The sequence below is a fragment of the Ranitomeya imitator genome, chromosome 2 (assembly GCF_032444005.1).
Source record: "Ranitomeya imitator isolate aRanImi1 chromosome 2, aRanImi1.pri, whole genome shotgun sequence".
Classification (NCBI taxonomy): domain Eukaryota; kingdom Metazoa; phylum Chordata; class Amphibia; order Anura; family Dendrobatidae; genus Ranitomeya; species Ranitomeya imitator.
This window is the reverse complement of record NC_091283.1, coordinates 49805548-50093905: the sequence shown is the minus strand read 5'-3', so window position 1 is coordinate 50093905 and position 288358 is coordinate 49805548. Positions and strand designations below refer to the sequence as shown.

Here is a 288358-nt window from a genome sequence, read left to right as displayed (position 1 = left end):
TTATTCTTCAATCTGCAGGAGAGAAATTTCTTCATTTTCAGGATGTGGAGAAAACTTCGCTCTGCAGTTGGAATTCAAGAGACAGAAGTCGTGGAAAACCCTTACAACTTTCAGTTTCCTTGGTATATAGCTAGGAAGATAACGTCAGGTAGCTGGGAGGAGACTCCTCCACGACTACAGGTGACTGAAGGAATACTGCCTTATACAAAGATATCACGTGTAACAATCTAAAACAGATAATTCGACTGTTTATATCATCCATGCTCCCGTCACTCAGTAATTTTGTCATGTTGGTAAATGTAATATCTCGTTATGTAGTAGGGATTCCTCCTGTCACCTGTCGTAGTGGAGGAGTCTCCTCCCAGTTACCTGACGTTACATTCCTACCTACATACTAAGGAAACTGAAAGTTGTAAGAATTTCCCATCACTGTAGACACTTTTCTCATGTCATTTCAATCCTGAACGTAGAAAGAAAATTTCTCCATGAGACTGAAATATAAAAGAAGAAACATGGGAAGACAAGAAACAGAGCTGAGAGCAGCAGAGAAACGCAAGTCAACCGGGCATGTGGGAATCTAGCATGGAGGACGGGAGAGGGTGCCCCACTAATCATGTAGCATATAGAAAAAGGGAGCTGTATCATGTGGAGAGAGGAAATGGCAATAAAAGAAAAAAATGGAAAAAGCCACGTAAAGATATGCACACCTAAATATCAAATAGTATAAAAAATGTATTTATACCCAAAATACATTTAAAAAAGTTTAAAACCAATAGTACACTATAAACAAACCCCAGGCAATAACATGCCAATTCAATATGCAGCATTGCACATAGATCATTATTTATTCAGCCAATAGGACACACATGGTAACGGGAACCCCATTGGTGGTTCAGAAGAATATATATTTCTGTAATACCAACAATACATATTTCTAATTAAATGTATACCATATGTTTCTAGACTACATATGTGGAAAGGGTCCATATGTCTGCATATAAATCTCCCCCAATGGAGAAGAAGGGTACAACCCAAAGGATAATACTCAAGAGAATACCAAAAAACAGTGCATTTCTCCAATAAATGGTGCCATCGAATTAATGTGTCTGGTAGATAATATATGCGGACCACATCAAATATACTCTAATGGAGTACATGTTGTAATATAAGCTGACAGAGATAAGTACATACTGTATGAAAGCATTACGACAAAACAGCTAAAACAGAATGGCTTTAGAGAACAAAGTAGGAGAAGCCCATGGTACGAGTCTCAGACTAAAGAGAGAGTTGCCATGGAGGCACGATGTTAAATCATATATTGAAGGAGGATCACGTTATATGTGATGGTGTGATATGGTGTGTGGGGCATCATTCTGTTTATGATCATATTTTTACTGATTTAGGAGTGTTGTCTCGTTGCTCTGTATCATTCGATGTATCCCCTCTAATGTGACAACACGGCATTTATTGTTAATTATTTAGATGTCTATTATTATTAGATGGAATGATAGTTTAAGTTAAGTAAGTCTACGTTCACACTAGCGTTATGCTAGTTTGCGACGGGCGACGCAGCGGCGACGCATGGGTCATGCGCCCCTATATTTAACATGGGGGACGCATGCGTTTTTTTTTTGTTGCGTTGTGCGACGCATGCGTCTTTTTTGCCGCTAGCGTCGGACCAAGAAAACGCAACAAGTTGCATTTTTCTTGCGTCCAAATTTCGGCAAAAACCGACGCATGCGTCGCAAAACGCAACGTTTTTGCGTGCGTTTTGCTGCGTTTTTTGCATGCGTTGTGCGTTGCGTCACCGATGCAGCGGCGCACAACGCTAGTGTGCGTAGCCTAATAGGTGGATGATTTTTTCTAGCACTTAAATGGATAAAGAATCTGTTTGAGGTTCTTGACTTGACTCTTCAGAATTAGTCTGTACAATCGACAGTGAAATAACATATACACTCAAGTATAATCCAACCCGAGTATAAGCCGAGTCACCTACTTTTGCCACAGAAAACTGGGTAATCTTATTGGGTCAAGTATAAGCCGGGTATGCATTGTCCTCTCATCCCTGTCCTGCTATGCATAGCTCCCCCTTACCTGTCCTTGTATGGATGCCTCCCCATCCCTGTCTGCATGCCTCCCCTGTCCCTGTCATTGAAAGCATGCCTCCATCTTTCCTGTCCTGTTTGAATGCCTCCCTATCCTTGCCCCTGTCTATATGCCGCCCTATCCTTGCCCCTGTCTATATGCCTCCCCCAATCAGTCCCTGTATGCATGCCTCCGCCTTCCCTGTCCTGGTATTAATGCCTCCCCATCCTTGCCCCTGTCTGCATTCCTTCCCCGTTCCTTTTCTGTATATATGCCTCCCCATTCTATTTCTCTGTGCATGCCTCCCCCTTCTCTGTCCCTGTATGCATGCCTCCCAGTTCCGTCCCTGTATGCATGCCTCCCACTTCTGTCCCTGTATGCATGCCTCCTTATTCCCAATCCCTGTGTGCATGTTTCCTAATTAAAAAGAAAATCATACTCACCTACCTGTGCACCCTGGGTGCTGGAACTGCATTTTGTTCCGGCTCCGGCGCCTGCCTGTGACTCTTCCTGTGCTCAGCAGTCACGTGGTACCGCTTACTAAGGTGATGAATATGTGCTCTACCCCTATTTGAGTGAAGATGCATCCACATTCATCTCCTAATGAGCTGTACCACGTGACCGCTGAGCACAGGAAGAGCTGCAGGCAGGCACGGGTGGCCAGAATGAGATGCAGTCCCAGCACCGAGGGCGCACAGGTAGGTGAGTATGATGTGTGCACCGGCTCCTGGCACCCACTGCTCCGCCGCCGCCCCTCCTCCACTGCCTTTCTGTACCATGACTCGTGTATGAGCCGAGGGGGCGTTTTCAGCACAAAAAAGGTGCTAAAAAACTCGGCTTATACATGAGTATATACGGTAAATCTTCAACAAATCCTTCTCTATTTCTCTTCAGGAGAACATGACCAACAGTGCAATCAAATGCTACAAAAGAATGATGAAACACAAGCCTTCTGTATGTGACCTAATAGTAAGTACACATCCAAAATGTCCTTCTGTTTACTACTTCTTATAAAATACCCTTCTAAAATAAACTCTATAGTCCACATACTCAAGATTATACTTTTATTACTTTTTTCACTTGTTTCCTTTTACAACCAAGTGATGGTCTGATAATGACCACAATTTAATAAAGCAGTCCTCTTAAATCAATCCCCTTCTCCAAATACACAATGAACCATATTTATACACATATTTTTTTAACTTTCAACCATCTACAGTCCAATGATTGTCTGATTCTGACTTTGTAGCAAGTTACAATAACTACAGACTTTCTGGCAAATCTGTCCACATCTACTGTTCCTGACCTGGCATCACAATCACTTTTGATGTTCCTCAAGATCAGAAATTGTCTTCTTATCTGCCTAGCTTTACCTGGTTGTCATGTTTATTGTTTGCATGGTTCATGCCTGTTTCATGATTTAATATTTTGGTTCTGGTATTGGACATATTGGCCATTATCTTATAATCTTATATCTTGTATTTTTTTTAAATTTAGAGAGACTCTCAATTTGTGGAAATGGCAACTGTCCTAAACAATCTACAGATGGATCATGGACCAATGGCTGTTCCTCATGTCCCTCAACATGTACAGTAGATGAGGGTCAACTGTTAACTGTTGAGTATCACATAATAGAATGACTTGAATTATATAAAAAAGAGAGAAGGAAGAATAAAGAGTCAAGAATAGATTAAAGATGGCAGATGATGAAGAAGAAGTGAGCCAACTTTGTAGGTAAAGGGATTTTCTAATAAAAAAACATTTTTCTTAGGCTTCGTCTCGTGAAAAAAAGGTATTTTACTCATTGCTATGAAGCACTCTCAATTTTAGATACCTGCTCCATTGACTTAAGGTCCCGGCTTGTAATTTTAAACTTTTATGTGCTTTCTCGTGCATGAAATCTTTCTCTTATTTACCAACTTTTTCAATGTAAAGGACTTACATTCCAAGCTAGATATGGTTGGACAAGAGACAGTAACTTCTTGGTTCATGTGCAGTGCCATTGTTCTACTACCATGTGTCTCATTGTAATCTAGTAATTTACAGCAAGCCAATCAAAGGAGGTTGAGTTCATGGGATAATATAAGAATATGCAGGTTGGCTGGGCTTGGTAGAAGCTATAGGAATCGAGAGATTGGCACATGTCCTGAAAAGATGCAAATGAGAAAAAAGTCTATTATTTAACCCTACAGATTATTTATTATGCGGTCTGACACTTGAGATTAATTAACATTCCCTCATTTGAGGGGATCTTACTATGAGTGTTATTTTTTTTTTGTTTTTTTTGTTCACTTTTTTGCTACAAGCTGATTGTTACACTTTGTACTGTTCAGGTCAATATGACCCGATAAAATGTTATACTGTTCAACAGGTCACTAATTATTTCTGCCTGAAAAATGTATTTGTTTTCCTGTGTACTTCATCTCTGTATTCAATTATTATTATTATTATTATTATTAACATATTATTATTAAAAAAATGACAAACATTAAGGGACGACGGGTTTATGGTGATAAATGGAACAAATTAGATATGACAGCTCTAAATGCTTACATTGGTTTACTTCTTTTAGCAAGCATATACAAATCTTATGGTGAATCAAATAAAAGTTTGTGAAATTCCAAAACCGGTCGCCATATATTTAGAGCTACAATGTCTCGTGAAAGGTTTCATGAGATTTCAAGAGTACTGAGGTTTGATAATAAAACAGATCAAAATGAAAGAAGAGCTAAAGATAAACTAGCCCCTCTTAGAAATGTTTGGAATAAATGGGTAGACATTCTACCAAAATTATATACTATTGGGGAAACTGTAACTGTCGATGAACAACTGGTGGCATTCCGAGGTAGGTGCCCGTAAGCCAGCAAAGCACAGCATTTGTTATTAATTAAGGTTGAAGGAAGACTTTAAGTCCATCTAGTTCAACCCATAGCCTAACCTAACATGCCCTAATATGTTGATCCAGCATTGTGACAGCAAAAGTTCATACGTTGTAAACGCTCAAGTGTATACAAGGAAGAAACTCTGGAGAAAGAGCTGAAAAAAATCAGGGTATGCGTGTTGTTCTCGTTTTGACTCATGGACTAAAAGGACAAAATGTTACATGTGACAACTTTTTCACATCTTACCAACTGGGCCAGATGTTGTGAAAAAGACAACTTACCATGCAGGGTACTCTAAGGAAAAACAAGCCAGAACTGCCATAAGGTATCCTCAGTAGTGTTGAGCATTCCGATACCGCAAGTATCGGGTATCGGCCGATACTTGCGGTATCGGAATTCCGATACCGAGATCCGATACTTTTGTGGTATCGGGTATCGGTATCGGATACATAGGGATCTGTAAAATAAAGAATTAAAATAAAAAATATTGATATATTTACCTCTCCGGCGGCCCCTGGACTCAGCGCGGGTAACCGGCAGGCTTCGTTGTTCAAAATCAGCGCTTTTAGGACCTGAGAATCACGTCCCGGCTTCTGATTGGTCGCGGGCCGCCCATGTGACCGCCACGCGACCAATCACAAGCCGCGACGTCACCGCAAGCTATTGACGCGCTCATTTTTAAAAATGAGCGCGTCAATAGCTTGCGGTGACGTCGCGGCTTGTGATTGGTTGCGGCCACGCGACCAATCACAAGCCGCTATGTCTTTCAAAGCCATTAACGCGCTCATTTTTAAAAATGAGCGCGTCAATAGCTTGCGGTGACGTCGCGGCTTGTGATTGGTCGCGGCCACGCGACCAATCACAAGCCGCTATGTCTTTCAAAGCCACTAACGCGCTCATTTTTAAAAAATTTTTAAAAATTGCATTGGAAACACTAAAGGTGAATCCACAACTTACATAATAAACACTTTACATGTTATTTCCCAGGAATCTCCTCAATGTTTCTCATGTTGCTCAAGCTCAGCCCGCTAGTGGTGGAAGATGTAGGGTGTTGTGCTCACTATAAATACCTTCAAAGAAGCTTTAAAGAAAATCCATTGGGATGCTTTTAGCATTGTGATTTAAGAATTTAAAAATTTGGAAAATCTCTCATGATCTTCTCCAAGTCTACATTCTTCATCACATGACTATGAAGATTGTCTTGCGCAGGCGTGTACTACGGAGGACAGAGAATGAACTTCAATCCAATATTGCAGCCAGCATGCAGCCAGCGGGTAAGGAAAGGGTGAATCAAACACCCGAAAACCCCGCCTCCATGGCTGAAGATTGTTCCCTCCAAATTCAGGTGACAGTGTCCCTTTAAGCTAAGAAAGAAGAAATTCTTCTATATCCACAGCAGTGTTCGCTGGACGCCATTAACAAATATTTAAATTTTTTAATGTTCCCAAAGAAATGATAATGTTTTTTGATCTGTTTAAAATATTGCTGTCTTATTTATTTTATGTATTAAAAATGTATGTGTTATATTTATTGCATTTATTTTTTCTGTTTTCAAATTAATTTAATAGAAATATTGGAATAAAATTGTCTAACATAACCACTGACCTTCTAATGGTGATTACCATATATTATTACTGATATCCTTTCATTTCTGTTTATACATAAATTGAATTCCTAGAGAATTTTCTCACTTCTACAATTGCATTTTCTAATTCTATTTAAAAAAAAAAAAAAGATCTCACCTGTGGGACAGCCCGGTCAGAGGGATGTCGCTGTTCTTGGTCCGCCGCCTCCATTCTTCTTGTGATGTCGTCCTCCTTCTTGTTTCGTGTGAATTACATTTCGCTACGTCATTCACACAGTCACCCTGGCATCACAATCCTGCTCATACTTGTCTAACCTAACTAGGGAAGAGTAAAGTACTGCAGTGCGCATGCGCGGGGCTCTTTGACCTTTCCAGGCACCTAAGCACTGCAGTACTTTGCTCTGCCCTCATCAAGACAGAGAAACAGGCCTGTCCAGGAGCATGATGCTGGGGAGACTATGTGGATGATGTAGGGACATGTCATCCACAGAAAGCAAGTAGAAGGACAGATGAGTTGTGTTTCATGGAATTTTAGTGGAAATTATTCCATTAGGGCTTAGACACACAGCACGATCCTTGGATACTCGACGGGGCTAGTCCTACTTTGGCAAAATCACTATTCTGCTGCCAACTTGAATTCAGCCTACACTATAGAATTGCCTTTACTCACATAAACACATTTCCTCCTGCTAAATCTCTGGAATCATCCCAAGACAGCATTCACTTTTTATCCACTTCTCAATCGGAGCTTTTCTTTTCCCCATAGTTTTAAGAACAATAGATACATTAATTTACTTTTATTAAAATTATAATTATTTTTTAACAGAAAAGCAGAATGCAAATAAATATAAAAATAAATTACATATTTAAAAAAATACATATTAATAAATATACATGTAAAAATATCAAAATTAAATAATTCCATACATATTAAAATAGATATAAATAAATATATTATGAAAAATATAAAAAAACGACCAAATTATGCATATTTATGAAAATTCACAAAGAGAAAATTCATCTCCTATTTGATCTTGATGCTGAGACTTTACGACAGGTGACTGTAGATAAGCTTCTAATCAGAGCTATCATGTATTGTCCTCATCAGTTCTTCACAAAGGGTATCAATCATATAAAATGGAACAAAATCACGGCGTTGTTAATGGAAAATGTTCCACCACTTGAAGAGCGTCCTCAAGACTTGCAGACTTTTATAAAAATATCTTTGTAGTTACTTCCCGTGAGCCCAACATCCAATATCTTCTACCACCAGTGAGATAAGACTGAGTAGCACGGCTTCCTGGAGACATTGCATAGATTCCTGCAAAATAAAATGAAAAATGTTTATTATGATAGTTATGGATTCAGCATTACCTATAATTTCTCCTAGTTTATATGCCATTGGCTCCTTTCTTTCATCTATGTTCTGTTGATATTCAGTTTTACAATTTTATCAAATTTAGTCTCCATTCAGAACATTATGTGGTCAATCAAGTCAATGTTGACCCTCATCTACTGTTCATGTCCAGGGTCAATTATCTCCTCCACCAAAAAAGACAGGATGCTATGAGTGCATCTGTAGATTAGTGAAGGACATTTACCTCTTCTACAAAGTGCTGGAGATGGTGCAGCCATGGCTTCAGCTCATCAGAAGGTGTTTTACTGTGTCCTGGTGATTCTTTCTGAACGTGAAAAATGCAAGAGATTGATTAGTCATGGGTCAGTATTTCTAATATCAGCCACAAAACATAACAGCCCAATCCATGCAGTCAATGAACACGAGAGCCATGTGAACTTACACAGATCGAAAGATCTTCTCTGATTTTGAGGAACATCCCGAGTGACTGTGATGCCAGGTCGGGTACAGCAGATGTGGACAGATTCGCCAGAACTTCTGTAGTTACAGTAACTCGCTCCAGTGTCAGAATCAGGCGGTCACTGGCCTGTAGAAGGGAAGAAGGGGAAAATATTAGGTGCTTCTAAATATATAACTAGGTGAGGAGGTAAGGTGGGGTTTCTTTCAAGAACTATTTCAAGGCCAGTAATGGAATAAAGTGTCAGATCTATATTTACCTTTAGGTCACATACAGATGGCTTGTGTCTCACCATTCTTCTGTAACATTTGATTGCACTGGTGGACATGGTCTTCTCCTGTTGACAGATAAAGTAGGATTTGTTTTAGATGTACATGGATACAACGTATTACAAATTAACTCATCCAGAATATACTGCCATACAGTGTAATAATTGACGCCTATTGTATAGAGTGAGTGAAAAAGTCAAGAACAAACCATAAATGTGTACTAGATTAACAGTGGTACTAATCAATTACTCAATTTTACCTGCAATATTTCCACTGAAAGTTCTCAAGTAAAACATAACGGAAAATATTAGATTAACTGTCTTTTACACTTGCTGTGGTTCTTCACTTGTAACAAAACACATGTGAAAGCACCCTGACTCCTGTCTCTATAGACGTGCATCTATAAAAAAAAATAAAAATACAACAATGCCCCTTCTTACATGTTCATTCTGCAATTGTTTGATCATCTTCATGTTAGCAGAAGATACTGATTGATATCTGGACATGGGGCAGCGTCTCCGGTGTGGATGTCCCGTCGCTACGACAAGTACAAGACTGAAGATGACCAATCTGATGTCCATGGCTGGAGTATTGGAGTATTTCTTCTCTTCCAATGGATCTGTGTATAAGGTATACCCATACATAGAACATTATTATTATTGTATATAAACTTATCAAGTAGATGTCCACAGCACTAATATTCTGTACAAACATCCAGTAGAAGATGCTCACCTGCCCGTTTGCTTTGCGTCTCTCTGCTGCTTCGAGCTCTGACTTATGTCTTCCCATGTTTCTCCTTTTATTCTTCAATCTGCTGGAGAGAAATTTCTTCATTTTCAGGATGTGTAGAAAACTTCGCTCTGCAGTTGGAATTCAAGAGACAGAAGTCGTGGAAAACCCTTACAACTTTCAGTTTCCTTGGTATGTAGCTAGGAAGATAATGTCAGGTAGCTGGGAGGAGACTCCTCCACGACTACAGGTGACTGAAGGAATACTGCCTTATACAAAGATATTACGTGTAACAATCTAAAACAGATAATTCGACTGTTTATATCATCCATGCTCCCATCACTCAGTAATTTTGTCATGTTGCTAAATGTAATATCTCTATATATAGTAGGGCTTCCTCCTGTCACCTGTCGTAGTGGAGGAGTCTCCTCCCAGTTACCTGACGTTACATTCCTACCTACATACTAAGGAAACTGAAAGTTGTAAGATTTTCCCACAGGTGTAGACACTCTTCTCATGTCATTTCAATTCTGAATGTAGAAAGAAAATGTCTCCATGAGACTGAAAAATAAAAGGAGAAACATGGGAAGACAAGAAACAGAGCTGAGAGCAGCAGAGAAACACAAGTCAACCGGGCAGGTGGGAATCTTTTATTTGGTGTATATGCAGAATAGCATGGAGGACGGGAGAGGGTGCCCCACTAGTCACATAACATATAGAAAAAGGGAGCTATATCATGTGGAGAGAGGGAATGGCAATAACAGAAAAAAAAAGAAAACACGTCACTAGGGTTGAGCGACTTTTAGTTTTTCAGGGTCGAGTTGGGTTTCACGAAACCAGACTTTCTCAAAAGTCGGGTCGAGTGAAATCGGCCAATCCTATTGAAAAGTCGGGGTCGGGGATCGGCCGAAACTCGAAACCCAATGTAAGTCTATGGGTTTTTTTGTTTTTTTTACATTTCCTTCAGGGCGATATAGCCGAAAAGCCTGTAATTCAATTACCGTCTTTTCATTTCTCCTGCCAAAACCCGACATGATATGAGACATGGTTTACATGCAGTAAACCATGTCATATCCCCCTTTTTTTTTGCATATTCCACACTACTAATGTTAGTAGTGTGTATATGCAAATTTTCGGCGCTCTAGCTCTTAAATTTAAGGGTTAAATCACGGAAAAAATTGGCGTGGGCTCCCGCGCAATTTTCTACGCCAGAGTAGTAAAGCCAGTGACTGAGGGCAGATATTAATAGCCTGGAGAGGGTCCACGGTTATTGGCCCCCCCGGCTAAAAACACCTGCCCCCAGCCACCCCAGAAAAGGCACATCTGTAAGATGCGCCTATTCTGGCACTTGGCCACTCTCTTCTCATTCCCGTGTAGCGGTGGGATATGGGGTAATGAAGGGTTAATGCCACCTTGCTATTGTAAGGGGACATTAAGCCAGATTAATAATGGAGAGACGTCAATTATGACACCTATCTATTATTAATCCAATTGTATGAAAGAGTTAAAAAAAACACACACAATATTAAAAAGTATTTTAATGAAATAAACACACCGTTTGTTGTAATATTTTATTGTACGCTCAATCCACTCGCTGAAGACCCTCGCTCTGTAACAAATAAAAAATAATAAACCAACAATATACATACCTTCCGTAGATCTGTAATGTCCCACGTTGTAAATCCATCTGAAGGGGTTAAAATATTTTACAGCCAGGAGCTCTGCTAATGCAGCGCTGCTCGTGGCTGTAAACCCCAGCGAATGAAGGTAATGTAGGTCAATGACCTATAGTTACCATAATTCGCGGTGATGCGCCCCCTGCTGGATGTCCTCATATGACCTCGAGCCTGGGAACTTTTCCCACGCTCCAGGGACATCCAGCAGGGAACGCATCACCGCGAATGAAGGTAACTACAGGTGCCAGAATAGGCGCATCTTACAGATGTGCCTTTTCTGGGGTGGCTGGGGGCAAGTGTTTTTAGCCAGGGGGGCCAATAACCGTGGACCCTCTCCAGGCTATTAATATCTGCCCTCAGTCACTAGCTTTACTACTCTGGTGGAGAAAATTGCGCGGGAGCCCACGCCAATCTTTTCCGCGATTTAACCCTTAAATTTAAGAGCTAGAACGCTGAAATTTTGCACATACACACTACTGGGGCAGCACGGTGGCGCAGTGGTTAGCACTACAGCCTTGCAGCGCTGGGGTCCTGGGTTCTAATCCCACCCAGGACAACATCTGCAAAGAGTTTGTATGTTCTCTCCGTGTTTGCGTGGGTTTCCTCCGGGCACTCCGGTTTCCTCCCACATTCCAAAGACATACTGATAGGAATTCTAGATTGTGAGCCCAATCGGGGACAGTGATGATAATGTGTGCAAAACTGTAAAGCGCTGCGGAATATGTTAGCGCTATATAAAAAGATAAAGATAAATAAAGATTACTAACATTAGTAGTGTGGAATATGCAAAAAGAAGGGGGATATGACATGGTTTACTATATGTAAACCATGTCTCAAATCATGTTGGGTTTTGGCAGGAGAAATGAAAAGCCGGTAATGGAATTACCAGCTTTTCTGCTATATCGCGCTGAAGTTAATATAAATATATATATATATATATATATATATATATATGTGTGTCTGAATGACACATATATATATATATAAAACGAAACCCGACTTTTAAGTAGAGATCGCCGACCCGACCCCAGAGTGGGATCGGGTCGGGTTTCACGAAACCCGACTTTGCTAAAAGTCGGCGACTTTTGAAAAGTGCCGATCTGTTTCGCTCAACCCTACACGTCACATAAAGATATGCACACCTAAATATCAAATAGTATAAAAAAATGTATTGAGACCCAAAATACCTTTAAAATAATTTAAAAAAAAATAGTACACTATAAGCAAACCCCAGGCAATAACATGCCAATTCAATATGCAGCATTGCCCATAGATCACTATTTATTCAGCCAATAGGACACACATAGTTACCGGAACCCCATTGATGTTTCAGAAGAATGTATATTTCTGTAATACCAACGATACATTTTTTCTAATTTAATGTATACCATATGCTTCTAGACTACATATGTGGAAAAAGGTCCATATGACTGCATATAAATCTCCCCCCATGGAGAAGAAGGGTACAACCCAAAGCATAACATTCAAGGGAATACCAAAAAACAGTGAATTTCTCCAATATATGGTGCCATCGATTTAATGTGTCTGGTAGATAATATACACGGACCACATCAAATATACTCTACTGGAGTACATGTTGTAATATAAGCTGACAGAGATAAGTACATACTGTAGTCTGTATGAAAGCATTACGACAAGACAGCTAAAACAGAATGGCTTTAGAGAACAAAGTAGGAGAAGCCAATGGTACGAGTCTCAGAGTAAAGAGAGAGATGCCATGGAGGCACGGTGTTAAACCATATATTGAAGGAGCATCACGTTATATGTGATGGTGTGATATGGTGTGTGGGGCATCATTCTGTTTATGATCATATTTTTACTGATTTAGGAGTGTTGTCTCGTTGCTCTGTATCATCCGGTGTATCCCCTCTAATGTGACGACACGGCATTTAATGTTAATTATTCAGATGTCTATTTTTAGTAGATGGAATGATAGTTTAAGTTAAGTAATAGGTGGATGCTTTTTTCTAGCACATAAATGGATAAAGAATCTGTTGGAGGTTCTTGACTTTAGAGTCTTCAGAATTAGTCTGTACAATCGACAGTGAAATCACATATACACTTGAGTATAATCCAACCCGAGTATAAGCCGAGGCACCTACTTTTGCCACGGGAAATGGGTAAGCCTATTGGCTCGAGTATAAGCTGGGTATGCATTGTCCCCTCATCCCTGTCCTGCTATGCATGGCTCCCCCTTACTTGTCCTGGTATGGATGCCTCCCCATCCCTGTCTGCATGCCTCCCCTGTCCCTGTCATTGTAAGCATGCCTCCATCTTTCCTGTCCTGTTTAAATGCCTCCCCATCCTTGCCCCTGTCTATATGCCTCCCTTGATGAGTCCATGTATGCATGCCTCCGCCTTCCCTGTCCTGGTATGAATGCCTCCCCGTCCTTGCCCCTGTCTGCAGTCCTTCCCCGTTCCTATTCTGTATATATGCCTCCCCATTCTATTTCTCTGTGCATGCCTCCCCCTTCTTTGTCCCTGTATGCATGCCTCCCAGTTCTGTCCCTGTATGCATGCCTCCCACTTCTGTCCCTGTATGCATGCCTCCCAGTTCCGTCCCAGTATGCATGCCTCCCACTTATGTCCCTGTATGCATGCCTCCTTATTCCCAATCCCTGTGTGCACGTTTCCTAGTTTAAAAAAAATCATACTCACCTACCTGTGCACCCTTGGTGCTGGAACTGCATTTGATTGCGGCTCCGGCACCTACCTGCAGCTCCTCCTGTGCTCAGTGGTCACGTGGTACTGCTTACTAAGGTGATGAATATGCGCTCTACCCCTATTTGAGTGAAGGCGCATCCATATTCATCACCTCAATGAGTGGTACCACGTGACCGCTGAGCACAGGAAGAGCTTCAGGCAGGCACGGGTGGCCAGAATGAGAAGCAGTGCAAGCACCGAGGGCGCACAGGTAGGTGAGTATGATGTGTGCACCGGCTCCAGGCACCCACTGCTCCGCCGCCCCTCCTCCGCCGGCTTTCTGTGCCATGACTCGTGTATAAGCCGAGTGGGCGTTTTCAGCACAAAAAAGGTACTGAAAAACTCGGCTTATACATGAGTATATACGGTAAATCTTCAACAAATCCTTCTCTATTTCTCTTCAGGAGAACATGACCAACAGTGCAATCAAATGCTACAAAAGAATGATGAGTCACAAGCCTTCTGTATGTGACCTAATAGTAAGTAGACATCCAAAATGTCCTTCTGTTTACTACTTCTTATAAAATACCCTTCTAAAATAAACTCTATAGTCCACATACTCAAGATTAGACTTTTATGACTTTTTTCACTTGTTTACTTTTACAACCAAGTGACGGTCTGATAATGACCACAATTTAATAAAGCAGTCCTCTTAAATTAATCCCCTTCTCCAAATACACAATGAACCATATTTATACACATATTTTTTTAACTTTCAACCATCTACAGTCCAATGATTGTCTGATTCTGACTTTGTAGCAAGTTACAATAACTACAGACTTTCTGGCAAATCTGTCCACATCTACTGTTCCTGACCTGGCATCACAATCACTTTTGATGTTCCTCAAGATCAGAAATTGCCTTCTTATCTGCCTAAGTTTACCTGGTTGTCATGTTTATTGTTTGAATGGTTCATGCCTGTTTCACGATTTGATATTTTGGTGCTGGTATTGGACATATTGACCATTATCTTATAATCTTATATCTTGTTGGTTTTTTTACATTTAGAGAGATTCTCAATTTGTGGAAATGGCAAGTGTCCTAAACAATCTACAGATGGATCATGGACCAATGGCTGTTCCTCATGTCCCTCAACAAGTACAGTAGATGAGGGTCAACTGTTAACTGTTGAGTATCACATAATAGAATGACTTGAATTATATAAAAAAGAGAGAAGGAAGAATAAAGAGTCAAGAATAGATTAAAGATGGCAGATGGTGAAGAAGACGTGAGCCAAATTTGTAGGTAAAGGGATTTTCTAATAAAAAACATTTTTCTTAGGCTTCTTCTCGTGAAAAAAAGGTATTTTACTCATTGCTATGAAGCACTCTCAATTTTAGATACCTGCTCCATTGACTTAAGGTCCCGGCTTGTAATTTTAAACTTTTATGTGCTTTCTCATGCATGAAATCTTTCTCTTATTTACCAACTTTTTCAATGTAAAGGACTTACATTCCAAGCTAGATATGGTTGGACAAGAGACAGTAACTTCTTGGTTCATGTGCAGTGTCATTGTTCTACTGCCATGTGTCTCATTGTAATCTAGTAAGTTACAGCAAACCAATCAAAGAAGGTTGAGTTCATGGGATAATATAAGAATATGCAGGTTGGCTGGGCTTGGTAGAAGCTATAAGAATCGAGAGATTGGCACATGTCCTGAAAAGATGCAAATGAGAAAAAAGTGTGTTATGGTGCATTGTTTAACCCTACAGATTATTTATTATGCAGATCTGAAACTTGTGATTAATTAACTTTTCCTCATTTGAGGGGTTCTTACTATGAGTGTTGTTTCTTTTTGCTTTTTTGTTTATGTTTTAGCTGCACGCTGATTGTTACACTTTGTACTGTTCAGGTCAATATGACCCGATAACATTTTATACTGTTCAACAGGTCACTAATTATTTCTGCCTGAAAAATGTATTTGTTTTCCTGAGTACTTCATCTCATTATTCAATTGGTATTATTAACATACTAGCTGAAGAGCCCGGCGTTGCCTGGGCATAGTAAATATCTGTGGTTAGTTATAGCACCTCACTTCTCTTATTTTCCCATTACGCCTCTCATTTTCCCCCTCACATCTCTCATTTTCTCCCTTACACCTCTCATTTTCCCCCTCACTCCTCTCATTCCCCCCTAACACTTGTCATTTCGACCTGACATCTGTCATTTTCCGATCACTCCACTATTTTTCCTCACTCCTCTCATTTTGCACTCACACCTTTTCATTTTCACCGCACACCCCTCATTTTCACCTCATACCTCTCATTTTCCCCTCAGTATAGACATGATTGTCATCTCCCTTATATATAGTATACACCTATGTCATCTCCTGTATATAGTATTGTCACGATATGGTATGAAATATCATAAGTAGTTCTCTAGCCTGTGTGGGCTAAGCCCCCCTTCTTGGAGCAACAGTTTGTAGCTGCAAATTCCTGGCTTTCCTTCTCTGAGAGTATGGGGGAAGAGAGGTTTTATTGCTCTGGGGTCGTAAATTCCAGGCTCAGAGGAAAGTCCCTCACCCCTCCCACATTCTCTAGTTCAAACTGGAAAAGTGGCTCCAAGATTCAGGAAAGATTCTTTGTTTAGTTTTTGTTAGATATTAGGCAAACGATTTAAGCTAGAAATACGAAAATATATATTTTTATTCTCACTCGGTGTATCTACACAACCCGCGAAACACGAGCTTCTAACTCCATCTGGTAAAGAAGTAGGGATTTCTCTGGAAATATGTATCCCAGATAGGACATATTTGATCTCATTAGAATGCCCACGTTAATCTGAGATGAATGAGGAGTTTGGTCTGACTCTGACATGTTTTGTAGTGAAGTTATAGAAATCAGAGAGAATAGTTTAAAGTTTAGGCAGAATGTAGAGAGAGGAGGGTCTGGATAAGCCAGCCTTTCTGTGATGTCACAGCCTTGAAAGTATAACTGGCTGCACACATCCCCAGCTGTGTCTCTGCTAGATTTCTTCCTGACTTCTTGTCCTCTCCTGAAGCCAGCAGCATCCCATGGACTGGGATATATGGAAACTGCCCTAGCCTGGTTGCCTGTCATGCTTTGAACATGTAAGTGTTGCTTTTTCTCATTTATTCCCTTTATGTTATAATTACCCTCGTACATATTGGCAATTGTCTCCTTTGTAACTTCTATATAAAATATTTTTCATAAAGCACTGCCTAATTAATTTCAATGGAATGTACTATTATATATTAGTTCGTTCATCCATGCTCTAAACTTACCCTGTCTTCTGAAGTGAAATACGCTACTGTTACTGTTGTGTTGGGTTAGCTTCGGACCCGTTTAATCGAAGCTGGTGGCAGCGAGAAGTGTGCAGACTTTTGGGTTATGTTGTAGCGGCTGCGACGTTAATAATTATTGTTCCTGCCTGAGTGGGAGTAGTTATCGCGTCGCTGCAGTGTGCCCAATAGCCAGTACCTAGCAGGCAGCCTTTCTGGCGACTAATTACCCAGGGTGGAGTACCTAATCTGACCTGAGAGTAAGGGGGCGCCAGAGAGCTGCAAGTGTTAAGTGGAACTGTAAGCGGGATATACATAAATCCCTGCAGTTCGTGGTATATAGAAAAGCAGTGGGATACCTAGAATAAGCCCCTGCTGTAAACTAAGAGGTCAATAGCCTTGTGTGTGGTTTTTTTCATCACATCGTGGAGTGGAGGGATAACTAAGATAAGCCCCCTGCACATGTGATAGCCGTCTGTTGGCCTAAAGTCACCTCAATCCGTGACGTAGGGGTGACGGTCACGGTGTGAATCCTGACCCATTGGTGACAGCGGTCAGGGGGAATCGTGACAATTGGTGGCAAGGCGGTGGGATATCTTAGAGCATTAGTGATTTGGTTTGAGTAATGATTCCTCTCACTAAAAACTTGCAGAAAGTTCTTGCGAGGACTCTGCGCAAATAAGTTTGGAGAACGAACTCAGTGCTTTTTAGTTGTGAGACAATTGCGTACTGGTAATTATCCCCTCCCTTTCTCTTCGTTTTTCTATCCTATCTTTTATTTGGCAACCATGGTTGTGCTGGGAGAAACCTTCTATGAGCAGCAGACCAGAGACACCCTTGTCGCCTTATGCAAGTCACAGCACATTGACTTTGCAAGCAAAAACAAAGCCCAACTGGTCGCAGATCTGGTGCAATGGGAAGCCGCTCGAGACCAATCTCAGAGCTCAGAGGCCGCAGAAGCCAGCACCAGCGAACATGGTGCTGCAGCAGAGGTCCACCCACTGAATGCTGGCCCTGTTAGCAATCCGGGCGAATTGGACCCCCACCTGCAGGCGGCCTTGAAAGAATTCCCCACTGACGACCATGAGGGACGTCGGCAGCTGATTCAGCAATACCGGCAAGAGGCCCGAGCTGAGCGAGAGGCCCGAGCTGAGCGAGAGGCCCAGGCCCAGCAAGCGGAGCGGGAGTACCAGCTGCAGATGGCCCGACTGCAAATGCAGGGGTCGTCCCAGTCCAGCCGTGAGCCCAGCAGCGCTCAGATGCCTAAACCCCGGCCCGATCACTTCCCTGTTATGGAGAAGGACGGAGACTTGGACACTTTTCTGCGGGCCTTTGAGAAAGCCTGCAGACAGTACCGGCTGCCTACAGATGAATGGGCCTGATACCTGACACCAGGGCTGAGAGGTAAAGCTCTGGAGGCGTTTGCTGCCCTCCCTCAAGAACAAGATGGTGACTATGAGGCCATCAAAAAGGCTCTGATAGCCAAGTACCAGCTTACACCCGAGGTGTACCGTAGAAAGTTCCGGACCCTCCAACGTGGCCCACACGACAGTTACAGTGATGTGGTGCATGGACTGGGGACCCACTTTGACCAGTGGACCCAAGGACTGTCAGTGACCACCTTTGCGCAGCTGCGAGACCTGATGATCAAAGACCAGTTCTTTCATCTTTGCCCAGCTGAGGTGCGACAGTTCGTGATGGACAGAGAACCCAAAGACGTGACGAAAGCAGCACAGATTGCCGATGCCTATGAGGCCAACCGTAGATCGGAAGTACGGAAGCCAGTCACCACCAGCTGGAGAGGGGGTAAGCCTGCAACCAACGCCAGTACCCCTGCCAGCCAACACACCCGAGGTCCTGGCCCTGTGGCCAACAGCACCAGACCTACCACCGAACCTTGCGCGTGTTACACCTGCAAGCGGCCTGGGCATATCAGTACCTTCTGTCCAGACAGGCCGAAGAACCCCCCAGCCAAGGCCCCAGGGCCTAATGCAGCAGTTATTTTGGTGGGTGGTGTGGTTGGGAGGGTGTGTGACAACGTACAGCCCGTCACTGTGGGGGGCCATGTTGCTACAGGCCTCAAGGACACCGGGGCTGAACGAACCCTCATCCGACCCGAACTGGCGGCCCCTGAAGAAATCATTCCGGGGAAAACCCTAACTGTCACTGGGATTGGGGGCATCAGCTGTCCCTTACCGATGGCCCGGGTTTTTATTGATTGGGGTGCTGGGAGCGGGGTGAAGGAAGTGGGGCTGTCGGATAATTTGCCCACTGATGTTTTGTTGGGAACTGATTTGGGGAGGATGTTTGCATACTACGTCCCTGACACCCCTCCCCAATCTACTAATAAGGGTAACGTTAACCCTGATGATGATGATGATGATGATGATGATGGGAAATCGCATGTGTTACCTGACCATGCTTTATCTTGTAATGATGCATCTAATAACCATTTTTTCCCTAGGATTGATGGTGAAAATGTTGTACCTGTGCCAGCGGAACCTGATAATGATTTTTCTGTGAAGGTTAATGTGTCCATAGGTACAGGCGTGCCCAGCCACGTCGCTCTGCGGAGTGAGACGGCTGAGGAACCCCTAACAGGGGCAAGTGTCGGTGCTACAGGAAATGGGGAGATGCATGGGAACCGTGAGGAAGGTGACGCCATGAAAGTGACCAGTGCCACCGAGGAAGGTAACTGGCCCATAAGTAGCACTGCCCCTGGAGTGTTGGGGGTGGATGGGGAGGTAGAGCCCATAGCAGCGCCGGCTGATGGGCCTGTAGAAATCCCCGGGGAGACAGCCTACGTAGCTGCTGTCACCCGCAGTCAGAGTGCCCGGAACGCAGATAACTGTCAGCCTTCCGGACCCTCCTCAGTCATCACTGTGACTGAACCAGAGGTGGACCCAGAGCAGGTCCAAGAGAGTTCCCGTGGGGAAGGGACCCTGACGTCGCTTCTGGCTTCCCCTAGCCAGGAGTTTCAGGCCGCTCTGCACACAGATGCGAGCCTAGAGAGTTTGAGACAACTTGCCGGGACGCCCTTCTCCGAGACTGATAAGGAAAAGGTGTTCTGGGAACAAGGTAGGTTGTACCAGGAGACAGTACCCGGAGAATCACAAAAGGAGTGGTTGAGGGAAAGACAGCTGGTCGTCCCACAGCAATTCCGGGGTGAGTTGTTGCGGATTGCCCATGAGATCCCGCTAGCTGGACACTTGGGGATCAGCAAAACTAAGGCCCGGCTGTCTCAACACTTCTATTGGCCTAAGATGGGGACAGATGTGTCAAACTACTGCCGCTCCTGTGTCACCTGTCAAAGAGTGGGGAAGGCGGGGCCTGCTCTTAAGGCTCCCCTGATCCCTTTGCCAGTGATAGAGGAGCCTTTCCAGAGGATCGCGGTGGACATTGTGGGCCCGCTGGCCGTCCCCAGCAGCTCTGGAAAGCAATATATCCTTACTGTGGTAGACTACGCTACCCGGTACCCAGAGGCAGTAGCTCTGTCATCAACTAGGGCAGATAAGGTGGCGGATGCCCTGTTGGCCATCTTTTCACGTGTAGGGTTTCCCAGGGAAATGCTTACTGATCAAGGGACCCAATTTATGTCTCGCCTAATGGAGGCTCTCTGTAAGAGAATGCAGGTGAAGCACCTGGTATCGAGTGCGTATCACCCACAGACCAATGGCTTGTGTGAACGCTTCAATGGTACCCTCAAACAGATGCTACGCATGCTGGTTGAGACTCAAGGGCGCGACTGGGAGCGGTACCTCCCACACCTGCTGTTCGCTTACCGAGAGGTTCCGCAGGCCTCGACGGGGTTCTCCCCCTTCGAGCTCCTGTACGGCAGGCGAGTCCGGGGACCCCTTGGGTTGGTAAGAGAATCCTGGGAAGAGGAGCCGAACCCTTCTGAAGTGTCCATAGTGGAGTATGTCATGCGCTTCCGTGACAAGATGCAGACCTTGACGCAGTTGGTGCATGACAACATGACGCAGGCTCAGGCTGATCAGAAGCACTGGTACGACCAGAACGCCCGGGAGCGGACCTACCACGTGGGTCAAAAGGTGTGGGTGCTGGTCCCCGTACCAACGGATAAGCTTCAGGCAGCCTGGGAGGGCCCGTACGTCGTCCACCAACAGCTCAACCCGGTCACGTACGTGGTCACGCTTGACCACGCTCGGGGTAGGCGAAAGGCCTTTCACGTCAACATGATGAAGGCTCATCACGAACGTGAACCTTTCGTCCTACCGGTCTGCAGCTTGCCCGAAGACGGTGAGGAAGACACCCTCCTGGACTTGCTGGCCCAAGCCAAGGCCAATGGGTCCATCGAGGATGTGGAGGTAAGCGCCTCGTTAACTGAACCCCAGCGGGTGCAGTTGCAAACCACCCTGGAACCTTTCCGGGTCGTGTTCTCCAACCGACCTGGGAGGACTGAGTTAGCAGTCCACGAGGTGGACACCGGGAATCACGCCCCACTACGGCGAACACCCTATCGAATCTCTGACCAGGTGCAGCAGACTATGCGCCAAGAGATCGATGAGATGTTACAGCTGGGGGTGATTCGGCGGTCAAAGAGCGCGTGGGCATCACCTGTAGTTCTCGTGCCAAAGAAGGACCGGACCACCCGGTTCTGCGTGGACTACAGGGGGCTCAACGCCATCACAGCCTCGGATGCGCACCCAATGCCGCGCATGGAGGAGCTGCTTGAGAAGTTAGCTGGCGCAGATTACCTAACAATAATGGATCTGAGTCGAGGATACTGGCAGATTCCCCTGAGCCCTGAGGCGCAGGAAAAGTCCGCCTTTATCACACCCTTTGGACTGTACGAGTCCACGGTCATGCCCTTCGGCATGAAGAATGCCCCTGCCACTTTCCAGCGGATGGTCAACCTCCTGCTTCAGGGACTGGAGACGTACGCCGTGGCGTACTTGGATGACATTGCCATCTTCAGTCCCTTCTGGAAGGAACACCTGCAGCATCTCGAGGAGGTGCTCAGGCGAATTCACCAAGCAGGACTGACTATCAAGCCGGGAAAGTGTCAGATGGGCATGAGGGAGGTTCACTACCTGGGGCACCGGGTAGGCGGGAACACCCTGAAGCCAGAGCCTGACAAAGTGGGAGTGATCGTGAACTGGCCCACTCCCGTGACCAAGAAACAGGTGATGTCCTTCTTGGGCACTGCAGGGTACTATAGGCGCTTCGTAAAGCACTATAGTAGCCTGGCAAAACCTTTGACGGACCTCACCAGGAAGAAGCTACCTCACATTGTCAACTGGACAGATGGCTGTGAGGGGGCCTTCCAGGCGTTGAAAACCGCACTGTGCAACGCCCCTGTGTTGAAAGCAGTCGACAGCAGTCGACCGTTCTTGGTGCAGACCGACGCCAGCGAGTTTGGCCTTGGTGCTGTGCTCAGCCAGGTTGACTCGGAGGACCAAGAGCACCCCGTGTTATACCTGAGCCGGAAACTTTTGCCGAGGGAAGTGGCCTACTCCACAATTGAGAAGGAGTGCCTGGCCATAGTCTGGGCCCTGCAGCGCTTGCAGCCCTACTTGTATGGTCACACTTTCACTGTGGTGACCGACCACAACCCTCTTCACTGGCTAAACGCCATGTGTGGAACCAACGGCAGGTTGCTACGCTGGAGCCTTGCCCTTCAGCAGTTTGACTTCACCATTGAACATAAAACGGGCAAAGAGCATGGGAATGCAGATGGACTCTCCCGCCAGGGTGAACCTACTGAGGTGCCCATGGAGGCATACCGTGGGGTACTGCCTCCCTAGCGCACACCAAAAGGGGGAGGTGTCACGATATGGTATGAAATATCATAAGCAGTTCTCTAGCCTGTGTGGGCTAAGCCCCCCTTCTTGGAGCAACAGTTTGTAGCTGCAAATTCCTGGCTTTCCTTCTCTGAGAGTATGGGGGAAGAGAGGTTTTATTGCTCTGGGGTCGTAAATTCCAGGCTCAGAGGAAAGTCCCTCACCCCTCCCACATTCTCTAGTTCAAACTGGAAAAGTGGCTCCAAGATTCAGGAAAGATTCTTTGTTTAGTTTTTGTTAGATATTAGGCAAACGATTTAAGCTAGAAATACGAAAATATATATTTTTATTCTCACTCGGTGTATCTACACAACCCGCGAAACACGAGCTTCTAACTCCATCTGGTAAAGAAGTAGGAATTTCTCTGGAAATATGTATCCCAGATAGGACATATTTGATCTCATTAGAATGCCCACGTTAATCTGAGATGAATGAGGAGTTTGGTCTGACTCTGACATGTTTTGTAGTGAAGTTATAGAAATCGGAGAGAATAGTTTAAAGTTTAGGCAGAATGTAGAGAGAGGAGGGTCTGGATAAGCCAGCCTTTCTGTGATGTCACAGCCTTGAAAGTATAACTGGCTGCACACATCCCCAGCTGTGTCTCTGCTAGATTTCTTCCTGACTTCTTGTCCTCTCCTGAAGCCAGCAGCATCCCATGGACTGGGATATATGGAAACTGCCCTAGCCTGGTTGCCTGTCATGCTTTGAACATGTAAGTGTTGCTTTTTCTCATTTATTCCCTTTATGTTATAATTACCCTCGTACATATTGGCAATTGTCTCCTTTGTAACTTCTATATAAAATATTTTTCATAAAGCACTGCCTAATTAATTTCAATGGAATATACTATTATATATTAGTTCGTTCATCCATGCTCTAAACTTACCCTGTCTTCTGAAGTGAAATACGCTACTGTTACTGTTGTGTTGGGTTAGCTTCGGACCCGTTTAATCGAAGCTGGTGGCAGCGAGAAGTGTGCAGACTTTTGGGTTATGTTGTAGCGGCTGCGACGTTAATAATTATTGTTCCTGCCTGAGTGGGAGTAGTTATCGCGTCGCTGCAGCGTGCCCAATAGCCAGTACATAGCAGGCAGCCTTTCTGGCGACTAATTACCCAGGGTGCAGTACCTAATCTGACCTGAGAGTAAGGGGGCGCCAGAGAGCTGCAAGTGTTAAGTGGAACTGTAAGCGGGATATACATAAATCCCTGCAGTTCATGGTATATAGAAAAGCAGTGGGATACCTAGAATAAGCCCCTGCTGTAAACTAAGAGGTCAATAGCCTTGTGTGTGGTTTTTTTCATCACATCGTGGAGTGGAGGGATAACTAAGATAAGCCCCCTGCACATGTGATAGCCGTCTGTTGGCCTAAAGTCACCTCAATCCGTGACGTAGGGGTGACGGTCACGGTGTGAATCCTGACCCATTGGTGACAGCGGTCAGGGGGAATCGTGACAAGTATATACCTGTGTGTCATCTCCTCCTGTATATTGTATATACCTATGTGTCATCTCCTCCTGTATATAGAATATACCTGTATGTCATCTCTTCTGTATATACTATATATTTGTATGTCATCTCCTCCTATATATAGTATATACCTGTATGTCATCTCCCCTGTATATAGTATATATTTGATGTACAGTGGGGCAAAAAAGTATTTAGTCAGTCAGCAATAGTGCAAGTTCCACCACTTAAAAAGATGAGAGGCGTCTGTAATTTACATCATAGGTAGACCTCAACTATGGGAGACAAACTGAGAAAAAAAAATCCAGAAAATCACAGTGTCTGTTTTTTTAACATTTTATTTGCATATTATGGTGGAAAATAAGTATTTGGTCAGAAACAAACAATCAAGATTTCTGGCTCTCACAGACCTGTAACTTCTTCTTTAAGAGTCTCCTCTTTCCTCCACTCATTACCTGTAGTAATGGCACCTGTTTAAACTTGTTATCAGTATAAAAAGACACCTGTGCCCACCCTCAAACAGTCTGACTCCAAACTCCACTATGGTGAAGACCAAAGAGCTGTCAAAGGACACCAGAAACAAAATTGTAGCCCTGCACCAGGCTGGGAAGACTGAATCTGCAATAGCCAACCAGCTTGGAGTGAAGAAATCAACAGTGGGAGCAATAATTAGAAAATGGAATACATACAAGTCCACTGATAATCTCCCTCGATCTGGGGCTCCACGCAAAATCCCACCCCGTGGGGTCAGAATGATCACAAGAACGGTGAGCAAAAATCCCAGAACCACGCGGGGGGACCTAGTGAATGAACTGCAGAGAGCTGGGATCAATGTAACAAGGCCTACCATAAGTAACACACTACGCCACCATGGACTCAGATCCTGCAGTGCCAGATGTGTCCCACTGATTAAGCCAGTACATGTCCGGGCCCGTCTGAAGTTTGCTAGAGAGCATTTGGATGATCCAGAGGAGTTTTGGGAGAATGTCCTATGGTCTGATGAAACCAAACTGGAACTGTTTGGTAGAAACACAACTTGTCGTGTTTGGAGGAAAAGGAATACTGAGTTGCATCCATCAAACACCATACCTACTGTAAAGCATGGTGGTGGAAACATCATGCTTTGGGTCTGTTTCTCTGCAAAGGGGCCAGGACGACTAATCCGGGTACATGAAAGAATGAATGGGGCCATGTATCGTGAGATTTTGAGTGCAAACCTCCTTCCATCAGCAAGGGCATTGAAGATGAAACGTGGCTGGGATTTCAACATGACAATGATCCAAAGCACACCGCCAGGGCAACGAAGGAGTGGCTTCGTAAGAAGCATTTCAAGGTCCTGGAGTGGCCTAGCCAGTCTCCAGATCTCAACCCTATAAAAAACCTTTGGAGGGAGTTGACAGTCCGTGTTGCCAAGCGAAAAGCCAAAAACATCACTGCTCTAGAGGAGATCTGCATGGAGGAATGGGCCAACATACCAACAACAGTGTGTGGCAACCTTGTGAAGACTTATAGAAAACGTTTGACCTCTGTCATTGCCAACAAAGGATATATTACAAAGTATTGATGAAATTTTGTTTCTGACCAAATACTTATTTTCCACCATAATATGCAAATAAAATGTTAAAAAAACAGACAATGTGATTTTCTGGATTTTTTTTTCTCAGTTTGTCTCCCATAGTTGAGGTCTACCTATGATGTAAATTACAGACGCCTCTCATCTTTTTAAGTGGTGGAACTTGCACTATTGCTGACTGACTAAATACTTTTTTGCCCCACTGTATGTCATCTCCTCCTCTATATACCTTTGTGTCATCTCCTCTTTTATATAGTATATACCTGTATGTCATCTCCTCCTGTATATAGTATATATGTGTGTCATCTCCTCCTGTATATAGTATATACCTGTAAGTCATCTCCTCCTGTATATAGTATATACCTTTGTGTCATCTGCTCCTCTATATAGTATATACCTGTGTGTCATCTCCTCCTGTATATAGTATATACCTGTGTGTCATCTCCCCTGTATATAGTATATACCTGTGTGTCATCTCCCCTGTATATAGTATATAGCTGTGTGTCATCTCCCCTGTTTATAGTATATACCAGTGTGTCATCTCCTCCTGTATATAGTATATATGTGTGTGTCATCTCCTCCTGTATATAGTATATACCTGTATTTCATCTCCTCCTGTATATAGTATGTATATAGTATATACCTGTGTCATCTCTCCTGTATCTAGTATATATGTGTGTGTCATCTCCTCCTGTATATAGTATATATCTGTGTGTCATCTCCTCCTGTATTAGACTGCGTTCACATGTTATTTGGTCAGTATTTTTACCTCAGTATTTGTAAGCTAAATTGGCAGCCTGATAAATCCCCAGCCAACAGGAAGCCCTCCCCCCTGGCAGTATATATTAGCTCACACATACACATAATAGACAGATCATGTGACTGACAGCTGCCGTATTTCCTATATGGTACATTTGTTGCTCTTGTAGTTTGCTTATTAATCAGATTTTTATTTTTGAAGGATAATACCAGACTTGTGTGTGTTTTAGGGCGAGTTTCATGTGTCAAGTTGTGTGTGTTGAGTTGTGTGTGGCGACATGCATGTAGCGACTTTTGTGAGATGAGTTTTGTGTGGCGACATGCGTGTAGCAACATTTTGTGTTGAGTTGCATGTGACAGGTTAGTGTAACAAGTTGTGTGCAGAAAGTTTTGCGCATGGCGAGTTTTGCGCGTGGCGAGTTTTATGTGTGGTGCGTTTTGAGTATGTGCAAGTTTTGTGTGAGACAACTTTTGCATGTGTTGCAACTTTTGTGCACGTGGCAATTTTTCCACATGGGGCGAGTTTTCCATGAGGTGAGTTTTGCACGTGGCGAGTTTTGCGCTTGGTGAGTTTTGAGCGGCAACTTTTGTGTTTCGACTTTTATGTGGCGAGGTCGGTGTATGTGTGGTGAAATGTGTGCTGAGGGTGGTATATGTGTTTAAACACATGGTAGTGTGTGGCGCATTTTGTGTGTGTGTGTTCATATCCCCGTGTGTGGTGAGTATCCCATGTCGGGGCCCCACCTTAGTAACTGTATGGTATACACTCTTTGGCGCCATCGCTCTCGCTCTTTAAGTCCCCCTTGTTCACATCTGGTAGCTGTCAATTTGCCTCCAACACTTTTCCTTTCACTTTTTCCCCATTATGTAGATAGGGGCAAAATTGTTTGGTGAATTGGAACACGCGGGGTTTAAATTTCGCCTCACAACATAGCCTATGGCGCTATCAGGGTCTAGACGTGTGACTGTGCAAAATTTTGTGGCTGTAGCTGCGACGGTGCAGATGCCAATCCCGGACATACACACATACACACATACATACATACATACATACACACACACATTCAGCTTTATATATTAGATTATTATTATACAAATGACAAACATTATACAAATGACAAACATTATGGTGATAAATGGAACAAATTAGATGTGACAGCTAGGGTTGAGCGACCTTGACCTTTTTAGAGTCGAGTCGTGTTTCGCAAAACCCGACTATCTTAGAAGTCGAGTCGAGTGGAATCGGCCGATTATGGCAAAAATTCGGGTATCGCCCGAAACACGAAACCCAATGCAAGTCAATGGGGGAGCATAGTCGGCAGTGAGTGGAGGCCAGGAAAACACCTACACTGCCCATTTTCATGGAAAAAACATCCATTCTTGTTACAGAAGCTTGTCAATTGTAATTTAGCTTATAATAATTGGAAGGCATTTGAAATTGGGGGTCATTTGGCTAAAGTTGTGGGGGGTATGGCTGGTTCAAGTAATTAGTGGGCCCAGTAAATCTGGACCACGTCACGGCAGTGGAGCAGGGAGAGGTAAGTATTTCAACTTTGCAAGTGCTGTGATCCTGAGCAAGCAGGGGGGGCCCACTCGTTGGCATTGGCACTGGCACAGGGCCCCTCAAAGTACAGCGGTGTGTTTGCACGGCGGGGGCGCCTCCCACCGGCAGCAACACTTTTACGTACTATGAGAGGCCCTGTGCCAGTGACGTCGCCAACTAGTATTCCTCCCCCCACCTGATGAAGGAACCTGCACTTTCATCTGCACCTTCCTCTTTGTCCCCGTGTAAGGTGGTATGGTATGCGGGAAGAGGAACCTGACTTTCAGCAGGGTCACAATCTTGCTGTGTAGCGTGCACGGGGAATTTTGCGTTATGGGTCAATGTACCAGCAGACTCATCTATCACTGGCTGGGCAATGGGCAGGATGAGGAGGAAACACAGATATAGGCCCAAAGAATAAAGTTGGCTAAATGCAGTTCAAAATTGGTAACACAGGACTAACCAGGGGGCATTGCAGTGGAGGACAACTGGAATGAGAGGCTGACACAGAGAGTAGGCCCAAATCAGTAAGTAGTCGAAATGCAGTTCAAAATTGGCAACCGTAGTAAACAGGCGGCACAGCTTTGGTCAGTGGAGGAGAACAGCAAGGAGTGTCAGACACCGATAGTAGGCCCCAACCCAACTAGTAGGCCAAATGCAGTCTAACATTAACAGCTACTTAACGAGAGCCTGAAAATGGAATTTCAGGACAGGAAACCAGGAGAACAGCAAGGAGTGGCAGACACCGATAGTAGGCCCCAAACCAACTAGTACGCCAAATGCAGTTGTTCCATTTAACCACAATTTAATGAGAGCCTGAAGATAGAAGTTCAGGAAAGGCAACCTGGAGAACACCTTGGAGTGTAACACACCATCTCTCTACACCCCATACCCAATTTGTAGGCCTAATGCAGTGTAGTTTTCAACAACTACTAAACGAGAGTCGGAAGATCGAAGCAATGTGGACGAAACCTGGGGAACACCTTGGAGTGTAACACACCGTCTCTCTACACCCCATACCCAATTTGTAGGCCTAATGCAGTGTAGTTTTCTACAACTACTAAACGAGAGTCGGAAGACCGAAGCAATGTGGACGAAACCTGGGGAACACCTTGGAGTGGAACACACCATCTCTCTACACCCCATACCCAATTTGTAGGCCTAATGCAGTGTAGTTTCCAACAACTACTAAACGAGAGCATGAAGATCGAAGCAATGGACAGGAAACCTGGGGAACACCTTGGAGTGGAACACACCATCTCTCTACACCCCATACCCAATTTGTAGGCCTAATGCAGCGTAGTTTCCAACAACTACTAAACGAGAGCCAGAAGATCGAAGCTCAGGAAAGGCAACCTGGAGAACACCTTGGAGTGGAACACACCATCTCTCTACACCCCATACCCAATTTGTAGGCCTAATGCAGCGTAGTTTCCAACAACTACTAAACGAGAGCATGAAGATCGAAGCAATGGAGAGGAAACCTGGGGAACACCTTGGAGTGTAACACACCATCTCTCTACACCCCATACCCAATTTGTAGGCCTAATGCAGTGTAGTTTCCAACAACTACTAAACGAGAGCCGGAAGATCGAAGCTCAGGAAAGGCAACCTGGAGAACACCTTGGAGTGGAACACACCATCTCTCTACACCCCATACCCAATTTGTAGGCCTAATGCAGTGTAGTTTCCAACAACTACTAAACGAGAGCATGAAGATCGAAGCAATGGAGAGGAAACCTGGGGAACACCTTGGAGTGGAACACACCATCTCTCTACACCCCATACCCAATTTGTAGGCCTAATGCAGTGTAGTTTCCAACAACTACTAAACGAGAGCATGAAGATCGAAGCAATGGAGAGGAAACCTGGGGAACACCTTGGAGTGGAACACACCATCTCTCTACACCCCATACCCAATTTGTAGGCCTAATGCAGCATAGTTTCCAACAACTACTAAACGAGAGCATGAAGATCGAAGCAATGGAAAGGAAACCTGGGGAACACCTTGGAGTGGAACACACCATCTCTCTACACCCCATACCCAATTTGTAGGCCTAATGCAGTGTAGTTTTCTACAAATACTAAACGAGAGTCAGAAGACCGAAGCAATGTGGACGAAACCTGGGGAACACCTTGGAGTGGAACACACCATCTCTCTACACCCCATACCAAATGTGTAGGCCTAATGCAGTGTAGTTTCCAACAACTACTAAACGAGAGCCTGAAGATAGAAGCTCAGGAAAGGCAACCTGGAGAACACCTTGGAGTGGAACACACCATCTCTCTACACCCCATACCCAATTTGTAGGCCTAATGCAGCGTAGTTTCCAACAACTACTAAACGAGAGCCTGAAGATAGAAGCTCAGGAAAGGCAACCTGGAGAACACCTTGGAGTGGAACACACCGTCTCTCTACACCCCATACCCAATTTGTAGGCCTAATGCAGTGTAGTTTCCAACAACTACTAAACGAGAGCATGAAGATCGAAGCAATGGAGAGGAAACCTGGGGAACACCTTGGAGTGGAACACACCATCTCTCTACACCCCATACCCAATTTGTAGGCCTAATGCAGTGTAGTTTCCAACAACTACTAAACGAGAGCATTAAGATCGAAGCAATGGCGAGGAAACCTGGGGCACACCTTGGGGAGGCAGACACCGTTAGTAGGCCCTACCAAAGTTGTACCCCCAATGCAGTTTTAAAATTCCTAGAGGCTGAAAACAAGACTATTGACGCTCAGCTTTTTTCAAAGGAACACAGCTGAATTGAGTGGCGCAGACAGACACAGGTAGTAGGACTTAAACCAAAAATGTGGCTCACTGCAGCTTAAAAAAGTTACAGGGGTACACAAGCAGCAGTGCTCTGGGCAGTGGAGGACAATTTCAATAGTGGACCGCAGACAGACTTTGTACGCCTACTATTAAAAAAAGGATGCTCTATGCAATTAAAAATAGGTTCCAGGGGTCCACGGGCAGCAGTGGTGTGGTCAGTGGACGAGTATTGGAAGGAGGGACCGCAGACAGGCGTAGTAGGCCTAACATATCAAAATTAGGCTGTAGACACTGTAAAATTGGTTCCAGGGGTACACGGGCAGCAGTGGTGTGGTCAGCGGAGGAAAATTAGAATTAGGGACTGCAGACAGACTTTGTAGGCTGTCCCCTGTGGACCATGCATCCAACACATTAACCCAGTGCGCCGTAATGGACACGTAACTTTTTGTGGACATGCCTACTGGTCCATGCGTCTCTTGTCAGGTGCACCTTTCTACTGTTTGATTGCCTGAGTGCTATGACAATGCAGACTTTTTCATGCCGGTGGAGGGCTGGGATGGCTTTTCTCACAAAAGAAATGTCGACTGGGTAGCTTGAACCGTTGCACAGCGTAGTTCATCTGGGCTTTCTAAATATAAAACAAAGAAAAAAAGGAGGCTACATGCACTTTCAGCTGGGTTCCAGGGGTACACGGCCAGCATTGGTCTGGTCAGTGGAACACTATTGGAAGGAAGGACCGCAGACACGCTTCGAAGGCCTAACATAATAACAGATGGCTGTAGGCAATTTTAAATTGGTTTCAGGGGTACACGGGCAGCAGTGGTGTGGTCAGTGGAGGCCTAGTGGAAGGAGTGACCGCAGACAGGCATCGAAGGCCTAACATAATAACACATGGCTGTTGGCAATTTTAAATTGGTTCCGTGGGTACACGGGCAGCAGTGGTGTGGTCAGTGGAGGCCTAGTGGAAGGAGTGACCGCAAACAGGCATCGAAGGCCTAACATAATAACACATGGCTGTAGGCAATTTTAAATTGGTTCCAGGGGAACACGGGCAGCAGTGGCCTGGTCAGTGTAGTAGTAGTAGAAAGAATGGACCGCAGACAGGCATCGAAGGCCTAAAATAAAAAAATTGGGCTGGCTGTAGGCAATTTTAAATTGGTTCCAGGGGTACACTTGCAGCAGTGGTGTGGTCAGTGGAGGCCTAGTGGAAGGAGTAACCGCAGACAGGCATCGAAGGCCTAACATAATAACAGATGGCTGTAGGCAATTTTAAATTGGTTCCAGGGGTACACGGGCAGCAGTGGTGTGGTCAGTGGAGGCTTAGTGGAAGGAGGGACCGCAGACAGGCTTCGAAGGCCTAACATAACAAAATAGGGCTGTTGGCAATTTTAAATTGGTTCCAGGGGTACACGGGCAGCAGTACAATGGTCAGTGGAGGCCTAGTGGAAGGAGGGACCGCAGACAGGCTTCGAAGGCCTAACATAAAAAAATAGGGCTGTTAGCAATTTAAAATTGGTTCCAGTGGTACAAGGGCAGCAGTACAATGGTCAGTGGAGGCCTAGTGGAAGGAGGGACCGCAGACAGGCTTCGAAGGCCTAACATAAAAAAATAGGGCTGTTGGCAATTTAAAATTGGTTCCAGGGGTACACGGGCAGCAGAACAATGGTCAGTGGAGGCCTAGTGGAAGGAGGGACCGCAGACAGGCTTCGAAGGCCTAACATAACAAAAATGTCAATACAATGGTATTGTCAGTGCCAGGCATTGAAGGATGTCAGCGCATAGACTAAACATTGGTGGAGCTGTGAGAGATAATTTTGCAAGTGGTAGAGCACTGTTTGAGCTGGGGGGGGAACTGTCTTGTGGCCGGCGGTACAGGCCCAGGGCCCCTCATATTACAACGCTGTGTCTGACGTTGGGTGCGCACCACCACCGCCAGAGACACTTTATTGTACTATGAGGGACCCAGTGGCAGTGCCATCGACCAAAAGCGGGCACACCCACCTCTTCAGACAAACAGCACTCTCACAGGTGCTGGCGCCAAGTGGCGATACCACGGCCCCGTGTGGGGAGTTTGGCCATTTAGTGAGGTGTAAACATGTCGTATGCTGGACAATCAGGTGCAGAAAATTACGAGATTGGAAAAGTCATTCAGAATAGTCCACAGGCAAGACCTTTTCATAGGAAAGCTAGGTGTCAGCCGGGCAAGGTGGGGCAAAAGATTTCGAAATCCAGTTGTGGTTCATTTTAATGAAGGTTAGATCATCTACATTTTGGGTAGCCAGACGAGTCCATTTTTCTGTTAGTATTGAACCTGCAGCACTGAATACTCTTTCTGATAGGACACTAGCTGCCGGGCAAGCAAGCTCCTGCAATGCATTTTCTGCCAATTCTGGCCAGGTGTCTAATTTGGATGCCCAGTAATCAAATGGGAATGACGGTTGAGGGAGAACGTCGATAAGGGATGAAAAATAGTTTGTAACCATACTGGACAAATGTTGTCTCCTGTCACTTTGAATTGATGCTGCAGTACCTGTCCTGTCTGAGGTCATAGCAAAATCACTCCACAACCTGGTCAGAAAACCCCTCTGGCCAACGCCACTTCTGATTTCTGCCCCTCTAACACCTCTGGTCTGCTGGCCCCTGCAGCTCGTGTGAGAACGATCACGGGCGCTGTGTGCAGGGAATGCCAGAAGCAAACGGTCAACAAGAGTTGATTGTTTGGTTGCTAATATTATTTCCAAGTTGTCATGTGGCATTATATTTTGCAATTTGCCTTTATAGCGAGGATCAAGGAGGCAGGCCAACCAGTAATCGTCATCGCTCATCATTTTAGTAATGCGTGTGTCCCTTTTGAGGATACGTAAGGCATAATCCGCCATGTGGGCCAAAGTTCCAGTTCTCAAATCTGCGGTTGTGCTTGGTTGAGGGGCAGTTTCAGGCAAATCCACGTCACTTGTGTCCCTCCAAAAACCAGAACCCGGCCCTGCCGCGCCAACAATTTCCAGTGGCCCCGGAAAAGCTTCCTCATTAAAAATATAATCATCCCCATCATCCTCCTCGTCCTCCTCCTCCCGCTACCTCGTCCTGTACACTGCCCTGGCCAGACAATGGCTGACTGTCATCAAGGCTTTCCTCTTCCTCAGCTGCAGACGCCTGATCCTTTATGTGCGTCAAACTTTGCATCAGCAGACGCATTAGGGGGATGCTCATGCTTATTATGGCGTTGTCTGCACTAACCAGCCGTGTGCATTCCTAAAAACACTGAAGGACTTGACACATGTCTTTAATCTTCGACCACTGCACACCTGACAACTCCATGTCTGCCATCCTACTGCCTGCCCGTGTATGTGTATCCTCCCACAAAAACATAACAGCCCGCCTCTGTTCGCACAGTCTCTGAAGCATGTGCAGTGCTGAGTTCCACCTTGTTGCAACGTCTATGATTAGGCGATGCTGGGGAAGGTTCAAAGAACGCTGATAGGTCTGCATACGGCTGGAGTGTACGGGCGAACGGCGGATATGTGAGCAAAGTCCATGCACTTTGAGGAGCAGGTCGGATAACCCCCGGATAACTTTTCAGGAAGCACTGCACCACCAGGTTTAAGGTGTGAGCCAGGCAAGGAATGTGTTTCATTTGGGAAAGGGAGATGGCAGCCATGAAATTCCTTCCGTTATCACTCACTACCTTGCCTGCCTCAAGATCTACAGTGCCCAGCCACGACTGCGTTTCTTTCTGCAAGAACTCGGACAGAACTTCCGCGGTGTGTCTGTTGTCACCCAAACACTTCATAGCCAATACAGCCTGCTGACGTTTGCCAGTAGCTGCCCCATAATGGGAGACCTGGTGTGCAACAGTGGCAGCTGCGGATGGAGTGGTTGTGCGACTGCGGTCTGTGGACGAGTTCTCGCTTCTGCAGGAGGACGAGGAGGAGGGGGTGCGAACGGCTACAGCCAACTGTTTCCTAGACCGTGGGCTAGGCAGAACTGTCCCAAACTTGCTGTCCCCTGTGGACCCTGCATCCACAACATTCACCCAGTGTGTCGTGATGGACACGTAACGTCCCAGGCCATGCCTACTGGTCCATGCATCTGTTGTCAGGTGCACCTTTGTGCTCACAGATTGCCTGAGTGCATGGACGATGCGCTCTTTAACATGCTGGTGGAGGGCTGGGATGGCTTTTCTGAAAAAAAAAAGTGTCGACTGGGTAGCTCGTAGCGTGGTACAGCGTAGTCCATCAGGGCTTTGAAAGCTTCGCTTTCAACTAACCGGTAGGGCATCATCTCTAACGAGATTAGTCTAGCTATGTGGCCGTTCAAACCCTGTGTACGCGGATGCGAGGCTAAGTACTTCCTTTTTCTAACCATAGTCTCATGTAGGGTGAGCTGGACTGGAGAGCTAGAGATCGTGGAACTAGCGGGGGTGCCGGTGGACATGGCAGACTGAGAGACGGTGGGAGATGGTATTGTTGCCGCCGGTGCCCTAGATGCAGTGTTTCCTACTACGAAACTGGTGATTCCCTGACCCTGACTGCTTTGGCCTGGCAAAGAAACCTGCACAGATACTGCAGGTGGTGCGGAAAATGGTGGCCCTACACTGCCGGAAGGGATGTTACGTTGATGACTAGCTTCATTGGCCGAGGGTGCTACAACCTTAAGGGACGTTTGGTAGTTAGTCCAAGCTTGCAAATGCATGGTGGTTAAATGTCTATGCATGCAACTTGTATTGAGACTTTTCAGATTCTGCCTTCTGCTTAAGGTAGTTGAACATTTTTGACAGATGACTTTGCGCTGATCAATTGGATGTTGTTTAAAAAAATGCCAGACTGCACTCTTTCTAGCATCGGATAACTTTTCAGGCATTGCAGACTGAGCTTTAACCGGATGGCCACGCTGTCCTCCAACAGGTTTTGGCTTTGCCACGCGTTTTGGGCAAGATACGGGCCCGGCAGATGGAACCTGTTGCGATGTTGATGCCTGCTGCGGCCCCTCCTCCTCCGCTTCAGAACTGCTGCCGCCTGCACCCTGTTCCCCCAATGGCTGCCAATCGGGGTCAAGAACTGGGTCATCTATTACCTCTTCTTGTAGCTCGTGTGCAACTTCGTCTGTGTCACCGTGTCGGTCGGTGGTATAGCGTTCGTGATGGGGCAACATAGTCTCATCAGGGTCTGATTCTTGATCATTACCCTGCGAGGGCAATGTTGTGGTCTGAGTCAAAGGACCAGCATAGTAGTCTGGCTGTGGCTGTGCATCAGTGCACTCCATGTCAGATTCAACTTGTAATGGGCATGGACTGTTAACTGCTTCACTTTCTAAGCCAGGGACGGTATGTGTAAAGAGCTCCATGGAGTAACCCGTTGTGTCGCCTGCTGCATTCTTCTCTGTTGTTGTTTTTGCTGAAGAGGACAAGGAAGCGACTTGTCCCTGACCGTGAACATCCACTAACGACGCGCTGCTTTTACATTTACCAGTTTCACGAGAGGAGGCAAAAGAGCTAGAGGCTGAGTCAGCCAGATAAGCCAAAACTTGCTCTTGCTGCTCCGGCTTTAAAAACGGTTTTCCTACTCCCAGAAAAGGGAGCGTTCGAGGCCTTGTGTAGCCAGACGACGAACCTGGCTCCACAGCTCCAGACTTAGGTGCAATATTTTTTTTTCCCACGACCACCTGATGCTCCACCACTACCACTACCCTCATTACCAGCTGACAATGAACGCCCCCGGCCACGACCTCTTCCACCAGACTTCCTCATTGTTTTAAAAACATAACCAAACTAACGGTATTTGTTGCTGTCACACAACTTACACGGTGAGCTATAACTTCAGTATGATTTAGCTACCCCTTTACAGGTGGGTGAGACCACAACGAAAATCAGGCACAATGTTACACACTCTGTTTTTGGTGGCACCAAATGAGAGAGATGCCACACACGCAGGACTGTCACTGAAGCATAAATGCAAATATTAATCTCCCACTGTTTTTTTTATTTTTTTATTTTTTTTTCAGGGAGACTTTAGAAACAAAATAAAATAAAATGATTTTTTCAGGAAGAATTTAGAAACCAAATAACATAAAATGATTTTTCCATTGACAATTTAGAAACCAAAAAAAAAAAAGGCTTTCTATGCCCCACTGAGTGAGAGATGCCACACACAGGAGTCAGGAGTGGCACACAAGCCCAGAGGCCAATATTTTTCTCCCAATGATTGATGTAGTGATTTTTTCAGGTAGATTTTGGAACCCAAATCAAGCAAAAAAAATAATAGGCTTTCTATGGCCCACAATTGGAGAGAGAGAGAGAGATGGCACACCCAGGAGTCAAGACTGGCACACAAGCAGAAAGGGCAATATTAATCTCCCACTGATTTTTTTTTTTTTTTTCAGGGAGACTTTAGAAAAAAAAAATAATAGAATAAAATGATTTTTTCAGGAAGAATTTAGAAACCAAATAAAATAAAATGATTTCTTCAGGGAGAATTTAGAAAACAAATAATACAAAAAATAGGCTTTCTATGGGCCACTGAGTGAGAGATGACGCACACAGGAGTCAGGAGTGGCACACAAGCCCAGAGGCCAATATTGTTCTCCCAATGATTGATGTAGTGATTTTTTCAGGTAGATTTTGGAACCCAAATCAAGCTAAATAAATAATAGGCTTTCTATGGCCCACAATTGGAGAGAGAGAGAGAGATGGCACACCCAGGAGTCAAGACTGGCACACAAGCAGAAAGGGCAATATTAATCTCCCAAGATTTGATTTTTTTTTTTTTTTCAGGGAGACTTTAGAAAAAAAAAATAATAAAAAAAAATGATTTTTTCAGGAAGAATTTAGAAACCAAATAAAATAAAATGATTTTTTCAGGGAGAATTTAGAAAACAAATAAAACAAAAAATAGGCTTTCTATGGCCCACTGAGTGAGAGATGACGCACACAGGAGTCAGGAGTGGCACACAAGCCCAGAGGCCAATATTTATCTCCCACTGATTGATTAAGTGATTTTTTCAGGTAGATTTTGGAACCCAAATCAAGCAAAAAAAATAATAGGCTTTCTATGGCCCACAATTGGAGAGAGAGAGAGATGGCACACCCAGGAGTCAAGGCTGGCACACAAGCAGAAAGGGCAATATTAATCTCCCACTGATTTGATTTTTTTTTTTTTTTTCAGGGAGACTTTAGAAAAAAAAATAATAAAAAAAAATGATTTTTTCAGGAAGAATTTAGAAACCAAATAAAATAAAATGATTTTTTCAGGGAGAATTTATAAAACAAATAAAACAAAAAATAGGCTTTCTATGGCCCACTGAGTGAGAGATGACGCACACAGGAGTCAGGAGTGGCACACAAGCCCAGAGGCCAATATTTATCTCCCACTGATTGATTTATTGATTTTTTTCAGGTAGAATTTAGAACCCAAATCAACCAAAAAAATAAATAGGCTTTCTATGGCCCACTATTTGTGAGAGAGATGGCACGCTCAGGACTGGCACACAAGCCCAGAGGCCAATATTAATCTCCCACTTTTTTTTTTTTTTTTTCAGGGAAAATTTATAAACCCAATAAAAAAAATAATAAATAGGCTTTCTATGGCCCACTATCTGAGAGAGAGATGGCACGCTTAGGACTGGCACACAAGCCCAAATGCCAATATTAATCTCCCTTTTTTTTTCAGGGAGAATTTATAAAACCAAAAAAAAAAAAAAAAATAGGCTTTCTATGGCCCACTATTTGTGAGAGAGATGGCACGCTCAGGACTGGCACACAAGCCCAGAGGCCAATATTAATCTCCCACTTTTTTTTTTTTTCAGGGAAAATTTATAAACCCAATAAAAAAAATAATAAATAGGCTTTCTATGGCCCACTATCTGAGAGAGAGAGATGGCACGCTTAGGACTGGCACACAAGCCCAAAGGCCAATATTAATCTCCCTTTTTTTTTTCAGGGAGAATTTATAAAACCAAAAAAAAAAATAAATAGGCTTTCTATCGCCCACTATTTGTGAGAGAGATGGCACGCTTAGGACTGGCACACAAGCCCAAAGGCCAATATTAATCTCCCACTGATTGATTTATTGATTTTTTCAGGTAGAATTTAGAACCCAAATAATGCAAAAAAAAAAAAATAGGCTTTCTATGGCCCACTGAGTGAGTGATGATGCACACAGGAGTCAGGAGTGGCACACAAGCCCTGAGGCCAATATTTTTCTCCCACTGATTGATGTAGTGATTTTTTCAGGTAGATTTTGGAACCCAAATCAAGCAAAAAAATAAATAGGCTTTCTATGGCCCACTGACTGAGAGATGGCACAGACAGGGATGGCACTCTAGCAGAAATGCCAATCTTAATCTCCCACAAAAAAAAAAAAAGGAACTGTCCTTAAATTACTTGTCCCTGCAGTAATCTCAGCCAGGTATGGCAGGCAGCAATAAGGAGTGGACTAATGCACAAATTAAATAAAAAGTGTGGACAAACAAACAAGATAGCTGTGCAGAAAGGAAGGAACAAGAGGATTTGTGCTTTGAAAAAAGCGGTTGGTTTGCACAGCGGCGTACACACAGCAATGCAGCTATCAGGGAGCCTTCTAGGGCAGCCCAATGAGCTACAGCGCTGAGGAAAAAAAAATAATGTAGCTTCCACTGTCCCTGCACACTGAAGGTGGTGTTGGGCAGTGGAAATCGCTACATCACAAGCGGTTTGGTGGTTAATGGACCCTGCCTAACGCTATCCCTGCTTCTGACGAAGCGGCAGCAACCTCTCCCTAAGCTCAGATCAGCAGCAGTAACATGGCGGTCGGCGGGAACGCCCCTTTATAGCCCCTGTGACGCCGCAGACAGCAAGCCAATCACTGCAATGCCCTTCTCTAAGATGGTGGGGACCAGGACCTATGTCATCACGCTGCACACACTCTGCGTTTACCTTCATTGGCTGAGAGATGGCGCTTTTCGCGTCATTGAAACGCGACTTTGGCGCGAAAGTCGCGTACCGCATGGCCGACCCTGCACACGGGTCGGATCGGGTTTCATGAAACCCGACTTTGCCAAAAGTCGGCGACTTTTGAAAATGAACGACCCGTTTCGCTCAACCCTAGTGACAGCTCTAAATGCTTACATTGGTTTACTTCTTTTAGCAGTATACAAATCTTATGGTGAATCAACTAAAAGTTTGTGAAATTCCGAGCTACAATGTCTCGTGAAAGGTTTCATGAGATTTCTATAGTACTGAGGTTTGATAATAAAACTGATCAAAATGAAAGAAGAGCCCCTCTTAGAAAATGTTTGGAATAAATGGGTAGACATTCTACCAAAATTATATACTATTGGTGAAGCTGTAACTGTCGATGAACAACTGGTGGCATTCCGAGGTAGGTGTCCGTTCAGACAATACTTACCCAGTAAGCCATCAAAGTACGGCATGAAGATATGGACACTTTGTGACAGCAAAAGTTCATACATTGTATACGCTCAAGTGTATACAGGAAGAAACCCTGGAGAAAGAGCTGAAAAAAATCAGGGTTGTATAGTTCTACTTTTTACTTTACTGGAGATACAACAGTTGTGTCTTACGTTCCCCCCAAAAAAATAAACATGTAATTCTAATGAGCACAATGCACCATGACAATGCAATAAATATTCGAGAAGACAGGAAGCCGTACATGATATTAGATAATAATGCCACGAAAGGGGCAGTTGATACACTAGATCAAGCAATATCATCATACACATGCAAACGCAAAACAAATCGTTGGCCAATGATAACATTTTACAACATTCTGGATGTTTCGTCATACAATGCATTTGTTTTATGGAGAGAAATCAACCCCAATTGGAATGGAAATAAGCTGCATAAAAGAAGAATTTTTATTGAAGAATTAGGAATATCCCTAGTTAGGCTGTATATCGAAGCCAGGAAAGTAAACCCCAGAAGTGAAGGAGCAGCAGCCATTGTGAAGAGTGTCCAGCAGCATGCTCCAGAAAGACTCCATGGCCTCCACCGGCACAGCTACCAGCCAAAAAGGAAGAGATGTAGCTTTTGTCCATCTTCCTGTGACAATAAAATAAATCTGACATGTGCTGGATGTGCAAAATATCTATGTAAAGGACATGTGTTTTATTAATGTGCTCAATGTAAAAATGCATGAATCCGTTCAACCTTTTTAGAGATACCTACTCATTTGTTGCTTTATAAAATATGTTAACACAAAGTTATATTTAGTTAGATTTCATGCTATAGTAATAGAAATCCAATGCATGCTTGTTATTTGTGTGCAGTATGCTATAAAGCGAACGTTATTGGAAACAGCCCGTGTAACCTTTTTCTGAAAAAAAAAAATTAAGCTTCAATTTCATTTCTCATTTGTTTATGATCAACAATGTTAATGTAAGGAGAAAGATCGGACGGTGAGTACCTGCATGCCGGGTCTGAAACTGAAATTGCTGCATCCTCTGTTCCCGGGGGGAAGCATGAGTGGGACGGACCTTCCCCTGCTGTCTAGGAGAAGCCTGAGCAAGACTGCTGTCCCAAGAGGGCGGGGAGAGCTAAAAAATCATGCACAGCGGAGGAGTAGAAGAGGAAGAAAGCGCGCAAAGCACAGCAGTCTGGTGGCGGCACAGGGCAGAACAGAGAGCAGCGCAGAGAGCAGTGCACAGAGCGGTGAGCAGTGCGCTCTGTTTCCCTCACCGGAGAGGACTGACTTGATGACGGGCCATATAGAAGGAGCCCCCGTTGCTTGAGGAGATAGCCGTGCAGAGCAGAGCTGTGTCAGCAAATAGAGACGTGCAGAGTAGAGCCGTGCCAGCAGAGATGGCTGTGCCAGTAGGGCAGAGCCCAGCCAGCAGAGAAAGCCGTGGAGAGCAGAGCCGTGCGGAGCAGAGATGTGAAGAGTCGTGCACCCAGAGCGGAGCGGAGCTTGGTGTCACAGCAGTCATAGAGAGGAGTGCTCTGGCAGGGAGTACCAGTGCCAAGCAGACAAGCATTGCCTGCCGCCAACAGCGGGGACCAGGGAGAGCGGGATGTGTGGTGTTTATCCTGTGACAGCCAGAGAGTGCTAGGTGCCATATACGATGTGACCGTGAGTACCGCACATGTGCTGCAAAGGGGAGACCACATATACAGTAGGACTGACACTTGCAACCTGATGTATACACACAATAGTTGAACTGACCCTTGTGACCTTACTACATCGGTTAAGGCTGGTTTCACACTTGCGTTTCGTTGTGCTGTGGATGGCAGCATACTTCCTCCTTGCTTCCTCAGGAAAGCTCCGCCAAGGCTCCCCCTACTGCCACCTGCGTCCTGCGTTTCCCTGCGTACCTATTTTAATATTGGGTACACAGGGACATGCGTTGTAAGCAATGATTTGAGGTATGCGATGATCGCACGGGAGCGTAAAATTTTGTATTCAAATACAACACTTACAGTAGCTAAAATCAACATTTTAATAGGTCGGGTCATATTGAACTGAAACAGTACAAGTATATAGTAAATGCGATTAGAACAGCAGGGTTAAGCAATATTAAAGCGGGATACAATTTTTTTATAAACAGAAAATTGCATTGGAAACACTAAAGGTGAATCCACAACTTACATAATAAACACTTTACATGTTATTTCCCAGGAATCTCCTCAATGTTTCTCATGTTGCTCAAGCTCAGCCCGTTAGTGGTGGAAGATGTAAGGTGCTCACGATAAATACCTTCAAAGAAGCTTTAAAGAAAATCCATTGGGATGCTTTTAGCATTGTGATTTAAGAATTTAAAAATTTGGAAAATCTCTCATGATCTTCTCCAAGTCTACATTCTTCATCATATGACTATAAAGCACTGGTAAAAAGGAACTTTGAAAATCAATGTCTATGGATTTGAAACTTAAGCTAAGAAAGAAGAAATTCTTTTACATCTAGAGCAGAGTTTACTGGACGCCTTTATTTTTTTTTAAATTTTTTAATGTTCCCAAAGAAATGATAATGTTTTTTGATCTGTTTAAATTATTGCTGTCTTATTTATTTTATGTATTAATAATTTATGTGTAATATTTATTGCATTTATTTTTTCTGTTTTTAAAAAAATGTAATAGAAATATTGAAATAAAATTGTCTAGCATAAACACTGACCTTCTAATGGTGATTACCATATATTATTACTGATAAATCATGCTCCATTTAATTTCTGTTGATACATAAAGTGTATCCCTAAAGAATTTTCTCACATCTACAATTACATTTTCTAATTCTAGTGAAAAAAAAGATCTCACCTGCGGAACAGCCCGGTCAGAGTGATGTCGCTGTTCTTGGTCCGCCGCCTCCATTCTTCTTGTGATGTCGTCCTCCTTCTTGTTTCGTGTGAATTACATTTCACTGCGTCATTCACACAGTCACTCTGGCATCACAATCCTGCTCATACTTGTCTAACCTAACTAGGAAGGAGTAAAGTACTGCAGTGCGCATGCGCGGGGCTCTTTGACCTTTCCAGGGCAGATGGGTTGTGTTTCAAGGAATTTTAGTGGAAATTATTCCATTAGGGCTTAGACACACAGCACGATCCTTGGGTACTCGGCTGGGCTAGTCCTACTTTGGCAAAATCACTATTCGGCTGCCAACTTGAATTCAGCATACACTATAGAATTGCCTTTACTCACATACACACATTTCCTCCTGCTAAATCTCTGGAATCATCCCAAGACAACATTCACTTTTTATCCACTTCTCAATCGGAGCTTATCTTTTCCCCATAGTTTTAAGAACAATAGGTAAATTAATTTACTTTTATTAAAATTATAATTATTTTTTAACAGAAAACCTGAATACAAATAAAAATAAATATAAATTACATATTTAAAAAATACATAATAATAAATATACATTTCAAAATATCAAAATTAAATAATTACATACATATTAAAATAGATATAAATAAATATATTGTGAAAAATATCAAAAAAATACCAAATTATGCATATTTATGAAAATTCACAAAGACAACATTCATCTCCTATTTGATCTTGATGTTGAGACTTTACGACAGGTGACTGTAGATAAGCTTCTAATTAGAGCTATCGTGTATTGTCCTCATTAGTTCTTCACAAAGGGTATCAATCATATAAAATGGAACAAAATCACAGAGTTGTTAATGGAAAATGTTCCACCATTTGAAGGTCGTCCTCAAGACTTGCAGACTTTTATAAAAATATCTTTGCAGTTACTTCCCTTGAGCCCAACATCCAATATCTTCTACCACCAGCGAGATAAGACTGAGGCTTCCTGGAGACATTGCATAGATTCCTACAAAATAATATGAAAAATGTTTATTATGCTTGCTATGTATTCAGCATTACCTATAATTTCTCCTAGTCTATATGCCATTGGTTTCTTTCTTGCATCCATGTTCTGTTGATATTCAGTTTTATAATGTTATCAAATTTAGTCTCCACTCAGAACATTATGGGGTCGCCCAAGTCAATGTTGACCCTCATCTACTGTTCATGTCCAGGGTCAATTATCTCCTCCACCAAAAAAGACAGGATGCTATTAGTGCATCTGTAGATTAGTGAAGGACATTTACCTCTTCTGCAAAGTCCTGGAGATGGTGCAGCCATGGCTTCAGCTCATCAGAAGGTGTTTTACTGTGTCCTGGTGATTCTTTCTGAATGTGAAAAATGCAAGATAATGATTAGTCGTGCGTCAGTATTTCTAATATCAGTCACGAAACATAAAAGCCCAATCCATGAAGTCAATGAACACGAGGGCCATATGAACTTACACAGATCAAAAGATCTTCTCTGATTTTGAGGAACATCCCGAGTGACTGTGATGCCAGGTCGGGTACAGCAGATGTGGACAGATTCGCCAGAACTTCTGTAGTTACAGTAACTCGCTCGAGTGTCAGAATGAGGCGGTCACTGGCCTGTAGAAGGGAAGAAGGGGAAAATATTAGGTGCTTCTAAATATATAACTAGGTGAGGAGGTAAGGTGGGTTTTATTTTCAAGAACTATTTCAAGGCCAGTAATGGAATAAAGTGTCAGATCTATATTTACCTTTAGTTCACATACAGATGGCTTGTGTCTCACCATTTTTCTGTAACATTTGATTGCACTGGTGGACATGGTCTTCTCCTGTTGACAGATAAAGTAGGATTTGTTTTAGATGTACATGGATACAACGTATTACAAAATAACTCATCCAGAATATACTACCATACAGTGTAATAATTGACGCCTACTGTATAGAGTCAAAAAGTCAAGAACAAACCATAAATGGATCATCTCAACGTGTACTAGATTAACAGTGGTACTAATCAATTACTCAATTTTACCTGCAATATTTCCACTGAAAGTTCTCAAGTAAAACATAACGGAAAATATTAGATTAACTGTCTTTTACACTTGCTTTGGTTCTTCACTTGTAACAAACACATGTGAAAGCACCCTGACTCCTGTCTCTATAGATGTGCATCTATAAAAAATAATAATTACCTATGGAGCGCTCCTGGAGACCCACCATACCCGACGCGCGTCCCCTGGACGAAGCATTTCATTGCGAAACGCGCGTCGGGTGTGGTGGGTCTCCAGGAGCGCTCCATAGGTAATTATTATATCATATACACTTTGTATTTACTTTATACTGTGCTTTCTTTTACCCATTTTCCTCTGCATGTATGTACATGGTCACTTGGCACATATGTCATGTATTAGGATTTAGTTATTATTATACTCGGAGTGTGCTTCCTGGACAGCCCACCTTCTTTTCCTGTGCTGTGGATTTTATCTATCACTGTTTACTTTTTAAGAAATTTTCAATAAAGTATATATGGTTTTTATTTGATATTGTGTGAAGGATGGTTTTCTTGGTGTTTCATAGTTGTTTATCCTCTTCATGGTGCATATATATAGGATACATATAGGTGTTTTATAAAATAAAAATAAAAATTAAAACAATGCCTTTTCTTACATGTTCATTCTGCAATTGTTTAGTCATCCTCATGTTTGCAGAAGATACTGATTGATATCTGGACATGGGGCAGCGTCTCCGGTGTGGATGTCCGGTCACTACGACAAGTACAAGACTGAAGATGACCAATCTGATGTCCATGGCTGGAGTATTGGAGTATTTCTTCTCTTCCAATGGATCTGTGTGTAAGATATAAACATACATAGAACATTATTATTGTATATAAACTTATCGTGTAGACGTCCACAGCACTAATATTCTGTACAAACATTCAGTAGAAGATGCTCACCTGCCCGTTTGCTTTGCCTCTCTCTGCTGCTTCGAGCTCTGACTTATGTCTTCCCATGTTTCTCCTTTTATGCTTCAATCTGCAGGAGAGAAATTTCTTCATTTTCAGGATGTGGAGAAAACTTCGCTCTGCAGTTGGAATTCAAGTGACAGAAGTCGTGGAAAACCCTTACAACTTTCAGTTTCCTTGGTATGTAGCTAGGAAGATAACGTCAGGTAGCTGGGAGGAGACTCCTCCACGACTACAGGTGACTGAAGGAATCCCTACTATATACAGAGATATTTTGTTTATCAATCTAAAACAGATAATTCGACTGTTTATATCATCCATGCTCCCATCACTCAGTAATTTTGTCATGTTGCTAAATGTAATATCTCTGTATATAGTAGGGCTTCCTCCTGTCACCTGTCGTAGTGGAGGAGTCTCCTCCCAGTTACCTGACGTTACATTCCTACCTACATACCAAGAAAACTGAAAGTTGTAAGAATTTCCCATCACTGTAGACACTCTTCTCATGTCATTTCAATTCTGAACGTAGAAAGAAAATTTCTCCATGAGACTGAAATATAAAAGGAGAAACATGGGAAGACAAGAAGCAGAGCTGAGAGCAGCAGCGGATCCCAAGTCAACCGAGCAGGTGAGCATCTTTTGTTTGGTTCATTTTGTTTTTGGTTCAAAAAGGAAAAGACACCGCATAAAAATATGCATACCTAAATATCATATAGTATAAAGAAAAGTTTATTGAGACCCAAAAGACTTTTAAAATCATTTAAAACCAATAGTGCACTATAAGCAAACCCCAGGCAATAATATGCCAATTCAATACACAGCATTGCACATAGATCACTATTTGAAGGTAGGACACACATGGTATCCGAAACCACAGTGATATTCAGAACAATATATTTCTGTAATACCAACTATACACTTTTCTAATGAGATGTATACTTTATGTATCTAGACTACAAAAAATGTCCACATGTGTGCCTATAAATCCCCCCAATGGAGAAGAAAAGTACAACCCAAAGTGATGACTCAGCATTTAATGTTATTTATTCAGATATCTATTTTCAGTCGGTGAAGGACTATAGACTAATGTCAGATGAGTTTTAAAAGTTGACTCTTTATATTTTTGAATGGGTGCTACTTGCCTCTAATATCAGCTCCTACAGGGTATCGTCTGCTATCTTTACACGATAGGGATGCAAGATCATTGATCAATCGACTTCTGATAATGTGTTGATTGACCATTGTGCTGTTCCTTGTGGCTTGTTGACCTGCAGAGCAGAGAATAAACTATGCTTATTGATTAACTTATTTGATATGCCTGAGGAGGTGGTGATAACGAACTCAGTTGAGGGGTTCAAGAGAGGCCTGGATGTCTTCCTGGAGCAGAACAATATTGTATCATATAATTATTAGGTTCTGTAGAAGGACGTAGATCTGGGGATTTATTATGATGGAATATAGGCTGAACTGGATGGACAAATGTCTTTTTTCGGCCTTACTAACTATGTTACTATGTTACTATGTTACTATATGTGCATATCTTTATGTGGTGTCTTTTCTTATTCTCGTATATGCAGAATAGCAACAACTTGGATATTTTCATGATGAGTTTATGCGTAATAAATATGTTCTATATTTTATTATTGTATACACAGATTCATAGGACGAGAATAAATTATTCAGATCCCCACAAATACTTCAGCCATGGACATCAGATTCCTGATCTTCAGTATTGTTCTTGTAGCAGTGACCGGACATCCACACAAAAGACGCTGTGCCATGTCCAGATATCAATCAGTATCTTCCGCTGACATCAAGGTCATCAAACAACTGCAGAATGAACATGTACGAAGGGAAATTTATATTATTTTTATAGTTCTACATCTATTTAGTCAGAAGTCAGGAACTAAGGGTGCTTTAATATTTCACTTACCTTCACGTTCCTGGGTCTCGCTGGGCTTACATTTTACCCCCCCCCCCTCAAAACCGGAGGCGGACATACAGACATAGTCTACTATGTCCGAATATCTTCACCTCCACGGCCAAATATTTGCCTCCAGTAGGTCAATACGCCCGAAAATTATGAACATCAGAGCGCATATTTGCTCTGCCAACAACATTTTAGTGTATAGTTGGTACAGATGTTCAAATTGGGATTGATGATGTGAAGATAAGGTCAATGTGAAAGCACCCTGTAATATGAATCCATAAAGGAATTGATCCCTCTTTTCAATTAAGAATTTATAATATACTGTATGGTGGTTTTTAATATTGTGGTTCCTGACTTCTGTATAATATTCACACTATATAGAAAGATATTCGTGATGACTTTATATTCAATGCACTTAACGTTATGTAAAGCTTCATCAAATTCTGCTCAATCTGTCCACAGGAGAAGAACATGTCAACCAGTGCAATCAAGTGCTACAGAAGAATGGTGAAACACAAGCCATCTGTGTGTGACCTAATGGTACCACTTTCTTTCATAAATGTTCTGTGAAATAAAATGTTCTTACATCCTAATATACTTGAGGAACAATTCTTAGACAAATATTTTTCTTATTTCTTTCTTTAGGCCAGTGATCGTCTGATTTTGACCTTGGAGCGAGTTGCAATGACTACAGAAGTTCTGGCGAATCTGTCCACATCTGCTCTACCCGACCTGGTATCACAGTCACTCGGGATGTTCCTCAAAATCAGAGATGATCTTCTGCTCTGTGTAAGTCTATATGGTCCCCTCTTTATCTTTACTATTTTCATAGTTCATGCTTTGATGTTTTTGTGCTAATACTTTACTTATTGACCCATAACTTATCGTAATCTTGTATATCTTGTATTCAGAAAGAGTCTCCAGGACATAGTATAACACCTTCTGAGAAGCTGAAGCCATGGCTTCACCATCTCCACCACTTTATGAAAGAGGTACGTATCTTACAGTGAAAAGTAGAAGCATCATCCTGTCCTCTATGCCGAAGTAGATAGGTGACTCTGGACACATACAGTCGATGAAGTCCTTCTCATGTCTAGAGAGGTTCATTTTTACAATGATCTGTACTACATAGACAAGACAAAAAAGAAGAAAAAGAACATAGAAGGCAGACAGACGAGATAACAGGAAGACAATATATTTTGTTAATGGTGAATTCTCAACATTCATATTAATCACATTACATATTATTTTGTAGGCATCTCGTCAATGTCTCCAGGAGGCTGTGTTACACAGTCTCATCCCATTAGTCGTGGAAGATATTGGATGCTGGGCTCATGGGAAGTAACTACAAAGAAGTTTCAAAGAAAAAGCGTAACACTACAAGATGTCCTACAAATGGTGGAACATCTGCTATGCTAATCACCAAAAATTCCCTTCCCTTTCTCCAATGATTCATGATCATTTTGAAGAACTGATAAAGAAAATACATGATGAAACCAATAAGTTAATACTACAAGTGGATTTTCAGTCAACTGTCGAGGAGCTTCAAAATGCAATCTCAGAGTCAAGAAGAACATCCCGCTATGGACTTTCTTAAACATGAATACTACAGAAATATTTTTATAATTTAAAATATATATTTATTAATATTTATTTTATTACATATATAATTATTAATTTAAGTTATTGTATTTATTTCTATTCTGTTATTCTACTGAATAAAACTACATTTTTTATGCAACAAAAGTATGAGTTCATGTATTATTCTTAGACTTTTTTCAAAAAGTTGAGCTTTGTTTGACAACTTGTTAAAAAGTGCATATTGATTTATTGAGAACCCCACTAAGCTTATAGAGGTATAAGAAAGACATAAAAAGTGAGCATCATCTACACAATATGAACATTAGGAACCACAGACCCACATATTCGACAAAGCACATTCAGCAGCTGTGCGAAAGCAGAGCTACTGTACATAGCTGTCTTGCAGTATGTCGTATTCTCTTGAGATTGAGCTCATGGGCAAATTTTCTGACATTTTCCTTTGCAATTTGCTGGTGTAATTCAAATTTCACTGTTGTATTAATGATGACAAGCTGTCCTGGCTGAGATGCAACAAAACAGGTCCAATCTACCACCATCATGTTTTACAGATTGTATGGAGTTTATATATTGCAACATAGTGCTTTTCTTTCTCCAAACATAACATCTCTCCTGTATTTCATGTCAACATTGTTCTAATACCCTTCTGAATTGTCCAAGTGATGTCTATCAAACTGCAGAGAGACAGCAATTGTCTTTTTGGATCACAGCAGCTTTCTCTTTACAATCCTACCATGTATAACAATGTTGTTCAGGGTCCTCTTGATGGTGGGCTCATGAAGATTAACAATAGCTCATGAGAGAGAGGCCTTTAGTTGCTTAGATGTTATCTTGGGTTCCTTTGTGACCCTGCAGACAATCATACACAGAGTTCTTGGAGTTGTCTTTGTTTGTCGACCTCCTCTGGGAAGTGTAATTTACTCCATTTGTATAGAATGTGTCTGACTTGGATTGGTGGGATTCAAATACTTTAGAAAAGGTTTTGTAACAATTTCCCAACTGATGATTATCCCCATGCTTGCTCTGAGGTACTCAGATATCTCATTTGTTCATGCCATGATATACTCTCACAAACATGTGTTGTGAAAACTAGACTTTGAAAGATACCTCTTCTTTTAAGAGAAACTGTCACAAGGCCAAAAGTGGAAAATTTTGCTCTTTTTTTTATTATCTCCGCTCCCATACGTATTTCACATTTTATTTTAAATATGCCACATGGTTCCATAAAATATGGGCATTTATGTTTAGTAGTAATTTATATGATTTTTAGCATTGCACACAGGACTCACTGAGGGGGTTATGTTGCTCTACATTATTACCCACTGAGCACCACTACCTATAAGTTCCTTGTCTCTCAAAGTATCTGGTGGACTTCCAAAAAAAAACAAAAAAAAACACATTTTCATGGGAGCTGCAAGATTTAAATAAGATCAAAGATGTCGCACTTTTGACTTAATGGCTGATACTCTTTAAATATAACAGGGCACCCACTCACACCTGATTGTCAACCTATTGATTGAAAACATATCTAACTTCATCTTTACAATATCTGCTAATCCTAAAGATTCACATAGTTTTGACACTCACATACAGGACATGATATTGGATTGTTTTCATTATTTTAAAAAATTATAAAGTTCTATTGCTTCTATTTATCTACTTTTAGAATATATGTGAAAATCTAATGTAGATTAAAGCCAATTTAAAAATGTATGGAAACATTTTAAGGGGTTCTCAAACTTTCAAAGACAATTGTATATTACTCGGTGACAAAGGCTAAAAATGGGATGACTCCAGCTAAACCAGGTATATTTTAACTTCTGTAATGTCTGTGAAAAGAGGGCACACTATGTATGAAAAAAGGATCTAAGTAGAGAGGTTACACACGCTAAGTGCCACACAAACACACTATATGCTCCCAGAGGAGCATTTTATGATCTATAATTATATGTTTGCCAGCTTGGCACTCTCCACAAAGTGAAACTCCCTTTAGATGTCAAATCAGAGACCTTTCACCGAACTAAATCGAATCTCTTGCTTTACACTGAGGAGGGGCAAACACCCTGAAATACATGTGAACAACTAGATTCCATGGTTTGGCTTCTTATCCTAAGTCTTGTGGCAAGGCTCAATTAGGGTCAGTATTTACTTTTATAATTGCTACATTCAATAGGTGGCGCAAGAATCTTCCTTTCTGAAGAAAGAGTCTACTGAATTCTTAATATTCCACACACATTTAATGTTACACACACAATCCATGCTATACACACAAACACATCATGCTCCATGCTATATGCTTCACATTCTATGTTTCAACCACCTACACACACACTGTATTTTGCAGCTGTATGTCATACACACAGACGAGCATGCTAAGTCACTGTCGGCCAGGTTGTACCACTTTCGCCATGTTACGCACTGGACATATACAGTATGTGACCGAAAATGTCAACTCTTCCCACAAAAAACAAGCACTCACATGTCAGTAGAAATATAAAAAAATTATAGCTTTCAAAATATGGCAATGCAAAAACTTGCTTTAAAAAAAGCATCTTTTAGTGTGACAGCAGCCAAACATAAAAAACTTTATAAATCTGGTATCGCTGTAATTGCACCGACCCGAAGAATAAAGTTATCTAATCATTTATACCGCATGAGGGTCGGCATAAGATTAAGTAAAACCAATTCTTCACCCGCTATTAATTTGTTCATTCCTCCTCACAAAGATCACAGTAAGGCTCGGAGCACATTTATCCTGCGCTCTACGCTGAGCGCTTACATTGAGGATTCCGTGTAAATCTCTGAAATACGTAATTCAGACTGAACCCTATAATGAGGCAGATGGGGATGCTGTGGATGCCATCTATTTTATGATCTGGTAATGTCTGTCTTTTTAAGTGTGCATAAAAGCGCGGTCGACCAAAGATTTGTGCACCAAAGAAGGACACCGCTGAACAGAGGCCAGAGAGAGTGCAAAGTAACTCTGCTGCCTCACTACAGTGAATGGATCCTTCACGGATTTCATCTGCATCATGTCATTCACAGATTTAGATGGAATCCCTGATACAAGTGCTCAGCATTGAGAGCAGGATAAATGTGGTCCCAAATGTTATGTAAAATGTTCCCAACTATAGCTTCTGCTCAATCCACAAGAAAGAGAAACTAAAAAAATGAGAAGCAACAATGCCCAAAAAGTAAAAGGTATATTCTTTATTGAAAAACATGCTAAAACATGTTAAAGCTGAAAGAAAGTGCAGAAGTGCAATTCAAGTCACCACATAAATTACTGACCTATAGTGGTCAATCAGAGCAGGGAAGCAATTTTAATGCTAAAAAAGCTGAATAACAAGAAAATAAGTCTATTAGAGTGCACAAAAGGTTTATTGAGACACCAAAGAGGAAGATTATGAACTAAATTAAATTTCCACTGCATAAATATAAAGTGCTAGTGCATTAAAAATATTAATAAATAATATTAATAAAAAGAATGCTTAGAAAGGTTATTAGTGCAAAGCAAGAATATATGCCTCCATATGAGTAATATGGTATTCATCAGACTTGGAAAGTAATTATATCAGCAATGACAGTGACAGGACTTTGAAAGTATTAGCCTAGTGTCACTATCATTGCTGACATAACTACTGTCCAAGTCTGATGAATACCATACTATTTATGCATACTTTAAATTTGTAATACACTAGCACTTTACATTTAAGCAGTGGAAATTATATTAAGTGCATAATCTTCTTTTTTGTCTCAACAAAACTTTTTTTTGCACTGGCACTCTAATAAACTTATTTTCTCGTTATTCTTACTCTATTATTACTCGCTATTTTTTAGCATTAAAATTGCTTCCCTTTTCTGATTTACCACCAGCGGTCAGTAAATTATGTGGTGACTTCAAATGCACAGACACTTCTGCACTTTCTTTCATCCTTTTTAACATGTTTTAGTGTATTTCTCAATTAAGATTGTACCTTTTACTATTTGGGCTTTGTTGTTTTCCATTTTTTTGCTTTCTCACAAATTTATGGAACTGTCCACTACTTACTTTTGGTCTTGCATTTGTTGATATCAATCCACAAAAATGCCCCCTCTCAGGTCGGACATCTATCAATGGAAATATAGGGGGCTTCCACATTAGTGGTAGTACAAAGGCTTTGGAAAAGTGCTACAGAATCTCACCCCTCAAAAGAAATCCAGAAAATTCTACACTTCCAAATTCAAATCCCCCTCCCTTCTGACCACCAAAGTGTACCTAAACCGCAGTTGGCATCCACTTTTGGCATTTCTGTAGCTATGAGAGCCCGCCTAATTTACAGGTGCATGCCTCCAGAAGCACAAGCTGGGTACAATACACTGGACACTACAATGTATAGGCACTACACTGCCAGAAGCAAGCTGCAATGAATGTTGTTGAGTGAAAATTGCAAATCTGCCAAACACCCATGGAGTGAAAATTGTCACTACACCTGTAGATAAATTGTAATTTCCAAAATGAGGTCACTTGAGGGGGGATTTTACTCTTATGTCACTTCGGGGCCCTATATATGTAACATAGTAACATAGTAACATAGTTAGTAAGGCCGAAAAAAGACATTTGTCCATCCAGTTCAGCCTATATTCCATCATAATAAATCCCCAGATCTACGTCCTTCTACAGAACCTAATAATTGTATGATACAATATTGTTCTGCTCCAGGAAGACATCCAGGCCTCTCTTGAACCCCTCGACTGAGTTCGCCATCACCACCTCCTCAGGCAAGCAATTCCAGATTCTCACTGCCCTAACAGTAAAGAATCCTCTTCTATGTTGGTGGAAAAACCTTCTCTCCTCCAGACGCAAAGAATGCCCCCTTGTGCCCGTCACCTTCCTTGGTATAAACAGATCCTCAGCGAGATATTTGTGTTGTCCCCTTATATACTTATACATGGTTATTAGATCGCCCCTCAGTCGTCTTTTTTCTAGACTAAATAATCCTAATTTCGCTAATCTATCTGGGTATTGTAGTTCTCCCATCCCCTTTATTAATTTTGTTGCCCTCCTTTGTACTCTCTCTAGTTCCATTATATCCTTCCTGAGCACCGGTGCCCAAAACTGGACACAGTACTCCATGTGCGGTCTAACTAGGGATTTGTACAGAGGCAGTATAATGCTCTCATCATGTGTATCCAGACCTCTTTTAATGCACCCCATGATCCTGTTTGCCTTGGCAGCTGCTGCCTGGCACTGGCTGCTCCAGGTAAGTTTATCATTAACTAGGATCCCCAAGTCCTTCTCCCTGTCAGATTTACCCAGTGGTTTCCCATTCAGTGTGTAATGGTGACATTGATTCCTTCTTCCCATGTGTATAACCTTACATTTATCATTGTTAAACCTCATCTGCCACCTTTCAGCCCAAGTTTCTAACTTATCCAGATCCATCTGTAGCAGAATACTATCTTCTCTTGTATTAACTGCTTTACATAGTTTTGTATCATCTGCAAATATCGATATTTTACTGTGTAAACCTTCTACCAGATCATTAATGAATATGTTGAAGAGAACAGGTCCCAATACTGACCCCTGCAAATGTAGCCCGCAAACTATTCTACGATAATTTGTTATGCAAGAGTCAAATAGTACAACTACATATAGAGTATTGCCAAGTTCACCAGAAATTGTATGACTAAATTTGATGCCATTTGTAGCCATTTCCTTGAGCAACAATGTAAAATCTAGGGCTAAAATAAAATTTTTGTGATAAAAATGTACAGTAATTATATTTTCTTCCCCGCCCAATGGTGTACGCTTCTCTGACACACTTTTTGAGTCAATGTAATTACTGCACCCCTAGATGAATACTTTGAAAGGTGTAGTTTGTAAAACGAGGTCACTTGTTCCAGCAAAATGTGCACTACAATATGGCACTCCTTCCATTCGAAGCTTTCCACTGTGCCTTAATGCCTTAAAAGTTGTTTTCGACCACATATGAGGTATTGACACACTCAGGAGAAATTGAATAACATATTTTGTGGTCCATATTCTCCTATGATTCCTTTTGAAAATTGAAAGCTTGAGGCTAAAGTAACATTTTAGTGGAAAAAATGATAATTTTCCATTGACTCGCTTGAATGTTAGAAATGCTCACCACTAGATGAATTCTTCAATACATGTAGTTTCCAAAATGAGGTCATTTTTGAAGGGTTTTATCTGTTTGTTTTTTTCATGTCAGGGGCATTTGAAATCTGTTCCAGCCAAAATTGCGCTCCAGAATTAAATTGGTGCTCCTTTCCTTCCAAGCCCTGCCGTGTGCCCAAGCAATTGTTTTGCACCACATATAGGGTTCTGTGTACTCAGGACTAATTGTACAACAATTTGTATGGTGCATTTTCTCCTGTTACCCTTATGAAAAAGACAAAACTAGGGCTTAAGAAACATTTCTGTGGGAAAAATATATTTTTTCCTTTTTACGGCTAAACATCACAAAATTCTATGAAGCACATCAGGGGCTTTTCAAACATGGCATTGACGTCTGCCAATTTTGCCTGACCTTCCAAGCCCTGCCATGCTCCCAAACTGTAGTTTTCCCCATATATGGGGCATATTAAGGAGAAATTGCACAACAAATTTTGGGGTCCAATTTCTCTTGTTATTTTTGTGAAAATAAAAAAAAATTGGGGATAAGGCTGGTTTCACATTTGCGTTTTTTGCCGCTGCGTTTTAGCGTAAAAAAACGCATGCGTTTTTTTCCTATACTTAACATTAAAAACGCATGCGTTTTTTTTGCATGAGTTTCGCCACATTTTGACGACGTATGCGTCATTTCTATGCATTTGTTTTGTTGCAGAAATGCAACATGTAGTAATTTCTAGCGCCGTTTTTTTGCGGCAAAAAAACGTATTGCTTTCTATGTAAACACATGCGTTTTTAAGCACATGCGTTTGCATGCGTTTTAATAGAAAAACACAAGAATACACACTGATAAGCCACCCCCCAACCCTAACCCTAACCCTAGGGATCCTAACCCTAACTCTAAAAGTTAGGGTTAGGAACCCTAGAGTTAGTGTTAGGGTTAGGATCCCTAGGGTTAGGGTTAGGGTCCCTAGGGTTAGGGTTAGGATCCCTAGGGTTAGGGTTAGGGTCCCTAGGGTTAGGATCCCTAGGGTTAGGGTTAGGGTTAGGATCCCTTAGGGTTAGGGTTAGAGTTAGGATCCCTAGGGTTACTAGGGATCCTAACCCTAACCCTAGCTATTTCTGTTTATAGTGGGTTTTCTAGTTGATTTTGATGATTGGCAGCTGTCACACACTTCTCATCATGCGTTTCAAAAACGCAAACACAGGAAAAAACGCATGTAAACGCGTCAAAATGCAGCGTTTGTTTTAACACATGCAAAAACGCATGCATCTAAAAAATGCAGCGTTTAAACGCATTTAAATTTCATCACATGCGTTTGCGTTTAAAACACTGCGTTTTTAAACGCAAATGTGAAACCAGCCTAAAGTAACATTTTTGTAAAATATTTTTTTCCCTTCCACATTACATTCATTCCAGTAAGACACCTGGAGGATTAATTAACTTCTTTGAATGTGGTTTTAAGCACTTTGAGGGGTACAGTTTTTAGGATGGTGTCACTTTTTGGTATTGTCTATCATATAGACCCTGTCAGGTGCCGGGATTCTCCCACTTCACGGGGTAGATACCAAGCCTTGTCTGCCTCTGCGGTCTCCCGTTCGGCTCCAGCCGCATTAGGGACTGCTCTGGAAAGACGTCAGTCTCAGCATCTTTCTCAGACTCTGGCTGTTCGCTTGGTTACTGCTGGCCTACCAGCCAAAGCTATAGTAATCAGCAATAAGCAGCAGCAAACAGACGCTCCAGAGGCTAAGTCCAGAAATCACTGTGCTGAGCATGCTCGTGAGGTGGCGACTTCTCATTGGTGGTCGGTCATCAGCTGCTCGGGTGATGTGGCAGTTCCGGATTGGTCCTCGAGCAAGGTCCTGTCTGACTGTACTTAAGCGGAATGTATAAAAGGTTCTCTGGAAAAGCCGGTGTGCTAATATCATTTATGTCTTGCATGTTGGTGGATATGTTACCACTCTGTGTGTGCACGTGTGCTGCTTCTAACACGGCGGCTGTGTGACTAGGCAGGCAGTGTAGGGTGGGAACTTCCCCTTGGCTTAGCATCTGACTCTGGGTGGCTCAAGTTGTGTGTGCGGTTAGCACAGCCGAGTGTCAGAGCAAGCACAACCACCAACCTACACTGCCCTGGGGGGTAGCTATAGGGACCCCAACTAGCATCATTACTGCTTTACTCCTGTGACGAGGGTAAAGATCAACAGTCTGACTTATCAAAAATTCAGTTGACTTCACAAAAAAGTCAAATTTTGGACCCCAACTAGCGTCCTTACTGCTTTACTCCTGTGACGTGTAACAGGGTAAAGCTCTGAGTGCTTTCTTTCTTAGTGCCACTCTGTGGTGTAACAGAGCTAGGTACTTTGCACTCTGTTCACACTGAGTGACCTTTTACTTGGTGTGTTTATAGTGCTAGCTCGCAGCTTTGCTCTGCCATTGTTCACCAGCTGCGGTTTTCCATCACTGCACGGTGGACCCCGGGTTGCAATCGCACTTTATCATAATTTATATTTAGGGCGATTCACAAAACTTAACAGACCCCTCAAAGTAACTTCAAATGTGATGTGGTCCCTAAGAAAAAAGTTTTGTAAATTTTGCTGTAAAAATGAGAAATCGCTGATCAAATTTTAACCCCCATAACTTCTTAAGCCCAAATATTATGTTTCAAAAATTGTTTCAATGTAAAGTAGACATGTGGGAAATGTTATTTATTAACAATTTTGTGTGACATAACTCTCTTTATAAAGGCATAACAATGAAAAGTTTGAAATTTGCGAAATTTAAATACTGTTCTCCAAATTTCCAGCATTTTCACAAACAAACAACGTTATATTGAACAAATTTTACCACTATTATGAAGTACAATTTGTCATAAGAAAATATTGTCAGAATCACTAGGATCCATTTAAGAGTTCCAGAGTTATTGCCACAGAAAATTACACAAGTCAGAATTGAAAAATTTGCCCTGGTCAGGAATATGAAATTAGGCTCCGGGGTGAAGAGGTTAAGGAGCACATTTTTTATAAGTTCCTTTACTTCCATCAGCCATAGCTATAAGCGAGGCACAAAACGTATTTTATAAGGTAGAGGGGTAATGTCAATATCGAAAGGGTTCTCATCTGTTTTTAAGTTGAAATGCTGCAATATGAAGGTGAGAAAAAGAAAAATCTCCATTCTTGCCATTCCTTCTCCTAGACAAATTCTCTTCCCTGCAAAAAAAAGGGAAAAAATACATTTTTATTTTAGATTTTTTTAAAGTAACAATTTCAAAAATAGAAAATTAAATTTTGACTTTATCAATAAATTTTTATTTTGTGTCATTGCCTCAATAATACCTGCTGAAAACGGTAGGAAAGCTTCGTTCTTCTGAAACTCTCCTTTCTCGTTCAGAAAATGCCCTGGGTCAAATTTTGATGGGTTCCTGAAGTACTTGGGGTCCTTCAGTACAGAGGACAGGAGGACAAACACGGTGGTGTCCTTCAATGCAATAAGAAGAGAGAACATTTAATAGGGAAGAGAATATAACAGAGAGTAAAATCAGCATTAATATTTAGAGGAACAAGCCACCAAGATTTCAATTCCTACACAGCAACCCCAGAGGGGAAATGAAGCATTACGTAGTAATCATGAAAATGCTTTCAGTTTTTAGCGTCATTCAGCTCCCCTTCTCAATGACGTCACCACTCAACAGACTCTCGGGTCATACTGCGCTCCATGACATGGAAGTGGCTTTTTACATTTTAAGCATATGGAACAAAGTAATTGGCTCCATAGACTCACATTGTAAAAGAGACTTCCAGCTCATAAAGAGAGTGATCCAAAAATTCTGAATAGCAGTGATGTCTCCCAGAAGAGGACCAGAACAGCATTGGATACTGGAGAAGATGACGTTAGCTAAAAGTACAGATATACACAAATTTTTTGGAATAAAAAAAAAGTTCACTGAAGGGCTTCTTTAAATGCATGTATTTGGAGGTAAAAATATTTTTCATAATTGGGTTTTATTAAACATTTAGCACAATTTGACTTTTACACGGTATTTTTTCCCCTGCACATTCAACTTTTGATTTGCCATAAATCAGCTGACAAGAGCTTAGAAAAAATATAGATAAAAGAGCTACATCCTCTACTGTCAGATGGTAAGAATGAACCAAAAAAAAAAGAAAAACAGCGGAGCAGCACTGCTAGGGCACAAGGAGAAAAAAACAACAAGATACGTGCTGAACCAGCTGGGATCCTGACCGCTGATCACGGGTGCTCGCATGGAACATAAGTGAGTAACAAATCCTTGTAATAGAAAAATGCGGCAGCACTCAACGATCCTGGAGTGAAGAAAGTCTTTATTGAGACATATAATAATACATCTTCACGGCTCGGGGGATGTGCAGTGACAACAGGAATGTGCAGGGGTCGACAACGGCCATTTCGCGCTGTGTCTAGCGCTTCTACGGATCCATCAATTGGACTCCAGGATCGGTGAGTGCTGCCGCATTTTTCTATGACAAAGATGGTAAGAATGAGCCTACTTTTAGATATTCATCTGGCTCATTCTTTACCCAGCAATAAGTTTAATTCGTAAACAAATGGTGCAAAATGTTTAATAAAACCACAGTTGCAAAATTGATTTTTATCCCATAATGCACTAATTTATATTAAAATAAAAACATTTCATGAAATGTGTACAACACTTATAAAAGGGTGGTTTGAAGCCAACATTGATTTTCATTCTAAATGTCTTCCTATTTAATGTAATAATCTTGTCACTTTTCTGTACTTCAATGAAAACATCCCTACGTGTTGTGAATTCTGTTGTCGGGCTCCCTCCTGTGGTCATGAATGGTACTTCGGCTTGTTCTGTCCATGGACTTCCTCTGGTGGGTGTTTCTGAGTTTCCTTCCACAGGTGACGAGGTTAATTCGTTAGCTGCTGCTCTATTTAACTCCACTTAGATCTTTGCTCCATGCCACCTGTCAATGTTCCAGTATTGGTCTAGTTCACTCCTGGATCGTTCTTGTGACCTGTCTTCCCATCAGAAGCTAAGTTCAGCTTACATTTCTTTGGTTTGCTATTTTTCTCTCCAGCTTGCTATTTAATTTGTTGTCTTGCTTGCTGGAAGCTCTGGGACGCAGAGGGTCTTTTTGCACCCTCTGCGTGGTCTTTTTGTAGGTTTTTGTGCTGACCGCAAAGTAACCTTTCCTATCCTCGGTCTGTTCAGTAAGTCGGGCCTCACTTTGCTAAATCTATTTCATCTCTGTGTTTGTATTTTCATCTTTACTCACAGTTATTATATGTGGGGGGCTGCCTTTTCCTTTGGGGAATTTCTCTGAGGCAAGGTAGGCTTTATTTTTCTATCTTCAGGGCTAGCTAGTTTCTTAGGCTGTGCCGAGTTGCATAGGGAGCGTTAGGCGCAATCCACGGCTATTTCTAGTGTGTTTGATAGGTTTAGGGATTGCGGTCAGCAGAGTTCCCACGTCCCAGAGCTCGTCCTTATTATCAGTAACTATCAGGTCATTCCGTGTGCTCTTAACCACCAGGTCCATTATTGTCCTGACCACCAGGTCATAACAGTACAGGTGGCCCAAAGTACTAATGCATCTCAATAGAGGGATAATAGAAGTTCTGAGACCATTTTTTTTTCTTTGCAGTGTGTTTTGTCTCTCTTTTCCCCTTTACCTCTGGGTGGTTCAGGACACTGGTGTAAACATGGACATTCAAGGTCTGTCCTCTTGGATGGATAATCTCACTACAAGGATACAAAACATTCAAGATTTTGTGGTTCAGAATCCGATGTCAGAGCATAGGATTCCAATTCCTGATTTGTTTTTTGGTGATAGATCTCAGTTCTAGAATTTCAAAAATAATTGTAAATTGTTTCTTGCCTTGAAACCTCGCTCCTCAGGTGACCCTGTTCAACAAGTAATGATCATTATTTCTTTGTTACGTGGTGACCCTCAAGACTGGGCATTTTCCCTTGCGCCAGGAGATCCGACATTGCGTGATGTTGATGCGTTTTTTCTGGCGCTTGGATTGCTTTATGACAAACCTAATTCAGTGGATCAGGCAGAGAAAATCTTGCTGGCTCTGTGTCAGGGTCAGGATGAAGCGGAGATATATTGTCAGAAGTTTAGAAAGTGGTCTGTGCTCACTCAGTGGAATGAATGTGCCCTGGCAGCAATCTTCAGAAAGGGTCTCTCTGAAGCCCTTTAGGATGTCATGGTGGGGTTTCCCATGCCTGCTGGTCTGAATGAGTCTATGTCCTTGGTCATTCAGATCGATCAACGCTTGCGTGAGCGTAAAGCTGTGCACCATTTGGCGGTACTATCTGAGCATGGGCCTGAGCCTATGCAATGTGAGAGGACTTTGACCAGAGCTGAACGGCAAGAACACAGACGTCGGAATGGGCTATGTTTTTACTGTGGTGATTCCACTCATTCTATCTCCGATTGTCCTAAGCGCACTAAGCGGTTCGCTAGGTCTGCCACCATTGGTACGGTACAGTCTAAATTTCTATTGTCTGTTACTCTGATTTGCTCTTTGTCATCCTATTCTGTTATGGCATTTGTGGATTCAGGCGCTGCCCTGAATTTGATGGACTTGGAGTATGCTAGGCGCTGTGGTTTTTTCTTGGAGCCCTTGCAGTAATCTATTCCATTGAGAGGAATTGATGCTACGCCTTTGGCCAAGAATAAGCCTCAGTATTGGACCCAATTGACCATGTGCATGGCTCCTGCACATCAGGAGGATATCCGCTTTCTGGTGTTGCATAATCTGCATGATGTGGTAGTTTTGGGGTTGCCATGGCTACAGGTTCATAATCCAGTATTGGACTGGAAATCTATGTCTGTGTCCAGCTGGGGTTGCCAGGGGGTACATGGTGATGTTCCATTTTTGTCTATTTCGTCTTCCACTCCTTCTGAAGTTCCAGAGTTTTTGTCGGATTATCGGGATGTATTTGATGAGCCCAAAGCCAGTGCCCTACCTCCTCATAGGGATTGCGATTGTGCAATTAATTTGATTCCTGGTAGTAAGTTTCCTAAGGGCCGATTGTTCAATTTATCTGTGCCAGAACACGCCGTTATGCGGAGTTATATAAAGGAATCCTTGGAGAAAGGCCATATTCGCCCGTCGTCATCACCGTTAGGAGCAGGGTTCTTTTTTGTGGCCAAGAAGGATGGTTCTTTGAGACCTTGTATTGATTACCGCCTTCTTAATAAAATTACAGTCAAATTTCAGTATCCTTTGCCGTTGCTGTCTGATGTGTTTGCTCGTATTAAAGGGGCTAGTTGGTTCACCAAGATAGATCTTCGAGGGGCGTATAATCTTGTGCGTATTAAACAAGGCGATGAATGGAAAACAGCATTTAATACGCCCGAGGGCCATTTTGAGTACCTGGTTATGCCATTCGGGCTTTCCAATGCTCCATCAGTATTTCAGTCCTTTATGCATGACATCTTCTGAGAGTACCTGGATAAATTCCTGATTGTGTATTTGGATGATATTTTGGTCTTTTCGGATGATTGGGAGTCTCATGTGAAGCAGGTCAGAATGGTGTTCCAGGTCCTTCGTGCGAATTCCTTGTTTGTGAAGGGGTCAAAGTGTCTCTTTGGAGTTCAGAAGGTTTCATTTTTGGGGTTCATTTTTTCCCCTTCTACTATCGAGATGGACCCTGTTAAAGTCCAGGCCATTTACGATTCGACTCAGCCGACATCTGTGAAGAGCCTGCAAAAGTTCCTGGGCTTTGATAATTTTTATCGGCGCTTCATCGCTAATTTTTCTACTGTTGCTAAACCGTTGACTGATTTGACCAAGAAGGGTGCTGATGTGGTCAATTGGTCTTCTGCGGCTGTAGAGGCTTTTCAGGAGTTGAAGCGTCGTTTTTCTTCTGCCCCTGTGTTGTGCCAGCCAGATGTTTCGCTTCCGTTTCAGGTTGAGGTTCATGCTTCTGAGATTGGAGCAGGGGCTGTTTTGTCGCAAAGAAGTTCTGATGGCTCGGTGATGAAGCCATGTGCTTTCTTTTCTAGAAAGTTTTCGCCTGCTGAGCGTAACTATGATGTTGGTAATCGTGAATTGTTGGCCATGAAGTGGGCATTCGAGGAGTGGCGTCATTGGCTGGAAGGAGCCAAGCATCGCATGGTGGTCTTGACAGATCACAAGAATTTGACTTATCTTGAGTCTGCCAAACGGTTGAATCCGAGACAGGCTCGATGGTCGTTATTTTTCTCCCGTTTTGATTTTGTGGTTTTGTACCTTCCGGGCTCTAAGAATGTGAAGGCTGATGCCCTGTCAAGGAGTTTTGTGCCTGACTCTCCGGGTGTTCCTGAGCCGGCGGGTATTCTCAAAGAGGGGGTAATAATGTCTGCCATCTCCCCTGATTTGCGGCGGGTGCTGCAAAAATTTCAGGCTGATAGACCTGACCGTTGCCCAGCGGAGAAACTGTTTGTCCCTGATAGATGGACTAGTAGAGTTATCTCTGAGATTCACTGTTCAGTGTTGGCTGGGCATCCTGGAATCTTTGGTACCAGAGATTTGGTGGCTAGATCCTTCTGGTGGCCGTCTTTGTCGCGGGATGTGCGTTTTTTGTGCAGTCCTGTGGGACTTTTGCTCGGGCTAAGCCCTGCTGTTCTCGTGCCAGTGGGCTGCTTTTGCCCTTGCCGGTCCCGAAGAGGCCCTGGACGCATATTTCTATGGATTTTATTTCAGATCTCCCCGTCTCTCAAAAGATGTCTGTCATTTGGGTGGTTTGTGATCGCTTTTCTAAGATGGTCCATTTGGTACCTTTGTCTAAATTGCCTTCCTCCTCTGATTTGGTGCCATTATTTTTCCAGCATGTGGTTTGTTTACATGGTATCCCAGAGAACATCGTTTCTGACAGAGGTTCCCAGTTTGTTTCAAGGTTTTGGCGATCCTTTTGTGCTAGGATGGGCATTGATTTGTCTTTTTCCTCGGCTTTCCATCCTCAGACAAATGGCCAAACCGAACGAACTAATCAAACTTTGGAAACATATCTGAGATGCTTTGTTTCTGCTGATCAGGATGATTGGGTGTCCTTTTTGCCGTTGGCTGAGTTCGCCCTTAATAATCGGGCCAGCTCGGCTACTTTGGTTTCGCCGTTTTTCTACAATTCTGGTTTCCATCCTCGTTTCTCTTCAGGGCAGGTTGAGTCTTCAGACTGTCCTGGTGTAGATACTGTGGTGAATAGGTTGCAGCAGATTTGGACTCATGTGGTGGACAATTTGACATTGTCCCAGGAGAAGGCTCAACGTTTCGCTAACCGCCGGCGCTGTGTGGGTCCCCGACTTCGTGTTGGGGATTTGGTTTGGTTGTCGTCTCGTTATGTTCCTATGAAGGTTTCCTCTCCTAAGTTTAAGCCTCGTTTCATTGGTCCGTATAAGATTTCTGAGGTTATCAATCCTGTGTCATTTCGTTTGGCCCTTCCTGCTTCTTTTGCCATCCATAATGTGTTCCATAGGTCGTTATTGCGGAGATACGTGGCGCCTGTGGTTCCATCCGTTGATCCTCCTGCCCCGGTGTTAGTTGAGGGGGAGTTGGAGTATGTGGTGGAGAAGATTTTGGATTCTCGTGTTTCGAGACGGAAACTCCAGTACCTGGTCAAGTGGAAGGGTTATGGTCAGGAAGATAATTCCTGGGTTTTTGCCTCTGATGTTCATGCTGCCGATCTGGTTTGTGCCTTTTATTTGGCTCATCCTGGTCGGCCTGGGGGCTCTGGTGAGGGTTCGGTGACCCCTCCTCAAGGGGGGGGGTACTGTTGTGAATTCTGTTGTCGGGCTCCCTCCTGTGGTCATGAATGGTACTTCGGCTGGTTCTGTCCATGGACTTCCTCTGGTGGGTGTTTCTGAGTTTCCTTCCACAGGTGACGAGGTTAATTCGTTAGCTGCTGCTCTATTTAACTCCACTTAGATCTTTGCTCCATGCCACCTGTCAATGTTCCAGTATTGGTCTAGTTCACTCCTGGATCGTTCTTGTGACCTGTCTTCCCATCAGAAGCTAAGTTCAGCTTGTATTTCTTTGGTTTGCTATTTTTCTGTCCAGCTTGCTATTTAATTTGTTGTCTTGCTTGCTGGAAGCTCTGGGACGCAGAGGGAGCGCCTCCGCACCATGAGTCGGTGCGGAGGGTCTTTTTGCGCCCTCTTCGTGGTCTTTTTGTAGGTTTTTGTGCTGACCGCAAAGTAACCTTTCCTATCCTCGGTCTGTTCAGTAAGTCGGGCCTCACTTTGCTAAATCTATTTCATCTCTGTGTTTGTATTTTCATCTTTACTCACAGTCATTATATGTGGGGGGCTGCCTTTTCCTTTGGGGAATTTCTCTGAGGCAAGGTAGGCTTTATTTTTCTATCTTCAGGGCTAGCTAGTTTCTTAGGCTGTGCCGAGTTGCATAGGGAGCGTTAGGCGCAATCCACGGCTATTTCTAGTGTGTTTGATAGGTTTAGGGATTGCGGTCAGCAGAGTTCCCACATCCCAGAGCTCGTCCTTATTATCAGTAACTATCAGGTCATTCCGTGTGCTCTTAACCACCAGGTCCATTATTGTCCTGACCACCAGGTCATAACACCTACCGTTCCCTCACTACTCTAACTGCTTTATATTTATTTTAATTTTCTACCTGTGTCAGGTTTCATGACATTTCATTTGAGAATCCCCAGTGCATGCTGGGATACTCAGACAAAACATCATCAAGGGGCAGACGCTGCAGTCACTGCCACAGCCTCTCTCTCTACCGTGAAACAAAGCATCAGTAGTGTCCTAGTCACTGCTGTAATGTGCATGCATTGCTTGGCAAATCTGATGTATGATCAGCATGAGCATCTTTCTCACTGTGTGATATTCTTTAAATGTAAAATGACAGTGCGCTCCCTTGCCGACTCTAATGAAAAATTATGAGCAGGCAAGAGAGTGCACTGTTAGTGCGCATGGTAAGGAGAGAGTACAAAGAACAGGGAGAGCAGAAACTAGACCTGCTCTTCAAAATAGACATCACTTTTGAGGATGGAGATGATCTCTGCTCTCCCTGCTGCTCTTTGTACAATGTGTTCTGACAGTTCGCTCTCTTAGCAGGCTCTTCAATCCTCATTAGAGGTGACATTTCATAAGAAAATCCATGTTAGTTTCAGACCACCTCTTTAAATTGCACAGCTCCAAAGGGGTTGACACTAGGCAGGGAAAAATTCAGTTGGTCCATTAAGCTTAATGCATCATGCCTATGTCTGTAGAAATATGGCCTGATGTATTAATGAGCAAATTTCCTCTGACCTTGGGGATTGTGTGCCCCCTGAAGTTGGTGGTCTCTGATGCTGCATGGGGCAAACCCAATGGGACAATGTCTGCATATCTTTGGATCTCATGAATCACAGCCTCTGTATACGGCATCTTGCTCCGATCCTCTAAAGAAGGGCATCGCTCCTGACCAATCACCACATCAATTTCTTTTTGAACTTTTGCTGAGAAAACAAGAACCAATGTTTTGGTCAAATTAATTAGATTTTTACTAAAAGTAGAATTTTTTTAAAGGCTATGGCCACATTTACATAGAATAAATTATCTATTGTGTTGCAATGGGCTGATTGCAGCAGTGCGCATGGGCAACTACACATTTAATATGCCGCTGTTAGTGATTGGCAGCAGCAGTTAAATAATTAACAGCAGCAATCAGAGCTCATCTGTTAGGCTAGTTTCACATTTGCATTAGAATTTGCAGCGTTTAATCCGCATCCGCAAGTGCAGGAAAAACCGCATATAAACACGTACAAACGCGGCGTTTTTTAGCATGTGTGACTTAAAAAAATGCCACGATTGCACGCTTTTCCATGCGTTTTTTCCTGCGTTTGCGTTTTTGGTGCGCATGGTGACAAAATTTACAGGAGAAAAATCTAGATAACCAGACACTGCCAATGTGTGCTACTGTATCCTGTGTCATGATGGATCTTCGCATGGAGAGCTTTTATTTCAACCTGGATTTAAGCATCAAGCTGTTTCTTGCCTGTGCGCTGGCTTGGGAGACAGAAATCGCGAAAGATGGAGAAGGAGACGGCGTAGGCGTTTTTGGAGACACCCCATTATTGAACTACGTGAGAGACGTGGAGCCTATCACACGCTGTATGGTGAGCTTAATGGCAACCCGGAGAAATTCCCAGAATATACAAAGATGTCGCAAGACTCGTTCCAGGATTTGCTTGCTCATGTCCAAGGAGCCATACGGAGACAGGACACCCAGCTCCTTAGAGCGATTCCACCAGAGGAACGTCTGCTGGTTACATTAAGGTATGTAACAAATCTAAACAAATGCCAGTGCTAATTTTGTGTGTTCTGACATGTATTTTTTTGGTATTTTCCTTTATGGCTTTAGCATAACAGCACCATAAATATAATTGATTGTAATTGTTTTTTTTTTATTTTCTTCCAGATTTTTGGCAACCAGAGAGAGTTTATCATCCCTCCAGTTCCAATACCAGCTTGGAATTTCCACCCTGTCTGGAATAGTTGCAGACACCTGCTGGGCTTTGTGGAATGTTCTCCGGGATGAGTTTATACCACTACCCACCGCGGACATGTGGATTGAAATTGCAGAAAAATTCTGGAATGTGTGTGATTTCCCCAACTGTTTGGGAGTTGTGGATGGAAAGCGCATCTGCATTATCAAACCAGCCAGAACAGGATCGAGTACTTCAATTATATAAAATATTTTTCTGTTGTGCTCATGGCAATAGCCGATGTGGACTGACGCTTTATCACCGTGGACATTGGAGCTTTTGGCTGTGGCAACAATTCCCAGACTTTTAACCCCTTCATGACCCAGCCTATTTTGACCTTAAAGACCTTGCCGTTTTTTGCAATTCTGACCAGTGTCCCTTTATGAGGTAATAACTCAGGAACGCTTCAACGGATCCTAGCGGTTCTGAGATTGTTTTTTCGTGACATATTGGGCTTCATGTTAGTGGTAAATTTAGGTCAATAAATTATGCGTTTATTTGTGATAAAAACGGAAATTTGGCGAAAATTTTGAAAATTTCGCAATTTTCACATTTTGAATTTTTATTCTGTTAAACCAGAGAGATATGTGACACAAAGTAGTTAATAAATAACATTTCCCACATGTTTACTTTACATCAGCACAATTTTGGAAACAAAATTTTTTTTTGTTAGGAAGTTATAAGGGTTAAAATTTGACCAGCGATTTCTCATTTTTACAACGAAATTTACAAAACCATTTTTTTTAGGGACCACCTCACATTTGAAGTCAGTTTGAGGGGTCTATATGGCTGAAAATACCCAAAAGTGACACCATTCTAAAAACTGCACCCCTCAAGGTACTCAAAACCACATTCAAGAAGTTTATTAACCCTTCAGGTGCTTCACAGCAGCAGAAGCAACATGGAAGGAAAAAATGAACATTTAACTTTTTAGTCACAAAAATTATTTTTTAGCAACAATTTTTTTATTTTCCCAATGGTAAAAGGAGAAACTGAACCACGAAAGTTGTTGTCCAATTTGTCCTGAGTACACTGATACCTCATATGTTGGGGTAAACCACTGTTTGGGCGCACGGCAGGGCTTGGAAGGGAAGGAGCGCCATTTGACTTTTTGAATCAAAAATTGGCTCCACTCTTTAGCGGACACCATGTCACGTTTGGAAAGCCCCCGTGTGCCTAAAAATTGGAGCTCCCCCACAAGTGACCCCATTTTGGAAACTAGACATACCAAGGAACTTATCTAGATGCATAGTGAGCACTTTGAACCCCCAGGTGCTTCACAAATTGATCCGTAAAAATGAAAAAGTACTTTTTTTTCACAAAAAAATTCTTTTAGCCTCAATTTTTTCATTTTCAGATGGGCAACAGGATAAAATGGATCCTAAAATGTGTTGGGCAATTTCTCCTGAGTACACCAATACCTCACATGTGGGGGTAAACCACTGTTTGGGCACATGGTAAGGCTCGGAAGGGAAGGAGCGCCATTTGACTTTTTGAATGAAAAATTATTTCCATCGTTAGCGGACACCATGTCGCGTTTGGATAGCTCCTGTGTGCCTAAACATTGGCGCTCCCCCACAAGTGACCCCATTTTGGAAACTAGACCCCCCAAGGAACTTATTTAGATGCATATTGAGCACTTTAAACCCCCAGGTGCTTCACAGAAGTTTATAACGCAGAGCCATGAAAATAAAAAATAATTTTTCTTTCCTCAAAAATTATTTTTTAGCCTGGAATTTCCTATTTTGCCAAGGATAATAGGAGAAATTGGACCCCAAATATTGTTGTCCAGTTTGTCCTGAGTATGCTGATACCCCATATGTGGGGGTAAACCACTGTTTGGGCGCACGGCAGGGCTCGGAAGGGATGGCAGGCCATTTGGCTTTTTAAATGGAAAATTAGCTCCAATCATTAGCGGACACCATGTCACGTTTGGAGAGCCCCTGTGTGCCTAAACATTGGAGATCCCCCAGAAATGACACCATTTTGGAAACTAGACCGCCAAAGGAACTAATCTAGATGTGTGGTGAGGACTTTGAACCCCCAAGTGCTTCACAGAAGTTTATAACGCAGAGCCATGAAAATAAAAAATAAAAAATTATTTTCTCAAAAATGATCTTTTAGCCTGCAATTTTTTATTTTCCCAAGGGTAACAGGAGAAATTTGACCCCAAAAGTTGTTGTCCAGTTTCTCCTGAGTACGCTGATACCCCATATGTGGGGGTAAATCACTGTTTGGGCACATGCCGGGGCTCGGAAGTGAAGTAGTGACGTTTTGAAATGCAGACTTTGATGGAATGCTCTGTGGGCGTCACGTTGCGTTTGCAGAGCCCCTGATGTGGCTTAACAGTAGAAACCCCCCACAAGTGACCCCATTTTGGAAACTAGACCCCCAAAGGAACTTATCTAGATGTGTGGTGAGCACTTTGAACCCCCAAGTGCTTCATAGAAGTTTATAATGCAGAGCCGTGAAAATAATAAATACGTTTTCTTTCCTCAAAAATAATTATTTAGCCCAGAATTTTTTATTTTCCCAAGGGTTACAGGAGAAATTGGACCCCAAAAGTTGTTGTCCAGTTTCTCCTGAATACGCTGATACCCCATGAGTGGGGGTAAACCACTGTTTGGGCACACGTCGGGGCTCAGAAGGGAAGTAGTGACTTTTGAAATGCAGACTTTGATGGAATGGTCTACGGGTGTCACGTTGCGTTTGCAGAGCCCCTGGTGTGCCTAAACAGTAGAAACCCCCACAAGTGACCCCATTTTAGAAACTAGACCCCCCAAGGAACTTATCTAGATATGTGGTGAGCACTTTGAACCCCCAAGTGCTTCACAGACGTTTACAACGCAGAGCCGTGAAAATAAAAAATCATTTTTCTTTCCTCAAAAATTATGTTTTAGCAAGCATTTTTTTAGATTCACAAGGGTAACAGGAGAAATTGGACCCCAGTAATTGTTGCGCAGTTTGTCCTGAGTATGCTGGTACCCCATATGTGGGGGTAAACCACTGTTTGGGCACACGTCGGGGATCGGAAGTGAGGGAGCACCATTTGACTTTTTGAATACGAGATTGGCTGGAATCAATGGTGGCGCCATGTTGCGTTTGGAGACCCCTGATGTGCCTAAACAGTGGTAACCCCTCAATTCTACCTCCAACACTAACCCCAACACACCCCTAACTCTAATCCCAACTGTAGCCATAACCCTAATCACAACCCTAACCGCAACACATCCCTAACCACAACCCTAACCCCAACACACCCCTAACCCTAACCACAACCCTAATTCCAACCCTAACCCTAAGGCTATGTGCCCACGTTGCGAATTCATGTGAGATATTTCCGCACCATTTTTGAAAAATCCGCGGGTAAAAGGCACTGCGTTTTACCTGCGGATTTTCCGCGGATTTCCAGTGTTTTTTGTGCGGATTTCACCTGCGGATTCCTATTGAGGAACAGGTGTAAAACGCTGCGGAATCCGCACAAAGAATTGACATGCTGCGGAAAATACAACGCAGCGTTTCCGCGCGGTATTTTCCGCACCATGGGCACAGCGGATTTGGTTTTTCATATGTTTACATGGTACTGTAAACCTGATGGAACACTGCTGCGAATCCGCAGCCAAATCCGCACCGTGTGCACATAGCCTAATTCTAAAGGTATGTGCACACGCTGCGGAAAACGCTGCGGATCCGCAGCAGTTTCCCATGAGTTTACAGTTCAATGTAAACCTATGGAAAACAAAAATCGCTGTACACATGCTGCGGAAAAACTGCACGGAAACGCAGCGGTTTACATTCCGCAGCATGTCACTTCTTTTGTGCGGATTCCGCAGCGGTTTTACAACTGCTCCAATAGAAAATCGCAGTTGTAAAACCGCAGTGAAATGCGCAGAAAAAAACGCGGTAAATCCGCCATAAATCCGCAGCGGTTTAGCACTGCGGATTTATCAAATCCGCAGCGGAAAAATCCGCAGAGGACCAGAATACGTGTGCACATACCGAAACCCTAACCCTAGCCCTAACCCTAACCCTACCCCTAGCCCTACCCCTAACCCTACCCCTAACCCTACCCCTAGCCCTAACCCTAGCCCTAACCCTACCCCTAACCCTACCCCTAACCCTACCCCTAACCCTAACCCTATTCTAACATTAGTGGAAAAAAAAAATTTCTTTATTTTTTTATTGTCCCTACCTATGGGGGTGACAAAGGGGGGGGGGGGGTCATTTATTATTTTTTTTATTTTGATCACTGAGATAGATTATATCTCAGTGATCAAAATGCACTTTGGAACGAATCTGCCGGCCGGCAGATTCGGCGGGCGCACTGCACATGCGCCCGCCATTTTGGAAGATGGCGGCGCCCAGGGAGAACACGGACGGGACCCCGGCTGGATTGGTAAGTATGATGGGGTGGGGGGGACCACGGGGGGGGGGGATCGGAGCACGGGTGGGGGGATCGGAGCACGGGGGGGGGGATCGGAGCACGGGGGTGGGGATCGGAGCGCGGGAGGGGTGGAACGGAGCACGGGGGGGCTGGAATGGAGCACGGGGGGGCTGGAATGGAGCACAGGGGGTGGAACGGAGCACCGGGGGGGGTGGATCGGAGTGCAGGGGGGGTGATTGGAGCACGGGGGGGTGATTGGAGCACGGGGGGAGCGGACAAGAGCACGGGGGGGAGCGGAGCACTGGACGGAGGGGAGCCGGAGCAGTGTACCGGCCAGATCGGGGGGCTGCGGGGGCGATCGGTGGGGTGGGGTGGGGGCATATTAGTATTTCCAGCCATGGCCGATGATATTTCAGCATCGGCCATGGCTGGATTGTAATATTTCACCCGTTATAATAGGTGAAATATTACAAATCGCTCTGATTGGCAGTTTCACTTTCAACAGCCAATCAGAGCGATCGTAGCCACGAGGGGGTGAAGCCACCCCCCCTGGGCTAAACTACCACTCCCCCTGTCCCTGCAGATCGGGTGAAATGGGAGTTATCCCTTTCACCCGGCCTGCAGGGACCCGATCTTTCCATGACGCCACATAGGCGTCATGGGTCGGATTGGCACCGACTTTCATGACGCCTACGTGGCGTCATGGGTCGGGAAGGGGTTAAGAACTCAGACATGGGCCGCCGTGTGTATGGCAAAAATTTTAATTTTCCACGGCCACGACCTCTCCCCAACACTCAAGGTCGACCAATGCCATTTGTTATGGGTGGGAATGAGGCCTTTCAGATGTGTGAAAACCTACTGAAGCCATATTCCAGTCGGGTCTTGAACCACACTAAAAGGATTTAGAACTACAGACTGACCAGGGCCCGAAGAACAGTGGAGTGTCTCAAAATGGCGCATTCTTGCAACAGCCATTAGTCTAAAAATGGAGACAGTCGACGAGGTGGTCAAAGCCTGTGTGGTTCTCCACAATTACATAATGGATAAGGAGCGACCCAACATTGAACTGGATGAACCAGTTGCAAACCCATTGCCCGATTACCAGCATCACCCACTGTAGTCAACTGCTGCAGTTGGCCACATGCAGGACCAATTTGCTGCCTTTTTTTAATCAGATATTGGACGTAGGGTTGAGCGAAACGGGTCGAAATTTTTCAAAAGTCGCCGACTTTTGGCAAGGTCGGGTTTCATGAAACCCGACTCGACCCCAGTGTGGGGTCGGCCATGAAGTCGGCGATCTTTTGAATCTAGAATCGGAATTCTGATACCGATTCCCGATATGTTTAAGATATCGGGAATTGGTATCTGAATTCAGATTTAAGTGTAAAATAAAGAATTAAAATAAAAAATATCGCAATACTTACCCTCTGACGCGCCCTGGTACTAACCGGGAACCTTCCTTTCTTAGAATCAGCCTTCCAGGACCCTGCGGTGACGTCGCGGTGACGTCGCGGCTTGTGATTGGCCGCACGGCCGCCCCTGTGACCGCTCGCGTGGCCAATCACAAGCCGCGACGTCACCGCGACATCACCGAACGTCCTGGAAGGGCTGATTCTTAGGAAGGAAGGCTGCCGGAAAGAAGCAGGGCGCGTCCGAGGGTGAGTATATACCTAATAGGAATATACTCACCCTCGGACGCGCCCTGCTTCTTTCCGGCAGCCTTCCTTCCTAAGAATCAGCCCTTCCAGGACCTTCGGTGACGTCGCGGTGACGTCGCGGCTTGTGATTGGCCGCGCGAGCGGTCACATGGGCGGCCGCGCGGCCAATCACAAGCCGCGACGTCACCGCAAGGTCCTGGAAGGCTGATTCTAAGGAAGGAAGGTTCCCGGTTAGTACCAGGGCGCGTCAGAGGGTAAGTATTGCAATATTTTTTATTTTAATTCTTTATTTTACACTAAAATATGGATCGCAGGGCCTGAAGGAGAGTTTCCGCTCCTTCAGACCCTGGGAACCATGGAAACCCAATGCACTGCATTGGGTTTCGGGTTTCGTCCGACCCCGACTTTTTTATAGGATCGGCCGATTTCACTCGACCCGACTTTTGAAAAAGTCGGGTTTCGTGAAACCCGACCCGATCCTATAAAAGTAAAGGTCGCTCAACCCTAATTGGACGTGTGTCATGACAGGACAATGTTGTGTAAATGTCCTGTTGGGATTTTGTCTGTACCACTTATTTTCTTAAATATTACTAATATTTGTTGCTAATAAACTTTATTTTTTGGTAACTTGACCATGTCTCCTATGTATTTCCTCTAAAATCCAAGGCTGCCCTCACACTAGCAGTATTTGGTCAGTACTTTATATCAGTATTTAAGCCTAAACCAGGAGTGGGTGATAAATGCAGAAGTGCTAAATATGTTAATATTATACCTCTCCTCTAATTAGTCCACTCCTGGTTTTGGCTTACAAATACTGATGTAAAATACTGACCACATACCGCTAGTGTGACGGCAGCCAGGTTGTTAGTGATAAGGTTGTTGACGTCATTGCGTCCTGATTCTGTTCTGCAGTATCCATTGGATGCAGACAGAACAGACAATGGCTGTTTAATACAAAACAGATCTTTACTCATCAAGTCAGATGTCAGAAATAATGAATTCATGATGCACATATAACAGCCTCATGAATTCACTATTTCTGACACATGTCCAGGTGAGCATAGATATGCCTTGTATGACCGCCATCGTCCCTTCACTTTATGTGAAATAGATAACGTACACAGAAGAGAAAAAGGAGGTTATACAATGTACTTCTGTACTCACCAGGTCAGGTGTCCTAACTAATGAGTTTTTGGACACCTGACCTGTTGAGTATAGTTCTGCATTGTATTGCCACCATTTTCCCTTCAGTCTGCAACACTAGTCGCAGACTAAGCAGAATGAAGATATTATGGAGAAAATACAAGTATACATTTTTTGGTCCACCTCATATCTCTATACTAAAGACACACAAAGTGTTGTACTTGCTAACTACTGGAGTTATGATGTGGCCAAAAAATAAAGTGTGCGGCGCAGTGTTTTATTTGGCGCACAGTGTGTGTTGCCAGCGGCGAAATACACAACTAACCACACATAATTCGGGGCAAAAAACAATACTATTTATTTTCTTACAAACAAAATTTTTATTTAACTGCGCCTGCTATGGGTAGAGTGATGGAAATGGGGGGTGTGAAGCTGTGAGGCCTGGCTAAGTGTGGACGACGCAGGGGTGGCAGGAGAAGGGGGCAATTAAACTAGTGGGGTCTGGTAGTTCGGGGATGGGGCTTGACACATGAGAGGCCTGAGACACACTGGAAGGGTGAGACAAACCTGACATTACAGACACACTGGGAGGTGAGGGGGGAGGAATACTGATAGTATGCATTTTTTTATTTTTTTTTTCCCTTTATAGAATCGACGTGTTCTGGGAAGCCTCGGTGGGCTCGTATGTCGTGGCATGGTCGTGGTGGGTGACCTGTCAGGGCCCGGCTGCACTGTGCTCGTAGATCGTGCAGCCATGCCAGAGTCCATAGTGCTCGTAGAGCGTGCAGCCATGCCAGAGTCTATAGTGCTCATAGAGCATGCAGCCATGCCAGAGTCCAAAGTGCTCGTAGAGCAGAAGGCCATGCCTGGGTCCTGCTGCATTGTGGTGGTGGTGGAACAGAAGGCCATGCCAGGGTCCTGCTGCTGCATCATGGTGGCAGTGCGGAAGGCCATGCCAGGGTCCTGCTGCTGCATCGTGGTGGTGGAGCGGAAGGCCATGCCAGGGTCCTGCTGCTGCATCGTGGTGTCAATGGAGGCGGTCCAAGCAGGAGCAGCGGTTGTCATGGTGGTGGCGGTGGGCTGTCCTACAGCTCTCGGCATGGTGGTGGTGCTGTAGTGGTGTACGGCAGTGCTAGGAATAGAGGTGGCCGTGCAGTTGTGTGCAGCAGAGGTCAGCATTGAGGTCAATCATGACAGTGTTGGCAGAGGTGGATATGCCGCCACTGTCTGCTGAAAATACCGACTCCACACACAGCCTGCACGTAAGCAGCATTACAGGCCTGCATGACACTAAGCTGTAGATCAGGGGTAAGGTTTTCCGACATGCCCTGTTCAATTTGGTTAAAAAAATGATGTGCTGGCCTCTGGATGTCGGCTTTCACTTGGTCAAGGCTTTTGGTGACCTCCTGGATACGTGTATTCATATGGCTAATGACAGTATCCAGTCGGTCACCCAAAGCCTTGAGTCCATCGTGAAAAACCGAGCTCAAGTGCAGAAACTTGGGCGTGAGTGACCTGTCCGATGCCCTCTGCCGCTGCCAGGAGGAGCCCCCCAAAAAAGGGGCAGAGGCAGAGGACTGGGAAAGGGAAACACCTGATGGACCAGCTTCCTGGTCTCCAGTTAATGTGGCAGGCCCACTTGCTGCAGCACTGCAGGATGGCTGGGATGGGTCCGTGGCTGTCTGATGAAGGACCGCTCCAGAACCTGGTTCAACAGTGCTGCTCCATGTGCTGTGAACAAAGGGAAAAAAAATAATACCAAAAACTGAATAAACGCCAACTCCTGTTGAATAGAAACATACAGATTATGGCAATACAACACAACCTAATGCACAGGAGAAATACTTACGTTCTCTGGGCAAGGACCGGTCTTAAAAATGCCAGAATGCGATGGTATTTATACTTTCGGATCCTTGCTCCAGAACCACTGGGAACACGGCTCTCTCTTGACGCAGGTCCTTGTTGAAGCGGTCCTTCATCGAATGCCAACGTGTTTTGACTTTGAGCACTGTTGAAAAAACAAAACATAATGGTTACACAATGTACTTTTGGCCGTGCCCACACAACTGTGTGTGATGAGAGAAACTCCTGAGAGTTTGTGTCATCACACACAGTTGTGTGAGCACGGCCAAGGTCTCTGCTGCTTCACACCACATTGCAATACTTTGCAGTTCGGACCTGAGTCGGGATGTTGTCCCAGCCATCCCACATCGCTTTGGCCACCTCATTCCATGGGCACCGGATCGTCATTTTGTCCGAGTGCTGTGGAACCCGGGTGTCCCACAACGGGACTCACTCATGGACCAGGGAGATGAGGATATCGTTGTCAATGAGGTCCTCATCCTGTTCTGGAACCTAAAACATAAATGAAGACATTAAATGTTGTATACATTAACGTAAGGAAAAGAAAGAAAACAGAGGCTGAGAAATGGCATGAATAATGAAAGTCAAGATAAAAAAGGAGTCCAGAAGAAAAATATAAAGAAAGAGGAAAGTTAAGAAAGAAAGAATCAAGAATATTAAAGTGAGGATACAGTAAACAGTCAGCCAGGTATACTTACACGCTGCCGCCTTGACACCCGACCCAACCGTGACCCCGCTGCTCCTGCTCACTCTCTACCGCAGTGGAAGAAGTGCTCTAAAAAAGGGAAAAAAAGTGTCATATGTGTAGATGTGACAGTGAATACATACCAATCTGAGGAGTTTAGTACTCACTTCGCTGACATGTTTGGCTTGAGAAGGCCCACGACGTTGCTCCTCATCAGAAGAAGAAGACATTCTTATGCATGCAGAAGGAAAGAAATGGCAGAAATTAGGACATGTAGAGACAGAAAATAGAAAATAAAGGCATTGGCTAGGATATGCTCACTTGTTCAGAGTCTTGTTTCCTCCAAGGTGCCTTTGTCTGTCTGCTCTGCTTCTCTGTCTGCTGAGTAGTGACCTGCAACTGTTCACTCCCTCCCTTTATCACCTTGTATGTGGGGGGTGGCTTATCAGTGTCTAGACATGTTTTTCTCCGCTGCAACGCATGTGTTCACGAACGCAAGCAAATGCATGTGCTTGCGGACGCATACGTTCACATAGACAGCAATGCATTTTGTTGCCGCATTTCAAACGCAGACACATGCGTCCCTAATATTAAATATAGGAATACACAACGCATGTGGATTATTGCGGAAGCAACGCTGTGGACACAACCGCAAATGTGAAACCGGCCTTAGACACAAATGGCAGCTGTGTAATACAGCCGGCATCTACTGTGTATGGAGGGAGCTCAGCTCCTAAGTAGTGATGAGTAGTGTTGAGCGATACCGTCCGATACTTGAAAGTATCGGTATCGGATAGTATCGGCCGATACCCGAAAAATATCGGATATCGCCGATACCGATATCCGATACCAATACAAGTCAATGGGACATCAAGTATCGGAATGTATCCTCATGGATCCCAGGGTCTGAAGGAGAGGAAACTCTCCTTCAGGCCCTGGGATCCATATTAAAGTGTAAAATAAAGAATTAAAATAAAAAATATTGTTATATTCACCTCTCCGGCGGCCCCTGGACATCAGCGGGAGGATCCGGCGTCCGGCACGGCTTCTTTCTTCAAAATGCGCGCCTTCAGGACCTGTGGAATGACGTCCTGGCTTCTGATTGGTCGCGTGCCGCCCATGTGACCGCCACGCGACCAATCAGAAGCCGCGACGTCATTCCTCAGGTCCTAGAAGGCGCTCATTCTAGGACTTTAGCTGAGGAATGACGTCGCGGCTTCTGATTGGTCGCGTGGCGGTCACATGGGCGGCACGCGACCAATCAGAAGCCGGGACGTCATTCCACAGGTCCTGAAGGCGCGCATTTTGAAGAAAGAAGCCGTGCCGGACGCCGGATCCTCCCGCTGATGTCCAGGGGCCGCCGGAGAGGTGAATATAACAATATTTTTTATTTTAATTCTTTATTTTACACTTCCGATACCGATACCCGATATCACAAAAATATCGGATCTCGGTATCGGAATTCCGATACCGCAAGTATCGGCCGATACCCGATACTTGCGGTATCGGAATGCTCAACACTAGTGATGAGCGAATGTACTCGTTACTCGAGATTTCTCGAGCACGCTCGGGTGTCCTCCGAGTATTTCTTTAGTGCTCGGGACTTAGTTTTCATCGCCGCAGCTGAATGATTTACATCTGTTAGTTAGCATAAGTACATGTGAGGGTTGCCTGGTTGTTAGGGAATCCCCACATGTATTCAAGCTGGCTAAGAGATGTAAATCATTCAGCTGAGGTGAGGAAAACTAAATCTCCGAACACTAAAAAACGCTCGGAGGACACCCGAGCGTGCTCGAGAAATCTCGAGTAACAAGTATATTTGCTCATCACTACTACTAAGCCCTCTACCCTGAGCCCCCTCCACACATGGAAACTCATCACAAACTCATCACAATGAGTGTACATGATATTGCAATAAGTGGTTAAAGAAGATGTCTCTTTTACATGAGTAACATAGCAAAGCGCTTGAACAAAAACATACAAACTTGCAATTTATTTATTAAAAGTCCTCTCGATTTTGAAATTGGAATTCTCTTTAACTCATTGCCTAGGTTACTGCCCACGGTTGCAGCCAATCAGTGGTGGCTGGTTTCCTAGGCAAAGAGTGCAGCGCTAGCAAGCTGTAAAGCACTGCTTTGAAGCTAGCCGAATGACTGCAGCTGCTCGCAACACACAACCGGTGGCAGCAAATGAAACTTGCTGCTTGTCCAATCTGCTACTCATCTGGAGCGCTCGGCTACTGAGCAAATAAGGAAACCAGGGGATAGTTGTTCTCTCCTGAAGGAAGAAGGTGCAAATCTGTCACTCAATTTATGCAGCCAAAGCTACACACAGCTTGGATCAGAGCCTGGCTGTATGATTGTAGCAAAGTACATATTTCTCTGGAACACTTCAGTGTTTCAGAGAAAGCATAGTTTGAATAGTGTGGAGAAGCAGGCTGATGGCGGCGCCCAACTAGGCTGTTCTTCCTAGCTAGAGTTCCCTGCTGTCTTCTACCCACACTGCTCCAGTTGATTTACAGGTCTCACCCTATGGACACACATGTAAGAGACCTGTCAATCATCTGGAGAGGGGTGGGGAGAAGGCTGAACCTGGCAATCAGCAGGACAGGTGTGGGGACAAGCCGGCTGAGAATGGCATCTAACTAGTCTCTCCTTTCCCTATAGTTCCCTGCTGGTTTCGCCCCACCCTTCTCTATTTGATTGAAAAGTCTCTCTCTATGGACTTACATGGGAGAGACCAATTAATCAGCTGGAGAGGAGTCTCATCTCTCCCTAGAGTCTTCAGTCAACTCTTCAAACCGTTTCTCTGAAATTCAGCAACATTTCAGAGAAAAACTGGCCTAAGTCACTGATAATGACAATAAATATATTTTTTACTGTTTCTCATAGTCTTCATTGGGGAACACAGAACCATGGGATAGTGTGCGGCCAACTGGAGGCTGACACTATTATTGAAATGAAATAAAATGTCCTCCTCCCCAGCAGAGTATGCCCTGTGTGCTGGAGCAAGCTTCCTCAGTTTTGTGAGAAAGCAGTAGGAGGAGGAAAGAAAGAATTAAGGCAAGAAGAAACATAACTGTACGCCCAACAAAGTGCTGTGTCCCCCAATTAAGACTACAAGAAACAGTTTTGTTGGTAAGTATAAAAAAAAACTTTTTTTCTCATTTATTTTATTGGGGGACACAGAATGGCCTGTATTGCAGTTTGCAATATCTTCCCACCACGGCTTGCATCTGCCAAGGCAAAAAAAATGTGCACCCTGTTAAAGTTAGAAAAAGTATGCACCAATGCCCAAGTATCTGCTATGCAGAGCTGCAAAGCCAATGCTTGATAACAAACCGCCCATTAAGGTTGCACCATCCATGTAGCGCGCTCCCTAATCCTAAATGGGGCCACCCTGGCTTTAGCCTAATAAACCTGGATAATAGAAGTCTTGATCCAGCAGGCAATGGTTGCTTTAGGAGTGGTTTGACCCTTATGAGAGCCCTGTGGTGTAACAAACAAGGAATCGGGGTGCCTAAAGGAGGCAGTAGCTGCTAAATAATATTTTGCAGCTATAACAATGTCCAAGCTCTGCATAGCCTTCTCCCTAGGATGAGATGGTGCTGGACAAAAGGAAGGAAAAACATTATCTTCATTCAGATAAAAACTCAATATCACCTTCAGGAGAAAAGATGGAACGGCATCAACACTACATTATCCTGATGGAGAATAAGGTAAAGAGCATGACTAGACTGAGGTGCAAGCTCAGAAATCCTCCTATTAGAAGTGATGGCTATAAAAAGCTACCTTATAAGAAAGAAAAAGAGCCGAGATGTTTCTGATTGGCTCAATAGGCGGAGACTGATGAACCTCCAAAACATGATTGAGGTCCAAAGAGTCCAAAGGGCCCATTAGGGAGAAAAGTCTTGACCTGGGGAAAAGATGCTAGTTCAGACTGAAACAGAAAAGCCAGGGAAGATACCTGATTCTTGAGGGAGTTCAGTGCCAGCCTTGCTTATAAGCTTACAATCTGAACTGTAAGAATGAGAGTAGCACTGGCAAAAAAAAAATTATAGGTGAAGAACTGGTAGACTAAGAGCAGCATAAATAAGTCCTCCAATGTAACATAGTAACATAGTAACATAGTTAGTAAGGCCGAAAAAAGACATTTGTCCATCCAGTTCAGCCTATATTCCATTATAATAAATACCCAGATCTACGTCCTTCTACAGAACCTAATTGTATGATACAATATTGTTCTGCTCCAGGAAGACATCCAGGCCTCTCTTGAACCCCTCGACTGAGTTCGCCATCACCACCTCCTCAGGCAAGCAATTCCAGATTCTCACTGTCCTAACAGTAAAGAATCCTCTTCTATGTTGGTGGAAAAACCTTCTCTCCTCCAGACGCAAAGAATGCCCCCTTGTGCCCGTCACCTTCCTTGGTATAAACAGATCCTCAGCGAGATATTTGTATTGTCCCCTTATATACTTATACATGGTTATTAGATCGCCCCTCAGTCGTCTTTTTTCTAGACTAAATAATCCTAATTTCGCTAATCTATCTGGGTATTGTAGTTCTCCCATCCCCTTTATTAATTTTGTTGCCCTCCTTTGTACTCTCTCTAGTTCCATTATATCCTTCCTGAGCACCGGTGCCCAAAACTGGACACAGTACTCCATGTGCGGTCTAACTAGGGATTTGTACAGAGGCAGTATAATGCTCTCATCATGTGTATCCAGACCTCTTTTAATGCACCCCATGATCCTGTTTGCCTTGGCAGCTGCTGCCTGGCACTGGCTGCTCCAGGTAAGTTTATCATTAACTAGGATCCCCAAGTCCTTCTCCCTGTCAGATTTACCCAGTGGTTTCCCGTTCAGTGTGTAATGGTGATATTGATTCCCTCTTCCCATGTGTATAACCTTACATTTATCATTGTTAAACCTCATCTGCCACCTTTCAGCCCAAGTTTCCAACTTATCCAGATCCATCTGTAGCAGAATACTATCTTCTCTTGTATTAACTGCTTTACATAGTTTTGTATCATCTGCAAATATCGATATTTTACTGTGTAAACCTTCTACCAGATCATTAATGAATATGTTGAAGAGAACAGGTCCCAATACTGACCCTTGCGGTACCCCACTGGTCACAGCGACCCAGTTAGAGACTATACCATTTATAACCACCCTCTGCTTTCTATCACTAAGCCAGTTACTAACCCATTTACACACATGTTCCCCCAGACCAAGCATTCTCATTTTGTGTACCAACCTCTTGTGCGGCACGGTATCAAACGCTTTGGAAAAATCGAGATATACCACGTCCAATGACTCACCGTGGTCCAGCCTATAGCTTACCTCTTCATAAAAACTGATTAGATTGGTTTGACAGGAGCAATTTCTCATAAACCCATGCTGATATGGAGTTAAACAGTTATTCTCATTGAGATAATCCAGAATAACATCCCTCAGAAACCCTTCAAATATTTTACCAACAATAGAGGTTAGACTTACTGGCCTATAATTTCCAGGTTCACTTTTAGAGCCCTTTTTGAATATTGGCACCACATTTGCTATGCGCCAGTCCCGCGGAACAGACCCTGTCGCTATAGAGTCCCTAAAAATAAGAAATAATGGTTTATCTATTACATTACTTAGTTCTCTTAGTACTCGTGGGTGTATGCCATCCGGACCCGGAGATTTATCTATTTTAATCTTATTTAGCCGGTTTCGCACCTCTTCTTGGGTTAGATTGGTGACCCTTAATATAGGGTTTTCATTGTTTCTTGGGATTTCACCTAGCATTTCATTTTCCACCGTGAATACCGTGGAGAAGAAGGTGTTTAATATGTTAGCTTTTTCCTCGTCATCTACAACCATTCTTTCCTCACTATTTTTTAAGGGGCCTACATTTTCAGTTTTTATTCTTTTACTATTGATATAGTTGAAGAACAGTTTGGGATTAGTTTTACTCTCCTTAGCAATGTGCTTCTCTGTTTCCTTTTTGGCAGCTTTAATTAGTTTTTTAGATAAAGTATTTTTCTCCCTATAGTTTTTTAGAGCTTCAATGGTGCCATCCTGCTTTAGTAGTGCAAATGCTTTCTTTTTACTGTTAATTGCCTGTCTTACTTCTTTGTTTAGCCACATTGGGTTTTTCCTATTTCTAGTCCTTTTATTCCCACAAGGTATAAACCGCTTACACTGCCTATTTAGGATGTTCTTAAACATTTCCCATTTATTATCTGTATTCTCATTTCTGAGGATATTGTCCCAGTCTACCAGATTAAGGGCATCTCTAAGCTGTTCAAACTTTGCCTTCCTAAAGTTCAATGTTTTTGTGACTCCCTGACAAGTCCCCCTAGTGAAAGACAGGTGAAACTGTACAATATTGTGGTCGCTATTTCCTAAATGCCCAACCACCTGCAGATTTGTTATTCTGTCAGGTCTATTAGATAGTATTAGGTCTAAAAGTGCTGCTCCTCTGGTTGGATTCTGCACCAATTGTGAAAGATAATTTTTCTTGGTTATTAGCAGAAACCTGTTGCCTTTATGGGTTTCACAGGTTTCTGTTTCCCAGTTAATATCCGGGTAGTTAAAGTCCCCCATAACCAGGACCTCATTATGGGTTGCAGCTTCATCTATCTGCTTTAGAAGTAGACTTTCCATGGTTTCTGTTATATTTGGGGGTTTGTAACAGACCCCAATGAGAATTTTGTTACCATTTTTCCCTCCATGAATTTCAACCCATATAGACTCGACATCCTCATTCCCTTCGCTAATATCCTCCCTTAAAGTGGACTTTAAGGGAGTTCAATGTGATGGTAGACTCGCAACGAGGATGCTCTAACCATAGTCTGGATGGCTGATTCAGACAGACCTGCAGTCCTCAAAAGCGCAGGATCAATAGCCATGCCATAAAATTGAGCACCCATAAATTTTGATGGAAAAATGACTCTGTGACAGAAGGTCCGGGTGGTCCAGAAAAGTCCATAGGACATCCGCCAGGAGATTGATCACATACAAATACCAGGCACTAAAAAGTTAATCTGGAGCAATGAGAATGACTTAAACACCTTGTGCACTGATCTTTTTGACAAGTCTGGGTAGAAGCGATCCAGATGTAAAGAGATAAGGCAAGGAGAAAGAGATTACCAGAGCATCGACTGCGATCGCCTGTGGGTCCCAGGACCCTGACACAAATGTTGGCACCTTGTGATTTAGTCTGGATGCCAATGAACCTACATCCAGCAGACTCCCCCCCTCGCCCACCAACAGATCTACCCAAATACTTCTGATTGAAGAGTCCACTCTCCTGCAGGTAGCTGCTGGAGACTTAAAAAGTCTGAATCCCAGTTGGCTACCTCTGATATATGGACTGAAGAAATTAGAGGAACCTTGTCCTATGCCCACTCCAGAATCCCTGTAACTTCACTCATGGCTGATGGGCTTTGCATGCCCCTTTGGTGATTGATATAGGCCACAGACATAGCATTGTCAAAATTGAACTCTTATTAGCAACCCTTGGAATAGGTGTTGCCAATGTAAAAGAGACAAATAGCACTGAGCTTCTGCATGTTGATTGGGAACAGCCTCTCCTGCCTGCTCCAAGTGCCTTGGACATTCAAGTGACAGAATTGCTCCCCTGCTGGATATACTGGCATCGTGGTAGAGCACTTGCCACTGAATGGGACGAAAAGAGTGACTATGAGTTAACAGGGGTGACGTCAACCACCACCTGAGAAACTGGCGTCAGTGCAGTGTAAGAATAGGCCGATCCAGGGACTGTATTGATCTGTCTGAAGAGGCTAGAAGGCTGTTTTGTAGAGGCCTTCACTGAAATTGAGCAAGCAGTACCACCTTGAACATCGCAACTATCTTTCCCAGGACCCTTGTGCAAAAGAAAAGACATCCTCCCAGAAAGGCATCTATTGCCAACACCAAACAATCATCTCTCAACTGATAAGGATCCAGGATGGATTCTGAAATGGGAGCAAATACACTGGGAAGGGGAAAAGGAATCTGGGTGCATCCGCTGAGAAGGTGACTGGGACAAGGAAATATCCCTTGGCCGTCTGGACCACTTTCGTAACCAAACCAGCCATATTGGTGCTAGGTGGCTGTGGGATCCAACCCACTCTCAGCAGTAAAGGTACCGTCACATTTAGCGATGCTCCAGCGATATAGACAACAATCCGACCTAAACTAGATCGCTGGAGCATCGCTGTTAGGTCGCTGTAGAGATGTCAAACACAGCAACTCCAGAACGATGCAGGAGCGATCCAGTGACGTACTTATCGTTCTCGCTGGTTGTTAGCTCCATGTAAAAACATTGCAGGCATCGTTGCTTTTGCTGTCAAACATGACGAATCACGCCGACCTGACGACCAAATAAAGTTCTGACCTTCTAGCTACGACCAACGATGTCACAGCAGGATCCTGATTGCTGCTGCGTGTCAAACACAACGAGATCGCTATCCAGGACGCTGCAACGTCACAGATCGTTGTCGCTCTCGTTGTAAAGTTGCTCAGTGTGAAGGTACATAATTGGGACTCTCTGGGCTGCAGTAGCCACTGGCAATCATTCCACAACATTAACCAGCATCCTGGACACACTGGTTAGTTCGACTACTGATTGAGCTAAATCATGAGGCCAGGCATCAGGGGCCACTTCATCTGTCATAGAGGTAGCCTGTACAGATAATAGCTTGGAAGCAGGAGGGGTACAGGCGGTACAATAGGTCTCAGACTGACTGGTGGGAAATTTACTATTACAAGTCACATAAGCATAGTAAGTGATAAGTGTGGGCTGCGCTAATGGGCATGCATGGTCCTCTTTAAACTCAGATATTATAAGTGATAGAGAAAAAGCAAAATAAAAAATATGGAAGACTCCACTAAGCAGTGACGCAAAAACTGTAAGAGTGCCCGATATCAGTCGCCAGTAGCCAACAGCCTACCACACACACATTGCAGTAATCTGTGTCCTCTTTGAGCTTGCTAATGTGGCACCCCTAGGGGTATTTGCCACAAAAATAGTTACTGACAGTAAGTACAAATACTAAAATAGCAAGACTGCACTACCACCTCCGGCCAGAAGGGGGAGCTCCAGAGACTCCCCTTGATCCATTCTGGTCTGAGAGAAGAAATGGCAGTTGGGCCAAGGAGCTGATAGTGAGAGGTCATACAGTTGAATCTCTAACAGCCCTGTGACTGTTACCAGGCCTAAATCACCGGCCTGAGGAGAAGAGGGATAGAGAAAAAGGACATTGTGAGAACCGGGTAGCATTAATCACTACCCAGAACAGGCGCAAAGACGGATACCGGATCCGTGGCTGTATTCATTATATATAATACAGCAACCGGAAAAACGTGAGGTGATATCAGCTTCACTAGGGCCGGACGCAGCAACAGACACAGAGTTCAGCGGTACTCCCAGAGGGGGTAAACCGATAAAAGGACTCGGGTTGCCCGTCGAACTAGGACCCGGAGGGGACAGATTGGGCCGGCAGCCAGTTCACATACAGCAGCAGGGCCACACAGAAATTGCGCACAATAAGAGGCGAAGACCCCGGCAGGGTCAAAGTAACTCAGAGTTCCCATACAGACTCCGGTGACAGGACTCGTTGTAAATCCTTTTATGTTAAAGTAAACTGGTTAAACGTTTCAGTGCCTCAGTCTTTCATTTGGACAATAGCCATCTATCCAGGATCAGGATCGTCACCGCTGGGAGAACCTGCTGCTGATCAAGTAAGTGCCTGTCCCCTCATGATACCCCTTACACTGTGCATTGCCTGAGGCCACAGCACCGGGTCAAGCCACCCGTGACATCCCCCTCAAGAGACAGACTCCATTGGTCCGGTGCTGGGTATCCCGGTCTCCTGGGCGTCACAATTGGCGTCACGAACAGGATCTAGCCAGCCCGTATACCGGGTATTGTGTGCCGTGATTGGAGCCCAAAACTGTGAAAACTGGGATGAAAAATCTTGAAAATTGACTTTATTAAAGAAAAATCCATTCCCCATTGAAAACTATTGAAAGTGACTTTTCCCCATTGGTTATAATGGAGTAAAGATGGCCGCCATCCCCTGAGGTAATCACTTCATAACCGTTAGGCACGAGACTGTTAATTGAGCTACGCCATCACCTGAGCCCCAGTCTAACTGAAAAACTTCAGAATCCGCCATTACAGAGCGCTGTGGGTGGGAGCAGCAGGGGGCGTGTCATTGTGGGCGGCACCAAGCTGAGCGCTCTGACATCAGAGCAAGGGGAAAATCGATCCTGCTGCACAGCGGAACGAATCTACACTATCCCGACGGAAGCGGAGGACCGGAAGGGTCCGGATTAACTAAGGGGGCACAGTATGTCGCAGCACGGAGACGCCGCAGCACTCGGCAACGCTAATGCAGCTGAAAGACAGAGTGTCAATAGAGAGTCCGGCAGCGCAGCGGTGCAAGGAGTGGTGCCCATCATGCCGGTGCTGATGCCATATACCCCGGGTGGCCCATGGCTTCCAATGTATGAAGGTGAGCCTAATACCCTTGACGATTTCAGAGAAAAGATGCTGGCCCATTTTGACATGTTCCCTGTGGGTGAAGTTCAGCGTGTTAGTCTCCTGATGATGCAGTTAAGTGGCCATGCTAAGCGAGAAGTCACAGCATGGGCAGCTGATCTAAAAGGCACTGTTGAACGCATATTTGCTGGATTAAAAGCTACATTTGAAACCACTGCCAGCAGCAAAGCTAAAATACGATTCTTTAGTTGCAAACAAAAAGCTAATGAGGGCGTGAGAGACTTTGCCTTAAACCTGCAGGAAGCCCTTAAATCACTTACACTGGCTGAACCCATTTTTAACACCGGAGCGGATAAACTGCTAAGAGATCAATTTATTGAGGGACTCTACACCCCTTCTCACCGGGGGCATGTGAGCATGCTTGTTTTTAAGAACCCTGAATTGACATTTGCCCAATTAAAGGAGAGCGCTATACGTCTCCAACTGGCAGAGGCACCTCGGGATCAGGATCCTGCGCAACTCATGGCAGAGGCACCTCAACAACAGGGAGTGCCAGTGACATCAGCTATGTCTGGGGCCATTGCTAAGCCCCTGGGGCCCAGTACTAATGAGGCTCTTCAACAAAAGCTTGACTCTTTAGCTGATGTTGTTGCTTCAATGGCTAAAACCATGCAGGAGATGAGAGGACACAAGATGGAGTTGGCAAACTGTAGAGAGGATGTTCCATGGATGAGACCCCGGAGATACCCGACATGGAGAGGACGACCCCGCGACCGCTACCAACCGGATGGACAGCCCATTTGCCGCCGTTGCCAGCAGCCGGGCCACTTTGCACGAGATTGTGATTTAAACGGGAATCCCCTGGGAATGCGGGCCGCTTCGCAGGAATGAACTTTCAAGGCCCAACACCCTGGCACGACAGGTACATCGGAGGACGACCCATTATCCCTATCGTGCTGGACGGAATTCCCCTCAACGCTTTGCTGGACACAGGTTCCCAGATTTCATCTATACCGTATATCCTTTATAAGAGGTACTGGGCTGATGCAGATATTGATAAAGGGCCCTCTGATGTTGAACTAGATATATGGGCCAGTAATGGTAAGTTGGTACCGAAACTAGGATTCAGGGAGATGACCATAAAGATTGGTAAAGTAGAACTGAAGAAACAGGGTATAATTGTTGTTGATGTTGACCGGCGGAACTGTGAACCAACTGTATTGATAGGAATGAATGTGTTAGAGAACTGCTTTTCCGAAGTCATTTCTGTCTTACAGCAAATTGCTGAAACTGCCCAATCCTGCCAGCAGAGAGTTCTCCGGAGGGAAATAAAAGTATTGATGTTAAGGCAACAGGTAGAAGTTGCAGGTGGAGAAATCGGCAGTGTGAGGGTAAGTGATCCAACGTCTATTGTAATCCCACCAAAAACAGAAATGCTGGTATGGTGTAGAGCAGCCATTGGTACTAAGGGACGAGATTATCAAGCCTTAATAGAACCAGTGTACACCGACAGCAGGCCCACTATACTCACAGCACGAGGGATAGTCGAGGTACACCGGGGACGAGTGCCGGTACGACTTTTGAACTGTGGAGAGGAAGAGGTCACTTTGCCAAGGTATGCTACAATGGCAAAGCTATATACTGTTGACAACAATGCCATCACAACCATTGAGCCCTTAGAACCAACCTGTCAGGTGGAAGGCAATGGCTCAGATGGAGAAATGGAGGATTGGTGCCAACAGCTACACGTGGGCATAAATTCAACACCTACCCATCAAAAACAAGGGGTGTATAGGCTAGTGACGGAATATGAACAAGTCTTCAGTAAATAAATACCCATTGGACTTCGGATGGATAGAAGGGGTAGAACACACAATCCCCACAGGGGACCATCCCCCAATAAAAGAAAGATATAGACCCATACCGCCCGCTCACTATCAATGTGCAAAAGATATGCTGAGGGAAATGAAACAGGCCGGGGTAATAAGAGACAGCTGTAGCCCCTGGGCGGCCCCTCTAGTGATTGTCAAAAAAAAGGACGGAACCATGAGAATGTGCGTAGACTACCGGAAGATTAATAACATCACCCATAAAGACGCCTACCCCTTGCCTAGGATAGAAGAGTCCTTAACTGCTTTGAAATCTGCTAATTATTTTTCCACCTTAGACTTAACAAGCGGGTATTGGCAAGTCCCTGTGGCTGAGAGAGATAAGGAAAAGACGGCATTCACCACACCAATGGGTCTATGTGAATTTAATCGCATGCCGTTCGGACTCTGCAACGCATCCGGTACCTTCCAGCGGCTGATGGAATGCTGCCTCGGACACAAGAACTTCGAGACCGTCCTCCTGTACCTAGATGATGTGATCGTCTACTCAAAGACTTACGAACAACACTTAATAGACCTGGCAGAAGTGTTCGAAGCCTTATCCAGGTATGGCATGAAAATCAAGCCATCCAAATGTCACCTTCTCAAGCCAAAGGTACAGTACCTGGGACACATCGTGAGTTCGGAGGGAGTAGCACCAGATCCCGAGAAAATAAGCGCCATAAGGGATTGGCCAAGACCTACCAGCGCAAAAGAAGTGAGACAATTCCTGGGATTGGTGGGTTACTATCGCAGATTTATAAAAGGATTTACCAAGTTGGCAGCACCCTTGCAAGACACCTTGGTAGGGCAGACGAAGAAACCTTCAAACCGAAACCCTCCTTTTCAGTGGAACGACGAAAGGGAAGACTCCTTTGAACAGCTAAAGAAGGCACTAACCGGAGAAGAGGTTCTGGCATACCCAGATTACCATAAACCTTTCATCCTCTACACCGATGCCAGTAATGTGGGACTAAGAGCGGTGCTGTCACAAAAGCAAGAAGGTCGGGAGAAAGTCATCGCCTTTGCAAGTAGAAAGCTCCGGCCTACTGAAAGAAATTCAGAAAATTACAGCTCCTTCAAATTGGAACTACTGGCAGTAGTTTGGGCTGTGACGGAGCGTTTCAAACACTATCTGGCCGCTGCAGAATTTATTGTCTATACTGACAACAATCCGTTGACCCACCTGGACACAGCCAAATTAGGTGCGTTAGAACAGCGATGGATAGCCCGGTTATCTAATTACAACTTCATAATCAAGTATCGAGCAGGTCGCAAGAATGGAAATGTCGATGCCCTATCCCGGATGCCACACTTGAGAGATGTAGAAGAGGAAACGGGGGAGCTTGAAGAAATTGAAATACCAGCCTTCCATCGTCCCAAGGCAAAACATCATCAGTCAAGTACCTATCAGAAACAACAAGAGGTGAATTTTAATCCGTTAGCACACCATAGATGGGCTGACACCCAAGACAGCAATCCGGCTGTGAAGTTGGTGAAGGAACTGTTGACTGAGCAAAGTGCATATCCCTATGAGGATGCCCCAGAAGAGACGCATCAACTCTGGAAAGAGAGAGGCAAAATGTTCCTGTATCAAGGGAAGCTCTGTAGAAGATACACCAATCCGAAAACACATGAATTGGTTTGGCAGATTATTGTGCCTAAACAAGATGTGAAGATGGTCCTCGAAGCTTACCATAATGGTGCTGGTCACTTCGGTTGGAAAAAGTTAGAAGTACTTCTAAGAGAAAGATTTTATTGGGTCGGGATGAGAAAATCAATCGAACAGTGGTGCAGAAATTGTGGCCCGTGTAACCTCAGAAGAAACGATCAAAAGAACCAAAGAGCACCACTGCAGCCCATAATCACCAAACAACCACTTGAACTTGTAGCCATGGACCACGTGAAGTTGACACCAAGCCGGTCCGGCTATGTCTATGCCTTGACCATCGTGGACCATTATTCACGTTTCTTGGTAGTAGTACCCGTAAAAGATCTGACAGCAAAAACAGCAGCCAAAGCGTTCCAAACGTACTTTTGTAGACCCCATGGATATCCGGAACAGGTTCTCACCGACCAAGGTACAGCCTTTGAATCAGAGATCTTCAGAGAATTCTGTAATATGTATGGTTGCAAAAAGATCCGGACGACGGCCTATCATCCACAAACAAACGGCTTATGCGAGAAGATGAACCATATTGTAATAGACCTACTAAAGACTTTACCTGAGACAGAAAGGAATCAATGGCCAGAGAAATTGCCTGACTTGGTGGATCTGTATAATCATGTCCCGGTGAGCTCCACCAACTGCACCCCAGCTTACCTTATGCGTGCAAGACCCGGCCAATTACCAATCGATCTAGAAATGGGAATTCTGAAACCAGACGCAGAAGTTCACGACTCTAATTGGGATATCCTACGGCAAAAGCAGTATCGCCAAGTGCAAGAGAGTGTGGAAAGAAGCCTTCAGCAAACTAGAGAAAGACAAGAGCGAACTTTCAACCAGAATGCTCTAGCGACCCCATTAAGACCGGGTGACCAAGTGCTCAAGAGAAATCGTCGAACCAATAAACTGGACAATCAGTGGGAAGCCGTACCCTACACAGTTTTACCAACAAGAGTGGATAATCCTAAAATGTGTCTCATTAGCAAAAACGGAGGCTTAACATCTGTACTAGTGTCAAGAGACAATCTTAAATTATGTCCGGAAGCATTGAAAGAGCCAGACGTTGTCCAGCCAGAACCAGAAGTTATTCAACCCATACAGGTTCAACCAGTAAAGGAAAAAGAAGAGGAAGTGTATCACACCTCTATAGGAGACTTTCCCAAAACCCTACTAACATACCATGGTGCAGTAGTGGTTCCCATGGTGGCCTTTTACCCAACACCGAACCCAATACCAGAAGTCCCAAGACAGGAAGAGGCTGACCCCGTACTACAGGAGGTTCCAGGCCAGGAAGAACAGATTCCTGGTCAGAGTAATCCCATTCACGGTGGACTTGCCAACTCCATAGTCGTGGAATTATCTTTAGCAGAGCGGGCAGATACTACATCCGCAGTAGACAGTAGTACACCACATGAAGAGACACCGCTATTACGTAGATCACAGCGTAGTACCCAGGGTCAATTACCGGCCAGGTATGCAGATTACCAACTATAAAGCTCATAATGTGAATTGTATATATGTTATGCCGTATATAGTTAAACAGAAAATGTAGTATAGTCATTGCTATCAGTCTGCAACGTTTAAGCCCAGTGCCTACAGAGACTTGTCTGTATGAACTTATTGCATATTCTTGAACTTTTTATCAGCCCGGAGGCACTAAATCAAAGCTCCGGAAAGACTGCTTTTTGAACTTTGCTTTTTGCTCTTTTTGAACTTTCTTTAGACTTTATATTGATAACTCCGTTGGAAAAATGGAACTAAATTCCTGGACACTAAGTACAGTGCCGTTCCTAATACCTTCAAGGATAGAACTGTATTAATGGACGCTATTTGAAGTGACTTTTTACAGAACTCTATTTTTGTTTCCTTGAGTGGTTTTTGTAACTTTTCATTTTTAAGACTCTGTACATATTAATTGTTATTTCAAAATGTTATTGTCCCACAGTCCCGGAGTACTGTTCTTAACTAAGGGGGAATGTGGCACCCCTAGGGGTATTTGCCACAAAAATAGTTACTGACAGTAAGTACAAATACTAAAATAGCAAGACTGCACTACCACCTCCGGCCAGAAGGGGGAGCTCCAGAGACTCCCCTTGATCCATTCTGGTCTGAGAGAAGAAATGGCAGTTGGGCCAAGGAGCTGATAGTGAGAGGTCATACAATTGAATCTCTAACAGCCCTGTGACTGTTACCAGGCCTAAATCACCGGCCTGAGGAGAAGAGGGATAGAGAAAAAGGACATTGTGAGAACCGGGTAGCATTAATCACTACCCAGAACAGGCGCAAAGACGGATACCGGATCCGTGGCTGTATTCATTATATATAATACAGCAACCGGAAAAACGTGAGGTGATATCAGCTTCACTAGGGCCGGACGCAGCAACAGACACAGAGTTCAGCGGTACTCCCAGAGGGGGTAAACCGATAAAAGGACTCGGGTTGCCCGTCGAACTAGGACCCGGAGGGGACAGATTGGGCCGGCAGCCAGTTCACATACAGCAGCAGGGCCACACAGAAATTGCGCACAATAAGAGGCGAAGACCCCGGCAGGGTCAAAGTAACTCAGAGTTCCCATACAGACTCCGGTGACAGGACTCGTTGTAAATCCTTTTATGTTAAAGTAAACTGGTTAAACGTTTCAGTGCCTCAGTCTTTCATTTGGACAATAGCCATCTATCCAGGATCAGGATCGTCACCGCTGGGAGAACCTGCTGCTGATCAAGTAAGTGCCTGTCCCCTCATGATACCCCTTACACTGTGCATTGCCTGAGGCCACAGCACCGGGTCAAGCCACCCGTGACATCCCCCTCAAGAGACAGACTCCATTGGTCCGGTGCTGGGTATCCCGGTCTTCTGGGCGTCACACTAACCCACAAAGAGGAAGATGCCGAGGTGCTCCTGTGTCCCACACTATTTCAAAGCGCCATAGTTGAAGCCTGGAATAGTAATCGGTGGAGCCAGGGGGACAGGAAACCGGCAGGCTGAGGCACTGCCCCTGATAGGCTGCAAGCCTGGCCTCTCCGTTCGGCCAAGAGTAACATGGCCGCTATTTGGCTGGAAACATTCAGCCCATTGTTTGGCTGCAACTGCCCACCTGCAAAATGGGCGAGCGCTCCCACGACCATGCCATATGTCAAGACCCCACCTACAATAGATACTGCAATCCAGCCAGCATCACTGTAATGCTCCACTCCTTGCAAGTTTAACCCTGAGCCACTAAGGCTGAGGAACAAGCTGGGTGAGTAGGACCCCCAGCAGCAGCACCTGCCCCATATGCAGCTTTTGTTATCACCACCCCAAAAACATGGAGAAAAAGGGGGGAAAAGATGGAGATGGTGGAAGGGTGTTTACGGGCTCATTACAGGGTTATAGTTACGTGTCCTGAAGTTCTGGATTCCTTTATCCTCTTCTCTATGCAACAACAGTTATGTGGGGTGGGAGGCAAGTGCTAGTTGGCTTACAGACCTCTGGCTTACTACCTGCATTGACCTGTCAGAGTACCTTAGTCCGGCCATACCGACGCAAGAGAACACGACTGAACAGTTACAGCCTGTACTCTCAGTCACTTTAAGGGTGAAACAGAATGCACAATTACACTCTGCTACCCTGAGATATTCATCTGAAAAACAAAAAACAAAGTGATTAGTGCCTAACATAAGACAGGTCTCTAACAAACCATTCCTCCAGCTAACAGTACACTAAACTGAGCAAGCTTTCTCCAGCAGGCAGGGTAAACTCTACTGGGGAGGAGACATAGTAACATAGTTAGTAAGGCCGAAAAAAGACATTTGTCCATCCAGTTCAGCCTATATTCCATCATAATAAATCCCCAGATCTACGTCCTTCTACAGAACCTAATAATTGTATGATACAATATTGTTCTGCTCCAGGAAGACATCCAGGCCTCTCTTGAACCCCTCGACTGAGTTCGCCATCACCACCTCCTCAGGCAAGCAATTCCAGATTCTCACTGCCCTAACAGTAAAGAATCCTCTTCTATGTTGGTGGAAAAACCTTCTCTCCTCCAGACGCAAAGAATGCCCCCTTGTGCCCGTCACCTTCCTTGGTATAAACAGATCCTCAGCGAGATATTTGTATTGTCCCCTTATATACTTATACATGGTTATTAGATCGCCCCTCAGTCGTCTTTTTTCTAGACTAAATAATCCTAATTTCGCTAATCTATCTGGGTATTGTAGTTCTCCCATCCCCTTTATTAATTTTGTTGCCCTCCTTTGTACTCTCTCTAGTTCCATTATATCCTTCCTGAGCACCAGTGCCCAAAACTGGACACAGTACTCCATGTGCGGTCTAACTAGGGATTTGTACAGAGGCAGTATAATGCTCTCATCATGTGTATCCAGACCTCTTTTAATGCACCCCATGATCCTGTTTGCCTTGGCAGCTGCTGCCTGGCACTGGCTGCTCCAGGTAAGTTTATCATTAACTAGGATCCCCAAGTCCTTCTCCCTGTCAGATTTACCCAGTGGTTTCCCGTTCAGTGTGTAATGGTGATATTGATTCCTTCTTCCCATGTGTATAACCTTACATTTATCATTGTTAAACCTCATCTGCCACCTTTCAGCCCAAGTTTCCAACTTATCCAGATCCATCTGTAGCAGAATACTATCTTCTCTTGTATTAACTGCTTTACATAGTTTTGTATCATCTGCAAATATCGATATTTTACTGTGTAAACCTTCTACCAGATCATTAATGAATATGTTGAAGAGAACAGGTCCCAATACTGACCCCTGCGGTCTCCACTGGTCACAGCGACCCAGTTAGAGACTATACCATTTATAACCACCCTCTGCTTTCTATCACTAAGCCAGTTACTAACCCATTTACACACATTTTCCCCCAGACCAAGCATTCTCATTTTGTGTACCAACCTCTTGTGCGGCACGGTATCAAACGCTTTGGAAAAATCGAGATATACCACGTCCAATGACTCACTGTGGTCCAGCCTATAGCTTACCTCTTCATAAAAACTGATTAGATTGGTTTGACAGGAGACAATTTTATTTAATTGCAATAATAGTGCTAGCCTCTAGAAAATCTAGTGAGTGACATGATGTCACCTGAGAGCAGTGGCTTATTGATGAAACTGGCTTTCGTTGTTTCTCTGCAGAATGTAGAAAACCATTTATGGCAAAAAGTAATTTGCCCATGGGGTTGAAGACTTCTTACGGACCAAGGCTATGTTCCCATCTTAGTAATGGCTTTCTGATGGAGGGTCTGTTAAGATTTCCATCACTGTTTATTCTTGAGTGCACAATGCAGCACTTCTCTTGCCTTCAACATGACCTAAAGGACTTTTTCATGAATGCTTTTAATCATTTATCCACAAGATAGGGATCAATGTTTGATTGCTAAAAACCCTCAAATACATTAAGGTACCTTTACACTGAGTAACCCTTGAACGATAACGATAGCGATCTATGACGTTGCAGCGTCCCGGATAGTGATCTTGTTGTGTTTGACACGCAGCAGCGATCAGGATCCTGCTGCGACATCGCTGGTCGGAGCTAGAAGGCAAGAACTTTATTTCGTCACCCGCTGTCATCGGTGGATCGGCGTGTGTGACTTGTAACCAGGGTAAACATTGGGTTACTAAGCGCAGGGCCGCGCTTAGTAACCCGATGTTTATCCTGGTTACCATTGTAAATGTAAAAAAAAAAAAAAACAATACATACTCACATTCCGGTGTCTGTCACGTCCCCCGCCGTCACCTTACCGCACTGACTGTGTCAGCGCCGGCCGGCCGTAAAGCAGAGCACAGCGGTGACGTCATGATGTCACCACTGTGCTCTGCTTTACGGCCGGCCGGCGCTGACAGTCAGTGCGGGAAGGTGACGGCGGGGGACGTGACAGACATCGGAATGTGAGTATGTAGTGTTTTTTTTTTTACATTTACAATGATAACCAGGATAAACATCGGGTTACTAAGCGCGGCCCTGCACTTAGTAACCCGATGTTTACCCTGGTTACCCGGGGACTTCGGCATCGTTGGTCGCTGGAGAGCTGTCTGTGTGACAGCTCTCCAGCGACCACATGATGACTTACCAACGATCACGGCCAGGTCTTATTGCTGGTCGTGATCGTTGGTAAATCTTTCAGTGTAATGGTACCTTTAGACTAATGTCGGCTGAACCTGCTGATATTGACAGGTTTGTCTGATGGTCTATTGTTTTTGGCAGCACCATCGACTGATTTATCGGGAGAAATGTTGATAGTTCTTGCCCAATTTCGGACTGCCGATTGCATTGTTCTCCTGGAGGTAAGTCACTGGCCGACATGTCAGTTAGTAGCTTTCTCAAAAAAAGACCGGAGCGCTTGGCCAAACGAGCGCTCCTGTCTATGGGCGAGTCGACTGAGATGGCTGTCGGCCAAATGACCGGCCGAAGCATCGCTGAGCCTACAGCCATTTAATGTATATGGCCAGCCTAAGAGTGCTACTACTGGGACACCACCAATCTCTAAATCTGGTATCCAGATCTCCCATTCCTCCTCACTGCTTTCAGGATTGCGTAGAACAAATGGTCATGCACCATCACTTCGGCACCTTTCAGTGTTTATGGGATACTCTTGGATAGTGGCTAGTTACCTCCATCACTCTCATAGACATGAATGGAGAGTCTCCAGTAGAAACACATTTTCTATACATCTTACTCTATACATCTACCTTGAACATCAGCATGCTTGAGCAACATTCTTAAGCCGTGTCTTAACGTAGAGCTTGTGGTTTCTGTTCCAGCAAAGAAGAGATTCAAAACACTGACAAACATGTTGTCAAAATGGAATTCTGTATTAGGGTTTCCTTTTTCCTATGGGTACAAATGAAAAAAAAAGGTTGAATGGAGGCATCTAACACATGGAGTATGTATCACTTATGTATGTGCAATATTATTAATCATATCACAGAGAAGTTAATCCTTAGACATGTAGTGATACAGAGGTATGTTTTTTTTTATTTTGTTCAGGTTCTGAGGATTATCAATTCCTAGTATCAGCCCATCTATCACAACACAAGTACTGGTAATCTAAAAGCAATCAAATATTTTATAGAATGTCAAATGTTTTGTAAGCTTTGAAGAAATCCATCTTTGGAGCTTTTGTGACTCAAAATGTTTTGCTTTATCTGCTCCAATAACGGTCATACCCATCAAACATCTATTGACTTCACCATTTACCTAAGTACTTTAGAACAGAAAATGACCGATTATTTTACCTGTTATTGACAATCAGGGGCGGATTATCAGAAGGTCAATATGGGCGGTAGCCCAGGGCCCAGTGGTCTGGGGGGGCCCTGGGCTACCGCACAGATTGACCCTCCACTAATTGTCTGAATGCCCGCCGGCATTTGTGTGCCCCCGGACCCGGTGGGCAGAGAGAGGGGGCCCGCATTGGTTGGGAGGTGCGTGTATCAGCCGGTCAGCTGAGAGCTCCGAGTCCCTGCACCAGGCCTGCACAGCAGCACACCACATAATGGCTGCTCTGTGCACAGGACCTGTGATGAGGTCACAGGATGGGAGGAGTCAGGGGTCACATGATCGGGAGGAGGACCTCCGTGTACAGGACTTTGCTGGTTGCCATGGCGGCGGAGGAGGGTAAGGCAGCGTATGTGAGGTCAGGAGGTGTTTACAGGGTGGATGTAGCAGAGCCGTGTGTGTACGAGGTGTATGGATCAGAGCAGCGTGTGAAAGGTCTATGGAGCGGAGTCGTGTGTGTACGATGTGTACGGAGCCGTGTGCATGAGGTGTACAGAGCGCAGCCGCGTGTGTACGAGGTGTACGGAGCACAGCCGCGTGTGTACAAGGTGTACGGAGCGCAGCCGCGTGTGTACGAGGTGTACGGAGCCATGTGTACAAGGTGTACGGAGCACAGCCGCATGTGTACAAGGTGTACGGAGCGGAGTCGTGTGTAAGAGGTGTACGGAGCCATGTGTACAAGGTGTACGGAGCACAGCCGCATGTGTACAAGGTGTACGAAGCACAGCCGCGTGTGTACGAGGTGTACGGAGCCGTGTGCATGAGGTGTACAGAGCGCAGCCGCGTGTGTACGAGGTGTACGGAGCAGAGCAGCGTGTGTATGAGGTGTACGGAGCGGAGTCGTGTGTACAAGGTGTACGGAGCACAGCCGCGTGTGTACGAGGTGTACGGAGCACAGCCGCGTGTGTACGAGGTGTACGGAGCGCAGCTGCATGTGTACGAGGTGTACGGAGCCATGTGTACAAGGTGTACGGAGCACAGCCGCATGTGTACAAGGTGTACGGAGCGGAGTCGTGTGTACAAGGTGTACGGAGCACAGCCGCGTGTGTACGAGGTGTACGGAGCACAGCCGCGTGTGTACGAGGTGTACGGAGCGCAGCCGCGTGTGTACGAGGTGTACGGAGCCATGTGTACAAGGTGTACGGAGCACAGCCGCATGTGTACAAGGTGTACGGAGCGGAGTCGTGTGTAAGAGGTGTACGGAGCCATGTGTACAAGGTGTACGGAGCGCAGCCGCGTGTGTACGAGGTGTACGGAGCGGAGTTGTGTGTAAGAGGTGTACGGAGCCATGTGTACAAGGTGTACGGAGCACAGCCGCATGTGTACAAGGTGTACGGAGCGGAGTCGTGTGTAAGAGGTGTACGGAGCCATGTGTACGAGGTGTATGGAGCACAGCCGCGTGTGTACGAGGTGTACGGAGCGGAGCCGTGTGTACGAGGTGTACGGAGCGGAGCCGTGTGTACGAGGTGTACGGAGCACAGCCGTGTGTGTATGAGGTGTACGGAGCACAGCCACGTGTGTATGAGGTGTACGGAGTAGTGCCGTGTGTGTACGAGATGTATGGAGAGGAGCCGTATGTGTATGAGGTGTACGCAGCGGAGCTGTGTGTGTGCAAGGTATGCGGAGCAGTGTGTGCAATGTGTATGGAGCGGAGCGGTGTGTGTATGAGGTGTACGGAGTAGTGCCGTGTGTACGAGATGTATGGAGCGGAGCCGTGTGTGTATGAGGTGTATGGAGCGGAGCCGTGTATGAGGTGTATGGAGCGGAGCTGAATGTGTACGGAGCGGAGCCGTGTGTGTATGAGATGTATGGAGTGGAGCCGTGTGTACGGAGCGGAGCAGTGTATGCAAAGTTTACGGAGCGCAGCCGCGTGTGTAGGAGTAGCTATGTGTGGCCATTATCATGTGCGGCCAATATACAGTAAGGAGCATCATGTGTGGCCATTATACAGTATGGAGCATCATGTGCGGTCATTATACAGTATTATTGATCATCATGTGTGGTCATTATACAGTATGGAGAATCATGTGGGGCCATTATACAGTATTGAGCATCATGTGGGGTCATTATACAGTATTGAGCATCATGTGGGGCCATTATACAGTATTGAGCATCATGTGGGGTCATTATACAGTATTGAGCATCATGTGGGGCCATTATACAGTATTGAGCATCATGTGGGGTCATTATACAGTATTGAGCATCATGTGGGGCCATTATACAGTATTGAGCATCATGTGGGGTCATTATACAGTATTGAGCATCATGTGTGGCCATTATACAGTATTGAGCATCATGTGGGGCCATTATACAGTATTGAGCATCACGTGGGGTCATTATACAGTATTGAGCATCATGTGGGGCCATTATACAGTATGGAGCATCATGTGTGGCCATTATACAGTATTGAGCATCATGTGGTCATGTGGGGTCGTTATACAGTATGGAGCACTGTGTGGCCATTATACAGTATTGAGCATCATGTGGGGCCATTATACAGTATTGAGCATCACGTGGGGTCATTATACAGTATTGAGCATCATGTGGGGCCATTATACAGTATGGAACATCATGTGTGGCCATTATACAGTATTGAGCATCATGTGGTCATGTGGGGTCGTTATACAGTATGGAGCACTGTGTGGCCATTATACAGTATCGAGCACTGTGTGGCCATATTTTTTTTTTATAATTATTCTTTATGAACAGTGTGATCAGCAGTGCTAAATGGGTGTGGTTGAGACATGGATATGGGTGTGACTAGTGAATGGGTGTGGTCAGAGGTGTGTCCCAAAATTTGCTGCGGCGCGCGTTGCGAGCCGCAAACTTTGTCCCTCTTTCCCAACTTCAAAAGTTGGGAGGTATGGTAATATGTGGTCTGGAAATGGTGCGGTGGTATTTGTCCCTTGTATGTGCTATTATTCGATCACTGTGGTTGTAATTTGTGGTCTGGTCATGGTGCCGTGGTATTTGTTCCTTGTATGTGATATTATTGGTCAAGATATACCTAAATTGTATTGCAGATTTTAACAAATATTTCCTAGGTTACAGTACAGTAGGGCCCGGCCCTTTTTCTGGAATAATCTGGTTCGGGTATATCATGACCCCCGTCACATGACCCGCGTCACATGACCGGGGGGGCCCACAGTGTGTGAACAGCCCGGGGCCCTGGCTACCCTTAATCCACCCCTGTTGACAATTTTCTCCTTAGAAATGAAATTATATCAGCAATCAGGATCATTTTAGGAAAACAATAAAACTGGTTTTGTCCAGCAAAAATAAAATATGTGGACTGAAAAAAGTAAAAACAAAAAAATGAACTCACCATAAAAAGGCTTTGGTCATGATACCTTAATATAGCGATAAAGTTTTTTAATTGAAGGAAATCCACCCAAGGAAGGTAGCAGTCCGCTGCCGAAAAGCGTAGTGGTTTAATAAAAGATTTGTTTACCACTAATCTATTGCAGTGTGCTCTATAGCCATAGCGCTCCTTAACCCTGCTGTTCTGTTCGGGTCATAGTGACCCGAACAGACTTTTTGCGGCCCTGTAGATTTTTTTCTATAAGTCTCTAAAACTTGAGACTCCTTGACTTTTCCTCATTTGGGGGGACCTACCTATGAGTATTTTTTTTTTTTTTCGTTTACTTTTTGCTACACGCAAAAAGTTACACTTGTTGTGTTCGGGTCATAGTGACCCGACATCGTTTTTTAGAGCTGTGAGGCCATATTTTCAGTGAAATAAAGGAGTTATAACCTCAGTTGGGTCTATTTATTGCATCTACTATTATATATCAATTGATTTATTTCCTAAATTATTTCAATGGGGTCGTACACGCGCTCTACCGGGGGTATGCATTGAGATCTGCGCACCATAAAAATGGCTTTATATTGATTATTTTTGGTGCGCAGTCTATTCTAAAATGTAGAGTGCATCCGGAGAGATCACTAGGTGTGCACTACACATGTATATTATGCGCAGAACGGACTGCTCAGAACGCGCTGTCTAAGACGTTTTTTGTTTGTAAAGCTGAGCTGTAAAGTCTTGCAAATATTTTTTTTTTGCTAAGTAAGTCTGTCTTCCTTGCTTATCTGCTTGTTTTCAGAAGGGTTCTTATCTTCTCTGCTCTTATCAGTACACATATGCTAGCCCAGACATGTTACCTTTCAGTTTCTTTGGAGAGCAGCTGTGTGCTTCTACCCCCATGGCCTCTTCCGGCATCAAAAGAAAAAGATGCAGCTATTGCCCTTCTACTTGTGACAACAAGACGAGTATAACATGTTCTGGCTGTAAAACATTTCTATGCAAAAATCATGTGTATTGTTTTTCATGCAAGAATCCGTAAATTTATATGATCATGTAAATATATTCACATTGTAATGTTTATTATCTTTAATTTTTTTATCACAAAATGTTTGATTTGATTGTTTTGTTTTGTTTTGTTTTTACAAAATATGTGCAGTTTTCTATTTTCGTTTTGCTCATTGGATGGATCTGTTTTTTCAGAATAAAAACAAAAAAAAAAAAAGATTTCTAGTTCATTTTTCTTTTTTTTTTTTTACTACCAAACATGTTCACAAACAGTCTAGTAAGCAAAAAGTATTAAAAAAATGGAGTTAGAGTGTCTAAAATCAAGGTTTAATAAGCCGGGTCATAGTGACCCGGAACAGTACAAGTGTATAGTAAATGTGAACAAAACAGCAGGGTTAAATTGACCACATTTTTTCCAAAAAACACTGACATCCTTATAAAGCTGTTTGGTCTTGCCCATGTTGTAGAGGTCAGAGTCTGACTGATTAATTGAGTCTGTGGATAGGAGTCTTTTATAAAGGTGACTATGCAAGATAGCTGTCTTTAATGCAGTTAATGAGTTGATAAGGAGCGTCTATCTGGTCTGTAGGAGCTCCGCTCAGCAGAGACAGACCTATGGTCCTACAGCTTGTAGACTGACATGTTATAGTGTGCTGTGTATGAAGAGGGAAGACCACATGACATCAGATAATATGTCCTAAGGACTAATGCAATGAGAAGAGATATTGGATGGAGAGATTTGACAGAGACTTTTGAGCGATTGGAAATCAGGCCAGACAGGCCACCTAAACGGTACAGAACTTAACCCAGGGAGAGTAGAACACCCACTTAAAGGGGATTAAACATGAATGAATTGTATGAGCAGAACTTTAGTGTACTACAGTGAAAGGGAACTCAATTGTGAGTACTGAAAGGAAGCAATAGTCACCATATTGGGACTTAAAGTCTCCTACGGAGAACAGATGACGTTCAAGGTTTTAGTGAGGAGTCATATTGACGTACCTCAAGCAAAGGGGTCTTCATTAGTCAGTTGGGAACTGAAAGTAGCAGGGAGTGGCCGTAGCATTACACTTCGACCCATGCAACCATCTTATGGGAGGACAAAGTCTGCCATAATTGTTTGCTGGATTATTATGAGATGCAAGAGCATGAAGTGCAATAGAAATGAAAGAGTTATTAAATATAACTGAGAAGTGTTCATGCCTGATCCATGCAAGAGATACCTTTGTGAAGAAACCTATTACCAGATGTACATAGTTTGCATCAAAGTCATGTTCAGTAAAAACAAGTTTAATGTTGGACTTTGGCCTCCCTCAATTCATTCCCTAATATCTTGTCTTGGCCTGCTCTATCTAACCATGCAGTCTGGAGAGATGGATCACCAAGCTAACAGGATGAACACACACAGCCAGCATCCCTATTTTCATGTAGAATGCCAGGGGCGTCGAAGACATGTAACTTGCCCATGGCTACCACCCCGCGCCACGTTGCATACCCTTTACATGTCATATGGTTTGGTGTGCATTCTGCATGAGTATGTGCAGTGTATGGGCGCAGTGGAAAATCTATAGGTTCATACAGCATCTTGTAAGGGCTCAGTGCTTTTGCTTGCTGATATGAGCACTTCTCCAAAGTCTTCAAGGCTGTCTCACAAAATCAGTTCTGTATATCACTACTATTTCTCATTTTACATGTCAAAAACTTACAAATACTCCCCATTTTGATACAGGAAAGATATATATCTTGGTACCGTGTTAGCCAGTAGATAGAAAAATATTTAGAATTGAGAGTCCTCAGTGGTTGATACCTTTTAATGGCTAACTGAAAAGATGGTAACAAATTGCAAGCTTTTGAGACTACACAGGTCTCTTCATCAGGCAAAGACTAAAGGTACCTTCACACTGAACGATATCGCTAGCGATCCGTGATGTTGCAGCGTCCTGGCTAGCGATATTGTTCAGTTTGACAGGCAGCAGCGATCAGGATCCTGCTGTGCCATCATTGGTCGGTGCAGAAAGTCCAGAACTTTATTTAGTTGCTGGACTTCCTGCAGACATCGCTGAATCGGCGTGTGTGACGCCGATTCAGCGATGTCTTCACTGGTAACCAGGGTAAACATCAGGTTACTAAGTGCAGGGCCGCGCTTAGTAACCCGATGTTTACCGTGATTACCAGCGTAAAAGTAAAAAAAAAAAAAAACACTACATACTTACCTTCCGGTGACTGTCCTCCGGCGCTGTGCTTCTCTGCACTGTGAGCGCCGGCCAGCCGGAAAGCAGAGCACAGCAGTGACGTCACCGCTGTGCTTTCCGGCCGGCGCTCACAGTCAGTGCAGAGAAGCAGAGCGCCAGGGGACAGACAGCGGAAGGTAAATATGGAGTGTTTGTTTTTTTTTACTTTTACGCTGGTAACCATGGTAAACATCGGGTTACTAAGCATGGTCCTGCACTTAGTAACCCGATGTTTACCCTGGTTACCAGGGGACCGTCATCGTTGGTCGCTGGAGAGCTGTCTGTGTGACAGCTCTCCAGCGACCAAACAGCGACGCTGCAGCGATCGGGATCGTTGACTGGATCGCTGCAGCGTCGCTAAATGTGACGGTACCTTAAAACAAATTTTGAAGAATCACATATTTATGCACAACATAGCACAGAGAAAAAAAGGGGGGGAAACCATGGATAAGACAGGTGACATGAAGCAGAATTACCATGAGTGATAAACAGTTATGTCCACAAATATTGGGCCAGCTCTTAGATAAGAATTGTTTTATTGTCCTCTGATTAGGGTCTCTGTTGTGATGACCCCTCATAGTCTGAGGGGCAAGTTCCTTAGTTGATGTAAAAATACATAAATCCGTGCGACACATTTATTCCTGCATTAAGACTGTCAATGGTCATCAGTTTATATTCCCAGACTCTTCTGTATCTCTGAGATTTGAAGCTACCTTTTAACACAAGTAATTTCATGTCCATAATGTTATGAATAGGGAGACAAAAATGTATTGCCACAGGTAGATACATTTTTGTCTGTGCTGTGTTGTGCATAAATATGTGATTCTTCAGAATTTATTTTAGTCTTAGCCTGATGAAGAGATCTGAGTAGTCTCGAAAGCTTGCAATTTGTTACCATCTTTTCAGTTAGCCATTAAAAGGTATCAACCACTGAGGACTCTTAATTCTAAATATTTTTTTAAATACTCCCCACTAACTTTATCTATTCCCATGATAAATTCCTTACCTCCTTCATCTTGATAAGAAAACAATCTATAAAATCCCTGGCACAGTTTGGATCCAGTGTCTCCTGATGATCCTTCACCTTATCCTGTACGAATGCTTTCAGAGCTTTTACATTTTGGTATACTCTCTGATGTGGTCCTGGAATTTTGTTAAGGAGTTGGGGGAATGAGTTAAGTAGCTGTAAAAAAAGAGAAAAACCAATACTCTGAAAACTTGCTGAAGACAACCAGATGAAACCATCTCCACCTATTTTGCATTTTTTAGGATGCTATAGTCCCAAAGGTTTTAGTTGACAAAAGTCTCCTCTTGTAATTACAACATTGGCATCAAAGTTGTGGACAAAAGTTGTGACACATATTTGAATCACAAATTTGGGAGCAGTGAGGGCTGTTCTTCATTTTCTAAGACATCATGGGAACACATGAGCTAGCTTATCTACCAACATCATAAAAAATCTTTTAACGCAGCCTACTACATTGCTTTTTAGGTAACTACCGGTCAATGTTTATGTATTTTAAGCTAGTTTTAGTATATTTTAGTTTAATTACTACTTTTTTTTAATTTTGATTTTAAATATTACTTTTGTGGCTTTACTTTTGTACCACGATTGGCTTCAGTCTGCCTAGTGGTTATTTGCACTCTTTGCCATCATGCGTGGCCAAGATATGATCAAATACTGAAAATGCCAAGAACTCCTGTAAAAATTTCAGATCCCTTAAAAATTCCTTTCACATGAAAGATGTAAATGAGAAAATGAATCTAGAAAAGAAATCCAGAAGAAAGTGGCTTACCTGTCCTGTTCTGGAGTTTATTGTAGAGAAAGTATCTTTTATCAATGCAAGAAGTCTAAGAAATTTCTTGTCTTCATATTCAAAACGTTCACCATAAACAATGGAACATATCACGTTGGAAACCGCCAGGGTCAAAAAGTATGTTGGATCACAAGGCCGGCCTGGGAAAAGGTTAAAAACATATAAAGACATGTGCATCCGCTTTTTATCATAAAGGTTAAAATTATGTGCCAGTTGACTACGTATTATCTGCTATCTATTTATTTCTTATTTTTTCTCTCTTTATAGTCTAAAACCAGGAACAGACATACCATAGGTGCAACCTGTACAGTATGTAGATGTAAGGGTACTTCCAAATTGTGCATTATGATGAGCTATTTGGACTGCAAACGGCCCATGAACTGTTCTTGCCCAGGGGCCCTCTTCTGTCTGTGTCCACTCCTGGTGTTCAGTTTTTCTGATGGAGCGCTAATACCTCACATAGACTTTTCCCTCTGGCTGCATCTTTACAATTATTCACTCTTTGGCTTCCCTGGTGCTGACTAGACCTCAATAGAGATGAGCAGATCTTTTGGAATTCAAATTTGCTGACTTTACTGAATTTTTCATAAAATTTTGATTTCTGATTAATAAAGAGCTTACATGCTACAGAAGAGAGAGTGTCCCACCTATCATAAGAACTTACACTATACAGGAGAAAGAGAGGAGCCTGCTGACCATAAGAGTTTACACTCTAGAGGAGAGAGAAGATCCTGCTGATCATAAGAGCTTATACCCTACAGAAGTGAGAGGACCACACTGATCTCAAGAGCTTATATTCTACAAGAGAGAGACAGATGACTCAGTTCACCATAGGAGCTTACAGTTACCAGAGAAAAAGAGAGAGGACCTCACTAATCATAAGAGCTTGCACTCTACAGGAGAGATACATACTCAGTGTCACTGGGGATGGATAACAACTCTGCCTTACAAATTGTGCTCCACTGGGAACCACTAATCTGTGAAGAACTAGGTACTGACCACCACTGTACAAGGTATGATAGTCTGTTAGATAGCTGCAGGGCATCATGGGGAGGCCTGCGCAGCCCCACATAGAGACATTGACTGCTCTCTGATACTTCAGCAGTGTGGGAAATTGTGTTGGCCAACTTTTTTTTGTGAACTGCAAATAGAATCTCAAAATGTTCAAATTCATATGAAACCACAAATTTCTGGATATTCTACTCAAACTTGGTCCTTCATGGATCGATCCGCTCATCTTCAAGTGTCAAGTGAAGTCATAATGTTTCTCAAAAGAACTGGTGAGCACCATAGGTTTTTAAGAGTAAAGAAGACTAAAGATAAATTAGAAGACGGAAGGTGAAAGGCGGACGTGATCCAGTGAAGACCTCTGTGGGGAGCTGCTGCATGAGGATAGCTAAAGACTAAGATAAGCATTACATTTCAATTTTTGAACTCATTCTGGACCATGAAGAAAAAAAATATAAATCAGAAGGCAATTATTTTGCTTGATTTGAGTGAATCAAATTCTAAAAAAAATATCAGGTTCTAGCAAATCTGATTTTTTTTTGTGAATTCAGAAATTTGAAAATTTGATTTGCCTCAAATTGATTTGCTCATCTCTTTTCAATATCATTGTCAAAATCATGCATTTCTTCCAGAGGAAGTGTCTCTTGTTAGGTTTCTACTTACTAACCTTTCATTTTGCTAAACTCATCTTTTAGGTACTGGGCTTCTTCTTGAATCCGTTCCTCAAGACTTCTTTTCCCCATTCCAAAATTTCTCAGGGTAGTGAGGGAAAAGCGACGGAGCTGCTTCCAGCGTTCTCCATTGCTTAAAATAATTCCTATTGAAACAAGAGATTGAATATGCGAGAGGAACATTTTAATTCACAAATTCCATCTATAGCCTGCAATCAAAGAATGGATGCTAAGATATAATACTTACCAAAAGTTTTAAACAAAATTTCAATAGCAGGAATTCTCCCTCTTTGGCTGAAGATGTGAGCATTGTCTATTAACGCCTCCTTAACTGCATCACATCCGTGAAGTATGACCACTCTCCTGGGACCCAAATAAACAGTGAATACATCTCCATAAATTTTGGCAAGCTATAGCAAAGAAAGAAGACAATATGTATATTAAAGTCTTTCTATGTATAGAGTTTGTCAATGTTCACACTGGAGGCTTTGTTTTTTCTTGTACATATATCTCAATAGCTCATACCTATGGAATAAGCTTTGGATTTTTGAGAACAGTTTATAAGAAAACATTTTTAAACATTTAGTCTTTAAGATGATGTACAAGTAAATGACAGTTTCTCCAAAGCTACACTTCTGTTTCTTGAACTCTTTTTTTGTACTTATCACTATGCGGGGAATCAGTGCTTATGGCATTACGCAATATAATCCACTAGTTTGGATTAATGTGAAGAGCATGTAGTTTGGACATCGCTATTTTGGTCTCATCTGATCAGAGCATCTTCTTCCCCATGCCATATAGGAGATGCAGTTAGCATATATTAGAAGGTGCTTTACTCTGTAGAGGCCAAAGTAGATCTTTTTGGCCTTCATGCAAACCGATTTGGTGGAAAACTAACATTGCATGTCACCCTGAAAACACGATCCCCACCATTAAACATGGTGGTGGCAGCATCATGCTGCCGGGAGGCTTTTCTTCAGGGCAGCTGGCCACAGTTGATGGGGAAATCGATGGGGCTAAATGCAGGGCAATCCTGGAGGAAAACCTGCTAGAGGTTGCAAAAGATTTGAGACTGAGGCATAGGTTCATCTTTTAGGAGGACAATGATCCTAAACATCAGTCATACACAAGAAATGGCATTGTCCTCACCTTTATTAATGACTTGGGCAATTCTTTCATGTTTATTTGTAGCATATTTCCAAGAAAAGGCAGTGGAGTTGGTCCAGGGGGTAACCTCTTTCGCTTACTATTCTCTAACCACATGATGAGAAAAATTAGGCATGTGATGCAAAAAGTAAGTATCAGTGATCCAAATCCTCCAAAATCCATTATTGCAGGCCAGCAGTAGTAAATGTCCCTAAAATACACAAAGTACAAAAAGTGATCTGGTTTATATTGATCAGAAGTCCCATAAGGTCATCATTGAGTTTGCCCTACAATTGTCCATATTCCTCCACCAATAAACCATTTATGAAAAAAAACAGAAATTATATTTGTAACGCTGCAACGGTCTGAGATGTTGAAGACTTGTTTTCAGCAGCAGATCATAGATTAGAAAACTTACCTCTAATGGATTACATAGCCAGAGGCAAAAACCTACAATTAATATGGTCCTTTGATCAACACATTTTGTAATTTACTGCAAAATTCATTAGAATTAAGCAGGATTACCAGGTCGTCATCATAAGGTGTTCAAAGCTTACGGTTAGAGGAGTTGTCTCAGTATAATGAATGGGGAAAACTGCAAAGTGCTTGTAAAATCAAGCAACTTTGCAATTTACTTGTTAAAAATCTGTACTTAAGAATGGAGAGATTTCTAGTCTTTCAGTTTACTGTTTATTGCTTAGTTTACAGACCACATCTGCTGCCAGACTCCTAGAGCAGGACCATAGCGTTTTCAAGCACTTTGCTTTGGAACTTGAATCTGGCAGTTCTTCACTGTCTCTGGGCAGCTTCAAAGAAGGCAGCCTCTGCTTGCAACATCGAAAAGAACATAGTTTGTACCAACAGTATGACAGTGCCACTATCTCTATCAAGCAATCAGAAGAGTGCTACCCCTGGCAATCAGGAACCCGCCAACAGTGGAGCTGAGCACACCTGATTGATAACTTGAGACAACCTTTTAAGCAAAGAGATAGTGGAACATGAGAGATCTTGTTTCTTATAAAGAAATCACTTTATTTAAAGACGTTAGTTTGGGGGTGCTCTTTAATATTTTGAATTGAAACATTTTAGCTGTTACACACCTGTCCCAGATCTGGGCTATGCTCCCCTCACCACAGTCCACGGACCTATTTTGTGCTCCACATAGGGCTTTGCAGGTGGCTCGGTGTACTCCCATTTGATTGTCTGCCTGGGCCTATATAAGGCTGACCAAGACACACACCTATATCTTGGTATTAAGGTATTTAGTGTTCCTGAGTCCAGTCTACTTGTGGTCTCCAGTACCTCTGCTACCTGCTTTCCAGTCTCCTCTCTGCTTGCGGCCTCCAGTGATTCAACTACCCGTTTCCCGTGTGTCTCACTTGTCTGTTTGACTGACGTCCATGGCCAACCTGGACCTTGGGCTTTGAGGATCGACCTCAACAGGAGCTCTAAAGAAGTAGTCTACTTTCTAGACAAATTCCAAAAATATCCTGAACTACTGTGTTTTCCCTGTTGCTTCTTACCATATCAATAGAGAGAAATTGGTGTGCACACAGTAGTGAAGGCAAGATGCAGATGGAAGGAAGTTGTTAGCCCCTGAGACATCTAGGTAATCAAATTCACCACACACTCTGATGATGAAGCAATTTCTTTTTATTTACATGTAGGTAAAGGTACCGTCACATTAAGCGACGCTGCAGCGATATAGACAACGATGTCGATCGCTGCAGCGTCGCTGTTTGGTCGCTGGAGAGCTGTCACACAGACAGCTCTCCAGCAACCAACGATGCCGAAGTCCCCGGGTAACCAGGGTAAACATCGGGTTACTAAGTGCAGGGCCGAGCTTAGTAACCCGATGTTTACCCTGGTTACCATTGTAAATGTAAAAAAAAAAAAAACTACATAATTACATTCTGGTGTCTGGTCACGTCCCTCGCCTTCAGCTTCCCGCACTGACTGTGAGCGCCGGCCGGCCGTAAAGCAGAGCACAGCGGTGACATCACCGCTGTGCTTTACGGCCGGACCTCAGTCAGTGCGGGAAGCTGAAGGCGAGGGACGTGACCAGACACCGGAATGTAAGTATGTAGTGTTTTTTTTTTTTACATTTACAATAGTAACCAGGGTAAACATCGGGTTACTAAGCTCGGCCCTGCGCTTAGTAACCCGATGTTTACCCTGGTTATCAGTGAAGATATCGCAGAATCGGCGTCACACACGCCGATTCAGCGATGTCAGTGGGAGATCAGCGACCAAAATAGTCCTGATCATTCTCCAGTGACCAACGATCTCCCAGCAGGGGCCTGATAGTTGGTCGCTGTCACACATAACGATTTTGTTAACGATATCTTTGCTACGTCACAAAAATCAACAATATCGTTAACGTTATCGTTATGTGTGACGGTACCTTTACATCAGCTCAGAGCAAACAAGTTAAATATGCGACATATAACGATTCAACCCTATCGACGGATATTATATATGTGAGTCCAACTTCGTGGTTTACATTATCAAATGCCCCTGCTGGCCCCTCTACATGGGCTAAATGACACATGTTAGAGATCGTATAGCAATCTATAACTCCAACATTCGCTGTGGCAAGACTTGGTTGCCTCTTCCCTTACACTTTTCTAAAGCTGGAGACACAATATCGCAACTACGTTTCCAGGTTCTGGAACAAGTCCCTAGACCTCGTCGAGTGGGCAATCACATTCAAATTCTCAAGCAAAGGGAGGCCTTCTGGATTCATAGGCTACAGACTTTGGCCTCATTTTGTCCCTATGCTATTCTATGTACAGGTCCTTCTCAAAAAATTAGCATATAGTGTTAAATTTCATTATTTACCATAATGTAATGATTACAATTAAACTTTCATATATTATAGATTCATTATCCACCAACTGAAATTTGTCAGGTCTTTTATTGTTTTAATACTGATGATTTTGGCATACAACTCCTGATAACCCAAAAAACCTGTCTCAATAAATTAGCATATTTCACCCATCCAATCAAATAAAAGTGTTTTTTAATAACAAACAAAAAAACCAACAAATAATAATGTTCAGTTATGCACTCAATACTTGGTCGGGAATCCTTTGGCAGAAATGACTGCTTCAATGCGGCGTGGCATGGAGGCAATCAGCCTGTGACACTGCTGAGATGTTATGGAGGCCCAGGATGCTTCAATAGCGGCCTTAAGCTCATCCAGAGTGTTGGGTCTTGCGTCTCTCAACTATCTCTTCACAATATCCCACAGATTCTCTATGGGGTTCAGGTCAGGAGAGTTGGCAGGCCAATTGAGCACAGTAATACCATGGTCAGTAAACCATTTACCAGTGGTTTTGGCACTGTGAGCAGGTGCCAGGTCGTGCTGAAAAATGAAATCTTCATCTCCATAAAGCATTTCAGCCGATGGAAGCATGAAGTGCTCCAAAATCTCCTGATAGCTAGCTGCATTGACCCTGCCCTTGATGAAACACAGTGGACCAACACCAGCAGCTGACATGGCACCCCACACCATCACTGACTGTGGGTACTTGACACTGGACTTCAGGCATTTTGGCATTTCCTTCTCCCCAGTCTTCCTCCAGACTCTGGCACCTTGATTTCCGAATGACATGCAAAATTTGCTTTCATCAGAAAAAAGTACTTGGGACCACTTAGCAACAGTCCAGTGCTGCTTCTCTGTAGCCCAGGTCAGGCGCCTCTGCCGCTGTTTATGGTTCAAAAGTGGCTTTACCTGGGGAATGCGGCACCTGTAGCCCATTTCCTGCACACGCCTGTGCACGGTGGCTCTGGATGTTTCCACACCAGACTCAGTCCACTGCTTCCTCAGGTTCCCCAAGGTCTGGAATCGGTCCTTCTCCACAATCTTCCTCAGGGTCCGGTCTCCTCTTCTCGTTGTACAGCGTTTTCTGCCACATTGTTTCCTTCCAACAGACTTACCATTGAGGTGCCTTGATACAGCACTCTGAGAACAGCCTATTTGTTGAGAAATTTCTTTCTGGGTCTTACCCTCTTGCTTGAGGGTGTCAATGATGGCCTTCTTGACATCTGTCAGGTTGCTAGTCTTACCCATGATGGGGGTTTTGAGTAATGAACCAGGCAGGGAGTTTATAAAAGCCTCAGGTATCTTTTGCATGTGTTTAGAGTTAATTAGTTGATTCAGAAGATTAGGGTAATAGGTCGTTTAGAGAACCTTTTCTTGATATGCTAATTTATTGAGACAGGTTTTTTGGGTTATCAGGAGTTGTATGCCAAAATCATCAGTATTAAAACAATAAAAGACCTGACAAATTTCAGTTGGTGGATAATGAATCTATAATATATGAAAGTTTAATTGTAATCATTACATTATGGTAAATAATGAAATTTAACACTATATGCTAATTTTTTGAGAAGGACCTGTATTTACCTTGATCCTTATTTATTTTCTTTGATTGCTGAAATAATATAGACCCATGTCTGAGAACTTATTACTATAACCATGTTGTGACATGCACACTATGTTTGCTGCTGCTACTCCAATGTATTCCACTGAGTCAGCTATTTGGGTTTCTATATTGTATATATACAGGTCCTTCTCAAAAAATTAGCATATAGTGTTAAATTTCATTATTTACCATAATGTAATGATTACAATTAAACTTTCATATATTATAGATTCATTATCCACCAACTGAAATTTGTCAGGTCTTTTATTGTTTTAATACTGATGATTTTGGCATACAACTCCTGATAACCCAAAAAACCTGTCTCAATAAATTAGCATATCAAGAAAAGGTTCTCTAAACGACCTATTACCCTAATCTTCTGAATCAACTAATTAACTCTAAACACATGCAAAAGATACCTGAGGCTTTTATAAACTCCCTGCCTGGTTCATTACTCAAAACCCCCATCATGGGTAAGACTAGCGACCTGACAGATGTCAAGAAGGCCATCATTGACACCCTCAAGCAAGAGGGTAAGACCCAGAAAGAAATTTCTCAACAAATAGGCTGTTCCCAGAGTGCTGTATCAAGGCACCTCAATGGTAAGTCTGTTGGAAGGAAACAATGTGGCAGAAAACGCTGTACAACGAGAAGAGGAGACCGGACCCTGAGGAAGATTGTGGAGAAGGACCGATTCCAGACCTTGGGGAACCTGAGGAAGCAGTGGACTGAGTCTGGTGTGGAAACATCCAGAGCCACCGTGCACAGGCGTGTGCAGGAAATGGGCTACAGGTGCCGCATTCCCCAGGTAAAGCCACTTTTGAACCATAAACAGCGGCAGAGGCGCCTGACCTGGGCTACAGAGAAGCAGCACTGGACTGTTGCTAAGTGGTCCCAAGTACTTTTTTCTGATGAAAGCAAATTTTGCATGTCATTCGGAAATCAAGGTGCCAGAGTCTGGAGGAAGACTGGGGAGAAGGAAATGCCAAAATGCCTGAAGTCCAGTGTCAAGTACCCACAGTCAGTGATGGTGTGGGGTGCCATGTCAGCTGCTGGTGTTGGTCCACTGTGTTTCATCAAGGGCAGGGTCAATGCAGCTAGCTATCAGGAGATTTTGGAGCACTTCATGCTTCCATCGGCTGAAATGCTTTATGGAGATGAAGATTTCATTTTTCAGCACGACCTGGCACCTGCTCACAGTGCCAAAACCACTGGTAAATGGTTTACTGACCATGGTATTACTGTGCTCAATTGGCCTGCCAACTCTCCTGACCTGAACCCCATAGAGAATCTGTGGGATATTGTGAAGAGAAAGTTGAGAGACGCAAGACCCAACACTCTGGATGAGCTTAAGGCCGCTATTGAAGCATCCTGGGCCTCCATAACATCTCAGCAGTGTCACAGGCTGATTGCCTCCATGCCACGCCGCATTGAAGCAGTCATTTCTGCCAAAGGATTCCCGACCAAGTATTGAGTGCATAACTGAACATTATTATTTGATGGTTTTTTTGTTTGTTATTAAAAAACACTTTTATTTGATTGGATGGGTGAAATATGCTAATTTATTGAGACAGGTTTTTTGGGTTATCAGGAGTTGGATGCCAAAATCATCAGTATTAAAACAATAAAAGACCTGACAAATTTCAGTTGGTGGATAATGAATCTATAATATATGAAAGTTTAATTGTAATCATTACATTATGGTAAATAATGAAATTTAACACTATATGCTAATTTTTTGAGAAGGACCTGTATTAATATTGTTTATTATCATTGTTGGTATATTTTCACTAACAATATGCTCATTTCCTCCCCTCACCCCAGAGCGTCCTTTGTGAACAAGACCCGGGACAGTGTCTAGACGTTATATGTCGGATGAATAACTTTCTTGCTCTGAGATGATGTTACTTACTCTTGAATAAAAAGAAATTGCATTTATCATCGGAGTTTGCTGTGAATTTGACTTCCTAGATCTTACCATATCAAGAACCCTGCTACAGATGAATCAACGGTGTAAATACTTAGCTGCCACGTCCTTAATGCAAGTGCTAAAAGTTCTCAGTGCGTGTGAAGATATAAAAAGCAAAATGTCATGGGCAGAAGAGGCTTATGCAAGAGAGGTAGTCAGTAGGGTGAAAAATTGTGACTGCCAAAATCTTGCCATTAGTGATGGGCGAGCACTAAAATGCTCGGGTGCTCGTTGTTCGGGTCGAGCAGATTGGAATACTCGGGTACTCGGCCAGAACAACGAGCCCAATGTAAGTCTATGGGAGACCTGAGTATTTTTACCGTGATCCCCCTGGGGGTCCTTTTAAGGTCTATAAAAGTCTGAAAATGATGGAAACACTGCTCAAATGACACAGGGACATCATGGGGATCATGGGGATCTCCCCTGGAAACATTCCTGACTCCTAGTTCACAGTCTTAATCATTTTTTTCTGAGATTCATGCTATTTATCCCGGTGCCACAAAACACACATGAAAACGAAATCAAAACGGGTTTTGCTTGGAAATATGTCAAGGTACATCCTTTGCAGGTTAATGAGGCCAAATATTTAACCCCAGACCGAAAATTTCCTCTCCCACTTAGGCTTAGTTCAGACGTTGCGTTTTTAAAGCATTTCTCAACTTTAACATTGCTTTCAACCACTACAAATGCATTCACCGGGAAATGTCATTGTAACATTTAACACCCCTAGCTGGCCATGTGGTGTGTGACACATAAGCAGACCCATCTTGTTTTATTTACAAAGGAGGGACTCTTAAAGTCACAGAGCCTATTTCTACTGGTGCATCAGGCGGCATTAATCTTCTTAAAGGGCCATTAAGAAACAGTGGGTCTCCGAAGCTGTTGTAGCCTATGCGGTGAGTGGATGGGCCACAAGAATTACCCTATCAGTATTTAGTCAGTATTTCACATCAGTATTTGTAAGCCAAAACCAGGAGTGGGTGATAAATGTAGAAGTGATGACATGTTTCTATTATACTTTTCCTCTGATTGTTCCGCTCCTGGTTTTGACTTACAAATACTAATGTAAAATACTAAATAATTACTGAACATGTGAAAGTGGCTTTTCAAAAAATATCTCAGCTCTAGCAAATCAACTTTGGCCCCAATTCAGGAATTCTCCTATTTTCACTAATACATAAGGGACGAAATGTCCACGTCGGGTAATAAAGTTACCAAAAAAAACAGAAAACTAAGTAATTCCCCAATTTTCTTTAGGCAAGGTGCTTAATTAAAAGTTTCTCTGTGCTTTTCCACCGTAGTGTTATGTCAGTGCTTACCTTAGATGTGTGATCGTTGAGTGTATCCAGGTGTTGTGCAGAATTTCAGGACAGTCTAGATGTGATATTGTTTTGTTCGACTCCCCGCCCATACACATTCAGACCTTTACCCTAATGACAAGCCTCTCGTTGAGCTTTGGATTTATTCCAGTAGAAAGCAAAATATGCTGCATCACAGGCAATTACATCTAACAACTGCAGGGATTTCCCAAACACACACAATAATTAAGTAAAGGGACTCCGTACGTGCAAGATAAGCAAATAATTTGCCCAGCTGGTCCGGCATTAGGCATGTAGGGGATGGGGATAAAGTGAGGAGTATCCATGGAGGAAGGAGGCAACAGAATATATTTAACCCTGTTTCAGGATCAATTGTTTTTCTCCTTCGTTTTTTTCATTAGCACATTCCAATGGTCCAAATTTTTTTCCTGAAGGAGTCCCGAAAGGATTGAGCAAATCTACCCAAATCGAGTATCAGGAAATTTGTTCAACTTTAATCAGGAGTATTTTTCAACTATTTGTATTTTTCAATGACACCATTTGGAGGTCACATTATGTTCAATCTCTAGGTTAGAATGGTGATATCAAATTTAAATGTATTTATTTTCGATTTTTTACTACTTTTGCACAATAAAATCATAAGAGGGGAAATGCAGAGGCAGTGAAACGCGAGTCGAGGTGCGCCACGGGACCACTATCAAGGTTTTACTATGACTACAGGTACTTTTAGATCTTTTGATATTGTTTTGCCTGCTTGTTGAATTATCGCCTGACATGGATTACACCTGATCAAGATTTGGAATATTGATATATTCATCTTATCATGCTGAATCAGAGCAGGGCAAATGAGACTATATGTTAATTAGTAAAACAGGTGTGTTAGGGCTAGCGGAACGCACTGAGTAAATATAGATGTTTTATTGTAATTGGTGCGCTCGCAGCGCGGGGTCCACCGTGCAGGAGAACTTGCTGCTAGCAAACGGCGGAACTATATGGCGGTATGAACTAGCTCTGTTATTTCACAGAGTAGCCGTGAAAGCAAAGCACTTTGCCCTGTTAGACTTCACAGAGGCACAGGCTAACTACCCAACTGAGAGCAGTCAGTGGTCACGCATGCACACAAAACTCCTCGCCGGAGGTGCCAGCATTCTAGGGGCTTATTTCAGCCAGGTCCCTGAACACAAACTTACATGACCACACTGGCGCAAAGCACATAACATAGAAAGATACTAGCGCATGGCCGTGCAGCTATGCGAGCCTTAAATAGTTGCAGCACGTACAGGACCTTCCTAGAAGGACCAATGAGAGGCTGCCACAGAGCCTGAGCACCTACAGGACCTTCCTGAAGGACCAATGGCTTTAGCTGCAGTATCTGAACATGTGACCCTGAATCTCCACTGAGAGATTTTACTCTGGGCATGCTCAGAATGAGAAAAGCAGGACTTAGTCCCAGAAGTGTCTGCTCGCCGCTGCCCAGCACTGACTTCAATGGCAGAAGCAGGAAAAGCAGCAGTAACTCTTTGAACTCTTTGAGTCTGACTGAGCGAGAAGCTGGGACTGACGTCTCTGCTGAGCAGGCTCCACTGCAGCAGGAGAAGAATGGGAGACCGCAGCGGAGATTGCCAGAGATTCTCCCTGTGCAGAGGTGGGAACTCGACCCCTAACAAGGTGTTACCACTTTATATATATAGTAGACATAGTAATTACTACCTAGCCGAGACAAGGGAGATATTCTATGGAGACACCATTTTAGTGCCCCCCAGTAGGCTTGTGTTAAATACTCCAATTCAGAGTATTAGATACTTAGAGATTTGTGGCCCTATCGGTTTCTCCTGATATACAGCTATTCCCCGCTTTTAGGTGACATTATTTAGTTTACATTTTTGTGTAATTGTTTATATTTACAAGTTTTGTGTATATTTAATGATTGTGATTTAAATAAATTTGTACTTTTCGGAACATATTGTACCTCCATTGCCCTCCATTGGTTATACATCAGTGTTAAAGTCCTGGACAACCCAATAACTTTTTTCACAGCGGGAGCTATGCACGTATATAATATATAAACATGTCAGTATATTTTATAAGTTACCGTATTTAGTGTATAAAAATAGTAAAAATATAAAACCTTTGTTGTCAGAGAATACAGTTAAAATATAAAATGTGTTTTTATATTTAAATATCTAAAAATATATTTACATTTTAACTTTATTCTCTGACAACAAACTTTTAGCTATTTAATTTAGTTTTGACTAAAAAAGGACTTAGAAAATATACTGACAAGTTTGTTTCTAAAAAAAAAAGTATTGAAATGAGCTTGACCCATCTGTATAACTGATCTGCAAAGAGGGTTATATTTCATTGACCACTTTTAAGACGGCGATTTTTCATAGGATGGGGCCATAATAAAGACATTTTAATGATACTGTATCGTCATCTGTATGTGGAGGAAGTATATAGCGAAGTTATATTGTGTCATTCTCAAATTTTAGGCTCCATACAAGAATAAATGTACTTAAATTAGAGAATTTTAAAGGGATCATCTGGCGTAGAAAATCCAATTTTAGTTATCTTATTAGGGTATTCTAAGTAAACTATGATATTCGGGAAATTCATCAATGCATTATATGAACATCACTGTGATTTCAGTGGGAACTCTATAAAACTTAAAGGAAAATCATTAGGATAGTCCAAAAATGTTGGATAGATGCCAGCACTGGAGCCTACACTTATCTCAAGAACAGGACCCCAACATGCACTTTCAGAGGAGAGATGGATGAGAATGGAGGACTCTCCTCGTTCATGCGCAGCTCATGCAAATTCTTGTGCATGATCGGAAGCTGTTCTATAAACTTCCGGACATGTGCATTGCGCAGCTCTGAAGTCGGGAAGCGTACATCTGGCTTCAGAGACGTAGTGACGCATCCGGAATGAGTGGCTCACATGCACGAGATTTGAATGAGCAGCGATGACTCCGCTCATGCAAATTATGTTATCGCATCCACAAGGGCGTGATAACGTGGAAAGAGGACTGACTAGTCTGGGGCAACTAACGCCCCATCGACTAGTGAAAGCCATCATTAGCATAGCAAATGAGGACATTATACATTATTTTTGTATAGCTTATTTTGACTCAATAATGTAATATAGTGCTGGTTAGGAAGAGAATTTCCTCATAGCCTCATATATCAGTGAATGCTGCTGGGTTGGAGGGCATGAAGGACCTTACAGGTTCCCTTTAACCCCTTCACCCCAAAGCCTGTTTTCACATAAGTGACAGGGCCAATTTTTACAATTCTGACCACTGTCACTTTATGAGGTCATAACTCTGAAACGCTTCAACGGATCCTGGTGATTCTGACACTGTTTTCTCGTGACATATTGTGCTTCATGATAGTGGTAAAACTTCTTCGATATGACTTGCATTTATTTGTGAAAAAAACAAAAATTTGTCGGAAATTATGAAAATTTAGCAATTTTCAAACTCTTAGTTTTTATGCCCTTAAATTAGAGAGTTATATCACATAATATAGTTAATAAACAACATTTCCCACATGTCTGCTTTAGGCTACGTTCAGACTAGCCTTGTGCTAGTGTGCGTCGGGTTAGCGTCGGGCGACGCAGCGGCGACGCACGCGTCATGCGCCCCTATGTTTAACATGGGGGACGCATGCGTTTTTGTTTGTTGCGTTTTGCGACGCATGCGTCTTTTTTGCCGCAAGCGTCGGACCAAGAAAACGCAACAAGTTGCATTTTTCTTGCGTCCGATTTTCGGCAAAATACGACGCACGCGTCGCAAAACGCAGCGTTTTTGCGTGCGTTTTGCCGCGTTTTTGCGTGCGTCGTGCGTTGCGCCGCCAACGCAGCGGCGCACAACGCTAGTCTGAACGTAGCCTTACATCAGCACAATTTTCAAAAAATAATTTTTTTGTTAGGACGTTATAAGGGTTAAAAGTTGACCAGCGATTTCTCATTTTTGCAACAAAATTTGCAAAACCATTTTTTTACGGACCACCTCACACTTGAAGTGACTTTGAGGGGTCTATATGACAGAAAATGCCCAAAAGTGACACTATTCTAAAAACTGCACCCCTCAAGGTACTCAAAACCACATTCAAAAAGTTTATTAACCCTTCAGGTGCTTCACAGAAATTTTTTGAATGTTTAAAAAAATTGAACATTTAACTTTTTTTTCACAAAATTTTTACTTCAGGTCCAATTTGTTTCATTTTACCAAGGGTAACAGGAGAAATTGGACCACAAAAGTCGTTGTACAATTTGTCCTGAGTACGCCGATACCCCATATGTGGGGGTAAACCACTGCTTGGGCACATGGCAGAGCTCGGAAGGGAAGGAGCGCCATTTGATTTTTCAATGCAAGATTTGCTGGAATTGAGATCGGAGCCCATGTCACGATTGGAGAGCCCCTGATGTGCCTAAACAGTGGAAATCCCAACAAGTGACACCATTTTGGAAAGTAGACCCCCTAAGGAACTAATCTAGATGTGTGGTGAGCACTTTGAACCTCCAAGTGCTTCACAGAAGTTTATAACGCAGAGCCGTGAAAATAAAAAATATTTTTTTTTCCACGAAAATGATATTTTATCCCCTATGTTTTTATTTTCCCAAGGGTAACAGGACAAATTGGACCGCAAAAGTTGTTGTCCAACTTGTCCTGAGAACGCTGATATCCCATATGTTGGGGGGAACCACTGTTTGGGCACACAGGAGAACTCGGAAGGGAAGGAGCCCTGTTTTACTTTTTCAAAGCAGAATTGGCTGGAATTGAGATCGGACGCCATGTCGCGTTTGGAGAGCCCCTGATGTGCCTAAACAGTGGAAATCCCCAATTGTAACTGAAGCCCTAACCCCAACCCTAACCCTAGCCCTAACCCTAACCCTAGCCCTAACCCTAGCCCTAACCCTAGCCCTAATGGGAAAATGGAAATAAATACATTTTTTTACATTTTATTATTTTTCCCTAACTAAGGGGGTGATGAAGGGGGGTTTGATTTACTTTTATAGCGTTTTTTTGGCGGATTTTTATGATTGGCAGCTGTCACACACTAAAAGACGCTTTTTATTGCAAAAAATAGTTTTTGCATCACCACATTTTGAGAGCTATAATTTATCCATATTTTGGCCCACAAAGTCATATGAGGTCTTGTTTTTTGCGGGACGAGTTGACGTTTTTATTGGTAACATTTTCGGGCAGATGACATTTTTTGATCGCTTTTTATTCCGATTTTTGGGAGGCGGAATGAACAAAAACCAGCAATTCCTGAATTTCTTTTAGGGGGGGCGTTTATACCGTTCCACGTGTGGTAAAATGGATAAAGCAGTTTTATTCTTCGGGTCAGTACGATTACAGCGATACCTCATTTATGTAATTTTTTTTATGTTTTGGCGCTTTTACACAAAAACTATTTTATATAAAAAAATAATTGTTTTTGCATCGCATTATTCTGAGAGCTATAACTTTTTTATTTTTCTGCTGATGATGCTGTTTGGAGGCTTTTTTTTGCGGGACAAGATGTCGTTTTCAGCGGTACCATGGTTATTTATATCCGTCGTTTTGATCGCGTGTTATTCCACTTTTTGTTCGCCTGTATGATAAAAAAGCAATGTTTTTTGCCTTTTTTTTTTTTTTTTTTTTGCGGTGTTCACTGAAGGGGTTAACTAGTGGGATAGTTTTATAGAGCGGGTCATTACGGACGCGGCGATACCAAATATGTGTACATTTATTGTTTTTTTTAATTTACATAAATAAATGGATTTATTGGGAAATGTTTTTTTTTTTTTTTATTTGGGGATTTTTTTTTTTTTTAACTTTCTAACATTGTCCCAGGGTGGGACATCTCTGTATTAGATCAGATCGTTGATCTGACACTGCATAGCACACTGTCAGATCAACGATCTGACAGGCAGTTTAGCTTGCTTTCCAGCGCCTGCTCTCAGCAGGCGCCGGCTAGCTAGGTCATTTCATGACCCGGAAGGAGTCCGGCGGCCATCTTGGATCCGGGGACTCCTTCCGGGTCACCGGAGCAACGCGATCTCATTGCGTTGCTCCGGTGGGAGAGCGCAGGGAGCCCCCGTCCCTGCGCGATCCCCCTCTATGCCGCTGTCACTACTGACAGCGGCATCAGAGGGGTTAAATGCCCACGATCGGCGATAGCGCAGATCGTTGGCATTGCTGCGGGGTGTCAGCTGTCATATACAGCTGACACCCGCACCCGATCACCGCGGCGCTCAGCGCGAGACCGCGGTGATCGGTGCGCCGTACTAGTACTGCTGCTGGCAGAAATGCAGTGCCGGCAGCGCAGTACTAGTACGGCGCGTGGCGCGAAGGGGTTAAGTGCTGTGGAAGTGACAGAACATTTTCTCAGCTGCTTCCTCCTAAGGCTATTTATGTTATCGGTCATGTCCTTGCCTTTATGCAGGCTCACATGCTGAGCCCGCATCTCTCCCCGCCCTTGATGGCTGATTTAAGCAGCCATCAACTGCCTCTAAAACCTATGGGTTGTAATGACAGCTGGGTGTCTGCTGAAGAGCCCCGTGCCTGTCATCACGAAACTTCTGTGAACGCCGGCCAGTTGTTTAAAAAAAAACACACAAAAGTTCAAATTGCCCCATTAAATGTAAAAAAAATACACATATGCCATTTCTGCATTTAGAAATGTCCGATCTATCAAAATATAAAATAAATTTATCTGATTGGTGAACAGTATAACGAGAAAGAAAATCAAGACTCCAGAATTATGCTTTTTTTGTTGTCACAATATTCCAATAAAGGGCGATCAAAACATCGTATCTACCCCAGAAAAGCATCAATAAAATTTTCATCTCAGAGTACAAAATATAAGTCCTCCCACAGCCCCAGGTCCTGAATAAAAGACAACAAAAGTGATACATTTTTTATTTTTACAGATTTCTTAATTATGTTTTTTCGACTATTTTTTTTTTTTACGTTTGGTATCTGCATACTCGTATTGACCTGGGGAATCATATCACCCGGTCAGTTTTACCATATATTTAGAAACATGGTAAATACAAAAACAAATTGTAGAACTGTACTTTTTCTGCAATTTCATAGCGCTTCCCATTTTCCAGTACACTGTATGGCATAATGAATTGTGTCATTCAAAAGTACAACTCATCCTTCAAAAATAAGCCCACAATTGGCTGCTTAGTTGGAAAAATAAAAAATAAAAAGTTTTGGTTCTTGGAAGAAGGGGAGGAAAAAATGAAAATGAAAAACGGAAAATCGCCCATGGGTGAAGGGGTTAATTAGTTCTCTTATGTGTTAATTTTTATTGTCTTTACTAACGGGGTGGTGCTCACTGGGTAATAATAGAACAACACGGCACTCGTAGTAGTGTATAGAGTAGGTGCTCAAGTAGAGTATCCAGCCCAATAAATCCAAATCCGAAAAAACTTGGCACTCTAGATGAATAATTATCATATGCAAAAGGTTTATTGATGTGCATCCATAAAGGCAAGTTGAACGTTTTCGGTCCATATCCGGACCTTCATCAGAACAAATATAAGAGATATGGTGCAGGGAGAAACGTTAATCCTGTCTCTATAAATTCTGATATTGGTAGGGTAGCCTGGATGCAGCAAGAAGTCCTGTACAAGAAGTCCTGTACACGTAGGCGCACGTGTGATGTGACCGGAGTCGCTGGGTAAATGGTGCTGCGTAATTATGGGGTAATTATCTCAAGGACACACCCCAGAGGATCCTGTTAACATCGCCCTCTTGTAAGGACCATAAAACTCATTGAGAACACTAAATAAAAGGTCTCCTCTCTCTATAACCATATAGCAAATTAAAAAAGGAAATAAATGGAATAATCAAGGGAGGAGCAGAAATATAATAAAAGCAACAAATGGCCACTCAACCTGGTGACAGGTTCTTTTTAGTAATGCCAAACAGGCTGAAATTTGGTGCCTAAAATGAAAGATGTAACTTTATCCAGAAGCAACTTAGATGTTAAATGTAAGTGTGAGGATCTGCAGGTCGGTGATGTTCTTTCAGTGGACTTGTTCTTCGAGCCCTTGAAATGCTGTTTGTCCGGTTGCTGTACCTCAGGCCACTGATGAATGTGCCAGTGTCTGCGAATCCCAAATCTCCAAAATATATTAGGCTAAGATTTCACTGTGATTGTTGATGCCAGGTGGATATTTAGATTGTATATTTACTGTGATGTCCAGAAGTCAAGTATATCTGCATAGATGGGCACCATTCCATTGCTAAAAAGCAACATGGCCCCTCAGATACTAACGAGGCATTACACCACAATTCATCACCATGTCGAAAAGTTTAAAAAAAAAAATCAAGGGCAAAGAGTAGACAACGTAGTAATAATTTCAGGCTCAAGGTGCTCTAAAGATAACTGCAGCATATACATTACTAAAGGATAAAAAGGGAGGTCACATTCTTTAAACCTTTAGGACGCTTTATCTGATAAGTTTCGTTGAACATTTACCACATCCGTGACATGGTTTTGCTAACAGTAAGAAATCCACAGTTCTCTTTAAAGAGGTTGTCCAAAGGCAAAATCATTTGCTACTAACTTCCTATGTATTTGATGCTGGAATCTAAGCTATTTTCTAATGTACTTGCTTTAAAAATTCCCTACTGCTCTCTAACTACACTATCTAACAGCTATTGGACTTTTTTTCTCTACTTCATGTGTGATGAAAATTTGTTTGAGAATACCAGTGCATGCTGGGATACCCAAATGAAGCATCATCGGGGGCAGAATCTGCAGTCACTGCTGCAGCCACTGTACTTCTTGAACCGAAGCCTCATCAGTAAGTTATCCTATGACTATGGGTGTTATATACACTAGAAATGCGTCAGGGACAAGGTTTCGTGTTTTAATGTTTTAATCAGTTTATTTTCAATAAAGTATTAAACTTTTATCACCTGGATGGTTTTGCCGAGGTTCCTCCCATCTCTTCCTCCATTTCGTCTGTGATTACCAGTGGGTGCGGAACCCCCAGGAGGCACTTCAGTCTGATTATTTACCATTCAACTTCCAACGTGGTAAGCTCCAATTTCCTTCTCCTTCCTCCCTTTCAATTGCCTATACTCTGTACACTATGTATAGAGCTCCTGTGTATATTGACACTTGTGGTAATATTAATATTGTGATTTTTTTATTATAAGTATTATAGTATTTGGTCACTATGTGGTGGTAATAGGTGGTCTTTTCACAGTGTGGCCATATTTGTCCCTTGTATGTGGTATTATCTGGTCACTATGTGGTGGTAATACAGTGGGGCAAAAAAGTATTTAGTCAGCAATAGTGCAAGTTCCACCACTTAAAAAGATGAGAGGCGTCTGTAATTTACATCATAGGTAGACCTCAACTATGGGAGACAAACTGAGAAAAAAAAATCCAGAAAATCACATTGTCTGTTTTTTTAACATTTTATTTGCATATTATGGTGGAAAATAAGTATTTGGTCAGAAACAAACAATCAAGATTTCTGGCTCTCACAGACCTGTAACTTCTTCTTTAAGAGTCTCCTCTTTCCTCCACTCATTACCTGTAGTAATGGCACCTGTTTAAACTTGTTATCAGTATAAAAGACACCTGGGCACACCCTCAAACAGTCTGACTCCAAACTCCACTATGGTGAAGACCAAAGAGCTGTCAAAGGACACCAGAAACAAAATTGTAGCCCTGCACCAGGCTGGGAAGACTGAATCTGCAATAGCCAACCAGCTTGGAGTGAAGAAATCAGCAGTGGGAGCAATAATTAGAAAATGGAAGACATACAAGACCACTGATAATCTCCCTCGATCTGGGGCTCCACGCAAAATCCCACCCCGTGGGGTCAGAATGATCACAAGAACGGTGAGCAAAAATCCCAGAACCACGCGGGGGGACCTAGTGAATGCACTGCAGAGAGCTGGGACCAATGTAACAAGGCCTACCATAAGTAACACACTACGCCACCATGGACTCAGATCCTGCAGTGCCAGACGTGTCCCACTGCTTAAGCCAGTACATGTCCGGGCCCGTCTGAAGTTTGCTAGAGAGCATTTGGATGATCCAGAGGAGTTTTGGGAGAATGTCCTATGGTCTGATGAAACCAAACTGGAACTGTTTGGTAGAAACACAACTTGTCGTGTTTGGAGGAAAAAGAATACTGAGTTGCATCCATCAAACACCATACCTACTGTAAAGCATGGTGGTGGAAACATCATGCTTTGGGGCTGTTTCTCTGCAAAGGGGCCAGGACGACTGATCCGGGTACATGAAAGAATGAATGGGGCCATGTATCGTGAGATTTTGAGTGCAAACCTCCTTCCATCAGCAAGGGCATTGAAGATGAAACGTGGCTGGGTCTTTCAACATGACAATGATCCAAAGCACACCGCCAGGGCAACGAAGGAGTGGCTTCGTAAGAAGCATTTCAAGGTCCTGGAGTGGCCTAGCCAGTCTCCAGATCTCAACTCTATAGAAAACCTTTGGAGGGAGTTGAAAGTCCGTGTTGCCAAGCAAAAAGCCAAAAACATCACTGCTCTAGAGGAGATCTGCATGGAGGAATGGGCCAACATACCAACAACAGTGTGTGGCAACCTTGTGAAGACTTACAGAAAACGTTTGACCTCTGTCATTGCCAACAAAGGATATATTACAAAGTATTGAGATGAAATTTTGTTTCTGACCAAATACTTATTTTCCACCATAATATGCAAATAAAATGTTAAAAAAACAGACAATGTGATTTTCTGGATTTTTTTTTCTCAGTTTGTCTCCCATAGTTGAGGTCTACCTATGATGTAAATTACAGACGCCTCTCATCTTTTTAAGTGGTGGAACTTGCACTATTGCGGACTGACTAAATACTTTTTTGCCCCACTGTATGTGGTCTGGTCATGGTGTGGTGGTATTTGTCCTTTGTATGTGGTATTGTTCGGTAACTATGTGGTGGTAAAATGTGGTCTGGTCATGGTGTGATGGTATTTATCTCTTGTATGTATCTCCTGTATTATTGGTCATTTTAAAATATGTATGTGATTCATTCCCCTAAATAAAAATAAGCCTAACAAAAAGTATTTTATATTTTAAGAAATGTTTTGTAGGTTAGAGTAGAGTAAGGCCTGGCCAAAAGTGTCTACTTTGTCGTGGTAGTGGCTTAAAAAAATATTTTGTTCAAAACAAATACTGCTGGCTATGTTTGTGATATGGTATTCGATGGGAACTGTTAATGTGTGAGGTTTTCCAAAAGACGGCATGGGACTGTGGAAGAGTCAAGTGGTAGAGGCAGAGTTGGGGTGGAGCATGGTAGAGTTGCAAAGTATAATAGAAACACGTCACCACTTCTGCATTTTTCATCCTTTCCTGATTTTGGCTTAAAAATACTGAAGGAAAATACTGACCAAACACTGAACGTGTGAACATGATCTGAGTGAACGGAAAGTCTTTTATGTTTACACAAGGACAAAACGTTTGTGCATATTTTTTCCACAAGATATGGATTGGGTTTTAGTAATCTGTATCTCAGATTTTTAGTGAACCTGAACTTTCCTTAGGAAAAATTGTCAAATAGTGGTAAAAATCAGTTACAGATTATATTGTGAGTCTCCAAGCAAACACTTTTGTGGATTTTGCTGCAGATTTGCTTCTGACTTTACTCTAAACATTGTAAAAAGACTTAAAATCTGTAGATAGAATTTTTGAACATGCCTTGGAGTGAAGAAAAATAAATAAATTAGGCTAAATTTGGCAGTGTGGATGCAATTTTGGAATTCTCATTCTCTTCTCTTTATTGCTAATGTAATATGTTGAAGATTTTCTATTCAGTACAGATAAGTGAATTTATTAAAATAGAATTCTTCTCGAATTTTACAAAAATCTATATCCTATTTAACGCAAATTTTTTTTTTGCAATTTGCTCTGTGCAAATTTAGCTAAATTGGGGCAAACTGCATTTTGCTGAACCATAGAGGGCCTTACAAACAGTTAAAAAGAAAAATGATAATGCTCACAATTCTCACCTTATCGCTCAGTTGTCACCCTTGCCCTAAAGTCTGCTGTCCTGTCATCCTATCTTCAAGGTCTCTTCTTTTCCCCACTCCCATATAGCATGAATCCTCTTCGCCTCTTCACTTCTGGCCGTGACTTTTTGCTTACCTATGTCTCCCCTGCCATAATGAGCAGTGACATCAGAGGCCTAACCACAGCCTGGAGTGAAGAGGCTGCAGATGATGCATTTGATTGGGAAGGGGAAAAGAAGAGGCTTTGAGGGCAGACAGAATTCTGTTAAGGTGGCAGGACCAGTGAGCGATGAGGTGAATATTAATTTCATAGAATCAAAGAATGGTAGAGTTGGAAGGGACCTCCTGGGTCATGTGGTCCAACACCCTGCTCAAAGCAGGATTCATTAAATCATCCCAGACAGATGTCGGTCCAACCTCTGTTTGAAGACTTCCATGGAAGGCAAACTCACCACCTCTTGTGGCAGCCTGTTCCACTCATTGATCACCCTAATTTTTTTTATTTACAACCTTTGTTTATTATGGTGTCTGGAAACATCCTAGAACATAATAAGGAACGTTCAATTCACAGAAGATAACTCCCCTGTAAATTTAATTTACCTATAAAATATGTTCAATTTGGCCAAAATTGTTCTGGGAAAATTTCATCATCTCTACTGTTCAAAAATCCAGAAGGAAAATCAGTAGCAAATCTACAACTTGTGAACAAACCCAAGATGATCTACACAAAACTTTAATGTTGGTGTAAATTTGTCACAGATATCAATAACTACTTGGCAAAGGGCAAAATCCACAGAAGATCCAGAACCTAAGTTGACATACTTCAGACTTAAGGTACCTTCGCACATAACGATATCGTTAATGATATCGTTGCAGCGTCACGCTTTTTGTGACGTAGCAACGATCCCGCTAACAATCTCGTTATGTGTGACAGCGACCAACGATCAGGCCCCTGCTGGGAGATCGTTGGTCGTTGGGGAATGATCAGGACCTTTTTTCGGTCACTGATCACCCGCTGTCATCGCTGGATCGGCGTGTGTGACGCCGATCCAGCGATGTGTTCACTTGTAACCAGAGTAAATATTGGGTTACTAAGCGCAGGGCCGTGCTTAGTAACCTGATATTTACCCTGGTTACCATTGTAAAAGTAAAAAAAATAAAACAGTACATACTTACATTCCGGCCCTGCACTTAGTAACCCGATGTTTACCCTGGTTATCCGGGGACTTCGGCATCATTGAAGACAGTTTCAACGATGCCGAAGTCGTTCCCCTGATCGTTGGTCGCTGGAGAGAGCGGTCTGTGTGACAGCTCCCCGGCTACCACACAACGACTTACCAACGATCACGGCCAGGTCGTATCGCTGGTCGTGATCGTTGGTAAGTCGTTTAGTGTAACAGTACCTTTACTTGCGTGATGCTGTAATGCACGGCAATACTGTACTGAACATGAAAAATTAAGGACATTTACATTTTGAGGATTTCCCTTAGTGATGGCAAAGCACGTCATAATTGTTTCCTTGGGAAGAAAGTTTGGGAAAATCTGTCTTCATCCGTTAAACTTTTATTGCTGTTGGTGCTGCAACAACTAAAAAGGATGGTGTGTTAACAAAGTTTGATATTTGCTTCATGTTGAATATGTATGCTACCAATATCAGCTCTGTAAAGTGTCAAAAAGGTATTTATTAGACATATCAAAAGACATAGATGGAACATTATCAATCCAACATCTTCTGACCATATAAGGCCATCTAGACTGTCTAATAATCTAGGAGATGAATAGCTTCCAGGTACATTGGCTATAATTGACCTTATATGGCCATACCTATTTGTTACCAGTCTAGTATAACCTTCATAACGACTACCTGTTATTACCAAAATCTTTTTCCAGTATACTGAATCTTGAATTACGCAGTCTACGCACGAGACATCATTTCAAAGCAAATTATGTCTTATCAATTTTACATTTTATTTAACAATTATTGGCATGGATGTAGGAGTAAAGATATAGTATATACAGAGGCTGCAGCCAAGACTGGGTCCTTTAAACTGAGGATGTCCATGAGGTAATGGGTCGCCCCCAGGGTAAGGGCAATGGGGGTACTCAGTACTGAGCCCCCTTTCTGCAGTCGATGGGGATGTCACGGTGGCTGGACCCGGTCCGTGGCCCTTTGAGGGAGCGTCCAATAAAAGGTGGACAGTAGTTTATAGGATAATGTGTTTGTGATGCCACCTGTGGTATTCGGTCAGGGTGACCGACGCTGCTTAGGGGTCCGCTGGGGTGATGTTATGGCAGCTAGATGGTATACCTTCCCACAGGTGAAATATGTCCCCAGGGCTTCCCAGAGTGTAGATGGTGGATGGTGCAAAGCGCAGTGAATAACGAGGAAACAGGGGTGCAGTCTCTTTACCTTTAACTGAAGGCTTCAGCATCCACAGTCCAGAGTAGGGACTACAGGGAAGGCAGAGTTCGGCTGGTCTGCAGGCAATTCCAGAGTCCCCTTATCCAGGAGGAATTCAATAGTCTTCCCCTAGCGCACAGTATCGTAGTAGGTCCCTACTTGCATAAGCAACCATAAGGTCCTCACTTTTGTTACTCCTCTCTGTCCCCCAGGTGGTGCGGATAGGACAAAACCCGTATAACTGATGACCTGAGGCTTGTTTATAGGGACCCTAGAGATGCCCCGACCCCCACAAGTTGCCACTGTGTCTTCTTAGGTATGAAGGTCGGACAGCCAACTTGGAATTAACTGCCCTGCCAGTCTCTGAAGTAACGGCATAGAGCTCTTTACTCCCTCGGTATTCTTGCCACCGGATCTGCGCTTCAGATGGAGGCAGCCTGCTTCTTAGCTGGTCTCCCACTGATGTTTCACTTCTGTTGCTATGACTTCTTTTCTCACTCACTACAGCACAATTCCTTTCGTGTCCTTTCTTGGGATGCTGCCGCATGGGTTGTAGGCGCAGCTCCGTGTCCTTCTCCCTCCTCAGACTTCAGTCTGGATCTGACCAGAGATCACCCTAGCCAGCTCGACCGGGAGACCTTTCCTCATTGGTCCCCAGCCAGGAACTCTCCTCAGACTCCTTGTCCTCACTCTCCCCACTTTCTGACTAACTTCCTAACCAACCCTCCAGTTTTACCTTATGCGAGGAGTGGCCTAATAGATAGAACCCTTAGCTCCCCCTGGTGGACTGGAGTGTGAAGTGTGGCTGTGATACCTGGACAGCAGATTTCCTTCATTGTCTTCAGAAGTAACATCACTCCCCCTGGTGGAAGAACAACATTACTGCAACGAACCAGGACTCTGGGGCTCTGCACTGCGTCTATCTCCTTCTGTAAGTTATCAAAAGACACTGTCCAGTGCTCTTAAAGCTCCAGACCCCAATCACATCTCAGCATCTAAGTGTGAACCGTAATTGCCATGGACTACCCATGAGAGACTGTTCCTTATTTGTTCCAAGTTATAATTCCCGTTCCTGCTGAAGTAAAAGCAACTGTTATCCCCAAGACTGGTGTTTGTCATAATTCCTTCGGCTGCAGACACCGTTTTGGGGGTGGATAGCAGGGAATGTTCGGCCTGGTCGTTACAGTTGTACTCAATTGGGTGTGACGGGGGGGGGGGGGGGGAGGAGGCTTGTTCCTTTAAAAGTTTATGTGGGTTTATTGCGTCATAAACCCCAGAAGCACCAACAGAAAGTAAAAATCCTTCAGGTCAGGCAAAACAAAGTCACAATGTCCTTAGGAGGGCTCTGCTCTACCAGGCCTTTGAGTACACAGGCTGGGTTAGTGTCCAGTATTCAGGCTTGGTCTGGAGCCAAACACACAGGAAGCTTTCTCCCTCCCAACACACAGACCATGTGCCAAACAGTAGCCTCCATTATATAGGCTGTAACCACACCCAGAGGTGAGGTATGTGGGTAGCAAGACCTGCCCGTCTCTCATAGCTACATGCAACCCGGTCCCAGGTGCAATGAACGAACCTCAGTGCTTTCATGCACCAGAGAATATACTCTGGGTTACATCACAGAGACAAGCCATCTCTTTGACACATACCTTCCATCGACTATTCGACCATTATAGACACTACAATATATATATATATCTCGGTACGATCACTGCCAGCTCCACAATAACAAAAAAGGAACTACTACTACTGTCAACACCAATCATTTATACAGGCAGATTGGACACCCGTTACAGATAAAATTTGGCTTCAGGGGTGCTGCTTACAGAGCAAGAGGACCAGAGAGATTACATTTTATATATTTAATCTAGAAAGATAGGCAGTGTTTATAAAAAGTATACAAGATGATACAAAATGGGAACAAACAATTGAATATATACTATTACATTAAATATAAAGTAATAACAAAAGAAAACTACTACACCTGATGTCACGGAAATGGCTCAGAGCTTAGCAAAGGAGGCACTCCAATTGGAAAATGAACAGAACCTACAGCAAGCTGTACCTTCCAAGTATTGACAAATGACCCAGACCCAAATACTGCATTTCATTAGCTCAAGGTTGCGTCCACATACCTCCCTTTGATGAGCTCATGTGAGGTCTGATTGTGGGTGGTGCTCGGCCCTTCAGAATATTATGATATCCCCAAATTTACAAGATATCTTTTCCCCTGGAGATACCAGGCTGTAGATATTGCCGTCATATTTCTTGTCATGATTTTACCTTTACATAGAGATCAAACATGACCTTGGTAACATCATCTACTGGACTGTTATTAAGTTTGAGGAGCTCTAATGGCCTTACAGTGATGTGAGTGAATGCGATCCGTTCATTCCTTTGCCATGACGCCGAAAATATATCTTCCATAAGTATTGGATAGATGTAAACCAAAATGTTCATATCTGACCAATGGCACCGACATTGGGAAGCTTATGCCTCTGTGTAAACAAATTCCGATTCTGGTATTTGGTTCCCAGTATACACCTTCCTATTTTAATTACCTGGTCACTGCAGGGGTCACTGCTTCAACTGAGGTTGAAGTGTCAACCCTCCTCCAGTTGTAATTAGTTTTCTCTATTCCACATATGTTCAATGTGAGGGAGATACTGTATGTCCCCTCCTTGGAGATGTCTTATGGATTTTAATTTTCCTCTGTGATAGTCATGTTCAAACCTGTATTTTTTTTCTTTTATTTATAGCTCTCATTTTCTCCTGGCCAAAAGGGCTTATAATGGGGGTATTAAAAGATACCTTGAAAACCGAAGTGCAAGAGGGTCCTTCACCATTCTCCACTGGACCATGTAAAATTTGACATGGAGAATTCATATAGCGACTATTCTGTATAGCAAACTTTTTACCCTTTCCCACCAAGTATGGGAACTCTTCCCTAATTTCTAGACCTTATGTCAAATTTGATGGTCATCCGCTGGGCAGACCACAATGAGCACATTAGTTACACAGAAGCAGTTCGAAAGCTGTTCTGTGAGGTTTGCTTTTACATCCATTACAAGAACTGATTATCTCAGTCTGATAATTCCAGATTATTATGCTTTGCATTGTCGTCTCTCTTAATTCTTTGTAGAGTGCGACCAGGATAACTGCCTGTTACCACCAAAACATTTTTCCTCACATCAGTTAAGTAGTTAACCAGTTTATTTATGAGCCATCATTTCACAACAGTTTAATTCCTATTAGTCTGACAATTCATTTATATTGAACAGATTGTTGCGGGTTTGTACAGTAGTTCTTGCCAAGGTTCTCGAAACCTTGAGTCTCAGTTGGCCCAATGGTTCAGTCTGCCCGATATAAGTATACCATAGTTGGAACTGATAATTGTCGAGATCAGTAATTTTAGCCAGGAATCTTTAGGGTACACCATTGGGTCAGCGAGGAACCAACTGTATATTATATGGGCGAGGGATTATGCCATTGGAATTAGGCAAAGGGGAGAGGTCAATAGAAGAAGGGTCTTCATCGGATTTCAAATTGAAATTCTGCAATATGAAGGTGAGGAAAAGAAAGATCTCCATTTTTGCCATTCCTTCTCCAAGGCAGATTCTCTTCCCTGTAGGAAAGGAAAAAATATGTGGATTATAGACATTAGTGACTTTCTACTACAAAAGATAAAGATGCTGCACCAAGAGCAAGAGAGCATAGAACTTTTGCCATCACTTCACACTAAAGGTTTGACCTGTAGGTGGGAAGACTTGTGGTCTTCACATTAGACTAAACAGACCATGATGTTCTGAAATCGACCTAACACTTCACATTCTCAGTGTCTAGCATCATGAATTACAGATGCCATTTTCCTGGTGAGAATTTTACTCAACTGCCCAAAATAATATAACACCCATAATCTGTCATTTGCAACTTCACTTTCAGTACTGAAATCTTCAACCCGTGACCTTTCAGTTGTTCCCAACTTCTCAGTACCTGTTGAAAATGGTATGAACGCGTCAATCTTCTGTAAACCTCCAGTTTTATTCAAAAAGCGATCAGGGTCAAACTTCTCTGGGTTTTTGAAGTATTTGGGATCCATCAGCACTGAGGTCAAAAGAGGAAACACGGTGGTGTCCTTCAAGAAGATGAAAGGGAAATGAAGAAAAATAGAACCATGTTATATTTACTATACTCATCCATCATAAATTATGGTTTTACTAGAAGGTCCATGTGCATGTTGTAGCTTAGTGCAAACCTCTATGATTAGGTATCTATAGGGCCATATTGTGCTCTTGTGGCATGGTCTAACAGTACACATTTTCTCCTCTTCCCTTCTTCACAGGTATTCTCCACAATAGAACACCACCAGTAAAGGCTAAAAAAAACATTCTGCTTCTGCCTGTACAGTTTCAATGCGCATGACTCTACCCTATACATGAAATCATATAGTTATCATAATTAAGATGTTATGGATGAAAAAGACTTATTGGTAAAATGTTTGAACATAATATACGACTCCGCCAAGCCCGCTCCCCCCCCAAAAAAAAAGAAAAATCTGAAAAACTCTGCCCCAAATTTAGGTTTTTGAAACCTGGAAATGACTATACATACTGTCTCACAAAAGCCCCCCCATACACATTAGACCAATGTTGGCTGAACGCTTTGATATCCACGGGTTCGATCAATTGTCTAATGTGTATGGAGGCATCAGCCAACTGATGGTCGTGAGAGATGTCGATCGCACATGTCTTATTTTGGAATGCGATTAGTGATGAGCGAATATACTCGTTAATCGAGATTTCCCAAGTATTTGTAGGTGCTTGGAGATTTAGTTTTCCTTGCAGAAGCTGAATTATTTACATCTGTTAGCCAGCTTGATTACATGTGGGGATTCCCTAGTAACCAGGCAACCCCCACATGTACTTATGCTGGCTAACAGATGTAAATCATTCAGCTGCGGCGATGAAAACGAAATCTCTGAGCACTAAAAAATACTTGGAGGACACCCGAGCATGCACGAGAAATCTCGAGCAACGAGTATATTCGCTCATCACTAATGCCGATCCTATTGTACTCATTCAGATAAGCCTCCAACAAACATTTGAATCTGCAACTTTCACATAGAGAATATAGGAGCGCTTGACCAAGTGAGCACTATTGTGAATAGGAGTCTTGGCTGAGATGGCAGCTGGCCAAATAATCGGCGGATGCATGTCTTGTCTGGCAGTCATCAATTGTATGACCCGCATAAAAGTGGCCATGCATATTACAATCCCTGGCAAAAATTAAGGAATCACCTGCCTTGGAGAATGTTCATTCAGTTGTTTAACTTTGTAGAAAAAAAAGCAGATCACAGATATGGCAGAAAACTAATGTCATTTAAATGACAACTTTCTGGCTTTAATAAACACTAAATGAAATCAAGAGCAAAAAATGTTGTAGTCAGTAGTGGTTACTTTTTTAGAACAAGCAGAGGGAAAAAAAATATGGACTCGCTCAATTATGTGGGAAAAAATTATGGAATCTTGAAAAACAAACAAACAAAAAAAACACTCCAGCGCATCACTAGTATTTTGTTTCATCACCTCTGGCTTTTATAACAGCTTGCAGTATCTGAGGGATGGACTTAATGAGGGTCACATATCACTCTTCAATCTGGCTCCAACTTTCTCTGATTGCTGTCGCCAGATCAGCTTTGCAGGTTGGATTCTTAGCGATAAACAAGAGCAAGTGTATGCATAAAGATAGGGATCACCACAGAAAATTTAAGAATAACACAAATCTTTATTTAGAGAACAACATACACAAAGACATTTAAAATCATCTAAAAACATACGTCAAAATAATGGGTCCACCATAATATCAGATAAATGCTAACAGAAATAAGCACCTCACAGAGCTAGTACGAATCCTCTCACTAATAGACATAAGCAACCACCGATCATGATAGCCTACATAATATAAATGTGCGCATTACACAAATCACTGCTCCAAGACACCGGGCAGACAGGTTGGTACATATGAGCCACCAGGAACTGTGGTCCCACACATATACAAACTCAAGTAGAGGTATAGGAAAATCAGCACCCGTAACAATGGTAATCACCAATACACCTCCCACCTCAGTCCTAGGGTGAATCTTACCCACGCGTATTGACGCTCGAGGCGTCTTTCTCAAGGTCAGTGTATATAGAGATAGACGCCTCAAGCGTCGATACGCGTGGGTCTTGGCACCCACACAGCCTCACTTATCTGATGTGCCTGCCAGTCTAGGATTCTTTTTATAGGTGTATGCGCTGGGCTGGGTGTATGCGCTGTTAGCATTTATCTGATATTATGGTGGACCCATTATTTTGATGTATGTTTTCAGATGTTTTTAACCCCTTAGTGACCGCCGATACGCCTTTTAACGGCGGCCGCTAAGGGTACTTAAACCACAGCGCCGTTAATTAACGGCGCTGTGGAAAAAGTAAATAGCGCCCCCCAGAGTCGGATTTTCTCCGGGGTCTCGGCTGCCGGGGGTAGCCGAGACCCCAGAGAACATGATTCGGGGGGGTTTTAACCCACCCCGCATTTGCGATCGCCGGTAATTAACCGTTTACCGGCGATCGCAAAAAAAACAAACCGCGATCTCTTTTTAATTTCTCTATCCTCCGATGTGATCGCACATCGGAGGATAGAGAAAAGGGGTCCCAGGTAGGCCCCCAATACTTACCTATCTCCCCCGATGCTCCTCGTGGCTCCCGGTGGGCGCCGCCATCTTGAAAATGGCGGGCGCATGCGCAAGTGCGCCCGCCCCCGCGAGAATCTTTGGGGTCTCGGCTGCCGGGGGTAGCCGAGACCCCAAAGAGCATGATCGGGGGTCGGTTTTAGCGACCCCTGTTTTGCGATCGCCGGTAATTAACTGTTTACCGGCGACCGCAAAAAAAAAAAAAAGCAAAGTGTAATTCTCTGTCCTCTGATGTGATCGCACATCAGAGGACAGAGAAATAGGGGGATTCGGGGACCCTACAATACTCACCTGTGTCACTGGATCCTCCTGCTGCTCCTCCTGGCCGCCGGCATCTTCTGGGCAAAAGAAAATGGCGGGCGCATGTGCAGTGTGCCAGCCATCTGTCTCCATCTGCCGGCCGGCAGGAGAACAGCAGTTGGGGCTAAAATTAGGGTTAGGGTTAGGGGTAGGGTTATGGTTAGGGGTAGGGTTAGGGGTAGGGTTAGGGGTAGGGTTAAGGGTAGGGTTAGGGCTAGGGTTAGGGGTAGGGTTAGGGGTAGGGTTAGGGGTAGGGCTAGGGGTAGGGCTAGGGGTAGGGTTAGGGGTAGGGGTAGGGTTAGGGGTAGGGTTAGGGTTAGGGGTAGGGTTAGGGGTAGGGTTAGGGGTAGGGTTAGGTTTAGGGCTAGGGTTAGGGGTAGGGTTAGGGCTAGGGTTAGGGCTAGGGTTAGGGCTAGGGTTAGGGTTAGGGCTAAATTTAGGGTTAGGGTTGGGGCTAAATTTAGAGTTAGGGTTGGCGCTAAATTTAGGGTTAGGCTTCTTTCACACTTACGTCGGTACGGGGCCGTCGCAATGCATCGGCCCGACATACCGACGCACGTTGTGAAAATTGTGCACAACGTGGGCAGCGGATGTAGTTTTTCAACGCATCCGCTGCCCAATCTATGTCCTGGGGAGGAGGGGGCGGAGTTACGGCCACGCATGCGCGGTCAGAAATGGCGGATGCGACGTACAAAAAAACGTTACATTGAACTTTTTTTGTGCTGACGGTCCGCCAAAACACTGATCCAGTGCACTACGGACGCGACGTGTGGCCATCCGTCACGATCCGTCGGCAATACAAGTCTATGGGCAAAAAACGCATCCTGCGGGCACATTTGCAGGATCCGTTTCTTGTCCAAAATGACGGATTGCGACGGATGCCAAACGACGCAAGTGTGAAAGTAGCCTTAGAGCTAGAGTTAGGGTTGGGGCTAAAGTTAGGGCTAGGGTTGGGGCTAAAGTTAGGGTTAGAGTTGGGATTAGGGTTAGGGTTTGGATTAGGGTTGGTATTAGGGTTAGGGTTGGCATTAGGGTTACGCTTGGGATTAGGGTTAGGTTTGGGATTAGGGTTAAGTTTACGGTTGTAATAAGGGGTGTATTGGGATTAGGGTTAGGTTTGAGGTTAGGATTGAGATTCGGATTAGGGGTGTGTTGGATTTAGGGTTTTGATTAGGGTTATGGTTAGGGTTGACATTAGGGTTGTTTTGGGGTTAGGGTTGGGATTATCGTTAGGGTTAGTGATTAGGATTATGGATCGGTTTGGGATTAGGGTTAGGGGTGTGTTGGAGTTGGGTTGGAGCTAGAATTGGGGGGTTTCCACTGTTTAGGTACATCAGGGGGTCTCCAAACACGACAGCCAATTTTGCGCTCAAAAAGTCAAATGGTGCTCCCTCCCTTCTGAGCTCTGCCGTGCGCCCAAACAGTGGGTTACCCCCACATATTTGGCATCAGCATACTCGGGATAAATTGGACAACAACTTCTGGGGTCCAATTTCTCTTGTTACCCTTGTGAAAATAAAAACTTGGGGGCTACAAAATCCTTTTTGTGGAAATATATATGTATATTTTTTTTATGACTCTGCATTATAAACTTCTGTGAAGCACTTGGGCATTCAAAGTTCTCACCACACATCTATATAAGTTCCTTGGGGGTCTAGTTTCCAAAACAGGGTCACTTGTGGGGGGTTACTACTGTTTAGGTATATCAGGGGCTCTGCAAACGCAACATAACGCCCACAGACCATTCTATCTAAGTCTGCATTCCAAAACGGCACTCCTTCCCTTCCGAGCTCTGCCGTGCGCCCAAACAGTGGTTTACCCCCACATATGGGGCATCAGCATACTCAGGATAAATTGGACAACAACTTTAGTGGTCCAATTTCTCCTGTTACCCTTGTGAAAATAAAAACTTGGGGGCTACAATATCTTTTTTGTGAAAAAAAAAATATTTTTTATTTTCACGACTCTGCATTCTAAACTTCTGTCAAGCACTTGGGCATTCAAAGTTCTCACCACACATCTAGATAAGTTCCTTGGGGGGTCTAGTTTCCAAAATGGGGTCAATTGTGGAGGGTTTCTACTGGTTAGGTGCATCAGGGGCTCTGCAAACGCAACATAATGCCCGCAGACCATTCTATCAAAGTCTGCATTCCAAAACGGCGCTCCTTCCTTCCGAGCTCTGCCGTGCACCCAAACAGTGGTTTACCCCACATATGGGGTACCAGCATACTCAGGACAAATTGGACAACAACTTTTGGGGTCCAATTTCTCTTGTTACCCTTGTGAAAATAAAAACTTGGGGGCTAAAAAATCTTTTTTGTGGAAAAAAAAATATTTTTTATTTTCACGACTCTGCATTATAAACTTCTGTGAAGCACTTGGGCATTCAAAGTTCTCACCACACATCTAGATAAGTTCCTTGGGGGGTCTAGTTTCCAAAATGGGGTCACTTGTGGGGGATGTCTACTGTTTAGGCACATCAGGGGCTCTCCAAACGCGACATGGCGTCCAATCTCAATTCCAGCTAATTCTACATTGAAAAAGTAAAACGGCACTCCTTCTCTTCCAAGCTCTGCAGTGCGCCCAAACAGTGGTTTACCCCCACATATTGGGTATCAGCGTACTCAGAAGAAATTGTACAACAACGTTTGTGGTCTAATTTCTCCTGTTACCCTTGTGAAAATAAAAATTTGTGGGCAAAAAGATCATTTTTGTAGAAAAAATGCGATTTTTTTTTTTCACGGCTCTACATTATAAACTTCTGTGAAGCACATGGGGGTTCAAAGTGCTCACCACACATCTAGATAAGTTCCTTAAGGGGTCTAGTTTCCAAAATGGGGTCACTTGTGGGGGATTTCTACTGTTTAGGCACATCAGGGGCTCTCCAAACGCAACATGGCGTCCAATCTCAATTCCAGCCAATTCTACATTGAAAAAGTAAAACGGCGCTCCTTCTCTTCCAAGCTCTGCGGTGCGCCCAAACAGTGGTTTACCCCCACATATTGGGTATCAGCGTACTCAGGAGAAATTGCACAACAACTTTTGTGGTCTAATTTCTCCTGTTACCCTTGTGAAAATAAAAATTTGTGGGCAAAAAGATCATTTTTGTAGAAAAAATTCGATTTTTTTTTCACGGCTCTACATTATAAACTTCTGTGAAGCACATAGGGGTTCAAAGTGCTCACCACACATCTAGATAAGTTCCTTAAGGGGTCTAGTTTCCAAAATAGGGTCACTTGTGGGGGGTTTCTACTGTTTAGGCACATCAGGGGCTCTCCAAACGCGGCATGGCGTCCAATCTCAATTCCAGCCAATTCTACATTGATAAAGTAAAACGGCGCTCCTTCACTTCCAAGCTCTGCGGTGTGCCCAAACAGTGGTTTACCCTCACATGTGGGGTATCGATGTATTCAGGAGAAATCGCACAACAATTTTGTGGTCTAATTTCTCCTGTTACCCTTGTGAAAATAAGAATTTGTGGGCGAAAATATCATTTTTGTGTAAACAAAAGCGATTTTTTATTTTCATGGCTCTACGTTATAAACTTCTGTGAAGCACTTGGGGGTTCACAGTGCTCACCACACATCTAGATAAGTTCCTTAAGGGGTCTAGTTTCCAAAATGGTGTCACTTGTGGAGGGTTTCCACTGTTTAGGCACATCAGGGGCTCTCTAAACGTGACATGGTGTCCGATCTCAATTCCAGCCAATTCTGCATTGAAAAAGTCAAACGGCGCTCATTCAATTCTAAGTTCTGTGGTGCGCCCAAAAAGTGGTTTACCCCCACATATGGGGTATTGGCGTATTCAGGAGAAATTGCGTAACAAAATTTATGGTTACATTTCTGTTTTTATACTTGTGAAAATAAAAAAAATGGTTCTGAATTAAGATGTTTGCAAAAAAAAGTTAAATGTTCATTTTTTCCTTCCACATTGTTTCAGTTCCTGTAAAGCACGTAAAGGGTTAATAAACTTCTTGAATGTGGTTTTGAGAACCTTGAGGGGTGTAGTTTTTAGAATGGTGTCACACTTCATTATTTTCTATTATATAGTCCCCTCAAAATGACTTCAAATGTGATGTGGTCCCTAAAAAAAAATGGTGTTGTAAAAATGAGAAATTGCTGGTCAACTTTTAACCCTTATAACTCCCTAACAAAAAAAAAAATTGTTTCCAAAATTGTGCTGATGTAAAGTAGACATGTGGGAAATGTTATTTATTAACTATTTTTCGTGCCATATCTCTCTGATTTAAGGGCATAAAAATACAAAGTTTGAAAATTGCAAAATTTTAAAAATTTTCGCCATATTTCCGTTTTTTTCATAAATAATCCCAAGTAATATCGAAGAAATGTTACCACTATCATGAAGTACAATATGTCACGAAAAAACAATCTCAGAATCAGCGGGATCCATTGAAGCGTTCCAGAGTTATAACCTCATAAAGTGACAGTGGTCAGAATTGCAAAAATTGGCCCGGTCATTAAGTACCAAATTGGCTCTGTCACTAAGGGGTTAAATGTCTTTGTGTATGTTGTTCTCTAAATAAAGATTTGTGTTATTCTTAAATTTTCTGTGGTGATCCCTATCTTTATGCATACACTTGCTCTTGTTTATCGCTATTGTTGTTTGGTATGCATATGGTGATCCCCTCCTTTACATTAATATTTGGATGGTGCCCGCTCAACAAAGTGTTGATGTGAGGTTGGATTCTTGTCATGGACCATTTTCTTTAACTTCCACCAAAGATTTTCAATTGGATAGAGATCCGGACTATTTGCAGGCCATGGCATTGACCTTATGTGTCTATTTTCAAGGAATGTTTTCAAAGTTTTTGCTCTATGGCAGGATGCATTATCATCTTGAAAAATTATTTCATTATCCCCAAACATCCTTTCAATTGATGGGATAAGAAAAGTGTCCAAAATATCAACATAAACGTGTGCATTTATTGAAGATGTAATGTCAACCATCTCCCCAGTGCCTTTACCTGACATGCAGCCCCAAATCATCAATGACTGTGGAAATTTGCATGTTCTCTTCAGGCAGTCATCTTTATAAATCTCATTGGAGCAGCACCAGACAAAAGTTCCAGCATCATCACCTTGCCCAATACAGATTCATGATTCATCACTGAATATGACTTTCATCCAATCATCCACAGTCATGCACATCCGATTGCTTTTCCTTAGCCCATTGTAACCTTGTTTTTTTCTGTTTAGGTGTTCATGATGGCTTTCGTTTAGCTTTTCTGAATGTAAATCCCGTTTCCTTTAGGCGGTCTCTTACAGTTCGGTCACAGACGTTGACTCCAGTTTCCACCCATTCGTTCCTCGTTTGTTTTGTTGTGCATTTCCTGTTTTGGAGACATATTGCTTTAAGTTTCCGGTCTAGATGCTTTGATGTCTTCCTTGGTCTACCAGTATGTTTGCCTTTAACAACCTTCCCATGTTGTTTGTATTTGGTCCAGATTTTAGACACAGCTGACTGTGAACAACCAACATCTTTTGCAATATTGCGTGATGATTTACTCTCTTTTAAGAGTTTGATAATCCTCTCCTTTGTTTCAATAAACATCTCTTGTGTTGGAGCCATGATTCATGTCAGTCCACTTGGTGCAACAGCTCTCCAAGGTGTGATCACTTGATGCAAGTGTTAGTTTTGGGAATTGAAATTTAGAAGGTGATTCCATAATTTTTTCCCACATAATTGAGTGCATCCATAATTTTTCCCCTCTGCTTGTTCTAAAAAAGTAACCATTACTGACAACAACATTTTTTGTTCTTGATTTCTTTTTGTGTTTATTAAAGCCAGAAAGTTGTCATTTGAAATGACTTTAGTTTTGTGCCATGTCTGTGATCTGCTTTTTTTCTGCAAAATTAAACAACTGAATGAACATCCTCCAAGGTCGGTGATTCCATAATTTTTGCCAGGGGTCGTAGATAACTGCTGTCCAAACTCTTGCCTGGCCTCACAATTTGCAATGATTTTCCAATAACTGAGATGTAACCTAGGGGCTACGGATGCAAAGCTCCTGCATGCTATTAAATCAATTTTTTGTTTCTCACCTTGGGTATCGTGTATCCTCTAAAGATGGTGGTTTCAGCAGTTGCATGTGGAGCACCCAAAGGCGCAATGTCTCCACATCTTTGTATTTCATAAATAACGGCATCTGTATAAGGCATTTCACTGCGGTCCTCCACAGATGGGCAGCGATTCTGGCCAACAACGAGGTCAATTTCTTTTTGAAGTTTAGCTAATGAGAATAACGTTTATTGTCAATGTAGGTCCTAAATCATAATGGTTAAAGTAAGAATATGATCAAAATATTGCACTCCCCAGAATAGATTTTGACTTGGACTTATGGTATTAAGGGATTTTCCCATCTCAGTAACTGATGGCATATTGCTAAGATGTAGACTAGGGTCACAAATCGTAGAGTCTCTCATCTGACAGAATCAGTCCGATTATGGAAATCACATTCTGATCAAACTCTAATCAGAGTTTGATCAGAGTGTCAGCAGTGATCCGATTCTCTCACATGAGAAGATGGAGAAAAAAAATATGTCTCCATCTTCTCCATTCTCTACATCAGTGGGAATCGGGCAGCACTCCGATATCATACGAGTGCATTTCAATGTTTTTCCGGTATTCATTGACTTACATGCCTGAATACGATCCAAATATCGGAACAAATTCAGGCATGCTGGGACTGGCTCAGAAAAAAAAAATCAGCTGCATAGAACAAGAGTGGTCCGAGCGTGATCTGATATTTTGTCAGATTGTACTCGGTCCAAAAATATGGCCATGTGGAAGAGCCCTAACCTTCAATAAAGATTGTTGAAATCTGACCTCTGAGACCTGTGCCCTAGTTATGTCACTGGCAATATCTACCTAAAACGTCTGGATGCTTGAGTAAAATCCTCAGACCGATCCTTAGAGTAATGCTTGTTGTTTCCGTCCCAGCAAAAAAGAGGTTCATCACAGTAGCAAATAAGTTTTCGAAGTGGAACTCTGTGTTAGGGATTTTCTTGTCCTGGAAATGTTAAAGATTACACTGCATTAAAATCTTTTGTGTTTTTCCAATCACTTAATAAAATTAATAGGGAAATGTTGGCAGTGTCGGGCAAGATGTCCTTGGACCCACTGAAGAAAATGATTCTAAGGATTTCTCCATGTGATCCACCTCTAGCTGGGGCAATCTTTTGCAATTGCCATTTATGATGATTCAAGTGAACTGAATTGTAAATTGTTTAATTTGCTGGGTTCAGCTCATTTCTAAACATTTGATATGAATTCAATTCACCATCTCTAGTAATGGCACCCAATAACGTTTGTTCAAGTTAATGAATAAGGAACAGAAGGCATTAAGGGGAATTTTACACCCCTTTAACCTTCTTGAGTTATGAATATAGGTACACAGGTTGTATACAGCTGAAATTAGGAAATACCTTTATACCTCCTGGATGATGGCTTGTTCAGTAACATCATGTTTTATAGCTTTGATCTTCCAGGCTATGGGGTGTATGATGCCGATAAGATAAAACTGCTTCCAGTCTCGATAAGATAAGAGTGCCTCCGGTCTTCATTATACCAGATTTCTCATCCCCTCTTCTTCAGTGTCCCTTTGATATTAAATGTGTGGCCGGAAATCCCGCCTTGCACATTCTGCTGACATCTCTGCTCTGCACTGTGGGGAATTCACCTTCACTGTGCACCGGAGCCTGCCCACATCAAACATGAAGTCTTTACCCACAGAAGGGCGGAACAGTGCAGACGAGAAGCAGCAGGCAGAATGCGCAGGTGCGGTATTTCTGGCCCACACAACTGACGTCAAAGGACACTAAAGAGAAGGGTAGGATAAATCTTGTATAAAGAAGACCAGAGGCAGTCTTATCTTATGAAGACCAGAGGCAGCCTTACCTTATGAAGACCAGAGGCAGTCTTATCTTATGAAGACCAGAGGCAGTCTTATCTTATGAAGAACGGAGGCAGTCTTATCTTATGAAGACCGGAGGCAGCCTTATCTTATGAAGACCAGAGGCAGCCTTATCTTATGAAGACCAGAGGCAGCCTTATCTTATGAAGACCAGAGGCAGTCTTATCTTATGATTACCAGAGGCAGTCTTATCCTATTAAGACCAGAGCAGCCTTATCTTATGAAGACCAGAGGCAACCTTATCATATGAAGACCGGAGGCAGTCTTATCTTCTGAAGACCAGAGGCAGTCTTATCTTATGAAGACCAGAGGCAACCTTATCTTATGAAGACCAGAGGCAACCTTATCTTATGAAGAGCAGAGGCAGTCTTAGCTTATGATGACCAGAGGCAGTCTTATCCTATTAAGACCAGAGCAGCCTTATCTTATGAAGACCAGAGGCAGTCTTATCTTATGAAGACCGGAGGCAGTCTTATCTTCTGAAGACCAGAGCAGCCTTATCTTATGAAGACGGGAGGCAGTCTGATCTTATGAAGACCGGAGGCAGCCTTATCTTATGAAGACCAGAGGCAGTCTTATCTTATGAAGACCAGAGGCAGTCTTATCTTATGAAGACCAGAGGCAGTCTTATCTTATGAAGACCAGAGGCAGTCTTGTCTTATGAAGACTGGAGGCAGTCTGATCTTATGAAGACCAGAGGCAGTCTTATCTTATGAAGACCAGAGGCAGCCTTATCTTATGAAGACCAGAGGCAGCCTTATCTTATGAAGACGGGAGGCAGTCTGATCTTATGAAGACCAGAGGCAGCCTTATCTTATGAAGACGGGAGGCAGTCTGATCTTATGAAGACCAGAGGCAGCCTTATCTTATGAAGACCAGAGGCAGTCTTATCTTATAAAGACCAGAGGCAGTCTTATCTTATGAAGACTGGAGGCAGTCTGATCTTATGAAAACCAGAGGCAGCCTTATCTTATGAAGACTGGAGGCAGTCTGATCTTATGAAGACCATAGGCAGTCTTATCTGATGAAGACTGGAGGCAGTCTTATATTATGAAGACGGGAGGCAGCATTACCTTATGAAAACTGGAAGCAGTCTCATCTTATGAAGACCAGAGGCAGTCTTATCTTATGAAAACAGGAGACAGTCTTATCTTATGAAGACCAGAGGCAACCTTATCTTATGAAGACCAGAGGCAGTCTTAGCTTATGATGACCAGAGGCAGTCTTATCCTATTAAGACCAGAGCAGCCTTATCTTATGAAGACCAGAGGCAGTCTTATCTTATGAAGACCGGAGGCAGTCTTATCTTCTGAAGACCAGAGCAGCCTTATCTTATGAAGACGGGAGGCAGTCTGATCTTATGAAGACCGGAGGCAGCCTTATCTTATGAAGACCAGAGGCAGTCTTATCTTATGAAGACCAGAGGCAGTCTTATCTTATGAAGACCAGAGGCAGTCTTATCTTATGAAGACCAGAGGCAGTCTTGTCTTATGAAGACTGGAGGCAGTCTGATCTTATGAAGACCAGAGGCAGTCTTATCTTATGAAGACCAGAGGCAGCCTTATCTTATGAAGACCAGAGGCAGCCTTATCTTATGAAGACGGGAGGCAGTCTGATCTTATGAAGACCAGAGGCAGCCTTATCTTATGAAGACGGGAGGCAGTCTGATCTTATGAAGACCAGAGGCAGCCTTATCTTATGAAGACCAGAGGCAGTCTTATCTTATAAAGACCAGAGGCAGTCTTATCTTATGAAGACTGGAGGCAGTCTGATCTTATGAAAACCAGAGGCAGTCTTATCTGATGAAGACTGGAGGCAGTCTTATATTATGAAGACGGGAGGCAGCATTACCTTATGAAAACTGGAAGCAGTCTCATCTTATGAAGACCAGAGGCAGTCTTATCTTATGAAAACAGGAGACAGTCTTATCTTATGAAGACCAGAGGCAGTCTTATCTTATGAAGACCCGAGGCAGTCTTATCTTATGAAACCCGGAGGCAGTCTTATCTTATGAAGACCGGATGCAGTCTTATCTTCCGGGCAGCATACACTCCATAGCCTGGAAGATGAAATCTACAAAACATGATTTTTAAAGAACAAGACATCACTCAGGAGGCAAACAGGTGTGACTAAGGTCAGCTGTATATAATCTGTATTCCTATATTAAGAACAAAAAAGTTCAAAAGGGTGACCGGTTCTCTTTAAAGGCATTTTAATGGTTTGAATAACAGTGTAGAGAGGTGTATCACTGTTTTCGGATATGAGCCGTATCACTTTAAAGGAAAAATAAAACACTTTGGAGCAGAAAATGATGATGGCAACACCATTAAATATGAACATATTTACTACACCATATCCATCTTACTTGCCTCTTCCATCTTTATAAGAAAACAGTCTATGAAATCCCTGGGGCAGTTAAGGTCCAGGGTCTCTTGATGTTCTTTCACTTTATCCATCACAAACTTCTTAATGGTAAAAATATTATTAAAAGCTTTCTGGTGTGGTCCCGGAACATGAAGTAAAATTTGTGAGAAAGAGTTGAGCAACTAAAATGAAAAAGACATGTGTATTTTTAAAAACAATTTTTACAAATTTTGTAATAGGATTGATCATATGAACAAATAAATTACTTTTATCATTTCAAAAATCATTAAAATAATTGAGGTTATCATTTAAAACAAGACACAGATGTTACTTGGCTCAACTGCTACCCAATCCCCTACCACCACATTTGCCTTTCTGCTTCCATTTTTCATGGAAGAGAGGTCCTCCCTCAATAACTCAAATTGGACTCCACCATTATTAATTCAGCCCTGGTGAAGTGAGGGCTTACATAAGTTTCCATATGGCTGTGAAGGGCCATATGGCTGTGACGTCGCCGCTTGTGATTGGTCGCGTTACCGCCCATGTGACCGCTCACGCGACCAATCACAAGCCGCAACGTCATCGAAGGCGCTCATTCGTAGGAAGGAAGGCTGCCGGTGAGAACCAGGGCGCGTCCGAGGGTGAGGATATCGATAATTTTTAATTTTTATTCTTTATTTTACACTTAACCCCTTCCCGACCCATGACGCCACGTAGGCATCATGAAAGTCGGTGCCAATCCGACCCATGACGCCTATGTGGCGTCATGGAAAGATCGCGTCCCTGCAGGCCGGGTGAAAGGGTTAACTCCCATTTCACCCGATCTGCAGGGACAGGGGGAGTGGTAGTTTAGCCCAGGGGGGGTGGCTTCACCCCCTCGTGGCTACGATCGCTCTGATTGGCAGTTGAAAGTGAAACTGCTAATCAGAGCGATTTGTAATATTTCACCTATTATAACGGGTGAAATATTACAATCCAGCCATGGCCGATGCTGCAATATCATCGGCCATGGCTGGAAATACTAGTGTGCCCCCACCCCACCGATCACCCCCCCAGCCCCCCGATCTGGCCGGTACACTGCTCCGGCTCCCCTCCATCCAGTGCTCCGCTCCCCCCGTGCTCTTGTCCGCTCCCCCCGTGCTCCAATCACCCCCCCGTGCTCCAATCACCCCCCCTGCACTCCGATCCACCCCCCCGTGCTCCGTTCCACCCCCCCCGTGCTCCGTTCCAGCCCCCCCGTGCTCCGTTCCACGCCTGCCGCGCTCCGATTCCCCCCCCCCGTGCTCCAATCCCCCCCCGTGGTCCCCCCCCACCCCATCATACTTACCGATCCTGCCGGGGTCCCGTCCGTCTTCTCCTAGGGCGCCGCCATCTTCCAAAATGGCGGGCGCATGCGCAGTACGCCCGCCGAATCTGCCGGCCGGCAGATTCGTTCCAAAGTGCATTTTGATCACTGAGATAGATTATATCTCAGTGATCAAAATAAAAAAAATAATAAATGACCCCCCCTTTGTCACCCCCATAGGTAGGGACAATAAAAAAAAGAATTTTTTTTTTCCACTAATGTTAGAATAGGGTTAGGGTTAGGGGTAGGGTTAGGGTTAGGGGTAGGGTTAGGGGTAGGGGTAGGATTAGGGTTAGGGGTAGGGTTAGGGTTAGGGGTAGGGTTAGGGGTAGGGTTAGGGGTAGGGTTAGGGTTAGGGGTAGGCCTAGGGTTAGGGCTAGGGTTAGGGTTTCGGTATGTGCACACGTATTCTGGTCCTCTGCGGATATTTCCGCTGCGGATTTGATAAATCCGCAGTGCTAAACCGCTGCGGATTTATGGCGGATTTACCGCGTTTTTTCTGCACATTTCACTGCGGTTTTACAATTGCGATTTTCTATTGGAGCAGTTGTAAAACCGCTGCGGAATCCGCACAAAGAAGTGACATGCTGCGGAATGTAAACCGCTGCGTTTCCGTGCAGTTTTTCCGCAGCATGTGTGCAGCGATTACTGTAAACTCATGGGAAACTGCTGCTTTTCCGCAGCATGTGCACATACCTTTAGAATTAGGCCATGTGCACACGGTGCGGATTTGGCTGCGGATTGGCCGCTGCGGATTCGCAGCAGTGTTCCATCAGGTGTACAGTACCATGTAAACATATGAAAAACCAAATCCGCTGTGCCCATGGTGCGGAAAATACCGCGCGGAAACGCTGCGTTGTATTTTCCGCAGCATGTCAATTCTTTGTGCGGATTCCGCGGCGTTTTACACCTGTTCCTCAATAGGAATCCGCAGGTGAAATCCGCACAAAAAACACTGGAAATCCGCGGAAAATCCGCAGGTAAAACGCAGTGCCTTTTACCCGTGGATTTTTTAAAAATGGTGCGGAAATATCTCACACGAATCCGCAACGTGGGCACATAGCCTTAGGGTTAGGGTTGGAATTAGGGTTGTGATTAGGGTTGTGATTAGTGTTATGGCTACAGTTGGGATTAGGGTTAGGGGTGTGGGGGGGTTAGTGTTGGAGGTAGAATTGAGGGGTTACCACTGTTTAGGCACATCAGGGGTCTCCAAACGCAACATGGCACCACCATTGATTCCAGCCAATCTCGTATTCAAAAAGTCAAATGGTGCTCCCTCACTTCCGAGCCCTGACGTGTGCCCAAACAGTGGTTTACCCCCACATATGGGATACCAGCATACTCAGGATAAACTGCGCAACAATTACTGGGGTCCAATTTCTCCTGTTACCCTTGTGAATCTAAAAAAATGCTTGCTAAAACAAAATTTTTGAGGAAAGAAAAATGATTTTTTATTTTCACGGCTCTGCGTTGTAAACGTCTGTGAAGCACTTGGGGGCTCAAAGTGCTCACCACATATCTAGATAAGTTCCTTGGGGGGTCTAGTTTCTAAAATGGGGTCACTTGTGGGGGGTTTCTACTGTTTAGGCACACCAGGGGCTCTGCAAACGCAATGTGACGCCCGCAGACCATTCCATCAAAGTCTGCATTTCAAAAGTCACTACTTCCCTTCTGAGCCCCGACGTGTGCCCAAACAGTGGTTTACCCCCACACATGGGGTATCAGCGTACTCAGGAGAAACTGGACAACAACTTTTGGGGTCCAATTTCTCCTGTAACCCTTGGGAAAATAAAAAATTCTGGGCTAAATAATTATTTTTGAGGAAAGAAAACGTATTTATTATTTTCACGGCTCTGCATTATAAACTTCTATGAAGCACTTGGGGGTTCAAAGTGCTCACCACACATCTAGATAAGTTCCTTTCGGGGTCTAGTTTCCAAAATGGGGTCACTTGTGGGGGGTTTCTACTGTTAAGCCACATCAGGGGCTCTGCAAACGCAACGTGACGCCCACAGAGCATTCCATCAAAGTCTGCATTTCAAAACGTCACTACTTCCCTTCTGAGCCCCGACGTGTGCCCAAACAGTGGTTTACCCCCACACATGGGGTATCAGCGTACTCAGGAGAAACTGGACAACAACTTTTGGGGTCCAATTTCTCCTGTAACCCTTGGGAAAATTAAAAATTCTGGGCTAAATAATTATTTATGAGGAAAGAAAACGTATTTATTATTTTCACGGCTCTGCATTATAAACTTCTGTGAAGCACTTGGGGGTTCAAAGTGCTCACCACACATCTAGATAAGTTCCTTTCGGGGTCTAGTTTCCAAAATGGGGTCACTTGTGGGGGGTTTCTACTGTTTAGGCACATCAGAGGCTCTGCAAACGCAACGTGACGCCCGCAGAGCATTCCATCAAAGTCTGCATTTCAAAACGTCACTACTTCACTTCCGAGCCCCGGCATGTGCCCAAACACTGATTTACCCCCACATATGGGGAATCAGCGTACTCAGGAGAAACTGGACAACAACTTTTGGGGTCAAATTTCTCCTGTTACCCTTGGGAAAATAAAAAATTGCAGGCTAAAAGATCATTTTTGAGAAAATATTTTTTTTTTTTTTTTTTCATGGCTCTGCGTTATAAACTTCTGTGAAGCACTTGGGGGTTCAAAGTCCTCACCACACATCTAGATTAGTTCCTTTGGGGGTCTAGTTTCCAAAATGGGGTCATTTCTGGGGGATCTCCAATGTTTAGGCACACAGGGGCTCTCCAAATGTGACATGGTGTCCGCTAATGATTGGAGCTAATTTTCCATTTAAAAAGCCAAATGGCGTGCCATCCCTTCCGAGCCCTGCCGTGCGCCCAAACAGTGGTTTACCCCCAGATATGGGGTATCAGCCTACTCAGGACAAACTGGACAACAATATTTGGGGTCCAATTTCTCCTATTATCCTTGGCAAAATAGGAAATTCCAGGCTAAAAAATCATTTTTGAGGAAAGAAAAATTATTTTTTATTTTCATGGCTCTGCATTATAAACTTCTGTGAAGCATCTGGGGGTTTAAAGTGCTCAATATGCATTTAGATAAGTTCCTTGGGGGGTCTAGTTTCCAAAATGGGGTCACTTGTGGGGGAGCTCCAATGTTTAGGCACACAGGGGCTCTCCAAACGCGACATGGTGTCCGCTAACAATTGGACCTAATTTTCCATTCAAAAAGTCAAATGGCGCGCCTTCCCTTCCGAGCCCTGCCGAGTGCCCAAACAGTGGTTTACCCCCACATATGAGGTATCGGCGTACTCGGGAGAAATTGCCCAACAAATTTTATGATCCATTTTATCCTACTGCCCATGTGAAAATGAAAAAATTGAGGCGAAAAGAATTTTTTTGTGAAAAAAAAGTACTTTTTCATTTTTACAGATCAATTTGTGAAGCACCTGAGGGTTTAAAGTGCTCACTAGGCATCTAAATAAGTTCCTTGGGGGGTCTAGTTTCCAAAATGGGGTCACTTGTGGGGGAGCGCCAATGTTTAGGCACACAGGAGCTATCCAAACGCGACATGGTGTCCGCTATCGATGGAAATAATTTTTCATTCAAAAAGTCAAATGGCGCTCCTTCCCTTCCGAGCCTTACCATGTGCCCAAACAGTGGTTTACCCCCACATGTGAGGTATTGGTGTACTCAGGAGAAATTGCCCAACACATTTTAGGATCCATTTTATCCTGCTGCCCATGAGAAAATGAAAAAATTGAGGCTAAAAGAATTTTTTTGTGAAAAAAAGTACTTTTTCATTTTTACGGATCAATTTGTGAAGCACCTGGGGGTTCAAAGTGCTCACTATGCATCTAGATAAGTTCCTTGGGGCGTCTTGTTTCCAAAATGGGGTCACTTGTGGGGGAGCTCCAATTTTTAGGCACACGGGGGCTCTCCAGACGTGACATGGTGTCCGCTAAAGAGTGGAGCCAATTTTTGATTCAAAAAGTCAAATGGCGCTCCTTCCCTTCCAAGCCCTGCCGTGTGCCCAAACAGTGGTTTACCCCCACATATGAGGTATCAGCGTACTCAGGACAAATTGGACAACAACTTTCGTGGTTCAGTTTCTCCTTTTACCATTGGGAAAATAAAAAAAATTGTTGCTAAAAGAATTTTTGTGACTAAAAAGTTAAATGTTCATTTTTTCCTTCCATGTTGCTTCTGCTGCTGTGAAGCACCTAAAGGGTTAATAAACTTCTTGAATGTGGTTTTGAGTACCTTGAGGGGTGCAGTTTTTAGAATGGTGTCACTTTTGGGTATTTTCAGCCATATAGACCCCTCAAACTGACTTCAAATGTGAGGTGGTCCCTAAAAAAAATGGTTTTGTAAATTTCGTTGTAAAAATGAGAAATCGCTGGTCAAATTTTAAGCCTTATAACTTCCTAACAAAAAAAAATTTTGTTTCCAAAATTGTGCTGATGTAAAGTAAACATGTGGGAAATGTTATTTATTAACTATTTTGTGTCACATATCTCTCTAGTTTATCAGAATAAAAATTCAAAATGTGAAAATTGCGAAATTTTCAAAATTTTCGCCAAATTTCCGTTTTTATCACAAATAAACGCATAATTTATTGACCTAAATTTACCACTAACATGAAGCCCAATATGTCACGAAAAAACAATCTCAGAACCGCTAGGATCTGTTGAAGCGTACCTGAGTTATTACCTCATAAAGGGACACTGGTCAGAATTGCAAAAAACGGCAAGGTCTTTAAGGTCAAAATAGGCTGGGTCATGAAGGGGTTAAATATGAATTCCGATACCGATTCCCGATATCTTAAACATATCGGAACTCGGTATCGGAATTCCGATTCCAGATTCAGAAGATCGCCGACCTCATGGCCGACCCCACACAGGGGTCGGGTCGGGTTTCACGAAACCCAACTTTGCCAAAAGTCGGCGACTTCTGAATCTGGCCGACCCATTTCGCTCAACCTTAGATGAGAGTATTGAACAACAACAATATCCTTACTAGAGATGAGCAATATCTCAATATTCAGTTCGGGTCATGTTCGCCGAATGAGCACTTATTTGGCGAACATTGCCGAACGCCATTCACTTCAATGGGAGGCAAAACCAAGCACATGGACAACACCTGAGAACGGCCCCCAATGCTGCCAAAACACATCAAATCAGGGACAGACACCAGGAAAGTGGCCTCAATTCACCCACAGTACAAATTGCAGCATGGAACTGCAGCAATCAGCCAGGCATGAGGTCACAGTAAGATGAGGTGGTTGAGGGATCGGTGTAGGCCTCCTTTGCTGGGAGCCCTGATACCACATGCAACACCTCTACCTGCTTTCATGCAGAGCCACACTGAGGCGGCTCAAATATCAGTTTTCTAGTCTACCATTTTCAGAAAAATTTAAGGATAGTAACACTGGCAATTGAGTTCAAGGATGTGGACACCTGACGTACTTAGAGGCCTACTGCTACCAGCAACACGCATGAAGGAGACCAAACCAGGAGTGTTCACATTTACAAAAATTATTGGCAGACAACACCAAAGTGGCATCAATTTCACCACAGTAGAAATAGTAGAATAGGGACCAACAGGTCTTTCACAACACCCAATCCAGCAGATGGACACTCAACAAGTAGTGTTCACATTTAAAGAAATGAGGGCCTTACACCAGAGAAGTGGCATCAATTTCACCACAGTAGAAATAGTATAATAGGGACCGACAGGTCTTTCACTCAAGCAGATCCAGCAGATGGACACTCAACAAGGAGTGTTCCCATTTAAAGAATTGAGGGCCTTATCCCACAGAAGTTGCATCAATTTCATTACGCTAAAAATAGTAGAATATTTATTGATAGGTCTTTCACTACACCTAAACCAGCAGAAGGACACTCAACAAGAAGTGTTCCCAGAATTGAGGACCTTACTGCTAGGTTGGCGGATTGCACTAAATATAAAATAAACAATAAAGTGCAATCGCAACCCGGGGTCCACCAGGCAGAGATGTCTCGGCTGCTAGAGTGTATATTGACAAAAGCAACAGCGAGCAATTGTCTGAACACACTGTGCTAATGTAAAGGCCCCTTCACATTAAGCGACGCTGCAGCGATACCGACAACGATCCGGATCGCTGCAGCGTCGCTGTTTGGTCGCTGGAGAGCTGTCACACAGACCGCTCTCCAGCGACCAACGATGCCGGTAACCAGGGTAAACATCGGGTAACTAAGCGCAGGGCCGCGCTTAGTAACCCGATGTTTACCCTGGTTACCATCCTAAAAGTAAAAAAAAACAAACACTACATACTTACCTACAGCCGTCTGTCCTCCAGCGCTGTGCTCTGCACTCCTCCTGTACTGTCTGTGAGCACAGTGGCCGGAAAGCAGAGCGGTGACGTCACCGCTCTGCTTTCCGGCTGACCGACGCTCACAGACAGTACAGGAGGAGAGCAGAGCACAGCGCTGGAGGACAGACGGCTGTAGGTAAGTATGTAGTGTTTGTTTTTTTTTACTTTTAGGATGGTAACCAGGGTAAACATCGGGTTACTAAGCGCAGCCCTGCGCTTAGTTACCCGATGTTTACCCTGGTTACCAGTGAAGACATCGCTGGATCGGTGTCACACACGCTGATCCAGCGATGTCTCCAGGGAGTCCAGCGACGAAATAAAGTTCTGGACTTTATTCAGCGACCAACGATGGCCCAGCAGGGGCCTGATCGTTGGTCGCTGTCACACATAACGATTTCATTAACGATATCGTTGCTACGTCACAAAAAGCAACGATATCATTAACAATATCGTTATGTGTGAAGGTACCTTTACACAGTATGAACGAAACACTGATTATCAAGCTCCGTTACATCACAGAGCGGTACTGAACTTAAAGAATACAAAGTGCAATGCCCGGTAAACGTCACAGGGAAAAGGCACGAGAAACTACTATGACACTAGGTATAATACCCTCTAGGCTAAGGGTTGAGCTTGCTCTGTAACTGACCTGTGCTAAAACTGATGCTAAGTCAAGGGACTAATTGACCCCACTGACGCTAACTGCCTGCCAACGTGTACAGTCCCAGAGCTCAGACAGACTGACACAACCTGCAGACATACTGGTAGGTAGAGTATCCACACTCACACACCACAATATAAATGATACTAGCACACTGACGTGCGTATCTGAGAGCCTTTTATACACTTGGTTCCACCCCAAACACTCACACCCAGTCAGCCGTGACATCGCACGGAGGCCAATCTGGAGCTGCAAATCACCAAAACAGGTGACGTCCAACCACTAGGGTTGAGCGACCTTTACTTTTATAGGATCGGGTCGGGTTTCACGAAACCCGACTTTTGAAAAAGTCGGGTCGAGTGAAATCGGCCGATCCTATAAAATAGTCGGGGTCGGACGAAACTCGAAACCCAATGCAGTGCATTGGTTTCCATGGTTCCCAGGGTCTGAAGGAGCGGAAACTCTCCTTCAGGCCCTGCGATCCATATTTTAGTGTAAAATAAAGAATTAAAATAAAAAATATCGCAATACTTACCCTCTGACGCGCCCTGGTACTAACCGGGAACCTTCCTTCTTTAGAATCAGCCTTGCAGGACCTTGCGGTGACGTCGCCGTGACGTCGCGGCTTGTGATTGGCCGCGCGACCGCCCATGTGACCGCTCGCGCGGCCAATCACAAGCCGCGACGTCACCGAAGGTCCTGGAAGGGCTGATTCTTAGGAAGGAAGGCTGCCGGAAAGAAGCAGGGCGCGTCCGAGGGTGAGTATATACCTAATAGGAATATACTCACCTTCGGACGCGCCCTGCTTCTTTCCGGTAGCCTTCCTTCCTAAGAATCAGCCCTTCCAGGACCTTCGGTGACGTCGCTGGTGACGTCGCGGCTTGTGATTGGCCGCGCGAGCGGTCACATGGGCTGCCGCGCGGCCAATCACAAGCCGCGACGTCACCGCAGGGTCCTGGAAAGCTGATTCTAAGGAAGGAAGGTTCCCGGTTAGTACCAGGGCACGTCAGAGGGTAAGTATTGCGAGATTTTTTTTTTTAATTCTTTATGGGATGGGAGAACTACAATACCCAGATAGATTAGCGAAATTAGGATTATTTAGTCTAGAAAAAAGACGACTGAGGGGCGATCTAATAACCATGTATAAGTATATAAGGGGACAATACAAATATCTCGCTGAGGATCTGTTTATACCAAGGAAGGTGACGGGCACAAGGGGGCATTCTTTGCGTCTGGAGGAGAGAAGGTTTTTCCACCAACATAGAAGAGGATTCTTTACTGTTAGGGCAGTGAGAATCTGGAATTGCTTGCCTGAGGAGGTGGTGATGGCGAACTCAGTCGAGGGGTTCAAGAGAGGCCTGGATGTCTTCCTGGAGCAGAACAATATTGTATCATATAATTATTAGGTTCTGTAGAAGGACGTAGATCTGGGGATTTATTATGATGGAATATAGGCTGAACTGGATGGACAAATGTCTTTTTTCGGCCTTACTAACTATGTTACTATGTTACTATGTATTTTACACTTAAATCTGAATTCCGATACCAATTCCCGATATCTTAAACATATCGGGAATTGGTATCGGAATTCCGATTCTAGATTCAAAAGATCGCCGACTTCATGGCCGACCCCACACTGGGGTCGGGTCGGGTTTCATGAAACCCGACCTTGCCAAAAGTCGGCGACTTTTGAAAAATTTCGACCCGTTTCGCTCAACCCTACCAACCACCAATAAGTAGACGCCACATCACGGACGTGCTCAGTAAGGTGATCTGTGGACATCTGTACATCACTGGTTATTCATGACTTGGCTGGAGAGCTAGCAGTAACCAACCGCATGCCTCAGGAAGACACTGGGACCGACGTCTGTGCTAAGCAGCAATCTGAGCAGAATAGGGGACCAGAGTATCAGACACGGCTTAAGCTACTTTCACACTAGCGTTTTTTCAATACGTCGCAATGCGTCATTTATGGGAAAAAACGCATCCTGCAAAGTTGTCTGCAGGATGCGTTTTTGCCCCATAGACTAACATTAGCGACGCATTGACACACGTCGCAACCGTCATGCGACGGTTGCGCCGTGTTGTGGCGGACCGCCGGGAGCAAAAAACGTTACATGTAACGCTTTTTGCTGCCAACGGTCCGCCATTTTCGACCGCGCATGCGCGGCCGGAACTCCGCCCCCACCTCCCCGCACCTCACAATGGGGTAGCGGATGCGCTGGAAAAATGCATCTGCTGCCCCCGTTATGCGGCGCATTCACTGCTAGCGTCGGGACGTCGGTCCGACGCACTGCGATGGGCCGAGTCCGACGCTAGTGTGAAAGTAGCCTTAGGATCTATCCCGCACAGTGGGAAAATCCTGATGCCTAACACTTAACCCACAGTAGTGGCATAAATTTCACAACATTAGAAATAGTCACATAGGGACCAACAGGTCTTTCTCTACACGCAATGCAGCTGATAGACAGCCAACCATGAGTGGTCACATTTAAAGAAATGAGGGCCTTCCACTAGAAAAGTGGCATCAATTTCACCACACTAGAAATAGTAGAATGGGGACCGACAGGTCTTTCACTACACCCAATCCAGCAGATGGACACCAAACTTGGTGTTAGGGTTGGCGGAACGCACCAAATATATATTTTATTAAATGGAATTGGTGCGTTCGCAACCCGGGATCCACCATGCAGGAAAGTACCTGCTGCTAAGTAAGACAGACTATATGGCGGTACTATAAGTATACATACAAGGGTTAACTTCACCCTGCGTGAAGGAAGCGATCCTGTTGCATCACAGGACCGCGGTACCGCACATAGAGCGCGAGCAATAAGTCAGCGAACACAACCCCAACTAGGATTGAAGTCCGATTAGACCACTGCTGGCACAACACCGCAACTGGGTGTGTAAGGAAACTATTGAAATAGTAAAATAAAGGCACGAGAGTGCGTGTGGTGCCGCACTGACGGACGCCACCAACCACCCAGGCTTGGGTAAGGAAAGCGCAGAGGAAGCGCACGGCGCCGTACTGGCGGCCACAGCAACTGGACGCTGTGATGTGTGTTACGTGCTGTTGGATAAGTCGGGCGCTAGATAGCAAACATACACCTTCCGCGAACAGACATTCAATAGGGAGGGTTATTTAAAGAGCGACTTTCACTCACAACACACACACATATTTACAAGACAATACTAGCGCATGGCCGTGCGGTCATGCGCAGTTTATATAGTTGCAGCACAGGAAGCTGCTACTGAAGTTTTTGCCCTTTCAGGACCTTCCAGGAGGACCAATGGAAAGTGCTGCAGTACCTGAGCATGTTTTGCCCTTTCAGGACCTTCCAGGAGGACCAATGGAATGTACTGCAGTACCTGAGCATGTGACCGAACATGTGGCCCTCGACCTCCAATGGGAGACCCTGCCCTGGGCATGCTCAGTGTGAGTAAATAAGGACTTAGTCCCAGAAAGGCTTGCTCGCCGCAGATCAGTGCAGGGTACCATAGGAAAGCCAGAAAAGGCAGTAGTGACCCTATGCACCGAATCAGCCTCAGCGAGACGCTGGGAGCGACGTCTCCGCTGAGCAGAGCCCACTGCGGCCGATACCGAATGGGAGACCGCAGCAGACACAGATCGAGATTCCCCCTGTGCAGCAGAGGAAACTCGACTCCTAACATTACCCCCCCTCCTAGGGCCCCCCTCCTTGAGCCTCACTACACTCAAAAGCTGCAATAAGCAGCGGAGCCCGAATGTGCTCCACAGGCTCCCAGGTTCTATCCTCTGGGCCGTGACCCTTCCAGTCCACCAGATAAAATTTCTTGCCACGTACCACCTTGCACCCCACAATAGCATTCACCTCAAACACATCCGTGGATGAACCCGATGTCCCAGCAGATGACTCAGAAAACTGGGACAAATGAACGGGCTTTAAGAGGGAAACGTGAAAAGTATCAGTGATACCAAGGTGTGGAGGAATAGCCAAACGGTAGACCACAGGGTTGACCTGTTCCAGAACCTTAAACGGGCCAATGTAGCGAGGAGCAAACTTAGTGGACTCAACTCGCAGCCTGATGTTACGGGCGGAGAGCCACACTAAGTCGCCAGGAGCAAAGACCGGAGCGGGGCGCCGGTGTGTATCAGCCGAAACCCTCATTCTCTCCTTGGAGGCCCGGAAGGCATCCTGTGTGTGGTCCCAGATGTCACGTGCCTCCACCGCCCAGTTTGCCACCCTAGAATCGGTGGATGACACGGGCATGGGCACAGGGACACGCGGATGCTGGCCGTAATTAAGGAGAAAAGGAGTTTGGCCAGTGGAATCGGCTATGGCGTTGTTCAAGGCAAATTCCGCCCAAGGTAGCAAAGATGCCCAGTCATCCTGCCTAGCAGAGACGAAATGTCGCAAATATGTCACCAGAGTCTGGTTGGTTCTCTCCACCAACCCATTCGTCTCGGGATGGTATGCAGAGGAGAGGTTTAACTCTATGCTGAGTAAACGGCAGAGCTCTCTCCAAAACCGAGACACGAACTGGGGACCCCGATCGCTGACAATCTTATCAGGCATACCATGCAATCGGAAAACGTGCCTAATGAACAGCACCGCCAAGGCCCGTGCTGAGGGTAACCAAGGAAGCGGCACCAAATGCACCATTTTAGAGAAATGGTCGGTGACAACCCAAATAATGGAGCAGCCACGTGACTTGGGTAGGCCCACCACAAAGTCCATCCCGTCCATCTCCCAGGGCCTGTCTGCCACCGGTAGAGGGTAAAGCAACCCAGCAGGCCATTGCCGAGGAGACCGATTCTGGGCGCAAGAAACGCACGCCTGAATATAGTCCCTGACATCTCGGGCCATATGCGGCCACCAGTATGTTCTCGCCAAAAGCTCAGAAGTCCTCTTGGTCCCAAAATGCCCACCCACTCTGGAGGAGTGAGCCCAAGAGAGAACCTCCGGTCGCAAGTTAGCTGGTACGAAAGTCTTGCCCGGGGGCATAGACTCTAGCGAAACTGGAGCTACAGTTCTCAGGCTCTCAGAAGGGACAATAAGCCGAGGCTCCTCCTCCTCCGATGACACTACGGAGCGGGAGAGAGCGTCAGCACGAACGTTCTTCTCCCCGGAGAGGAAATGGAGAGTAAAATGGAACCGGGAGAAGAACAGGGACCATCTAGCCTGGCGAGAATTCAGCCGCTGGGCCGTTTGCAGATACACCAAGTTCTTGTGGTCAGTGAAGACTTGGAAGGGAAAGCGAGCTCCCTCCAAGAGATGTCTCCACTCCGAAAAAGCCAACTTCATGGCCAGCAACTCCCTGTCCCCGATGGAATAATTCCTCTTCGCTGGTGTGAAGGTCTTGGAGAAGAAGAAGCAAGGATGCTTCCGACCTTGAGCATCCTTTTGGAAAAGGACCGCTCCAGCACCAACGGATGAGGCATCCACCTCCAAGATAAATGGCTTATCAACATCGGGGCGATGTAGGATGGGAGCGCTAGCGAAGTGTGACTTGATCGAGAGAAAGGCTTTGGAGACCTCCTCTGACCACAACTTGGGATTTGCTCCCTTCTTGGTGAGGGCAACCAAGGGAGCTACCAAAGTTGAGAAGTGTGGAATGAACTGGCGATAATAAATAATGAACCCCATAAAGCGCTGCACCGCTTTAAGAGAATGGGGTTCCTGCCAGTCCATTACAGCCTGTAGCTTGGCAGGATCCATAGCCAAACCCTGGGCTGAGATGATATAACCAAGGAAAGGCAAGGACTCCTGCTCAAATACACACTTCTCCAACTTGGCGTAGAGGGAGTTTGCCCGCAAGAGGTTGAAGACTTTGCGAACATCTCTCCGATGGGAGTCAATATCTGGAGAGAAGATGAGAATATCCAGATAGACTACGACCGAGGTGGTGAGCATATCCCGGAAGATGTCATTCACAAAGTCTTGGAAAACGGCTGGGGCATTACAGAGCCCAAAGGGCATCACCAGATATTCATAGTGCCCATCCCTGGTGTTAAAAGCCGTCTTCCATTCATCCCCCTCACGGATGCGAATCAGGTTGTAGGCACCCCGCAGATCTAACTTCGTAAATACCCTCGCTCCCCGTAGCCTATCAAACAGCTCAGATATCAGGGGTAATGGGTACTTGTTCTTAACGGTGATGGCGTTAAGACCCCTGTAGTCTATGCATGGACGTAAGTCTCCAGTCTTCTTCTGTACGAAGAAGAACCCAGCCCCTGCCGGTGACACTGACTTCCTAATGAATCCTCTTGCCAGATTCTCTTGGATGTACTGAGACATTGCCTCCGTCTCCGGGAGAGATAACGGATAGACTCGACCCCGGGGAGGCTCAGCACCAGGCAAGAGGTCAATAGGACAGTCATAGGGGCGGTGAGGCGGAAGGGTCTCCGCAGCTCTTTTGGAGAACACGTCTGCATAGGGCCAATAGTGCTTGGGGAGAGAGGAAAGATCTGCGGGTACCTGTGTAGTAGCAACCTGAACGCACTCCCTCTGACATCTACCCTCGCAGGATTTACTCCACCCCAAAATTCTCCCAGAGGACCACTCAATATGAGGAGAATGGTAGCGAAGCCATGGTATCCCCAACAGGACCTCAACAATTCCCTTAGGAATGACTAATAGGGAGATTATCTCCTGATGTGATGGAGACACAGAAAGCGTGAAAGGAATGGTTTGGTGAGTAATCTGTGAGGGTAGTGTTGACCCATTTACCACTCGAACGGTCACAGGCTTGGCGAGCATCACCAAGGGTATTGCGTGTCGTTGGGCAAAAGAGGAAGACATAAAATTACCCTCTGCCCCAGAATCCACGCATAGCTCGACCATAAGAGTGGATGGGCCTATGGTAATTGTCCCCTTGAAGGACAACTTTGAGGCAAACGTCGCCGTGTCTAGTGTACCTCCTCCAACTGCCACTAAACGCTGACGTTTCCCCGACCGCTGAGGACCCTTGGAGGCAAGATGTCCTGACTGCCGGTAAACATGACGGACCTTATGTGCACGGGCGGACTGAGACTTGGATCCCGCTCGTGTCACCTCTAAGGCCTCATGTGACTCGGACGCCTGGACTGGAGATTCCAAAGGTTTGGCGAAGGTGGGAGCCAGCCGAAACCTCTGCCTACACTGGGCTCGCTCCAACCTTCGCTCGTGAAAACGAAGGTCTATGCGAGTAGATATGGCTATGAGCTCCTCCAATGTGGCGGGAATCTCACTAGTGGCCAAAGCGTCCTTCACATGGTCAGCCAGCCCCCTCTAAAATACGGGAATGAGGGTTTTATCTGGCCATTCCAACTCAGACGCTAATATCCGGAAGAGAACAGCAAAATGGCTGACCATGGTTGAACCCTGAGTCAAAGCCAGCAGTTGGAGCGCTGTATCATGGGTGACTTGAGGTCCTAAAAAGACCTGTTTCAGAGAGTCCAGAAACCGAGGAACACTCCGCACCACATGATCGTTGCGCTCCCACAGCGGCGTAGCCCACTCCAACACTCTGTCCGACAAGAGGGAGATTATGAATCCCACCTTTGCCCGCTCAGTAGGGAAACGTGCAGCCAGGAGCTCGAGGTGTATACCACATTGGCTCACGAAACCCCTACAGGACTTACTGTCCCCAGAGTATTTCTCAGGCAAAGGAAGATGAGATAGGGTCGGAACAGAGGTGGCAGTGGGTAAAGCTGCTGCAGCTACGCTAGCAGCCTGAACAGCTATTGCGGTAACATCCACCGCCGAGGTTGCACGCTCAAGAGACGCCAACCGGCCCTCCAGCAGCTGGGTGTACCCCTGCAATCGCTGTTCATCCGCCATTACTTAGCCAGATCCTGGCGCTAGTATTCTGTTAGGGTTGGCGGAACGCACCAAATATATATTTTATTAAATGGAATTGGTGCGTTCGCAACCCGGGATCCACCGTGCAGGAAAGTACCTGCTGCTAAGTAAGACAGACTATATGGCGGTACTATAAGTATACATACAAGGGTTAACTTCACCCTGCGTGAAGGAAGCGATCCTGTTGCGTCACAGGACCGCGGTACCGCACATAGAGCGCGAGCAATAAGTCAGCGAACACAACCCCAACTAGGATTGAAGTCCGATTAGACCACTGCTGGCACAACACCGCAACTGGGTGTGTAAGGAAACTATTGAAATAGTAAATAAAGGCACGAGAGTGCGTGCGGTGCCGCACTGACAGACGCCACCAACCACCCAGGCTTGGGTAAGGAAAGCGCAGAGGAAGCGCACGGCGCCGTACTGGCGGGCACAGCAACTGGACGCTGTGATGTGTGTTACGTGCTGTTGGATAAGTCGGGCGCTAGATAGCAAACATACACCTTCCGCGAACAGACATTCAATAGGGAGGGTTATTTAAAGAGCGACTTTCACTCACAACACACACACATATTTACAAGACAATACTAGCGCATGGCCGTGCGGTCATGCACAGTTTGTATAGTTGCAGCACAGGAAGCTGCTACTGAAGTTTTTGCCCTTTCAGGACCTTCCAGGAGGACCAATGGAAAGTGCTGCAGTACCTGAGCATGTTTTGCCCTTTCAGGACCTTCCAGGAGGACCAATGGAATGTACTGCAGTACCTGAGCATGTGACCGAACATGTGGCCCTCGACCTCCAATGGGAGACCCTGCCCTGGGCATGCTCAGTGTGAGTAAATAAGGACTTAGTCCCAGAAAGGCTTGCTCGCCGCAGATCAGTGCAGGGTACCATAGGAAAGCCAGAAAAGGCAGTAGTGACCCTATGCACCGAATCAGCCTCAGCGAGACGCTGGGAGCGACGTCTCCGCTGAGCAGAGCCCACTGCGGCCGATACCGGATGGGAGACCGCAGCAGACACGGATCGAGATTCCCCCTGTGCAGCAGAGGAAACTCGACTCCTAACACTTGGAGTATTCAAATATTTAAAAATGAGGGTCTGACAAACTGAAATGGAATAACTTTCACGAGAATAGAAATAGTATAATTGGGATCGACACATCTTCCACTACAGCTAACACAGCAGATGTAGACCAAGCATGACTGTTCATATTATTTATTTATATAGCACCATTGATTCCATGGTGCTCTACATGAGAAGTGGTTACATACAAATTACAGATATCACTTACAGTAAGCAAACTAACAATTACAGACTGATACAGAGGGGCGAGGACCCTGCCTTTGAGGGCTTACATTCTTCAGGATCGTGGGGATGGAGACAATAGATTGAGGGTTGTAGGCGTTCCGGTGTTGGTGAAGCGGTAGCTTCAGTAGTGGTGAGGTGGCAGCGGGTCAGTGCAGGCTGTAGGCTTTACTGAAGAGATGGGTTTTCAGGTTCCGTCTGAAGGATCTGAATGTGGTTGATAGTTGGATGTTTTGGGGCAAAGAATTCCAGAGGATGGGGGATATTCTGGAGAAGTCTTGGAGGCGGTTGGGTGAGGAGCGGATAAGTGTCGAAGAGAGAAGGAGGTCTTGGGAGGACCGGAGATTATGTGAGGGAAGATATCGGGAGATTAATTCAGAGATATATGGAGGAGACTGGTTATGGATGGCTTTGTAGGTCAGTATTAGTAATTTAAACTGTATACGCTGAGGGAATGGGAGCCAGTGAAGAGATTTGCAGAGAGGGGAAGGGGAGGAGTAGTAAGGAGAGAGATGAATTATTCGGGCAGCAGAGTTAAGAATGGACTGGAGAGGTGCAAGGGTGTTAACAGGGAGGCCACGGAAAAAGATGTTGCAGTAGTCAAGGTTAGAGATAATAAGGGCATGCACAAGCATTTTAGCAGATTGACGGTTGAGGAAAGGATGGATTCTGGAGATATTTTGGAGCTGGAGGCAACAGGAGGTGGAAAGAGCTTGAATGTGTGGTTTGAAGGACAGGGCAGAGTCAAGGGTTACTCTGAGGCAGTGTACTTCCAGTACGGGGGAAAGCATGATGTCGTTAATTGCGATAGATAGGTCAGGTATGGAAGATCTATGAGATGGAGGAAAGATGATGAGTTCAGATATGTCCACATTGAATTTGAGGAAGCGAGAGGAGAAGAAGGAGGATATGGCTGATAGACACTCCGGGATTCTGGACAGCAGAGAGGTGACGTCTGGGCCAGAACGGTAGATCTGAGTGTCATCAGCAAAAAGGTGGTACTGGAATCCATGAGACTTTATGAATTGTCCCAGACCAAGAGTATAGATTGAGAAGAATAGGGGTCCTAGAACAGAGCCTTGGAGCACTCCAACAGAAAAAGGGTAGGATGAGGAGGTAGTGTGGGTGTGGGAGATGCTGAATGTGCGATTGGAAAGGTATGAGGAGATCCAGGATAGGGCGAGGTCTTTGATGCCAAAGGAGGAGAGGATCTGAAGTAGGAGGCAGTGGTCAACTGTGTCAAAAGCAGAGGACAAGCCTAGAAGGAGGAGTACAGGGTATTGTCTGTTAGCTTTGGTTGTAAGTAGGTCATTACTGATTTTGGTCAGGGCTGTCTAAGTTGAGTGATGGCGGCGGAAACCAGATTGTAGATCGCCAGGCTATGTGCACACGTACAGGTTTTTTCACGTTTTTTTCGCGTTTTTTCGTGCTAAAAACGCTATAAAAACTCATTAAAAACGCATACATTATGCATTCTATCATTTAGAATGCATTCTGCATGTTTTGTGCACATGGATGCGTTTTTTTCCGCGAAAAAAACGCATCGCGGTAAAAAAATGAGCATGTTCATTATTTTTGCGGATTTTCTGCATTTTTCCCGCAATTCTATGCATTTTGGAAAAAACGCACAAAAACGCACCAAAAACGCGTCAAAACGCGTCAAAATCACGGTAAAATTGTGGTAAAAACGCATGCGGATTTCTGGCAGAAATGTCCGGTTTTTGTCAGGAAAATTTCTGCAAAATCCTGACGTGTGCACATACCCTAAAAGAGTAAGTTAGATGAGAGGTGGGAGGAAAGTTCAGCGTGGACGTGCTGCTCCAGGAGTTTGGAAGTGAATGGGAGCAGCGATATTGGATGATAGCTGGACATAGCTGTTGGGTCGAGGGTTGGCTTTTTAAGGATAGGCATGATTGTGGCATGTTTGAAAGCAGAAGGGAAGGTGCCAGAAGTTAGTGATAGTTTGACAAATTTGTGTTAGCATTAGCAGTAGCAGCCACAGAAGTGACACTAAAGATATTATAGAGTGCAGTTACATGACACTAATGCATCACACAAAGAAATGCAGTATCACCTAGTCTGTTCAGTCTGCGATTGAGGTGCAAAAGTCCTTGGAGATCCATGACTTGTTCCTCTTAATGAAAGTTAGGCAGTCAACACTTTCAGGGGACAGCTGTATGCTCTTACCCATCAGGACACCACCAGCAGCACTGAAGACTAGTGTTGAGCGATACCTTCCGATATCGGAAAGTATCGGTATCGGTTTGGATCGGCCGATATTCAAAAAATATCGGATATCGCCGATACCGATACCCGATCCCAATGCAAGTCAATGGGACCAAAATATCGGAATTAAAATAAACCCTTTCTTTCCTTGTAGGTTCATTCTACCTGAAGGAAAACAACTAAGAATAATGTAGGATGTATGGGGGAGGTGGCGGAGACATTAAAGGCAATGAGGATTAGTCCAATCAAATAGAATAGCATGTTTTTTTTTTTTTTTTAAAGAAGTTCGGATTGAAAAAGATATTGAGTATGTAAATTTTTTTTATTTTGTCAGATATTGATGTTTCACTATTCCACGCCCTTCCCCTTCTTTTTTTTCTTTTTTTTTTTTTTCTTTTCCCACACTTTCATCTTCATCATCATCAGCATCCTTGACATCAACTTCTTCACCTTATTCATCTTCTTCTTCATCTTCTACCTATTTTTTTTTTTATTACATTCTTCATATTCATTTTCTTCAACTATTATTATTCTTCCTATTCTACATATTCTTTTTATTCCACTGTTATTATTCTTCCTATTCTACTTCTTCATCATATTCTCATTTGTGACAGGCATTCCCGTAGTTGTTATCTATAAAAGTTGGAAGATTACACCTTCCGTTCTGCCAGTCACAAAAGTTACATTTGTCCGCGTTCAGTTTGGCCTGCAGCATCAGGCTTTATCCAGGGGCACCACGAGGAGGAACGGACTCACCCCCATACACTGCTTAGTCTTCTTCTGCATATAATTTAGATAATATCTTTTGCTCTGATATTAAGTCTTATGCTTAATGTTCTTCTGCTCTTTGTTCTGCAGCCTCTTGTTCTTCTGCTTCTCGGTCTTCCATGTTGTCGTCTCCAGGGTCTTCGTCTCCAGTGTCGTCATCTCCGCCGTCGTCGTCTCAGCCGTCGTCGTCTCCGCCGTCGTCGTCGTCGTCGTCATCGGGGTGGTCTTCCGGGTCGTCGTCATCGGGGTGGTCTTCCGGGTTGTCGACGTTAGGGTCTTCAACTTGGAAATGTAGCAGAAGGTACAAGAAGGCTGAGAAAATGCCAAGAACCAGCTGATGGAACTGGAACTCGGATGGCTACCCGAAGGTTCAAGAGCCTATGGAACTACCGAGGACCAGCTGACGTTACTGGAACCCGGTTACTAAGCAGGAGGTACCCGTGCTAAAAAGCACTACCAAGGACCGCCTGACGTTGGCGGAACTCGGATACCCAGAAGGAGGCACCTAAGCCAAAGGCTCTGCCCGGAACCAGATGACGTTACTGGAACCAGGATGGGGAGCAGAAGGTACAAGAGCAAAAGACACTGCCGAGAACCAGCTGACGGTACTGGAACCCGGATGGGTAGCCGAATGTCCAAGAGCCAATGGAACTACCAAGGACCAGCTGACGTTACTGGAACCCGGTTACTAAGCAGGAGGTACCCGTGCCTGAAAGCACTACCAAGGACCACCTGACATTGGTGGAACTTGGATACCCAGAAGGAGGCACCTAAGCCAAAGGCTCTGCCCGGAACCAGCTGACGGTACTGGAACCAGGATGGGGAGCAGAAGGTACAAGAGCAAAAGACACTGCCGAGAACCAGCTGACGGTGCTGGAACCAGGTGGTGGACCCGAAGGCCCACAGGAGAGGAGAGAACAGCTAGGCCGCGAGGCAGCCGCAGTTACCGAACCCCAACAGTCCTACAGGGGGAGCTGGGCCTACTGGCACTACAGAACCAGCCTTGACTACCAGTTCACGCAGCCCACATAGGAAGCTCCTAAACTGGAGGCACCCTGGAGTTGGCTAACTCGACCGCCCCACGACGGGGCAAGCATAGGCGTCTCAGTGAAGTTGACACAACCCGGAAACAGCTGACGGTGCTGAAACCAGGCTTGGCACGAGGGAGTACCTGTGACAAGAACACTGCCGAGAACCAGCTGGCGGTGCTGGAACCCGGATGCGTTGCCCCAGTGTGCAAGAGCCAATGGCACGACCGAGGACCAGCTGACGGTGCTGGAACCCGGTTACTAAGCTGTAGGTGCCCGCGCTTAAAAGCACTACCAAGGACCGCCTGGCGTTGGCGGAACTCGGATACCCAGGAGGAGGCACCTTAGCCAAAGGCTCGGCCCGGAACCAGCTGACGGTGCTGGAACCAGGTGGTGGACCCCAAGGCCCACAGGAGAGGAGAGAACAGCTAGGCCGCGAGGCAGCCGCAGTTACCGAACCCCAACAGTCCTACAGGGGGAGCTGGGCCTACTGGCACTACAGAACCAGCCTTGACTACCAGTTCACGCAGCCCACATAGGAAGCTCCTAAACTGGAGGCACCCTGGAGTTGGCTAACTCGACCGCCCCACGACGGGGCAAGCATAGGCGTCTCAGTGAAGTTGACACAACCCGGAAACAGCTGACGGTGCTGAAACCAGGCTTGGCACGAGGGAGTACCTGTGACAAGAACACTGCCGAGAACCAGCTGGCGGTGCTGGAACCCGGATGCGTTGCCCCAGTGTGCAAGAGCCAATGGCACGACCGAGGACCAGCTGACGGTGCTGGAACCCGGTTACTAAGCTGTAGGTGCCCGCGCTTAAAAGCACTACCAAGGACCGCCTGGCGTTGGCGGAACTCGGATACCCAGGAGGAGGCACCTAAGCCAAAGGCTCGGCCCGGAACCAGCTGACGGTGCTGGAACCAGGTGGTGGACCCGAAGGCCCACAGGAGAGGAGAGAACAGCTAGGCCGCGAGGCAGCCGCAGTTACCGAACCCCAACAGTCCTACAGGGGGAGCTGGGCCTACTGGCACTACAGAACCAGCCTTGACTACCAGTTCACGCAGCCCACATAGGAAGCTCCTAAACTGGAGGCACCCTGGAGTTGGCTAACTCGACCGCCCCACGACGGGGCAAGCATAGGCGTCTCAGTGAAGTTGACACAACCCGGAAACAGCTGACGGTGCTGAAACCAGGCTTGGCACGAGGGAGTACCTGTGACAAGAACACTGCCGAGAACCAGCTGGCGGTGCTGGAACCCGGATGCGTTGCCCCAGTGTGCAAGAGCCAATGGCACGACCGAGGACCAGCTGACGGTGCTGGAACCCGGTTACTAAGCTGTAGGTGCCCGCGCTTAAAAGCACTACCAAGGACCGCCTGGCGTTGGCGGAACTCGGATACCCAGGAGGAGGCACCTTAGCCAAAGGCTCGGCCCGGAACCAGCTGACGGTGCTGGAACCAGGTGGTGGACCCCAAGGCCCACAGGAGAGGAGAGAACAGCTAGGCCGCGAGGCAGCCGCAGTTACCGAACCCCAACAGTCCTACAGGGGGAGCTGGGCCTACTGGCACTACAGAACCAGCCTTGACTACCAGTTCACGCAGCCCACATAGGAAGCTCCTAAACTGGAGGCACCCTGGAGTTGGCTAACTCGACCGCCCCACGACGGGGCAAGCATAGGCGTCTCAGTGAAGTTGACACAACCCGGAAACAGCTGACGGTGCTGAAACCAGGCTTGGCACGAGGGAGTACCTGTGACAAGAACACTGCCGAGAACCAGCTGGCGGTGCTGGAACCCGGATGCGTTGCCCCAGTGTGCAAGAGCCAATGGCACGACCGAGGACCAGCTGACGGTGCTGGAACCCGGTTACTAAGCTGTAGGTGCCCGCGCTTAAAAGCACTACCAAGGACCGCCTGGCGTTGGCGGAACTCGGATACCCAGGAGGAGGCACCTAAGCCAAAGGCTCGGCCCGGAACCAGCTGACGGTGCTGGAACCAGGTGGTGGACCCCAAGGCCCACAGGAGAGGAGAGAACAGCTAGGCCGCGAGGCAGCCGCAGTTACCGAACCCCAACAGTCCTACAGGGGGAGCTGGGCCTACTGGCACTACAGAACCAGCCTTGACTACCAGTTCACGCAGCCCACATAGGAAGCTCCTAAACTGGAGGCACCCTGGAGTTGGCTAACTCGACCGCCCCACGACGGGGCAAGCATAGGCGTCTCAGTGAAGTTGACACAACCCGGAAACAGCTGACGGTGCTGAAACCAGGCTTGGCACGAGGGAGTACCTGTGACAAGAACACTGCCGAGAACCAGCTGGCGGTGCTGGAACCCGGATGCGTTGCCTTGCCTATTAAAGATTGTCTTCCTAGAGCCCCAACTAGCGGTGTTGGAGCAAAGGGTAAGCAGGGGGAGATGAGTGTAGGCCGAAGCCTGCACTGGAGGCAGCTTTGTGTCTGCGTTGCGTTTGCAGGACACTTTGCCGGCTACACACTGGGGGAACAGCTGGCGTTGCTGAACCCCACTAACACAATGGCGTGTGTTTTTATCTGTGCAGCTAGCACTTGCGGGCAAAAACTTGCGATGTTAGAGCCCGTGTTGAAGCAGGAGGAGGAGGAGAGGAGCAGAGTGTAGGCCGAAGCCTAGTTGAACCAATTTCAAAGGAAACCTTTAACCCCCCCCTCAGGTGTTACAAAGTACAAGAGACACACCTTGTGCAGTATTAATGCTGCACAAGTGAAAGGTTGCTCTATTAATTTGTCTACTTGCACACGCTGAATGAAAGACATACACAATTTACCCCATTCTACAGTCAAACTGTAGTGGATGCGTGACTTGGTTTTTTGATGAGACGCAGCACAGGTGTCCAAAATAACGCCTTGGTGCTTGGCGCAGCTTCCTGAGCGTTGTTATTTGCTGTACAGGAGTCTGCGCTCTTGTGTTATCCCTTGGCAATGCCCTGTTAGCGCTGCCCATCTTATGACCTCATTTCATGTTGGCCGGTGCGGTTAACGATGGCCATAAATCCCAGACCCACAGTGTCTTTTCATAAAGCCACACTGCGGTGCTGGGATTCGTGGCCTTGAGCAGTAAATATTTTGGCCGCTCACACACGTCCTTACACCTGCTTCAGACTGGGCGGCCTCTGCTGATCCCTTCTCGCATGCCGCGGCCATGAGGCTGCACAGTCTGAAGAAGGCGGAAGGAGATGAGTTAAGACAGGCGAAGATATGCACTGCTCGTGCCCATCAATCACACCCTCGCAGTCAAAATAATTAAGACAACGAGGAGCATTTTATTCAGGCAGGGCGGACGAACAGGCGCAAGTAGCCAACCAATGATGTCAGAAGACGGGAAGCGCTACCAAGGGGGGTGCTGCGTATCATTAGAAAGGAAAGTCACACCTCAGGGACAGTGGAATGGTCTCAAAGAGACACATTTTGTACGTGTTGAGTTCCACGTGGGCAAGGAGAAAACGTCAGCCACCTTGTACAAATGCAGCAGTACTGCTGTACAAGGTGGCTGTTATACATAGAAACACCTGGGGGTGGTGGCCAGGCTCCCTTCAATTTCAGTTCATGTGCCTGCGTGGCGTTTGCAGGTCACGTTGCAAGCTGCACAGCAGGGGAACAGCTGGCGGTGCTGAACCCCACTAACACATTGGCTGGTGTTTTTCTCTGTGCAGCTAGCATGTCCGGGCAGAAACTGGCGTTGTTTGAGCCCAGGGTCAGCAGGAGGAGGAGAGGAGCAAAGTGTAGGCCGAAGCCTGCACTGGTGGCAGCTTTTGTTCTGTTGTGCCAGCGTGGCTTGTGCTGGACACGTTGCCGACTACACAGCAGGGGAACAGCTGGCGGTGCTGAACCCCACTAACACATTGGCTGGTGTTTTTCTCTGTGCAGCTAGCATTTCCGGGCAAAAACTAGCGGTGTTTGAGCCCAGGGTCAGCAGGAGGAGTAGAGGAGCAGAGTGTTGGCCAAAGCCTAGTTGAACCAATTTCAAAGGTTACCTTTAACCCCCCCCTCAGGTGTTGCAAGGTACAAGAGCCACACCTTGAACAGCATTATTGATGCACAAGTCAAAGGTTGCTCTATTTAATTTTGCTCCTTGCACACGCTGAATTAAACACGTACACTATTTAGCCCATTATACTGTCAAACAGTAGTGGAGGCGTGACTACTAGTCTTTTTAAGGAGACGCAGCACAGGTGTACAAATTTACACCTAGGTGCTGTGCGCAGATTCCTTACCGTTGTTATTTGCAGTACAGGAAACTGCGCTCTTGTGTTATCCCTTGGCAATACCCTGTTAGTGCAGGCCGTCTCATGACCTCATTTCATGTTGGCCGGTGCGGTTAACGATGGCCATAAATCCCAGACCCACAGTGGCTTTTCCTAAAGTCACACTGCGGTGCTGGGATTCGTGGCCTTGTGCAGTAAATATGTTCGCCGCTCACACATGTCCTTACACCTGCTTCAGACTGGGCGGCCTCAGCTGATCCCTTATCGCATGCCGCGGCCATGAGGCCGCACAGTCAGAAGAAGGCGGAAGGAGGGGAGTGAAAACAGGGGAACATATGCACTGCTCGTGCCCATCAATCACACCCTCGCAGTCAAAATATATGAGACAACGGGGGGCGTTGTGTCGGGCAGGGGGGACGCACAGGCACAGCCAGCCAACCAATGATGTCAGGAGACGGGCAGCGCTAACAATGGGGGTGCTGCGTGTCATTAAAAAGGAAAGTCACACCTCAGGGACATTGTAATGGTCTGTAATGAGACACATTTTGTACTTGTTGAGTTCCACGTGTGCAAGGAGAAAAAGTCAGCCACCTTGTACAAATGCAGCAGTACTGCTGTACAAGGTGGCTGTTATACATAGAAACACCTGGGGGGGTGGGGGGAAGGCTCCCTTCAATTTCAGTTCATGTGCCTGCGTGGCGTTTGCAGGTCACGTTGCAAGCTACACAGCAGGGGAACAGCTGGCGTTGCTGAACCCCACTGACACATTGACTGGTGTTTTTCTCTGTGCAGATTGCATGTCCGGGCAAAAACTAGCGGTGTTAGAGCCCAGGGTCAGCAGGAGGAGGAGGAGAGGAGCAAAGTGTAGGCCGAAGCCTGCACTGGTGGCAGCTTTTGGTCGGTTGTGCCAGCGTGGCTTGTGCTGGACACGATGCCGGCTACACAGCGGGGGAACAGCTGGCGGTGCTGAACCCCACTAACACATTGGCTGGTGTTTTTCTCTGTGCAGCTAGCATGTCCGGGCAGAAACTGGCGTTGTTTGAGCCCAGGGTCAGCAGGAGGAGGAGAGGAGCAAAGTGTAGGCCGAAGCCTGCACTGGTGGCAGCTTTTGTTCTGTTGTGCCAGCGTGGCTTGTGCTGGACACGTTGCCGACTACACAGCAGGGGAACAGCTGGCGGTGCTGAACCCCACTAACACATTGGCTGGTGTTTTTCTCTGTGCAGCTAGCATTTCCGGGCAAAAAATAGCGGTGTTTGAGCCCAGGGTCAGCAGGAGGAGTAGAGGAGCAGAGTGTAGGCCGAAGCCTAGTTGAACCAATTTCAAAGGTTACCTTTAACCCCCCCCTCAGGTGTTGCAAGGTACAAGAGCCACACCTTGAACAGCATTAATGATGCACAAGTCAAAGGTTGCTCTATTTAATTTTGCTCCTTGCACACGCTGAATTAAACACGTACACTATTTAGCCCATTATACTGTCAAACAGTTGTGGAGGCGTGACTTGTCTTTTTAACGAGACGCAGCACAGGTGTCAAAATTTGCACCTAGGTACTGGGCGCAGATTCCTGAGCGTTGTTATTTGCTGTACAGGAGTCTGCGCTATTGTGATCCCTTGGCCATGCGCTGTGAGCGCTTCCTGTCTTCTGACCTCATTTCATGTCGGCCGTTGCGGTTAGCGATGGACATGAATCCCAGACCCACAGTGTGTTTTTAAAAAATCACACTGCGGTGCTGGGATTTGTGCCCTGGTGCACTAAATATGTTTGCCGCTCACACATGTCCTTACACCTGCTTCAGACTGGGCGGCCTCATCTGATCCCTTATCGCCTGCCGCGGCCATGAGGACACCCAGTCTGAAGAAGGCGGAAGGAGATGAGTGAACACAGGCAAACATATGCACTGCACATGCCCATCAATCACACCCTCGCTGTCCAAAAAAATAAGACACCGAGGGCCGTTGTTTCGAGCAGGGGAGATGCACAGGCGCAGCCAGCTAACCAATGATGTCAAAAGACGGGCAGCGCTAACAAGGGTGGTGCTGCGTGTCATTACAAAGGAAAGTCACACCTCAGGGACATTGTAATGGTCTCTAATGAGACACATTTTGTACGTGTTGAGTTCCACGTGGGCAAGGAGAAAAAGTCAGCCACCTCGTACAAATGCAGCAGTACTGCTGTACAAGGTGGCTGATATACATAGAAACACCTGTGGGTGGGGGGCAGGCTCCCTTCAATTTCAGTTCATGTGCCTGCGTGGCGTTTGCAGGTCACGTTGCAAGCTACACAGCAGGGGAACAGCTGGCGTTGCTGAACCCCACTGACACATTGACTGGTGTTTTTCTCTGTGCAGATTGCATGTCCGGGCAAAAACTAGCGGTGTTAGAGCCCAGGGTCAGCAGGAGGAGGAGGAGAGGAGCAAAGTGTAGGCCGAAGCCTGCACTGGTGGCAGCTTTTGGTCGGTTGTGCCAGCGTGGCTTGTGCTGGACACGATGCCGGCTACACAGCGGGGGAACAGCAGGCGGTGCTGAACCCCACTAACACATTGGCTGGTGTTTTTCTCTGTGCAGCTAGCATGTCCGGGCAGAAACTGGCGTTGTTTGAGCCCAGGGTCAGCAGGAGGAGGAGAGGAGCAAAGTGTAGGCCGAAGCCTGCACTGGTGGCAGCTTTTGGTCGGTTGTGCCAGCGTGGCTTGTGCTGGACACGTTGCCGACTACACAGCAGGGGAACAGCTGGCGGTGCTGAACCCCACTAACACATTGGCTGGTGTTTTTCTCTGTGCAGCTAGCATTTCCGGGCAAAAACTAGCGGTGTTTGAGCCCAGGGTCAGCAGGAGGAGTAGAGGAGCAGAGTGTAGGCCGAAGCCTAGTTGAACCAATTTCAAAGGTTACCTTTAACCCCCCCCTCAGGTGTTGCAAGGTACAAGAGCCACACCTTGTGCAGCATTAATGCTGCACAAGTAAAAGGTTGCTCTATTTGTTTTGCTCCTTGCACACGCTGACTAAAACACGTACACTATTTAGCCCATTATACTGTCAAACAGTTGTGGAGGCGTGACTTGTCTTTTTAACGAGACGCAGCACAGGTGTCAAAATTTGCACCTAGGTACTGGGCGCAGATTCCTGAGCGTTGTTATTTGCTGTACAGGAGTCTGCGCTATTGTGATCCCTTGGCCATGCGCTGTGAGCGCTTCCTGTCTTCTGACCTCATTTCATGTCGGCCGTTGCGGTTAGCGATGGACATGAATCCCAGACCCACAGTGTGTTTTTAAAAAATCACACTGCGGTGCTGGGATTCGTGCCCTGGTGCACTAAATATGTTTGCCGCTCACACATGTCCTTACACCTGCTTCAGACTGGGCGGCCTCATCTGATCCCTTATCGCCTGCCGCGGCCATGAGGACACCCAGTCTGAAGAAGGCGGAAGGAGATGAGTGAACACAGGCAAACATATGCACTGCACATGCCCATCAATCACACCCTCGCTGTCCAAAAAAATAAGACACCGAGGGCCGTTGTTTCGAGCAGGGGAGATGCACAGGCGCAGCCAGCTAACCAATGATGTCAAAAGACGGGCAGCGCTAACAAGGGTGGTGCTGCGTGTCATTACAAAGGAAAGTCACACCTCAGGGACATTGTAATGGTCTCTAATGAGACACATTTTGTACGTGTTGAGTTCCACGTGGGCAAGGAGAAAAAGTCAGCCACCTCGTACAAATGCAGCAGTACTGCTGTACAAGGTGGCTGATATACATAGAAACACCTGTGGGTGGGGGGCAGGCTCCCTTCAATTTCAGTTCATGTGCCTGCGTGGCGTTTGCAGGTCACGTTGCAAGCTACACAGCAGGGGAACAGCTGGCGTTGCTGAACCCCACTGACACATTGACTGGTGTTTTTCTCTGTGCAGATTGCATGTCCGGGCAAAAACTAGCGGTGTTAGAGCCCAGGGTCAGCAGGAGGAGGAGGAGAGGAGCAAAGTGTAGGCCGAAGCCTGCACTGGTGGCAGCTTTTGGTCGGTTGTGCCAGCGTGGCTTGTGCTGGACACGATGCCGGCTACACAGCGGGGGAACAGCAGGCGGTGCTGAACCCCACTAACACATTGGCTGGTGTTTTTCTCTGTGCAGCTAGCATGTCCGGGCAGAAACTGGCGTTGTTTGAGCCCAGGGTCAGCAGGAGGAGGAGAGGAGCAAAGTGTAGGCCGAAGCCTGCACTGGTGGCAGCTTTTGGTCGGTTGTGCCAGCGTGGCTTGTGCTGGACACGTTGCCGACTACACAGCAGGGGAACAGCTGGCGGTGCTGAACCCCACTAACACATTGGCTGGTGTTTTTCTCTGTGCAGCTAGCATTTCCGGGCAAAAACTAGCGGTGTTTGAGCCCAGGGTCAGCAGGAGGAGTAGAGGAGCAGAGTGTAGGCCGAAGCCTAGTTGAACCAATTTCAAAGGTTACCTTTAACCCCCCCCTCAGGTGTTGCAAGGTACAAGAGCCACACCTTGTGCAGCATTAATGCTGCACAAGTAAAAGGTTGCTCTATTTGTTTTGCTCCTTGCACACGCTGACTAAAACACGTACACTATTTAGCCCATTATACTGTCAAACAATTGTGGAGGCGTGACTTGTCTTTTTAACGAGACGCAGCACAGGTGTCAAAATTTGCACCTAGGTACTGGGCGCAGATTCCTGAGCGTTGTTATTTGCTGTACAGGAGTCTGCGCTATTGTGATCCCTTGGCCATGCGCTGTGAGCGCTTCCTGTCTTCTGACCTCATTTCATGTCGGCCGTTGCGGTTAGCGATGGACATGAATCCCAGACCCACAGTGTGTTTTCAAAAAATCACACTGCGTGGCTGGGATTCGTGGCCTTGTGCAGTAAATAGGTTTGCCGCTTACACATGTCCTTACACCTGCTCCAGACTGGGCGGCCTCAGCTGATCCCTTATCGCCTACCACGGCCAGGAGGCCGCACAGTCTGAAGAAGGCGGAAGGAGATGAGTTAAGACAGGCGAACATATGCACTGCTCGTGCCCATAAACCACACCCTCGCTGACAAAATAAATATGACAACGAGGGGCGTTGTTTCTAGCAGGGCGGATGCACAGGCGCAGCCAGCTAACCATGATGACAAAAGACGGGAAACGCTACCAAGGGGGGTGCTGCGTATCATTACAAAGGAAAGTCACACCTCAGGGACAGTGGAATGGTCTCAATGAGACACATTTTGTACGTGTTGAGTTCCACGTGGGCAAGGAGAAAAAGTCAGCCACCTTGTACAAATGCAGCAGTACTGCTGTACTAGGTGGCTGTTATACATAGAAACACCTGGGGGGGTGGGGCCAGGTTCCCTTTTAATTTCAGTTCCTGTGCCTGCATGGCGTTTGCAGGTCACGTTGCCGGCTACACAGCAGGGGAACAGCTGGCGTTGCTGAACCCCACTAACACATTGGCTGGTGTTTTTCTCTGTGCAGCTAGCACTTCCGGGCAAAAACTAGCGGTGTTTGAGCCCAGGGTCAGCAGGAGGAGGAGAGGAGCAGAGTGTAGGCCGAAGCCTGCACTGGTGGCAGCTTTTGTTCTGTTGTGCCAGCGTGGCTTGTGCTGGACACGTTGCCGACTACACAGCAGGGGAACAGCTGGCGGTGCTGAACCCCACTGACACATCACCTAGTGTTTTTTTCTGTGTAGACAACACTTCCAGGTGGCAACTGACAGTGTTGAAACCCAGGGAATCAAAGAGGAGCAGAGTGTAGGCCGAAGCCTGCAGTGGAGCAAGTTGAAAGGGAACCTTTAACCCCCCCCCCCAGGCATTTGTTGCTGAAAGAGCCATCTTGTACAGCAGTAATACTGCACATGGAAAATGGTGGCTCCGAAAATTATGCTCCTTGCAAACGCTGAAGTACACACTCATATAATGTGTCCCCTCACACCGTCAAACCATCCCGGAAGTGGGACTTTCCTTTGTAATGTGACACAGCACAGCCGTCATTCCAACCCCCTTGGTGCCGGGCACCACCTCCTCAACGTTGTTTGGTTCTGTCACGGAGCCCGCACTGTAATGTTATCCCTTGGCCATGCACAGTTAGCGGTGCCCGTCTTCTGACATCATGTAGGTGTCAGGCTGGCAGTGCCTGTGCGTCCAAGCTGCCCGAGATCCAACCTTGCAGTGTCATCTAATGTAGTCCCACTGCGGGCCAGGGATCCATGGGCATGCGCAGTGCATATCATCGCCTCTCACTCACCTCCTTCCTGCTTCTTCAGACTGTGCGGCGTCACGGCCGTGGCATGCTATTAGGGATCAGCTGACGCCGCCTAGTCTGAAGAAGCGTGAAGAAGGGGAGTGAGAGGCTAGTATATGCACTGCGCATGGCCATGGATACCAGGCCCACTGTGGGATCACATTAGACGACACTGCGAGGTGTGATTTCGGGCAGCGTGGACGCACAGGCGCAGCCAGGACGACAACAAATGATGTCAGAGGACGGGCAGCGCAAACTGTGCATGGCCAAGGGATAACATAACAGCGCAGGGTCCATGACGGAATCAAACAACGCTAAGGAGGCAGCGCACGGTGCCAAGGGGGTAGCAATGACGGCTGTGCTGCGTCACATTACAAAGGAAAGTCCCACCTCCGGGACGGTTGGACGGTGTGAGGGGACACATTACATGAGTGTGTAGTTCAGCGTTTGCAAGGAGCATAATTTCAAGAGCGACCTTTCCCTTGTGCAGTATTAGTGCTGCACATGGTGGCTCTTTCAGTAACAAACGCCTAGGGGGGGGGGGGGACAGGTCCCCTTACATTTTAGTTGTGCCAGCGTGGCGGTCGCATGACACGTTGCCGGATACACAGCTGGGGATCAGCTGACGTTACTGAACCCCAATAACAGAGGAGCGACTGTTGACTGTGCACACAGCACTTCCAGGCACCAACTGGCGGTGTTAGAGCCCAGGGACAGCAGGAGGAGCAGATTGGAGGTATTGCCGCACACACAGCTGGGGATCAGCTGACGTTACTGAACCCCAATAACAGAGGAGCGACTGTTGACTGTGCACACAGCACTTCCAGGCACCAACTGGCGGTGTTAGAGCCCAGGGACAGCAGGAGGAGCAGATTGGAGGTATTGCCGCACACACAGCTGGGGATCAGCTGACGTTACTGAACCCCAATAACAGAGGAGCGACTGTTGACTGTGCACACAGCACTTCCAGGCACCAACTGGCGGTGTTAGAGCCCAGGGACAGCAGGAGGAGCAGATTGGAGGTATTGCCGCACACACAGCTGGGGATCAGCTGACGTTACTGAACCCCAATAACAGAGGAGCGACTGTTGACTGTGCACACAGCACTTCCAGGCACCAACTGGCGGTGTTAGAGCCCAGGGACAGCAGGAGGAGCAGAGGAACAGAGTGTAGGCCGAAGCCTGATTGGAGCAAGTTGAAAGGAAACCTTTAACCCCCCCCCCCAAGACGTTTGTAGCTGAAAGAGCCATGTTGTGCAGCACTAAGGATGCAAAAGGAAAAGGTTGCTCTTTTAATTATGCTCCTTGCAAACACCGAAGTAAACACTAAAAATGTGTCCCTTTATACCGTTAAACCGTTCCGGAGGTGCGAATTTCCTTCGTAATGGGACACAGCACAGCTGTCATTCCTATCCCCTTGATGCCGTGCGCTGCCTCCTCAGCGTTGTTTTAAGCTGCCACGGAGCCTGCGCTGTTCTGTTAGCCCTTGGCCATGCCCAATTAGCGCTGCCTGTCTTCTGACATAATTTGGTGTCAGGCTGTCAGTGCCTGTGCGTCCACGCTGCTCCAGATCCCACCTCGCAGTCTCATCTAACGTAATCCCACTGCGGGCCTTGGAACCATGGGCATGCACAGTGCATAACCTCGACTCTCACTCCCCTCCTTCCCTCTTCTTCAGACTGTGCGGTGTCACGGCCGTGGCATGCTAGGGATCAGCTGACGGCGCACAGTCTAAAGAAGGCGGAGGGAAATGAGCGAGAGCCCGAGGGGAAGATATGCACTGCGCATGCCCATGGATCCCAGGCCCGCAGTGTGACTCAATCAGAAGACACTGCGAGGCGGGATCTCGGGCACCGCGGCCGCACAGGCGCAGCCAGCCTGACACCAAATTATGTCAGAAGACAGGCAGCGCAAATAGGGCATGCCCAAGGGATAACAGAACAGCGCAGGCTCCGTGACAGCTTAAAACAACGCTGAGGAGGCAGCGCATGGCACCAAGGGGGTAGGAATGACGGCTGTGCTGCGTCACATTACGAAGGAAAGTCCCAGCTCCGGGACGGTATAACGGTATCAGTGAACACATTTTATAAGTGTTAAGTTCTGCGTGTGCAAAGAGCTAAAAAAAAAGAGCTACCTTTTCCTTGTGCAGCATTACTGCTGCACAAGATGGCTCTTTCAGTAACAAACGACGGGGGGGGGGGGGACAGGTTCCCTTACATTTAGGTTGTTGTGCCAGCGTGGCGGTCGCAGGACACATTGCCGGCTACACAGCTGGGGATCAGCTGACGTTACTGAAACCCAATAACACTGGGTCGTATGTTTTTACTGTGCAGCCTGCACTTCTGAGCCGCAACTGGCGGTGTTGGAGCCCAGGAATAGCAGTTCAGGTGGTAGAAAGATGAACACAGCAGGAGACCTGGATGACACCCAATTACTTAATCAGGCAGAGGAGTGGCAAATTCCTGCGAGATCCAGGCCTGGTTCATTTTCAGGAAAGTAAGCCGGTCAACGTTATCGGAGGATAGTCGCATGCGACGGTCTGTTAGTACACCACCTGCGGCACTAAAGACACGTTCCGATAAGACACTAGCCGCAGGGCAAGCCAGCACCTCCAATGCATACTGGCTTAGCTCTGGCCATGTATCCAGCTTAGAGACCCAAAACTTGAACGGGGAAGAGCCGTCTGGGAGTACAGTAAGAGGGCAAGCCATGTAGTCTGTCACCATCTGACGGAACCGTTGCCTCCTGCTGACTGGAGCCGCCGGTGATGGTGTAGACATTTGGGGCGGGCACACAAAAGTGTGCCAGAGTTGTGCCATACTGGGCTTGCCTTGGGCAGAGGCACTGCTTCTGCTCCCTCTTTGGGCAGAGCCTCCCCCACTGCCTCGACGCACTGAGCTGCTTTGTAAAGCACTAGCAGCACTCCTCTCAGTTGGACAGGAGAAGATGATGGAATTCACCAGTGTGTCGTGGTACTCCCGCAATTTACGCTCCCGGGTCAACGCAGGGATGAGGTTTTGGACGTTGTCCCGGTAGCGAGGATCGAGGAGGGTGAACACCCAATAATCAGGCATGTTGAGAATGTGGTCGATGCGGCGGTCGTTTCTCAGGCACTGCAGCATGAAATCCACCATGTGCTGCAGAGTGCCAACCGGCCCAGAAACGCTGTCCCCTGCTTGAGACATGACCTCTGCCCGCTCGTCATCACCCCACCCTCGCTGTACACACTGACCACTGGACAATTGTGTCGCTCCCTCCTCTGGACGGAGCTCTTCCTCCTCCATTGACTCCTCCTCATCCTCCTCACAAATTGGCCCCTGCGTACCCCTTTGTGAGGAACCACGTGGCGCTGACTCTCCAGAAGCTGATGGAAAAGGTGACTCCTCATCCTCCACCTCTTCCACCACATCATCCCTTAACCCTTGCAAAGTTTGCTGAAGCAGGCAGATAAGGGGGACAGTCATGCTGACTAGTGCATCATCTGCACTTGCCATCCGCGTGGAATAATCAAAAGGACGCAAAACCTGGCAGACGTCCTTCATAGTGGCCCACTCTGTGGTTGTGAAGTCTGATCGGCGCTGACTGCGACTTCTTTGCGCCTGATGCAGCTGGTACTCCATAACTGCTTGCTGCTGCTCACACAACCGCTCCAACATATGTAACGTGGAATTCCACCGGGTAGGTAGGTCACATATGATGCGGTGTTCCGGAAGGCGGAATCGGCGCTGCAGAGCAGCAATGCGGGATCTGGCCAAGCTGGAACGCCGCAAGTGAGCACACTCTAGGCGGACCTTGTGCAGCAGGGCATCAAGATCCGGATAGTCCCTCAGAAAACTCTGCACAACCAAATTGAGCACATGTGCCAGACATGGGATGTGAGTGAGGTTGCCAAGGGCCAAAGCTGCCACCAGATTTCGGCCATTGTCACACACTACCATGCCTGGCTGGAGATTCGCTGGCAGTAACCACACATCGCTCTCCTGCTTTATGGCATTCCAGAGCTCCTGCGCTGTGTGGCTTCGATGCCCCAATGAAACTAGTTTCAAGACGGCCTGCTGACGTTTGGCCACGGCTGTGCTCATGTCGGTCATAGGTAAACGTTCACGGGTCCATGTGGGGGTGGACTGTGACGGATCCTGCAGAGAGGAATCAGAGGAACTGGTGTAAGAGGAGGAGTCGATGCGTACAGACTGGATTCCTGCAATCCTTGGAGTGGGCAGGACACGTCCTGCGCCACTCGCACGATCTGTACCTGGCTCAACAACATTAACCCAATGGGCAGTGAGGGAAACATATCGCCCCTGTCCATGCTGACTGGTCCACGCATCGGTGGTGAGGTGGACCTTGCTACTGACGGCGTTCAGTAGCGCATGTTTTATGTTTGCCTCAACATGCCTGTGCAGGGCAGGGACAGCCTGCCTGCTGAAGTAAAAGCGGCTGGGCACCTTGTACTGTGGGACTGCCAATGCCATCAAGTCACGGAAGCTGTCAGTCTCCACCAGCCTGAACGAGAGCATTTCCAGGGACAACAGTTTGGCAATGCCTGCATTCAGAGCCTGTGCTCGGGGGTGGTTGGCCGAGAATGCCCGCCTTTTCTCCCATGCCTGTACTACCGATGGCTGTAGAGTAGACTGGGAGTGTGAGGATGACTGGGAAGGTGGTGCTGTGGGTGGAATTACACAAGGTCTCTGGGAGGAAGCCAAACCAGCTGTGCGTGAGCTGGAGGAAGAGGCAACACGAGCTGAAGAGGTGGTAGCTGCCGCTGTTGGTTGGCCTACATCTTCAGTGTGTTTCTGTAACTCCACCGCGTGCCTGGTCCGCACATGTTTCCACATATTTGTGGTATTGAGGTTGCTGACATTTTTCCCTCTTTTTACTTTATGATGACACAGCTTGCATTTGACAAAACAAATGTCATCTGCAACTGTGTCAAAAAAGGACCAGGCACTGCAAGTCTTGGGAGCGCCCTTTTTGGCTTTGGAAAGAGACAGGCTCCTAACGGGTGCCAAAGTGGAGGCTACAGGCTCCGCAGTCTTCCCCCTCCCTCTCCCTCTTTGGCCCGTAAGAGGAAGCTCTTCCTCTGAGCTGCTCCCACCACCTTCCTGTTCCTCACGCCACGATGGGTCAAGGACCTCATCATCTCCACTACCCTCTGCCACCAACTGCTCCTCCTGGGTAGTCTCAGCAGCACAGTACGCACGAGAAAGCGGCACCTGAGTTTCATCATCAGATGCGTACTGCGCTGTGGTCACCGGAGGCACTGGCCCACCTGCCTCTTCAGAGTCAGAGAGAAAAAGGTGTTGGGCATCACTGCACACTGCCTCTTCTTCCATTTCTCCAATGCTGCTTGGCTGGCCCCCTGTTTCCAAGCCAAGAGATTCAGAGAACAGAAGTAGAGACGGCTCCTGTCCTGGGCTCTCTGACTGCCTGGCCAATTTGGCAGGTGGTGAAGAGACAGATGGCTGCTCTCCAGTGCTCTGTGCCTGAGAGGATGTGGCACTAACTGAAGTCGATGCCGAGGCGTTAGCTGCCATCCACCCGACAACGGCTTCAATTTGGTCTTCACGCAGCAGCGGTGCACGGCGCTCTCCGACAAAGCTGCGCATGAAGGACTGTTCCCTGCTGAAACTGAGTGACGACGAGTCACCGGCGCCCGCAGCAGGCACAGAATCACCACGTCCTCTCCCTGCTCCTCTCCCTGCTCCGCGCCCACGCCCACGTGCCTTACTCCCTGCCCTCTTCATCTTGGTTGACAGATAAAGATAAGCAGAAAAGTACTAAGGCCTTAGTGTGCTTATTCCTGTAATGCTCCTCCTAACAGGTGTAAGAAACACTAATGTTGTAAATTGTGGACTAAACTTTATTATTTTTCAAATGTGGCCTACACAAGTGTAAGTTGTGTTTGGTGAACTTAACCTTTTTTTTGGTGCAGATCGGGCTACAGAGCTAGTTTAAATCACACGGAGACCGTGCAGACAGCCGTAAACGGCGCTGCAAGGCCAAGAAACCCTCCTCTAGGTTATCCTATATAGTGTTTTTCCACTATTTAGCTGGATACAAGTGGAAAGACACTAATAGGAATTTTTTTTTTCAAATTTTAAACTGGCTGCACTATTTGAAAAAAAGGAAATTGTTTTTCAAGGTATGAGGCAGTAACGCACCCTGAGCTGAATCCAACCGGCTATGGCTGCACACAGACTACAGGGCGAGCTGCGCTCACACAGAGACCGTGCAGACAGCCGTAAACGGCACTGCAAGGCCCCCAAAAAAACCTCTAGGTTATCCTATGTAGTGTTTTTCCACAATTGAGCTGGAGACTGGTGGAAAGACACTAATAGGAATTTTTTTTTTTTTCAAATTTTAAACAGGCTGCACTATTTGAAAAAAAGGAAAATTTTTCTCAAGGTATGAGCCAGTAACGAACCCTGAGCTGAATCCAACCGGCTATGGCTGCACACAGACTACAGGGCGAGCTGGGCTCACACGGAGACCGTGCAGACAGCCGTAAACGGCGCTGCAAGGCCAAAAAACCCTCCTCTAGGTTATCCTATATAGTGTTTTTCCACTATTTAGCTGGATACGAGTGGAAAGACACTAATAGGAATTTTTTTTTTCAAATTTTAAACAGGCTGCACTATTTGAAAAAAAGGAAAATTTTTCTCAAGGTATGAGCCAGTAACGAACCCTGAGCTGAATCCAACCGGCTATGGCTGCACACAGACTACAGGGCGAGCTGGGCTCACACGGAGACCGTGCAGACAGCCGTAAACGGCGCTGCAAGGCCAAAAAACCCTCCTCTAGGTTATCCTATATAGTGTTTTTCCACTATTTAGCTGGATACGAGTGGAAAGACACTAATAGGAATTTTTTTTTTCAAATTTTAAACAGGCTGCACTATTTGAAAAAAAGGAAAATTTTTCTCAAGGTATGAGCCAGTAACGAACCCTGAGCTGAATCCAACCGGCTATGGCTGCACACAGACTACAGGGCGAGCTGGGCTCACACGGAGACCGTGCAGACAGCCGTAAACGGCGCTGCAAGGCCCAAAAACCCCCCTCTAGGTTATCCTATGTAGTGTTTTTCCACAATAGAGCTGGAGACTGGTGGAAAAACACTAATAGGAAATTTGAGAAAAAATGTGCAGCAGGCTGCACTAAGAGCAAAAAAGAACAACTGTGTGAGGCAGTGTGAACCCCCCCTGAGCTGAATACAACCGGGTATATGGCTGCACACAGACTACAGAGTGAGCTGCACACACACACACACACAGAGACCTTGCAGAACGCTGTTAAAACAGCGCTGCAAGGCAAGAGCAAGGTGAACAGTGAAGAACACACAGCGTTTTGCTAAATTAGCCTTTGGAAAGGAAAATAAAGCAATTAGCTAGCTCGACTGGCCCTCAGTTAGAACACAGCGTCCTGTCCCTAACTGAAATCACAGCAGAGTGAGCGCAAAATGGCGGCAGCGCTTTTTTATAGTGCAGAGTGACATCATTTCAGCAGCCAATCCCAGCCTTGCCAGTACTTACATGCCCACCATGCTAAACAGGATGTGCCCACACTTTCATTCATTCCTCATTGGCTGCTGCGTTCAATTTGAATTCTGGGAACTTCCGATTCCGGTATCCGATACGCGGGAAGTATCGGAATTCAGTATCGGAATTCCGATACCGCAAATATCGGCCGATACCCGATACTTGCGGTATCGGAATGCTCAACACTACTGAAGACATGTTCTGAGAGAACGCTAGCTGCCAGGCATGATAAAAACTCCAAGGCATGTGAGGCGAGCTCAGGCCACTCATCCATTTTGGAAGATCAAAATGTGAAAGGGTCCAAACCCTCCCTGATGGTATTGATATTTAGTTCTAGATATTCCTGAACCATTCTCTCCATTCGTTCACCACGTGTAAGATTTGGACTCTGTTGTGCTGGTGCACAAGTTGGTCTAAAAAAAGTATCAAGGGAATCATAGAAATTGCTTCTTCCACTTCCATCGCTGCTGCTAATGTTCGGGCGTTGACGAATTGAGAGGTCGGAGGTTGGAAGTACACAGCTGCCATGCGAACTGTGTGCTTCACTGCTGTCTTGGAGAAAAGCTCTCTTAAGGTTGTATACAAGTATGTTTCCATACTCCAGCAATTGTGGGTCCCTTTTTAGGGTGGGAATCATCTGGCAAAATTTTGTTTTATATTGTGGATCTAATAAAGTGGCAACCCAGTAGTCAGCATTATTCCTAATCATAACTATACAGGGATCATGTTGCAGAAGGCTGTTATCACTTCCGCAGCCTCCTCTGCTTCCTACTCTTCTTCTGGGACCACATCTACTCTTTCTGGTCTCCAGTGTATAAGAAAGACATAGCTGAACTGGAGCGGGTGCAGAGAAGAGCAACCAAGGTTATTAGAGGACTGGGGGGTCTGCAATACCAAGATAGGTTATTACACTTGGGGCTATTTAGTTTGGAAAAACAAAGACTAAGGGTTGATCTTATTTTAATGTATAAATATATGAGGGGACAGTACAAAGACCTTTCTGATGATCTTTTTAATCATAGACCTGAGACAGGGACAAGGGGGCATCCTCTACGTCTGGAGGAAAGAAGGTTTAAGCATAATAACAGACGCGGGTTCTTTACTGTAAGAGCAGTGAGACTATGGAACTCTCTGCTGTATGATGTTGTAATGAGTGATTCATTAATTAAATTTAAGAGGGGACTGGATACCTTTCTGGAAAAGTATAATGTTACAGGGTATATATGCTAGATTCCTTGATAGGGCGTTGATCCAGGGAACTAGTCTGATTGCCGTATGTGGAGTCGGGAAGGAATTTTTTTCCCCAAAGTGGAGCTTACTATTTGCCACATGAGTTTTTCTTGCCTTCCTCTGGATCAACATGTTAGGGCATGTTAGGTTAGGCTATGGGTTGAACTAGATGGACTCAAAGTCTTCCTTCAACCTTAATAACTATGTTACTATGTTACTCCCTCAGGCTATTCAAAGTCTGCTCCAGCATATAAATGACTGGAATAGTGATGCTGATGATGGCGGCGTCAGCACTAACCATCTTAGTAGCTACTTGGAACCTGTGCAAAAGGGTGCAGAAATCCCTAATCTGTGCCCACTTTGTAAACATGATACACCCCACCTCTGTACTGCATTGGCTCAGGCTATACGACATGACATACTGCGTCAGGGCTTGTTGCTGCTGCCACAGTCGCTGCTACATGTGCAGGGTGGAATGCCACCATTTTGGCACATCGCATATCAACCTGTTAACGGCATGGACAAAGACCTCTGTATCGATGCAAGTCGATGAGCAATGGGGTGCGAATGGCGGGAATGAGCACACAGCTTATGCGCTTTCTGGAGCAGGTCTCCCAGGCCTGGATAATGGTAAAGAAAATGCTGCACCACCAAATTGAGGACATGAGCCATGCAAGGCACGTGTGTGAGCTTGCCTTGCCGTAGGGCCGCCGCCAAGTTCCCACCATTATCAGACACGGCCTTTCCTGGATACAGATTCAGTGGAGACAGCCACTTATCAACCTCTGGAGAGCTGTCCACAACTCTTCAGCTGTAAGACTGTGATCTCCAAGGCATATCAATTTAAAGACTGGCTTATTTCAGAGCGCCCTCACTGCGCAGCCCGGAGGTGGCAGGGGTTCGCTATGCATTGTTGGAACGCTTGTCTCATGAAGGCAGAGGTTGAGGGTGCAGGTGGAAGCCCTAGAGGAGATAGAGGAGGCATAAGCAGTGGAGGAAATGTTTAATGTAAATGTTTGGCCTGCAAGCCTTGGTGATTCCAAAACTTGTGGAGCAGGCCTGTTACCACAGCCTCCAGAGTCACCCAGTGCCCAGTCAGCGAGATGTAACACCCCTGGTCATGCTTGCTCATCCAATTTTCTGTGATGAAATGCGCCCTGGCAGATATAGATTTTGTCAAGGAACTGGTGATGCTGTCTGTGACATGCTGGTGTAGCGCAGGCACAGCTTTCTTTTAAACATAATGGTGACTTGGTAAATCATACTGGTAGACTGCGACGGCCATGAGCTTTCAGAAACTGTCAGTATCCACCAGGCAGAAAGGCAGCATTTCTGTGGCCAACAAATTCAAGGTTGTGGAGTTCATCCTCTTAGCTTTGTCATGTGTAGGAGGAAACAATCTTTTTCGCGATCACAACTGCGGAACCGTGGGATGGCTGCGGTGATGTGAGAGTACGGAGCGTGACTTGATCGGGTAAAGAACGTGAGGTTCTATGGTCAAAGACCTGCATCTCACTAGGTGGCACAGTAACAGAGGAGGAGGAAGAAGCAGCAGTGGCAATTGATTGGGCGGCTGATGGTGGTTGATGTCTGCTGGTCCGGATTTTTGTGCAGTGGAATTCCCACACTAAAGCATGTTGATTGCACATGTGAAGGTTCATATATCTAGTAGTCAAATTATTGCAGTTTTTACCTCGACTCAGTTTTTTTTTTTTTTTTGCAAAGTTGGCACATTTTGTGAGTTGGCTCATCCTTTGCATTGTCAAAAAAGGCCCAGCTGCATCACTACGTGTCTGCGACGGATGGCTCAACATAATCTCCTTGTCTTCCTCCTCAGATGACATAATCAGCTACTCAGCTGTATGGCCAACTGGGATCTAACACCTCATCATCCTCTCTGTTATCACATTCCTGGCGATTGGAGATACTCTCCTCCTCTTTTTGCCCTGACAGCACAGTAGAGTCCGCGTGAGCCTCAGATATCTGAGTATCATCAGGATCAAGGAAAATGGAAAAAAATTGGAGTCTGGCTCAACATGACTGGATTTTCCTTTTCCTTTTATTTTTCAAAAGAAAATATAGTGCATACAAAAGAAAAATTTACATGGTTGACATGACCCAGTCGATGCGTTTTGACTGCACTAGGCAGTAGTACTCATTTCTTTAATCATCAGGATCACCTTCCCCCCAGAGGTTAACGTCTGATGACGAGGGTCAAGATGCTGTGGAGACTGTACTTTTTCCTGCCCTAGATCCAAGCTAAAACAATTTTGGACATTAATGCAGATTTCGTCATCTTGACTCTGCAAAGCTTTTGAGTGCACTTCTGGTGAACATGGCATAAAATCTGTGAACAGCTCTTCAGAATCACCCCTCTGTGGTTCCGTACTGTCAGCTGAACATTTGGATAGTTGGGAAGCAAGGGAAATTTGGGTGCCCCATCTGTGGACTGTACTGGGTGTGATGTTGAGGTGCATGGCCATGCAGCTCCAATTGGTTCACCAGGAAGGTCCTGAAGAGCTGCAAATATAAAAGGTTCGCATGGCCATGAGCTAGTATCATTTGTGTTTTGTGCTTGTCGCCAGTAATACTCTGCCACTCAGGCTACACGTGGAGAGTGTCCGTTAGCCATGGGAAATTTTCCCACAGAGCAGGCAGAGGTGGGATTCATTATTTCTCTTCTGTCGGACAGGGCATTGGAGTGGGCAATGCCGCTATGGGAGCGCGACGATCATGTAGTGCAGAGTGCTCCTCGGTTTTTGAGCACTCTGAAACAGGTCTTTTTAGGATCTCGAGTCACACATGATACGGTGCTCCAACTGCTGGCATTGACTCAGGGTTTGTCCATGGTTAGCCATTCAGTCCATTTCCGGACTTAAGCATCCAAGCTGGAGTGGTCGGATAAAATCCCGGTGTTTTGGAGGGGGCTGGCTGACCATGTGAAGGACGCTTTGGCCACTAGGGAGATCACTGGAGGAGCTCATAGCAGTATCAACTCGCATTGACCTTCAATTTAATGATCGAAGGTTGGAGCGAGCCCTGTGTAGGCAGAGGTTTCGTTTGGCTCCCACCTTCGCCAAACCTCTGGAATCTCCGGTCCAGGCGTCTGAGTCACATGAGGCCATGGAGGTGTCACGAGCGGGATCTATGTCTCGGACCGCTCGTACACTTAAGGTCTGTCATATTTGCTGGCAGTCAGGACACCTTGCCTCCAAGTATTCTCAGCAGTCAGGAAAATGTCAGCGTCTAGTGGTAGTCGGAGGAGGTACACTAGACACGGTGACGTTTCCTCCAAATTGTCCTTCGAGGGGACAATTACCATAGGCCCGTCCACTCTTATGGGAGAGCTTTACGTGGACTCCAGGGCGGATGGCAATTTTATGTCATCTGCTTTCGCCCAAAGACACGCAATACCCCTGGTAATGCTCACCAAACCTGGGACCGTTCAAGTGGTAAATGGGTCGACACTACCCTCACAGATTACACACCAAACCATTCCATTCACTCTTTCCATGTCTACATCTCATCAGGAGATTATTTCCCCACTTGTCATTCCCGAGGGAATTGATGAGGTCCTGTTGGGGATACCTTTCCTACTCTACCACTCTCCTCATATAGAGTGGTCCTCAGGGAGAATTCTGGAATGGAGTAAATCCTGTGAGGGTAGATGTCTGAGGGAGTGTGTTCAAGTTGCTACAACTGAGTTACCAGCAGATCTTTCCTCTCTCCCCAAGCATTATTGGCCCTATGCGGATGTGCTCTCCAAAAGGGCTTCGGAGACCCTTCCGCCCCACCGCCCCTATGACTGTCCTATTGACCTCTTGCCTGGTGCAGAGCCTCCCTGGGGTTGAGTCTATCCGTTATCTCTTCCAGAGATGGAGGCAATGTCTCAGTAAATCTGAGAGAATCTGGCAAGAGGATTCATTAGGAAGTCAGTGTCACCTGCAAGGGCTGGGTCCTTCTTCGTGCAGAAGAAGAGTGGAGAACTACATGCATGCATAGACTACAGGGGTCTTAACGCCATCACCGTTAAGAATAAGTACCCACTATCTCTGAGATCTGAGCTCTTTGATTGGCTATGGGGAGCAAGGGTATTTACTAAATTAGATCTGCGGGGTGCTTGCAACCTGATTCGCATCCGTGAGGGGGACGAATAGAAGATGGCTTTTAACACCAGGGATGGGCACTATGAATATCTGGGGATGCCCTTCGGGCTCTGTAATGCCCCAGCCGTCTTCCAAGACTTTGTGAACTACATCTTCCAGGATATGCTCACCACCTCGGTCATAGTCTCTCTGGATGATATTCTCATCTACTCTCCAGATATTGACTCCCACCGGAGAGATGTTTGCAGAGTCTTTGACCTCTTACAGGCAAACTCCCTCTATGCCAAGTTGGAGAAGTGTGTTTGAGCAGGAGTCCTTGCCTTTCCTAGGCTATATCATCTCTGCCCAGGGATTGGCTATGGATCCTGCCAAGCTACAGGCTGTGATGGACTGGCAGGAACCCCATTCTCTTAAAGTGGTGCAACGCTTTATGGGGTTCATTAATTACTATTGCCAGTTCATTCCCCGCTTCTCAAATTTGGTAGCTCCCTTGGTTGCCCTCACTAAGAAGGGAACAAACGCGAAATTGTGGTCGGAGGAGGTCTCCAAGGCCTTTCTCGCTATTAAGTCACACTTCGCTAGCGTTCTCATCATACATCGCCCCAATGTAGATAAGCCGTTTATAATGGAGGTGGATGCCTCATCCGTTGGTGCTGGAGCAGTTCTCTTCCAAAAGGATGCTCAAGATCCGAAGCATCCTTGCTTCTTCTTTTCCAAGACCTTCACACCTGCAGAGAGGAATTATTCCATCGGGGAGTTGCTAGCCATGAAGTTGGCTTTCTCAGAGTGGAGACACCTCCTGGAGGGGTCTCTCTTTCCCTTCCAAGTTTTTACAGACCACAAAAATTTGGTGTACTTATAGACAGCCCAGCGGCTATATTCTCGCAAGTCCAGATGGTCCCTGTTCTTCTCCCGGTTCCATTTCACCCTCCATTTTCTCTCCGGGGAGAAGAACATTCCTGCCGATGCTCTCTCCCACTCCGTAGTGTCATTATTGTCTCTTCTGGGAGCCTGAGAACCGTGGCTCCGGTTTCGCTAGAGTCTGTGCCCCCGGGCAAGCCTTTTGTACCATCTAATTTGCGTCCGGAGGTTCTCTCTTGGGCTCATTCGTCCAGGGTGGGTGGACATTTTGGGACCAAGAGGACATTTTAGCTTCTGGAGAGGACATACTGATGGCCGCATAGGGCTCGTGACATTGGGGATTATATTTGGGCGTGTGTCTCCTTCGCCAAGAATTGGTCTCCCTGGCAATGGCCTGCTGGGCTACTTTACCCCCTGCTAGTGGCAGACAGGCCCTGGGAGATAGTCGGGATGGACTTTGTGGTGGGTTTACCTAAGTCTCGTAGCTGCACCATTATCTGAGTAGTCACCGATCATTTTTCTAAAATGGTGCACTTGGTGCCGCTTCCACGGTGTCCTTCTACATGGGCCTTGGCGGCGTTGTTCATAAAACATATCTTCCGTCTACATGGCATGCCTGACAAAATTGTCAGTGACAAGGGTCCCCAGTTCACGTCTCGGTTTTGGAGAGAGCTCTGTCATTTACTCTGCATTGAGCTGAATCTCTCTTCTGCATACCATCCTAAAATGAATGGGTTGGTTGAGAGGGCCACCCAGACTCTGGTGACATACCTGTGACTAGGGTTGAGCAAAATGGGTCGGCCAGATTCAGAAGTCGCCGACTTTTGGCAAAGTCGGGTTTCATGAAACCCGACCCGACCCCTGTGTGGGGTCGGCCATGAGGTCGGCGATCTTCTGATCTGGAATCGGAATTTCGATACCGAGTTCCGATATGTTTAAGATATCGGGAATCGGTATCGGAATTCATATTTAAGTGTAAAATAAAGAATAAAAAAAAAATATTGATATACTCACCCTCGGACGCGCCCTGGTTCTAACCGACAGCCTTCCTTCCTAAGAATGAGCGCCTGAAGGGCTTTCGATGACGTCGCGGCTTGTGATTGGTCGCGTGAGCGGTCACATGGGCGTCACGCGACCAATCACAAGCTGCGACGTCATCTAAGGTCCTTCAGGCGCTAATTCTTAGGGTATGTTCCCACTATGCGGTTTTTACTGCGGAACCGCCGCGATTTTGCCGTTGCGGGTACGCAGCTGTTTTCCATGCAGGGTACAGTACAATGTTACCCTATGGAAAACAAAAACCGCTGTGCCCACATTGCGGAAAATCCCGAAAAAAAACGTGCTGAATTGCTGCGGAAAAAAAGGAGGACCATGTCACTTTTTTGTGCAGAATCGCAGCGATTCTGCACCATAGAAATGCATTGATCCGATTACTTCCCGCATGGGGCTGTGCACACCATGCGGGAAGTAAGCGGATAATGTGCGGATTATACCCGGGGTGGAGGAGAGGAGACTCTTTTCCAGGCCCTGGAACCATATTTGAGTAAAAAAAAAAATAATTAAAATAAAGAAATCATGATATACTCACCTCTGAAGTCTCAGCGCTGCACGCGGCCGTCCGATCTCAGGTTTGCTATGCGACCAGGACCTGCGGTGACGTCGCGGTCACATGACTGTGACGTCACGAAGGTCCTGGTCGCACAGCATCTTTGGAACCGGACCGCCGCCTGCAGCGCCGAGGAGATCGGGACGTCAGAGGGTGAGTATATAATTATTTTATTATTTTTAACATTACTGTTGATGCTGCATATTGCTGCATATGCAGCATCAATAGTAGGGGTAAAATCCCGCAGCGGAACCCGCAGGACAAACCGCGATAAATCTGCAGGGATAACCGCAGCGGGTTTGCCCTGCAGATTTATCAAATCCACTGCGGGAGAACCCGCAGGACAGGACGCAACGTGTGAATGTGGCCTTAGGAAGGAAGCGTCCGAGGGCGCGTCCGAGGGTGAGTATATTCCTAATAGGTATATACTCACCCTTGGACGCGCCCTGGTTCTAACCTGCAGCCTTCCTTCCTAAGAATCCGCGCCTGAAGGACCTTAGATGACGTCGCGGCTTGTGATTGGTCACGTGACACCCATGTGACCGCTCACGCGACCAATCACAAGCCGCGACGTCATCGAAGGTCCTTCAGGCGCTCATTCTTAGGAAGGAAGGCTGCCGGTGAGAACCAGGGCACGTCCGAGGGTAAGTATATCAATATTTTTTATTTTGATTCTTTATTTTACACTTAAATATGGATCCTAGGGCCTGAAGGAGAGTTTCCTCTCCTTCAGACCCTGGGAACCATTAGAAACCCAATGCACTGCATTGGGTTTCATGTTTCGGCCGACCCCGACCCCAACTTTTCTATAGGATCGGCCGATTTCACTCGACCTGACTTTTGAAAAAGTCGGGTTTCGTGAAACCCGACCCGATCCTATAAAAAGAAAAGTCGCTCAACCCTACCTGTGACATTTTGTCTCTGCTAGGCAGGATGACTGGGCATCTTTGCTACCTTGGGCGGAATTTGCTTTGAACAACGCTGTAGCCAACTCCACCGGGCAAGCTCAATTTCTCCTTAATTACGGCCAGCATCTGCGTGTCCCTGTGCTCATGCCGGTGTCATCCATTGATTCCAGGTTGACAGACTGGGAAGTGGAGGCACGTGATATTTGGGACCGCACACAGGATACCATTCGGGCCTCAAAGGAGAGAATGAGGGTTTCTGCTGATGCACACCGGCGCCCCGCTCCAACCTTCGCTCCTGGCGACTTAGTGTGGCTCTCCGCCCGTAACATCAGGCTGCGAGTTGAGTCCACTAAGTTTGCGCCTCGTTACATTGTTCCTTTCAAGGTTCTGGAACAGGTCAACCCTGTGGTCTACCGTTTGGCTATTCCTCCGCACCTTGGTAACACCGACACCTTTCATATTTCCCTCTTAAAGCCTAGCTATTAGTGTTGAGCATTCCGATACCGCAAGTATCGGGTATCGGCCGATACTTGCGGTATCGGAATTCCGATACCGAGATCCGATACTTTTGTGGTATCGGGTATCGGTATCGGATACATAGAGATGTGTAAAATAAAGAATTAAAATAAAAAATATTGATATATTTACCTCTCCGGCGGCCCCTGGTGAGTCCGCGGGTAACCGGCAGGCTTCGTTGTTCAAAATCAGCGCTTTTAGGACCTGAGAATCACGTCCCGGCTTCTGATTGGTCGCGGGCCGCCCATGTGACCGCCACGCGACCAATCACAAGCCGCGACGTCACCGCAAGCTATTAACGCGCTCATTTTTAAAAATGAGCGCGTTAATGGCTTTCAAAGACGTAGCGGGTTGTGATTGGTCGCGTGGCCGCGACCAATCACAAGCCGCGACGTCACCGCAAGCTATTAACGCGCTCATTTTTAAATCACAAGCCGCTACGTCTTTGAAAGTCATTAACGCGCTCATTTTTCAAAAATGAGCGCGCTAATAGCTTGCGGTGACGTCGCGGCTTGTGATTGGTCGCGTGGCGGTCACATGGGCGGCCCGCGACCAATCAGAAGCCGGGACGTGATTCTCAGGTCCTAAAAGCACTGATTTTGAACAAAGAAGCCTGCCGGTTACCCGCGCTGAGTTCAGGGGCCGCCGGAGAGGTAAATATATCAATATTTTTTATTTTAAGTCTTTATTTTACACATCCCTATGGATCCCAGGGCCTGAAGGAGAGTTTCCTCTCCTTCAGACCCTGGGAACCATGAGAATACCTTCCGATACTTGATGTCCCATTGACTTGTATTGGTATCGGATATCGGTATCGGCGATATCCGATATTTTTCGGGTATCGTCCGATACTATCCGATACTGATACTTTCAAGTATCGGACGGTATCGCTCAACACTACTAGCTATATGTCCCAGTTTTCCAAGTCATCTGCCGGGACATTGAGTTCATCCACGGATGAGTACGAGGTGAACTCTATCTTGGGGTGTAAGGTGGTACATGGCAAAAAATACTATCTGGTGGACTAGAAGTGGCATGGCCCAGAGGACGGAACCTGCGAACCTGTAGAGCTCATTCAGGCTCCGCTGCTCATTGCAGCCTTTGAGCGTAGCGAGGCTCAAGGAGGAGGGGCCCCTAGGAGGGGGTAATGTTAGGTGGCGAGTTCCCACCACTGCACAGGGGAATCTTGAATCATGTCTGCTGCAGTCTCCCATTCTCCTCCAGCCGCAGTGGAACCTGCTCAGCGGAGACGTCGGTCCCAGTGTCTGGCTCAGACTGATACTGTGCGAATGGTTACTGCTGCCTTTCCCGGCTCTGCCTTTGTAACCAGCACTGGTCAGCGGCAAGCAGGCTTTTCTGGGACTAAGTCCTGCTTTTAACATACTGAGCATGCCCTCAGGAGGACCTCTCATTGGAGGTTGGGGGTCACACGCTCAGGCCCTGTAGCAGCTCCAATTGGTTCACCAGGAAGGTCCTGAAGAACTGCAACTATAAATGGTTCGCATGGCCATGCGCTAGTATCATTTGTGCTTTGTGCTTGTCGCCAGTAATACTCTACCACTCAGGCTACACATGGAGAGTGTCCATTAGCCGTGGGAAATTACATAGGCAGGCAGCTAGCGTCAGTGATGGCAATTAGTCGCATGGCTTAGCATCTGGTTCTTTCATGTGTGCGGTTAGCACAGAAGAGTTCCAGAGCAAGCACAACCCTAGTTAGGGTTTTAGTCCCACTAATTATTTCACGACTCCGTGAAGCAACAGGGTTTGTGTTGATACTATTGTACCACCATATAGGGCCGCCATTTCTCTAGCAGCAGGCTTCACTCCTGCACGGTGGAGCTTGGGCTGCGAACGCACCTATAATAACTCATATACTTATTGTTAGGTTTGGTGGAATGCATCAAGTATAAATATATGTAATAATAGGTGTGTTCGCAACCCGGGGTCCACCGTGCAGAAGAGAAACCTTCTGCTAGCAATTGGCGGCACGATATGGCGTCATTAGCTAACTCTGTTACTTCACAGAATCGCTAGGATAGGGAAACGCTGTGCCCTGTTAATCTCACAGAGGAACGCAGCTACCAAACAGAGCAAAATTGTGGTCGTGCAGTAAGCATAGCACACAAGCAACTCCTCACCGAAGGTGCCGGTATTCTAGGGGCTTATTTCAGCCAAGACCTGAATCCAAACACACAAAACTCCTCACCGGAGGTCCGGGAATTCTAGGGGCTTATTTCAGCCAACCCTGACCTCATGCAAAGATGACCACACAGTAGCAAGGCTCAAAACATAGGTTGATACTAGCGCATGGCCGTGCGGGCATGCAAACCTTTTATACTTGTAGCAGACAATTACCTTTCTGGTGGTCCAATAGGAGCTGCTACAGGACCTGAGCAAGTGACCCCAGACCTCCAATGGGAGGTCGTCCCATGGGCATGCTCAGTATGGGAAAAGCGGGACTTAGTCCCAGAAAGACCTGCTTGCTGCTGAACATTGCTGGCTACAATGACAGAGCCGGCAAGGGCAGTAGTAACCAGTCATCCAGTATCAGCCTGAGCCAGACGCTGAGACCGACGTCTCCGCTGAGCAGGCTCCACTGCGGCTGGAGAAGGATGGGACACCGCAGCAGACATGATTCGAGATTCCCCTTGTGCAGCAGCGGGAACTCGACATCTAACACTTACTCGGTGCGTTCCGCCAGCCGTAACACCTCCTAACTTTTATCAAGATGAACAAGTCATGGATCTCCAAGGACTTTGCACCCCAATCGCAGACTGTACAGACTAGATGATATTGCATTTTTTTTAGTGTGATGCATTAATATCTCTGCGATATCTTTAGTGTGGCTTCTGCAGCTGTTGTGGCTGCTGCTGCTGATGTTAACACAAATTTGTGGAAATGTGAAGAGTCATGATTGGTCTACATCTGCTAGGTTAGCTGTAGCGCAAGACGTCTCGGTCCCAATTATACTATTTTTATTCTCATGACAGTTATTCCACTTTGGTGCTGTAAGGCCCTCATTTCTTTAAATGTGAACACTCCTTGTTGGGTGTCCATCTACTGTATTGGGTGTAGTGAAAGGCCTGTCAGTCCCTATTATACTATTTCTACTGTAGTGAAATTGATGCCACGTTGGTGTCTGCCAATATTTTTGGAAATGTGAACAATCTTGTTTGATCTCCATCATGTGTGTTACCTGTAGCAGTAGGCCTCCGAGTCTGTCAGGCCTCCACTTCCTTGCACTCAACTACCCGTGCTACTATCCTTACATTTTTCTGAAAAAGGTCATCTAGAAAACTGACACTTGTGCCACCTGGGTGTGGCTCAGCATGAAAGCAGGCAGAGGTGTTGCATGTGGTATCAAGGCTCCCAGAAAATTGGCCCTACACCGATCCCTCACCCACCTCGTCTGTGATACTAAACTGAAAGCTGGTAATGCTGTGTCAGACCCCAATATCTCAGGCCCTGCTGATTGCTGCAGTTCCATGCTGCAGTTTGTACTGCGGGTGAATTGAGGCCACTTTCCTGGTGTCTGGCCCTCATTTGATGGGTTTTGGCAGCATTTTGGGCTGTTATAAGGTGTTGTGCATGCTTTTTTTTTTCTTCCCATTGACATGAATGGTGTTCAGCAATGTTTGATGAATTAATCGATGAATAATGCAAATTCGGTGAACGTAATCCGAACCGAACATTGAAATATTTGCAAATCTCTACCCAGTGGGAATGTTTAGTATGGCCACTTTACCAATTTCTAAACCCCCACCTTGAGGAAGAATTTTACTTCTATCTTCCTCCTATTTTGGGCACATCATTTTGCTGTACTCTTTGAAGTAAAACAATTCCTAGAAATATGGCCTGGTTTACCATACATGTATCATACCTTCACGTTGTGACTCACATTTCCACTTGCAAAACACTTCATTGTCCCTTTTCTGTGTGTCTCACTACCTGAAAATTGGCAAAACCTTTCACCATGACCCAGATGTCCACAAGAAAAGCACATGACTGGTTTGCACTTCATAAAAGGTAACACTACCAACTTTAATAGAGCATACTTGGGCCTCATTATTACATTTCTTTGTATCATTTAGGCACTTTTTTCTGATTTAGAATGATCAGCCTGATTAGTGATAGCCCACCATTATGACTTCCTGCTGCCTTCAGCCTTTCACTGAGCTCTTAATTCTCCCTTTTAAATAGTTAATTCTCTGCCACAATTAGCTAGCTACTAATAAACATTATAATAACAAAACCAGGAAACATGTTGGTCAGAGATGGGGAATTAAGCACTAAATAGTGCAAAAGAACCCAAACCCAAAAAGAAAACCCAACTCCATATCAGATACCAAAAGAGGAGAAGAGAGGAGTGTATAGGTTAAAACAGCAATCATTTATTTTATTAACAATGTATCAAACAACGTGCATACAATGTAAAATATTCAATAAAGTGTATAAGGATAGCAAAAAAGTGGACATCCCCCGGTGTGAGTAGCCAAATAAATGAATACTGTTTTAACCTATACACTCCTCTGTTCTCCTCTTTTGACCACTAATAAACATTGTAGCAGCATTTTTTATCAGATACCTTTAATATTTGAATTTCCTTCCTAATTCAAAACATTTATCTGACATTCCAATTTTTTTTTCTTTGTTCATATCTCCATTTAACATTCAACTTTGCTCTGTAAAATTTCATTCTGCACCTTTAACTTGGAGTACTGCTCTGCTAGCCAACAAGCAGCAAACACTAAAGCACGTTTATTTATATATTTATATAGCGCCATTAATTCCACAGTGAATTACAGACATTATCGTCACTGTCCCCAACGGGGATCACAATATAGATTCCCTATCAGGATGTCTTTGGAGTGTGGGAGAAAATCGGAGAATCTGGAGGAAACCCACGGTAACACGGGGAGAACATACAAACTCCTTGCAGATATCTGCCTTGGTGGGATTTGAACCAACAACCCCAGTGCGGCAAGGCTGCAGTGCTAACCACTGACTGCCCGCATTTCGACATTTTCTTCACTGACCTTGCCTGTGTCACAATATTTCTGGCTTGCAACCATAGATCACCAGATCCCTCCATTTCACTTACAAGCACCTCGATATCCTTCACTCTAGCAATCTTTTCAAGAAGCCTCCATATTTTAGCTTATAACAACAAAACCAATAACCAATAATAAACAAAACCAAACATAACAAAACCAATAACAACAAAACCTATAACAGCAGAGATCTTCTCGAAAACGCACAATTTTGCAATACAATGTAACTAAAACCTTCAACTTACACTACAATTTTATCAACGCCTACAGTTCACAAATAATTCTGGACATAAAAATATACTCAATTATCAATTCAGTATACTCTCCCACCACACCTATTCCCCTCCTGCTCTGGCTCATCATTTTTGTAAGAAATACCATTACCTTCCCCATGCTTTCTTATTGCCATTATGCTGGTACTGGTCGGTCTTAATTTCATCTGTCCAATGCTTTTCGAGAACTGGACTGGATCCCTTAGATGTTTTTTGGCAAAGTCTAATCTGGCCTTTCTATTTTTAAGGGTAATGGTTTGTCACTTGTAGTGAACCCTCTGTATTTGCGCTTATGAAATCTAGACTTATATACTCAAATACTGAAACCACTACTCACTGAAGAGGGTTCTTCACTTGGATGGATGTTTTGAAGGGGTTTTTCTTCATCATGGAAAGCCCATATTGATTATATAACTGTATCTTGAATAGGCGTTGGTAAATAGCTAAAATGCCAAAACTTGTGTCACTGTCCAAATATTTCTGGACCTAACTGTAGCATGAAATAGCATGAAAATAATGAATTTTGGTTAAGAATAAGGAGAGAGAGAGAGAGAGAGAAAGAAAGTGAGAGTAAGACAGAATGAGAGACAATTTTCCAGATCAAAAGTTCAGATCTCCATTTGTTTTCAATGGGATTCAGGTTCTGGTTCAAGTTTCGGCAATAAAGTTTAGGTTGAGTACAAGAACCTGAACTTCCATGGGTCTACTCATCCTTAGTTAAGAACAAAGTTCTTCATGTTACTCCTCTGATCTCAATTACATAACCTTGCTTCAAATTTTGTCAATAGATAAAACAAAATTAGTTGCCTACAGCTGTGTTCCCTAACTTGCTGATTCACCACTTGGGGTCACATATATAGTAACTCTCAGCCTTCAACATCTGAAATCTCCAAATCTCAGACAACCATTGTTATTACCTGCCCAGTTGATGAGTTTAGTATCTTGAAGGATTCTTTCAACATGGCCAATAGACTAAGGAACTTTTCATCTTCGTATTCAAAGCGCTCACCAAAGACAATGGAACAAATTACATTGGCAACCGCCAAGGTCAACAAATAAGTGGGGTCAAAAGAAGAACCTTCAAATAAAAAAAAATTAGTGACACATTTAATGAATTTACCTTAAGCTTAGAAAAGTTGCCACTTACCCTTACTGCAAGATTTTAAATTGTCATGTGCATATGTATTCACCCCTTTTGCTATGAAGCACGTAAAAATTTGCTGGTTCATGCAACTACCTTCATAAGTCGCATGCTTATTGAAGGGAAGTCCACCTGGGTGCAATCTATTTGTCTCATGGTCTGTCAGTATATACACTTTACCTTTTCTAAAAGGCCACAGATGCTTCAACACCATTAAGCAAGAGACACCAATAACTAAACAGTATCATGAAGAACAAAGAGATCTGCAAACAAGTCAGGGACAAAGTTGTTGAGAAGTAGAAGTCAGGGTTGGGTAATAAAAAAAAAATATTCCAATCTGAATATCTCCAGAGCACCATCAAATCCATAATCTTCAAATGGAAAGAACACAATTACACAACAAATCTGCCAAGAGATGGTTGCCCACTAAAACTCTCAGCCCTGGCAAGGAGGGCATTAATCAGAGAGGCACCACAGAGACCAACGATAACCCTGAAGGACCTGCAGAGTTCCCAAGCAGAGACTGGAGCATCTCTCCATATGACCTCAATAAGCCGTACTCTCCATAGAGGTGGCCTTTTTGGAAGAGTGGGCAATAAAACCTTTACTTACACACAAATTGTAAGGCTCACTTTGAGTTTGCCAAGAGACATGAGAGAGACTTTCCAAAAGTATGGAGGAAGGTGCAGTCATCAGATGAGATGAAAATTGAACTTTTTGTCCACCAAGGTAAACACTATATCTGGCACCAAACCAACCCCAAGAACCAAACCACCCCAAGAACATCCCGACAGTTAAAGGGACACTGTCACCTGAATTTGGAGGGAACAATCTTCAGCCATGGAGGTGGGGTTTTTGGGTGTTTGATTCACCCTTTCCTTACCCGCTGGCTGCATGCTGGCTGCAATATTGGATTGAAGTTCATTCTCTGTCCTCCGTAGTACACGCCTGCACAAGGTGCAATCTTGCCTTGCGCAGGCGTGTGCTACGGAGGACAGAGAATGAACTTCAATCCAATATTGCAGCCAGCATGCAGCCAGCGGGTAAGGAAAGGGTGAATCAAACACCCAAAAACCCCGCCTCCTTGGCTGAAGATTGTTCCCTCCAAATTCAGGTGACAGTGTCCCTTTAAACATGGTGGTGGCAGTATCATGCTGTTGGAATGTTTTTCAGCAGCAGGGAAAGGGAAAATGGTTCTAGTCCAGAGTAAGAAGGATGGTGCAAAATACAGGGATATTCTTGAACAAAACTTGTTTCAGTCTGTCATTGATTTGAAACTGGGATAGAGGGTCATATTGCAACAAAACAATGACCCAAAGCATACTGCTAAAACAACACTATCTATATATCTATGTATTATATACTGTATGTGATGCAGACATTATACATTGTGGGCTGTGGGTATATGAGTTGGTCGAGAACAGAGGTCACGTTCTAGTTGAGTCCAGACAAGTACTAATTCATGATCTTTTGATTCCTGTTCTGCCATGGTAAAAGGATATTTGATCCTATGGTTAGACCTGCAGCTCCTCACGTCCAGTCTACTGCTGAGGTAAAAAGAAGAGCAGAGTGTTCTGTTCAGTAGTGGGTACTAGTGTATGAATGATAGATAACTATGTATCACACCTGTCGGTTAGTGTAGTGAGAGGTCTTAGGTTAGAGTTGGGTTGAGTCTGACTGTCATCTGAGCACCGGAGCTCTACTAAGGTAATTATAGATCAAAGTACACAGCTTTTAAATCCTGACTCGTGTTGATAATGCAGTAGATAAATTACATTAAACGTGGGATCCATCATGCTGTGTGGTGGTGTGAGGAGTCCGTCAAACTGTGTGTAGGAGATGCCGGGGCCATCATACCATATGGAAGGTTGATAGATTCTTCATACAGTGTGGGGGGCTGTGAGGTCCATCATACAGTCTGATGGGCTGTGGGGTACATCTTGTAGTGTAGGGGGCTGTGAGGTCCATTATTTTGTTTTGGAGACTATGGGGTCCATCAAATTGTGTGGGGGAGCTGTTGGCGTATCATACTTTCTAGGGGCATGTAGGTTCCATCATACTGTGTGTGAGTGACTGTGGAGTCTATCATACAGTTTGGGAGGTTTTGGGGTCAATTATACTATGTGTGGAAGCTGTAGGGGATTCACACTTTGGGAGTGTCATACTGAGGACTGTCGGGGCATCATAGTGTATATACTTTGTGTTGAAAGCTGTGGGGGTATCATTCTGTGGGGGTGACTGGGAGCATCATACTGTTGATCAAGGTACAAGAGCTAAATAAAAGGAGCAGTATAATTTATGAACCGTATTAAAAGCAGTAAATTGTATGGTTTTGATTGATGGCTATAGGTAAGAGAATACATATTACAATATGCCCTATCATAACAGGTATTAGTAGTAGCAATGAATTAAGTTTAGCATATTGGCTTAGCCCTCCACAAACGTTCCTGTGGAAAATTAATTGTCCACCTCTGCAACAGTGTAACCGCCAAGAATACAGACTGTTGTAGTTATTGTGCAGCTTCCATGCACTGTGCCTGAATTTAGCATCACCATTTGGCGTAAAGATTGTTCCAGACATCAGGTGGCTGCCAAGCTAAGTTTCTCAGTTTTGGCATGTAACCAACTTGCTCTGTCCCGTGCCTTTGTACTGCTCTGTTATTTATATGTTTGTGCCTTCACTTTCATCACATTTGTCATGTTGTAATTGTAGCTTCAGAGCAGAATAAAACATGTATTTATTATTTCACCTCCACAGCAGTGTGCACATATTAATTCCAATAAATAGCCTCACAGGTTTGTGCTGCGTACTAGATCTTCATTCAGACTGCATACTCAGGCTGGCAGGACTTGTGGACTCTGGTCATGTGACCCCGATGACATCATCACAGTTCCTTCCACACTTCTATGTTGAAGCCTGCTTATGATTGGTCAGTGTCTTACAGGAGGCAGAAGTACAGTACACACTCTCATTGAAAACTATAAAATAACACCCACTTATGCTTACATAAAATTAACTTATAAGGTGGCAAATATTTGATTGCCAATATCTCCGCGATGGAGAGGCAAAATTAATAAAAGAAAAATTATCCCTCTATTCAGCCACTATTACATGGTATCTAGTTCAACATGAAACATTTGGTGAAAGGTCCTCTGAGAATTGCCCCAAAGTAAAAATATACCTTTAAGTTTCTTAAACTCATCACTAAGACAACGTGACTCCTCTTGGATCCGCTCTTCCACACTTCTCTTACCCATGCCAAAATTTCTCATTGTGGTGAGGGAAAATCGTCGGAGTTGCTTCCAGCGCTCACCATTACTGAGCATAACTCCTGAAGGCAAAAATGTATCATCAAGTTACAATATATTTTATCAGTTATCTGTATAATGCCCACCAATGGATGAATGGAGCATGAAGCCAACTACTTTTTATTTTCCAAGCCAGAGCAGGATCTATACGGCCCTGACTGAATGCAGCAAAGGGAGATTGGTACTTACCATAGCCCTTAAAGAGAAAGTTTGCTGATGGAATTTTTGCCCTGTTGGTGAAGACATCGGCTCTGTCCACAAGAGCTTCCTTCATTACATCATATCCATGCAGCACAACAACTGGTTTTGGCCCAAGGTGGACAGTGAAAATATCTCCATAAACTTTTCCAAGCTATGGGAGTGTTAACACACAAAGATGTAATTAGAGAAATTAGGGCCATATTGAATGGTTGGCCAAGATTTATAAAGCATGCCTGTTTTTCATTGACACATTGCCATACCCGTCCTTGTGATGAAGCTCAGCTCTTTTTAGCTGCAGCACAACATGACTTGTGGACAGGCGTGGCACTAGTTTTGAAACAAGAAGCCATGCTTTGCCAATACAGTACAGTTTTTTAAGAAATATACAGATATAAAAAAGGCTTTAAATGGGTTATGTCATCTCAGTATGTGATGACATATGGTTGTGTTGTCATCAATTAAAGGTGCTGTCCGTTTTAGATTGATGGGCTTTCCTTAGGATAGGTCACCAATATCTGATCAGTCGGGATGTGTCACTCAACACATTCCCGGCTGTGGCCGAGTACTGCACATCAGCCCCCTATTGATTAAGGTGCAGATGTGCAATACTTGGCCATGACCACTTTACGGAGCTGTGCTGCATCGCAAGTGAGTACTTCTGACCTCCACCATCACAGGGAACAGCTGATCAGTGGGAGTCTGTTGAGTGGCACATTCCCACTAATCAGATATTGGTAGCCTATCCTCAGGAAAGACCATCAATATAAAAAATTTTGACAACTCCTTCACTGATCACTTGGGTTCTAAACTATGGAAACCTGACTGATCCTGGGGAAAAGAAGGGTCTATATTGCTGCATTTCTTTCACCACTATGCATTCTACAGTTTTTCCTCTATACAGGGGGTTTTAGGCCATCTAAGGCAGAGTGGCATTATTCAAGTAAATGGTGGCAATTTTAGTTTCCAGATGATTAGGTGTGCTGTTATGATGGGTAAAAGAAAAAAAAGTGTAGTTTTGGCTGACTCTTCTATAAAAAGAGAATCCATGGTCTGATGTGCTAGATGGTGCACTGGGCATTTATAATTAAGAAGAACCCATGGACTAAGGTTTGAAACATGTTACAGCATGTTTATTTTTTATAATTTTTTACTGTTGGATTTGTAAATATATCTAATAAATGGCATCTTTTTTTTTACTGAACCTTGGGATGGGTGCTGGATACATCTTTTCTCCATTCTCTAGCAGTGCTATTGTTTAGGGAAAAAATGTAAAGAGACAATCAATAAAGGGTTATTCCCAACATTGAAAGTTCCCAACTATACCCAGGCTGGGACTCCTGGGACCTTCAACGTTCTTGAGATCAAGACTCTAAAATAGCCAGCACATTTCAGAACTAGTTCCGATCTTAACCATTACAGATCTGACTTTATAACACAACTGGGACCCACTGTGTATAGAGCAGGCTCAGCTGCTGAGCGCGCTAAGTAAAAAATCTTTGCACATCTGCTGTAAATGTACAATGACTGTCACTAAGGTGTCCTGTAAATGATACATTATGTTATCTAGTCCAGGGTCAGATGGTGTGGTGCATGACTGATCCTTTAGTTTTTTTATAATTCCTCAATCATATTCCACCTCGCCAGGTCCTGCAAGGGGCATAATACAATGTTTTACTTTTGCCTTGAGTGCTCCTTAACCCTCCGTCACATACAACTGATCTGACAGGCGCTTCTCTTTTACTTTCATTTCTCCTTCCTCTCCAGATTGTGAGGAAACCCCCTCCCTCCAGGTAGTCTCCTGTCTCTTGAAGGTCTGTGAAACCTGATATCACAGTTGGATTTCAGAGCTTCAGGGGAGAGGATATAGCTGCACAGATCTCTCAGGCTCATTGTATGTGAATACTAGTGTTGAGCATTCCGATACCGCAAGTATCGGGTATCGGCCGATATTTGCGGTATCGGAATTCCGATACTGAATTCCGATACTTCCCGCGTATCGGATACCGGAATCGGAAGTTCCCAGAATTCAAATTGAACGCAGCAGCCAATGAGGAATGAATGAAAGTGTGGGCACATCCTGTTTAGCATGGTGGGCATGTAAGTACTGGCAAGGCTGGGATTGGCTGCTGAAATGATGTCACTCTGCACTATAAAAAAGCGCTGCCGCCATTTTGCGCTCACTCTGCTGTGATTTCAGTTAGGGACAGGACGCTGTGTTCTAACTGAGGGCCAGTCGAGCTAGCTAATTGCTTTATTTTCCTTTCCAAAGGCTAATTTAGCAAAACGCTGTGTGTTCTTCACTGTTCACCTTGCTCTTGCCTTGCAGCGCTGTTTTAACAGCGTTCTGCAAGGTCTCTGTGTGTGTGTGTGTGTGCAGCTCACTCTGTAGTCTGTGTGCAGCCATATACCCGGTTGTATTCAGCTCAGGGGGGGTTCACACTGCCTCACACAGTTGTTCTTTTTTGCTCTTAGTGCAGCCTGCTGCACATTTTTTCTCAAATTTCCTATTAGTGTTTTTCCACCAGTCTCCAGCTCTATTGTGGAAAAACACTACATAGGATAACCTAGAGGGGGGTTTTTGGGCCTTGCAGCGCCGTTTACGGCTGTCTGCACGGTCTCCGTGTGAGCCCAGCTCGCCCTGTAGTCTGTGTGCAGCCATAGCCGGTTGGATTCAGCTCAGGGTTCGTTACTGGCTCATACCTTGAGAAAAATTTTCCTTTTTTTCAAATAGTGCAGCCTGTTTAAAATTTGAAAAAAAAAATTCCTATTAGTGTCTTTCCACTCGTATCCAGCTAAATAGTGGAAAAACACTATATAGGATAACCTAGAGGAGGGTTTTTTGGCCTTGCAGCGCCGTTTACGGCTGTCTGCACGGTCTCCGTGTGAGCCCAGCTCGCCCTGTAGTCTGTGTGCAGCCATAGCCGGTTGGATTCAGCTCAGGGTTCGTTACTGGCTCATACCTTGAGAAAAATTTCCCTTTTTTTCAAATAGTGCAGCCTGTTTAAAATCTGAAAAAAAAAATTCCTATTAGTGTCTTTCCACTCGTATCCAGCTAAATAGTGGAAAAACACTATATAGGATAACCGAGAGGAGGGTTTTTTGGCCTTGCAGCGCCGTTTACGGCTGTCTGCACGGTCTCCGTGTGAGCCCAGCTCGCCCTGTAGTCTGTGTGCAGCCATAGCCGGTTGGATTCAGCTCAGGGTTCGTTACTGGCTCATACCTTGAGAAAAATTTTCCTTTTTTTCAAATAGTGCAGCCTGTTTAAAATTTGAAAAAAAAAATTCCTATTAGTGTCTTTCCACTCGTATCCAGCTAAATAGTGGAAAAACACTATATAGGATAACCTAGAGGAGGGTTTTTTGGCCTTGCAGCGCCGTTTACGGCTGTCTGCACGGTCTCTGTGTGAGCGCAGCTCGCCCTGTAGTCTGTGTGCAGCCATAGCCGGTTGGATTCAGCTCAGGGTGCGTTACTGCCTCATACCTTGAAAAACAATTTCCTTTTTTTCAAATAGTGCAGCCAGTTTAAAATTTGAAAAAAAAAATTCCTATTAGTGTCTTTCCACTCGTATCCAGCTAAATAGTGGAAAAACACTATATAGGATAACCGAGAGGAGGGTTTCTTGGCCTTGCAGCGCCGTTTACGGCTGTCTGCACGGTCTCCGTGTGATTTAAACTAGCTCTGTAGCCCGATCTGCACCAAAAAAAAGGTTAAGTTCACCAAACACAACTTACACTTGTGTAGGCCACATTTGCAAAATAATAAAGTTTAGTCCACAATTTACAACATTAGTGTTTCTTACACCTGTTAGGAGGAGCATTACAGGAATAAGCACACTAAGGCCTTAGTACTTTTCTGCTTATCTTTATCTGTCAACCAAGATGAAGAGGGCAGGGAGTAAGGCACGTGGGCGTGGGCGCGGAGCAGGGAGAGGAGCAGGGAGAGGACGTGGTGATTCTGTGCCTGCTGCGGGCGCCGGTGACTCGTCGTCACTCAGTTTCAGCAGGGAACAGTCCTTCATGCGCAGCTTTGTCGGAGAGCGCCGTGCACCGCTGCTGCGTGAAGACCAAATTGAAGCCGTTGTCGGGTGGATGGCAGCTAACGCCTCGGCATCGACTTCAGTTAGTGCCACATCCTCTCAGGCACAGAGCACTGGAGAGCAGCCATCTGTCTCTTCACCACCTGCCAAATTGGCCAGGCAGTCAGAGAGCCCAGGACAGGAGCCGTCTCTACTTCTGTTCTCTGAATCTCTTGGCTTGGAAACAGGGGGCCAGCCAAGCAGCATTGGAGAAATGGAAGAAGAGGCAGTGTGCAGTGATGCCCAACACCTTTTTCTCTCTGACTCTGAAGAGGCAGGTGGGCCAGTGCCTCCGGTGACCACAGCGCAGTACGCATCTGATGATGAAACTCAGGTGCCGCTTTCTCGTGCGTACTGTGCTGCTGAGACTACCCAGGAGGAGCAGTTGGTGGCAGAGGGTAGTGGAGATGATGAGGTCCTTGACCCATCGTGGCGTGAGGAACAGGAAGGTGGTGGGAGCAGCTCAGAGGAAGAGCTTCCTCTTACGGGCCAAAGAGGGAGAGGGAGGGGGAAGACTGCGGAGCCTGTAGCCTCCACTTTGGCACCCGTTAGGAGCCTGTCTCTTTCCAAAGCCAAAAAGGGCGCTCCCAAGACTTGCAGTGCCTGGTCCTTTTTTGACACAGTTGCAGATGACATTTGTTTTGTCAAATGCAAGCTGTGTCATCATAAAGTAAAAAGAGGGAAAAATGTCAGCAACCTCAATACCACAAATATGTGGAAACATGTGCGGACCAGGCACGCGGTGGAGTTACAGAAACACACTGAAGATGTAGGCCAACCAACAGCGGCAGCTACCACCTCTTCAGCTCGTGTTGCCTCTTCCTCCAGCTCACGCACAGCTGGTTTGGCTTCCTCCCAGAGACCTTGTGTAATTCCACCCACAGCACCACCTTCCCAATCATCCTCACACTCCCAGTCTACTCTACAGCCATCGGTAGTACAGGCATGGGAGAAAAGGCGGGCATTCTCGGCCAACCACCCCCGAGCACAGGCTCTGAATGCAGGCATTGCCAAACTGTTGTCCCTGGAAATGCTCTCGTTCAGGCTGGTGGAGACTGACAGCTTCCGTGACTTGATGGCATTGGCAGTCCCACAGTACAAGGTGCCCAGCCGCTTTTACTTCAGCAGGCAGGCTGTCCCTGCCCTGCACAGGCATGTTGAGGCAAACATAAAACATGCGCTACTGAACGCCGTCAGTAGCAAGGTCCACCTCACCACCGATGCGTGGACCAGTCAGCATGGACAGGGGCGATATGTTTCCCTCACTGCCCATTGGGTTAATGTTGTTGAGCCAGGTACAGATCGTGCGAGTGGCGCAGGACGTGTCCTGCCCACTCCAAGGATTGCAGGAATCCAGTCTGTACGCATCGACTCCTCCTCTTACACCAGTTCCTCTGATTCCTCTCTGCAGGATCCGTCACAGTCCACCCCCACATGGACCCGTGAACGTTTACCTATGACCGACATGAGCACAGCCGTGGCCAAACGTCAGCAGGCCGTCTTGAAACTAGTTTCATTGGGGCATCGAAGCCACACAGCGCAGGAGCTCTGGAATGCTATAAAGCAGGAGAGCGATGTGTGGTTACTGCCAGCGAATCTCCAGCCAGGCATGGTAGTGTGTGACAATGGCCGAAATCTGGTGGCAGCTTTGGCCCTTGGCAACCTCACTCACATCCCATGTCTGGCACATGTGCTCAATTTGGTTGTGCAGAGTTTTCTGAGGGACTATCCGGATCTTGATGCCCTGCTGCACAAGGTCCGCCTAGAGTGTGCTCACTTGCGGCGTTCCAGCTTGGCCAGATCCCGCATTGCTGCTCTGCAGCGCCGATTCCGCCTTCCGGAACACCGCATCATATGTGACCTACCTACCCAGTGGAATTCCACGTTACATATGTTGGAGCGGTTGTGTGAGCAGCAGCAAGCAGTTATGGAGTACCAGCTGCATCAGGCGCAAAGAAGTCGCAGTCAGCGCCGATCAGACTTCACAACCACAGAGTGGGCCACTATGAAGGACGTCTGCCAGGTTTTGCGTCCTTTTGATTATTCCACGCGGATGGCAAGTGCAGATGATGCACTAGTCAGCATGACTGTCCCCCTTATCTGCCTGCTTCAGCAAACTTTGCAAGGGTTAAGGGATGATGTGGTGGAAGAGGTGGAGGATGAGGAGTCACCTTTTCCATCAGCTTCTGGAGAGTCAGCGCCACGTGGTTCCTCACAAAGGGGTACGCAGGGGCCAATTTGTGAGGAGGATGAGGAGGAGTCAATGGAGGAGGAAGAGCTCCGTCCAGAGGAGGGAGCGACACAATTGTCCAGTGGTCAGTGTGTACAGCGAGGGTGGGGTGATGACGAGCGGGCAGAGATCATGTCTCAAGCAGGGGACAGCGTTTCTGGGCCGGTTGGCACTCTGCAGCACATGGTGGATTTCATGCTGCAGTGCCTGAGAAACGACCGCCGCATCGACCACATTCTCAACATGCCTGATTATTGGGTGTTCACCCTCCTCGATCCTCGCTACCGGGACAACGTCCAAAACCTCATCCCTGCGTTGACCCGGGAGCGTAAATTGCGGGAGTACCACGACACACTGGTGAATTCCATCATCTTCTCCTGTCCAACTGAGAGGAGTGCTGCTAGTGCTTTACAAAGCAGCTCAGTGCGTCGAGGCAGTGGGGGAGGCTCTGCCCAAAGAGGGAGCAGAAGCAGTGCCTCTGCCCAAGGCAAGCCCAGTATGGCACAACTCTGGCACACTTTTGTGTGCCCGCCCCAAATGTCTACACCATCACCGGCGGCTCCAGTCAGCAGGAGGCAACGGTTCCGTCAGATGGTGACAGACTACATGGCTTGCCCTCTTACTGTACTCCCAGACGGCTCTTCCCCGTTCAAGTTTTGGGTCTCTAAGCTGGATACATGGCCAGAGCTAAGCCAGTATGCATTGGAGGTGCTGGCTTGCCCTGCGGCTAGTGTCTTATCGGAACGTGTCTTTAGTGCCGCAGGTGGTGTACTAACAGACCGTCGCATGCGACTATCCTCCGATAACGTTGACCGGCTTACTTTCCTGAAAATGAACCAGGCCTGGATCTCGCAGGAATTTGCCACTCCTCTGCCTGATTAAGTAATTGGGTGTCATCCAGGTCTCCTGCTGTGTTCATCTTTCTACCACCTGAACTGCTATTCCTGGGCTCCAACACCGCCAGTTGCGGCTCAGAAGTGCAGGCTGCACAGTAAAAACATACGACCCAGTGTTATTGGGTTTCAGTAACGTCAGCTGATCCCCAGCTGTGTAGCCGGCAATGTGTCCTGCGACCGCCACGCTGGCACAACAACCTAAATGTAAGGGAACCTGTCCCCCCCCCCCCCCCCCGTCGTTTGTTACTGAAAGAGCCATCTTGTGCAGCAGTAATGCTGCACAAGGAAAAGGTAGCTCTTTTTTTTTAGCTCTTTGCACACGCAGAACTTAACACTTATAAAATGTGTTCACTGATACCGTTATACCGTCCCGGAGCTGGGACTTTCCTTCGTAATGTGACGCAGCACAGCCGTCATTCCTACCCCCTTGGTGCCATGCGCTGCCTCCTCAGCGTTGTTTTAAGCTGTCACGGAGCCTGCGCTGTTCTGTTATCCCTTGGGCATGCCCTATTTGCGCTGCCTGTCTTCTGACATAATTTGGTGTCAGGCTGGCTGCGCCTGTGCGGCCGCGGTGCCCGAGATCCCGCCTCGCAGTGTCTTCTGATTGAGTCACACTGCGGGCCTGGGATCCATGGGCATGCGCAGTGCATATCTTCCCCTCGGGCTCTCGCTCATTTCCCTCCGCCTTCTTTAGACTGTGCGCCGTCAGCTGATCCCTAGCATGCCACGGCCGTGACACCGCACAGTCTGAAGAAGAGGGAAGGAGGGGAGTGAGAGTCGAGGTTATGCACTGTGCATGCCCATGGTTCCAAGGCCCGCAGTGGGATTACGTTAGATGAGACTGCGAGGTGGGATCTGGAGCAGCGTGGACGCACAGGCACTGACAGCCTGACACCAAATTATGTCAGAAGACAGGCAGCGCTAATTGGGCATGGCCAAGGGCTAACAGAACAGCGCAGGCTCCGTGGCAGCTTAAAACAACGCTGAGGAGGCAGCGCACGGCATCAAGGGGATAGGAATGACAGCTGTGCTGTGTCCCATTACGAAGGAAATTCGCACCTCCGGAACGGTTTAACGGTATAAAGGGACACATTTTTAGTGTTTACTTCGGTGTTTGCAAGGAGCATAATTAAAAGAGCAACCTTTTCCTTTTGCATCCTTAGTGCTGCACAACATGGCTCTTTCAGCTACAAACGTCTTGGGGGGGGGGGTTAAAGGTTTCCTTTCAACTTGCTCCAATCAGGCTTCGGCCTACACTCTGTTCCTCTGCTCCTCCTGCTGTCCCTGGGCTCTAACACCGCCAGTTGGTGCCTGGAAGTGCTGTGTGCACAGTCAACAGTCGCTCCTCTGTTATTGGGGTTCAGTAACGTCAGCTGATCCCCAGCTGTGTGTGCGGCAATACCTCCAATCTGCTCCTCCTGCTGTCCCTGGGCTCTAACACCGCCAGTTGGTGCCTGGAAGTGCTGTGTGCACAGTCAACAGTCGCTCCTCTGTTATTGGGGTTCAGTAACGTCAGCTGATCCCCAGCTGTGTATCCGGCAACGTGTCATGCGACCGCCACGCTGGCACAACTAAAATGTAAGGGGACCTGTCCCCCCCCCCCCTAGGCGTTTGTTACTGAAAGAGCCACCATGTGCAGCACTAATACTGCACAAGGGAAAGGTCGCTCTTGAAATTATGCTCCTTGCAAACGCTGAACTACACACTCATGTAATGTGTCCCCTCACACCATCCAACCGTCCTGGAGGTGGGACTTTCCTTTGTAATGTGACGCAGCACAGCCGTCATTGCTACCCCCTTGGCACCGTGCGCTGCCTCCTTAGCGTTGTTTGATTCCGTCATGGACCCTGCGCTGTTATGTTATCCCTTGGCCATGCACAGTTTGCGCTGCCCGTCCTCTGACATCATTTGTTGTCGTCCTGGCTGCGCCTGTGCGTCCACGCTGCCCGAAATCACACCTCGCAGTGTCGTCTAATGTGATCCCACAGTGGGCCTGGTATCCATGGCCATGCGCAGTGCATATACTAGCCTCTCACTCCCCTTCTTCACGCTTCTTCAGACTAGGCGGCGTCAGCTGATCCCTAATAGCATGCCACGGCCGTGACGCCGCACAGTCTGAAGAAGCAGGAAGGAGGTGAGTGAGAGGCGATGATATGCACTGCGCATGCCCATGGATCCCTGGCCCGCAGTGGGACTACATTAGATGACACTGCAAGGTTGGATCTCGGGCAGCTTGGACGCACAGGCACTGCCAGCCTGACACCTACATGATGTCAGAAGACGGGCACCGCTAACTGTGCATGGCCAAGGGATAACATTACAGTGCGGGCTCCGTGACAGAACCAAACAACGTTGAGGAGGTGGTGCCCGGCACCAAGGGGGTTGGAATGACGGCTGTGCTGTGTCACATTACAAAGGAAAGTCCCACTTCCGGGATGGTTTGACGGTGTGAGGGGACACATTATATGAGTGTGTACTTCAGCGTTTGCAAGGAGCATAATTTTCGGAGCCACCATTTTCCATGTGCAGTATTACTGCTGTACAAGATGGCTCTTTCAGCAACAAATGCCTGGGGGGGGGGGTTAAAGGTTCCCTTTCAACTTGCTCCACTGCAGGCTTCGGCCTACACTCTGCTCCTCTTTGATTCCCTGGGTTTCAACACTGTCAGTTGCCACCTGGAAGTGTTGTCTACACAGAAAAAAACACTAGGTGATGTGTCAGTGGGGTTCAGCACCGCCAGCTGTTCCCCTGCTGTGTAGTCGGCAACGTGTCCAGCACAAGCCACGCTGGCACAACAGAACAAAAGCTGCCACCAGTGCAGGCTTCGGCCTACACTCTGCTCCTCTCCTCCTCCTGCTGACCCTGGGCTCAAACACCGCTAGTTTTTGCCCGGAAGTGCTAGCTGCACAGAGAAAAACACCAGCCAATGTGTTAGTGGGGTTCAGCAACGCCAGCTGTTCCCCTGCTGTGTAGCCGGCAACGTGACCTGCAAACGCCATGCAGGCACAGGAACTGAAATTAAAAGGGAACCTGGCCCCACCCCCCCAGGTGTTTCTATGTATAACAGCCACCTAGTACAGCAGTACTGCTGCATTTGTACAAGGTGGCTGACTTTTTCTCCTTGCCCACGTGGAACTCAACACGTACAAAATGTGTCTCATTGAGACCATTCCACTGTCCCTGAGGTGTGACTTTCCTTTGTAATGATACGCAGCACCCCCCTTGGTAGCGTTTCCCGTCTTTTGTCATCATGGTTAGCTGGCTGCGCCTGTGCATCCGCCCTGCTAGAAACAACGCCCCTCGTTGTCATATTTATTTTGTCAGCGAGGGTGTGGTTTATGGGCACGAGCAGTGCATATGTTCGCCTGTCTTAACTCATCTCCTTCCGCCTTCTTCAGACTGTGCGGCCTCCTGGCCGTGGTAGGCGATAAGGGATCAGCTGAGGCCGCCCAGTCTGGAGCAGGTGTAAGGACATGTGTAAGCGGCAAACCTATTTACTGCACAAGGCCACGAATCCCAGCCACGCAGTGTGATTTTTGTGAAAACACACTGTGGGTCTGGGATTCATGTCCATCGCTAACCGCAACGGCCGACATGAAATGAGGTCAGAAGACAGGAAGCGCTCACAGCGCATGGCCAAGGGATCACAATAGCGCAGACTCCTGTACAGCAAATAACAACGCTCAGGAATCTGCGCCCAGTACCTAGGTGCAAATTTTGACACCTGTGCTGCGTCTCGTTAAAAAGACAAGTCACGCCTCCACAACTGTTTGACAGTATAATGGGCTAAATAGTGTACGTGTTTAATTCAGCGTGTGCAAGGAGCAAAATTAAATAGAGCAACCTTTGACTTGTGCATCATTAATGCTGCACAAGGTGTGGCTCTTGTACCTTGCAACACCTGAGGGGGGGGTTAAAGGTAACCTTTGAAATTGGTTCAACTAGGCTTCGGCCTACACTCTGCTCCTCTCCTCCTCCTGCTGACCCTGGGCTCAAACACCGCTAGTTTTTGCCCGGAAATGCTAGCTGCACAGAGAAAAACACCAGCCAATGTGTTAGTGGGGTTCAGCACCGCCAGCTGTTCCCCTGCTGTGTAGTCGGCAACGTGTCCAGCACAAGCCACGCTGGCACAACCGACCAAAAGCTGCCACCAGTGCAGGCTTCGGCCTACACTTTGCTCCTCTCCTCCTCCTGCTGACCCTGGGCTCAAACAACGCCAGTTTCTGCCCGGACATGCTAGCTGCACAGAGAAAAACACCAGCCAATGTGTTAGTGGGGTTCAGCACCGCCTGCTGTTCCCCCGCTGTGTAGCCGGCATCGTGTCCAGCACAAGCCACGCTGGCACAACCGACCAAAAGCTGCCACCAGTGCAGGCTTCGGCCTACACTTTGCTCCTCTCCTCCTCCTCCTGCTGACCCTGGGCTCTAACACCGCTAGTTTTTGCCCGGACATGCAATCTGCACAGAGAAAAACACCAGTCAATGTGTCAGTGGGGTTCAGCAACGCCAGCTGTTCCCCTGCTGTGTAGCTTGCAACGTGACCTGCAAACGCCACGCAGGCACATGAACTGAAATTGAAGGGAGCCTGCCCCCCACCCACAGGTGTTTCTATGTATATCAGCCACCTTGTACAGCAGTACTGCTGCATTTGTACGAGGTGGCTGACTTTTTCTCCTTGCCCACGTGGAACTCAACACGTACAAAATGTGTCTCATTAGAGACCATTACAATGTCCCTGAGGTGTGACTTTCCTTTGTAATGACACGCAGCACCACCCTTGTTAGCGCTGCCCGTCTTTTGACATCATTGGTTAGCTGGCTGCGCCTGTGCATCTCCCCTGCTCGAAACAACGGCCCTCGGTGTCTTATTTTTTTGGACAGCGAGGGTGTGATTGATGGGCATGTGCAGTGCATATGTTTGCCTGTGTTCACTCATCTCCTTCCGCCTTCTTCAGACTGGGTGTCCTCATGGCCGCGGCAGGCGATAAGGGATCAGATGAGGCCGCCCAGTCTGAAGCAGGTGTAAGGACATGTGTGAGCGGCAAACCTATTTAGTGCACCAGGGCACGAATCCCAGCACCGCAGTGTGATTTTTTAAAAACACACTGTGGGTCTGGGATTCATGTCCATCGCTAACCGCAACGGCCGACATGAAATGAGGTCAGAAGACAGGAAGCGCTCACAGCGCATGGCCAAGGGATCACAATAGCGCAGACTCCTGTACAGCAAATAACAACGCTCAGGAATCTGCGCCCAGTACCTAGGTGCAAATTTTGACACCTGTGCTGCGTCTCGTTAAAAAGACAAGTCACGCCTCCACAACTGTTTGACAGTATAATGGGCTAAATAGTGTACGTGTTTAATTCAGCGTGTGCAAGGAGCAAAATTAAATAGAGCAACCTTTGACTTGTGCATCATTAATGCTGTTCAAGGTGTGGCTCTTGTACCTTGCAACACCTGAGGGGGGGGTTAAAGGTAACCTTTGAAATTGGTTCAACTAGGCTTCGGCCTACACTCTGCTCCTCTCCTCCTCCTGCTGACCCTGGGCTCAAACACCGCTAGTTTTTGCCCGGAAATGCTAGCTGCACAGAGAAAAACACCAGCCAATGTGTTAGTGGGGTTCAGCACCGCCAGCTGTTCCCCTGCTGTGTAGTCGGCAACGTGTCCAGCACAAGCCACGCTGGCACAACAGAACAAAAGCTGCCACCAGTGCAGGCTTCGGCCTACACTTTGCTCCTCTCCTCCTCCTGCTGACCCTGGGCTCAAACAACGCCAGTTTCTGCCCGGACATGCTAGCTGCACAGAGAAAAACACCAGTCAATGTGTCAGTGGGGTTCAGCAACGCCAGCTGTTCCCCTGCTGTGTAGCTTGCAACGTGACCTGCAAACGCCACGCAGGCACATGAACTGAAATTGAAGGGAGCCTGCCCCCCACCCACAGGTGTTTCTATGTATATCAGCCACCTTGTACAGCAGTACTGCTGCATTTGTACGAGGTGGCTGACTTTTTCTCCTTGCCCACGTGGAACTCAACACGTACAAAATGTGTCTCATTAGAGACCATTACAATGTCCCTGAGGTGTGACTTTCCTTTGTAATGACACGCAGCACCACCCTTGTTAGCGCTGCCCGTCTTTTGACATCATTGGTTAGCTGGCTGCGCCTGTGCATCTCCCCTGCTCGAAACAACGGCCCTCGGTGTCTTATTTTTTTGGACAGCGAGGGTGTGATTGATGGGCATGTGCAGTGCATATGTTTGCCTGTGTTCACTCATCTCCTTCCGCCTTCTTCAGACTGGGTGTCCTCATGGCCGCGGCAGGCGATAAGGGATCAGCTGAGGCCGCCCAGTCTGAAGCAGGTGTAAGGACATGTGTGAGCGGCGAACATATTTACTGCACAAGGCCACGAATCCCAGCACCGCAGTGTGACTTTAGGAAAAGCCACTGTGGGTCTGGGATTTATGGCCATCGTTAACCGCACCGGCCAACATGAAATGAGGTCATGAGACGGCCTGCACTAACAGGGTATTGCCAAGGGATAACACAAGAGCGCAGTTTCCTGTACTGGAAATAACAACGGTAAGGAATCTGCGCACAGCACCTAGGTGTAAATTTGTACACCTGTGCTGCGTCTCCTTAAAAAGACTAGTAGTCACGCCTCCACTACTGTTTGACAGTATAATGGGCTAAATAGTGTACGTGTTTAATTCAGCGTGTGCAAGGAGCAAAATTAAATAGAGCAACCTTTGACTTGTGCATCATTAATGCTGTTCAAGGTGTGGCTCTTGTACCTTGCAACACCTGAGGGGGGGTTAAAGGTAACCTTTGAAATTGGTTCAACTAGGCTTCGGCCTACACTCTGCTCCTCTCCTCCTCCTGCTGACCCTGGGCTCAAACACCGCTAGTTTTTGCCCGGAAATGCTAGCTGCACAGAGAAAAACACCAGCCAATGTGTTAGTGGGGTTCAGCACCGCCAGCTGTTCCCCTGCTGTGTAGTCGGCAACGTGTCCAGCACAAGCCACGCTGGCACAACAGAACAAAAGCTGCCACCAGTGCAGGCTTCGGCCTACACTTTGCTCCTCTCCTCCTCCTGCTGACCCTGGGCTCAAACAACGCCAGTTTCTGCCCGGACATGCTAGCTGCACAGAGAAAAACACCAGTCAATGTGTCAGTGGGGTTCAGCAACGCCAGCTGTTCCCCTGCTGTGTAGCTTGCAACGTGACCTGCAAACGCCACGCAGGCACATGAACTGAAATTGAAGGGAGCCTGCCCCCCACCCACAGGTGTTTCTATGTATATCAGCCACCTTGTACAGCAGTACTGCTGCATTTGTACGAGGTGGCTGACTTTTTCTCCTTGCCCACGTGGAACTCAACACGTACAAAATGTGTCTCATTAGAGACCATTACAATGTCCCTGAGGTGTGACTTTCCTTTGTAATGACACGCAGCACCACCCTTGTTAGCGCTGCCCGTCTTTTGACATCATTGGTTAGCTGGCTGCGCCTGTGCATCTCCCCTGCTCGAAACAACGGCCCTCGGTGTCTTATTTTTTTGGACAGCGAGGGTGTGATTGATGGGCATGTGCAGTGCATATGTTTGCCTGTGTTCACTCATCTCCTTCCGCCTTCTTCAGACTGGGTGTCCTCATGGCCGCGGCAGGCGATAAGGGATCAGCTGAGGCCGCCCAGTCTGAAGCAGGTGTAAGGACATGTGTGAGCGGCGAACATATTTACTGCACAAGGCCACGAATCCCAGCACCGCAGTGTGACTTTAGGAAAAGCCACTGTGGGTCTGGGATTTATGGCCATCGTTAACCGCACCGGCCAACATGAAATGAGGTCATGAGACGGCCTGCACTAACAGGGTATTGCCAAGGGATAACACAAGAGCGCAGTTTCCTGTACTGGAAATAACAACGGTAAGGAATCTGCGCACAGCACCTAGGTGTAAATTTGTACACCTGTGCTGCGTCTCCTTAAAAAGACTAGTAGTCACGCCTCCACTACTGTTTGACAGTATAATGGGCTAAATAGTGTACGTGTTTAATTCAGCGTGTGCAAGGAGCAAAATTAAATAGAGCAACCTTTGACTTGTGCATCATTAATGCTGTTCAAGGTGTGGCTCTTGTACCTTGCAACACCTGAGGGGGGGGTTAAAGGTAACCTTTGAAATTGGTTCAACTAGGCTTCGGCCTACACTCTGCTCCTCTCCTCCTCCTGCTGACCCTGGGCTCAAACACCGCTAGTTTTTGCCCGGAAATGCTAGCTGCACAGAGAAAAACACCAGCCAATGTGTTAGTGGGGTTCAGCACCGCCAGCTGTTCCCCTGCTGTGTAGTCGGCAACGTGTCCAGCACAAGCCACGCTGGCACAACAGAACAAAAGCTGCCACCAGTGCAGGCTTCGGCCTACACTTTGCTCCTCTCCTCCTCCTGCTGACCCTGGGCTCAAACAACGCCAGTTTCTGCCCGGACATGCTAGCTGCACAGAGAAAAACACCAGTCAATGTGTCAGTGGGGTTCAGCAACGCCAGCTGTTCCCCTGCTGTGTAGCTTGCAACGTGACCTGCAAACGCCACGCAGGCACATGAACTGAAATTGAAGGGAGCCTGCCCCCCACCCACAGGTGTTTCTATGTATATCAGCCACCTTGTACAGCAGTACTGCTGCATTTGTACGAGGTGGCTGACTTTTTCTCCTTGCCCACGTGGAACTCAACACGTACAAAATGTGTCTCATTAGAGACCATTACAATGTCCCTGAGGTGTGACTTTCCTTTGTAATGACACGCAGCACCACCCTTGTTAGCGCTGCCCGTCTTTTGACATCATTGGTTAGCTGGCTGCGCCTGTGCATCTCCCCTGCTCGAAACAACGGCCCTCGGTGTCTTATTTTTTTGGACAGCGAGGGTGTGATTGATGGGCATGTGCAGTGCATATGTTTGCCTGTGTTCACTCATCTCCTTCCGCCTTCTTCAGACTGGGTGTCCTCATGGCCGCGGCAGGCGATAAGGGATCAGATGAGGCCGCCCAGTCTGAAGCAGGTGTAAGGACATGTGTGAGCGGCAAACCTATTTAGTGCACCAGGGCACGAATCCCAGCACCGCAGTGTGATTTTTTAAAAACACACTGTGGGTCTGGGATTCATGTCCATCGCTAACCGCAACGGCCGACATGAAATGAGGTCAGAAGACAGGAAGCGCTCACAGCGCATGGCCAAGGGATCACAATAGCGCAGACTCCTGTACAGCAAATAACAACGCTCAGGAATCTGCGCCCAGTACCTAGGTGCAAATTTTGACACCTGTGCTGCGTCTCGTTAAAAAGACAAGTCACGCCTCCACAACTGTTTGACAGTATAATGGGCTAAATAGTGTACGTGTTTAATTCAGCGTGTGCAAGGAGCAAAATTAAATAGAGCAACCTTTGACTTGTGCATCATTAATGCTGTTCAAGGTGTGGCTCTTGTACCTTGCAACACCTGAGGGGGGGGTTAAAGGTAACCTTTGAAATTGGTTCAACTAGGCTTCGGCCTACACTCTGCTCCTCTCCTCCTCCTGCTGACCCTGGGCTCAAACACCGCTAGTTTTTGCCCGGAAATGCTAGCTGCACAGAGAAAAACACCAGCCAATGTGTTAGTGGGGTTCAGCACCGCCAGCTGTTCCCCTGCTGTGTAGTCGGCAACGTGTCCAGCACAAGCCACGCTGGCACAACCGACCAAAAGCTGCCACCAGTGCAGGCTTCGGCCTACACTTTGCTCCTCTCCTCCTCCTGCTGACCCTGGGCTCAAACAACGCCAGTTTCTGCCCGGACATGCTAGCTGCACAGAGAAAAACACCAGCCAATGTGTTAGTGTGGTTCAGCACCGCCAGCTGTTCCCCCGCTGTGTAGCCGGCATCGTGTCCAGCACAAGCCACGCTGGCACAACCGACCAAAAGCTGCCACCAGTGCAGGCTTCGGCCTACACTTTGATCCTCTCCTCCTCCTCCTGCTGACCCTGGGCTCTAACACCGCTAGTTTTTGCCCGGACATGCAATCTGCACAGAGAAAAACACCAGTCAATGTGTCAGTGGGGTTCAGCAACGCCAGCTGTTCCCCTGCTGTGTAGCTTGCAACGTGACCTGCAAACGCCACGCAGGCACATGAACTGAAATTGAAGGGAGCCTGCCCCCCACCCCCCCAGGTGTTTCTATGTATAACAGCCACCTTGTACAGCAGTACTGCTGCATTTGGACAAGGTGGCTGACTTTTTCTCCTTGCACACGTGGAACTCAACAAGTACAAAATGTGTCTCATTACAGACCATTACAATGTCCCTGAGGTGTGACTTTCCTTTTTAATGACACGCAGCACCCCCATTGTTAGCGCTGCCCGTCTCCTGACATCATTGGTTGGCTGGCTGTGCCTGTGCGTCCCCCCTGCCTGACACAACGCCCCCCGTTGTCTCATATATTTTGACTGCGAGGGTGTGATTGATGGGCACGAGCAGTGCATATGTTCCCCTGTTTTCACTCCCCTCCTTCCGCCTTCTTCTGACTGTGCGGCCTCATGGCCGCGGCATGCGATAAGGGATCAGCTGAGGCCGCCCAGTCTGAAGCAGGTGTAAGGACATGTGTGAGCGGCGAACATATTTACTGCACAAGGCCACGAATCCCAGCACCGCAGTGTGACTTTAGGAAAAGCCACTGTGGGTCTGGGATTTATGGCCATCGTTAACCGCACCGGCCAACATGAAATGAGGTCATGAGACGGCCTGCACTAACAGGGTATTGCCAAGGGATAACACAAGAGCGCAGTTTCCTGTACTGGAAATAACAACGGTAAGGAATCTGCGCACAGCACCTAGGTGTAAATTTGTACACCTGTGCTGCGTCTCCTTAAAAAGACTAGTAGTCACGCCTCCACTACTGTTTGACAGTATAATGGGCTAAATAGTGTACGTGTTTAATTCAGCGTGTGCAAGGAGCAAAATTAAATAGAGCAACCTTTGACTTGTGCATCAATAATGCTGTTCAAGGTGTGGCTCTTGTACCTTGCAACACCTGAGGGGGGGGTTAAAGGTAACCTTTGAAATTGGTTCAACTAGGCTTTGGCCAACACTCTGCTCCTCTACTCCTCCTGCTGACCCTGGGCTCAAACACCGCTAGTTTTTGCCCGGAAATGCTAGCTGCACAGAGAAAAACACCAGCCAATGTGTTAGTGGGGTTCAGCACCGCCAGCTGTTCCCCTGCTGTGTAGTCGGCAACGTGTCCAGCACAAGCCACGCTGGCACAACAGAACAAAAGCTGCCACCAGTGCAGGCTTCGGCCTACACTTTGCTCCTCTCCTCCTCCTGCTGACCCTGGGCTCAAACAACGCCAGTTTCTGCCCGGACATGCTAGCTGCACAGAGAAAAACACCAGCCAATGTGTTAGTGGGGTTCAGCACCGCCAGCTGTTCCCCTGCTGTGCAGCTTGCAACGTGACCTGCAAACGCCACGCAGGCACATGAACTGAAATTGAAGGGAGCCTGCCCCCCACCCACAGGTGTTTCTATGTATATCAGCCACCTTGTACAGCAGTACTGCTGCATTTGTACGAGGTGGCTGACTTTTTCTCCTTGCCCACGTGGAACTCAACACGTAAAAAATGTGTCTCATTAGAGACCATTACAATGTCCCTGAGGTGTGACTTTCCTTTGTAATGACACGCAGCACCCCCATTGTTAGCGCTGCCCGTCTCCTGACATCATTGGTTGGCTGGCTGTGCCTGTGCATCCCCCCTGCCCGACACAACGCCCCCCGTTGTCTCATATATTTTGACTGCGAGGGTGTGATTGATGGGCACGAGCAGTGCATATGTTCCCCTGTTTTCACTCCCCTCCTTCCGCCTTCTTCTGACTGTGCGGCCTCATGGCCGCGGCATGCGATAAGGGATCAGCTGAGGCCGCCCAGTCTGAAGCAGGTGTAAGGACATGTGTGAGCGGCGAACATATTTACTGCACAAGGCCACGAATCCCAGCACCGCAGTGTGACTTTAGGAAAAGCCACTGTGGGTCTGGGATTTATGGCCATCGTTAACCGCACCGGCCAACATGAAATGAGGTCATGAGACGGCCTGCACTAACAGGGTATTGCCAAGGGATAACACAAGAGCGCAGACTCCTGTACAGCAAATAACAACGCTCAGGAATCTGCGCCCAGTACCTAGGTGCAAATTTTGACACCTGTGCTGCGTCTCGTTAAAAAGACAAGTCACGCCTCCACAACTGTTTGACAGTATAATGGGCTAAATAGTGTACGTGTTTAATTCAGCGTGTGCAAGGAGCAAAATTAAATAGAGCAACCTTTGACTTGTGCATCATTAATGCTGTTCAAGGTGTGGCTCTTGTACCTTGCAACACCTGAGGGGGGGGTTAAAGGTAACCTTTGAAATTGGTTCAACTAGGCTTCGGCCTACACTCTGCTCCTCTACTCCTCCTGCTGACCCTGGGCTCAAACACCGCTAGTTTTTGCCCGGAAATGCTAGCTGCACAGAGAAAAACACCAGCCAATGTGTTAGTGGGGTTCAGCACCGCCAGCTGTTCCCCTGCTGTGTAGTCGGCAACGTGTCCAGCACAAGCCACGCTGGCACAACAGAACAAAAGCTGCCACCAGTGCAGGCTTCGGCCTACACTTTGCTCCTCTCCTCCTCCTGCTGACCCTGGGCTCAAACAACGCCAGTTTCTGCCCGGACATGCTAGCTGCACAGAGAAAAACACCAGCCAATGTGTTAGTGTGGTTCAGCACCGCCAGCTGTTCCCCCGCTGTGTAGCCGGCATCGTGTCCAGCACAAGCCACGCTGGCACAACCGACCAAAAGCTGCCACCAGTGCAGGCTTCGGCCTACACTTTGCTCCTCTCCTCCTCCTCCTGCTGACCCTGGGCTCTAACACCGCTAGTTTTTGCCCGGACATGCAATCTGCACAGAGAAAAACACCAGTCAATGTGTCAGTGGGGTTCAGCAACGCCAGCTGTTCCCCTGCTGTGTAGCTTGCAACGTGACCTGCAAACGCCACGCAGGAACATGAACTGAAATTGAAGGGAGCCTGCCCCCCACCCACAGGTGTTTCTATGTATATCAGCCACCTTGTACAGCAGTACTGCTGCATTTGTACAAGGTGGCTGACGTTTTCTCCTTGCCCACGTGGAACTCAACACGTACAAAATGTGTCTCTTTGAGACCATTCCACTGTCCCTGAGGTGTGACTTTCCTTTCTAATGATACGCAGCACCCCCCTTGGTAGCGCTTCCCATCTTCTGACATCATTGGTTGGCTACTTGCGCCTGTTCGTCCGCCCTGCCTGAATAAAATGCTCCTCGTTGTCTTAATTATTTTGACTGCGAGGGTGTGATTGATGGGCACGAGCAGTGCATATCTTCGCCTGTCTTAACTCATCTCCTTCCGCCTTCTTCAGACTGTGCAGACTCATGGCCGCGGCATGCGAGAAGGGATCAGCAGAGGCCGCCCAGTCTGAAGCAGGTGTAAGGACGTGTGTGAGCGGCCAAAATATTTACTGCTCAAGGCCACGAATCCCAGCACCGCAGTGTGACTTTAGGAAAAGCCACTGTGGGTCTGGGATTTATGGCCATCGTTAACCGCACCGGCCAACATGAAATGAGGTCATAAGATGGGCAGCGCTAACAGGGCATTGCCAAGGGATAACACAAGAGTGCAGACTCCTGTACAGCAAATAACAACGCTCAGGAAGCTGCGCCAAGCACCAAGGCGTTATTTTGGACACCTGTGCTGCGTCTCATCAAAAAACCAAGTCACGCATCCACTACAGTTTTACTGTAGAATGGGGTAAATTGTGTATGTCTTTCATTCAGCGTGTGCAAGTAGAATGAAATAGAGCAACCTTTCACTTGTGCAGCATTAATACTGCACAAGGTGTGTCTCTTGTACTTTGTAACACCTGAGGGGGGGGTTAAAGGTTTCCTTTGAAATTGGTTCAACTAGGCTTCGGCCTACACTCTGCTCCTCTCCTCCTCCTCCTGCTTCAACACGGGCTCTAACATCGCAAGTTTTTGCCCGCAAGTGCTAGCTGCACAGATAAAAACACACGCCATTGTGTTAGTGGGGTTCAGCAACGCCAGCTGTTCCCCCAGTGTGTAGCCGGCAAAGTGTCCTGCAAACGCAACGCAGACACAAAGCTGCCTCCAGTGCAGGCTTCGGCCTACACTCATCTCCCCCTGCTTACCCTTTGCTCCAACACCGCTAGTTGGGGCTCTAGGAAGACAATCTTTAATAGGCAAGGCAACGCATCCGGGTTCCAGCACCGCCAGCTGGTTCTCGGCAGTGTTCTTGTCACAGGTACTCCCTCGTGCCAAGCCTGGTTTCAGCACCGTCAGCTGTTTCCGGGTTGTGTCAACTTCACTGAGACGCCTATGCTTGCCCCGTCGTGGGGCGGTCGAGTTAGCCAACTCCAGGGTGCCTCCAGTTTAGGAGCTTCCTATGTGGGCTGCGTGAACTGGTAGTCAAGGCTGGTTCTGTAGTGCCAGTAGGCCCAGCTCCCCCTGTAGGACTGTTGGGGTTCGGTAACTGCGGCTGCCTCGCGGCCTAGCTGTTCTCTCCTCTCCTGTGGGCCTTGGGGTCCACCACCTGGTTCCAGCACCGTCAGCTGGTTCCGGGCCGAGCCTTTGGCTTAGGTGCCTCCTCCTGGGTATCCGAGTTCCGCCAACGCCAGGCGGTCCTTGGTAGTGCTTTTAAGCGCGGGCACCTACAGCTTAGTAACCGGGTTCCAGCACCGTCAGCTGGTCCTCGGTCGTGCCATTGGCTCTTGCACACTGGGGCAACGCATCCGGGTTCCAGCACCGCCAGCTGGTTCTCGGCAGTGTTCTTGTCACAGGTACTCCCTCGTGCCAAGCCTGGTTTCAGCACCGTCAGCTGTTTCCGGGTTGTGTCAACTTCACTGAGACGCCTATGCTTGCCCCGTCGTGGGGCGGTCGAGTTAGCCAACTCCAGGGTGCCTCCAGTTTAGGAGCTTCCTATGTGGGCTGCGTGAACTGGTAGTCAAGGCTGGTTCTGTAGTGCCAGTAGGCCCAGCTCCCCCTGTAGGACTGTTGGGGTTCGGTAACTGCGGCTGCCTCGCGGCCTAGCTGTTCTCTCCTCTCCTGTGGGCCTTCGGGTCCACCACCTGGTTCCAGCACCGTCAGCTGGTTCCGGGCCGAGCCTTTGGCTAAGGTGCCTCCTCCTGGGTATCCGAGTTCCGCCAACGCCAGGCGGTCCTTGGTAGTGCTTTTAAGCGCGGGCACCTACAGCTTAGTAACCGGGTTCCAGCACCGTCAGCTGGTCCTCGGTCGTGCCATTGGCTCTTGCACACTGGGGCAACGCATCCGGGTTCCAGCACCGCCAGCTGGTTCTCGGCAGTGTTCTTGTCACAGGTACTCCCTCGTGCCAAGCCTGGTTTCAGCACCGTCAGCTGTTTCCGGGTTGTGTCAACTTCACTGAGACGCCTATGCTTGCCCCGTCGTGGGGCGGTCGAGTTAGCCAACTCCAGGGTGCCTCCAGTTTAGGAGCTTCCTATGTGGGCTGCGTGAACTGGTAGTCAAGGCTGGTTCTGTAGTGCCAGTAGGCCCAGCTCCCCCTGTAGGACTGTTGGGGTTCGGTAACTGCGGCTGCCTCGCGGCCTAGCTGTTCTCTCCTCTCCTGTGGGCCTTGGGGTCCACCACCTGGTTCCAGCACCGTCAGCTGGTTCCGGGCCGAGCCTTTGGCTTAGGTGCCTCCTCCTGGGTATCCGAGTTCCGCCAACGCCAGGCGGTCCTTGGTAGTGCTTTTAAGCGCGGGCACCTACAGCTTAGTAACCGGGTTCCAGCACCGTCAGCTGGTCCTCGGTCGTGCCATTGGCTCTTGCACACTGGGGCAACGCATCCGGGTTCCAGCACCGCCAGCTGGTTCTCGGCAGTGTTCTTGTCACAGGTACTCCCTCGTGCCAAGCCTGGTTTCAGCACCGTCAGCTGTTTCCGGGTTGTGTCAACTTCACTGAGACGCCTATGCTTGCCCCGTCGTGGGGCGGTCGAGTTAGCCAACTCCAGGGTGCCTCCAGTTTAGGAGCTTCCTATGTGGGCTGCGTGAACTGGTAGTCAAGGCTGGTTCTGTAGTGCCAGTAGGCCCAGCTCCCCCTGTAGGACTGTTGGGGTTCGGTAACTGCGGCTGCCTCGCGGCCTAGCTGTTCTCTCCTCTCCTGTGGGCCTTCGGGTCCACCACCTGGTTCCAGCACCGTCAGCTGGTTCCGGGCCGAGCCTTTGGCTAAGGTGCCTCCTCCTGGGTATCCGAGTTCCGCCAACGCCAGGCGGTCCTTGGTAGTGCTTTTAAGCGCGGGCACCTACAGCTTAGTAACCGGGTTCCAGCACCGTCAGCTGGTCCTCGGTCGTGCCATTGGCTCTTGCACACTGGGGCAACGCATCCGGGTTCCAGCACCGCCAGCTGGTTCTCGGCAGTGTTCTTGTCACAGGTACTCCCTCGTGCCAAGCCTGGTTTCAGCACCGTCAGCTGTTTCCGGGTTGTGTCAACTTCACTGAGACGCCTATGCTTGCCCCGTCGTGGGGCGGTCGAGTTAGCCAACTCCAGGGTGCCTCCAGTTTAGGAGCTTCCTATGTGGGCTGCGTGAACTGGTAGTCAAGGCTGGTTCTGTAGTGCCAGTAGGCCCAGCTCCCCCTGTAGGACTGTTGGGGTTCGGTAACTGCGGCTGCCTCGCGGCCTAGCTGTTCTCTCCTCTCCTGTGGGCCTTCGGGTCCACCACCTGGTTCCAGCACCGTCAGCTGGTTCCGGGCCGAGCCTTTGGCTAAGGTGCCTCCTCCTGGGTATCCGAGTTCCGCCAACGCCAGGCGGTCCTTGGTAGTGCTTTTAAGCGCGGGCACCTACAGCTTAGTAACCGGGTTCCAGCACCGTCAGCTGGTCCTCGGTCGTGCCATTGGCTCTTGCACACTGGGGCAACGCATCCGGGTTCCAGCACCGCCAGCTGGTTCTCGGCAGTGTTCTTGTCACAGGTACTCCCTCGTGCCAAGCCTGGTTTCAGCACCGTCAGCTGTTTCCGGGTTGTGTCAACTTCACTGAGACGCCTATGCTTGCCCCGTCGTGGGGCGGTCGAGTTAGCCAACTCCAGGGTGCCTCCAGTTTAGGAGCTTCCTATGTGGGCTGCGTGAACTGGTAGTCAAGGCTGGTTCTGTAGTGCCAGTAGGCCCAGCTCCCCCTGTAGGACTGTTGGGGTTCGGTAACTGCGGCTGCCTCGCGGCCTAGCTGTTCTCTCCTCTCCTGTGGGCCTTCGGGTCCACCACCTGGTTCCAGCACCGTCAGCTGGTTCCGGGCCGAGCCTTTGGCTAAGGTGCCTCCTCCTGGGTATCCGAGTTCCGCCAACGCCAGGCGGTCCTTGGTAGTGCTTTTAAGCGCGGGCACCTACAGCTTAGTAACCGGGTTCCAGCACCGTCAGCTGGTCCTCGGTCGTGCCATTGGCTCTTGCACACTGGGGCAACGCATCCGGGTTCCAGCACCGCCAGCTGGTTCTCGGCAGTGTTCTTGTCACAGGTACTCCCTCGTGCCAAGCCTGGTTTCAGCACCGTCAGCTGTTTCCGGGTTGTGTCAACTTCACTGAGACGCCTATGCTTGCCCCGTCGTGGGGCGGTCGAGTTAGCCAACTCCAGGGTGCCTCCAGTTTAGGAGCTTCCTATGTGGGCTGCGTGAACTGGTAGTCAAGGCTGGTTCTGTAGTGCCAGTAGGCCCAGCTCCCCCTGTAGGACTGTTGGGGTTCGGTAACTGCGGCTGCCTCGCGGCCTAGCTGTTCTCTCCTCTCCTGTGGGCCTTCGGGTCCACCACCTGGTTCCAGCACCGTCAGCTGGTTCCGGGCCGAGCCTTTGGCTAAGGTGCCTCCTCCTGGGTATCCGAGTTCCGCCAACGCCAGGCGGTCCTTGGTAGTGCTTTTAAGCGCGGGCACCTACAGCTTAGTAACCGGGTTCCAGCACCGTCAGCTGGTCCTCGGTCGTGCCATTGGCTCTTGCACACTGGGGCAACGCATCCGGGTTCCAGCACCGCCAGCTGGTTCTCGGCAGTGTTCTTGTCACAGGTACTCCCTCGTGCCAAGCCTGGTTTCAGCACCGTCAGCTGTTTCCGGGTTGTGTCAACTTCACTGAGACGCCTATGCTTGCCCCGTCGTGGGGCGGTCGAGTTAGCCAACTCCAGGGTGCCTCCAGTTTAGGAGCTTCCTATGTGGGCTGCGTGAACTGGTAGTCAAGGCTGGTTCTGTAGTGCCAGTAGGCCCAGCTCCCCCTGTAGGACTGTTGGGGTTCGGTAACTGCGGCTGCCTCGCGGCCTAGCTGTTCTCTCCTCTCCTGTGGGCCTTCGGGTCCACCACCTGGTTCCAGCACCGTCAGCTGGTTCCGGGCCGAGCCTTTGGCTAAGGTGCCTCCTCCTGGGTATCCGAGTTCCGCCAACGCCAGGCGGTCCTTGGTAGTGCTTTTAAGCGCGGGCACCTACAGCTTAGTAACCGGGTTCCAGCACCGTCAGCTGGTCCTCGGTCGTGCCATTGGCTCTTGCACACTGGGGCAACGCATCCGGGTTCCAGCACCGCCAGCTGGTTCTCGGCAGTGTTCTTGTCACAGGTACTCCCTCGTGCCAAGCCTGGTTTCAGCACCGTCAGCTGTTTCCGGGTTGTGTCAACTTCACTGAGACGCCTATGCTTGCCCCGTCGTGGGGCGGTCGAGTTAGCCAACTCCAGGGTGCCTCCAGTTTAGGAGCTTCCTATGTGGGCTGCGTGAACTGGTAGTCAAGGCTGGTTCTGTAGTGCCAGTAGGCCCAGCTCCCCCTGTAGGACTGTTGGGGTTCGGTAACTGCGGCTGCCTCGCGGCCTAGCTGTTCTCTCCTCTCCTGTGGGCCTTCGGGTCCACCACCTGGTTCCAGCACCGTCAGCTGGTTCCGGGCCGAGCCTTTGGCTAAGGTGCCTCCTCCTGGGTATCCGAGTTCCGCCAACGCCAGGCGGTCCTTGGTAGTGCTTTTAAGCGCGGGCACCTACAGCTTAGTAACCGGGTTCCAGCACCGTCAGCTGGTCCTCGGTCGTGCCATTGGCTCTTGCACACTGGGGCAACGCATCCGGGTTCCAGCACCGCCAGCTGGTTCTCGGCAGTGTTCTTGTCACAGGTACTCCCTCGTGCCAAGCCTGGTTTCAGCACCGTCAGCTGTTTCCGGGTTGTGTCAACTTCACTGAGACGCCTATGCTTGCCCCGTCGTGGGGCGGTCGAGTTAGCCAACTCCAGGGTGCCTCCAGTTTAGGAGCTTCCTATGTGGGCTGCGTGAACTGGTAGTCAAGGCTGGTTCTGTAGTGCCAGTAGGCCCAGCTCCCCCTGTAGGACTGTTGGGGTTCGGTAACTGCGGCTGCCTCGCGGCCTAGCTGTTCTCTCCTCTCCTGTGGGCCTTCGGGTCCACCACCTGGTTCCAGCACCGTCAGCTGGTTCCGGGCCGAGCCTTTGGCTAAGGTGCCTCCTCCTGGGTATCCGAGTTCCGCCAACGCCAGGCGGTCCTTGGTAGTGCTTTTAAGCGCGGGCACCTACAGCTTAGTAACCGGGTTCCAGCACCGTCAGCTGGTCCTCGGTCGTGCCATTGGCTCTTGCACACTGGGGCAACGCATCCGGGTTCCAGCACCGCCAGCTGGTTCTCGGCAGTGTTCTTGTCACAGGTACTCCCTCGTGCCAAGCCTGGTTTCAGCACCGTCAGCTGTTTCCGGGTTGTGTCAACTTCACTGAGACGCCTATGCTTGCCCCGTCGTGGGGCGGTCGAGTTAGCCAACTCCAGGGTGCCTCCAGTTTAGGAGCTTCCTATGTGGGCTGCGTGAACTGGTAGTCAAGGCTGGTTCTGTAGTGCCAGTAGGCCCAGCTCCCCCTGTAGGACTGTTGGGGTTCGGTAACTGCGGCTGCCTCGCGGCCTAGCTGTTCTCTCCTCTCCTGTGGGCCTTCGGGTCCACCACCTGGTTCCAGCACCGTCAGCTGGTTCCGGGCCGAGCCTTTGGCTAAGGTGCCTCCTCCTGGGTATCCGAGTTCCGCCAACGCCAGGCGGTCCTTGGTAGTGCTTTTAAGCGCGGGCACCTACAGCTTAGTAACCGGGTTCCAGCACCGTCAGCTGGTCCTCGGTCGTGCCATTGGCTCTTGCACACTGGGGCAACGCATCCGGGTTCCAGCACCGCCAGCTGGTTCTCGGCAGTGTTCTTGTCACAGGTACTCCCTCGTGCCAAGCCTGGTTTCAGCACCGTCAGCTGTTTCCGGGTTGTGTCAACTTCACTGAGACGCCTATGCTTGCCCCGTCGTGGGGCGGTCGAGTTAGCCAACTCCAGGGTGCCTCCAGTTTAGGAGCTTCCTATGTGGGCTGCGTGAACTGGTAGTCAAGGCTGGTTCTGTAGTGCCAGTAGGCCCAGCTCCCCCTGTAGGACTGTTGGGGTTCGGTAACTGCGGCTGCCTCGCGGCCTAGCTGTTCTCTCCTCTCCTGTGGGCCTTCGGGTCCACCACCTGGTTCCAGCACCGTCAGCTGGTTCTCGGCAGTGTCTTTTGCTCTTGTACCTTCTGCTCCCCATCCTGGTTCCAGTACCGTCAGCTGGTTCCGGGCAGAGCCTTTGGCTTAGGTGCCTCCTTCTGGGTATCCAAGTTCCACCAATGTCAGGTGGTCCTTGGTAGTGCTTTCAGGCACGGGTACCTCCTGCTTAGTAACCGGGTTCCAGTAACGTCAGCTGGTCCTTGGTAGTTCCATTGGCTCTTGGACATTCGGCTACCCATCCGGGTTCCAGTACCGTCAGCTGGTTCTCGGCAGTGTCTTTTGCTCTTGTACCTTCTGCTCCCCATCCTGGTTCCAGTAACGTCATCTGGTTCCGGGCAGAGCCTTTGGCTTAGGTGCCTCCTTCTGGGTATCCGAGTTCCGCCAACGTCAGGCGGTCCTTGGTAGTGCTTTTTAGCACGGGTACCTCCTGCTTAGTAACCGGGTTCCAGTAACGTCAGCTGGTCCTCGGTAGTTCCATAGGCTCTTGAACCTTCGGGTAGCCATCCGAGTTCCAGTTCCATCAGCTGGTTCTTGGCATTTTCTCAGCCTTCTTGTACCTTCTGCTACATTTCCAAGTTGAAGACCCTAACGTCGACAACCCGGAAGACCACCCCGATGACGACGACCCGGAAGACCACCCCGATGACGACGACGACGACGACGGCGGAGACGACGACGGCTGAGACGACGACGGCGGAGATGACGACACTGGAGACGAAGACCCTGGAGACGACAACATGGAAGACCGAGAAGCAGAAGAACAAGAGGCTGCAGAACAAAGAGCAGAAGAACATTAAGCATAAGACTTAATATCAGAGCAAAAGATATTATCTAAATTATATGCAGAAGAAGACTAAGCAGTGTATGGGGGTGAGTCCGTTCCTCCTCGTGGTGCCCCTGGATAAAGCCTGATGCTGCAGGCCAAACTGAACGCGGACAAATGTAACTTTTGTGACTGGCAGAACGGAAGGTGTAATCTTCCAACTTTTATAGATAACAACTACGGGAATGCCTGTCACAAATGAGAATATGATGAAGAAGTAGAATAGGAAGAATAATAACAGTGGAATAAAAAGAATATGTAGAATAGGAAGAATAATAATAGTTGAAGAAAATGAATATGAAGAATGTAATAAAAAAAAAAATAGGTAGAAGATGAAGAAGAAGATGAATAAGGTGAAGAAGTTGATGTCAAGGATGCTGATGATGATGAAGATGAAAGTGTGGGAAAAGAAAAAAAAAAAAAAGAAAAAAAAGAAGGGGAAGGGCGTGGAATAGTGAAACATCAATATCTGACAAAATAAAAAAAATTTACATACTCAATATCTTTTTCAATCCGAACTTCTTTAAAAAAAAAAAAAAAACATGCTATTCTATTTGATTGGACTAATCCTCATTGCCTTTAATGTCTCCGCCACCTCCCCCATACATCCTACATTATTCTTAGTTGTTTTCCTTCAGGTAGAATGAACCTACAAGGAAAGAAAGGGTTTATTTTAATTCCGATATTTTGGTCCCATTGACTTGCATTGGGATCGGGTATCGGTATCGGCGATATCCGATATTTTTTGAATATCGGCCGATCCAAACCGATACCGATACTTTCCGATATCGGAAGGTATCGCTCAACACTAGTGAATACGTCACATTCAGTAAGGTTGGTATTTTATGTTTTTATTCATCACAATAGTTTATTTAGCTTGTTTTATGAATGTATAGCACAAAATGTGAGGATATTTCATAGAAATAAGGGAGAGTTTATAAAAGAAAGTGTGCTGCTCAGGCATATACAGTAGTTCCCTAACATATTCCTTCTCTTGCTTCAGATTATCTGCTGAAATGGAGAGGAAAATGTACAATTTATCCAAACAACTTGATGTTGAGGAAGTAACAAACATGCTGTTAGATGATAGAGACCTCATACTGAATGAGGATTTAGGAGAGGAAAGTGAGATTGATTCTCATGATGAGGTGGAAGAATGTGTCCTGGATTCTGAAACAGAGCAAGATGGTGACAGTGGTGAGGATGAAGAAGTTGGATCATATTATATTGGAATAGATAAAAATACTAAATGGAACAAGAAGCCATTATAGAAAAAACGTAGGGAACCTTTAAACATTATTACTCACCTTCCTGCAGTAATAGGAACTGCACGTAATGCAAAAACTGCAGTTGAATGCTGGAACAGTATATTTACAGATGACATTCTGGACTCTACTGTCACATATACCAACCAATATATAGACATTATAAAGGACAAGTACATCTGCAACAGAACCATCAAGCCCACAGATGAAATAGAACTGCGTGCTTTTTTTGGATTACTGTACCTTGCAGGAGCTTATAGGGCAAATAGACAAAGTTTGGAGGAACTTTGGGGTAAAGATGGGGATGAAGTTGAAAAATTTAGCCTTGTTATGTCCATAAACAGATTCAAGATTCTAATTCGTTGCCTTCGATTTGACGACAGAACTACCCGAACCGAACGCAAAACACATGACCGACTTGCTCCAATTCGTGATATATTTCAAAGATTTGTTGTAAACTGTAAACAAAGTTATTACCCTGGAGAGAATCTCACTATTGACGAAATGCTCCCTGGTTTTCGTGGTAGATGTGCCTTTCGTCAATATATTCCATCAAAGCCAAACAAATATGGAATAAAAATTTATGCCCTTGTTGATGCCAGTAAGACCTACACTTACAACCTGGAAGTTTATGCAGGAAAACAACCAGAAGGTCCTTACTGTGTGAGCAACAAACCCATTGATGTTGTAAAAAGACTGGCTGAACCCTTATTTGGATCGGGTCGCAATATTACAGCTGACATTTGGTTTACAAGTTGTGAGCTGACTGATTATCTGAAAATTCAGAAGCTGTCATATGTGGGAACTGTAAGAAAAAACAAAAGGGAATTGCTGCCACAGTTTGTAAGTGTGAAAGAGAGACAACAGTACAGCAGTATGTTTGCATTCCATAATAGAAAGGCTTTAGTTTCCTATGTACCACATGCCAAAAAAATCGTACTTCTTCTATCAACACTTCATGATGATGCTGCCATCGATCCTGGGACTGGGGCAGAAAAAAACCCGGAGATAATTACATTTTACAATGCCACCAAAGGGGGTGTGGATACAGCAGATCAGATGTGCTCCACTTTCAACGTCAGCAGAAACATCAAACGCTGGCCAATGGTCATATTTTTTGCTATGTTGAATTTGGGTGGTATAAATTCACAAGTAATTTATCTTGAAAACAAGCTTGAACCACTCCGTAGACGATTGTATCTGAAAAAATTGGCCCATGAACTAGTACTTGGAGAGCTACGCAGGAGAAGCGTGAAAACAATCGGTATCCCCTCTCGCCTTCAAGTTCAGCTCAAAAGGTTCCGCCCAGAAGATGATGGTGAAAAGTCACCATCTGCACCACCTCACAAAAGAAGGAGATGCACCACCTGCCAAACGGAAAGCGGAACCAGAAGGCTTTCAAATTATGAACGTCTCAAATGTCATAAAGCAATTTGCCTGACACATGCAAAAATGGTGTGTAATTCTTGCTATTTGCTCTGCAAGTGTGACTTTTCTGGGGAAACCTCAGCATCTACTTCTGATTGAATATGTTTTTAATAGTACTTAAGGTACCTTAAAATTAAGTTTGTGTTCAAAAATTTTCTTTGTACATTTTTTTGAGAGTCGAACTGGGGACTATTTGGCGGGAGTTTTGAAAAGTTTGTATTTCATAGTTATTAGTTTTATGTTAAGTAAATGTTTTTTTTTTGCAACTGATTATGTGTAGTCTCTTTTATTACATCCCTATGAAGGTCACTGATCACTTTTAGAGCACTGAAATTGCAAACATTAGATATTATAGGTATTTTTCCAGCAGGCGCCTGACAGGCACATTGTATGTGAACTCGTTAGTCCGAATATTGTATGTGACGGAGGGTTAATTAGTCATCAGAGTTGATCTAAAAGTATCACCTTATCCTCTTCCAGTGGCCAACATGGTTGTCCGCTGCTGTTGTAGTGCAAACCTCCTACCTGTTAAATCCCTGGCACCTCTGCTGATTAGTAGGGCCCATTGATGCTACACATGCTTTGCACAGCAACGTAATGACGTCACATGGCATGCTAGTCAGTGGAGGCATTGGAAATGTTGTAGGTAGTAGAATGTTTGCAATGCTCTGTGACTAGGTTCTAACGAATTGGCCGCTGGACCCGCTCACTGTGAATATTTTTGTCCAGCTTTGTAAACCACAGTTTAGAGGTTTCTTAAACAATAGGGCATTATTTTACAACTGCTAAAACCATATTAAAGGTACTGTTTGCAAATGCTAAGAAATGAGCTAGAATTAATTTTCTTGGTCTTACCTTCTTTAATGACATGTGCAGCTCTTTCATGTTTAGCTGCAGAATGTTTCCTAGAAGAGGGAGAGGAGTTGGTCCAGGAGGCATCTTTTTCCGCTTACCATTCTCTGCCCACATGATAAGAATGAGACACGTGATGCAAAAAAACAAGATTAGGGTCCCGGCTCCTGCAAAGTCCATGGTCATGGAAAGGTTTCGCCAGAGCACCTGCAAATTTGTAGGAATGCAATCAGCCATAGCTCACTTTCCAATTGTTGGATTGGGGAAGATGATTTGTAAGTCTTATATATAATAGCATTAAATGCCATCACTGTCCTCTTGATTACGTGATTACGGAGGTAAGCTAGAGGAGAATGCTAAAGCACGTGAAGGTGAAGAGCAGCAATAGATGACAGTTAGTGTTGAGCGATACCTTCCGATACCCAGAAGTATCGGTATCGGATTGGATCGACCGATATCCCAAAAATATCGGATCTCGCCGATACCGATAACCGATACCAATGCACATCAATGGGACAAAAATATCGGAATGTAAATAAGCCCTTTCTGTCCTTAAACATCCTGCATTGGAGGGGGGAAGAGTGTGGGCGTTGCGTGGGCGGTGCGTGGGCGGACACTGTGAGTGTCTGTGCGGGCGGGGTCTGTGCGGGCCTGCCAGGAATGTGTACCTGCCTACCGGGGATCTCTGGGGTCTGTGCGGGGGTCTGTGCGGGGCCTCTGTGGCGTGTCTCAGTGCAGGCATCATTCGATGGGACTACAAGTCCCATCGGACGATGCCTGCTACACTGACAGTGATTGACACATTAGCCAATGATGGGACAGTAGTAGTCCCATCATCCAGCTAATGTGTTGAATGAAAAAAAAAATACTCCATACGTACTCCATACATATTCCATACATACTCCATACATAAGCCTTACAGTACATTCATAAATTACATACATGACATATAGTACATTAACTGTAGAGTTCATACTCACCATTACTTGTCATTTTGATCCCCTTAGCCAGTGTCATCTGTAAAAAAGGTGCAAAAAAACAAACAACCAATATACTACTTATCCACAGAAATCCATAAGTGTCCCACGACGATCTCCCATGGAGAACAGCAGCAAAAGCTGTTGCAACTGCTCTCCAGGGGCCCCAGATACACAATGACGGGAGGAAGGGATTCCTCCGCTGCTGTAAAAAAATAGTCCCTAGCCTCACTTATGGCATTGCTGCATGAGAAATTTTCCCACGCAGCAATTGCCGCAAAGTAAGACTTTGAACTTTAGTAACCTCAGTGATGCACTGCAGGAGCCATTGTCTCCTGTCAGTGTGTCACTGAGGGTCCTATAGAGCAGTGACATCACCCGATTTCACAGTTCTATAGGGGAGATCGTCGTGGGACACTCGTAATTAAATGGACTACGGCGGACAGGTAGTATACGGTTTATTATTTTACGTTTTTTGCAGGCGCTGAAGTATGGTAAGTATGGTTAAATGAAGAATGTTAAAATACTTTTTTCCGAATGTGTGCGTGTTTTATTAACCCTTTCTTACTAGTGGATTAATAATAGATAGGCGTCTTATTGACGCCTCTCCGTTATTAACCCCTTCCCGACCTTTGATGCCACGTAGGCGTCATGAAAGTCGTTGCCAATCCGACCCATGACGCCTATGTGGCGTCATGGAAAGATCGTGTCCCTGCAGATCGGGTGAAAGGGTTAACTCCAATTTCTGGGGGAAAATGTGTGTAAATGGGTTAGTAACTGGCTTAGTGATAGAAAGCAGAGGGTGGTTATAAATGGTATAGTCTCTAACTGGGTCGCTGTGACCAGTGGGGTACCGCTGGGGTCAGTATTGGGACCTGTTCTCTTCAACGTATTCATTAATGATCTGGTAGAAGGTTTACACAGTAAAATATCGATATTTGCAGATATACAAAACTATGTAAAGCAGTTAATACAAGAGAAGATAGTATTCTGCTACAGATGGATCTGGATAAGTTGGAAACTTGGGCTGAAAGGTGGCAGATGAGGTTTAACAATGATAAATGTAAGGTTCTACACATGGGAAGAAGGAATCAATGTCACCATTACACACTGAATGGGAAACCACTGGGTAAATCTGACAGGGAGAAGGACTTGGGGATCCTAGTTAATGATAAACTTACCTGGAGCAGCCAGTGCCAGGCAGCAGCTGCCAAGGCAAACAGGATCATGGGGTGCATTAAAAGAGGTCTGGATACACATGATGAGAGCATTATACTGCCTCTGTACAAATCCCTAGTTAGACCGCACATGGAGTACTGTGTCCAGTTTTGGGCACCGGTGCTCAGGAAGGATATAATGGAACTAGAGAGAGTACAAAGGAGGGCAGCAAAATTAATAAAGGGGATGGGAGAACTACAATACCCAGATAGATTAGCGAAATTAGGATTATTTAGTCTAGAAAAAAGACGACTGAGGGGCGATCTAATAACCATGTATAAGTATATAAGGGGACAATACAAATATCTCGCTGAGGATCTGTTTATACCAAGGAAGGTGACGGGCACAAGGGGGCATTCTTTGCGTCTGGAGGAGAGAAGGTTTTTCCACCAACATAGAAGAGGATTCTTTACTGTTAGGGCAGTGAGAATCTGGAATTGCTTGCCTGAGGAGGTGGTGATGGCGAACTCAGTCGAGGGGTTCAAGAGAGGCCTGGATGTCTTCCTGGAGCAGAACAATATTGTATCATACAATTAGGTTCTGTAGAAGGACGTAGATCTGGGGATTTATTATGATGGAATATAGGCTGAACTGGATGGACAAATGTCTTTTTTCGGCCTTACTAACTATGTTACTATATGTTACAATTTCACCCAATCTGCAGGGACAGGGGGAGTGGTAATACAGCCCAGGGTGGGTGGATTCACCCCCCCCCCCTGTGGCTACGATCGCTCTGATTGGCTGTTGAAAGTGAAACTGCCAATCAGAGCGATTTGTAATATTTCACCTATTAAAACTGGTGAAATATTACAATCCAGCCATGGCCGATGCTGCAATATCATCGGCCATGGCTGGAAACACTGATGTACCCCCACCCCACCGATCACCCCCCCAAGCCACCGATCTGTCCTGTACACAGTGCTCCGCTCCTCTCCGTCCTCCTGTCTGCTCCCCCCGTGCTCCGATCCACCCCCCCTGCACTCCAATCCACCCCCCATGCTCTGATCCACCCCCCGTGCTCCGATCCATCCCCCGTGCTCCGATCCACCCCCCCGTGCTCCGATCCACACCCCCGTGCTCCGATCCACCCCCCCATGCTCCCATCCACCCCCCGCGCTCCGATCCACCCCCCCATGCTCCGATATACCCCCCCGTGCTCCTCCCCACCCCATCATACTTACCGAGCCTCCCGGGGTCCGTCCGTTTTCTCCATGGGCGCTGCCATCTTCCAAAATGATGGGAGCATGCGCAGTGCGCCCACCGAATCTGCCGGTCGGCAGATTCGTTCCAATGTGCATTTTGATCACTGTGACAAAACCTATCACAATGATCAAAATAAAAAAAATAGTAAATGACCCCTTTGTCACCCCCATAGGTAGGGACAATAATAAAAAAAATAATTTTTTTTTCCCACTAAGGTTAGAATAGAGTTAGGGTTAGGGTTTCGGTATGTGCACACGTATTCTGGTCCTCTGTGGATTTTCCGCTGCGGATTTGATAAATCCGCAGTGCTAAACTGCTGCTGATTTATGGCGGATTTACCGCGGTTTTTCTGCGCATTTCACTGCGGTTTTACAACTGCGATTTTCTATTGGAGCAGTTGTAAAACCGCTGCGGAATCCGCAGAAAGAAGTGACATGCTGCGGAATGTAAACCGCTGCGTTTCCGTGCAGTTTTTCTGCAGCATGTGTACATCAATTTTTGTTTCCCATAGGTTTACATTGAACTGTAAACTCATGGGAAACTGCTGCGGATCCGCAGTGTTTTCCGCAGCGTGTGCACATACCTTTAGAATTAGGCTATGTGCACACGGTGCGGATTTGGCTGCGGATCCGCAGCAGTGTTCCATCAGGTTTACAGTTCCATGTAAACCTATGTACAACTGGACAACAACTTTTGGGGTCAAATTTCTCCTGTTACCCTTGGGAAAATTAAAAAATTCTGGGCTAAATAATTATTTTTGAGGAAAGAAAACGTATTTATTATTTTCACGTCTCTGCGTTATAAACTTCTGTGAAGCACTTGGGGATTCAAAGTGCTCACCACACATCTAGATAAGTTCCTTTCGGGGTCTAGTTTCCAAAATGGGGTCACTTGTGGGGGGTTTCTACTGTTTAGCCACATCAGGGGCTCTGCAAACGCAATGTGACTCCCGCAGAGCATTTTGTCAAAGTCTGCATTTCAAAACGTCACTACTTCACTTCCGAACCCCGGCATGTGCCCAAATAGCAGTTTACCCCCACATATGGGGTATCAGCGTACTCAGGAGAAACTGGACAACAACTTTTGGGGTCAAATTTCTCTTGTTACCCTTGGGAAAATAAAAAAATACAGGCTTAAAAATCATTTTTGAGAAAATAAATTTTTATTTTTATTTTCATGGCCCTGCGTTATAAACTTCTGTGAAGCACTTGGGGGTTCAAAGTCCTCACCACACATCTAGATTAGTTCCTTTGGGGGTCTAGTTTCCAAAATGGGGTCATTTGTGGGGGATCTGCAATGTTTAGGCACACAGGGGCTCTCCAAACATGACATGGTGACCGCTAATGATTGGAGCTAATTTTCCATTTAAAAAGCAAAATGGCGTGCCTTCCCTTCCGAGCCCTGCCGTGCGCCCAAACAGGGGTTTACCCCCACATATGGGGTATCAGCGTACTCAGAACAAACTGGAAAACAACATTTGGGGTCCAATTTCTCCTATTACCCTTGGCAAAATAGGAAATTCCAGGCTAAAATATCATTTTTGAGGAAGAAAAATTATTTTTTATTTTCATGGCTCTGCGTTATAAACTTCTGTGAAACACCTGGGGGTTTAAAGTGCTCAATATGCATCTAGATAAGTTCCTTGGGGGGTCTAGTTTCCAAAATGGGGTCACTTGTGGGGGAGCTCCAATGTTTAGGCACACAGGGGCTCTCCAAACGCGACATGGTGTCCGCTAACAATTGGAGCTAATTTTCCATTCAAAAAGTCAAATGGCGCGCCTTCCTTTCCGAGCCCTGCCGTGTGCCCAAACAGTGGTTTACCCCCACATATGAGGTATTGGCATACTCGGGAGAAATTGCCCAACAAATTTTAGGATCCATTTTATCCTACTGCCCATGTGAAAATGAAAAAATTGAGGCGAAAATAAATTTTTTGTGAAAAAAAGTACTTTTTCATTTTTACAGATCAATTTGTGAAGCACCTGGGGGTTTAAAGTGCTCACTATGCATCTAGATAAGTTCCTTGGGGGGTCTAGTTTCCAAAATAGGGTCACTTGTGAGGGAGCTCCAATTTTTAAGCACACGGGGGCTCTTCAAACGTGACATGGTGTCAGCTAAAGAGTAGAGCCAATTTTTCATTCAAAAAGTCAAATGGCGCTCCTTCCCTTCCAAGCCCTGCCGTGCGCCCAAACAGTGGTTTACCCCCGCATATGAGATATCAGCGTACTCAGGACTATTTGTACAACAACTTTGGTGGTTCAGTTTCTCCTTTAACCATTGGGAAAATAAAAAAATTGTTGCTAAAATATGTGACTAAAAAGTTAAATGTTCATTTCTTTCTTTCCATGTTACTTCTGCTGCTGTGAAGCACCTAAGGGTTAATAAACTTCTTGAATGTGGTTTTGAGCACCTTGAGGGGTGCAGTTTTTAGAATGGTGTCACTTTTGGGTATTTTCAGCCATATAGACCCCTCAAACTGACTTCAAATGTGAGGTGGTCCCTAAAAAAAATGGTTTTGTAAATTTCGTTGTAAAAATGAGAAATCGCTGGTCAAATTTTAACCTTTATAACTTCCTAGCAAAAAAAAATTTTGTTTCCAAAATTGTGCTGATGTAAAGTAGACATGTCGGAAATGTTATTTATTAACTATTTTGTGTCACATAACTCTCTGGTTTAACAGAATAAAAATTAAAAATGTGAAAATTGCGAAATTTTCAAAATTTTCGCCAAATTTCCATTTTTATCACAAATAAATGCAGAATTTATTGACCTAAATTTACCACTACCATGAATCCCAATAGGTCACAAAAAAACCAGTCTCAGAACCGCTAGGATCCGTTGAAGCGTTCCTGAGTTATTACCTCATAAAGGGACACTGGTCAAAATTGCAAAAAACGGCCAGGTCATTAAGGTCAAAATAGGCTGGGTCATGACAATAGCAAGGTGACATTAACCCCTTATTACCCCATATCCCACCGCTGCACGGGAGTGGGAAGAGAGGGGCTAAGTGCCGGAATTGGCGCATCTTACAGATGCGCCATTTCTGGGGCGGCTGCAGACTGGTATTTGTAGCCGGGGGGGCCAATATCCATGGCCCCTCTCTGGGCTATGAATATCAGCCTGCAGCTGTCTGCGTAGCCTTTCTGGCTATAAAATATAGGGTGACCCCATGTCATTTTTTTGGGGGGGTTCCCCTATTTTAATAGCCAGTAAAGGCTACGCAGACAGCTACGGGCTGATATTCATAGCAGGTTACAAATATTGGCCCCCGGCCATCGGCTTTCCCCCTCTGGCGCAGAAAATTGCACAGGAGCCCACGCCGTTTTTTTCCGCTTTCTTTTTTTTTTTTTTTAATTCAAAGCTCATTAAGGCCTCTTTCACTCTTGCGTCGGTACGGGACCGTCGCAGATGTGGATCTGCGCAGAGATCCCCGCATGCCCCGCACAGACCCCTGCACGGCCATCAGAGACCCCTGCACTCCACGCATGCACCGCACAGACCCCCGCACACCCCACACGGCCGGGTGAGACCCCCGCCCACCACAGAAACCCCCACACGGACCCCCGCACGGCCGGCAGAGACCCCCGCACGCTGCACATGTCCCGCACAGACCCCCGCACGCCGCACAGATACCCCCGCACGCCCCGCACAGACCCCCGCACGCCCCGCACAGACCCCCGCAAGCCCCGCACAGACCCCCGCACGGCCGGCAGAGACCCCCGCACGCCGCACAGAGACCCCGCCCCCAGACACAGACCCCCGCACGGCCGGCAGAGACCCCCGCATGCCGCGCATGCCCCGCACAGACCCCGCACGCCCTGCACAGACCCCCGCACAGCCAACAGAGACCCCCGCCCGCCGCAGAGACCCCCGCACGCCCCGCACAAACCCCCGCTCGCCCCACACAGACTCCCGCACGCCCCGCACAGACCCCCGCATGGCCAGCAGAGACCCCCGCACGCTGCACAGAGACCCCGCCCACCGCACAGACCCCTGCACAGACCCCCGCACGGCTGGCAGAGACCCCCGCACGCCGCACAGAGACCTCCGCACACCGCACAGAGACCCTGCCCGTCGCACAGATCCCCGCACGGCCAGCAGAGACCCCCACACGCTGCGCACGCCCTGCACAGACCCCCACACGCCCCGCACGGCTGGCAGAGACACCCGCACACTGTACAGAGACCCCGCCTGCCACAGAGACCCCCGCATGGCCGGCAGAGACCCCTGCACGCCGCACAGAGACCCCGCCCACCGCACAGACCCCCGCACGGCCAGCAGAGACCCCTGCCCGCCACAGAGACCCCCGCACACCCCGCACAAACCCCCGCTCGCCCCACACAGACTCCCACACGCCCCGCACAGACCCCCGCATGGCCAGCAGAGACCCCCGCATGCTGCACAGAGACCCCGCCCGCCGCACAGACCCCTGCACAGACCCCCGCACGGCCGGCAGAGACCCCCGCACGCCGCACAGAGACCTCTGTACACCGCACAGAGACCCTGCCTGCCGAACAGACCCCCGCACGGCCAGCAGAGACCCCCACACGCTGCGCACGCCCTGAACAGACCCCCACACGCCCCGCACGGCCGGCAGAGACACCCGCACACCGCACAGAGACCCCCGCCCACCGCAGAGACCCCCGCATGGCCGGCAGAGACCCCTGCACGCCGCACAGAGACCTCGCCCGCCGCACAGACCCCGGCACGGCCAGCAGAGACCCCCACATGTCGCACAAAGATCTCTGCACGCCGCACAGACCCCTGCCCGCTGCATAGATCCCTGCACGCCTTGCACAGACCCCCGCCCACCGCATAGAGCCCCAGCACACACGCAGAGAGCCCCACGGTCACGCACAGACACCGCTCGCACACACACACACACACACAGTCTCCGCCCACGCACCGCCCACACTTCTTTATACTGCATAATTACACTATAGGAACTTCCGATTCCAATTTCCGATATCGCAAAAATATCAGAACTCGGTATCGGAATTCCGATACAGCGAATATCGGACGATACCCGATATTTGCAGTATCGGAATGCTCAACACTAAAGACAGTACAAGTTTAACAGAAAAGCAGGTGTGTCCAGCGAGTGGTGAAGGTAAAAAATAACTTTTAATGAGAATATAGTAAAATGCATCCATATGCGTTATATGGTATCCTGCACTCAGTACACACTGGCTATAGAACCTAATGGCGATCTACGCGTTTCAACCTGGTGGCCTTAGTCATGATCATGAGATCATGACTAAGACCATCAGGTCGAAACGCGTAAATCATCATTAGGTTCTATAGCCAGTGTGTGCTGACTGCTGGATACCGTATATATGGATGCATTTTTACTATATTCTCATTAAAAGTTATTTTTTACCTTCACCACTCACTGGACACCCCTGCTTTTCTGTTGGATTCATTGTGGCTACTTCACCATGGTCCCTGCGAGGTGTTTGGTGATCACACAGGAGGTCAAGATAAAAGACATGGTGAGCTGATTTTTTTTCTTCTCTACTTTGACAGTACAAGTTTCTCCTGTGAATCTAGCTTAAAGAATTTTTATGTTACAACATAAATAGGGAGAAATCACTAGCAGAGCTTACTGAATGTGCTAGGATCCAGCAGCTCTACTCTGCTAGGCAAGCTGTCATGTGATCGCCTATTCTCTCCATATCATTGACCAAGTAAAAACAAACACACCCAGCAGCAGTGCATGTGTGCTTCCTCCTGCTTTGTCAGAGTCCCTTTGCATGTCTGCTACTTCACTGCTATGTCTCGGGCATAGGAAAAAAGGAACAAAAATTGGGCGACCAAAAGCCCTGCAGAGGATACGAGGAAGAGATTATGTTAAAAAAAACTTTAAAATGTATTGCGCTGCGCATTATGGAGCCGCTCCAGACCCTTCATCAGGCTCATATAGACTGAATAATACATGCCATCATTTACACCATGTCTTCTGCAGCCATACGGGGACCTTGAGGAGAAGAAACAGGTTCATCACCACTTGTCTCCTCTTTTACAGGCATATAACGCTCTGGCTGCTGCTACAAATTACCTCACTCCCAGGAGGACAGTGTTAGATGTAGTATGCGTTTTGCATGATAACTGCTCACGTGTGAGGTTCATAGGTTGGAAGGGAAGTTAGATAGGGCATTGCCTGAAGCCAGAGGTGTGTGAGCTGAAGCCAGAGGGGCTTGACCTGAAGCCAGAGGGGTGTTAGCTGAAGCCAGAGGGGCGTGACCTGAAGCCAGAGGGGTGTTAGCTGTAGCCAGAGGGGCGTGACCTGAAGCCAGAGGGGTGTTAGCTGTAGCCAGAGGGGCGTGACCTGAAGCCAGAGGGGCATGGCCTGAAGCCAGAGGGGCATGGCATGAAGTCAGAGGGGCATGGCATGAAGTCAGAGGGGCATGGCTTGAAGTTAGAGGGGTATGACCTGAAACCAGAAGGGCATGGCCTGAAGCCAGAGGGGCATGGTGGCTGCTTCTCCCTGCAGTGGAGGTTAAGTAGCTCATTGTCGGAGCAGAGTCTCAAAATCGGGACAGTCCCGCTGAATCTGGAATGGTTGGAAGCTATGCACACTACTAATCTTCCTCTTTCCCCTTCCCCATGATATACTACTGTTGAGGAGACAGGAGCTGGATGTCAATATTTGGCTGGAAGCTCTGGATGTGGCACATGACCCTCTCTTAGATCTGAATGTAGCTCTCGAGGTATGAAAGGTTGGGGATCACTGCTCTGGAGGATATTTCATGCATTTAGGCTTGGAATTTGGGAATAACTTATCCTATATTTTCATCTACCGTTAATCTTACCTGTACCTTCTATAAAACCTACTGTATGTTGCCTCGCCGTGTCCCGAACTTTGTGTGTGGGCTTCTGCACTGCAACCTGTTTGAATTACGACACAGAGCAGGTTCACACCTCCCTCACTGTGCAAAGGTCTGCAGCCCAATAAGCAGCAGTATAGCTATCCTGCAACTCTCCACCCTCTAATTTACTGAGTCATAGACATTGAGATACAGCAGTTAACTCCTTGTCAGACAGTCGTCTTTCGGGAGATTCTTAAACAGCAGTTTTCTCACAATTTGTTGTTAATGGGATCACTTAATTTACCTTTTCCAGGTGGCAGCATGCAGGTCCCCTGGTCTTTGATTCATACTACATTATCATACTATGGTGAAGAACTATGGATGGGATTCAGGTACTCAAGTACTCAAGTCAAAACCTAGCTCAATGTGACCAAAATTGGTTAAACTTAAAGTGGCCCCAAAAAAGCATTTATACTTGAATAATAACAAGAAGAGCAGATATTCACCATCGATGAGCCCAGCTCCTGTTCTACATGGCTCCTCTGGTCTCTATGGTTTGGCTTTAACAATAACATCATTAGTTGCAGCGCTGATATTGGCTGTAGTAACTTGTGACATCACCGCTGCCACAAAAACACAGAAATCAGAGCAATGGCGAAAAGCCAAGGCTGGACACATGGAAAAGTGAGTACAGTACCTGTTCTGTTTGTTATTTTACAGGTATAAATAAAGCCACCGAAACCCTAATGCAAGAAATTAAGAAAAAGTAGAGTCATGGCCGAAAGTGTTGACACCATTGAAATTGTTCCAGAAAACGATGTATTTCTCCCCTAAAATTATTGCAATTACACGTTTTGTTTATTTCCTTTGTGAGTATTGGAACAACACAAAAAAAATTGGAAAAGGCGGCAAACTGGACATAATTTCACATAAAACTCCAAAAGTGGGGCAGATAAAATTGTTGGCACCTTTCCAAAATTGTGGGTAAACAACTTTGTTTCAAGCATGTGATGCTCATTCAAACTCACCTGTGGAAAGTAACATGTGTGAGCAATAAGAAAATCACACTTGAAACCAGATAAAAAGGGGAGAAGTAGACTAAATCTTTTTATTTTTTGGTTTGTGTGTGCCACTCTAAGGCTACTTTCACACTCTCTCTCTCTATATATATACATATATATATATATATATATATATATATATATATAACATATCTCCAACTAAAATAATACAGGGTACATACAGTTTAGTGTAATATTTGCTGAAACAGCGACGTTTATTTAATATGCACATGAGGACACTTCCTTGCACCCTCGGGGTAGCTTAAGCCTTGGTGCATTGTTATTACCTAACATTTGAGAATTCAGGCTCTGTGCACACATTCAGGATTTTTCATGTTTTTTCGTCTGTTTTCCATGGGAAAAACTCTGAAAAAACGCATACATAAGCATCCCATCATTTTTAATGCATACTGCAATTTTTGTGCACATGATGCCTTTATTTCCGTGAAAAAAAAACGCATCGTGGTAAAAAAACGCAGCTTGTTCATTAATTTTGTGGATTTTTTGCATTTTTCCCGCTATTTAATGCATTGGGAAGGCCCATAAAAAAACGTGAAAAAAACGTGTCAAAAACGCACAAAAAACGCAAGAAAAACGCATGCGGATTTCTTGCAGAAAATGTCCAGTTTTGATCAGGAAATTTCTGCAAGAAATCCTGACGTGTGCACATACCCTCAAGATAACCTGTCACTACGTTTTCCCAATAAAAAATAGGGCCAGCACCTATATGCTCTCTGTTACAGCATTCTGAAAGCGGTATATATGGCCCCAATCCCCTATGTAAGAGACAAAAAAAAGCTTTTAGGCTATGCTCACACGTTGCGTTTTTGTAGCTTTTCTTAAAGCAAATTTTCAGCTGCGTTTTACAGCATCAGCAAAGTCTACGTGATTTCAGAAATCTCATGCACACACTTTGAATTTTTTCCTGACTGTTTTGTCAAAGAGCTGCGGTTTTGTAAAATGCAACATGTCACTTCTTTCATTGTTTTTGTAGCGTTTTTCACCATTTGAATGCAATGAGTATGTGCAAAAAAACTGCTGCAAAAACATCAGGTATGAAGTTGTGCTGCGTTTTTGGTGCAGAACCTGATGAAGTTGAATCAGATTTATGCTCTAAACTTTATCAGCATGTGTAAGAGGAAGAACAAGATCGGGTATACCTTTCTCACACCGGTTCCGGAACTATCGGGACTGTCACCAATGTTGCAGGGGGGGAGATTTTCAAACAAGGACCGACCCTTTCACGTGACTGCAGCAGGCGGGGCCGTGTTAAAAAGCGCTGCATGCGGGAAAAGAGACAGAATCGAGGTGGGAAAGCTAAGTGGACAGTTGGGTGCAGTGTCGGCTGTGAGAGCAGAGATCCCTTGAGCGCAGGCCGACTTGACAGATCCCTTGCATACAGGTCCACTGTAAGTGGATGACAGGCCGCCAGTTCCCCGCTAACCTCCATGCCAGGAGGTGACTCACAATTGAAACCGGAGACTGTAGCGTGCGCGCAGCGCAGTGAGAAGTAGGTGACTAGGCCAGAGCCTCTTAGTCAAGTACCTGTATACACCACGGAGCAAAGCCTTGTTCCTGTGGTTCTTCATACTGGAGTGAGCACAGTGTTTGGCATTCGTGAGAGCAGGAGCTCCCCGCTCCCTCCAAAGACTCTTCACCTGCTCCGTGGATTGGAGCCCCGTCCCCTACAGAAACCTCCGAGACGTCACGTGCCACTGTTTTCGGTCCACCGTTTGAGAACCAAGATGCTGCAATGAAGAAGACTACAGACTGATAAGATTTATTGCCTTTGTTTCGTCCTATCGAATTATCGTTCGTTCCTGCCCTACCCCGTCCTAGCTCCCAGTTCTGCCCTTCTCCCTAAGACACCTCCCAAATCCCTACACTCCCTGTGTGAAGTGTACGTGTTGTTGATAAACCTGTTAACTCTTGATCCACCTCCTGTCCGTGACGACATCTCACGTTCCTGCGATTTCTACACATGCACAAGAGACAAATGTACCAGACAAAAACGCAGTAAAAAATGCATTAAAACCTAAACAAAACATGCTTTTGGTAAGCAGCTTAAAATTGGCATTAAAAAAAACAGCTACAAAAATGTAACGTGTGAACATGTAATAAAACTCTAAAATATTATTTACAAATTCAATTAAAATAAAGTTAAAATTCAACACACCCTGGCGCCCTGTTGCATTAATAAAATGTCCTTTCTCTGGTGTGCTGTGTTGGCAATGTATTTCACCCACCGGTGGGTCAGCATTCTCCTCTGACTGCAAAGTTACGATTTGTCTCAGCAACACGTACTGTAATTACTCTCAAAGTCCAGATTCATTTCCAACAGAACTTAACTCCTTCAGTTTTATTACAGACACCGTCCAACAGTCTTCACATGTAACAGATGTTTCACCTTCTAAGCTGTCCCTGGTCTTTCCTGACAACACATCATCTGGTACTGTTATCTCCATTCCCGCACTTTTCTGGATTATCGGCCTAGCTGGTCCCTGGTGCTCCCCTTCCACTTTCCCCTTCCATGGGCGAAATTACAGGATTATGCTTCTAATCCTTGTCGGATTGTAAGTCCTGGAAATCACAGAAGTTCCCAAAGGCCTAACCGCTGACCACTCCAACTGCCCAAATCACACCAGTCACGAAGACAGACGTGTCACCCTTCTAATCTTACCTGTTCACTGTCCTATTCACAACTGAAAACCTTCTAGAACAATTCCTCTCACTAACTGGAAATTACCTCAGAAAGTCACTCTCCCTGTCACTACACGGTCCCCACCCCCTTTTTCAACTGTCACAAGTCCGGCTGAATCCAGTTCTTATCTCAATCTAATATCTAACTCTATAGTGCCCCCCACTGTCGTAAATCCTACATAACCCTGCCTCTATCACTTAGGCCGGGATCACACATACGCGAGATACGGCCGAGTCTCGCAGGTGAAATCCCTCCTCTGGCGCCGGCACTCCGGAGCGGAGCGGGCAGCCGCACAGCAACACATGGAGCCGCATGCTCCGCTCCTAAGTGCCGGCGCCAGAGGAGGGATTTCACCTGCGAGACTTGGCCGTATCTCGAGTATGTGCGATCCCGGCCTTACACCTAGAGACATCTAAACATTACTTGCACAATGTATAAACACAAGTACAATGGTCAGCACAGTTAAAACAGGATCAAATGCTACCAATGTTACACGGCACACATATTAGAACATATAAATTGTACCTGGCTTTATTTGACAGGTATGCACAGGAATGCAGGTCCCAAACCAGTCGCCTGCACACCACCTTACGTATGAATAGGAGCTAGATATATGACACCAGATCATATCAATTCATATATAGCAATACATCAAAGCGCATGCATCTGTACAGATGTAAATGTGATTTTACAAAATATCCTCTCCTACTTAAAGGAAAATATATTTTTTTAGTTGTTCTTAAACCTCTGTAAATAGACAAAAGCTATTGAATGATGAGAGATGAATGAATTGTAGCAAATATATCACTGTCTAACACATGCCATGAATGCTCATGCAAATAGTCTCAAGAGGGATTAATCCTTAGCAAGATACCACAAAAATGTGTTGACAAGTCACTAACGTATCTAGGGGCTGAAGGCAGAAGCCCCCCTTCATTTTTTCATACAGCGGCCTACCTATACAGATCCAGACACAAGTCAGAGATCACACCATGCCAGACTTCTAGAAACCAGATCCCTGCCCTGTCTGCAGAACACCAGAAAGGAGGATAACATCTACTATATAATTGTCTAAGGGTCACTTCCGTCTTTCTGTCCTTCTGTCTGTTTGTCTTTCTGTCTGTCTGTCATGAATATTCATTGGTCGCGGCCCCTGTCTGTCATGGAATCCAAATCGCTGATTGGTCGTGGCGTTACCGCTGCTATTAACCCTGTGTGTCCCCAACTTTTTACTATTGATGCTGCCTATGCGGCATCAATAGTAAAAAAATTTAATGTTAAAAATAATTTAAAAAAAAACCTGCTATACTCACCCTCCGTAGTCTGCCGAGCCGCTCGCGCCTGCCGCCATCTTCCGTTCTCGCAAGACCGCTAAGTCTTCTGGGTAATTTCGCAATGCATCCTGGGAACGGAAGATGGAGGCAGCCGCGTTCCCATAAAGTGCCATCTAGAGTTGGTCAGATCGATTGAAATTCACCAGCTTCATCGAATTTTCCCTCAAAATTCCGATTTGCGACGAAAAAATCTACAGCAAATCGCAATACTGAAAAATTACTGTACTGTATGTGTGCATCACTGTTGAGTTCTCCTCGGTGTGTAATGAATCACATAGTTTTCGAATTTGCTGGGACCTGCAAAATTCAAGAAATTGAAGTAGATCCCCTGAGGATCAATCCGCTAATCTGTGTTGCTAACACGTGCGTTACCTTTGCTTACACCGAAATAACACACAACAATGGGTCATGCTGTAAACTTTTAACATAGATTTTTTTTTTTTTTAATGAAAAAGCTATATTATTTTATAACAAACATGCCTTAGCTTCTATTTAATACAATGGTTAGTGGAAAAGCAAATAAGGAAAGGTTTCCTGGGAACACGTCCTTCATCTGGGGATCACATACATCTGGTAGGTTCTTGGTAGCATTCCATTTTTATTTGGTTCTGGCGTGATTTCTATATCCTCAGGATCTAATACTGATTTTAGGTTATACCTTTGTAATATGGTGGTAAGGTAGAGAAATATTTCCATCCGTGCCAGACTCTCTCCAATGCAACTTCTTTTGCCTATGGAAAGGGGATACATAAATGACATGTAGCCAATCTGAAATGTATGTAATATCATGTAATGTACTGATATATGTCTTAAAGACCTGAACCTCACAGCAATAATTTGCATTAGAAAGTATAATACTCCTAAAAGGCTATTACTAAGTGCGAAGAAAATGATCACATCGTGATACTTGCCCCAGTTGCAGCTCGCTCCAGCTCAAAGGCTTTGATGATTAAAGAGGATATGTCAGGGCAAGATGATTTGCTAAATTAAGCAACTGTCATGTAGGGCAGTTTAACCCAACAATAATTGTACCCTTTGCCCTAAAATTCAATGGATTTGTGCCCAAAAAATGACTTAGAGTTTGTCTACCCACCTATGCCTACATTTCCTTAATTGATAATGCTGGTTTCGCTTGAGTGAGCATTGTCTTGAGTAAGCACTGTCGAAATCCTGCACATCAGCGCTATCAATCACAGAGAACCAATAGTACTTTGACCACCACTGTTATACACTTTTCATTGAACTATTTGATCATTCCCGACAATCAATATGATTGTGATGGTTAAATTGGGAAAGCATGAAGAACAGTGGAATATCCACTTATGGAACAGTAATCATAAACATTACCTAACGAGAAAGGTACAAACGCCTCGTTCTTCCTGAAGCTGCCATCATCGTTCAGGAAGTTTGTGGGATCAAATTTTTCCGGGTTCTTAAACCATTTGTGATCTTTCAATGCAGATGTCAACATAGGAAAAATGATGATGTCCTGCAAAGATGGATAACAGAACATGAATTTTGCATCCCAAATAGAAGAACAACTGTCAACACCAGGATCGTATAGGGTTTCCGTTCATGGGATGTTCTTGCTCATTTTACTGTCAACTTATCAGCCTGTGGTTCATGGGTTACTTACTTCATAAAACACTTTTCTTTGGATTTAAGTCAGACCCATGGCAAATATAAAATAAAAGTTGCTAGAAAATGTCACATACACCCCACACCTCACGCTGTGCTCGCAGATCTTTTGATTCTTACCTTGGGAAGGTGGTATCCTCGGAATGTTGTCTCCTCAACTGTTGACCGTATCACTCCCATTGGTGTGATGTCCGCACACCTGAGAGTTTCATGTATAAAGGCATCAGTGTAAGGCATCTGGACTCGATCTTCTACAGAAGGACATCGATTTTGGCCAATCACGCCATCGATCTCCTCATGAATCTTACCTTTATGGGCACATATTATGATTATTGGTGTAAAGGGTTAACCAAGATATAACATTTTTCCTTAACCTAATATTGCCATGATATATTTATTATTTTGAAGCATTGTAAGATAATACTGCAAATAATTTAGGAAATTGACAGAAATTATTAATTTACAAAATTCAAGACCCAGTGTTTCATTGTTCTGGAGTCAACAAATACTAAAGAATTCCTGTTAGTTTGAGGGTTTTTAGACCATTTTCCTTGGCATATGGCAATTGAATACAATATCTACTTGGAATTCAGGATTTCTATGTTAACAGTCTTATTATCCAAGATGATTAAGAAGAGGTTAAACAAAATACCCTCAGATTTTGCCTTCGACAAAAAGAAGTTCCAATGAAAGTTTAACTAAAATAGTTTTCTGTTGGTAGAGATGCAAGATGATTGGAAGAACTAAGAATCTAAAGTTTGAGACCATAAGGAAAATAATTTAGGACCTATATGTTTTACTTCTTTTTTTTAAATCCACATGAGTTTAATTTATAAAATTGTTACTTGTTTCAAGGGTCCCACACTTAAGAGCAAATTGATCATAAAATGTCACACTCCTGGAACCCTTAGCTGTTTATGGAGGGAAAACCCTGAAGTGTGTGATTCATTTTTCTGTAGCCCCACCACAAAGAAAATGTGGCTGTACACAATGGCTATTCCAATCAATGGATAGTGCAATGACAGTGCACTCTGTTGCTGGCTCATCACTTCTGATCAGAACTGACATGAGAGAGCATTGTCAGTGCACAGTGACAAGATCCTACTGAGCATACATCAAAACTGACAGCCAGTGCATGCTCATTAGAGCAGGGACCAGCCTAGCCCCTGAAATGGACATCACTGATGACGCTTTATTTCAGGAAGGAAAGGCCCCCCATGTAGGGAAGACCTGGTAGGCCTCCCCCTAATGACGACTCATTTGAGTACCCCAGCATGCAATGAATGAAGCATCAAACAGGAAGTAGTAGGAAGAAAAAAAAAAGAAGTTAGAGTAGTGAGGGAGGGATAGGAATTTTTTGATTAAAGTATATTTGAAAAAAGATTGGACTATTCAATTAAATAGATCGAGATTTAGGGGTAAAATAAAACAAAGTTTCATAGCACCCATTTAATGTTGGACATGACAGGTCCTACAGGGTATGAGACAGTCCTATCAAGACTACTTATCTTCTCCCAGCATAAAATCAGCGACATTCACAAAAGCTTTAACAGCCCTCTATTACGATAATATGAAGAGGTGCTCACCTTCCACTTCTGGGTATTTGAGCAGATAGAGTAAACCATATCTCAGGACTGTACTTGTTGTATCTGTGCCAGCAAAAAAGAGGTCCATGACCGTGCCAAATAAATTATCAGAGTGGAATTCAGTTTTCGGATTGTTCTTCTCCTGCAAGGTCACAGAGTATTTATAGTTATCAGTCTTTCGCTGGCATTGTAGTTGGTCACTTTTTTAAATATGGTTAAATATATTACCTCCTCCATCTTTATTAGGAAGAAGTCAATGAAATCCCGAGGACAGTTTGGGTCAAATGTCGCTTTGTGACTTTTCAAAGACTCAAAGACGAAGACTTTCAGTTTCTCAATGTGTGTGAATATCTTTTGGTGGGGTCCGGGAACAATGCTGAAGATCTTGGGAAAGACACTGAGAAGCTGAAAAAAAGGGGTGAAACAGGAGCGTCAGTAAGTTTATTCTGAATAACTAGTATTTCTCATGTTAGATATTTTGTAGTTCTTTGCTACGGTAGAGCACAGAGACGTTACCAAGAGTGTTGTCAAATATTTACTTACCATTCCCCAAGTGGAAGACATAAGAAGAACCATTTCTTTTAGTAATGAAACAAGTGTCTTAAATTTGACATCTTCATAGTCAAAACGTTCTCCAAACACAATGGAACAGATAACATTGGAGACAGCCAGGGTCAGCATATGAGTTGGGTCAAAGGAGGTGCCTGCAAGGAGATTGCCATATGTGTTGAATCAACGACCAAGGAATGTAGAGGTGTTCCTCCTTACCCTGGCCTTTGGTTTGACATATACTGAGAGGTGTTACACAAGAAAGCCAACATTGAAAAATAAAACAACCTCAAGATACTCGGTCATGGAATGTATGTGATTTATGTATTACCATTCAGAGGTGGTGATGTGGAGTGCAGCAAGTCAAGTATTTTTGTAGCATGTTATGATATTGTGTTAAACTTCATGATATATGAAATACATTAACCATATATTTTTTGGTCGCAGTCTTTGTTGCAAGTTCATAAAGACAGCATCTTCCAACAACTGCAGCATGTGGAGCTGAGCTCTTAACCATTTAAATGCTGCTGTTAATCTCTGACATGATCACAATAATGAGGTAGATGGATTCATCCGGCCTCTGCTGGTGGTGTCCATCTTTAGGTATCCTTTTAGTTCACAAAAAGGGTGGCCTAAAAATATGGGATTATGTCAGAACAGAGGCCAGACATTACAAATTGACTTAGCCTGCTATATTATTGAGAATGGTTCCATCTGAGTTTGATTATTCTTCTTCAAATTTCGATAAATAGAAAAAACAAAAAAAACAAACATAATTACTTAGCATTGAGCACAGGTTATATATGAAATGAACCTTAAAAGCCATCAAAAAATACTGTGTTCTCCAAAATGCTACCAATAAAAATGTCAACTAAATTCGTAAAAAAAAATCTCCACTCAGGTCCATCATCTGTTGACAGAAAAATAGGGGGTTTGAACATCAGATGTATTTCAAAAGTTCTGGAATTTAGGTTTCACTCCGAAAAAAAAAAAAATCAAGCGAAATCTGAGCTTCCAAATCTAAATGTCTCTCTCCCATTGTAGTTTCCAAAACTGGGTCACTTAGGATTGTGCATTCTATTCTGTCACTTCAGGGGGCTCAGCTAATGGCATCCACAATCTGCTCAAATAAAATCTACATTCCGATAGCCAAATTCCTTTCTGAGCCCTGCCATATGCCCAAACAGTAGTGTAAAACTACATACGGTGTGTTTGGTAGAAAGTGCATCATAACAAATTATAAAAATGAAAAATTTGGGGCTGAGACAATATTTAAGTGGAACAATTTAATTTTTCTTTTTCTCCATTTTACTGTCGAACGAATAAAAAGTTTTGGCTCTTGGAAAAAGGGGTTAAAAACAATCACTAACATGCTCTCACAAGCTTATTTCTAAATGTTGTAGGCTCACCTCCAGTTTTCTCAATCTCTTCCATCAGGTAACGCGCTTCCTCTTGTAAACGTTCTTCAATGCTTTTCTTCCCCATTCCAAAATTTCTAAGAGTGGCAAGGGTAAACCTGCGTAACTGTTTCCATCTCTCACCGTTGGTGAATGCCACTCCTGAGATTATAAAATTGTTGTAATTAGTAACAACAAAAAAGTGTTCCTTTAAATTTAATAACCATGTTCTAATATTACCGGGGATTTTTTTTTGTATAAAATTTTCTGTTTTTTTTTTTTCTCCTAAAAATTTCATATATTTTTTTAGGAGATATGAGAAAATTTGAATTTCTTAAAAATGTCCTGAAATCTTGTGGGATTTAGGCAAATTCAAATTTTGATCTATTTACTTTTAATTTTCTCCACCCAAACTCCCTCTAAAAAAAAAATATTGGAAATTGTCTTCCATTTTACTGAATTTTAAGAGCTAGAAATGGGTTAAAAAATATACTCGACTGACCTTGGTCCTCCCTATACCTGTCTTATCACTGCTGCTCCCCACCTGTCCTTGCATCAGTTCCTCTTCCATCTTATTAATATTTTGTTGTGTTGCTCATGTCATTGTCTCACACTGTTCCCCTTGTGACCCAGGGGATCTTGGTCAGCATAACCCAAAGTGCCCACTGAAAGGCCAGCAGATAAAAGAAGAAAAAATAGGAGCTGACTGTAGGTCCGGGCAGGTAAAAGATTAGTGGCAGTAGGATAGTTGTGGGGAGGGCTGAAGAGAGGAGTGTAAGATTTTGGTTTTTTTAACCTCCTTCCTGCAGATTTGAGTCATACCGAATTTATTCAAGGTGAATTGAACATCCCCACTGAATTAAGCAAATTTGACCATATTGAATCTGAGAATCACTCAATATTTTAGCAGTTATTTTATACAGTGCCATAAATCCCTTGCACATTTATAGATTCAATATAGAAAGTCTAGGCTGTATAATATTTTTGAATTAGGCAAACCCTTATACTGTGATTTGGTTACTCAAAATCCAATGATCTCTCTGGAAGATCAGTCACTCACCACAGTCATTGGTGAGTATATTAGACATTTCAAAATGTCCTCTTCCGCTGAACATATTTCCATTGTCTACCAAAGCTTCTTTCACACAATCATGGCCAACAAGGACCACTGCAGGCAAGTGGGCTAGGTAGATGGTGAACACCGGACCATAGGTCTCACTGAGCTGGAAGAGACACAATAAAAGTAATTATATTCAAATCTTTTATGTACTATATACCAATTTCACCAGTTCAAGACAGGACAATATCTTCATTTCAAGACCACGCCAAATCGCTTTTTTGTACATGAGGTTCTAAAATAGTCTTATCTTCTGGAGCATTCTACTCCTGTCTCCTGATCTGGACAGAGTACTTTTCCATGCTGTTGGCTGATGCAGATTTTCATCTGCAATATGGGAAAAGTGCAGAGGGACTGAAGCTTTCCGGATCAAGCAATGTGACGCTTGCTGGCAGTAAACGATAGAACGTCTGCAAATTTCAGTGAGCAGTAAATTGGAAAAGGGCTCAGTAATGCAAGCACTATCCTACAACACCCATCTACGAAGATGAGAATAACCTTCTAAGTCTAGATAGAAGGATTGCTGGTTGTGACTAGTGTTGAGCATTCCGATACCGCAAGTATCGGAATTCCGATACCGAGATCCGATACTTTTGTGGTATCGGGTATCGGTATCGGATCCATAGGGATGTGTAAAATAAAGAATTAAAATAAAAAATATTGATATATTCACCTCTCCGGCGGCCCCTGGACATCACGCTGGTAACCGGCAGCCTTCTTTGTTTAAAATGAGCGCGTTTAGGACCTGCGAATGATGTCGCGGCTTCTGATTGGTCGCGTGCCGCTCATGTGACCGCCACGCGACCAATCAGAAGCCACAAGTATTGGACGGTATCGCTCAACACTAGTTGTGACATAGGAGCAGGCCAGGTTCTGCTGTACGTTATTTACGGAGAATGACATTTCCAGTTTGAAAAATCTCTCCAAAGTGCCACCAAGCACAAGGGAATAAACAGCGAATACACACGATCATAGGAGCGCTGAAAAAATTATATACTTTATTCCACTGTGCATTTCAACGGACAACGTCATCTTCATCAGGTGGCAATGTCAATGTCAATATTGTGCGTCAATTAGTAAGATTATGGGTTGCAGTATTAGTATGATGATGACATAAAAATACAGGACATGTTGTACAAACAGTGTAAAATATTTTTGGGGAAACCAGACTCACCTTCATCAGAGACTGGGGCATTTCTTTAGTGCTCACATGCAGCATGGTGCCCAGTAAGGGCAGTGGTGGTGGTCCAGGGGGCAATTTTTTATTTTTTAAATTCCTCCTCCAAGTGAAGAAATATAGAATAAGGCTGATCAAGGCGACGAGGAGAAGAGTCCCGGATACTCCCAGCTCCATTGTAGCCTGTAATCTGTGTTCAGGGAGAGGCATTTCAATATACAACATGTAACCTTTAACCCTTTCTGTCACACTAAGGAGCTCAGCAGATAGACAAGAGGTTTGCGTCTCTCCCTGGAAGGACAGGATGCAGCTCAGCAGTGGACTAATAAGATGAGCGAGATGTGGAGTGCACCTAAACATATAATCTCTCCTTGTGAAACAAAAGGTCTTAATATTAAATTACATATATCACTAATAAAAATATATCTGCATATAGTCAAATCATTGTTATTCACATATCCTAACTCTACATCTTCCCCACCAGCCTTTCCTCTACTCGCACGCTCATCTTATTACCGTGGTAAGGCTGGTTTCACACTGGAGTAGGGCAGAGCTGCGGAGGGCTGTGTAGTTCCTCCATGAAGCCCTGCCCACTGCTGCACCTCTTTCATTCCGCCTACCTCATGCCTGCGTCCAGCGTACCTATCTTTAACATTGGGTATGCAGACGATGCGAATTTTTGCGGTTGCCTCCAAATGTGTGGTTTTGACGCTGTGCTGAACTGCGTTGAATGCAGCATGTTGTTGCAGTTGGCGCAGCGCCAAAATGATGCATGCGGAGGCAACTGAATACAATACGCATGCCAACGCAGGCAGAGCTGAATGGAAGAAGTGCTGCAGTGGGCAGGGCTTCACAGAGGAACTACGCAGCCCTCTGCAGCTCTGTGCTACGCAAGTGTGAAACCAGTCTAACTCAGGTGCACCTCCAATATAACAAGCTTAGGTCCTCTTAGGCCATCTCAGGCAGTGACAAGCCTCCTGAGTGTTTAGGTGGTTCAATATGCTCATCATTACACTAACATCCCTATGAAATATGCTTTTACTTTGTGTCTTCTGACAAACTGTGCTCAGCCTGTGAATGCTGCTGCACCTAGTGCCAAGTAGGTCTTCAGGCTACCCAGCTCATATCCTAAAGTGAAGCTCCTGTCAAAATTGGCTTTGGCTGTTCCTACCATAGGTGCTTCTCCACATTACAAATATGCATATTTTCCCAGTATTGCATTGTGTACAGAGTCTACCGTTGTTGGGAATACAGAGACAGTCACTACGGCAGACATTAAAGCTTCTTTTGCTGCACTTCCCTGGACTACAACTTCCAGCAAACTTTGCTCCTCTTTACCTCATAGAGAGATGTGAACCTCCATTACAGACTGGTGAGAGTCTGATCTTGGAGAGTAGAAAGCAAAGGCACAGAGTAAGTGCTAATCATCCAAATGTTCCGTGTATGAGGGGAGAAGATAACCCTACAGACCAGATGGGTCACCAGGAGATGTCCACAGCCACCTGGCTTATCTAAGGGAGCGAGTCCCCTGTACCCCAAGCATATGGATCTTAAGATCCAAGCTAGATCCTTTCCTGACCCAAGACTGGCTACTGCTGGGATTTGTCATTCAACTGTTGAGGAGTTAATAAGAAAACTGTTAAGGAGATATTCCTAGGACTTGTGGGTCTACTGCTAAGAGGTCTCATGAGAGAACTGTTTCCAAAGGGATTTTGCTTGAGCAGTGACATTAAAGTGCATTAACACAGCAAAAAAGGGCAGCAGTATTTCGCTGGCCAGGTCATAGAACTAATGAACTATCAGGATGCAGTAAAGAAGGCAGCAACACGGGTGCAATATACTAATGAGACAACAGCTCACAACCTACCAGTTCATGGAGGGGGTGATTGCTTAGTATTAAAATTGCACCCAAACAAGGCTTTTATAGGGGGATGGTCAAACACAGGTAGTGCACAGGGTTTGATAGTGACGCCCAAAATATTAGATTAGGTGGACTGCCTACTCTAAAGCCATGTTCTCATGTTCAGTATTTGGTCAGTTTTTTACATCAGTATTTGCAAGCCAAAACCAGGAGAGGAGCAATCAGAGGAAAAGTATAATAGAAACACATCACCACGTCTGTATTTTTCACCCACTCCTGGTTTTGGCTGAAAACAAACTGATGTAAAATACTGACCAAATGCAAAAACGTGGCCTTAGGCCAGGAAAAGGATTTCCAAAACAGTAGTTTCTGAAAGAGAAGAAGGAAGCGTGCAGAGAGCTTGGACTCACCTGGATCTCTGTGCTCCTTCAGGTGCAACAGGAACACGTAGCGTCAACTGCGGAGGTAAAGGGTTAATTGGTGCAGGCGATGGCTGCAGTATACTGGGCGAGAAGCTCTTGTTTTGTGTCTGTCGCCCTCCCCATCTGAGCAGGAAGTAACATCATACACTTGACGTTCAGGGCTGTTCCTGGCAGCTCTGCTACAAAAGGATTTTGTCTACAGTATATGCAACAGTGAAAGGAGCACCATTCAAATGACATTCTAAACGTTCTACATTTTGCACATTTTTCTTCCGTTTTACTGTATTTTTCGATAAGGCTTTCTTTAAATATGGCTTTCGGTAGGATTTTTCTTTAATCATTTAGATTTTCATGCGTGTTTTGTGGCCTTCAGCCTATTGACTTACAGCTAATATCTGCCACAATTGGGAGAAAATACCATAACAAATGGAAGTTATCACAATTTTATAAAGTGAGTTTACCTTGTGGCTATGTTGCCTCTCTTTGCTCTAAATTTATTAAAGTGTTTGTTAAATTTAGTTCATGTTTAGATATTGCACTTCTGTTTCGATTTTTGTTTTCAAATTTTACTCCACATTGCTAGCGGAGTGAGAATTGTGAGAATTTTTTTGTGACAAAAAATGTGCCTTTTTGCTATTTTTGGGCTACTCTTGACATTTTTTAAAAGTAGGTGTAATCTGGGCATGATTAGCTACCCAAATAATATTTAACCCAGATTTATAAAATGCGACTTTTTAGTTTAATAGACAAAACCTAAGACAGAAACAATATGAGCATGTGCCCTGCTGTAAGTACCGTATATACTCGAGTATAAGCCGACCCGAGTATAAGCCGACCCCCCTAATTTTGCCACAAAAAACTGGGAAAACTTATTGACTCGAGTATAAGCCTAGGGTGGAAATGCAGCATTTACCGGTGAATTTCAAAAATAAAAATAGATCATTCTGGCCCCATAGCTCTGCCATATAGTGCTCTGCACCGTTCATTATTGCCTCATAGCTGTGCCATATAGTGCTCTGCACCGTTCATATTTCCCCATAGCTGTGCCATATAGTGCTCTGCACCATTCATTATTGCCCCATAGCTGCCATATAGTGCTCTGCGCCGTTCATATTTCCCCATAGCTGTGCCATATTGTGCTCTGCACCGTTCATATTTCCCCATAGCTGTGCCATATAGTGCTCTGCGCCGTTCATATTTCCCCATAGCTGTGCCATATAGTACGCTGCACCGTTCATATTTCCCCATAGCTGTGCCATATAGTGCTCTGCACCGTTCATTATTGCCCCATAGCGGCCATATAGTGCTCTGCGCCGTTCATATTTCCCCATAGCTGTGCCATATAGTGCTCTGCACTGTTCATATTTCCCCATAGCTGTGCCATATAGTGCTCTGCACCGTTCATTATTTCCCCATAGCTGTGCCATATAGTGCTCTGCACCGTTCATATTTCCCCATAGCTGTGCCATATAGTACGCTGCACCATTCATATTTCCCCATAGCTGTGCCATATAGTGCTCTGCACCGTTCATATTTCCCCATAGCTGTGCCATATAGTGCTCTGCACCGTTCATATTTCCCCACAGCTGTGCCATATAGTGCTCTGCACCGTTCATATTTCCCCACAGCTCTGCCATATAGTGCTCTGCACCGTTCATATTTCCCCATAGCTGTGCCATATAGTGCTCTGCACCGTTCATATTTCCCCATAGCTGTGCCATATAGTACGCTGCACCATTCATATTTCCCCATAGCTGTGCCATATAGTGCTCTGCACCGTTCATATTTCCCCACAGCTGTGCCATATAGTGCTCTGCACCGTTCATATTTCCCCATAGCTGTGCCATATAGTGCTCTGCACCGTTCATATTTCCCCATAGCTGTGCCATATAGTGCTCTGCACGGTTCATATTTCCCCACAGCTCTGCCATATAGTGCTCTGCACCGTTCATATTTCCCCATAGCTGTGCCATATAGTGCTCTGCACCGTTCATATTTCCCCATAGCTGTGCCATATAGTGCTCTGCACCGTTCATATTTCCCCACAGCTCTGCCATATAGTGCTCTGCGCCGTTCATATTTCCCCATAGCTGTGCCATATAGTGCTCTGCGCCGTTCATATTTCCCCACAGCTCTGCCATATAGTGCTCTGCACCGTTCATATTTCCCCATAGCTGTGCCATATAGTGCTCTGCACTGTTCATATTTCCCCATAGCTGTGCCATATAGTGCTCTGCACCGTTCATATTTCCCCATAGCTGTGCCATATAGTGCTCTGCACCGTTCATATTTCCCCATAGCTGTGCCATATAGTACGCTGCACCATTCATATTTCCCCATAGCTGTGCCATATAGTGCTCTGCACCATTCATATTTCCCCATAGCTCTGCCATATAGTGCTCTGCACCGTTCATATTTCCCCATAGCTGTGCCATATAGTGCTCTGCACCGTTCATATTTCCCCATAGCTCTGCCATATAGTGCTCTGCACCGTTCATATTTCCCCATAGCTGTGCCATATAGTACGCTGCACCATTCATATTTCCCCATAGCTGTGCCATATAGTGCTCTGCACCGTTCATATTTCCCCACAGCTCTGCCATATAGTGCTCTGCACCGTTCATATTTCCCCATAGCTGTGCCATATAGTGCTCTGCACCGTTCATATTTCCCCACAGCTCTGCCATATAGTGCTCTGCACCGTTCATATTTCCCCATAGCTGTGCCATATAGTGCTCTGCACCGTTCATTATTTCCCCATAGCTGTGCCATATAGTGCTCTGCACCGTTCATATTTCCCCACAGCTCTGCCATATAGTGCTCTGCACCGTTCATATTTCCCCATAGCTGTGCCATATAGTGCTCTGCACCGTTCATATTTCCCCACAGCTCTGCCATATAGTGCTCTGCACCGTTCATATTTCCCCATAGCTGTGCCATATAGTGCTCTGCACCGTTCATATCTCCCCATAGCTGTGCCATATAGTGCTCTGCACCGTTCATTATTGCCCCATAGCTGCCATATAGTGCTCTGCGCCGTTCATATTTCCCCATAGCTGTGCCATATAGTGCTCTGCACCAATCATTTTTCCCCATAGCTGTGCCATATAGTACGCTGCACCGTTCATATTTCCCCATAGCTGTGCCATATAGTGCTCTGCACCGTTCATTTTTCCCCATAGCTGTGCCATATAGTGCTCTGCACCGTTCATATTTCCCCACAGCTCTGCCATATAGTGCTCTGCACCGTTCATATTTCCCCATAGCTGTGCCATATAGTGCTCTGCACCGTTCATATTATCCCATAGCTGTGCCATATAGTGCACTGCACCGTTCATATCTCCCCATAGCTGTGCCATATAGTGCTCTGCACCGTTCATTATTGCCCCATAGCTGCCATATAGTGCTCTGCACCGTTCATTTTTCCCCATAGCTGTGCCATATAGTACGCTGCACAGTTCATATTTCCCCATAGCTGTGCCATATAGTGCTCTGCACCGTTCATATTTCCCCATAGCTGTGCCATATAGTGCTCTGCACCGTTCATTATTTCCCCATAGCTGTGCCATATAGTGCACTGCACCGTTCATATCTCCCCATAGCTGTGCCATATAGTGCTCTGCACCGTTCATTATTGCCCCATAGCTGCCATATAGTACGCTGCACCGTTCATGTTTCCCCATAGCTGTGCCATATAGTGCACTGCACCGTTCATATTTCCCCATAGCTGTGCCATATAGTGCTCTGCACCGTTCATATTTCCCCATAGCTGTGCCATATAGTGCTCTGCGCCGTTCATATTTCCCCATAGCTGTGCCATATAGTGCTCTGCACCGTTCATATTTCCCCATAGCTGTGCCATATAGTGCTCTGCACCTATCATATTGCCCCATAGCTCTGCCATATAGTGCTCTGCACCGTTCATTTTTCCCCATAGCTGTGCCATATATTGCTCTGCACCGTTCATATTTCACAATAGCTGTGCCATATAGTGCTCTGCACCGTTCATATTTCCCCATAGCTGTGCCATATAGTGCTCTGCACCGTTCATATTTCCCCATAGCTGTGCCATATAGTACGCTGCACCGTTCATATTTCCCCATAGCTGTGCCATATAGTGCTCTGCACCGTTCATATTTCCCCATAGCTGTGCCATATAGTACGCTGCACCGTTCATATTTCCCCATAGCTGTGCCATATAGTGCTCTGCACCGTTCATATTTCCCCATAGCTCTGCCATATAGTGCTCTGCACCGTTCATATTTCCCCATAGCTGTGCCATATAGTACTCTGCACCGTTCATATTTCCCCATAGCTGTGCCATATAGTGCTCTGCACCGTTCATATTTCCCCATAGCTGTGCCATATAGTGCTCTGCACCGTTCATATTTCCCCATAGCTGTGCCATATAGTACGCTGCACCGTTCATATTTCCCCATAGCTGTGCCATATAGTGCTCTGCACCGTTCATATTTCCCCATAGCTGTGCCATATAGTGCTCTGCACCGTTCATATTTCCCCATAGCTCTGCCATATAGTGCTCTGCACCGTTCATATTTCCCCATAGCTGTGCCATATAGTGCTCTGCACCGTTCATATTTCCCCATAGCTGTGCCATATAGTACGCTGCACCGTTCATATTTCCCCATAGCTGTGCCATATAGTGCTCTGCACCGTTCATATTTCCCCATAGCTGTGCCATATAGTGCTCTGCACCGTTCATATTTCCCCATAGCTGTGCCATATAGTGCTCTGCGCCGTTCATATTTCCCCATAGCTGTGCCATATAGTGCTCTGCACGTTCATATTTCCCCATAGCTGTGCCATATAGTGCTCTGCACCGTTCATATTTCCCCATAGCTGTGCCATATAGTGCTCTGCACTGTTCATATTTCCCCATAGCTGTGCCATATAGTGCTCTGCACCGTTCATATTTCCCCATAGCTGTGCCATATAGTACGCTGCACCGTTCATATTTCCCCATAGGTGTGCCATATAGTGCTCTGCACCGTTCATATTTCCCCACAGCTCTGCCATATAGTGCTCTGCACCGTTCATATTTCCCCATAGCTGTGCCATATAGTACGCTGCACCGTTCATATTTCCCCATAGCTGTGCCATATAGTGCTCTGCACCGTTCATTATTGCCCCATAGCTGCCATATAGTGCTCTGCGCCGTTCATATTTCCCCATAGCTGTGCCATATAGTGCTCTGCACCATTCATTTTTCCCCATAGCTCTGCCATATAGTACGCTGCACCGTTCATATTTCCCCATAGCTGTGCCATATAGTGCTCTGCACCGTTCATATTTCCCCATAGCTGTGCCATATAGTGCTCTGCACCGTTCATTTTTCCCCATAGCTGTGCCATATAGTGCTCTGCATCGTTCATATTTCACCATAGCTGTGCCATATAGTGCTCTGCACCGTTCATATTTCCCCATAGCTGTGCCATATAGTGCCCTGCACCGTTCATATTTCACCATAGCTGTGCCATATAGTGCTCTGCACCGTTCATATTTCCCCATAGCTGTGCCATATAGTGCTCTGCACCGTTCATTTTTCCCCATAGCTGTGCCATATAGTGCTCTGCACCGTTCATATTTCCCCATAGCTGTGCCATATAGTGCTCTGCACCGTTCATATTTCCCCATAGCTGTGCCATAAAGTACGCTGCACCGTTCATATTTCCCCATAGCCGTGCCATATAGTGCTCTGCACCGTTCATATTTCCCCATAGCTGTGACATATAGTACGCTGCACCGTTCATATTTCCCCATAGCTGTGCCATATAGTGCTCTGCACTGTTCATATTTCCCCATAGCTCTGCCATATAGTGCTCTGCACCGTTCATATTTCCCCATAGCTGTGCCATATAGTACGCTGCACCGTTCATATTTCCCCATAGCTGTGCCATATAGTGCTCTGCACCGTTCATATTTCCCCATAGCTGTGCCATATAGTGCTCTGCACCGTTCATATTTCCCCATAGCTGTGCCATATAGTACGCTGCACCGTTCATATTTCCCCATAGCTGCCATATAGTGCTCTGCGCCGTTCATATTTCCCCATAGCTGTGCCATATAGTGCTCTGCGCCGTTCATATTTCCCCATAGCTGTGCCATATAGTGCTCTGCACCATTCATATTTCCCCATAGCTGTGCCATATAGTGCTCTGCACCGTTCATATTTCCCCATAGCTCTGCCATATAGTGCTCTGCACCGTTCATATTTCCCCATAGCTGTGCCATATAGTGCTCTGCACCGTTCATATTTCCCCATAGCTGTGCCATATAGTGCTCTGCACCGTTCATATTTCCCCATAGCTGTGCCATATAGTGCTCTGCACTGTTCATATTTCCCCATAGCTGTGCCATATAGTGCTCTGCACCGTTCATTATTTCCCCATAGCTGTGCCATATAGTGCTCTGCACCGTTCATATTTCCCCATAGCTGTGCCATATAGTACGCTGCACCGTTCATATTTCCCCATAGCTGTGCCATATAGTGCTCTGCACCGTTCATATCTCCCCATAGCTGTGCCATATAGTGCTCTTCACCATTCATATTTCCCCATAGCTGTGCCATATAGTACTCTGCACCGTTCATATTTCCCCATAGCTGTGCCATATAGTGCTCTGCACCCAGGGTCGGCGTCAGCACCCGGCACAGCGGGCAAATGCCGGGGCCCTGGGGAGAGAGGGGGGCCCACTCATGCTGTCATAGATACAGCTGGGAGAGCAGAGCAGGAGATAACATGCTCTCTCCGCCTATAAAGTCACTTCTGGCTGCGCTCTCTTAACCCCTATGTGCCAGCTCTGACACAAGCATCTTATCACTCAGTGAGTGCAGCCAGGCAGACACACATAGGGGTTAAGAGAAGGCAGCCAGTGTGACATTGTTTGTGGGGGGAGAGAGCACGTTCTCTGCTCTGATCTCCGCCCCTGGCTGGCTGCCGTGCTGCTGAAGTTATGAGGAAGATTCAGGAGGAGCTCCTAGTCCTACCAGTGCATGAGTGAGTGGCGCTGCTATATACTATGTGGGCTGCGCTGCTATATACTACGTGGGATGCTATATGCTACGTGGGCTGCTATATACTACATGGGCTGCTATATACTACGTGGGCAGTGTTATATACTACATGGCTGTGTTTATATGCGATCATGAATCGGGGTATGTGTTAAAGGGGGGGCCCACTGAGACTCTTTCGCCCGGGGCCCTCAAAAACCTGGAGCCGGCCCTGTCTGCACCGTTCATATCTCCCCATAGCTGTGCCATATAATACGCTGCACCGTTCATATTTCCCCATAGCTGTGCCATATAGTGCTCTGCACCGTTCATATTTCCCCACAGCTCTGCCATATAGTACGCTGCACCGTTCATATTTCCCCATAGCTGTGCCATATAGTGCTCTGCACCGTTCATATTTCCCCATAGCTGTGCCATATAGTGCTCTGCACCGTTCATTATTTCCCCATAGCTGTGCCATATAGTGCACTGCACCGTTCATATCTCCCCATAGCTGTGCCATATAGTGCTCTGCACCGTTCATATTTCCCCACAGCTCTGCCATATAGTACGCTGCACCGTTCATATTTCCCCATAGCTGTGCCATATAGTGCTCTGCACCGTTCATATTTCCCCATAGCTGTGCCATATAGTGCTCTGCACCGTTCATATTTCCCCACAGCTCTGCCATATAATACGCTGCACCGTTCATTATTTCCTCATAGCTGTGCCATATAGTACGCTGCACCGTTCATATTTCCCCATAGCTGTGCCATATAGTGCTCTGCACCGTTCATATTTCCCCACAGCTCTGCCATATAGTACGCTGCACCGTTCATATTTCCCCATAGCTGTGCCATATAGTGCTCTGCACCGTTCATATTTCCCCATAGCTGTGCCATATAGTGCTCTGCACCGTTCATTATTTCCCCATAGCTGTGCCATATAGTGCACTGCACCGTTCATATCTCCCCATAGCTGTGCCATATAGTGCTCTGCACCGTTCATATTTCCCCACAGCTCTGCCATATAGTGCTCTGCACCGTTCATATTTCCCCATAGCTGTGCCATATAGTGCTCTGCACCGTTCATTATTTCCCCATAGCTGTGCCATATAGTGCACTGCACCGTTCATATCTCCCCATAGCTGTGCCATATAGTGCTCTGCACTGTTCATATTTCCCCACAGCTCTGCCATATAGTGCTCTGCACCGTTCATTATTTCCCCATAGCTGTGCCATATAGTGCTCTGCACCGTTCATTATTGCCCCATAGCTGCCATATAGTGTTCTGCGCCGTTCATATTTCCCCATAGCTGTGCCATATAGTGCTCTGCACCGTTCATATTTCCCCATAGCTGTGCCATATAGTACGCTGCACCGTTCATATTTCCCCATAGCTGTGCCATATAGTGCTCTGCACCGTTCATTATTGCCCCATAGCTGCCATATAGTGCTCTGCGCCGTTCATATTTCCCCATAGCTGTGCCATATAGTGCTCTGCACCGTTCATTTTTCCCCATAGCTGTGCCATATAGTGCTCTGCACCGTTCATTATTTCCTCATAGCTGTGCCCCATATAGTGCTCTGCACCGTTCATATTTCCCCATAGCTGTGCCATATAGTGCTCTGCACCGTTCATATTTCCCCATAGCTGTGCCATATAGTGCTCTGCACCGTTCATATTTCCCCATAGCTGTACATATAGTGCTCTGCACCGTTCATATTTCCCCATAGCTGTGCCATATAGTGCTCTGCACCGTTCATATTTCCCCATAGCTGTGCCATATAGTGCTCTGCACCGTTCATATTTCCCCATAGCTGTGCCATATAGTGCTCTGCGCCGTTCATATTTCCCCATAGCTGTGCCATATAGTGCTCTGCGCCGTTCATATTTCCCCATAGCTGTGCCATATAGTACGCTGCACCGTTCATATTTCCCCATAGCTGTGCCATATAGTGCTCTGCACCGTTCATATTTCCCCATAGCTGTGCCATATAGTGCTCTGCACCGTTCATATTTCCCCATAGCTGTGCCATATAGTGCTCTGCACAGTTCATATTTCCCCACAGCTCTGCCATATAGTGCTCTGCACCGTTCATATTTCCCCATAGCTGTGCCATATAGTACGCTGCACCGTTCATATTTCCCCATAGATGTGCCATATAGTGCTCTGCACCGTTCATATTTCCCCATAGCTGTGCCATATAGTACGCTGCACAGTTCATATTTCCCCACAGCTCTGCCATATAGTGCTCTGCACCGTTCATATTTCCCCATAGCTGTGCCATATAGTACGCTGCACCGTTCATATTTCCCCATAGATGTGCCATATAGTGCTCTGCACCGTTCATATTTCCCCATAGCTGTGCCATATAGTACGCTGCACCATTCATATTTCCCCATAGCTGTGCCATATAGTGCTCTGCACCGTTCATATTTCCCCACAGCTCTGCCATATAGTGCTCTGCACCGTTCATATTTCCCCATAGCTGTGCCATATAGTGCTCTGCACCGTTCATATTTCCCCATAGCTGTGCCATATAGTGCTCTGCACCGTTCATATTTCCTCATAGCTGTGCCATATAGTGCTCTGCACCGTTCATTATTTCCCCATAGCTGTGCCATATAGTGCTCTGCACCGTTCATATTTCCCCATAGCTGTGCCATATAGTGCTCTGCACCGTTCATTATTTCCCCATAGCTCTGCCATATAGTGCTCTGCGCCGTTCATATTTCCCCATAGCTGTGCCATATAGTGCTCTGCACTGTTCATATTTCCCCATAGCTGTGCCATATAGTGCTCTGCACCGTTCATTATTTCCCCATAGCTGTGCCATATAGTGCTCTGCACCGTTCATTATTTCCCCATAGCTGTGCCATATAGTGCTCTGCACCGTTCATATTTCCCCATAGCTGTGCCATATAGTGCTCTGCACCGTTCATTATTTCCCCATAGCTGTGCCATATAGTGCTCTGCATCGTTCATATCTCCCCATAGCTGTGCCATATAGTATGCTGCACCGTTCATATTTCCCCATAGCTGTGCCATATAGTGCTCTGCACCGTTCATATTTCCCCATAGCTCTGCCATATAGTGCTCTGCACCGTTCATTATTTCCTTATAGCTGTGCCCCATATAGTGCACTGCACCGTTCATATTTCCCCATAGCTCTGCCATATAGTGCTCTGCACCGTTCATTATTTCCTTATAGCTGTGCCCCATATAGTGCTCTGCACCGTTCATTATTTCCCCATAGCTGTGCCATATAGTGCTCTTCACCATTCATATTTCCCCATAGCTGTGCCATATAGTGCTCTGCACCGTTCATATTGTCCCATAGCTGTGCCATATAGTGCTCTGCACCGTTCATATTGCCCCATAGCTGTGCCATATAGTGCTCTGCACCGTTCATATTTCCCCATAGCTGTGCCCCATATAGTGCTCTGCACCATTCATATTTCCCCATCGCTCTGCCATATAGTGCTCTGCACGGTTCATATTTCCCCATAGCTGTGCCATATAGTGTACGGCACCATTCATATTTCCCCATAGCTCTGCCATATAGTGCTCTGCACCGTTCATTATTTCCCCATAGCTGTGCCATATAGTGCCCTGCACCGTTCATATTGTCCCATAGCTGTGCCATATAGTGCTCTGCACCGTTCATATTTCCCCATAGCTCTGCCATATAGTGCTCTGCACCATTCATATTTCCCCATAGCTCTGCCATATAGTGCTCTGCACCGTTCATATTTCCCCATAGCTGTGCCATATAGTGCTCTGCACCGTTCATATTGCCCCATAGCTCTGCCATATAGTGCTCTGCACCATTCATATTTCCCCATAGCTCTGCCATATAGTGCTCTGCACCGTTCATATTTCCCCATAGCTGTGCCATATAGTGCTCTGCACCGTTCATATTTCCCCATAGCTGTGCCATATAGTGCTCTGCACCGTTCATATTTCCCCATAGCTGTGCCATATAGTGCTCTGCACCGTTCATATTTCCCCATAGCTCTGCCATATAGTGCTCTGCACCGTTCATTATTTCCCCATAGCTGTGCCATATAGTGCTCTGCACCGTTCATATTGCCCCATAGCTCTGCCATATAGTGCTCTGCACCATTCATATTTCCCCATAGCTGTGCCATATAGTGCTCTGCACCGTTCATATTTCCCCATAGCTGTGCCATATAGTGCTCTGCACCGTTCATATTGCCCCATAGCTCTGCCATATAGTACGCTGCACCGTTCATATTTCCCCATAGCTCTGCCATATAGTGCTCTGCACCGTTCATATTTCCCCATAGCTGTGCCATATAGTGCTCTGCACCGTTCATATTTCCCCATAGCTGTGCCATATAGTGCTCTGCACCGTTCATATTGCCCCATAGCTCTGCCATATAGTGCTCTGCACCGTTCATATTTCCCCATAGATGCTCCACATATATCTGTGCTATTGCTGCTGCTGCAATAAAAAAAAAGCCATTCTCACCTCTCTTGATTGCAGCTCCCAGCGTCCGGTCCCAGCGTCTCTCTGCTCTGACTGATCAGGCACACTATATGCGTCATCACGCCCTCTGACCTGCACAGTCAGTGCAGATAGATCCCGGGAAGATGGAGCGGCACCCGGCGGCTGGAACGGGGACAAGTAAATATGCGATACTTACCTGCTCCCAGTACAGCTGGTCTTCGGTGCCGCAGCTTCTTCCTCTATCGGCGGTCACCGGCACCGCCGATTAGAGAAATGAATAGGCGGCTCCACCCCTATGGGAGGTGGAACCGCTTATTCATTTCTCTAATGAGCGGTCCCACGTGACCGCTGAACAGTGGAAGAACTGCAGCACCGAAGACCGTGGGATGGCAGAGGGAGCGCCAGGATCGCTGGAAGCAGGTAAGTATGCCTCAGCGCCCTCACCCCTTCACCCGCCGACCCTGCCACCCACCTTGACTCGAGTATAAGCCGAGAGGGGCACTTTCAGCCCAAAAATTTGGGCTGAAAATCTTGGCTTATACTTGAGTATATACGGTAAGTAAAAGTAGTAGTGGCCTTCGAAGCCTGTCTGCCGTCACTCCTTCCACTAGACTTCCACTTACCAGACCACTGCTGCCCGTGTACCCCTGGAACCAATTGAAAAGTGCCTACAGCCAGCCCAATTTTGTTATGTTAGGCCTTCGAAGCCTGTCTGCCGTCACTCCTTCCACTAGACTTCCACTGACCAGACCACTGCTGCCCGTGTACCCCTGGAACCAATTTAAAAGTGCCTACAGCCAGCCCAATTTTGTTATGTTAGGCCTTCGAAGCCTGTCTGCGGTCACTCCTTTCAACTACTACTACACTGACCAGACCACTGATGCCCGTGTACCCCTGGAACCAAAATTGGGCTGGCTGTAGGCACTTTTCAATTGGTTCCAGGGGTACACGGGCAGCAGTGGTCTGGTCAGTGGAAGTCTAGTGGAAGGAGTGACGGCAGACAGGCTTCGAAGGCCTAACATAACAAAATTGGGCTGGCTGTAGGCACTCTTCAATTGGTTCCAGGGGTACACGGGCAGCAGTGGTCTGGTCAGTGTAGTAGTAGTTGAAAGGAGTGACCGCAGACAGGCTTCGAAGGCCTAACATAACAAAATTGGGCTGGCTGTAGGCACTTTTCAATTGGTTCCAGGGGTACACGGGCAGCAGTGGTCTGGTCAGTGTAGTAGTAGTTGAAAGGAGTGACCGCAGACAGGCTTCGAAGGCCTAACATAACAAAATTGGGCTGGCTGTAGGCACTTTTAAATTGGTTCCAGGGGTACACGGGCAGCAGTGGTCTGGTCAGTGGAAGTCTAGTGGAAGGAGTGACGGCAGACAGGCTTCGAAGGCCTAACATAACAAAATTGGGCTGGCTGTAGGCACTTTTAACTTGGTTCCAGGGTTACACGGGCAGCAGTGGTCTGGTCAGTGGAAGTCTAGTGGAAGGAGTGACGGCAGACAGGCTTCGAAGGCCTAACATAACAAAATTGGGCTGGCTGTAGGCACTTTTAAATTGGTTCCAGGGGTACACGGGCATCAGTGGTCTGGTCAGTGTAGTAGTAGTTGAAAGGAGTGACCGCAGACAGGCTTCGAAGGCCTAACATAACAAAATTGGGCTGGCTGTAGGCACTTTTAAATTGGTTCCAGGGGTACACGGGCAGCAGTGGTCTGGTCAGTGGAAGTCTAGTGGAAGGAGTGACGGCAGACAGGCTTCGAAGGCCTAACATAACAAAATTGGGCTGGCTGTAGGCACTTTTCAATTGGTTCCAGGGGTACACGGGCAGCAGTGGTCTGGTAAGTGGAAGTCTAGTGGAAGGAGTGACGGCAGACAGGCTTCGAAGGCCTAACATAACAAAATTGGGCTGGCTGTAGGCACTTTTCAATTGGTTCCAGGGGTACACGGGCAGCAGTGGTCTGGTCAGTGGAAGTCTAGTGGAAGGAGTGACGGCAGACAGGCTTCGAAGGCCTAACATAACAAAATTGGGCTGGCTGTAGGCACTTTTCAATTGGTTCCAGGGGTACACGGGCAGCAGTGGTCTGGTCAGTGGAAGTCTAGTGGAAGGAGTGACGGCAGACAGGCTTCGAAGGCCTAACATAACAAAATTGGGCTGGCTGTAGGCACTTTTCAATTGGTTCCAGGGGTACACGGGGCAGCAGTGGTCTGGTCAGTGTAGTAGTAGTTGAAAGGAGTGACCGCAGACAGGCTTCGAAGGCCTAACATAACAAAATTGGGCTGGCTGTAGGCACTTTTAAATTGGTTCCAGGGGTACACGGGCAGCAGTGGTCTGGTCAGTGGAAGTCTAGTGGAAGGAGTGACGGCAGACAGGCTTCGAAGGCCTAACATAACAAAATTGGGCTGGCTGTAGGCACTTTTAAATTGGTTCCAGGGTTACACGGGCAGCAGTGGTCTGGTCAGTGGAAGTCTAGTGGAAGGAGTGACGGCAGACAGGCTTCGAAGGCCTAACATAACAAAATTGGGCTGGCTGTAGGCACTTTTCAATTGGTTCCAGGGGTACACGGGCAGCAGTGGTCTGGTCAGTGTAGTAGTAGTTGAAAGGAGTGACGGCAGACAGGCTTCGAAGGCCTAACATAACACAATTGGGCTGGCTGTAGGCACTTTTAAATTGGTTCCAAGGTAACACGGCCAGCAGTGGCCTGGTCAGTGTAGTAGTTGTAGAAAGAACGGACCGCAGACAGGCTTCGAAGGCCTAACATAAGAAAAATGTCTAAACAATGGTATTGTCAGTGCCAGGCATTGAAGGATGTCAGCGCATAGACTACACATTGGTGAAGCTGTGAGAGATAATTTTGCTAGTGGTAGAGCACTATTTGAGCTGGGGGGGGAACTGTCTTGTGGCCGGCGGTACAGGCACAGGGCCCCTCATATTACAACGGTGTGTCTGACGTTGGGTGCGCACCACCACCGCCAGAGACACTTTATTGTACTATGAGGGACCCAGTGGCAGTGCCGTCGACCAAAAGCAGCCACACCCACCTCTTCAGACAAACAGCACTCTCAAGGGTCCAAGCGCAAAGTGGCGATACCACGGCCCCGTGTGGGGAGTTTGGCCATTTAGTGAGGTGGAAACATGTCGTATGCTGGACAATCAGGTGCAGAAAATTACGAGATTGGAAAAGTCATTCAGAAAAGTCCACAAGCAAGACCTTTTCATAGGAAAGCTAGGTGTCAGCCGGGCAGGGTGGGGCAAAAGATTTTGAAATCCAGTTGTGGTTAATTTTAATGAAGGTTAGATCATCTACATTTTGGGTAGCCAGACGAGTCCTTTTTTCTGTTAGTATTGAACCTGCAGCACTGAATACTCTTTCTGATAGGACACTAGCTGCCGGGCAAGCAAGCTCCTGCAATGCATATTCTGCCAATTCTGGCCACGTGTCTAATTTGGATGCCCAGTAATCAAATGGGAATGACGGTTGAGGGAGAACGTCGATAAGGGATGAAAAATAGTTTGTAACCATACTGGACAAATGTTGTCTCCTGTCATTTTGAATTGATGCTGCAGTACCTGTCCTGTCTGCGGTCATAGCAAAATCACTCCACAACGTGGTCAGAAAACCCCTCTGGCCAACGCCACTTCTGATTTCTGCCCCTCTAACACCTCTGGTCTGCTGGCCCCTGGAGCTCGTGTGAGAACGATCACGGGCGCTGTGTGCAGGGAATGCCAGAAGCAAACGGTCAACAAGAGTTGATTGTTTTGTTGCTAATATTAGTTCCAAGTTCTCATGTGGCATAATATTTTGCAATTTGCCTTTATAGCGAGGATCAAGGAGGCAGGCCAACCAGTAATCGTCATCGTTCATCATTTTTGTAATGCGTGTGTCCCTTTTGAGGATACGCAAGGCATAATCCGCCATGTGGGCCAAAGTTCCAGTTGTCAAATCTGCGGTTGTGCTTGGTTGAGGGGCAGTTGCAGGCAAATCTACGTCACTTGTGTCCCTCAAAAAAACAGAACCCGGCCTTGCCACGCCACCAATTTCCAGTGCCCCCGTGAAAGCTTCCTCATTAAAAATATACTCATCCCCATCATCCTCCTCATCCTCCACCTCCTCTTCGCCCGGTACCTCGTCATGTACACTGCCCTGACCAGACAATCGCTGACTGTCATCAAGGCTTTCCTCTTCCTCTGGTGCAGACGCCTGATCCTTTATGTGCGTCAAACTTTGCATCAGCAGACGCATTAGGGGGATGCTCATGCTTATTATGGCGTTGTCTGCACTAACCAGCCGTGTGCATTCCTCAAAACACTGAAGGACTTGACACATGTCTTGAATCTTTGACCACTGCACACCTGACAACTCCATGTCTGCCATCCTACTGCCTGCCCGTGTATGTGTATCCTCCCACAAAAACATAACAGGCCGCCTCTGTTCGCACAGTCTCTGAAGCATGTGCAGTGTTGAGTTCCACCTTGTTGCAACGTCTATGATTAGGCGATGCTGGGGAAGGTTCAAAGAACGCTGATAGGTCTGCATACGGCTGGAGTGTACAGGCGAACGGCGGATATGTGCGCAAAGTCCACACACTTTGAGGAGCAGGTCGGATAACCCCGGATAACTTTTCAGGAAGCACTGCACCACCAGGTTTAAGGTGTGAGCCAGGCAAGGAATGTGTTTCAGTTGGGAAAGGGAGATGGCAGCCATGAAATTCCTTCCGTTATCACTCACTACCTTGCCTGCCTCAAGATCTACAGTGCCCAGCCACGACTGCGTTTCTTGCTGTAAGAACTCGGACAGAACTTCCGCGGTGTGTCTGTTGTCGCCCAAACACTTCATAGCCAATACAGCCTGCTGACGTTTGCCAGTAGCTGCCCCATAATGGGAGACCTGGTGTGCAACAGTGGCAGGTGCGGATGGAGTGGTTATGCGACTGCGGTCTGTGGACGAGCTATTGCTTCTGCAGGAGGACGAGGAGGAGGAGGAGGAGGAGGGGGTGCGAACGGCTACAGCCAACTGTTTCCTAGACCGTGGGCTAGGCAGAACTGTCCCAAACTTGCTGTCCCCTGTGGACCCTGAATCCACAACATTTACCCAGTGTGCCGTGATGGACACGTAACGTCCCTGGCCATGCCTACTGGTCCATGCATCTGTTGTCAGGTGCACGTTTGTGCTCATAGATTGCCTGAGTGCATGGACGATGCGCTCTTTAACATGCTGGTGGAGGGCTGGGATGGCTTTTCTGGAAAAAAAGTGTCGACTGGGTAGCTCGTAGCGTGGTACAGCGTAGTCCATCCGGTCTTTGAAAGCTTCGCTTTCAACTAACCGGTAGGGCATCATCTCTAACGAGATTAGTCTAGCTATGTGGGCGTTCAAACCCTGTGTACGCGGATGCGAGGCTAAGTACTTCCTTTTTCTAACCATAGTCTCATGTAGGGTGAGCTGGACTGGAGAGCTGGAGATCGTGGAACTAGCGGGGGTGCCGGTGGACATGGCAGACTGAGAGACGGTGGGAGATGGTATTGTTGCCGCCGGTGCCCTACATGCAGTGTTTCCTACTACGAAACTGGTGATTCCCTGACCCTGACTGCTTTGGCCTGGCAAAGAAACCTGCACAGATACAGCAGGTGGTGCGCTAAATGGTGGCCCTACACTGCCGGAAGGGATGTTGCCTTGATGACTAGCTTCATTGGCCGAGGGTGCAACAACCTTAAGGGACGTTTGGTAGTTAGTCCAAGCTTGCAAATGCATGGTGGTTAAATGTCTATGCATGCAACTTGTATTGAGACTTTTCAGATTCTGACCTCTGCTTAAGGAAGTAGAACATTTTTGACAGATGACTTTGCGCTGATCAATTGGATGTTGTTTAAAAAAATGCCAGACTGCACTCTTTCTAGCATCGGATACCTTTTCAGGCATTGCAGACTGAGCTTTAACCGGATGGCCACGCTGTCCTCCAACAGGTTTTGGCTTTGCCACGCGTTTTGGGCAAGATACGGGCCCGGCAGATGGAACCAGTGGCGATGTTGATGCCTGCTGCGGCCCCTCCTCCTCCTCTGCTTCAGAACTGCTGCCGCCTGCACCCTGTTCCCCCAATGGCTGCCAATCTGGGTCAAGAACTGGGTCATCTAATAACTCTTCTTGTAGCTCCTGCGCAACTTCGTCTGTGTCACCGTGTCGTTCGGTGGTATAGCGTTCGTGATGGGGCAACATAGTCTCATCAGGGTCTGATTCTTGATCATTACCCTGCGAGGGCAAGGTTGTGGTCTTAGTCAAAGGACAAGCATAGTAGTCTGGCTGTGGCTGTGCATCAGTGCACTCCATGTCAGAATCTACTTGTAATGGGCATGGCCTGTTAACTGTTTCACTTTCTAAGCCAGGGACGGTATGTGTAAAGAGCTCCATGGAGTAACCCGTTGTGTCGCCTGCTGCATTTTTCTCTGTAGTTGTTTTTGCTGAAGAGGACAAGGAAGTGACTTGTCCCTGACCGTGAACATCCACTAACGACGCGCTGCTTTTACATTTACCAGTTTCACGAGAGGATGCAAAAGAGCTAGAGGCTGAGTCAGCAAGATAAGCCAAAACTTGCTCTTGCTGCTCCGGCTTTAAAAGCGGTTTTCCTAATCCCAGAAAAAGGAGCGTTCGAGGCCTTGTGTAGCCAGACGACGAACCTGGCTCCACAGCTCCAGACTTAGGTGCAATATTTTTTTTCCCACGACCACCTGATGCTCCACCACTACCACTACCCTCATTACCAGCTGACAATGAACGCCCCCAGCCACGACCTCTTCCACTAGACTTCCTCATTGTTTTAAAAACGTAACCAAACTAACGGTATTTGTTGCAGTCACACAACTTACACGGTGAGCTATAACTTCAGTATGATTTAGCTACCCCTTTACAGGTTGGTGAGACCACAGCGAAAATCAGGCCCAATGTTACACACTCTGTTTTTGGTGGCTGCAAATGAGAGAGATGCCACACACGCAGGACTGTCACTGAAGCACAAATGTTAATATTAATGTCCCACTATTTATTTTTTTTATTTATTTTTTTTTCAGGAAGACTTTAGAAACCAAAAAAAAAAAAAAAAAGATTTTTGCAGGGAGAATTTAGAAAACAAATGTAACAAACTATAGGCTTTCTATGGCCCACTGAGTGAGAGATGACGCACACAGGAATCAGGAGTGGCACAGAAGCCCAGAGGCCAATATTTTTCTACCAATGATTGATGTAGTTATTTTCTCTGGTAGATTTTGGAACACAAATCAAGAAAAAAAAAATAGGCTTTCTATGGACCACAACTGGAGAGGGAGACAGAGAGAGAGAGAGAGAGAGAGATGGCACACCCAGGAGTCAAGACTGGCACACAAGCATAAAGGCCAATATTAATCTCCCACGGTTTTTTTTTTGTTTGGTTTTTTTTTTTTTTTTCAGGGAGACTTTAGAAAAAAAAATAATAAAAAAAATATGATTTAATCAGGAAGAATTTAGAAACCAAATAAAATAAAATGATTTTTTCAGGGAGAATTTAGAAAACAAATAAAACCAAAAATAGGCTTTCTATGGCCCACTGAGTGAGAGATGACGCACACAGGAGTCAGGAGTGGCACACAAGCCCAGAGGCCAATGTTTTTCTACCAATGATTGATGTAGTTATTTTCTCTGGTAGATTTTGGAACCCAAATCAAGGGAAAAAAAATATAGGCTTTCTATGGACCACAATTGGAGAGAGAGAGAGAGATGGCACACCCAGGAGTCAAGACTGGCACACAAGCAGAAAGGCCAATATTAATCTCCCACTGTTTTTTTTGTTTGTTTTTTTTTTTTTTTTTTTTTTTCAGGGAGACTTTAGAAAAAAAAATAATAAAAAAAATATGATTTTATCAGGAAGAATTTAGAAACCAAATAAAATAAAATGATTTTTTCAGGGAGAATTTAGAAAACAAATAAAACCAAAAATAGGCTTTCTATGGCCCACTGACTGAGAAAGAGAGAGATGGCACGCTCAGGACTGGTACAGATGGCACGCTCAGGACTGGCACAGAAGCCCAGAGGCCAATATTAATCTCCCTTTTTTTTCAGGGAGAATTTATGAAACCAAAAAAAAAATAAAATAGGCTTTCGATGGCCCACTATTTGTGAGAGAGATGGCACGCTCAGGACTGGCACAGATGGCACGGTCAGGACTGGCACAGAAGCCCAGAGGCCAATATTAATCTCCCTTTTTTTCTGGGAGAATTTATAAAACCCAAAAAAAAATTAAATAGGCTTTCTATGGCCCACTATTTGTGAGAGAGATGGCACGCTCAGGACTGGCACAGATGGCACGCTCAGGACTGGCACACAAGCCCAGAGGCCAATATCAATCTCCCTTTTTTTCAGGGAGAATTTAGAAAACCCCCAAAAAAATTAAATAGGCTTTCTATGGCCCACTATTTGTGAGAGAGATGGCACGCTCAGGACTGGCACAGATGGCACGCTCACAACTGGCACACAAGCCCAGAGGCCAATATTAATCTCCCTTTTTTTTCAGGGAGAATTTATAAAACAACAAAAAAAATAAAATAGGCTTTCTATGGCCCACTTTTTGAGAGAGAGATGGCACATTCAGGACTGGCACACAAGCCCAAAGGCCAATATTAATCTCCCACTGTATTTTTATCAGGGAGAATTTATACACCCCACAAAAAAAAAAATACAGAAAAATGAAAAGGCTTTCTATGGCCCACTATGTGAGAGAGATGGCACACACAGGGATGGCACTCTAGCAGAAATGCCAAATTGCCAATCTTAATCTCCCACCAAAAAAAAAAAAAACAGGGACTGTCCTACAATTACTATCTCCCTGCCTGCAGTAATCTCAGCCAGGTATGGCAGGCAGCTACTATCTCCCTGCCTGCAGTAATCTCAGCCAGGTATGGCAGGCAGCAATAAGGAGTGGACTGATATGAAAACAGGAGAACTATGAGTCAAAATAGGCCAAAAGGTAATCTCAATAATTTTATTGGAAAATGTAATCAAAAAACACATAAGATCATGTACCATATAAGTGACATCAGGAGTGGACTGATGCACAAATGAAATAAAAAGTGTGGACAAACAAAAAAGATAGCTGTGCAGAAAGGAAGGAACAAGAGGATTTGTGCTTTGAAAAAAGCAGTTGGTTTGCACAGCGGCGTACACACAGCAATGCAGCTATCAGGGAGCCTTGTAGGGCAGCCCAATGAGCTACAGCGCTGAGGAAAAAAAAAAAAAAATTAACTTCCACTGTCCCTGCACACCGAAGGTGGTGTTGGACAGTGCAAATCGCTGCAGCACAAGCGGTTTTGTAGTTAATGGACCCTGCCTAACGCTATCCCTGCTTCTGACGAAGCGGCAGCAACCTCTCCCTAAGCTCAGATCAGCAGCAGTAAGATGGCGGTCGGCGGGAACGCCTCTTTATAGCCCCTGTGACGTCGCAGACAGCAAGCCAATCACTGCAATGCCCTTCTCTAAGATGGTGGGGACCAGGACCTATGTCATCACGCTGCCCACACTCTGCGTTTACCTTCATTGGCTGAGAAATGGCGCTTTTCGCGTCATTGAAACGCGACTTTGGTGCGAAAGTCGCGTACCGCATGGCCGACCCCGCACAGGGGTCGGATCGGGTTTCATGAAACCCCGACTTAGCCAAAAGTCGGCGACTTTTGAAAATGTTCGACCCGTTTCGCTCAACCCTAGCAATAACGCATATAAATAACATAGGTTACTTAGTAAACTTTGTTTGTGATAAAAAAAAAAAGAAAGTATTTTCCAGTGTATGGAAAAGTCAGGAATCACTGCTGACCGATTAATCATTGTTCTAACAGCTATCTAAACTGTGTGGGGGGCTTACGTCTCAATATAACTACTGCAATCACAGTCTGTAGGGTGGAATGTGGAAGTAACATTGTGCCTTAATGCTGTTTGGGACATGAAAATGTCCATTGAGTTGGATGTGTAGGAAAAGGTTAAGCGCGGCGTGGTGCTAAAACCAGATCTGCTCAACCATAGAGGTGTAACTAACATCTGGCCTTGTTGAGGTTGTAGATCATCATTGCTGCCACACAGAATATTAACCTAGTGGGATGTAAAAGACAGGTACTTTTCCTTGCTATAATTGCTGTTCCACACATTGATGATTTAGTGTGCTTGGTTGCCTGCTAAGAATTTAACAGAGCTGCCAACGCTTTCCTCCATGTGACCATACAAAGCCAGAACGGCTTTCATTGAGATATAAACACTAACTTGTCCTCAACTGAACTACACTAACAATGATTAACTGCTAGTTTGAAGAAGAAAACAAATAAGATATTCATGGTTGCGGCATTTGCACTGCATAACTGTAAAACAAAAAAAAAACTAGAAAAAATAAGTTGTTCGTAATTGTCACTTGAAGTGGACATTGTGATTTTTAACTGCAACACTGAGAGCCACAGCTCCCTGCCGATTTCTCGCTCAAAGTTTTTTCAATATAAATTTCTTATAATTAAATCCATACAATTCTCTTCTCATACACAATCTATCTGTATTCCATGTACCATATGAGCTACACACATTCCCCAGAAAAAAGGCAGCAGCATCTCCTAGTTGAGCTCTTGCATGGGCTGTGAGTTGTTGGTGACCTCTAAAGTCAAACATGATGTGCACTTCTATAGGTCAAGATGCCTGAACTACATTATCGGCTGAGCCCATGGTCATGATATCCTTCTTAACTGTCTTGCGTTATCTGGAACATGACAATGGCTATTTTAGGTGATTTCAATGAAACAAATCAAGAATTATACAGACTTGCTAACTTTTTTGAATTAAAAAAAAATGCTCTGAAACTGACTTGCAGAATGAAATCAATTTGCTCATCCCTAATTATTATTTAGTAGATGGTGGCCCGATTCTAACGCATCGGGTATTCTAGAATATGTATGTATGTATGTATGTACACGCTGTGAGTGGGGGTTAAAATTCATGCCAATATTCATGCCAAGCATGGTTCAAATCCCGCGCCAAGTCGCGGGTGGACTGCGACTGTTGCTGATTGGTTGCAGGATGTCGGGGGTTCGGGGCACAGGATGT

The 288358-nt window shown here is 45.8% G+C and overlaps 5 protein-coding genes and 1 long non-coding RNA gene across 11 annotated transcripts; 1 reads left to right on the top strand and 5 right to left on the bottom strand.

Moving 5' to 3' along the window:
- Positions 1-43906: 43906 nt before the first annotated feature.
- On the bottom strand, positions 43907-44809 carry LOC138667175 (uncharacterized). Its single transcript, XR_011318624.1, has 3 exons — positions 44673-44809; positions 44475-44555; positions 43907-44194 (listed from the first exon to the last, which is right to left on the bottom strand). It is a non-coding gene; the product is annotated as an uncharacterized lncRNA (long non-coding RNA).
- Positions 44810-47862: 3053 nt separating this feature from the next.
- On the top strand, positions 47863-49690 carry LOC138666238 (interferon lambda-3-like). The gene is made up of 5 exons (XM_069754472.1): positions 47863-48003; positions 48551-48628; positions 48734-48877; positions 49000-49080; positions 49344-49690. Exons 1-5 carry the CDS (start codon positions 47863-47865, stop codon positions 49431-49433), a joined length of 534 nt encoding a protein of 177 aa, XP_069610573.1. The 3' UTR covers positions 49434-49690.
- An 8803-nt stretch (positions 49691-58493) lies between these two features.
- LOC138661781 (cytochrome P450 2G1-like) lies at positions 58494-118354 on the bottom strand. Its single transcript, XM_069746692.1, has 10 exons — positions 118222-118354; positions 110507-110714; positions 109605-109767; positions 109354-109503; positions 107658-107818; positions 106868-107044; positions 98736-98877; positions 67068-67255; positions 59136-59277; positions 58494-59009 (listed from the first exon to the last, which is right to left on the bottom strand). The coding sequence occupies exons 1-10, from the start codon at positions 118317-118319 to the stop codon at positions 58852-58854; spliced, it is 1587 nt and encodes a 528-aa protein (XP_069602793.1). The 5' UTR covers positions 118320-118354; the 3' UTR covers positions 58494-58851.
- On the bottom strand, positions 74825-78759 carry LOC138661783 (uncharacterized). The gene is made up of 5 exons (XM_069746700.1): positions 78185-78759; positions 78031-78107; positions 77648-77824; positions 77319-77477; positions 74825-77200 (listed from the first exon to the last, which is right to left on the bottom strand). Exons 3-5 carry the CDS (start codon positions 77695-77697, stop codon positions 76654-76656), a joined length of 756 nt encoding a protein of 251 aa, XP_069602801.1. The 5' UTR covers positions 77698-77824; positions 78031-78107; positions 78185-78759; the 3' UTR covers positions 74825-76653.
- A 17482-nt stretch (positions 118355-135836) lies between the features above and the next one.
- LOC138661782 (cytochrome P450 2A13-like) lies at positions 135837-253733 on the bottom strand. 6 transcript variants are annotated; one of them, XM_069746698.1, is made up of 10 exons: positions 253553-253733; positions 240743-240946; positions 208635-208797; positions 208319-208468; positions 204913-205073; positions 149974-150150; positions 146560-146701; positions 145734-145921; positions 136635-136776; positions 135837-136266 (listed from the first exon to the last, which is right to left on the bottom strand). In XM_069746698.1, exons 2-10 carry the CDS (start codon positions 240923-240925, stop codon positions 136085-136087), a joined length of 1488 nt encoding a protein of 495 aa, XP_069602799.1. In that variant the 5' UTR covers positions 240926-240946; positions 253553-253733; the 3' UTR covers positions 135837-136084. The 6 variants fall into 6 exon arrangements, with proteins under 6 accessions (XP_069602799.1, XP_069602800.1, XP_069602796.1 ...); XM_069746699.1 differs by lacking the exon at positions 253553-253733 and adding an exon at positions 250950-251176; XM_069746695.1 differs by lacking the exon at positions 253553-253733 and adding an exon at positions 250956-251175.
- A 2715-nt stretch (positions 253734-256448) lies between these two features.
- On the bottom strand, positions 256449-265929 carry LOC138661780 (cytochrome P450 2G1-like). The gene is made up of 10 exons (XM_069746691.1): positions 265778-265929; positions 263504-263696; positions 262273-262435; positions 261225-261374; positions 259810-259970; positions 259495-259671; positions 259267-259408; positions 257801-257988; positions 257390-257531; positions 256449-256773 (listed from the first exon to the last, which is right to left on the bottom strand). The coding sequence occupies exons 2-10, from the start codon at positions 263681-263683 to the stop codon at positions 256592-256594; spliced, it is 1485 nt and encodes a 494-aa protein (XP_069602792.1). The 5' UTR covers positions 263684-263696; positions 265778-265929; the 3' UTR covers positions 256449-256591.
- Between the last annotated feature and the right edge of the window lie 22429 nt (positions 265930-288358).

What these genes read in the sequence shown, in the direction of transcription:
- LOC138666238 (XM_069754472.1), top strand. Translation starts at nt 47,863, where the DNA reads ATGGACATCAGATTCCTGATCTTCAGTATTGTTCTTGTAGCAGTGACC. An exon ending in CATCTGTGTGTGACCTAATG is followed by an intron (nt 48,629 to 48,733) that starts GTACCACTTTCT and finishes TTCTTTCTTTAG; the next exon opens with GCCAGTGATCGTCTGATTTT. An exon ending in GAGATGATCTTCTGCTCTGT is followed by an intron (nt 48,878 to 48,999) that starts GTAAGTCTATAT and finishes TCTTGTATTCAG; the next exon opens with AAAGAGTCTCCAGGACATAG.
- LOC138661783 (XM_069746700.1), bottom strand. Translation starts at nt 77,697, where the DNA reads ATGAGGTGGCCAAAGCGATGTGGGATGGCTGGGACAACATCCCGACTC. An exon ending in GGGACAACATCCCGACTCAG is followed by an intron (nt 77,478 to 77,647) that starts GTCCGAACTGCA and finishes TTTTTTCAACAG; the next exon opens with TGCTCAAAGTCAAAACACGT. An exon ending in CCGGTCCTTGCCCAGAGAAC is followed by an intron (nt 77,201 to 77,318) that starts GTAAGTATTTCT and finishes CTTTGTTCACAG; the next exon opens with CACATGGAGCAGCACTGTTG.
- LOC138661781 (XM_069746692.1), bottom strand. Translation starts at nt 118,319, where the DNA reads ATGTGTATGGGCGGGGAGTCGAACAAAACAATATCACATCTAGACTGT. An exon ending in CAAGCATGCTGATGTTCAAG is followed by an intron (nt 67,256 to 98,735) that starts GTAGATGTATAG and finishes TTGTTTTCTCAG; the next exon opens with CAAAAGTTCAAAAAGAAATT. An exon ending in TTTCCTACCGTTTTCAGCAG is followed by an intron (nt 59,010 to 59,135) that starts GTATTATTGAGG and finishes TTTTTTTTGCAG; the next exon opens with GGAAGAGAATTTGTCTAGGA.
- LOC138661782 (XM_069746693.1), bottom strand. An exon ending in CTTTCTCTTTAAGGGCTATG is followed by an intron (nt 208,469 to 208,634) that starts GTAAGTACCAAT and finishes TTTTGCCTTCAG; the next exon opens with GAGTTATGCTCAGTAATGGT. An exon ending in TTCTTATAAAGATGGAAGAG is followed by an intron (nt 146,702 to 149,973) that starts GCAAGTAAGATG and finishes TAACATTTCCAG; the next exon opens with GACAAGAAAATCCCTAACAC.
- LOC138661780 (XM_069746691.1), bottom strand. Translation starts at nt 263,683, where the DNA reads ATGGAGCTGGGAGTATCCGGGACTCTTCTCCTCGTCGCCTTGATCAGC. An exon ending in TATACTCACCAATGACTGTG is followed by an intron (nt 261,375 to 262,272) that starts GTGAGTGACTGA and finishes TTATAATCTCAG; the next exon opens with GAGTGGCATTCACCAACGGT. An exon ending in GTTTGTACCTTTCTCGTTAG is followed by an intron (nt 256,774 to 257,389) that starts GTAATGTTTATG and finishes CCCTTTCCATAG; the next exon opens with GCAAAAGAAGTTGCATTGGA.